This window comes from Barbus barbus, assembly GCF_936440315.1.
Source record: "Barbus barbus genome assembly, chromosome: 34".
Lineage (NCBI taxonomy): Eukaryota > Metazoa > Chordata > Actinopteri > Cypriniformes > Cyprinidae > Barbus > Barbus barbus.
The window spans coordinates 20916308-21204665 of record NC_136762.1 but is presented as its reverse complement, the minus strand read 5'-3'; the positions used below and the strand labels follow the sequence as shown (position 1 = coordinate 21204665).

The window sequence follows — 288358 nt, the reverse complement described above, 5'->3', positions numbered from 1 at the left end:
CTATGGGGGTCAGCGGGGGAGCTGGCTCCAAAGGGGGGGGTATTTTGCCCCCTCTGATGCTTTCCTCCCCATCCCTAAGGCTTCACTTCTCCCGCTCCATCACACCAACACATAGGTAGGGTTTTGAGGTGCGGGTGTGTCGCTGGGATGCGGGGGAGGTGGTACTCCTCTGTCTCCTCGTGGCCACCTGCATCTCAATCACACATTACAGCTTAGACATTCTCATTACTTACTGTCACATGACACATACATATAGGGCCTTGGGGGTGGGCACACTGAATGGCATCCGGAGGGCGGTCTGTTCATTCAGCCTTCCCTCTGGTGCCAGTGCCCACTTCTCAATTTTAAGTTGCACATAGACATTGAGGGCTCTAGGGAGGGGACGAGCTGACACAAGCTTGTGGAGGGTGCCCCTCCCCTGTTTTAAAGCACCCCTGTTTTAAAGCACCTTAGAACAACACACACCAACACTACATTTGAGCGGGTGAGGTGAAGCATGGGGTCTTTTTTTTTTTCTTTTATCTCACACCCCTGTTCTCTGTTCTCTGTCCGGGGCCGGGGGCTGTGAGGATGAGCTGGCCGCCCGGTCGGGGTCTGGGCTGGTGGTCTTCTCTGCTGCTGCGGGGACCGGGGTGGTCTTCCTGTCCCCACGCCAGAGCGAAGGGGGTTCAGCTCCGGGATCGGGCGCTGATTACCCCTCTGGGGGTGGTGGTGCCTGGATCTAGGAGTATAGAGTGCATATAGGGAGTGTGAGTGTGGGTACCATGTCCATTTTTGTGTGTCTACATGTGGGGCGAGGGTGAGAATATTTGTTGCGTGCATGAGGGTGGGAACGTATGCTTGTGTATATGTGTGCTTGTTCGTCTACGTCTATGTGTCAGGTCGGGCCTTAGACTCCACCTCACTCATCATCTCAGTCGACCCCCACCCCACCACCATGCCCTGCCGGTGGAGGATGCCGCCTTGGATCGGTGGGGGGCTCTTGGATCTCCGGGCCCAGGGCTCGGTCTGCCCTGGTGTGGTCGGCTGCCGGCGGAGCCTGCGGGCTTGCCGCCACGGCACCCTGGGGTGTCTATACTGTGGCTGTCGGATGTCCCACCTTCGGGCTCTCCTCTGCCCTTTTCTGGGTGGGGGCCGCAGTTGTCCCTGCGGTGGTTCCCCTGGGGGTCCCGTGCCCTGGGGGGCCTCCGGATGTTTGGGGCCTGGGTCTCTTCCATGCCTGCTTCATGCCTTGCGGGATGGGGCTGTTGTTCCCCACACACACACTATTAAACATTTACATGGAGGAACCTTATGAACACAAGCGCGCTCACACACACAGGTGTACACTCAAGCATTCACATTGGTGTAAAAACGGGTGCTCACAGACACACATTGTTCTGATCTGCTGTTGCTTCAAAACTTATTTTGTAATATTAGTTATGCGTGTTGCTCAATAACATTTAACATTTAGAATTTATTGTGATTCATACAGATGTTGGTTGTTGCTGCAGTTTCTCTGATGTTGTGTCTTCTGTTGTGTCTTCTGTTGTTTTCTCTTTTTGTCAGCAGGTATCGAAGCAAATTGTCTTTTTTTTTTTTTTTCCTCTCTCTCTCTATCCCCCATTCTCCTTTTTTTTTCTCTTTCTCTCCCCCTTCTGTTGACTTTATCCACAACTTTTTTTTTTGTTTGTTTTGTTTTCTAATTCCTTTTTTTTTTTATTATTATTATTATTTTTATTATTATCATTATAATTATTATTATTATTATTTTTTTATTATTATTATTATTATTATTTTTTTTTTTTCTTTCTCTCTCTTGTTTTCTCTGTCCCCTGGTCTTGTCGGTCATAGTATGGTTAAATAAAAGGGTATATAAAATTCAATTAATTAATTAATTAAAAAAATTAAATAAATAAAAAATATATATAAAAAAAAAAATATATATATATATATATAAAAAAAAAAAAGGCTGTGAATGATGATAGCATAGCTACACATACGTACTGTCATGTGTTATCTGTGTTACTGACAGGCCGGGTAAGAAAAAAAAAAAAAAGTAATTAGTAACAAGTAATGCAATACTTTTTTAAAGAGTGTAATTAGTACAGTAATATAATTACATTGTTGAAGAATAAGCTAATTAATTACTTTTTAGAGTAACTTAACACTGCTGATTATAAATATTGCTGGTTCTAAAACATGTATTATCAAAGTCCACTGGTTCATATACAGTAAAATAATTCAATAACAAACTTATTTTAAAAATAACAGCAATTAATGTAACGACTGCAGGATACATTTAATATGGCCAAAGGCTGAATAGTACATTTTATTTTTATTATTATTATTTTAAAGGCAGGCACATAGAGAAATGGCCATGGCGTGTCAGCATGAAATCAACTGTATTTACATGTTCATTCATTAGTGAAAAAAAAAAATTGTGCACAGTCTTTTATTAAAAATGTAATGACGTGCTCCCGCTCTGAAACAAATATCCCTCTATTCATGAATAATGAATCCCTCAATCTCAGAAGAACAATGGTTTGTGAATGTCTGTTGGTTAGAGGTTTATAATTGTGTACAGTTGTGTTCTGGAGGTTGTAGAGGCTCACTGACAATAATGCCAAATGTGGTGATATTTAGTACAATGCTTTCCATGCTAGCTGTAACTGTAAAAAAGGCGAATGAATCACTGCATCCTAATAACATTGCAATTACCATGCTTTAATTCCAGAGTTACAAATAACATACTTCCCATCATTTATATTATTGTGTATAATCAGATTTGTTTTCTGCTACCAAGACTCACTTGTCTGAATCTTTCAGGTGTAAGGACATGAATTTTTACTACATTTACACTTGCTTTATTACATTTTCTAATCATCCTTAACTTTTGCTATAACCAGTAGCCTCTAAGTGAATTATTTGTACAAACAGCAGAACACATGGATTACTGTATCTTGCTCAAAATCCTTAGTTCATCTTTTAAAAGTATTTATGTCAGTCAACATATCAGTGCCATCAAAAGGACCAGTCCTTCTGTCACTGTTCACAAACAATTGATAATGTCATAGTCATAATAGCCATTATGTTGATATAACAATCTCTCAGGATTTCCTAATGTAAACTATGGCCAGAGCTGGGTAGTAACTGATTACATTTAATCTGGATTACATAATCAAATTCCTAAAGATTAAGTACTTTGTATTTAGGTTAAATTAAATTTTAAGCAATGAATTAATGCCTAGATGTTTTGGGGGTTAGACTATTTAACAGAAAACCAGTTTTGATCAACATGACATAAGCAGTTGATAATGTAGGAAACGGCATACAATTGTACATAATCAGTTCCATGAATGTACTAAAGCATTGGCAATTTTATTGGCAGACAGTTATTGAAGTGCAGAGGATGGATTCAATGATGGCGGAGTAGAACAGTTTCAGTAAGTCCTGTGGCAGGTTGAACTTCCTCAGCTGGCGAAGGAAGTACAACCTCTGCTAGGCCTTTTTCACAATGGACTCAATGTGATTGTCCCACTTCAGGTCCTGAGAGATGGTGGTGCCCAGGAATCTGAATGACTCCACTGTAGTCACAGTGCTGTTCATGATGGTGAGTGGGGGGAGAGCAGGGGGGTTTCTCCTGAAGTCCACGATCATCTCCACAGTTTTGAGCGTGTTAAGCTCCAGGTTGTTAAGACTGCACCAGACAGCCAGCTCCTTAACCTCCTGTCTGTAAGCAGACTCGTCACCGTCCTGGATGAGGCCGATCAGTGTGGTGTCGTCTGCAAACTTAAGGAGCTTGACAGAGGGGTCTTTAGATGTGCAGTAGTTGGTGTAGAGGGAGAAGAGCAGTGGGGAGAGAACGCAGCCCTGAGGAGCTCCAGTGCTGATGGTGCGGGTGTTGGATGTGAATTTTCCCAGCCTCACTAGCTGCTGCCTGTCTGTCAGGTTTCTTAGCCCAACTTCCGTTAACTTTAATTCATTGCTAGTTGATTGTAAAGTACTTAATGACACCTGAGCTGCTTCTTCAAATGAATGAGTGTTAACAACAGGCCGTCTGTTGAGAGTCGTACTGGAGTGCCCATTCATTACAGAGAGGGACTGCAAATGCAGGACGGCGGCCCACATCTGTCACGCTTTATACACTAACTGAAGCGTTGCAGCATTACAATAGCCTAGATCAACAGCACAGAGCAAACATATATTGGCTGTCATAAACGCACAATGCCAAAATGCCTATGACACTCAGTCACATTATTCAAAATGCAGCAGCTAGAGTTCTTACTAGAACCAGGAAGTATGACCACATTAGCCCGGTTCTGTCAACACTGCACTGGCTCCCTATTAAACATCGTATACATTTTAAGATCTTGCTAATTACCTATAAAGCCCTGAATGGTTTGGCACCTCAGTATTTGAGTGAGTTCTTATCACACTCCAGTCCTTCACGTCCACTGCGTTCTCAAAACTCTGGCCATTTGATAATACCTAGAATATCAAAATCAACTGCTGGCGGGAGATCGTTTTCCTATTTAGCGCCCAAACTCTGGAACAATCTACCTAACATTGCTCAGGAAGCAGACACACTCTGTCAGTTTAAATCTAGATTAAAGACCCATCTCTTTAACCTGGCTTACACATAATACACTATCGCATTTCTATAATTCAAATCCGTTAAAGGATTGTTAGGCTGCATTAATTAGGTCAACCGGAACCGGGAACACTTCCCAAAACACCCGATGTACTTGTTACATTGTTAGAAGAATGGCATCTACGCTAATATTAGTCTGTTTGTTTCTTATTCCGAGGTCACCGTAGCAACCCAGATCCAGACTTTATCCAGATGAGATAGTCAATGCAGCCACCCGGATCCAGTCCGTATCCAGATCAGATGGTGGATCAGCACCTAGAGATGACCTCTACAGCCAGGACAACTAGATGAGCCCCAGAGACTGATCCCCAGTGAAGACCCTGTCTCCAAGACGGCCATCGGAACAAGACCACAGGAACCAGATGAGTCCTTTGCACAATCTGACTCTGCTTTAGTCTAGATTTAAACTACTGATTTTGTCTGGCCTGAAGAGAATGAAGCTATTTCGACACACTATTTCCCGTCTAAATACTGTAAAGCTGATATAAAGCCACCCAGCTTTATACAAATAATATTGACTTGACCTTGACTTGATTATGAAACTATTATGTATGCAAGTTTATTATCAACAGGGAGATTTGAAAAAAAGATTAAAGTCAGTGTGAGGCAATCAAAAGTGACGCTATTTATTTTCTTGATTGTTACTGATTTTATTGTGAGCGAATCGCTGGTGCATTAGTAATCGTTAATCAGAATAGCATAATTTGATCACCCTGTGATATGATTCATGTGACATTGCTCACATTAGCAAAATTTTGGCAAAATGGTCCATTGTTGTTAATCCCTTGTCTGTTTAACAATAAGTTAATATGTTAGTAAAGCCAACTTATTTCAGGCAGTCTAAAGTTGATATGAAACTAAGTTAACAATTAACTTTTTACGGCCATTTAGCTTTCTTGAATCAAGTCCACAATTTTTTTTTGTGGTCACATAGTGACTGCCATAAAAGTCACCAAGTTTTGTACCATTCCAATGAAGTAGCGATTTTTAAAAATTCAAAAAAAAAAACAAACAAATTCTGATCTAAAATGACCGAACAGCACCAGAGGGTTAAGCTAATACTGTAGGATCAGTTCTGGTTTTATTTGGACATTTCAGTATTGATCATGTGATGTGAAATCACAGAAGTTCTTCTATTGGAGGTTGTGTTTTATTTCTCTCTGAACCTCACTTTGAAATCCAAAATTGTGCAATTTATGTTTTTTTATAAAATGGTATATCGATTATCCAAATTGCATGCCTGAAGAAACAGACAAAGATGCATGTTTGTTTGGACAAGGCGTTGTGTTCTTTACTAAGTCTCCATTGTTTCTAGCATGAGTCAACACTGCATGAACAAACAAAATGTACACAAGTATTGTACAACACTGTGCCATGAAACATTAAAACACACAATATCATATCACGACAGGGCATCAGATTCACATCATGCACGCAAGCACTGCACACTTATATCAACCATGGTGAGGAAATGAATTGAAACTGCCACTCTACAGACTTTGTCAAACCTGTTACGCGGTCTACATCAATGCTCTATGACCCCAGTTAATTAGTTTTAGTTAGCTGAACTTACCGATCCACCTGAACACTATACAGACTGTTAATAGGTCATTCTCAGAAAAACAATGTGGCTTGTGTGATAAATGTGATCATATGACTACTGAACTTAATATTATTTCTTAGACATTAAACATTGATATGAACTTGAATGTTCCCATTCAACACTGTTAGTTTAATAGAATAAAATCAAATGTTTTGCTTTTATTAAAATCAAAATATCATCTATGTAGTTTTCTAAAATGCTTTATGCATTTTCTGAGAATATTTTTTTTACAGAAAGAAAATATTACTAATAATATGAATATTATTAGCATTGCTAGCCAAGCTAAGGCTATTATTATGCATATTGCACCTCAACCCTGAAACATTTTCTTTGAAACAGTGCTGAAATAAAATAATAATTGTGTGCCTTATTACTTTTTTCCATGAATGTAATGTATGATTTATTTCAAGGCACAACAAAACTGAGCAATACTACAGAATACATTGTTATGTATTGAAATTATAAATAAATGACAAAAGTAGTGTTATTAGATTAAAAAAAGTACAACTTTATGGTTAGCCATAGGGCTGGTAAATAATAAATAACTAATAACAATTTAACTAAATAATAACTAAATAACAATTTGGGCCCAAGGTGGGAAAATCTGATTTCTTTAAGGTTCCACATTAAAATTTTCAAAGGTTTCCTGAGAATGACCTTAGAAAAACATATAATGAAACAGTAATCAGAATTCATATAATGAAGCAGTAATCATACCATATGTATTTTAAAGACAGACATCCATGTTTTTGAATGAAACATTAATATCAATAGCTTGGAAAGCTGGTATGAAAGCAGACATGCATTGTGTTAGGATAGTTTAAACTGTATACATCAGCTGAAATACATACTGTATGGTCAAATGTATATTTACACTATACATGCGTCTTTCCTCTAACACCGTATAACAACAGACATGCTAAAGTATCTGGAGATAAAAGCCATCTCTTCCATGTAACATTTTGTTCTAATCAAGCTGATCGTTTGATTTCTATTTTGTTGGCTGGGAAGCCCCGCCCACAGTGCAATCTTATTGGTCCAAACTCCTGTATAACACAGCTATTCATTAAAATCGCGCCTGGTTATGATGCAATCTTAGTCATTTATTTTTTATTATTTACATTAAATTATGACAGTTAAATTAAATGAGCTATTCTTGCATACCTCTATGAAATGTAATTTGTAAATGTAAAATTTAAATGACCTGGTATCCATAGTTATCTTAAACTTTGTTTCTCACTTTTTTATGTTGAATTAATTCTGAATTGTTTTAAACAGTAATTTGCTGAAAAAATGAATTAACAATTAATAACTTCTGTGGAAATTTCTTCATGAGTTAATGCAACTGCCTTCACTGTTTGATGCTTTAACTGCTTCCTTCAAATTATGAAAACAAACCAAACTGTATGGATATTTAATGAGACAAACCATATGATTGCTTGTCCCCTACTAAAAACAGCTGTGACAAAACACATATTTTGTCACACCGTACACCCTTGGCACTGCAGTTTGGGTTTGCATAAAAGTGTGCCGTTTTTAGAAGGACGTTAACCTTTAAAGTGTTAAAGTGATATATATGCTAAGTGTTTTCCACCTTATATATTGGTTGCATGTCGTTTGCAAACATATCCAGTGGCTCTGCTATATATTATTAAGGCTTCTCCTTCCATTAGTCTATTACTGAGCAAGTTGATGGTCAACTTCATCTTCTCATAGTTCATGATATTCTATGCTTGCTGATTATTGGTACACGTGTGGTATGTGCCAGTTCCCCAAATGGACATTGGCTGTTTTTTGTCTTTACATTGTTCATTTGTCAACTTTGCTTCACATCTTTGCTCAACAAATTCTGTGGTTTACTTGCACGGAAGAGTCTGTTTAGTGATGGGCATCAGTTCACATAATTACTAAATATTTCCCCTCCATCGCCAATGAAGAGGAAACAGCTCCTTTGACATCCATGCTTTTATATTTGGTTCTAAGTACCACTAGATACAGTCAGGCAGCCTTTTCAGGCTTCTAAGTCTCATCGTCTTGTTATATCTCATTGCACATCATCATAAATGCATCGTTGCTCATCGAGGCCTCACTGGGGAAGGCTGCAGTAGATCTTAGTCTGGATGCTGGAGCTGTGTTTGCGATTTCCAGGCTCCATGGGGAAGGACAGGGAGTTTTGAGCTGTTTTCTTCACTGAGTCTCTGGGGAAGCAGCAGCGGAAGAATGCCCGGATGTGGTGGAAGACCGCCTTACGGAAGATGATGAAGATCCAGGGGTCCAAGATGGGGTTAAATGCAGAGAAGCGGAAAGCCATTAGGTTCTGCTGATCATTCCCAACCGGGCTAATAGCGTTCACAAAGCCACAGATCTGAGGAGGAGAGAGAAAGCGATTAGAACATTGGGAGATAAACAAGACCATTGCCAAATATCACGTATTGCAACGTAATTGTGTTAAGTATCGGGAAGCAGTTTGTCCCAGATTTTAGTGCCTTACACCCAAACAGCTGCAAACACGTTAGTATTTTTTGCAAGTTGAACAGTTTTGCAATTGTTTAAAATGACAGATCAGAATGGAAAATAAATTATAAAAGTTGGACCTGTGAAATCTGATGTTCGCAAGTTTTTTAAATCAAGCCTCAAGTCTTATTTTTGGGATCCAAAGAAGCATGAATCAAGTCCAAATGAAGCATCAAGTCTGTTCCCAGTCACAGTTCTTTAGTATTAGAATTTGCAAAGTAGACGCCAAATTGATGTCTACAGTATTTGAGACTTCAGTCTGACATTAAAATGATATAATTCTGTTTCAGATGGCATATGTGGTATAATGTGAAAATGGATTGTCCCTTATTGTGGCAAAAGTCTCAGACTACTGTAGTCTACAAGTGTTTTTAATCTAAACACAACACAATAACTATATATTTCATGTATAATAATAACAACCACATGATTTCAAGAAGTAGATGTAGAAAACAAAAACATAAAAAACCGATTACGTTTTTTTCATCTTAATGTACGCAGTCTGGTAAATAACTTGATAAGAATATGGGCCGGTTCTACAAATTCCGATATTGTTCTCTCTGAGACATGGTTAAATAAATCAGTGCCGAATTCCATGGTACTTATTGAGGGATTTCATCATTTTAGATCGGACCGTACAAAAAAAAGGTGGTGGAGTTGCAGTTTGTTAAGTCTAAACTAAACTGCACTTGTATTATTTCCATCAGTAAACCAAAATGCTTTGAACTTCTTGCAATTAGATTACTTTTTCAAAATGGACCTGATATCGTCGTTGTGGGATGTTATCGCCCACCATCGGCATCAAGTCAAGCGATCACTTCATTAATGGACTTTCTTAACGAGTGGACGAAATCAGAATTGATTTTACTTGGGGATTTAAATTGGGACTGGTCATCACATATGTCTGATCCATTCAGGGGTATTTGCGACTCTTTGTTTGGAGCAACTTATAAATGTGCCTACCCGGTTAAATCAGAAAGATCCAGCTAAAGCCACTCTACTTGATATTATTTTAACAAATGCTCCTCATAGATTTAGCAGTTGGAGCATTTTGTAACGATGCCAGTGATGACTGTGCAATAGTATGTTTGAGAGATTGCAGGATTCCAAAGGGTTAATCACGTTTTATTTTGAAACAACAATTTAAATATTTTAATGAACAAGCTTTTTTGCAAGATATTTATAATAGTGATTTGCGCTTTGTTTTACAAATACCTGATGTTGACTTAGCATGGGAGTATTTTATGATAATCCATTTTAGATAATCCATGGTTTAAGTATCTTCACTTTAAAAAAAAAAAAGAGATGTTGCGTGGGCTTTAGCTAAGAAAACAAATAATCAATTGGACTGGGTTAATTACAGAACAATAAGAAATAATTGTACTAAATTGGTAAAACAACTCAAAATGTGATTATTATTTAAACATGTTAAATGAAAATTTGAATGATCCAACAAAGTTTTGGAAGTTAACCAAATTAGTTTCTGGTTCAAAAACTTTTACCAGTCTGCCTGATTATTTGAAATTAAATAAGTGCGTAATTAGAGGAAAATAAAATATTGTGAATGCTTTTAATAGTAATTTTATCTCTGCTGGTTTATCTAAGGATTTAAAAAATTTAAAAGAACAAATTATAAAAACATCTAACATAGGTGCTATGGAAACCACATCATGTTGTTCCACTCAGTCTTTTGCTTTTACTCCAATTTCAGATATACAAGTTTATAAAGCATTATTAAATTTGGATTGTAAAAAAATCATAGAACCTTATTTTTTTAAATTGCTGCAGCAATGATAACAGAGCCCATCTCTTTTATTTTTAATTTAAGTTTAACCTCACATGCTATTCCTCGTGCATGGAAATCGGCTATAGTTCTCCCCTTGTTAAAAGGTGGCGACCCATCTGAATTGGATAATTATCGCCCGATTTCAAGGTTACCGGTGATGGCAAAAGTATTTGAATCCTTTATAAATGAACAAGTAAAACAATTTTTAACTGAAACTGAAATTTGAAATAAATTTCAGTCAGTCTTCAGATCTGGTCACAGTACTATAACAGCAGCCATATTGGTCATAAATTATATTATAAATTGCTTGGCTAGTAAACAGTATTGTGCAGCTTTATTTGTAGATCTTACCAAAGCATTTGACTCTGTAGATCATACAGTTTTGTTCCAAAAACTCAGGTGTGTGGGTTTTAGTGAGATGGCTTTAAGTTGGTTCTATAATTATTTATTAGACAGGACTCAGTGTGTTTCAGGTGAAAATTATAGCTCATCAGAGTTAAAAATTATAAAAGGTGTCCCACAGGGATCCATTTTAGCACCTATTTTATTTTCAATATATATTAATGATTTGGGATGTGGGATAACCCCAGCTAAAATTAATTTCTATGCTGATGACACTGTTATTTATACAGTTGCACGTTCCTTGGACCAAGCTATATATATTTTGCAAGAATCTTTTAGGACATTGCAACTTTCATTGTCAAATTTAAAATTGGTATTAAATTCTAATAAAACTAAATATATGCTTTTTACCAGACATGGCATTAAATCGGATCACTCTATTTTAAGTTTAGAGGGGGAGAGTATAGAAAGAGTTAGTTGTTACAAATATTTGGGTATATGGCTGGATGAAAAGCTGAGTTTTCAGGTACATATTGAAAATCTTTTAAAAAAGATTAGATTATTTGTATCGTTTAAATACATTTTTTCCCTTTGAAACAAGGAAGAGAATTATACAAGGTTGTTTTGTTTCAGTGCTGGATTATGGTGATGGGATTTATATGCATGCAAGTTCTTCTATTTTAAAAAAGTTGGATTACGTATACCATGCTGCATTACGATTTGTGAATTGTGCTTCTCACACTCATCATTGTACCTTGTATGAATTAGTGGGTTGGTCCTCTTTGTTTTAGAGGAGAAAAATACATATGTTGTTTACAGCTAAGGCTTTGTTAGGTAAATTACCCTCTTATATATGTAGTCTTCTATCTTATTATACTTGTCATTAGTACAAGATCGACTGATAGATTGCTTTTACATGTTCCTAGAGTTTACACAGAGTTTGGCAAAACTGCTTTGTCTTTTTATGCTCCATTCTTATGGAATGAGACACAGAGTATTTTAATGTTGGAAAAACTTCCTTCGCTGAATACCTTTAAAAATGTTTTATGGTCTAACTGTAAGGAAACGTGTAAATGTTTTAATTAAGAAGTTAGTTTTTTTTTTGTGTGTATGAGTTTTAATGTATATGTAAAGTGTTTTGTGTGAAACTTTTTGTGCTGCCATTTTGGCCAGGACTCCCTGGAAGAAGAGATTTTATATCTCAATGGGACTATCCTGGTAACATAAAGGAAATAATAATAATAATAATCTTCATTTTTTTGTAGCATGGTTTGTAGTATTTTCTGGAACTGGTCAAAATTACACAATTTTAAGACAAAACTAGTTTTCACTGAAACCACAAGGAATGGCACAACATCCCTGTAGAAACTCTTTCTTTGAATGACTATTATCAGTTCCACATTTCCTGAAATAAATTTTCAGCAGATTTGTTTTGTGATTAAGGCTGTGTTCTGGAAAATCACGTCTGCTGGCATAGCTTTGGACTAAATATCACAATCCAACATTATTGCTGTAGATGAGAGGAAACACAGCAGATGTGGAGCGTCCCATTTCACTGTTCTCAAGAGATCCAATTCCCACCATTTCACCAGCTCTGATTTTAATTGTTGCGTAGGATGGATAAAGATCGTCTATCAAATGCAACAGCAGTCGTCAAAGTTTTGGCACAAAACCTGTTTTGTACATTTCCAGTGCACGAAAATGAGCCATTTCATCAAATCTGACATGTTCTTGAACGGGGAGCAGTTGGGGGATCGGTGCCTTGCTCAAGGGCACCTCAGTCGTGGTATTGAGGGTGGAGAGAGCGCTCAATATCACTCCCCCCACCTACAATCCCTGCCGGCCCGAGACTCGAACCCGCAACCTTTGGATTACGAGTCAGACTCTCTAACCATTAGGCCACGACTTCCCACATGGATGAAATGTAACATCCATGACACTGAAAATGAAAAAGAGAGTCGCTGATAAATCAGATTACCCTAAATTTAATGGATACCCCTCACATACTGTGTATGCACCTTTATTATGGAAATGCCATGAATAGATTTTTCATCATTATAGCTACTGAAAACAGAAAAACATCTGCTGATACCAGTACTGGCAGTTTGATAGTTTTGCCTTTTTGTCTGCCACCTTGTTCTAAAAATTTAAACTGATTAATTGCACAACTGAAATGCATTATTATTTAATAAATTACTAATATTATTAGTAGTATTATTAGTACTATTACTACTATTACTCCATTTTAAACTGATTATATTTACATTTCTTCTAAAACATTTCTCTAAAACTCAATTACTTCACTATGAAGATCAGCTGAAAAAAGTGGCTTAATAGACTAGTGTTGTCAAATTATTCATTTTTGGTGTATAATTTATTCTGAAGATAAATTATATCATTTTTTTCATGCTGCAACTCTGCCAAAATAAGTTTTTGTCGAATGATTATCCCACTGCCTTTAGACTGACAGGACATAATCGTCTGATTGTTTTATCTGACATAATCTGCAAATGTCCAATAGAACAAATTATTACTATTATATGCTAGCAACAATGTTTAGCCAATAAAATAGAATTTTAAACACAAGCGTCAACCATCAATGGCAGGAAAATCATGTTTAGATGCTCTAAATGGTCGTTAGCCTTCTGAACACTTTGTTGCTCGTTTCTTGCCAAGAGATTGATAGCAAATGATATCTTGGCAATTAATTTTATTTCCCATATGTGGCTTTGGTGCTGATAAAGTATCAAGATTAGAGACGCTAAAATATCATCTAATATTTAAGGTCCAGATGCTGCCTTCCTCTTACTGAGACAACATCTTGCTTCAGAGCTTTAATATACAGCCAGATGAGACTGAATCTCCTAAAGTTGGCAGCTTTGTGTGAAAAACTGGATGCATTTTGTTGGGGCAATCTTGGGCTGATTATTATTATTATTATTATTATTATTATATATATATATATTTTTTTTTCCTCCAGGTAACACCTATGACATCTCATACCACACTTAACGTCTCCGGTTACTATCGTAACCTCGGTTCCCTGAGGGCCGGGAACGAGACATGGCGTAAAAGCCGTGGGGACTCCCTTCCTTCCTAACCTACTTGAAATCTTATTGCACAACGCCAGTGAAGTTGCAACTCTCACTGGCCAATGCCAGCCAAGACGGCTAATAGGGGCGGGGCCCCGCCACTATATAATGTGCTGTTTTGGCGGCATGAACTCAGAATCTTCCGACTGAACTAACAGCACAGCAGACTTGAGCAGCGAACACGGCGGCCTACGCCATATCTCATTCCCGTCTCTCAGGGATCTGAGGTTACGATAGTAAACGGAGACGTTCCCTCTCGAGAGCAGTCTCTCGACATGGCGTAAACGCCTTGGGAACTGTATAGAACAAAGCCGTGGAAGCAGCGAAGTAAAAAGGCTCAGCCTCGGCGTAGCTCACATGATCAGTTCTTAAAATACTAAAAATAATCCCCAGCCAATCATATACGCCCCTGCGACATGTCTCGAGAGGATTGGATGTAGGTTCCCGCTTAGGGATCCAATCAGGTTACTCAGAATCCATGTCCGATGGCAAGCCTCTTAATGAGAGAGTGATGTAGCGCCGTCGCCTTACAAAGGCTAAAGCATTATAGTAAAAGCGAAAGCATACATACAAGCATGTAATGTAACTGTAACCAACATGTGAACGGCAAGGCCGGGCACAATGCTTATAACAATATACACACTTAGAGAGCGGCCGCATCCGGGATGCTACAGTCTTAACATGATGATGCCGCTATATAATGCGCTGTTTTGGTGGCATCAACTTAGAATCTTCCTCTTTCACACATCCTACTGAAGACAGCTGTGGAGAAGACGCAAGAAGACGGATTTCCCTCTCGGTGTTCCAGCATGTCCAATGTTTGCAAGCTGTGTTCAGGACCCATCGAGGCCCTGGACACTCATGAGCTCTGCATCCTGTGCCTGCGTCTCGCCCATGTGGAGGCAGCACTCAACGGGTCGGGCTGCCTGCACTGCGAGGAGTTCTCAGTGAGGGTGCTTAGGGCCCGTAGAAGCGTCGCCCTCAGTGATTTCCCTCGGCAACGTCCCACCGACGCCAATGAGCTGCTGGTGGGGCGGTGTGCTTCGCGGAAGAGAGTCTTTGGCCTGCCCTGGCGCTTCTGAGATTATCTCGTTTGGTACGGAGGGGGACGACAACGATCTTGACGAGGCGCTGTCCCTAACGACGTCTGAGAAGGACTGGGCCCACACTCCAGAGGAGCGCTCTGAAGTGGAGGGACACGCCGCGTTCCAGGATGAGCTCGTTATGATTCTCACCAAGGCCGTGAGCAATCTCGGCCTAGAGTGGGAGTCCACTGACGAACCGACTAAGAGCAAGCTGGATTCGTGGTTCCTTCACTCGGGCCGCCGAGCTGCCGCGCCAAGGAAGCGAGCCCCTTTCCTCCCCGACTTGCCCTAATCGGCTCGCACCCACGCTGGCGGGTCGGAGATTTTCGCCAGAGTTGACGGAGAGGAAGCCCGAGGATATACGCGCATTCCGCCCATCGAGGAATCCATCGCCGCGTACCTCTGTGTCTTTTTGCATTTCGCATTGGTTACGGAACGTAATAGAGAACGGAACAAAAAAGCGTGTTACACCTCAGCCAGTCAATCATGTATCTGGGGGTGCAGTTGGACTCGATCTCGAGGAGCGCATACAAGATTTAATGTCCGCTCTGAATGCATTCAGATTGGACCGTCCCGTGGCACTGAAGGAATATCAGAGGCTCTTGGGGCGGATGGCAGCAGCCGTGACGGTTTGTCACCTCGGGCTGCTGTATATTCGCCCCCTCCAGATATGGCTGAAAGCACAGGTGCCGAGGAGGGCGTGGAAAACGGGCCGTGCCCGCGTTGTGGTCACTCGCAGGTGCTTGAACGCGCTGAAACCATTGGTGGAACCCCGATCTGTACCAGCGCGGCGCCCAGACGGGTTTGGTCACGCGGCGGAAAGTGGACGGACGCTTTGACGATGGGCTGGGAGCTCATTGCGACGGCGTACCGGCCTCGGGTTACTGGATGGAGTCGGAGAGAACGTGGCACATAAATCGCCTCGAACTGAGGGCGGTATTCTTAGCTCTTCGGAGTTTCACGCCGGAGTTTCAAGTCCGGGGGCATCACGTGTTGATTCGCACGGACAACATGTCAGTGGTATCGTACATAAACTGCCAGGGTGTTATGCAATAAGATTTCAGGTAGGTTAGGAAGGAAGGGAGTCCCCAAGGCATTTACTCCATGTCTAGAGACCGCTCTCGAGAGGGAACCCTGGGTTAAGACCTTGTTTAACCCTAAGGAAATAAGGTCTTAAAGTTATAAAAAACAACAACAAAAATGTCTATCTATGGATCTATCTATCTATCTTGGAGAGGAGAAAGTTACTTTATAAAATGAATGCAATGCAATGCATTACAATATTGCTTTACTCCATAAAAAGTAACTATTTGTGTTACTGTAGTTACGTTTTATGGAAAGTAATTGTTACTTTTGCATTATTTTTTGTCACCTGGGCTGGGCTTGGTTATTCGTTTTTTTAATAACAAAAAAACAAAAAGTTATATTTTTGGGAATAAGCTTCAGGATGAAAGAAGTGCTTCTGCACCTCACTCAATTCCTCTCAACATGGGGTCAGTCAATAAATGGGAAAACAAATTAACTTGTGTTACTTATTTGAAAAAGCAACTCAGTTATTTTGTTGTAAATTTAAAAGTAATGCGTTACTAGTTACTTGAAAAAAGTAATCTGATTATGTAACTAGCATTACATATGGCGTTTTCGGGCAATAACATGAAAATAATTATTCAGTATCGGTTTAATATAGGTGCATCCCTACTTTCATAATGACTCTGGGTTTATCATTTCAAGTGTAAAAAGCCCTAAATTCTTAACATACATCATATCTGAACCCAGATACATGAGACAAACAGATCTGGGAAGACCTGCATAGTTTCTCTACTGGCAAAAATGGCTACTGTTCTTTGTGTTTGGAAGAAATCTTCATCACGGTCTACGGCTGCAGTGCTGTGATGATGTCATCGTTTATATTCCATCATCTCAGATGCGTTGAGACTCGACACTGACACCTGATACGCTAAAGTACAAAGTGTTCTGGATGCTGAGGGAGCCAAAAATCCTTGATAGATCAGCACATTGCTCTTTGTGCCGTTTCATCCAGTGATTATGGTATAAAACATATTAGTAAGCCATGAGTGATGCTAATGACCCTGTCACTGATGTGTCAAACAATTCACGGTAGGTTTTCACGTCTTCGGGCACATAAATTGCCACCCGGTACCACCAGCTCTGGTTGTCATCACTCGTCAGCATCACTCGTTGTCAAAACACCACAGCAAACACACCCCGCAACATTCCCCTACATGTCCTTAGGACCTCATATGGTCCTCCAGCACTGTGATACTCGCTCCGGTAGGTCGCAAATCACGCCGTGACAGACGTCTCAGGAGAAGACACCAGTTGGACTATGCTACAGAAGTGTCTGTCCTTTTGGATTTACCATCTAAACTTTTCACACGCACAGTGGCATTTTTGTTTGTGAGAATGCAAGTTGCTCTCCAAAGGTAATTTATTTGGAGAAAAGTGTGGCTGGGAGTGTGACCTGTAGTGGTTATTTTGTTTAGAAGGACTTCGCATGAACTGCATTCCAAAACAAACATCAAAACTGACTCAGGTCTGCATCACTTCCATTCAAATCTTTGGGATTAGTTAGATTTTTTGGGAAGTTAGATTAGTTAGATGTTTTGGGAAGAAGTCTCTTAGGCTTACCAAGTCTCCATTTATTTGTTATATATTTACGTAATATTGTGAAATAGTATTTAACCTTCTGGAGCTGTTCACATGGCAGTCAAAACTTTTTTTTAATTTAATAAAATTTAAATTAAATGAATACTATATCTAGGTTTGATAGTGTTTTTTTTTGGGGGGGGGGGGGGGGGGGGGGGGTTGAGGATTTAGGCGCCTAAAACCTACACAAGGCGCGGTTCAGCTGCGCGCGACAACGCTGCCAGTATTAAAGGACAAGAAAAAGGCACCTAAATTAGAAAGACCAAAGAAATCGAGTTTGAAAGGTGATGTCGTCCACTGAGTGATGTGCCGATAACCGTAACCCTGAAAATGAAATGTGGAGGGAGGAAATAAATAAATAAATGAAGAAATGAACGAATGAATAAGTAAATAAATAAATGAACAAACGAACGAATAAATAAATGAAGAAATTAATGAATAAATAATAAATTAATGAATATATACAAACATTAATTAATTAATTTCTGCATGTATTTATGCATTTATTTATGTATTTAATTATTTCATTATGTATTTAACGATTTATGTATTTAATTATTTATTTATGTATTTAACGATTTATTTATATATTTCAACATGTATTGAATTATTTACTTTTGATTAATTTGGCCCTCCATATAAAACCGCATGAAAATCAAAATGAAAAATATAAACAAGTTATGGTCCAAATTTGAGGTTGATATCTTTAAAAATGAGTGTTCAGTAAGATTGTGATTGGGTGCAGTACCAAATATTCTGGTCAACAACTTGTGCTCCAAAGAAACTTTTACATACGGCATTGAACTGAGTAAATTATGACAGGATTTTCATATTTTGGTGAACTATTCATATAAACCCTGAGGACAAAGATCACTTACATGAGAGAATCCAATAATAGGAAATACAGCCCTCTCTCAGACCCATGAGGTTAACAGCTGCAACATTTTACTCCTCCACAGCACTTTGTTACAGTATTTATTTATTTATCCGCTACTTAAGTTTCAGGTATTTGCCATGCAAATTTAGAAAGTACAGAACGTGAACAGAACTGCACAGACTGTAAAGGCGGAATCATTTCCCACAAGCAGTTTATTAAAAAGATCAAATAATTTTAAACACAGGAGTCTGACCTCATCTAAACTGTTCAAAAGACAGAAATGAATCCGTTCGTTTCACTGAAACAACCCAAGAAACAGAAGAACTCCCACACGTGATTATTTCCTGTTTTCATATATTTATGACCTACTTTAAACACCTACATGACTTGTCTTTCACCTATGGACTTATGAACTTGCAGTCCTTTTGAGGTGTCAGCATTTCACAAGTGCAAATGAGCAGTTCTGAAATTGTGAGCATTGCTAGAGCAGACATACTGTATCTTGACAAATTAAATATGAATTTTTGAGTAAGAATGCTTTGCTTATTGGGATTGCCAAAGATAACCCTAAAATACCTCAGGGTTTTTACCCCTCCATATGAAAACACAGAGCTCTCCATCACCACTTCCAGAGTCATCCATCAACCCGCCCAGCTCTGAAGAGTGTTTTTCCACCACGTGCATTAGATATCATCAATTCCCTTCACTCTCTTCTGCAACAAACTACTGGCATCTGTGTACTTTCCCTTGTACTCCCTGAGTCATTAGAAATGTGTCAGTAGCAAACTTGACCGCACAATGAAAAACAGGTATGCCATGCTTTCAGAAACTGTAGAGGGATGGACACCATAAATATATACATCATTATTGCATATACAGTTTGAGAATTTAAATAATGTCATAAATGCTTCTCGTATTTGGGACAGAGGATCACCAGGGGTGCAAAGAGGACAAAACAAAGGGGGGTTTGGGGGGCTGCTGAAAACGTTTTCAACCAAAAAAATTATAATAATAATTATTATTTTTTTAGGGCTGTCAAAGTTATCAGTTCAACTTAAGAAATTAATATAAAAAAACATGCATAAATATATATATAATATTATACTGTATACATGTTTAATGTAATTTATTTATTGACATTTTACTTAAATATTATTGCTTTTCTCCTATTTAGTGAATATATTGAATGCTATACATCTAATATCATTTTCATAGCGAGTAGAAAGAAAGCATGCTGTCAACTTAAGTAAATATTTATCTTTTTATTTATTATTTATTTAACTTTTTTTCACACATGAAAATGTATTAATACAAATATATATATATGTATTTAGATTTAGGAAGGGGGTCCTTTGCATGGCATCATCACATTTGTAAATAAATAAAAAGGCTGCGGCTATTTGCACTGTGTAAATAGCAATTAGATGCTATTTACACTTAAAATAGCAGGATTTTCTGCTATTTATACTACTTATTGCAAATAGTGCCAATTATCTGCACCTCAGTATTGTAGTCCATTATAAAACAGTACGCAATAAGAACATATTGAGTGTAAATTATAATTGTAATTCAAATTATTAAATGGTTGCCACCTTATTTGGACAAAAAAGCCCTCCCTATACCTACCTTAACCCTACCCGATACTTTATTTTTAAACTTTTAGATTATTTCCTTCATTTTTATTTAAAAATAAATGCCTTTCCGACGCAAAAATAGATTTAAAAAGGGAGAAAAAAAGTTTGGCAAAAGGCAGATTCAAACACAGATCGATCGCGTCAAAAAGGCATGCCATGCGCTTTACCATCTACTCCGCTGGAGTTTTTTGACAACCATCTTTTGTAGTGTTCACTAGCCCAATCACACGTTGGTGGGCCGAGTTAGTGCAAATAGCCTCTGCCAACAAGGCTTAGTGTAAATAGATACTCCAAAATATTAATCCCAACCACCAAGGTGTCCAAACCAAGGCCTGCATGTCAAAGTAGGCCCATGATGACCTTTGGTTTGACCCGCCATGCCAAATTTGTCTTAACATTTTTTGTTTTGTTTTTGCATTTGAAATATAGAGAATTCTAATAATAATCTAATCGGATATAATGCAGCATCTACTTTCGGCCCCCAGCCATCAATCAAGTTTGATTTTTGGCCATCTGCCTCGATGTTCAAAGACAGCGCAAAGGTGACTGCACGTGTTTTGCCTCAGTATTACATCTATTGCTGAAAAGCCTTGGTCATAACGATGCAGCAGTAAAAAGAGACAAGTCAATATCACTTAAACCAGAGGCGTTGTGCCCATTCAAAGTAGATTTTTGAGTGGATTTTGAATGCAGCTTCCAAAAGACAAAAAATAGCCGATTAATATTTTCTATATTTAGTACAATCACACCGGCGTGATTAAATCGCTCAGTGCGTCATATCATCAGCTGCTAAATTCAAATCTGCATTCACTGGCTGGCGCTGAGCCAGAGACAGCACTGCGCATTATAACCAATCACACACGATCCTGTTGAGCTTACCAATCAGAGGCGTTCAGATGAGTCATCGCTAAAATGCCGGTGTTTTCTTCACTCGCTCGATGACTGAATACCTCTTTCTGGCGAATTCTCTCGTTAGAAACAACAAAGTGCAAATGTGTGTACGAATATTTAAGTAAGATATTTATTTCATAGTGTGGTGTAAACAGCTTCAATGATTTTAATGGGAGTTTTTGAGAGTGCTTAAACTCTAGACTGTCGGTATAAATGTTCTTTGATAATGTAGCCTATGTTCTTTGCTCTCATTCTGTAAAATGAAAGTGTTATGATTAGTAGCCTAGCTTACAATGTTTTTATTCACATTAACTTTCAATGTTAAATTCACATTAAATATAAAGTCAGTTGTATTAAAATATGTTATGGCCTGACACCCATATCTGTTAATTAAGTAACCAGACAGGTTTTTATGCATAGTTAATAGATTACAATATTAGGCTACTTTGACCATCACCCACTAGATCAACTAACATAATCTATAAAGGTGAAAATCAAGATATTTCATGATATAGTTAATGCGTTTTGGAATGTTTTGCATAAAAAGGAAAAAATAAATAAAACACAAGTTCATGCTGTTGTGGCTGCTGTGTGTCACATGTCAACCACACAAACCCGTGCCCTCTCAAACATGAGTGCATGACGCCCCTGACTTAAACCACAAGTTTCTGTGTAAGTGTTAACTTTCTGGAAGTGCACAAGCCCCATGCTGCACCATTTATGCACACATACCATCTTATAAGTCATCTGACTTTTCACAGGTTCAATATGAGATACAATAACATCTAAACCTGCTGTATGCAGCTCACAGTTCCCTAAATAGCAGCAAGTCGGTAACACATTAAGCTTTTGTGTCCTTGATAAGTAGCTTATGTTTCACTATAAAGGAATTAAATTATTTAAAAGACATTTACTGCAGAGTCAAGTGAGAATTGAGGTAATACTGACACAAATGAAGGTGGATGAATGGCCAAGTGCAAACATCAACAACAGCCATCGGCAAAACAGGAACGTGGTATAGTTTCATATCCTCCCAGGCCTGTTCGACCACTTAAAACTAGAAGAAAGGGACAACCATTCATTTCACAACCCTCCCTGTCTATGACTCCTTGCGTAATTTTGCCGCCTTCTCTTTTGTTCCTTCACTTTTTTGACAGTCCATATGTACCAAGCCTTTCCTGGCATCATTACAAAAGTGAAATACATTTCTATTTCTGTGTCAGGGTGAGTCTGTTTCACTGCAAGCTGAAAAAATCCCATAGATGTGCACTGAATGAGGCAGCCAGGAAGTCATAATTATCATAAAGAAATGTGACTTGAGCTAGTAAGCAGCAACCATATAGAAAAACCCTCGGTAATGCCCCAAAAATGAACAAGCATCCACACAGCAACGTGAGATAAACCAGAAAACACATGGCTGCAAGTTTTGCAAAGCCAAACGTATTTTCTTTAGAAAATGTGAAAAATCTAAAGGTTTTTGTTGTAGGTTTTGCAGTCAGTGACCTGAAAAACCTGCTAAACTGTTAATGGTCAGTTGTTCACAACATTTGTGTTGAAATAACCATTTCAGGGCTGTAAGCTGTGTTGTTTTAATTAAAACTCTCAACAGCTAAAGTGTGTCCTTTTATATCAATATTAATGTTTTCTTACTACATTTCTGAGAGCAGTCATCATATTTGGCAAGACGTGAACTAATAGAAAAACATCTTGAAGTCACTTTGGAAGAAAAAACTCATTTTAAACTGTTAGCGATGACTGATGAACTGGAACGAGCTTCTTTTTTTTACTAATTTGCATAAAACTAGACTATTTAATAGTTCAGAGAATTAAAATGCTGCACTGAGAACCATTAATGCTTTCCATTTAAGTGTAGATGAACCTCTGGTGCATTAGGAGATTGAATTCAAAGGTCAGCTCTGAACTTTTTACACATGAAATTCCAATTAGGCAAAGTGTAATTCGAGAAATGATCTCCAGAAAACAAGAATTAGAGGATGGAAACGTTGAATAAACAAACCAGCACTTCTGGATGATTAGTGTAAGCAGATTGAACTCATTTGCTTTAATGTGATCTGTGAAATATTAGAGAAGGGGGCTGGAAAAGATGAGGAAAACCTCATAACAGATGATCTTCAGAAAACACCACGCTCTGTGATTGACAGTTCACCTTGAGACAATAAACATACCTCAACCATGAACTGGTTTTTGGATCAACATTACGCATGTACCCGAACAGAAATTTCCATGTGGTTTCTTTGTTCTTGAACCTTGAGAGGACTTTAAATGCAGACCTTTTAATGTAACATAACTAAGCAGACTGCTCCAGATCTAGGCCTATATAAAAAAAAATCTGTGGTTTTGACAAGACAACATCTACAAAGATAAGAAGACAGAAACCCATTTCTACCTCCGAGTTAAAACAGAGAATTAGTGACACTGTGAGATAAAAAGTTTCAGTTGTGAAAAAAAAATGTAATTACGAGAAAAAGTTGCTAATTCAAGAAATAAGGTTGTATTGCAAGAAATTTACATTGCAGGTTACATAAAGTAACATTCAGAGATATAAAGTCATAACTTCAAGAAATTAAGGTATGAGTAAAGTTGTACTGAAAAATAGTCAAACTGCACGATTTAAAGGCACACTGTGAGATAAATGACACTTAATGAAATATAAAGTTTCAATTATGAAAAACAAAGTGGCAATTATGAGAAATTAAGATAGAATTATTAATAAAATCACATTGCAAGATATAAAGCCACATCATACAATATGAAAGTCACAAATTAAGACAAAATTGTGAAATATAAAATCGCAATTCAATTTTTTTTTGTTAACTTTTTATTAAATGTTCTTCCTGAAACAGCAGTAACAAACAAAAAACAACTGTGCAAATTCAGAACCCACAATAAAATAATTTTCACATGGATTCCAGAAAAGATGACACAACATCAAACGCTGAATGACACAAACTTATTGTTTCCATAATAGATCCATGCACACGAGAAGTCCAACAAACACCATTGTGTGAGGAGGACTCCAACGGTTGACTAGCAATTTTTTTACTGCTGTGAGAGCAGCTAACAGTAAACATCTTTGTTGGACGGACAAAGTGAAGTCACAAAAGTCATTCATGAAAAAATGGCGCGGAAATATAATATAAATATTGACTAGGTAGTATCTCTATTTAGGTAGTAGGTAGTATCTGTTTTTTTTTTTACTCTAAAGCAGAAACAGGCTTCTGTAGTTTGTGACTTTCTGACATTTATCAAGCGATGCACAAAATATAACAGATTCTTAAATAAAGCATACAGTATGCTATATGACTGCCAATATCACTGTGAAATCAAATGTGGGCAAGAGTAGAAGCTGGCTTTGTGACACCAGCTACCCATAAAGTTCAGGCAGGAAATGACTAAAGCAGTTTAACCCACATTATCCGTTTCAGTAAAGGAAAGAAGTAGTGCACAGAGGTTTAATACACGAGCTCAAGCGTCTGCAGGAGAAACCTGACCCTGTGTGATAACATCAAACAAAACCGCTTATATCAAGCCAAGACGACTCGCCAACTATAAAATGTAACAAACGAGAAAAACAACAAATCATGTCCTGAGCAGAAGCATTGACATACTGGAACATTCAATAGTTTGAATTTCAGACGAGAAAAGGTTCCCAAATTTGATTTCAGACAAATCAACAAAAGACAAAACAACCCAGTTATCTCTAATTGGTCTCCTAGAGTTTCGGAATAGTCAAAGATCTCAATATGAACTCAAACATTTCTTATTTATTTCTTATATATTCGAGAAACGTGTTAAAGTTGATGCTTAAATTAGACGTAACTGAGGAAATGTTTACACAACAAGGATTGTACTAAAAACGTTTTTCCTTTGCATTTTTGAAAAGTTTCGCGTACAGGCGGTTGTCAATGTTTTCAAAATGATCCCCATTCACATGGATCAGCAAAAATGACCAAAAACAATGTATTATACATGTCAGGCCACTAGTTGGTGACTTTGCCTGCTCACATACATATTCCAATAGACTAAACACGTAATGCGTTTGCGCATGATGTCACCACTTTTACAAATTTGCGTTTTAATAGTTTGCACAGATAATGACATCTTTTTCAACAACTTGCATTTTGAAATCATTTTTAAAAGATTGCATTTTCAGACCCCCAAAACACTGTTATCTGTTAAAATGCATAAAAAGTTTTTTAGTTGTTAGTTGAAAATGGTGTTGTGTAAACACCCCCTGAGAACTCAATTAAGTCTCTTGAGCTATGAAAGAGCAATAATGTTGTCCTATGAGTTTATGTCCTATGAGTCTATGTTTTGGTTGACATGGAAGTAGAATTAAATGGCTGTAGCTCAGGTGGCTTTAAAAAAGTTAAATAAATCTCTATTTAAAGAGAATGAGAACAAGGGTTATAAAAATCCATTGACTTTTCATCCAGTTTCCATCTGTTATACAACACCTGAGATAAGACACGAGAACAAAACATTCACACAATATCCAAATATGCATGCTTTCATAGGCATTATGCAAAAGCAGTACGTCAATGAATACTTTTGAGAAGTCAAAAAGTTGAGTTCACTACATACTCTGAAAGCATGGGAATTTGCATGGAGCCACAGCCAACTGAACTTTCTGGAACAATCCACATGGTTTTCTATTGTCTCATCAAAAACATATTTTGAAACCCCCAAAACTGAAAAAAGTCCCAAAGGTTGTAGGTGAAATAGTGTATTTTGGAAAATTCTAAATTCCCAAGAATCTTTTTTCACTCTCAGGAAAACAAAGGCAGGACTATATTATGATATACTTTGACGATGAACTTTTCTATTTGGTGTACAGTAAATACAAGATTTTCAAACTTCCACAGAAAGCATACCACAGGCCCCAAATGTCTAGGGATGCACACTGTGCATTTCAAAACAATTCTGTTGACGCAGTTCAACTGATTTTTTTTATGAGTCAAGTCGTATTATACAGTATACTAACCACATGCCAAAATAAATCAAATTGCATAGTGTATTTTATACCCCCTCAACATCCCAAAAAATAAAAGGTTCTCGTAGGAAAGTAAAATAAAAAAAAAATAGATCTATCAGCTGTTTTCCCTGATAACAATGTGAGATACTTGTAAAATTTGTGTCTAGAGATCTCAATGTCTTGAACTGTGAACAAATTGGTCAAGAAGTCAAACAAAAATAGATTTCAATATAAGCACTTCTCATGAAATTCTCCAAATAATAGACCATCTGAACTATACGATCCACATTCATGTATCCATGCATCTGCATCACATACATAAACCTTTATAGTCAACCTTCAAGGCTTTTGTATTGTTCAGGCAAGCCAAAATTCAAAGTTTGTTTAGATGAACGTTCCTTTTGTATTTATTGTTATCAGTGTTCCTGGAGTATGAATGTCTTGAAAAAGACATCAGATCAAAGCAAGTACGCAGTCTCACTTACAGAATTTATGGCTGTATGTATATGATTTTGTTTTCAGAGAATGAGAGATCAGAGAAACAGTTGCTGTTGACCTGAAACAGGCACACAATTCCATGCGTTCTAGCGTTTTGACATGTCAGAATGCAATTTACAATCCAATGCTTTGCATGCTCAGTGTTGCCACAGGGGATGCTATGGTAGATGCTGCTATTTCTTCAAGAATAGTAGTTCTTAAATTGCTTACTACCTTTCTGGGCCATAAAGTATTTCAGTTGCATTGTTGTCATGCAGGGTCAGAAAGCTCTCGGATTTCATCAGAAATATCTTAATTTGTGTTCTGAAGAAGAACAAAGGTCTTATGGGTTTGGAACAACATGAGGATGAGTAATTAATGATAGAATTTTCATTTTTGGTGAACTATCCCTTTAAGTAGTTTAAAGAATAAAGAAATCTGTACCATCTTGTAGACCAATAGTACTGGTATAAAACAAGTCAAAACTTCAGTCTCATTACTAAAGGGAATTCCCCTAATGCTATCACCTTTGAAAATATCAATTTAGATGTTCAGAAAATCCACAACCTCCATCAGTATGGTTTCTCATGGTTATTTTTGTCTCTGCAAACTACTGAGACTGTCATTCTGAGAAAAAACAAAAACAGCATCCTGATAAAGATCAGGGAGTATTGAGTGTTTGAGCTGTTGGCAGTATTTCAGTCAGAGATAAGTGGGACTGAACATCGTAAACCTTTAAAATATAAGACTTAATTTTAGGTTTTTATATTTTAAATCATAAAAGATTATTCAAGAAAATAAAACTGAAAAATGTTCAAACACCCTAGAGGTTAAAAAAACAGCATAAACATTCAGTTCCCCTCTAGTTTCATACTTTCGTGATCTTATAGGGCATGAGGTCAAGCGTACCACACAAAGAGTACGAAACAAAAACACATTCATTTTAAAAACAAATGAATTAATCCTTCTCACAGAATCCAAGACACATATCTAAGATTTGAGATCACTCCATTAGAATTCATGAAAAACATGTTTGCATAAGACAGCAAGCACACATTATTTGATTTTTGTTGTTGTGGTTTGTATCAGCAGCTGGTGCAGTGCCACAAGAGACCATAAATTTGGACGGTCTGTTGCAGTATACATGACTGCTGGCTATAGACTCTGATTTTTGATTTGATAAATCGTTTGAATTACAATGAGAGTCAGTTCAAGATCTTTGTCCAAGATAAGGCCACAGACCTGCTTTTTCCTGTGTACTACGAAACTCATGCACAGATATGCACTTTGGATGCCCTTAAGGGTTACAAACACAAGTAATAATTTGCTAATCAAATGAATCGTTCCTCTTTGTTGCTATTAATTTAATGCATTACGTTCTTAAATAATCCAAACACTGCAAATAGTATATAATACAAAAAAAAAAAAAGTGGAGTAAGGGTTTTCAAACATATATTTTTTATACATTTTTGAGAAATGTTATAAATAAATATATAGTTTGAAGACTCACGGGTCTCTGGTGTTTTGAAGAAGCTCAACAAATGAAATATGTCTTATGAAAATAAATGTATAGAGACTCCAGTGATCTGGCTTTGGTTGGCTCTGGGTTCGGCAGTAAATGAAAGCACTTTATGAAGCCTTCGAGACTCATCCTTCAAGACTTTAGAGCGTTCCGTCATTGAGCCACAAGACCACAAGCCACAATATTTGAAAATCACAAGCAATCAGAGTACAATAATGTTCAGTTTGTGATTGTTAGCTGGGTAGGACAGGAAACACATCTTTTGACAATATAACTATTAATCATGAGCTTATGCTGATTTTACATGGAGCATTCGTCGTACTGTAAATAGATGCTTCGTCTAATAAATGCTGAAAGAAAAATCAGGAAAATGTCATTTTGTTTTATTTACCTACAGTTAGGAAGTTCCTAAAACGGCCAACGTTCAGGAACATAGCAGGTGAGCTGGATTAATGCTTTTGTTTGAGTTCAAACAAGTCTACATTGAAAAATGGTTTTGTGGCTTTCACTCCCACTTTCCATAATTATGGTTGTCGTGTTTGACTATTCAAACTGTGTGATACTCAGAGATGGCCCACTTTACTAGACCAGCTGGTATAATAAAAATAAAAATATTTATGTATATAATATTATTTAAATAATTAAAAATGTATTAATAATAATAATTCAATAATTATTATAACATAATTATGGTTGCACTATGGTTAGGTAAACATTTTAACTAATATATAATTGCCATACTTCCCCAGTTTAATTTTTGGTATTACATTGTATTAAGTTTCTAATAAATTAGAGATGGTCCACTTTACCTGAAAAGACATTTGTCCGGAGTGCATGATTTCAAAATGTTTAAACCTTACAAATAACACATTCTATGAACTGAATTCATATTAAAATATTACAGGTAACTAAGGTAATTAAGAAAAGATCAGAAAAAACATCTGTGTATCAAAACTACAACTTTAAGTGTCCAACTTCACGTTTACAGTGTATAATCTAAAAACATCTTGTTTTTCCTTTCCTAATTAAGGCTGTAATTATAGTGTACAGCTCATCCCGATATATCCCTCAGACCAAAGGGAGCCAGATGAGCTCATGATAACTAATACTGGTGGTATTTTAATAATTGATTATTAAGAAAGTGGCTGGTTTGAAAGGCCTGAAAAGACAAACAGGAAAACCTAGATCAATTCAGCCATGCAAGAGCATACATTTCACATCAGCTATCTGCGTATTATGGGTTGTGGTGCAATGAAAACCAGTGATTCATAAATCTGTTTTGACTGCATCACTGGCCTGAGCAGAAAGGCACACCGCTTTTCATCAAACTCTCTCCATCAGTTACTTACATAACAAAAAACAGCAATCAAAAGCTTCCTGTGGAACATGGGCACTCTCAAATACATGTGAATTTATGAACAGCTTTCCAAGAGCTTGAGAGAGAGTTATTCTTGGATAAAAAGCAGAGCCAGTGCTTACGAAGTTGAGCTATGAAATCTTGACCTTTTCCCAAAGGAGACTTGGATCAATAATCTTGACAATGGTTTGTGCAATTTATCACCGGGCTTGTACTCAATGGTTCTATCTCGGGCCAGGTTGAATATCTGCGGTCTATGAATAACCATGATAACGCGGGTTTCATATGACCCTACGGTGTGCATAGACATTATTTGATTTTTATTCCTCAGTTATTTTCAGAGGTTAGTGCAGCGAGTCTCAGGTATCATCGTGTTCTTCACTGACTCCAGATCAGCACCTCTAGAGACTCAGTAAAGTACAAGCTTACCTCATTATTGATCTCAATATTGATCAGTGCTTTCATGGTGGCCTTTACTTCCTTCAGCTCAGATAATCAAGAGACGGATTAAAGATGGTAATTACTAATTAGGAAAAGCGGGATTTCCAGAAATTATAATCCATCAGTTTAAATGCTTCGACAAAATACATCCAAGAACAGCAAACAGCCCAAGAATGCAAACCACAGCTAAATCAGATTATAAGAAACAATCTGGGTTCAGTACAAGTTAAGGTCGTCAGCATAATGTCGATTACCACAAAAAAATAATTTGGCTCATCCCTCATTTGCTTTTTCTAAAAAAAGCACAATTTTTGGTTGCGTTTGTTACAAAGAAAGTGAATGCGGCCAATTTTTGGAGGATGTAAAAGCAGAAATGTGCAGCTTCGAATTTTAGAAAAGCACTTACATTAATTTGGTTAAAAACATTTTAAAAGGGTTACAAAGCATTATCTGTGCTGTAAAGCCATTCCCATCATTTTAAACCCTTTAAAGGTAAATAGAATCAATTTTGATGTTTGTTGACCTTTAAAGAAAGCCTAGAAAAAAAATATATAATGGTATAATTACCTCCCGCAACTGCCTGTTTGTGTTCCCAAACATCAAGTATTTGCCTCCAAACGCAATATAACATGACAGTATTTGTCTATGTCCTTCATCTGTTTGCTCTGAGGTGCAAGTCATTTATTGAAAAAAAGTCACAGTGGCCTCCGCAATTGAAGCACCTTTCATTTTCACTTTTCAGTTTTCCAGCAAGTGATGGATTTGTTCTCTTAAACACATGGAATGGAAATAGTGCATTATTCAGAAATGTGCAAAGGTTAAATTTGAAACTTTGGAGGGAAACTAGCGAGTCACTTAATTGTAATTGGGCCATTGTAATTGCGTCACTGTAACAGTGAAAATTAATCAACATTATGCCTCAAATGTTGTCAATTCATCTTAACTGGTATTGAAGCAGGAATATTTATTTAAGGTCAACATGACATTTCAGCTCATGATTCAGCTTACTTTCTTAAAGGGTTAGTTCACCCAAAATTTTAAATTAGCCTGTGTTTTACTCACCCTCAAAGCATCCTAGGTGTATATGACTTTCTTCTTTCAGACGAATCCAGTTGGAGTTATATTAAAAATTGTCCTGGCACTCTTTGCTCTATCATTGCAGTGGGTGGGTGTTTTTGTTCAACAGTCCAAGAGACGTTAAAGTGTGTGCATCCATAATAAAACGTGCCTCACACGGCTCCGGGGGGTGAATAAAGGCCTCCTGTAGCGAATCCAATGCGTTTTTGTTAGAAAATTATCCATATTTCAAATGTAATAAACACTTTTTTCTCACTTCCGCTGACTGTGGTACGCAGAAGTCGTGCAGGCGGATGATGGAGGACGTATGCGTCGTGCACACGCCTCTGAGAAATGCAGGAGCAAATGAAACTAAATTTCCTTACTTTAGCAAAGGAAACCCAGTCTCCTCTTGGCTTATATCAAAATCCTCTGACATTTTCTTTACAAATCCTCGTTTTGTGCTTCTAATTCGTGACCGGTGTTTTGTTTTGATCTCTCTCTGTGTTCGTCACTAATCACGCAACGCCGACGTCCTCCGTCATCCGCCGGAACGAATTCTGCGTACCACAGTCAGCGGAAGTGAGAAAAAAGTGTTTATTACATTTGAAATATGGATAATTTTCTAACAAAAGCGCATGGATTCGCTACAGGAGGCCTTTATCCCCCCCCCCCCCCCCCCCCCCCCCGGAGCTGTGTGGAGAAACAACTAACGTTAATTACCCATGGCCTTATTTGTCCAAGTTCATGACTCTCAAAGAAACGACAAGTAAAGGTTACACTTTTTGTAACAGTCTGAGATATTTGAGTGTTGTGTGTAATAAAACAATACTCTTTGAAATCATAATTGTATTGCATTGTTTTAAACACTAAATATTTTACTTAAAACATTCCTCAGACACTTATTCAGTTATTTATAATATACGTTGTTCAAAAAAATCAAAAGTAGTTTCAATGTAGCTAGCTACTTGATAGTAACTTGTAGTGTAGCTACTTAAAACTTGTAGTGTAGCTAACTACTTCCAAAAGGGTAGCTTGACTGTAGTTTAACTACTTTAACTCACGAGTAGCTTGTAGCTTGTCAAACTACAGTTTCAGAGTAGCTTCCCCAACACTGCATATACAGTGGCATGCGAAAGTTTGGGAACCCCTTGCAGAATCTGTGAAAATGTGGATAATTTTACCAAAATAAGAGAGATCATACAAAATGCATGTTATTTTTTATTTAGTACTGTCCTGAGTAAGATGTTTGTTCTGAACAGTTAAACTGAGCACTGTTCTTCAGAAAAATCCTCCAGGTCCTGCAGAATCTTCAGTTTTCCAGCATCTTTTGAATATTTGTTCCTGAAGGAAACACGATGCATTAAGAGCCGGGGGGTGAAAACTTTTGAACAGGATGAAGATGTTTTTTTTATTTTGTTGAAATATCATATTTTTCCATTTAGTACTGCCCTTCTGACGCGACAGAAGATACTTGCATGTTTCCTGGAAGACAAATGAAGTACAATTTACATTGATCTTCAAATTCAAAAAGTTTTCACCCCCCGGCTCTTAATGCATCGTGTTTCCTTCTGGAGCATCAGTGGATGTTTGAACCTTTTTTGATTGTTGTGTTTGAGTCCCTCAATCATCCTCAGCGTGAAAAGATGGATCTCAAAAGCATACAGTTACTGCTGGAAAGGGTTCAAATATGCAAAAGATGCTGGAAAACTGAAGATTCTGCAGGACCTGGAGGATTTTTCTGAAGAACAGAGCTCAGTTTAACTGTTCAGAACAAACAAGGGACTCATGAACAACCATCACAAAACAAAAAAACAGTCGTAGATCATCCAGGTAACCACACACAGTATTAAGAACCAAGGGTTCCCAAACTTTTGAATGTGTTTATTTTAATAATTTCAGCAATTTTTTTGTCTTGTGGACTATATGTAAACATCTTTTATGGAAAATATCTTACTCAGGACAGTACTAAATAAAAAATAACATGCATTTTGTATGATCCCTCTTATTTTGGTAAAATTATCCACATTTTCACAGATTCTGCAAGGGGTTCCCAAACTTTCGATCCCCACTGTACACCTAGGATGCTTTGAGGGTGAGTAAAACACAGGCTAATTTTCATTTTTGGGTGAACTAACCCTTTAATACAGGTTTCTAATCTTACTGCATGATTGATGGCATTCCAAAAAAAAACAAAATAAACGTTTGATACTTTGTTTTATTTCATTGGCTTTTTTTTGGAAGCACCTTACAATAAGAATATATGAATAATAATGTACTAATACAGTACATTACTATGATATGAACTAATGATGAGTTAAGGCTTGTGCTATTGAAGAATCATAAGAATTCATGTGTGAATAACACCCACCTTGAGTACATGTTTGTTATGGTATTGGGGTAAGTTTTCACACATGAATTCATATGACTCATGATGTAGTTAAGGATAGTTCTTGATTAGTACCTGCCTTAACTAATCTTTAGCTCATATTCAGGTAATATTTAATTTTATTAGTACATGAATAATAATATACTGTTATTGTAAAGTGTTACCGTTTCTTTTAAGATTTCATTAACATGTAAGTGTATTGACAAGCCTATTTGTGTCATACCCAAAAACGGTCAGAACGATATGCTTGCAGGCACACAATCTGAGCAGCTCCATCTGTACACAGTTCAAGACTGAGCACATGGCCTAATATTAAATAAATGAATCAAAATGAGTAATTTTCTCATAAAAGTAAGGGAAATTAAAGTAACTTTGTATAATAAAATGTACAATTACTTCAGCCAGAACCAAAGTTTCAGGCCTCTGCTAGGGTTTTAAAAACTCACTGGATGAAGGTCAAAGAGATCTCAAACAAACTGTTTAACTTTGTGACATTTCTGCACACAATAATGAGTCACACAGTAACGCATTAAGACTGATGAGTGCTATAGTTGTAAACCATAAAAGAGAAAAAATGCATATATGAGCCTAAATCTTATAAACAGGTGGCAGATTACAGTTACAATGAATTAACAGTGCTGAAATATTGCGTGCAAATGAAATTCAAGGTCTACTGTATCTTTACTGAGCAAACACTTAGGCCTGACAGCAGTCACACAATAAATTAAATTCAGATGACAGAATGATCAAAGGCAGCGTGTCACTTCCTGCCCCATGTGCTGCGGTATCACCAGCTTTGGCAAATGCCCAGTGCCACGACTAGAATATTGTTAAAACTGCTCATATTACAGACACACATGGATGTTTCTTCTACTACAGGATCTTCTGCACTTTTAGAAAATAAACTCTCTTAAAACACACTCTTCACACTCTCACTTGTTTAATTTATACACTAATAATATTCAACAGTTTATACAAGAGTTTATATACAGTTTTGGAAATGGAAATGGCAGTGGCGGAAATCATAAAAAGTTCATTTTCATATAAATTACGGCTATAATATATATATATATATATATATATATATATATATATATATATATATATATATATATATATATATATACACACATTTTTTTTTTTTTTGGATGGATGGATGGAAATAATGCCACAAATGAGGAGCGGTTATATTTGTAACACTTTCACTCAGTAAATACTTAAATGTTTTATAATTACAGATTTTATGTTTTATGATAGATATTTTCTAATTAAATTTATAAATAACGTAAATGTTTTATAATTACAGTTATCAACTTTGAAAAATGCAACAATTCATTTATTAATTATTTTTGGAAGATTAGATTGGAAGTTAGGGCCTAGGAGACAAAAAAAAAAAAATAATAATAATAATAATTATTAAAGACAGCTTCATGTAGCAATTAGAAAAAGTTAAAATATTTTAGTTTCAATGAAAATCAACTGAAAATAAGTGTCTGGAGCTGAAAACCTCCCATGTATGTGGTTTTAAATATATAATATAATAATGTATACACTCATGCTGTATACATCCATATACATTGGCCCTTGTCTTCTACCGAATCAGTCAAATACTCCTTTATCTCCTTCTGCATGCAGTCTCTCTGACAGGAAATGTCCAGCTATACCTTGCCCTTGCTCTGAATAGAGATGTGCCTTAAAGTTTAATGTTACAAAGGTTATATATGACATCTGGGTGGGTGCAAATACATGTGATTCTGAGTCTGTGTGTATGGAAAGAAAATCACAATGGTTTGGTTGTGTAAACTATTTGCTTTGGATAAAGTATCTAGTGTTTATTTCCAGGCAACAAACAGAGCATCTCATGAGACAAAGAGAATACCATTAGTGTCATCTTTTAATATACTGCAGAGACTGACTGTATGCTGAAGTGTACAGAACGGCTGGGAGGTCATGATAAAGATTCAAAATACAAGAGAGAGAGCTTAAAATGCACTGTCAATTTAATGCATCAGGGCCAGATTTACTAAGCAGGGCAAATTAGCGTGAGACTGTAATCCCATAGAAGCGCCAATGGGAATGGAAAGTTCTGCGGGTAATTTACTGACAATGCGCAAAAGGAAAAAAAACAGACGCAGCCAATGTATTTCCAAAATGCAATCTACTAAGAGCGGTCCAAATTAGCAACTGCTACAGCCATGTTAAGTGCAAAGTGGGTTAAGACATGCTTTTTTGGCCATTAAATATTGGCACTAATACCAGTAAATTGTCTACCGCAAAACCGTAGTAAATCACATCGAATGATTTATTTAAAATACTCACCTACCATAAATTTTGCATCTAAAAGTAAAACGCTTACAAATGCATATGCAATAAGACCAGCCACAAAAATAACTGTGTCCATGCCTTTTCATCACTATTTTTTAATTGTGTCTGGTAGTGTGTTTTTTTTAAATGCCAAAATGGTTTTGCGATGACACAAGCTGGCCCATAAACTGATTAATTATAAAAAAACCCCACATATAACAGTATTCCCTGACCACCATTTGACAGCCTTAGTTATTACTTTCATTAGAAGGTTTCTAACAAAATCTTTGCAAATCCTAATGCAAATATAATCAAGCATCACTTATTAAAATACAAATAATTAGAGTATTACACTTAAAACGATTTATATCCACAGCTTTCACTGTAGAAACATTTTAAGTGGTTATACTACGTGCAAAAACTAAAATATTCTGAGAACTGAACTTGTCTAGTCAGAAAACCCTGCCAATCTATTTTAAACTGGTTTAGAGGAAAAACACGGTAAGTCTAATCCAGTCTTCCAGGGTTGTCAAGTTTGTAACGTGCATCTAAATTAAAAGCTAACAGCAACAACTGGTAAAATAACACATCAACTGGTTTTTGGGAATACAATCCATGCATAATAGACTTTGTTATGTAATACATGCCCCAGCTCCCCCGCAGCACATACACGCCCAGTGATTGCTACAGGCGACTCAAAGAATACAACCAAACCTCACCTACAGCTCACCTTCAATGGGTTAAAGAAGGTAAATACGTGCAATGTTTCACTGCAGCTGGCTGATTTGAAAAATGCAGACTTCTTGTTTTGTCAATCACGTAAAATAAATGATTAGTGCATGTTAGCATGAGGCAATTTAGAGGCAAAATATTTTCTTTCTTATGGAGATCTTAAACTCTGGGAGCTTAGACTAAACAACTAGTGAATAATTTGCCACCAAATTGCAAAGATAGACAACATAACATTTTAAAGCAGAATTTGTTTTAAAAGCAATTACTGTTCAAGCATGGCTATTTCAATCTGCCACATCCATTTAAAATGATGATAAGGGCTGGGAAAGTGCATTTACGTGGACAGGGATTTACAGCAACAAAGACACCAGACATTATAATTTTAATGAAGTGCTGTTTTCCAGTGCCACAAGTGACATGGACTGTTGGTGATGTGACGAAGCTGACCAAAGTAAAATTTTAAGCAAATGAGTAGCGACATAATTCAATAACTACCAATGAAATTTGCATCTGGTTGACTTAAATGCAGGGACAGCAACACCAACTAAAAGCCACCAGTAAAGTGACTCACTGAAAGGTCACCAAAAATGTTTTTTGAAAACAAAAGCTTAAAAAAATAATATTCAACAAAAGAAAATGATATTTTCCGTGACGTGTGTTAGAATGCTGTAACATCACAATCAGAGTTCGCGAACGGTAATGGTTGATTATAAATATTGGGTATGCGTTGGAATTTGACATACAGGAATTTAACAATAGATGCGTTTACATGGACCCTAATAATCCGATCGTAATAGGACTAGAAGCACAATCGGAATCAAAAAAAGTCCCATGTAAACACGTCAATCGGATTGAATTGGCCAGATCTGATTAAACTTTAGATCGGATTGTAAGGGGTGGTTTATTCCTTTTGTAATCCGAGCGAGAGGACATGTAAACACTTGATCGGATTGAAAACCGAAACTGAAAAGTACTGCGCATGTGCAGTACTGCAGTGACGTAAAAATAGCGTAATGACATATCGCACGAGCTGAATAAAAGTGTCATAAATGAGTGTCCAGTCATTCTAAAACGCTGCTTTCACTCAGCGTATGTGAAGTGGAGCAGGACAATGTCCCACCAGTCCTTGTTTAAGACTCACCCACAGACGACTGGTTTCTAAAGTAAGCAGCACTGCACAATAGTTAATGTGCTGGTCATCGACTAATTAAACTGCTTAAAACATTTACGATCCTTTTGTTTTATATTTGTGGTTTGGAGTTTGTTTCAGAATTGCCAAGTCACATGGTTTTAGCACATGAGGCTTTGGCATGTCAGTTTCGAACCTTGATGGTTTCAAATCATTAGCTAGATGATATTAATCTGGTAAACCGATGAAAGAGTGTTAATGGTTTTTAACCAAAAATTGTGTCAGTTTTTTAATCAATCAAATACTTGCAGTAGGGCTGCACAATTAATCGAATTTCTAATTTTTTTGCGAATTCGAATTTCGCAAAAAATTACAAAAATAAATAAACAATTCAAAATGCCTTGTGTGCTTAAGAGGTGTTTTTCAATCCACAAATCACCCACATTTACCATAGTTTTACTGTACTAACACTAACGGTAACAATGGTATGGTGGCAGAAAAGTAGGATATGCATATTGAGTATTATTATATTATTAATATACTAAATAGCCCTGCATCCCTTCTAGAACCCTTCGTTCTTCTTCACTGGGTCTTCTCCATACACCCACGGCTCGTTTAACCACCATGGGTCATAGAGCCTTCAGCCGTGCTGCTCCTCGCCTTTCAAACTCACTCCCAGCTAACATACGTAATTTAGACTCTCTATCCTAATTTAAAGTTAAACTTAAAACTCACTTATTCAGAATAGCTTATCCTGCTTGATGACTGTCTACACTCATCTAGGTTTTTTTTTTCTCCTCTCCTCCTTCTCTCTATCTCTTTCTTCTAACCTATTGTGGTTATTTTGTAACTGCTGCTTCTCTTTTTTATTGCTATTTATTGTTGTTTTATTGTTCCTGATGTTCGGTGACCTTGAGTGGTTTGAATGGCGCCTTAAATAAAATGTATTATTATTATTATTATTAAATATGTTAAAGGAGTAATGGAATATAATTACATTATTTTGTTAATTATTCTATCAGTTGATGTGGATTTGTAATTGACTGACTGTCTTTAGGCCACTGTTCTTCAATGCAAACACCATAGAAACCATATAGTTAGGCTACTTTTTTACCATGGTAATGAGGTGCTGTACTTTTGGTTATGTATAAAAGATGAGGCTGTTACAGTTTTCACAATGGTACTGTCAAATGTGCATCTGCATCCCAACTCAAAAGCAATAAAAGTTCAGGAAGAGTGTTTTCAGCCTCTTTTTAATAATCCAAACAATCGTTATTAATAATCGCAATTACAATCTCAAGGGAATAATCGACAATTATGATTTTTGTTATAATCGTGCAGCCCTAACTTGCAGTGTGTAACAGAATAAAGCATTTGCAATCAATTTGTAAAAGGCATAATTATACATGTTTGGTTTGAGTTATTGTTGCATTTACACCGTTTTAACCAGCAGGAGTTTTAAGTGATTCGAAACAAGTTCAGTTGATTCAAAGATTAGAAAAGCTCAGTTTCTCCCATTTTTTTTTCACCAACCATGTTGTTCGACATCAAGAAAAAGGAAATTAAACTAGCATTGCCCACACTGCTTAGTGTGGGTTTAAAAGTACATGCCACAACTATTGGACTATGAGCGCTGTAAAGCCTCACAAGACGATCAAAGATTTCCTAAAACGCTGTTGGTTTTTTCACTCAGGAGAAAATGAGAACTCATGCCACTCACATACTCTGGTCTGGACCGTTATATTAAAGGAAAGCACTTGACCAATAAAATTAAGAGAACCAGAACTGTTGTAAAATCAGTCTCTGGAAAACAGAGATTTAGTGATATAAAGTCCCATACTCACAGTCAGCGGCAAAGAGCAAATTACGAAGATGAAGGTCATGCAGGCCAGCAGCAATAAGTGGTCCATTTCTTCCTCTCCCTGTCCAAACCAGGTGCTCAGCCTCCTTTTTCGTCCAGCCGACAACACCGATCCCCGACGCGACAGCTGGCTCCTGTGCATGTGGCATAGGCTGACAATGACCGAACCGTTGCACAAGAACACAACGGCGATGAGCAGCGCCATAAGCACTGAGTAGGACAGCGAGAAGGTCAGCGTTCTCCTCTCCTCTTCCTCACCTTCTCCTTCTGCTTCCATCTTGATGAAGCACCACGTGCCTGGGCAGTACTGCTTGTGCCGTCCGTATCCAAAGAACGGCATCAAGCAGAACATGAAGGTAAAGAGATAGATGAGGAAGAGGACGATCTTGGCGAAGCTGCGCCGCACGTATTTAGAGTAGAAATACGGGTGACTGATGGCGAGGCACCGCTCCACCGCCATTGCACACAGTATGAACATAGAGGCCAAGCCGAAGAACGTCATGGCGAAGGCGAAATGTCCACACAGCCACCAGTCTCCCGTAAGACCCACGAGGGATTTTCTTTGGGCATAGCAAATGAAAACCGGTGGACTGAGTAAACATGTTCCCAGCAGATCTGTCAAAGCCAGGCCTGTCACGAGAATGCAGAAGACTGAAGACTTGGTGCGACGCTCTTTCTGGTGGACTCCCAGGATAGCCAAAGCAATCAGGTTGCCAACCACCCCAGCGATGAACATCACAGAGCTCATCACCGGATTCCCGTTCACATCGATATTGGTAATGTTCTCGCACGATTTGTTTGAAAGCATGTTCAGATGGTCCCGCCCTTGAACCCTGAGCCCAGGCACAGGGATCGGGCAACGGCAACTTTGTCTATCGTGAAAAACTTGCAGCTCCTTTTCTTTGAGGATCTGTAAAAACAGCAAGCATTTCTTAAGAATCAATATATCTGTCACAGACCTCACCCACTGTTGCTTAATGACCACTTGAAGTGCCCAATGAACGCTGTTTTCTTTTTCTGTGTAGACGTACTTCATATTAAAACAGGAAATTGAGGCAGCATATATTGTTCATTGTTTTAAATAGCCTGTATGCTTTAGTTTGCCTAAGCTATTTATTTTGCTATTGCTTGTTAGTGGCAGGTGGCTTTACACAGAGGGGGATCCTCATTGTAGAAAGCATTTGTTTGGACAAAAATTTGGATATTCAAATATTTTATATGACTGAATAAACCTCAGCACATTCTGTTGCAAAAACAAAATATATTTTAATAGTCATCTCAGGTAGAAACAGCTCCTTGAGGTAACCACTGCACAATTTCTCTTTTAGAGTATGTGTTGATTTTTATCTACAGCATATTGTTTTGTATGCGATGTGCAGTGAGGAGCAAATGGGATTTTAAACGATTTCCTTTTTCATTCACACCTGAAGTAAACAAATATTTGGACTGTGCACTATTTCTAGGTCACTAATAAAACATAAGCAAGTTTGGCCATGTGAACTCATTTGTAAAGACTGGTGCATATGATGCTCTTTGGATCCTACTCAAATCAAGCTGAAGAACGTGATCATCAGGTTTTATGCAAGCTTGTGGAGTTAAAGTTTAAATCGTTAAAGAAAAAAAAGGGACAAACTAAATACTTCTGAAAATCGTGTCAATTTTTTCAGTTGAACTTTTCACTCAAACTGCGTTGCTGATAATGCAATTTGTAAGAAATAGGTTTTCGTTGTTTCAAATTAGAAAACAATAATTTTCACGTGTGGTCTCACTTTTAAAGACCAAAGTACAATCAGATGTTTTAGAGACTCAAATGAGTGCGATATTTATGGTTTTAATTTATTACGCGTTTGTTACGTTTTATGTGTCATTTAAAATTCATTTATCACAGTGTATTACGGATGTTCCTTTGCTGAATCAAACTGCAGTTATTTCCCATTCACTAAGGTCTCATGACAATAAACCATCAATATTGAATCACAAGTCAGTACGCACCTGTCCACAGAGTGTCCATCATTGCGCGCGACTATTCCTCCCGACCACAACACTCACTAACCAACATAGATGGACTATTTCAGTCCATCTATGTTGAAGCATAACATTTAAAAGCGAAGTCGATATTGCTAGGTCTTCGGGGTTCTGTTTCTTCAGGAGATTTCTCTCGTTCAAACAGTTCATAAACAGTTGTTAGTTCAGTTATTAGTCTATCAGCGAAAAACAATATTCGATTACAGCTCATTACGCTTAAAGCTAAACAAAACTGTAACAAACGCGCTGACTCCGTTCATCCGTTCGTTGTGAAGGTAGATTAGTAAATCTACTAGTAAGACTTCCCTCTTGTGCTTGATAAAGTAGCCGTGAGAAAAAAAATAGGAGGAGCATCTGACAACTTCGTTCCTCCTCACTTATTAAACTTGTGAATGATCTGCATAACACATAGGCGGTTTACTGACAAACAGACCAACGCATCGCTGGGTTAAGAATAATGTTTATTTAGTAAAACTAAATAAAACAAAAAATATTTAAGATTTACATTAGAATTAACATAATGGTGATGCTTCATCCAGTATAGGCTATTATTAAAAATTAAATGAAATAGTGTACAATTTAGTTGTTATAGCACAAAATTGAAAATGATGATCATTCTATTTTCACACACACACATATATATATATATATATATATATATATATATATATATATATATGCTTTCACAATAATTTTAAGTATACATTTATTAGGTGAAGTGAATGTAAAACGTCTCAGGTTATGTATGTAACCCTGGTTCCCTGAAGGGAACGAGACGCTGCGTCGAAACGCTAGGGGAACGTCTTCAGCGTGACCGCGCTCTGAACCACGTCTGTAATCTGTCCAATGGAAGGGCGAGACGTCACGGGCGGGTGACGTAATCGACCAGGAAGCATAAAAGCACGTGCGGTGGAACCAGCGTTTGCTTCTAGGAATGAAGCAACCGCTCGCAGGGATGCCGGAAGTATGGCCTCGAGACGCAGTGTCTCGTTCCCTTCAGGGAACCAGGGTTACATATGTAACCTGAGACGTTCCCTTCCAGGGGAACGAGATGCCCACGCCTCCAGACTTCCAAGTCCCTGCCCTGTGTGTGTCCCTCAGGAGCACAACGAGGGCGAGAGAAAAAAGGCCATGAGTGGCTAAAGTGGGCGGGCCAACTTCTGAGAAGTGAGTCTTGATCCCTGAGAAGGGGGAGAGCAGAGGACTCGAGGCTATGTAATAGTATCATGATCCACCACATAGCATAAGCTCTCTGGCCGGAGGCCTCAGCCTTTGGAGGAAACATGTAACTAGGGGGTGCCTACCCACTAAGAGGCCACCGAGAAGGGTGTGGTAGGCCGATAAAGCCGCCAAGTAAACCTTCAGGGTGGAGTGGGTTACCCATGCGGAGAAACGGGGCTGCAGGAACTCCAGCACTGTACCAATCGGGGAGTTAACTGGGTCGAGGTGGCGGTCTCTGCACCATGAAGCATACAGTTTCCTCATAGAGGGAGCTCTGGATTGGAGGATGGTCTCAGCAACCTCGGTTGAGAGACCGGAAGCTATGAGCTGTGCCTCCTCAGAGGCCACACCCACAGCTTCCACAGCTCTGGGCGAGGTTGACAATAGTTCCCCCCACCTGTGAGAGGAGATCTCTCCTGGCACGAAACTCGTCGAGGAGAGAAATCAGGTCCGAGCCAGAACGGGGCTACCAGTAGTAGACTGACCTCGTCCCGGCGCACTCTCGCCAGAACTCCCGAGAGCAGAGCAATCGGGGGAAAGGCGTACAGACGAATCCTCGGCCAAGTCTGTACCATAGCATCTAGTCCCAGTGGAGCTGGATGACCCCGGGCCTCAGCCTCTGCCTCGACAGGATGTCTGCTCTCCATGGTGGTCTCTTAGGTCTGGGAGAAAATGTTTGAGTGCTCTAAGCACGGCCAGCATCTCCAGGCAGTTGACGTGCCATGTGAGATGGCGACCACTCTACAGACCGCGGGCAGGGTGACCACTCATGACCGCTCCCCAACCGGTGAGGGATGCATCCGTCGCTAGCATCACGCGGCGACTAGGAGCTCCCAGCACCAGGCCCTGAGACGAGAACCAAGGACGTCTCCACATGTCTAAGGCACGTAGGCATCGCCGCGTGACCTTGAATGAGAAGTGGGTTTCCCCTCGGGGAGAACCCCTTGGTTCTGAGCCACCACTGTAGGGGTCTCATGTAGAGCAGGCCAATAGATATCACATTGTATGCAGCTGCCATCAGACCCAGCAGTTTTTGAAATAGCACTGACGTGAGGATCGACTCAATCCGAGCAGGGGACATGCGTGCCTGCATCGTGGTCGGATCCCACACCACGCCTAGATAAGTGGTTCTCTGTACTGGAGAAAGCACACTTTTCTTGGCGTTCAGTCTCAACCCCAGCTCTTTTAAGTGCGCGAGAACGACACCTCGATGTCGAATCGCCAGCTGCTCCGATTGAGCTAGAGTCAACCAATCGTTGATGTAAAAGTGCGGGGTGAGAGTGCAAGAATCCGATATTGGTATCCGATATTGCCCCCAAAAGCAAACCTCAGGGACTTCCTGTGTGTGGGAAGGATGGAAACGTGGAAGTATGCATCTTTTAGATTTATTGTGACAAACCAGTCCTCGGACTTGATCTGAGACACGACCTGTTTGAGTGTAAGCATCCTGAACTTCAGTCGCATGACTGAGCGGTTCAACTGACGCAGATCTAAAATTGGACGCAACCCTCCATCCTTCTTTGGAACAATGAAGTACCGACTGTAGAACCCGGACTCTCTTTTGTGAGGAGGGACCGATGGCCTCCTTCCTCAAGAGAGTGAACTGAATACGATAGCCTTTCTCTACAGTACGCAGGACCCACTGAGACGCATTTGGCAGTAGTTTCCACGCTGCCAGATGGTCTACTAAGGGAAGCAGTCTCTCGAGACTGGCCTCTGATGTACTCGAAGCTGCTGGCAAGGTGTCCTGAAGCGGAGGACCGGCAGGAGACGGCCGAACCAGGAGCTCTAGAGACCCCCGCAGGGTTGGCGAGCTTCTCAGCTCTGCTACACTTCGGGGCGGAAATAACAGAGAAGCGCTCGCTGGAGCCAGCTGCGCCCTGGAACTCTGGCAGGGTTGGCAGACTGGTCTCCTGATGGCACTGGGGGGAGACTGACACCGTATAATGAGGTGTAACCCACTCGTCCCCAGAGGGACCTGCCCTCATAAGTCCTGGGTCATAGGCAGCAGGACGTTTTAGCCAAAGACTATCCAGCGAGAATTACGGTCCGCAGATCCGCCTTCTGTTAGAAGCCTTTGGCCCGGGACCGCAACTCTGACTCCAATATTATGGGGAGTACGAGAGAGAAGTGATGCTCCCTAAATGAGGAGCTGGAACACGGTTGGGGCTGCTCTGTATATATACACATATATACTTATACATACATATACATATACATGTATATATATATGTTTGTGTGTGTGTGTGTGTGTGTGTGTGTGTGTTTCTGCTTAATGCATAAGAGACATGAAAATGTTTCCCTCAAACCGATCTTCAGAAATAACTGTGGTCAGACTGTGGTCAAAAATAAAATGAACTGTAACTCACATGCTTTCTATAACTGTCTATAGGCAGCATGCAGACTGTATTATCATCCGTTAATGCAAATGAAAACAACTCAAAGTCTGAAATGAGATAATGTTTGGGTGCATCTGTTGTCGCTTAGCTGTTGTGTGTGTGTGTGTGTGTGTGTGTGTGTGTGTATGTACAGAATGCATATATTTGAGTTGCCTAGGACATTAATGGTTGCTGTCAATCAGTATGCATTATGAATATTAGAGAAGTACCCTGGAGCCATGAGAAATAACTACACAGCACTTTTCTAAAGGAAAGAAATATAATTCTTACTTAATGGCTTGCGTTATCAGTCCATCCCAAACACTTACAAATTTCCCGAGAGTATTGGTATCATATTCTCTTGTCCATGTTGATGTCGCCCTCAGATACAAAAGTAGGAAATTACTTCCAACATAAATCTTCTATTTGTGTGTGCTAAAGTGTATCAGAAACAGGACATATACATTTTATATATGTATATTCATTCCCTTGTGAACAGAGTGCTTCAAATCTTAAAAGTATATTTAAAAATTTGGTAACACTTTATTTTAGGGTCTCTTAACTAGTTGCTTATTAGCATGCATATTACTAGAATATTAGCCATTTATTCATACAAATTAAGCACATATTATTGCCTTATTCTACATGACCTTATTCTACATCCCTAATCCTACCCAATACCTAAACTCAACAACTACCTTACTAACTATTAATAAGCAGCACAATAGGAATTTATTGATGGAAAAGTCGTAGTTAATAGTGAATAAGTGTTCCCTATTCTAAAGTGTTACCAAAATTTTTACTTGCAGGTAATGAGATATTTATTAAATAAAAGGCCACTTAAGTGCACTTAAATAGAGTTCACTTTCATAACTATGTTTCTTAACAGACTTATTAAAAAGTGCACTTTGAAATAATGTCAAATTAAATGTTTTACTCTAAAGCCTTTTGCGTTTAAAGAAGTACACTTATTTTAAGTTGGTCACTAACATACTAAAGCACGTGTTAAGTTCTTGATTATAATTTTAATTAGTATGCTATTTGATAGTACATTTAAAGTTAATATTTTAAATGTACTAAACTGCAACTTCATTGTTACAGATATGTAATTACAAATATATTCAAATACACGACAACAAAAATGACATTATATTATATTTTAGTTTACCATAAACGATTGCCAGTACATTTAACCATGCACTTAATGATATTTCAAAGACAGAAGTAATTATGAAATTAAATATGTATCTCAGTCATACTTGAATTCTGTTAAATGTACCAAAATGTGACAAACATAACATTAAAAGTAACAAAGTTTTATTTATGTATTTTTATATGACTTTTCCCTTTGCTTTATAGTTCAAAAACATCTGTTTAAGCACATCTGTTTAGATCATATGTGTCTATCGGCTGAGTCACTTTCAGGTGCTGATTTCACATTGTCTTTTGCTGTAGGCTGTTCAAACCCGACAGACTCGTGGCTGGAATTTCATCTTGTCATACTCTAAACACTGCCATTCGGGTGACTGTTGTTGGCAGACTGCTCTTAGCAAAGCACACACGCATTTTGAGTGGTTATGATTGATTCCTGAGGAATTTGTAGTGAGTATATGTAAATCAAACACATTTTTATTGGAAACATTAAAAGTTTTCAGGTGGAAAACAGGCTGATGATTAATTCAGACAGGCTGCATCATTTTTAAAGTTGCATTACCGGAGCATGCAAGATTCATAAACTAAAACACTGTGGGCATTTTAAATAAACAGAAGAGCAGCAGTCAGCACTTTGTGCCTTGTGACTCTGAAAGCTCTGATAGGATCCTGGGAAACATTAAATATTACAGTAAATATCCCATTGATCCTTAAGTGTAGCCGAAACTCTTGTGCAATCTCACGCTATATCATTATCAATCTCCCCAGGGTGTTTGTTTAAGCAAATGCAGACGGTTAATATGTTATGCTTCATAACATAAGCATAGCAGCTAACAAACAATGGCAGATGGCTCTACTATTCTCAGCGTTTAATACATAGTCAGCATTAAGTTTAGTCAAGTCACCTTTATTTTTAAAGCACTTTATTGTTTCAAAGCAACTTCACAGTATTCAACAGGAAAGTAAGAAAATCAATGAGGCAAATCCAAAATTCTGCAATAAAGCTGCTGTAGCAAGACAATAGTGTCATTATTCAGTTCCGTTCAGTTCAGTGTTGGTTCAGTTTAGTTCAATAACTGTGTTCATTGTCATTCATTACTAAACAAGTTTAACTCAGCTGTGAGCAGCTCTAGACAGCAGTGTCGTTACTCGGCTCGAATCAGCTCATTGTTGATTCAGCTCAGTTCAATAACAGCTGTGACTCTGATCTTGTAACTGTGGTCTTAGTGGTCACATGTAAACATAATGTTTGTGATATAGGCCTATTTTCCATTCAGTGTAGTCAGATTTATTTTAGATCTAGTTTGACTGAGGCTCAGCTGCACAAGCGTCAACATTGTCAATCTCCAGCCAGGGTAAGGAAATGCAAGATGTCAGAAGTTCAATACAAAAATCCAATGTTGTTATGAGTCATTGAATCATTCATTCAACCAAATCATTTAACAACACTGAGGGGGGTTGTTTACATTGACACCATTTTCACCTAATATGAGAAAACTTTTTATGCATATTGACCATTCATTTACATGACAGTGCTTTTTTGGGGCCTGAAAACAAAAACTTTTGACAACTTGTTTCAAAGTGCAAGTGTTTAAAACCAGTATCGTTATCATCTCTGTGAAAACTACAATAGAGCAAGTTTGTGAAAACTTGACATCATGCACATATCTTGGCAACTTGATGTATTCCATGTTTTCAATCTATATTTGAGCAGGAGTAGTATTTCTTTACTTAAGTGACATCGCCATCTACTGGCCTGGCATGCATAATACAGCATTTTTAGTCGTTTTCACAGATCTACATATGTGAATGGAGATCGTATTGATAATGTTGTTGTCTGTATGCAAAACTTTTTAAAAACGCAAAGGAAAAATTATTCTGTTTTTAGTAAATCGCTGTTGTGTGTACTCTGATTCTTTCAAAAACAAAACCGCATTACACAGTTCATTCTACTGTGACTTGGAATTATTTTCACTGGCGAGGCAAAAACAGACAAAATCTGATTTCGGAATATTCTGTGAACAAGCAGGCAGAACGGTGTCATTCATAAGGTGCGGTTGGTTATGATACAACCCGAATTCCAGAAATAGTGGGACGTTTTTTAAATTTGAATAAAATGAAAACTAAAAGACTTTCAAATCACATGAACCAATATTTTATTCACAATAGAACATAGAGAACATAACAAATGTTTAAACTGATAAATGTAAAAATTTTGTGTGCAAAATGAGCTCATTTCAAATTTGATGGTGGCATGTTTACCATAGTATAGCCTCTCCTCTTCTTTTCAAAACAGTTTGAAGACGTCTGGGCATCGAGGTTTCTGGAGTTTCTGGAGTTTTGTTGTTGGAATTTGGTCCCATTCTTGCCTGATATAGGTTTCCAGCTGCTGAAGAGTTTGTGGTCATCTTTGACGTATGTTTCTTTTAATGATGCGCCAAATGTTCTCTATAGGTGAAATATCTGGACTGCAGGCAGGCCAATTCAGCACACGGACTCTTCTACTAAGAAACCATGCTGTTGTAATAGCTGCAGTATGTGGTTTTCCCTGAAATAGACGTCGTCTGGAGGGGAGCATATGTTGCTCTAAAATCTTTATATACCTTTCAGCATTCATAGTGCCTTCCAAAACATGCAAGCTCCCCATACCGTATGCACTTATGCACCCCCATACCATCAGAGATGCTGGCTTTTGAACTGAATGCTGATAACATGCTGGAAGGTCTCCTTCCTCTTTAGCTCGGAGGAGACGGCGTCCGTGATTTCCAACAAGAATGTCAAATTTGGACTCGTCTGACCATAAAACACTTTTTCCACTTTGAAACAGACCATTTTAAATGAGCCTTGGCACACAGGACACAACGGCGCTTCTGGACCATGTTCACATATGGCTTCCTTTTTGCATGACAATTGTTTTACGCACTCTTTCACAGATTGGAGAGTCTCTGCCCATCTTTACTTCTGAGAGACTCTGCCTCTCTCAGACCTCCCTTTTATAGCTAATCATGTTACAGACCTGATGTCAATTAACTTAATTGGTTGCTAGATGTTCTCCCAGCTGAAAATTTTCTAAATTTCTTGCTTTTTCAGACTTTTGTTGCCCCCGTGCCAACTTTTTTGAGACCTCATTTAATGGATACAATTTTGAAATGTCTCTATTTAAACATTTGTTATGTTCTCTAAGTTCTATTGTGAATAAAATTTTGTCTCATGTGATTTGAAAGTCTTTTAGTTTTAAATTTATTCATTTCTGGAATTCGGGTTGTAGATCGATGTCTTGTATATGCACTATACAAATTTAGTTCTGCCTATACCGTCAGTTAATGGAGATCGCCAACAAATGCCTGAAATCAGAGGCAAATCGATGCTGGTTGTCACTCTTTTAAGATGAAATCGAAGAGAAGCTAAAGCGTTGCAGATGCCTGAGAGAGATGCAGTATTAAGCTGGTTTAATATCTAGACCTGTCTGTGACTCCAAATCCTGCAGTGTGTAATATGTTTTGACTGGAAATGACAGTTAGTGTAGACAAAAACAGTAATCCAATGACTTCGAAACTAGTTTGTGGGCGACATTGCACTTTCCATCAGACAGGAATAACATTTCAGGCATTTATTAATTAAATGCATGAGGTTTTTATTATTAAACTGGTGAAATAAAGCTTTATAGCTTCTGAATATTCAGTCTTTTTTGCAATCATAATTTCAGTCACCCCTTCTCTGAAGAGTCTCACCACACACCACTACAAAATTGAAAGGTAAATACTTTTAAGGTGACAGTTCCTTGGATCTTTATACCTGTCTCTCAGTGCACAGTAATCCAGACAGTCTCTTTCTAAATATCTAGTTTAATCTGTTTAAACAGTATGGGAAAGTTTGGAGTAAATGGTGTGTAGGAAATTCCAGTGTCTCTTGTTTTCTGGATTTCATTTTTTCTTGTGTGTGAGGAAAGTAAAAAAAAAAAATCTTAAGATCATGATAAAGGGAGAGAGAGCAGGACTGCAACCGTACCTGGCTTCTTTCCACAACTCTTCCTTGATCCGATCTTCTGCTTATGGACTGACAAACCAGATTCCAGTTTGCCTGGTAACCACCACCAGAACAATACAGCTATAAACAGAATATAGGGAACCTCGCAATTAACCTTAATGCACAAAGACTTGATTTTAGGACTTTCATCTCAGCACTTCTAAAAATCTGGGATTAGGCTGTCAGCTTCTTCAGGAATATGGCTTCACCTGAAAGCCTTTATGGAACTGTTTCTTTGTGGGCAGAATAGTAAGCTCAAAGTAGATTTGGAAAAGCGGATATGAGAGTAAGTCTCCCTCAGTAGGGAAAATTTACGGCACTGTATTAGTAACACACTCAAGGCAAAAATCACCTATAAATGTGTCTCTTAAACTCTTGGTTTTGTTCAGACAGGCTTATTTTGCTTCATAGCCTCATTTAGGTCATGAGGTACAGATTAATGGAAGATTTTTTAGGATGCATATTTATTTACAATAAATATAAAATTTTCTTTGGTGCCGAGTATTAAATTTCGGTCTTATGGGTACCATATGGGTCTTTTCTCTTAAAAAGTGGTTGAGAAATCTATCATCTGAATAAAACACAAATAATGCTTTGTAATTTAAATTCCACATATGATTTATTACTCAGTTTTGTCTGGAATTGGCTTTTTGGAAAATGTGCATTATCTCATTCACTAAAACTGTTAACTCCCTTCAAATCAATTGAAAACAGATTTAGTAAATGAATCAGAGATCAGTCTCATTGTTTGGAAACATGTGGTGTGCCAACAAAAATCATCACTCTCAATGACACAACAATCCAGATTGTTCATTCATGTGTCCAACTTGAAACACAGTTAATGGAAAGAATATAACAGGGATGAAAGTATAAGTCATTATTCTTCCTTCCAAACAGATTGTCATGCTGTTTTGTTCCATCTCACATGAAACTTAAAATATTCAAAGTGAAATTCAAAGTATGTGTTGTTAAACTATTTCAAAACGATGAATCTTATTAAAATGATGCCCATTTTAATTTTAAATTAGCTTGTAGGCCTACCCAAAAACCAAAACCCAAAACCAAATCCGCTTCACACCTCCTAAAATCCAGAAAAACCATTATGTCATTGATTGTATTCAGTTGTATCTGTAGATTTTTGGATTTGATTATCGACTTTATGAAAGGAAAGACATTAAAGGCATGTTTTGAATTAACAAATCAGTTTTTGGGTTTTGCACAGAATTTCTGTAACATATAGCATTTATAAAATAGATGTTTAATTTAACGATTAAATTTCCAGATTTTTCAAACAATTTGTGTAAATACAAAAATGGGCATGACATATGCTATTTAATGCTTTATGTTAACATGATTTTAGGGGTCAACTGTAATGCAGAAGATGCAATTATGAGACTTGTCAAAGTTTCATTTCTCGTATTTTATATGAATATTTTATATAGAAATATGTTTCCAAGCATTTGGCATCTCTCTTAATATCCACTCAAAACTTGCATGTATAATTCAGAGGACAAAAATGATCGACTGGGTCAGAGGAGGATAACGCTTACAGGCCAAATATGTTTCAGCATTTTGGAAACATTGTAAACAAATTCGTATTTTATTTTGGTTAATAAGTCCAAATAAGAATGTGTGTTGGTTTAAGGACATATATTGGGTCAGTAAAATCTGAGAATCTGTGAATGACGAACTGAGCCTCATGCATGTTTGTGGAAACACGGTTTCATTTCAAAGTGATATTGACTTACAGGGTATATCTGGATTGACGTTCGGCCTGGAATGGCAGAGTGAAGGAATAATTCAAAACGGATCTCACTGAGCACTTAACGCACGACATGCACTAGACGTGTAGGAACTTGTGTATGCAGTGACTGTATGCAAAGCTGAGCAACTGCTTTCACATTATGACAGCCTGTTAACAGTTTTTAATACACATTCTATTTATTTTACAGTCACATTCTACAGGATTTGTTCTTGTTTGTATAGAGAATGCAAAGCTTAGGGGAAAAGCTATTTTTTTACAGCCTGAAAATTAACCTTTTCTTTTTCTTTATATTATACATACTGTGCTGTAATATGACTCAGAAAGTTAAGCAAACCAAAAGTAATTTATTTTCATGTACTGAATTTTGTCGTCTGTAATCATCTGCAGATGACATGCTGGAGTTGTTTGTCACATAGGAATTGCTTCCCGCCAAAACATTTGATTTATGAATATCAGATTTGATTAATTTCACATATGGCTGTTAAATTTCACAATTTCACTGTTAACATTAATTTAACATATGGCTTTCCTGTAGCTCAAATAGTAGAGCATGGCGCTAGCAACGCCAAGGTCATGGGTTTGATTCCTAGGGAAAGAAAGAGCTGATAAAATGTAAAAAAAAACAAAAAAACTATAACTTGAATGCAATGTAAGTCGCTTTGGATAAAAGTGTCTGCTAAATGCATAAATGTAAATATGTATAACCTGTCAAGTGTAAAGTTACTGAGAAACCCTAATGAAAGTCTTGCCCTCTACCTTGGATTTATTAGAAATGAAAAAAAAGAAGAACAAAAATGAATGTAGACTGTTCTGTTCCATTCTGAATGCTAATATCGTTCTCATCTGTATTACGACATATAGTGTGCAGAGGTAAGACGGTCCATTTGATCCCTGAAACATTATTGAACCAAGATGGCTATGATTTGCTTTCACAATCAACGGGCAGAAAACGCTTTTCTTTTGTGTCTTGGCTGTCGTCAGATGGGAGGCAACTGGGAATGAGGTGGTCCCACTAAGGTCTTCTCTAGGAAAGCTGATTAATTGGGGACAGGAGAGAGGGGCCCACCCTTAAAAACAGATTTTTAGTGACAGCTCTTTTTCTAGGTAAACAATAAAAACCAGCGTGATAGTTACATAATGATGTGCATTGCCGTGCAGTTTCATACTGGAAGACATATGCATCATTACCAGAATTCACATTACCAGTGGACTTTGCTTTTTGGCTGTTTGCATTTTGCACATGAATTATGTGTGAGATCAGGAAAAAGAGTTATAAAAGGTCTAGGGACAGGTCTGTTCATAGAATAAAGATTTTGATGAAATTTCTTTTTTTTTTTTTATAAATAAAATCTTAATGTAATTAAAGCGGTTTAAATAATTAATGTTTCAAATATGGGCACTTAGAAAATAATCTTTCTTAAAAACACTTTTTTTCACCACATCTATGTGTGTTCAATGGCATTCTGTGAAGGAAGTGACTTTTAACATTATGCCTTGCTACGGATAATTTCATTGCTAGCGTAATGTATCCTAAAAAAATTATATGTGCACATAATTTTTGCATAATGGAACAAAAAAGCTTGATTATGTGTTTATAATATTTTACCTGGAGTTTTTATTTAATGTAATTTAATTTTATTTATATTCAGTGCCCTCCATAAGTATTGGAACAGTAAAGACAAAATTGCTCTGTTGGCTGTGGAGTCAAGACATTTACAAATATGATTAAAAGATGAATATGAGACAAAACTACAGAATGTCACATTTTATTATTAGCCGTTTCAACACATACATGTTTTACCAAATAAAAAGAACAGCGCTTTTAGAGTTCATCCCACTCATTGATGTGAGCAGAAGTATTGGGACAGTTGAACATAAGGCAGATATAAAAGATTAAAAGCTATTATTTAGTTGCAGACAGAGGTGGGTAGAGTAGCCAAAAACTGTACTCAAGTAAAAGTAAAAGTACTTGTAGAAATATTTACTCAAGTAAAAGTAATAGTCTGAATAGTTACTTGAGTAAGAGTAAAAAAGTATCAGATAAAAAAACTACTCTAGTAGTTAGTTACTAGTTACTTTGGATCATATACTGAATATAGTCTATTTTTATTTAGATATATAGATATTTAGATACAATTTACACACACACACACACACACACACATATATATACACACACACACTGCCGTTCAAAGGATGTTTTTTAATGTAATTTATTTCAGTGATGCAAATCTTAATTTTTATTAGCCTTTACGCCAGTCTTCAGTGTCACATAATCCTTCAGAAATCATTCCAATATGTTGATTTATTATCAATGCTGTTCTTTTAACCTTCTATTCATAAAAAAAATCCTTAACAAAATGTCACAGGTTCCAAACAAAACTGCAAATCCCTGTTGAAAAAAACAGCATATGCTGGTTTAGGTATGTTTTGAAGCATGGGATGCTGGTTTGAGCTGGTTTAATGGTCCGACCAGCTTAAGACCAGCACATGACCAGCTAAGGACCAGCATAAACCAGCAAAAGACCAGCATCCCAGCTTCAAAACATGCCTGACTAGCATATGCTGTTTTTTTTTCAACACTGATAATAAATCAATATATTAGAATGACTGCTGAAGGATCATATGACTCTGAAAACTGGAGTAATAGCTGATAAAAATTCAGATTTGCATCACTGAATTAAATTATATTTTAAAGTATGTTAATTGTTATTAATGAATTATTAATTATGTATTATTTATATATGTATATAACCTCTGACACGGAGAAGAGAGAAATCTCCTCACATGACCGCTACAGAACATCTGAACATAACGAAATAAATGCATATGACGGATCCTCTTCCGTCTGTTCTGCAAAATGAACAAATATAGTCTTTATTTCTGCAAGTGTAAATATTGTGAAAATATCAATGTTAATTGTGTCTAAGCAGTTCCTCCTGGAACTAACGCGGGTTTCTGCCTTTACTCTCCTCTCCAGCTGGTGAAATTCATGTTCAATTGGATTTAAATCTGGAGATTGACTTGGGCAGTCTAAGACTTTCCATTTCTTTGCCCTTATAAATTCCTTGACTGAACTGGCAGGGTGTTTTGGGTCATTGTCCTGATGCAATATGAAGCACTTCCCAATTAATCTGGTGGCATTTTCTTGAATATTGGTAGGCAAGATGGTTTTGTACCCTTCCAAATTCATTCTGCTACTGTCATCATACATTAAGTCATCAGTAAAGTTAAGAGGGCCTGTTCCAGAGGCAGCCATGCATGCCCATGCCATGACACCACCTCCACCATGCTTTACAGATGAGGCTGTATGATTGGGATCATTACAGTTCCCTTTTTTTCTCCACATTTGTGCTTTCCCATCACTTAGATAAAGGTTCATCTTTGTCTCATCGGTCCATAAACACAGTTCCAAAACTCTTCTGGCTCATCTTTGTGCTTTTTTGCAAACTCTAATCTAGCCTTTCTATTTTTGGTGCTGGTCAGAGGTTTGCATCTTGTTGTGTAGCATCTGTAATTCTGTGTCAAAGTCTCCTGAGGACAGCTGCTTCTCAGAGCATCACCCCAGCTTTCTGGAAGTTGTTAGTGATTTTACAGACACGTCTTTTATAGTTCATCTTCACAGCTTTTATGATTTGTCTGTCATCAACTACTGTTGTTTTCTCAGCCGATCAGGTGTTGGTTGCTGGTGTCGCTGGTGGTTTCCAAACTCTTGAATTCTCCATGCCCTTTGTTTTTGCTAGAGCTCTAGCTGACTTCCTCTTTTCTTTAAGCATCCAAATTGCTTACTTTTCTCTCAAAGTCAGCTCCCTCGTCTTCATACTGGTTTGTGTGTGTTGTCATCGAATGCAAGATTCAGAATACAGAAGTAATGGATATAACTGATACGACACATTCCCTGCTTTTAATATCTGAAGAATTAATGCAACAAGACACAGCTGATCACTTAGAAAGTCCTGTGAGGCAACTGTTCCAATAATACTTATGTTCACATCAGATAGAGGGATGAAACTCTAAAAGTGCTGAACTTCTTAGCTGGTAAAACATGTGTTGAATCACCCAATAAAATAAAATGTGACATTCTGTAGTTTTGTCTCATATTCATCTTTTAATCATATTTGTAAATGTTTTGACTCCACAGCCAACAGAGCAATTTTGTCTTTACTGTTCCAATACTTTTGGAGGGCACTGTATATATATTTTTAATTAAATTAAAACTTATATTTGGCAACTGATCAAATGTGACCATAAAACTTTGTATTTTTTCAACTCATGAGGGTAAGAAGTTTCCCATTGTAATATAACCCTCTTGTAAACAATTTAAATCTGTTTTAATAAGAATCCACCCCCGGACAAACTGTGAAAGTGTCCATAGTTGAAAAAAAAAAAAAGTATTAGTTTCTCTTTATTAGATTTGCGAAGAAACAAAGTGCACTCCAGTCCCACTTCCAATATTTATTCACTTTAATTTGGCAGCAGCAAGTGCAAATAACAATGGATTCCTTTGACACTAATTGAAAATAGCAGTATTTTAACTACAGTATATACTTTTTACAATAAGTGCAAATAGCGATAGATTCTGTTTACATTATGCAAAAATAGAAGTATTTCCACTGCAATAATAGTTGTTACATGCTGTTTATACTAGTCTACTTAGTGCAAATTATAGCACATATCTGCAATAACGTATTGTGTAAATCATAATTTTTATTAGAAATATTAAATGGATACTGCTTTGAGACAATAAAGCCCTCCCTACACCTAACCTTAACCGATAAATACACATGAGGCATGTTATTTTCCACTTTTTATTGAAAATAATTGCTTTTCGGATCTGATATGTGACGTGAAAAGGGAGAAGAACGGGTATGGCAAAAGGGGGATTTGAACTCGAGTCGATTAGGTTAAGAGAGTACATTTCTTCTACATGCTGTATCTATACCACTGGAACAGCTATTTAATAGGCTTTTGCAATGTTGTCTAACCCTACCACATGTTGATGGGCTGAGTTAGTGTAAATAGCCTCTGCCAACAAGGTGGGCTATTTGTACTTAGTGTAAACAGACACGTTTTAATTTACTTGTAATAAATACTTTCTCTTAGTTACAACTAACCAAAACTAAACATCATTAGTGTATTAATAAGCGAACACAAACCTTGTCTTAAGAGTTGCCAGATTCAAACAGTTTTATGACAATGGCCTCGTGAGGCTGCATTTTTATTGACCTTAGAGACACGGGGCCGAATCGGTCAAGACCTGTGCTGATTACAAACACCCCACCTTCAGGTAGGCTGGGAGCCCAGTCTGGATCCAAAGTGTGAGGTTCAGAACCCAAATTAAACAGGATCAGGAAGTGAATGCAGCCCCATGAGCGCAGGAAAGCTAAAGGAGGTGTGGCTGTAGAATTGAGGCCAGAGGATGACATGCTGGCATTGAAGGAAAGGAAGGTGAATCTGCCAAAGTGTAGAGCCTCTTCACGGGCACGTAACTGACTCAGAGAATGGAAGAGGGCTAGAGGTTGATTCAGCTGATCCAGATCCTGAGAATGGAAATATCATACCACAAAAAAACATGAACATTCAGATTCACACAACCAGATTAAAAAAAAATAAAAAAGGCCTAAACTCTTAAAAATAAAGGCTCCAAAGTGATGCCATAAAGAACTGTTTTTGGTTCCTCAAAGAACCTTTCAGTGAACAGTTCTTAAAAGAACCATTTTCCTCAATGTGAAGAACATGAACTTCTTTTCCACTATAAAGAACGTTTTGTCCAGTAGAAAGTTTCCATGGTTGTTAAAGGTTCTTCATGAAGTGACATACTGCCAAGTATGGTGACCCATACTCGGAATTCGTGCTCTGCATTTAACCCATCCAACGTGCACAAACACAGCAGTGAACACACACACACTGTGAACACACACCCGGAGCAGTGGGCAGCCATTTATGCTGCGGCGCCCGGGGAGCAGTTGGGGGTTCGGTGCCTTGCTCAAGGGCACCTCAGTCGTGGTATTGAGGGTGGAGAGAGCGCTGAACGTTCACTCCCCCCATCTACAATCCCTGCCGGCCCGAGACTCGAACCCGCAACCTTTGGATTACGAGTCCGACTCTCTAACCATTAGGCCACGACTTCCCCTTCACGACTTCATTGAACCAGAGATGCCAATAAAGATCTTGTATTTTAAAGAGCGTTATTTCAAGATGTCACTATAGCAATTGTACATTGAAGATGGTTTTCTCATCTCACCTGAACTGGATTGACCTCATCTCCATATCTGAAGATGGGTGTCCCAGGTAAAGTCATAATCAGGACTAGAATCGCTCTCTGCAACTCCCATGGTACTCCTCCGCCCATCTGTGAATGGTACAAACACATGTGACACTGCATACAAAGCATTCTCAGAAACGTTTCTTAAGAAAATTGATCCCACACTGCTTTAAACACAGCAAGATACACATGGTTTGTGCGGACCACAATGTGTTTTGTTCAATGAATTACTGATTAAGAGCATGAAGTCATCAAAATGTAAAACTGTCATGTAAAAAGCTATATATATACACTGTATCATTAAAATTTCTCTCATGGTTCCTTAAACAATAAATCAAACTACATTCCACATGTTGTTCATTTTCTGCAGTTAACACATACTACTAATGCTATTATTTACCTTGGTCTTATGTACTGTAAATAAAGGTGTTCCAGTTTGATGCGTCACAAAAATGAAACCTTAATCATGGTTTTGGAGCAAGGCCACATGTTGTACTAACAAAAGTCTATGCTTCTATCCAAAAGTTGAGAGCTGTAGTTCCAACCACAAAATTTTGCGATGCCGTTTGCCAATTTTGTTGCAATTATGGTATCGGGAAACACCAAATCATTGAACTATGTTGATAACGACAGAATGTGTGTTCATAGTTGACGAACAATGCTTTTGGACAACAATCTAGGTAGGACCAGCAAACCAGCTTAGGTTTCTGGAATCATTAGAAGTATCACTGTGCAAGATTCAGTACCCTGTAGAATTCAATCTCCCTCAAACACCATACAACGTAACATTCACTGAACATACTAGCTTAGCAGGCTTGCTGACTAGAGGCTATAATGCTTGAATGTTAGCTTAGCAGTCTAATGGCTAGAATAATGGCTTTAATTTGATGATTTCATAAAATCCTTTGGGGATTTTGCTGTCGATAAACCTTTAGATTCAGTTCAGTGAAATGTCCACTCACGGTCCAGCTCGGCCAGTGTCCTTGTGGCATCTGCAGACTGGCCTCCATGGCCTCAGCCACCTCAGCAGGAGACAATGGATCATGTGATGGTGGGATCAGTGACTTTATAACCAGCTCCACCAGTGAACCATTATGAGCAATGCTGGACACATTGAGTTCTGGAAGAGTGTTACCTGTTTGCCTCACCATCAGTATTCTACAACAAGATAACAAGACCTCATTTATGCCGCCAAGACTTAAGCAAGTTTATACAGTAATAATTAATAGACAGTTGTCAAGTTCAGTGCATGGGCTCAAAATTAATATGGAGTTAAACTCAATATATAAAATTATATTTATAATTTATTTTACAACCCGAATTCCGGAAATGTTCTGGAAAAAAAAACTAGAAGTAAAAAAAAAAAAAATCATTGTAAGTTTGTATAAAAAAAAAAAAAAAGTAGCATTTCAAATCCCATGAGCCAATATTTTCTTCACAGTACAACATAGATAAAATAAGAAATGTTTAAACTGAGAAATTTCACGATTTTATGCACAAAATGAGCTCTTTTCAAAATTGTTGCCTGCTACAGGTCTCAAAATAGTTGGGATGGGGGCATGTTTACCATGGTGTAGCATCTCTTTTCAAAACAGTTTGAAGACGTCTGGGCATCGAGGTTATGAGTTGGAATTTGGTCCCATTCTTGCCTGATATAAGTTTCCAGCTGCTGAAGAGTTGGTGGTCATCTTTTTACATTTTTCGTTTTATGATGTGCCAAATGTTCTCTATAAGTGGAAGATCTGGACTGCAGGCAGGCCAATTTAGCACCCCGACTCTTCTACTACAAAGCCATGCTGTTGTAATAGCTGCAGTATGTGGTTTTGCATTGTCCTGCTGAAATACACGTCGTCTGGAGGGGAGCATATGTTGCTCTAAAACCTTTATATACCTTTCAGCATTCATAGTGCCTTCCAAAACATGCAAGGTGCCCATACTCTATGCACTTATACACCCCTATACTGTCAGAGATGCTGGCTTTTGAACTGAACGCTGATAACATGCTGGAAGGTCTCTCTCCTCTTTAGCTCGGAGGAGACGGCGTCCGTGATTTCCAACAAGAATGTCAAATTTGGACTCATCTGACCATAGAACACTTTTCCACTTTGAAACAGTCCATTTTAAATGAGCCTTGGCCCACAGGACACGACGGCGCTTCTGGACCATGTTCACATATGGCTTCCTTTTTGCATGATAGAGCTTTAGGTGTCATCTGCAGATGGCACAGTGGATTGTGTTTACCGTCAGTGGTTTCTGGAAGTATTCCTGGGCCCATTTAGTAATGTCAATGACAGAATCAAGCCGATGAGTGATGCAGTGTCGTCTGAGGGCCTGAAGACCACAGGCATCCAACAAAGGTCTTCGGCCTTGTCCCCTATGCACGGAGATTTCTCCAGTTTCTCTGAATCTGTTGATGATATTATTCAGTGTAGATTATGAGATTTGCAAAGCCTTTGCAATTTGACGTTGAGGAACGTTGTTTTAAAAGTATTCCACAATCTTTTTACGCACTCTTTCACAGATTGGAGAGCATCTGCCCATCTTTACTTCTGAGAGATTCTGCCTCTCTAAGACATCCCTTTTATAGCTAATCATGCTACAAACCTGATGTCAATTAACTTAATTAGTTGCTAGATCTTCTCACAGCTGAATCTTTTCAAAATGTCATGCATTTTCAGCCCTTTGTTGCCCCTGTGCCAACTTTATTGAGACCTGTAGCAGGCATCAAATTTGAAATGAGCTCATTTAGTGGATAAAAGTGTAACAATTCTCCATTTAAACATTTGTTATGTTCTCTATGTTCTATTGTGAATAAAATATTGGCTCATGTGATTTGAAAGTCTTTTAGTTTTCATTTTATTCAAACTTTAAAAACGTCCCAACATTCCTGGAATTCGGGTTGTACTTCCATTTTTCATCAAGACTTGATTTTATCATACAGGGAATGATTTTTTCTTCAATGCCAGGCTGAGTTCAGCTGAAAAACATGATACCTTTCATCATCTTGTGAATTAAACTCTTGCATCAGCACATTCCACTCCATTAGGGTCTGTGAATTATAAATACACATACATTTTTAAGCAGATACTGGGCATGAGCTCACCATATCATGTCTCCAAGTAAAACCCACACACATTTTCCACAAAACAAGACGTCAGTGTGTTTTCAGTTTTACCTTTGCAGAGAAGGCTGCGTCTGTGTCACAGATCCCAAACCCTGATACACCATGCTCTAGCCAATACCTTAATGAATACTGGAGAGGAAAATAATACCACATGAACAATAATAAACAAAAGGTTGGTAGAAATATTGACATAAAACAAAAATCCTGATCGCATGAATCTTTCGTTTATCTAGTGACAAGTTGCCACAATAACATATCTTTATTCATCACATTTAAAAATAGCGTACCACCTACATTAAACCCATACTCTAAACTTAACAAACAGTGTTAAAAAAGGCAAGCGTGAGATAAGAACACTGAAGCAACTATGCTGTTTTTAGCTTGCTTCTACAAGTCTTTGAGCTTGTTTCATAACAGCTCAAATGACTTATATTACTGACTGATTCAATTTAAGAATTTGACTGAAAAGATGATGCACACTTTTAGAAAAAAACGGCTTTATAAAGGTAAAAATGCCCATAAAAGGTAAAAAATCAGTGAACTGCTGTGAACTGATCACCACACAGAATATGCAGAATATCAAAAACTAGGAGTCAGCTTTCCACGGTAGTCCTTAAGATATCAGCACAATAACACACTCAGCAAAATATCATCTAATAATTATCGTAATCGATAAAATCCCAGAAAATACTGAGATATATTTTTGTCAATATCGCACACCCCTAATATATTTTACGTTTTGTTTAGAAATTTTTACAAATAAATAAGTGCCCTTTTTTCCACTTGAGCCCCTGCCCCTCAAAATGTCTGTGCACATCCCTGAGTAAGTGTTTTGAGGTCAAAAGATTCATTGTATTGTGTCATGGTCGGCACCTCTCTTCGACTCATTCCTGCTGTTATGTCAGCTACATGTGGTGGTTTGATTTTGTCCTGTCATCCGCTGCTGCACGTGGAGGGGCAATCAGCTCTTACTCGCGGCGCTGTGCGCTCCATTAGCCCCGCACCTGTTACTCATTTCCCTTTTCCTATTTATTCCAGTCTATGCCTTCTCTCTGTGTCGGTATTTCTTCTTGTGTAGAGATCTCCTCTCTTCTATTTTTGTACTGTGTCCAGGATCCTCAGGTGAGTATTAATTAAGCCACTGGATAGCGTGTCCAGATTTGGAGCGCGAGACTGAACCCCTTTCGGTCTATTTCCTCCCAGCAATCCGTCTAGTTGGTGTGGGCACTGGGAGCTAGTTTTTCTCCCGAACTTTGTGTTTCTGTTTTGGATGTGATCATCCGAAGTTTCATTACTCTGTTTTGCACAGCACTTCCTGTCTTTTATACACACCGTTGTGTGACAGTATTGTGCAAGTAACCTTACAAAGAAGTCTTTATTAATTGATAATCTGACCCAGTAATTGTAATTTGTGTGAAAAGGAATTAAAATCGTTTTACTGCTTCTAGTGTTTACTTTAGCTTGATAAAGTGAATTTTATATACGTTGAAAAAATAATACACACCCTTGCTGACATCTTGCATTATACAGTATATATCCAGTAAATATGAAATATTCCTTACTTGAATGTACTCTGATGGACTGGACCAAACATCAGTGCCATTACCCGACTCCTGCTCAAACAGATCCAGCTCACAAAGATCCAGCATCACTCTCACACCTGAACCATATACAAATCCACTGGATCAGTTAATACTGCTTTATTACAACCAACATAGCCTAACATTGCTTAAAGGGATAGTTCCCAAAAATGAAAATTACCCCATGATTTACTCCCCCCAAGCCATCTTAGAAGAAATGATGGTATGACTTTCTTCTTTCATATGAATATAATTGGAGTTATATTCCAAAATGTTCTGGCTCTTCCAAATTTTAGGTGTTGATATTTTGAAATCCATTAAAGTGCGTCCATCCATCATAAAAAGTGCTGCACATGGCTCCGGGGGGTTAATAAAGGCCTTCTGAAGCAAAGCACTGCATCTGTGTCAGAATAATATCCATATTTAAAACTTTAGAAATCGTGATCTCTAGCTTCCGTTAACCGTCGTATGCATGTTCACGAGAGAGTGGTGTTCCAGCAGATGACGTAGACGTAGGCGAACGCAATGACGGAAGTGCAGAAGAGAGAGCAAAACAAACCACCGAATTAGAAGTACAAAGAAAGAATTTGTAAAGAAAAATGCAGAGTATTTCGATATAAGCCGAAAGGAGACTGGTTTTCCTTTGCTGTAAACAAAACTTGGTTCTCACAAGACTTCATATTCTCACCGGAGCTTACACTACACCTACGTCATCTGCTCCATCGCCACTTCGCTTCAGAAAGCCTTTCTAGACCCCCTGAGCCATGTGGAGTAATTTTTATGATGGATGGATGCACTTTATTGGACTTCAATATCTTAAACCCCATTCACATTATAAAGTGTGGCAGAGAAGAGCCAGGACTTTTTTTTTTTTTAATTCTGACTGTATTCATCTGAATGAATAAAGTAATTTACACCTAGGGTGGCTTAAGTGTGAGTAAATCATGGGGTAATGTTAAAAATATTTAATATTTTTAACATTAACAAGCACAAAGGGATTTAGAGTAGCCCAAAAAGTGTTTGCATAACACAATTGAAAGCCAAGCACACATTTCAAGAAAAAAAACATTTCACAAAAGATATAAAAGGAAAAAGAAAAGGCATGTGCAAACTTTGTGAATGTGAAACCTCCACACTTACACATGAGGAGAACTTGAGGTGAACTGCCTTCATATATCCACTATAAATTACCTTGAGGCCAGTTGCTTCAAATTAATTAGTTAATATTGGCTATAAAAATTTGCACATGCCACTTTGATGTCTTTGTTATTTTAATGCAATGATTTTCAGACATGGCTTAAGCATCCAGTTACTTTGAGATCAGTGTACAGCGAGATTGGAGAAGACTGGTGCAATATGACTAAACAGCACCATCTAGTGAATGGCAAAGTTAGCAAAATCCTGATCCACCTACATGCAGATAAAATATGAAAGAGTGAATGCCAGTAAAACTACTAAAATAAAAACAAGTGCATTTTTTTTAATAATGAATGTATACATACCTGCTTTGCGGCTTTCTGTGATAAGCTGTGTGAATTGTGGAAGCGTGCCCAGACTTTGGTTGATCTCTGTCAGGTTAGGAGGGGACATGTCATGGTGGAACAACCCCTCCAGGATCACTGCCCCGACCCCTAGTGACTTCAGATACGGCAACCGCTCAGACACCCCTGGATGAGAGTCAAACACCTTCACGTTGGGCTTCACAACTGGAATTTCATGTTACCATATGCGTGTCCTACTATTGATATAATTTATATAAATTTGTAAAAAATACATTTTAAATAAAACTTAGTTTTTTAAATATTGATTGGAATATCAGTAGTACTAAATAATTAATTATAATACTCTCTCTCTCTCTCTCTCTCTCTCTATATATATATATATATATATAAATAAATGACCACGGACCACAAAAACAGTCATTAGGGTAAATTTTTTTAATCTTCTGAAAGCTGAATAAATAAGTTTGTTAGGATAGGACAATATTTGTTCGAGATACAACTATTTGAATATCTGAAATATGAGGGTGCAAAAAAATCTAAATATTGAGAAAATAGTCTTTAAAGCTGTCCAAACGAAGTCCTTAGCAATACATAGTGCTAATATAAACTGTAGTTTTAATACATTTACGGTAGGTCATTTACTGAATATCTTCATAGAACATGATCTTTACTTATTATAATCATTGTGTTAAATGTCCTGTGCTGTGCTTTCTGGAAACTGCTCATAAACTCAACAATGCCTTAGACTTTGACACGCAGGAGTCATTTTAGGCTCCAGGATGGATGGATAAAAGGTTTGAACGTTTTGTTTTGACAGCAGTAGATTAAATCATACTACAATAATATTGTTGCTGCTGTAAATGATGGTTTAATGAACTCACTGCTGATACGGCTGACCTCGTCACTGTCTGCATCCATGAAGAGTGCAGGCTGCAGGCAGTAAAACACATCCCTTTGCCACCAGTGCAGTGAAGGAGACTCCATCCGCGGGCTCCGAATGATTATTGCGATCGCAGTACCCAGCATTATCAGCCAACCAATCCAGAAGCAAAGCACCAGGCGAGAACGCAACTTCTTCCATTCTGGTCCTCCCGTGCACTTCTCCAGCTCTTTTCTGCTCAGGGGCTTCCAGACGTGCCGCTGCTGCTGAATGTCTGGGATAAGGAGAGGTACGGTCTCTGAGCTGTCCAGCTTGGTGAATCGACCTCCAGCAGATACACTGCCATAGCCTGGATCTCCTTCAACCTTCAGTGTCATCTGCTCTCACTAGATGTTAGGAACCAAAGAAAACAGGTTTGCATGTGACTTTATATATCTGTGTAAGTATCCCACAATACCACTATCAACACAAACAACCACAGCACTATATTTTGTCTAATTATCAAATTTAAAAGATTTCAGATTTTTGCAGTGATCATAAACCCTGAAACTTTCAATTATAGTGTGTTTCTCCATTAATGATAATTAAAAAGTTCATATATTCAAATAAGATGCATACTGTGAAATCATATTGAATAGATCAGGCTTGGTATGTTTTTCATTCTTTGTTGAATATCTCTATTTGTTCTGAAGATTTCTTTTGTATTTGTGTTTGATTAGTTTGGTTGGAGGATACAGACTTCGAAACAGAAGAAACATGTTTATTTGACAACAGAACTCAAGACACATTTATTTAATATTAATATTAGTAATAGTTATTTATGTAATAATATGACGACATTCAGATAATAATTAATTTATGATTTATTTTATTCATAATTCATAATATAGCCTATATATTCATAATCAAACAAATATAAATCAGAATAACTGGCCCCCATAATTGCTAATCTAGGTTATTAACTAAAACTAAAAACAAAATAATAGCCTTACTTGAAAAAAAAGAAAGAAAATATTTAAAGAAATAAAAAAATTACTTTTTTTAATTCAGCAACGTTTCTCATTTTTGTTTACTTCAAGTCGAAGTACTAAATTAACTACAAGAAATATACAAAAATAAAGCTAATTTTTTTTTTATAAAAACAACAAACAAATTGACTAAAACTCAGATAAGATATATAAAATATATTTTTTAAATATTTAATTCGAAATATTAACCAAAACTAGTGTATAAAAGACACAAAACTAACACTTCTATTAATCTCTATAGACTTGATAGCATTGCATTATTTATTAATTATTTTAATAAAATTTACTTTGACAGAAGCTTCGAGATTAAATGAGTGAAGTCTGCAACAGATCCATGACACATTAGCACAATTATACCAGTACCTCGTGTCACGAACTTTCCATAAAAATGTCAGTGTTATAAATATTTTACATGATATTTAGTATTTTTTGGTCTGTATGCTTACTGTTATGACACTGTAAGATAAAAACTGCAAAGTCCTCCCAACAGTGAACTTTAATATCACAAAGACGAGATATTTGAGCTTCTGTACTTACCTGTAGGGAACAACAGCGCAGTCTCTCTCTGAATGTGACGGTTCTTTTAGTTTCAGCTTTCAGTTTATTGTTGTGACAAACACACCAATGTTGTTGCAATGAAGAACAGGTTCAAGTTCAGTGAGGACCAAATGCTCTTGTACCCCTGAACTTCTTGTTTTTAACTTCTTCGAATATTAAAGTATGACAGGAACACCGAAGATGAGGTTTCAGTAATTAGTATAGAGGTGTCATGGCCCGAGACACTTCAGTCACACATTCTACAGAGGTTCACTGTGGGCCAAGTGTCACCGGGTCAGTTTATTAAACACTGTAAAAAAAAAAAAAACTTTGTTTCAACTTACAATAATTTGTTACCCCCGCTGACTTAAAATGTTTAGTCGACTAAAATATTCCAGTTGTCCCTTAAATTAACATTGAGTAACTTAAAATTTCAAGTTGTCTAAACTAAAAATTATAAGTCAGCGGGGGTAACAAATTATTTTAAGTTGAAACAACTTTTTAAAACTATTTTTTTTTACAGTGAATGACTTTTACCAACGTTCCCTTTTTATTGTGATTTCCATTTACAGGTTGATTCACTGTTCACAACTCATGATGTACTAAACCATGTATTAATAATTACTGCATCAGCAACAAATGAACATTCTATATTATTCATAGATTAAGTAATCAATAAATTGCTATTAGTTAAATGTGTCATAATGTATTAATTCCCTAATGACATATTATATCAACTAATAGTGTAAATCCATGTGTTGATTACCACAAAGGGACGACGCCATGCATTTCATCTTTTCAATTAATCATTAGCTAATGACTGGCAAATATATCATCATGTTATGACTTTACATGTTGAGGCACATGACTAACTAACTAATGCCAAATCCATAACCACAATGACATATTACCTAACAATTAGTTAATAATTCTGTGCCTCAACAGGAAAAGTCATTACATATTGATACCTTTGCAAATCATCATCTTATGATTAATTAAAGCAGACAACTGGAATTTAGAGTGCATAGCTTTGACCACTGTGGTATTTAACATATGAGTTTGCATCATTAGTTAATATAATATGTTATTATGGAACTAATACATTATGATGACACATTTAACTAATGATAATTTATTTATTACTTAATCTGTGAATCATACAGAATGTTCATTAGTTGTTGATGTATTAATTATTAATAAATAGTTTGTTTCTTCATGAGTTATACTGTACATTAACTTGTGATTATCTGTGCATTAGTTAAGCATGAATGAATACATATGTGACCCTGGACCACAAAACCAGTCTTTTTTTGTTGTTGTTAACAACTGTTTATTGAATTTTATTCTGTGGAACAGTAGTACAAAGCAAAAAGCATCTGTACAAATTTAGAACCCACCCCAACCCATCTCACTCCCTGGTAGACTTAAAAAAAAAAAATAATAATAATAATAATATATTAATTAATATTAATATTAACAAAGATTTTTACAAAGATTTTTAGAAAAGAGGACAACATTAAAAGCTGAATGCTATGAATTAACAGTTTTCACGTTAGATCCATGTATACGAGAAGTAGAGAGTTCCATTGAGATAATGTCCAACAAATACACCGTCCAGGTTTGTCTGTCCATTGTGTGAGGAGGATTCCAACGGTTGATTAGCAATTTTTTTGCTGCTGTGAGAGCAGCTAACAGTAAAGATCTTTGTTGGACGGACAAGGTGAAGTCGCAAAGGTCATTCATGACAAAATCGTGTGGAGTCAAACATATCTTATTACCCAACAAATATGATAGTCCAAAAAGGTGAGAGAGAGGGGCACACCCAAAAAAAAATGCAAAAAGGTGCCTAAAACTCCTTGGGAACAGAGATTACACTTAGGAAAAGACGACAGATTCATATAAAAATGTTTCATTCGAGTCAAGTAAACCTTATGCAGCAATTTCCAATTAATAATTTGGTGATTAGGGTTTTTAGAAGACAATTTACCCCATACCTGATAGGAAAGTAAAATATGCACATCCTCATTAAGATCCTTAGCCCTAACAGTAGTAATAGATAAAGGTTTGTATGAATGCTCAAGAAGAAAGAGATAGATGACTGAAGCAGAGGAGGGAGATTCCTCAGAAGGAAGGATTAGTTTGCGCAAAGGTTGAACAGGCAGTTGAGAGTTCCAAGGCACCCCATATGCCTGTAGGGCCGATCTAATGCGCAAATACTTAAAAAAGGAGGTGCCTGGCAGATTATATTGAGTTTTAAGATTCTGGAAGGATTTTAAACCACTATCATCATAGATATCTCCCAGAGTGTTTACTTTACTATGAGTCCATTGCGGACAATGAAATGGAGTTCTGCCTGACAAAAGGTTATTATTGTGGAAAATAGGCGAATGCCTATGCCATTTTGTAGCTAGTTGTAAATGTCTTTCAACATCCCTCCATGTGGAGAGGAGATGGGTTACAGTGGGACCAAACTGAGATTTACACTGCCTAAGCGGAACTCCCGAAAAAACAAGATGCATCAATTTATACGGATAAACAATAGATTCCTCAATTGCTCTCCAAGACACAGAAGTGTCAGGATCAAACCAAACTGCTAAAGGGCGGAGGGGAAAGGCTTGAGCATACAGTCTAAAATTAGGGAAAGAAAGATCTCCATATAATCTACATCCTTGTTGTCAGTCCTCTGTCGTGTGTGTCATGTGTTCCTGCCTCATGTGTCCATATTTGGTTTGTTTCCTGGCCTTGTCTGATGTAATCACTTAATTGTTGTCCAGCCGTGTTCGTCTCATTATCTATGATTTACCTGTGTATTTATAGTCCTGTCTGATCAGTGTAATGTGGTCTGGTCTACTCGTTACTCCCCGGTGTTCCCTATCTGTCGGTCACTACGAGTTATGTCGTGACGACATAGGGGATTTACTTGGAAGCCCCAAACATCTCTGACTTGCGAGAAAACGCCAATGAAAATTGGCTAGTGGATTTTGCATACCTGAGCCACTCCCCGTACATACGGGTATAAAAGGGCAACAGGTGCATCCACTCATCAGATTTTTGCTTCGGAGCCAAGTGGATGAAGACTGTGCTGCTCTCCACAAAGCCTCATCTTTGTTTTGTTCTGTTTGGCTTTACGGTGCAGACAGCGGAGTCCCTTTCACCAGCGATTCCCCTGGGCACTTCAACTGAAAGAGCAAATCTAAAAGAGCAAATCACGGATGATCGCGTCTTTTTCAAGATGCCGTTTCGTCCGTGTCCTCTTGGTTACGGTCGTTTCCTGTCCGCGGATGACGGACACGATCGTTGTCTTCAGTGTCTGGGTCTCCAGCATACTGAAGCTGCATTCGTGGATGACTCTGGAATGACGTGATGTTGTGGGCGTATGAGCATGACATCACTGCGATCTCGCCTTTCCTTTCTGAAAGGATTGGCACCCTCTGCCGCCACCCACCCCAGTCTCTCTGACTCGAGCAGAGGACCGCCAGCTGGCGCTCTGGGAGATCTGAGGGTTACAGTAAGAGCCTCTCCGCCGGGTACGTCCCCACGGACCTCTCTCACTCCACACGCAGCGAATGTCCCGTCCGGCTCCCGCGTGATTTCACTGGTTCGTCCCACGGGACGCCCAGTATTTCATTCGGTGCGCCTCCCGAGGATAGGATGTCGATCGCAGCATCGGGGGACGGGTTTACATCCTCTGAGGATGAAGGTACAGCGGGGCTACTCCCCTCGGGTGTGGTCGCCACTGCTGCACCGGACCCAGAGTTGACGGCCATGCTTGCCTGGGCAGCCGTGAGCATCGGGCTGGAGGTCAACAGACCGCCCAGTCCCGAGCCCTCGCGGCTGGATGATTGGTTTCTCGGAGCGGAGCGCGGCTCACAACCGCGTTCTACTCCAGTGCCTTTCTTCCCGGATGTGCATGAGGAGCTGACGAAATCATGGATGGCCCCTTTCACAGCCAGAAGCCGCTCGTCTGTCTCCTCCGTCCTCACTACCCTAAATGGCGGGGCTGCCAGGGGGTACGCGGGCATTCCCCAGGTGGAGAGAGCGGTCGCGGTGCACTTGTTCCCGCGAAACACCGCCACTTGGAGGAATCGTCCGCGTCTCCCTTCCAAAGCCTGTAAGCTGACGGCTGCTCTTGCGGCCAAGGCTTATAGTGCTGCGGGCCAGGCAGCCTCTGCCCTGCATGCCATGGCTATCCTGCAGGTTCACCAAGCCAAGGCACTCAAACAAATGCACGAGGGTAGTTCCGACCCGGGGTTGATGCAGGAGCTGCGCACGGCGACTGACTTCACTCTATGAGTGACGAAAGTCAGCGGTACCCACAATTTCACAGAAAGAGCAATTTCCTTTTCCTCCGGGTTATCAGGTTCGCGGGTTGACAGTGTGCAACGCGCTGCCTCCTCACTCTCGCCCGCGACCCATCTTGCCAGCGGCCAAGAAAGTGCGGTTCGGGGACGCAGTGCCTCCCCATGCACCTCTAGCCAATCCCCTTTGGGACCCAGGGAGTTCGGCAAGGATGCTTCAGAACGCGCTGCCTTCTATACCATCCAGCCCTACTCCTCTGCGCTGCACCACCGCAGGTACGTCGATTGTGCCGTTGGAGCCCCTTTCATGGCGTCTGGAAGCGTGGCTTGTGCTACCCAGCCCTTCTCGGTGGCTCGCGCGCCCAATTCGACTCTGCTACGCGATTCAGTTCGCCAGGCGACCTCCCAAGTACAGCGGCGTTCTCGAGACCTCAGTGGTAGCTCGGAACGCCCCTGTCTTGCGCGAGGAGATTGCTGTCCTCCTGGCAAAGGATGCAATCGAGCCGGTCCCTCCAGCCGAGATGAGGCACGGGTTTTACAGCCCTTACTTCATCGTACCCAAGAAAGGCGGTGGTCTTCGACCAATCCTGGATTTGCGAGTCTTGAACCGGGGCCTGCACTGGCTCCCGTTCAAGATGTTGACGCACAGGCGCATGATCAGGTGCATCCAGCCCCAGGATTGGTTTGCAGCGATCGACCTGAAGGATGCTTACTTTCATGTTTCGATCCTTTTCGCTACACAGTCAGTTCCTACGGTTTGCGTTCGAGGGTCGGGCATGGCAGTACAAGGTCTTCCCCTTCGGGCTCTCCCTGTCTCCCCATGTCTTCACGAAGGTCGTAGAAGGCGCCCTTGCCCCGCTACGGGAAGTGGGCGTCAGGATCCTCAACTATCTCGACGACTGGCTCATTCTGGCCCAGTCCTGAGAGCAGTTGTGCGATCACAGGGAGCTGGTGTTACGGCACCTCAGCCAGTTGGGGCTTCGGGTCAACTGGGAAAAGAGTAAGCTCTCCCCTGTGCAGAGAATCTCTTTTCTCGGTGTGGAGTTAGACTCGGTGAGTATGACGGCGCGCCTCACGGATGAGCGTGCCCAATCAGTGCTGAACTGCCTGAGTTCCTTCGGAGGCAGGACTGTGGTGCCACTGAAATAGTTTCCTGGGGGATATGGCATCCGCAGCTGCAGTCACGCCGCTCGGATCGCTTCATATGAGACCACTTCAGCACTGGTTACACTCCCGAGTCCCGAGGTGGGCATGGCGCCGCGGTTCACTTCGAGTGTATATCACACGGGAGTGTCGCCGCTCCTTTAGCCCCTGGATGGACCTTGCTTTTCTATGGGCCGGGGTGCCCTTAGAACAAGTGTCCCGGCATGTTGTTGTCACAATAGATGCCTCCAGTACGGGCTGGGGCGCTACATGCAACGGGCAGGCAGCCCTGGGGCTCTGGACGGGGCCTCGACTGCTTTGACACATCAATTGCCTGGAGCTGTTGGCAGTGCATCTGGCCTTGCGGCAGTTTCGGCCACTGCTGCTAGGCAAGCATGTGTTGGTCTGTATGGACAACACTGCGGCTGTGTCATACATCAACCGGCTGGGAGGTGTATGATCACGCCGCATGTCACAGCTCTCCTCCATCTCCTCCTCTGGAGTCACACGTGGCTCAGATCGCTGCGTGCTGTCCACATTCCGGGGAAGCTCAATCGTGCGGCCGATGCGCTCTCACGACAGCTCATTTTCACCAGAGAGTGGCGACTCCATCCCGAGACGATCCGGCTGATCTGGAGTCGATTCGGGGAAGCTCAGGTAGACCTGTTTGCTTCCCGCGAGTCCTCCCACTGCCAGCTATATTTCTCCCTGACCGAGGGGCCCCTCGGCACGGAAGCACTGGCACACAGCTGGCCTCGGGCTTTACGCAAGTATGCATTTCCCCCAGTGAGCCTGCTCGCACATACACTGTACAAGGTCAGGGAGGACAAGGAGCAGGTCCTGTTGGTCGTGCCGTATTGGCCCACCCGGACCTGGTTTCCCGAACTCATTCTCCTCGCAACAGCCCCTCCCTGGCGCATTCCTCTGAGGAAGGAACTCCTTTCTCAGGGGCTCGGCACCATATGGCACCCGGAGTAGTGCTTTCTTTCCTGCAAGAAAGGTTGGAGTGTAGGCTGTCACCCTCCACCTTGAAAGTGTATATGGCTGCTATCGCGGCCCATCACGATGCAGTGGACGGCTGGTCCCTGGGGAGGCATGATCTCATCGTGAGGTTCCTGAGGGGTGCCAGGAGGTTGAACCCCCCTAGGTCACCCCTAATGCCCTCCTGGGACCTCTCTATCGTCCTGGTTGGACCTCAGAGGGGTCCCTTTGAGCCGCTGGACTCAGTTGAGCTGAAATTCCTGTCGGCTAAGACAGCGCTCCTGACCGCGCTCACTTCCATCAAGAGGGTTGGGGACCTCCAAGCATTTTCGGTGAGCGAAGAGTGCCTTGTGTTCGGGCCGGACTACTCTCACGTTGTCTTGAGACCCCGGCCTGGATACGTGCCCAAGGTTCCCACCACGCCCTTCCGCGATCAGGTGGTGAACCTGCAAGCACTGCCTTCGGAGGAGGCAGATCCAGCCTTAGCGTTGCTGTGTCCCGTAAGAGCATTGCGCATATACGTGGACCGCACCCGGAGCTTCAGAAGCTCTGAGCAACTCTTTGTCTGCCACGGAGGTCAGCAGAAAGGGAAGGCTGTCTCCAAGCAGAGGTTGGCCCACTGGATAGTGGATGCGATCGCCTGGGCGTACCTATCCCAAGGCGAGCCGTGCCCCCTTGGGGTGAGGGCTCACTCCACACGGAGTGTTGCCTCCTCCTATGCGTTGGCGCACGGCGCCTCTTTGGCAAACATCTGTAGAACTGCAGGCTGGGCGACACCGAACACCTTCGCGAGATTTTACAGTCTCCGCGTTGAGCCAGTCTCTTCCCATGTGTTGGGTAACAGGTAAGTGGCGGGAAGAGTTGGCCGGTGTCACGCTTGCTGCACCATTCCCCCTCACCCGGGGATACGAGCGCCTTTTTTCCTCCTCCAGTTCAGTTCCCCGGATGGCGAACCCTGGTGGAGTCCTCCAGCACCCCCGGCAGTCAGACTGGACGGAGCAGTCTGACGCCAGGCCCAGTACTGGTGCTAGCTCGCCTGGGTCTCCGGTCAGCCCCTGTACTCGGCTAGGTGTCCGTATGGCCTGATTCCCTTTGGGTAATCCCACACGTGTATTCGTCCATGGTACGGTTTCCCTCACGGTAAACCCGTGTCTTCCCTTTGACAGAGCTCTGTCAGGCCCTGCTGGCAACCCTTCTCCCTACTCCTAGGTAGGATCTGCCCCAGAGTCCAGTCGTATGTAGCACTGCCACAGGCCTGGGCCAGTCCATATCAGTGTCTCCACATGTTAGCTCCCTTCGGGCAGGATGTGGCCTCCGTAGCGCCCTTCTCGGGAAGGCTCGCTTCCCTGTCGTTACTGCCAAGCTGTAACAACAAATAGGAAAGACTTGAAGCGGTCTTTCATACAAGGTCGAAATCCCTTCTGATTTCTTGGGGAAAGGAACAGCGGCTTGGCTATCTCCAGCAGCAATGTACTCAGTGGTCCCTGCGGGCACCAAGGTTAGCAAATTTTCGCTGGGGCGATGGGAAGGTTGCGACCTTCGCATGGCATTTGTCTGTCACGCACCAGCTTGTCAACATCTACATGCACAAGGTCGTGACAGGGTTCAGGTTGTGGCGCTTTCCATATGACCCCTATGTCGTCACGACATAACTCGTAGTGACCGACAGATAGGGAACGTCTCGGTTACGTACGTAACCCTCGTTCCCTGATGGAGGGAATGGAGATGTTATGTCCCCATGCCACAATCTTGAACCATCGCTGGTTGCCGAGGACTCGTTCTTGGCTCCTCAGCGGGTAAAACCGGATGAGTGGATGCACCTGTCGCCCTTTTATACCCGCATGTACGGAGAGTGGCTCAGGTATGCAAAATCCACTAGCCAATTTTCATTGACGTTTTCTCTTAAGTCAGAGATGTTTGGGGCTTCCAAGTAAATCCCCTATGTCGTCACGACATAACTTCTCCGTTCCCTCCATCAGGGAACGAGGGTTACGTGCGTAACCGAGACGTTCCTGTCTGTGTCAGCCCTGCCTTGTCTTGCCCTGCCTTGATGTCTTCATTAAAGACTGTTATTATTTGAGTTACATCCTCATCTGCGCGTTCCTGTTTCCTCCTCGTGTGTGCACCGTGACATTTATAAGGTAGTCAGTTTAATACGAGGGCGTTTTCCATCCCATATATACCATGAAACATACATCTAGTTTATTCCAGTAGCCAACCAGCGGAGCGAGAGGAATCATGGAAGAAAATAAATTAACACGTGGGAGAACATTCATTTTAATCACCGATATATGGGCCTGAAAAGAAGTAGGAAGATGAGACCAATTTTCCAAATCTGAGGATACTTTGGCTAGAATACCATTATAGTTTTTTGAGACTATTTCCTGCAGGGAAGGAAAAACATCTATACCCAAGTATTTAAAGTTTTGAACCAATGGAATAGATATAGAAAGGGACATGGAATCAAATTTAGAATTGAGGGGAAGTAAACATGACTTACTCCAATTAATTTTAAACCCAGAGAGAGATCCAAAATGGTCAAATAAATTCAACACATGAGAAACAGAATGTGACGGCTTCTCCAAAAATAATAAGATATCATCAGCAAACAAAGAAATGTGATGATGAGCATTCTGTATATTTATGGGAGAAATAGTTTCAGATTGTCGGACCACTTGAGCTAAGGATTCCAAGGATAGGGCAAATAACAGAGGAGAAAGCGGGCAACCCTGACGAGTACCTAGATGTATCAAGAATGGATTAGAGTGAACACCACCTGTGAGAACAGTGGCTGCTGGATTGGCATACAGAACTTTTATCATATTTATGAAACTCGATCCCAGCCCCAGATGCTGTAGAACCAACCATAAATGGTTCCATTCTAGCTGGTTAAAACCTTTCATCGTATCTAGAGATAATACTGTGCAAGGGGAGGACAAACTATTATTTGAATTAATAATATGATATAACCTGCGTAAGTTATCCGAAGCTGAGCGAGATTTAATGAATCCTGTTTGGTCATGATGAACTAGCCTATTCATACAAACTTTTCATTGTTGCGTAATCTTAGGGCTAATCTTGGTCTACTCCCTTGAAAATAATAATTCTGCCTGGATCTTTGGATCAGGAATTCTGCCCTGGATCTCAGTAATGAATTGAGTTCGGACCTAACCGCCATGATTTTTCTGAGTGTATTGTCTGAGAAACAACACTGATTATCTCTATCGATTATGTCAGATTCTGGAGCTGTGATTCTAGTTCAACTATCTTTTTGTGTCGGTTTTTCTGAAGGAAAGAGGCATATGAAATTGAGTTATTCCTTATAAATGCTTTAACTGCATTCCAAAGTGTTCGAGGATCATCCACTGAACCTTGGTTAATTTCAACAAACTCAGCAAATTTATTTCTGAATCGACTGCAAAAGTTTTCATCCTGTAACAATTTAGGGTTAAATCGCCATCTAGTGGCACGAGATAGCCGAGGGATCAAAGATAATCTGCACAAATTTCCATCATGATCCGACAGAGATAAGGAACAGATATCGGCATCACGAACAGCTGAAGATAAAGAAGTAGAAATGAAAATATAGTCAATTCGCGAATAGGATTTATGAGTAGCAGAAAAGAAAGTGAAAGACTTAGCAGAAGGATTTAATAAATGCCAATTATCCACTAACGAGGATGAGGTTACACATTGCCGAAGTTTGTCAGAACACAAAGCTTGAGAGTGTGATTCCTTTGCTCCAGATCTATCTAGGATATGCGACATTACAGAATTCATATCTGCACCCAATACAATTTCAAAATCTGAAAACTTCAAGAGATAGGTTGACAAAACAGAGGAAAAAAGTAGGGTCAGGAGTACAAAGGGCATAAATTGTGAGAAATACAATATTCCTTTTCTCCACTATTGTTTTTGTATGTGTTATTCTACCATCTGTATCACAACTTTTCTATAATATATTATAATAACCAAGAACAAACCTTGATCTGACGGAGACAACTCCTGATGTTTACGACTGCATGCCATCAGGTAAAGCACAACCAATGAATAAAACTTAAAACAAAATGAAAAAATCTGCAAAAAGAGGCCAAATGTACAGAGCTCTACTGGAGTGCGACTAGGTTCATGAGCACGTCACGTGACTCCCAACCACAAAACAATAGCCAAAAATTCATTGTATGGGTCAAAATGATCGATTTTTCTTTTATGCCAAAAATCATTTGGACATTAAGTAAAGATCATGTTCCATGAAGATATTTTGTAAACTTCCTACTGTAAATATATCAAAACTTAATTTCTGGTATGTTATATCCATTGCTAAGGACTTAATTTGGACAATTTTATAGGCGATTTTCTCAACATTTTGATTTTTTTGCAAATATTTTCAAATAGTTGTATCTCGGCCAAATATTGTCCGATCCTAACAAACCATACATCAATGGAAAGCTTATTTATTCAGCTTTCAGATCATTTATAAATCTCAATTTCGAAAAATTGACCCTTATGACTGGTTTTGTGGTCCAGGGTCACATATTTGTGCACCTGTATTGTAAAGTATGACTAATGTAAATTGTGTGCAAATTTGTGTGTCCAAACTTTGAGCCTTTGTAGAGAGTCAAATATTCTGAAGAAACATAAGCTTCATGAATTTCTGTTGCTCAGAGGGATAAGAAATACTTCTACATCTAATCTATTCCCAATAGTTCAGTTTAAATGATTGAGTAACTTAACGTATACTAAATAAATGCATATTAACTTATATTGTGCCTTTTCAGAAAAGCATGCATTTCTGTAAAGTGTTGACAGAATACAATATACAATACACACAAAAAAAGTAGGCCTATTTTAGGCCTATTTGGACAATTCATCCACTCATCACTAATTAACAAATACACAACTTCTGAGCTCTTCATGTATGATTACATAACAATTTAACTCGTAAAAATGGCATTTAGTGATTTTATACAAAACAAGGGTTTATCATGTTATTTATAATGAGATAAACTGATTTGTTTACTCTAGTAAAAAAGAGAAAGAGAGAGACAAGTGAATTTATAGTTCAAGTACCCTTTATCAAGTTTTACAGATGTTAGTTTTAATATATTTTGCAAGTTTGGTTATATAAATCTAAGCTCTCTGTATGTAAAGAGAGCTTAACATATATAATCAAATAAAAGAAACATATTTATAACACACTTATACATTGAAACTTAAATATCATTCGTGAAGTCGTGAAGTCAGTCCTGAAACAACCTATAACTGTAATATTACATACAATTATTTATTTAAATAAATTTGAAAAAGTGTTGCTTAAAAAGCTAACAAAGTACAGTTATTTAAAGGTAATTTGTGTGGGATTGCTTATTTTCATCCCATGCAAGTGCATAGACAATCAACTATTAATTTAATTCAATTTTGTGGCACGGTTTTTTTAACGGAATATTGTAAATGAGAAATTTTCATGTGCCCTTGAAATCCTTTATTAAAAACACTTACAATTCTATTTGGTGGCACATCAATTCCACACTTCACCTTTAAGTAAAGTAAAATCTTTCTGTCTTCCATAAAAAGCTTTAAATAGTGTCAGTGTTAAATGCTTTATCTTCATGAAAGCATATGATAAATCCTCCTCTTCCTCCTATTTCTGTTTCTATGTTTGCAATACACAACATTGATTTAAAAAATAAATAGTTTGGCTAAACAATGTGACCTCTGTATTGCAGATGGCACACAAATATCCTCCTCACATTGATTATAACATCTACAGAGATTCAAGGCTGGATTCCATCTCCAACATAATGGCCACTAGGTGGAGTCATCAGAGCCGCCAATATCCTTAAATAATGACAAAATAGTGGAGAATTGTTGTAATTAGTAAAATGAACTGTTGCACTTTATATTTAAAGACACATTAAAATCATATTAAAATCAAATCAAATATTGATTAATTAATAAATATGGATTTTTTTATACATACCGTTGGCTCAAGAGATCTAAAGGCTGCTGCATATTTCTGATATGCACCAATTATGCAATCTTTCCTGCAGACAAACAAGACAGATATTGAGAGAAAATATCTGAATGTTATATCACTTATATACAGTGTCCACTCAGTATCACTTACTTGCTTGAGATTCCTCCACTTGGTGGGAGGCCGGGAATATCTTCAGACGCCAGGAATTTCATCACATAGAGCAGGTCAGGTTCCTCGTCTTTAGATCTGATCACGTTAATGATCTCTGAGTAACGTAAAAGAAACAAAAAACTTTTTATACACACAATCTGACATTTATAGAGACATTTTATCTAATATAGTGTGTTTAAATCGCATCTTATTTTATATCGAATGAATTGGTGAAATTACCTGCCACTTTTTGCTCAATGACGTGCTCTAACGCTGCCTCCTGTTGCACTGCCTCTGGGGTCACCTTGGGGGCGCCGTCGAAGCAGATAATGATGATGCTGATGTTGTCTAAACTTCCCTGCAAGGTAAGAATTTCAAATCCTGCTCACAAAAATCAGCTAAATAAATAAGAGTAGACCGATGTACTTCAATAATACTAGAAAATGCCAATACACACACATATTGAGTTAGTATGTTCATAGACAGCTAATGCCAGTTATAAACCAAAGGAGCTCTTGGCCTGGTCGAGTAGCAGTCTGAATCTCACTTGTAATATCCTCTCGCTCTCTCCTGTAATCATTCTATTTAAAGAACAGTATCTACAGAGAACGGGTCAAGCTGATTCTATTATGTGCTCTGTAATCTTCCTCGCCTCAACATGCTGCAGGGAAATATCATTATATAATATTACATAACCCAAATGCCTTATCATTTTAAGTAACAAGGCATTCCTAAACTTGTTTAATGTTTTAGAAGGTGATGGTGTTACTGGCAATTCAATATCAACTTTGCACCAGACTTGAGTTAATGTCTTGGCTAATGTCTATCAATAAATAAAAGCTCACAATATATTTACGGTTTAGTTTCACAGTGCCTGACTTGTCTTTTTTTTAAATTAGAATTACATCAAATTTATTTTAAAATGTATCCTTACCAGGAATCACGCACTTAGACAAGAAGAAATATTTAAAGCAATTAACCACAAATTGTTTGCTTTTAAGAGACATTTAGGTGTAGTAGTTGTAAAAAAATAGTGGAATATGTGTCTAGACTTTATGCTAGATCTGTAGAAATAAATATTTTGCATAAACTGAAACCAAATAGTTTTGTTTGTTGATATCTAATGTATTTTCTAAGATACTAAGTGGCTCCAAAAAAAAAAAAAAAAAGGAAATTAACTTTCATCAAATAGGGTATTGTTCGGAATAGTACATGGTCAAAAGTTTGCATCCCCCTTTCAGAATCATTGTCAATGTTAATTATTTTACCAGAATAAGAGGGATCATACAAAATGCATGCTATTGTTTATTTAGTACTGACCTGAATCAAATATTTCACATAAAATATGTTTACATATAGTCCACAAGAGCGGATTATAAATATAGTGGAATTTATAAAATGACCCCGTTCAAAAGTTTATTCTTAATACTGTGTTGTTACCTGAATGATCCACAGCTGTGTTTTTTTGTTTAGTGATAGTTGTTCATGAGTCCCTTGTTTGTCCTGAACAGTTAAACTGCCTGCTATTCTTCAGAAAAATATGATATTGTTGTTCAAATAACAACAATGACTATGATTTTGAGATCCATCTTTTCACACTGAAGACAACTGAGGGCCTCATATGCACCTATTACATGTCCTCAACTGTACTGTACCATATAAAATATGTACCATGTACAATATACAGACAGAACACAAAATATCCCACAATGCATTGCACACAGCCAGTGTTGTTTTAGTATTATTTATATTATTAATATTTTAATTAGCTTTTGTTTTTATATTTTCATTTGTAATTTTTACATTATTTTTAATATTCATTTTTGTTGCGATTTTGTCATTTTTATTAGTTTTTTTTTTCTATTTAGTTGATGATTATTCATAATTTTATTTAGCTCATTTAATTAATTTAAATTTAATTCATTTTTATTTCAGTCGGTAATTTTAGTACTCGAGCTTATGTATTTCAGTAAGATTCCATGGAAGCATTTTTTCAATTAATATTTATATTTCATATAATTTCAGCTATATTTCTATTAAAGAAAACTAATTATAATAGTATAATAATTATAATAGATAAAAGCTTTAGTTTTAAGTTTAGATGACTGTATTTGTGAGATAAAACTGAACTTTTTTTTTTTACTTTTTCATCTAATATTTATATTTTATTTCTTTTTTATTTCAATTACCGAAAACAATTTTTATAGTTCTAGTTTTAGTTAATGATAACATCTCTGACTCAGGACATCAGAGAATCTTATTGGAGCTTAATCTTATGGCCAGTGGCCAAACCAAAGGGATCCTCTCACTGCTGTTACCAACCTTATAGAGGCAGAGGTCAATGACCTGTGAGCAGATCTCCCTCATATCATCACAGACCTGCAGCCGGTTGCGCACAAACGCACACAGCTCCTCATTACCGATGGCGTCCCAGACGCCATCACACGCCACCACCAGGAACTCATCTTCTGGGCTTCGCTCCAGCTCGTACACCTCTGGTTCAGGCGACACCAGCTGTTCGGTCTGAGTCCTCCATTCCACCTCCTTAAAGTTGAAGTCACCAAGGGCGCGGGACACGGCCAGCGAGCCGTTGATGCGCTGCAGGGTGACTGAGCCGCCAGCGTTCTGGATGCGCTCTTTCTCGCGTGGATTGATAGGTTTGTGGTCCTCCGTGTAGAAGACCACCTGGCTGTCACGACAAAGGAAGGTCCGTGAATCGCCGCAGTTGATGAAGTAGATGTTTCGTGGAGAGATCATGACAGAGGTTGCTGTCGACCCGCTGTGGTCCCAGGTCTCGTTGCGGGTCAGGGTGTGCATGTGGCGGTCTATGTTAAGGAAACCATCTCTGATGCCGTCTTTGACCTGGTCTACATCCTCATCCACCGTCACACAACCTGATTAGACAATCATATAACAGGGTCAAGCACAGTGACATGAGGCCTGGCCAGTAACCTGCCTTTCAACCTACTTATTTCCATTACTCACGATTAATACATTACATCAGAGGTTTTTTTTACTCAGAAAGGCTCATTTATACAGTGAAAGAGGCAGTATAAACTTATTTATACTGTGAAAAATTGTTCTAAATGTGTGTAAAATCTGAAATCTTCAATAGAACAAAATTATTTAAAAAGTAACCTATTAATTATTATCATTATCACTTTTTTCCATGGACCCCAGTTTGTGATTCAACATATTGGACTGGTCTTGGACAAAGTCTGCATTTTGAGATGATAACCACTGTAATAACACTTTTTTAAAATTTATTTTGAAGCTTAAATTTAAAAGTTTTAATGCTTTACTTTACTTTATTTTAAGGTGTCCACCAGGTGAATACACAAATGCATTCAGAATATCCGTTATTAACAAATACTAGGGTTAGAGTTTGGCTGTACAGTAATTATGCAAAATGTACTGTTAATATGTATAGGTAACACCAAAATATATTCAAGTAATTGTATCATTTAAAGATTTTTACTTGACAACAAGTCAAAAAGACTAATACAACTATTTTGAATAAAAAATATAATCTTCAAACTTCATCCTTTTTCAGTTTCAAGTATGCAAGATACTGACTAACAAAAACATAACCACCGCCTAGACCACCAGCAAATTATTGTAATTAGCAAATATTGTGGTCGTAGTAACATTTTCATTTTTAAATTAAAAAAAAATCTAGTTTACATGTTTAAGTAGCTGAAACATGAAAGCACAACATCACTAACTGTTTACAAATTCCAACATTTTATCTTCAAGACTGGCAATCGGCGTATTATCGGTGAGTACCTGTGTCGAGAATGAAATGCAGCAGGTGTCTGGAGCAGTACTGAGCCACCGTTCTCCCCGCATGTCCATCGTACACGGCAAAATAGCTCCAGCCTGGCAAGGCATCGGTCATCTCTGGCATGCAGGTGTGGGAATCCTCCATCTGGGCTCGCCAGCCCTGCATACTGGCCATGCCGTAGTTAACACCCCATTTAGACCCCCCTTCTTCCGTATCTTTCTCCAAAACGGGCCTTTTTAAGTAGGGTCTTCCCACGTCCTCTTCATTTTCAAAGTACTCATCAGTCCCCGACTCCCGTCGACCACCCTTGAAGAAGAAGGTCACCATCTTCTCGGTTTCCTTCACCAGCTGCCGCAGAAATGAGGGCACCTCCATGGTGCTGGCCCGCCTGGCGGTTCTCATGGCCACCCGAATCCTGCGCTTCAGTCTCTTACTGTTCCTCAAACTCCTCTTTCTGGTCCTCCGAAGCCGATCCAGTGCCTCCCCTTTGAGTTTGAGCCAAAAAAGGAGGAACGGTTGCTGCACAAACAGTGTTAACAGTATTTAGTGTCCTTCGATTTAGTGTCCTTCGAGTCCTAATGTCGTTCGAGCAAGCCTCTGTTGTTCCCAATGAAATCCATTGGACTGTTCTACTGATATGAAGTCTTATGAATACTGGGTGTGTTTATTACATTTGCCAAGCCTTTGCCAAGTTCTGATTGGCTAATCTATTTATGTTCACTCATCCTCAGACAGTGTTCTGTCTTTCCCTCATGTAATCCCTACTTCGTAATGTGTTTGGATTAGTTAGTGTCCACACATGCACTTGATGAACTACACAGTGTTTCATAATAAGCATCCCAACAGGACGCATTACAGGTCATGTACAGTCCTGACAATGAGCCTTGCTGGGATGTGTTTTGCGTTTGGTTTTTAACAGTGTATTCAAATATTTTGTCTTATGCAATATAGTCCAGTTATTGTTTAATACCACTTATCCAAAATAAAGGTTTTTGTGTTATGTTTATATATTAAATATATTTATATATAATATAAATTATATGAATATAAATACACTCACCTAAAGGATTATTAGGAACACCTTTTCAATTTCTCATTAATGCAATTATCTAATCAACCAATCAAATGGCAGTTGCTTCAATGCATTTAGGGGTGTGGTCCTGGTCAAGACAATCTCCTGAACTCCAAACTGAATGTCAGAATGGGAAAGAAAGGTGATTTAAGCAATTTTGAGCGTGGCATGGTTGTTGGTGCCAGACGGGCCGGTCTGAGTATTTCACAATCTGCTCAGTTACTGGGATTTTCACGCACAACCATTTCTAGGGTTTACAAAGAATGGTGTGAAAAGGGAAAAACATCCAGTATGCGGCAGTCCTGTGGGCGAAAATGCCTTGTTGATGCTAGAGGTCAGAGGAGAATGGGCCGACTGATTCAAGCTGATAGAAGAGCAACTTTGACTGAAATAACCACTCGTTACAGGCGAGGTATGCAGCAAAGCATTTGTGAAGCCACAACATGCACAACCTTGAGGCGGATGGGCTACGACAGCAGAAGACCCCACCGGGGTACCACTCATCTCCACTACAAATAGGAAAAAGAGGCTACAATTTGCACGAGCTCACCAAAATTGGACGGTTGAAGACTGGAAAAATGTTGCCTGGTCTGATGAGTCTCGATTTCTGTTGAGACATTCAGATGGTAGAGTCAGAATTTGGCGTAAACAGAATGAGAACATGGATCCATCATGCCTTGTTACCACTGTGCAGGCTGCTGGTGGTGGTGTAATGGTGTGGGGGATGTTTTCTTGGCACACTTTAGGCCCCTTAGTGCCAATTGGGCATCGTTTAAATGCCACGGCCTACCTGAGCATTGTTTCTGACCATGTCCATCCCTTTATGACCACCATGTACCCATCCTCAGATGGCTACTTCCAGCAGGATAATGCACCATGTCACAAAGCTCGAATCATTTCAAATTGGTTTCTTGAACATGACAATGAGTTCACTACTAAAATGGCCCCCACAGTCACCAGATCTCGACCCAATAGAGCATCTTTGGGATGTGGTGGAACGGGAGCTTCGTGCCCTGGATGTGCATCCCACAAATCTCCATCAACTGCAAGATGCTATCCTATCAATATGGGCCAACATTTCTAAAGAATGCTTTCAGCACCTTGTTGAATCAATGCCACGTAGAATTAAGGCAGTTCTGAAGGCAAAAACGGGTCAAACACAGTATTAGTATGGTGTTCCTAATAATCCTTTAGGTGAGTGTATGTTCATACATGTAAATATTTTTCAAAACATATACTCTATGTGTGTGTCTTTATATATACGTAACAAATATACACAGTACACATATATATTATGTATACAAGAACTTGGATAAGATACCCAATACTATTTTGGATGCGATTAATCATGATTAATCGTTGCCCAGCACTACTTTTTAGACATCATTTTAATCTTCTAACTGCCTAATCGCCAATAAGAACCAAATGTTGTCACACAAAGTCAACATTGTGTTTCACTATTATATTATTTTGGAGAGAGTAAAATGGTAGTCTGAAGAGTTAAGGTAACTGTCTTTATAAATAGGAACTGTCCTCCTTAGGAAGGCCCAGTTCTTGGAAGGCTTGCAGATTGCCTGTATTTAAGTAGCGTAGGTGTGTGACGTTTGGATTTGAGCCAGTTATACACAATGGGTGATTAAAGTTAGAGAGGGCATTTCACGACCCTGACATTCAAACCAGTGTATTACATAACAGACACACTTACTTGTTCAGAGATTCATTTTTGTGTGTGTTAGTAGGCTATATGTTACCCTTACACTTTTTATATAATAATAATACAAGTTTACTTGACTGTAAGCGAAAATATCACATTTACATGAATAAAGTACATGTGCTCTCAGAGAGAAAAAGGTACAAAAGCAGTCACTGGGGCAGTACCTTTTCAATAGGTAAACTTTTGTACCTGTATGTACCTTATCTAAAGTGTAAACGTTCAAAAGTGTACCTTTTGAAAAAGTACCACTCCAGTGAAAGCTTTTTTTTAATCATTTTTTTCTGAGAGTGTACAGTATACACGGCTATTGCTGGACTAATGCTTACCGAAGAGATAAAGAACATAATCACATACTCTATTTTTTTGACTCTGGCTAAGCTATGAATTCACATTTACAATGAATTACTCAGCTATTTCTGCTTTCAAATATGCCTTGACTACATTGAAAGGGAGAGATACACCAGAAAAAGAGATACATTGTATGAGAAAGGCAAATTGTTGCACTATACAAGGTAAACTGTCACTGTGGAAACTTCAATTACATTTTCAGGTAAATTTAAACCATAGGAAACACAAAACAATTCATGAAACAACAAAAAAAGTAAAATCAAAGCATTGTTTTGGGCAACAACAAAAAAAATTATCTTCATTTTCATCTTCATAATTGAGTCTTGCCTGATGTATGTCAGTGTGTTTTTGTGTTTTTTATGGTGTTCAAAAATTTGAAGTTTTGGTGCTTGAAACAAACACACAAAGCCACTGCTAAAGAAAACACACAGTTGTCGGACCATGTGACAACTAGCCCTAGTCTCCAAAGCTATAAAAATCAATTATTGCTGTTTTAAAATAAATTATTATTTTAAAATCATTATTAAAAAATGTTAAAAATAATATTGTAATTACATAATACTAAATAACATTGAAATTATTGAAAACAATATATATATATATGTCTTTAGTTTGATTTGTATTGATTTGTCTGTATGTGAACCTGTGTGGGCTGTTGTACTCTTTCTACATCGTGATGTAAAGTACAGTAGCTGATAGACCACGTGAGCATTTCTCATTTGCTAGAGTACCTCACAACCCATGAGGCTTTGGCTCTGCTGAAGGCAGTGGACACAAACAAAAGCCTCATTAGACTTTTAAAGGAAGCCTTATAGACAAACAGACACTATATATATGTTGCTGAATTTATACTCCACACAGAACACTATAATTTACATACATAGCCATAATGTCATATTCATAGCGTTAATTTCTGTAGCTTAAGTAGCTAATTTTGTGCAATTAATTATGCTATTTTTTTTTAAAAACACACTTAAATTATTTTAAATGTTTTATTTGTTTAAAATAGTATAATTAATTATTTTGAATATTATTTATCTAAAATAATTTAATTTATATAAATATTATTTATTATAAATAATCTGTATAATTAATTATTTAAAATATTAATTCTTGAAATAATTCTTTAGTGTTTTATTTGTTGTTAAACCTCTGAATATTTAATCTTAAAAGATGCTTATTATAATGAACGTTTCTTGGGTCCTTTTAAGGGTGCAACATGTTCATCCTTGTTAAATTATGGCCGACATAAAGAGGATGTTGATGTGAGATGGCAGCAGCAGGCAGAGATGAGCTACACACACATGAATGCACTCACACTGACACACACACACACACAGTGGCATTCTGAGTCCACTGGCTGCAGCAGAGAATGAGAGAGCGAGTGAACCTGGGAGGGGCCGTCTGATGAAGAGAGGGGAGGGTGAGAGGAAGAGAAACAGCAGTGCACTAAAGGAGAGAGCGAGGGAAGGGTGCATGAAGAGCACAGAGCGTGAGATAGCTGAAAAGAGAGGGAGCGATCCAGCAGAGGAGTGCCACAGCGCGGAGGACAGAGGGACTCCAGACTGGATGGGCCCAGCGGTGCCTTGATGGAGCATGGGTCAGGTTTTAGGGTTCTCCCACTGCAGTGAGTCTCTCCTTTGTCTCTGTATTTCTCTCTGTATGCCACTGACGTGTTTTTATTCTCTTGCTTTGTGTCTGATGCATCATCTCGGTTGCTTGTTGGCCCCAGTGCTCATTCATCCGTCTGTTTTGCTGGTTTCTGCTGATGTTGCAGTGTGTACTATAGCTCTGTACCTATGAATGCAGCATCTGTATGAGACTTGTGCTGTTTACAATTGTATTTGAGGGAAGGTCAATGTGGAAAAAAAATGAAAATTATTATTCATCTGGCATGATTTGGTGTAACAGTTGCTACAATTGATTTGTTTTTGTATAATTTGTCCTAGATTGTGAGTGTAAACATTGAATACTGCTGGTTACAACAGATTATATTCTAGTTTACACAGAAAAACAATGAATTTTCATTGTTATTAATTGATTCTAGAATCTATTCTTTGCGATGGGGATGTTTGAAGGTGAATTGAATTGGTTCTATCATTTAAATCAGGGGTCTGTGGCTGTGCTGCATTGTTTGAAGTAGTTTGAGAGGAAAATGTATATATATATTTGAAAAACAAAAATATAGTATTATGGTGAACTTCCAAGCCAAGAAGGTAAACTAAACAAATTAAAAATCTAAGTAAATTTACAATGTACTGCATGACACAGTAATGATTATTTTAATGGCATCGCAATACACTCCTAAAAGTAAAAGTTCCATGAAGAACCTTTGACATCCATGGAACGAGTCCATTGAACAAAAGGTTCTTAATCAGAAAAAAAAGTTTTCCCAAGAGATGAAAAAAAAAAAAAAAAAAAAGTTTTAAAAAAACGAAAAAAAAAAAAATCTTTTGAGAACCTAAAATGTCTAAAGGGCCCATGACGAACTTTGATTGAGCCGGCCATGCCATGTGACAGGAGAAAAAAAACAAAAACAAAAAACATTGAAGCTTAGCATATTAAGTAAAGTAAAGTAAAGTCGTGACGTATTGTCAAGTATGGTGACCCATACTCGAAATTGGTGCTCTGCGTTTAACCCATCCAAGTGCACACACACAGCAGTGAGTAGTGAACAAATGCACACACACACACACACACACACACACACACACACCCGGAGCAGTGGGCAGCCATGCTGCAGCGCCCGGGGAGCAATTGGGGGTTCGGTGCCTTGCTCAAGGGCACCTCAGTCGTGGTATTGAGGGTGGAGAGAGCGCTGTACATTCACTCCCCCCACCTACAATCCCTGCCGGCCGGGGACTCGAACCCGCAACCTTTCGATTACGAGTCCGACTCTCTAACCATTAGGCCACGACTTCCCCCAGGGGGAGGGGGAAAGGGACGTTCTCTGCATTTAACCCATCCAGGTACACCTGGAGCAGCGGGCAGCCATCAATGCGGCGGTTGAGGGGTTCGGTGCCTTGCTCAAGGGTCTCACCTCAGTCGTGGTATTGAGGGTGGAGAGAGTGTTGGTTATTCACTCCAACCACCTACAATCCCTGCCGGACCTGAGACTCGAACCCACGACCTTCGGGTTACAAGTCCAACTCTCTATCCATTAGGCCACAACTGCCCCCTAAACTGCATAAAATCTGAATAATTTGATAAATCTGCATTGACATGTAAAACACAAAAAAATGTATTTGATTTAAATCTGAAAAAATTTAATTTGTTCCATTATAAAAAAACAAGAGATTTTAATATAATAAAGTTGTATACAATTAAACATTCTTTTGTCCCGGTCACAAGCAGAGTCGAGAACAACAGGTAAGTGAAACAACAGGATGGTTTATTGACAGGTTGAATGCAGATCGTGTGGAGAAAAAGGCTGGTGAGTATCTTGAAGATTGGAAGAGTTCAATAAGTCTTAGCTGTCAACTGAAGCGAGTATCTTTCACAGGATCGATGGAGAGCGGGAACCAGGGAGGACGGGAATTTTGGCAGGAAAATCTCAGGAAATACGTAAAAGAACTATAAGGTAAGCATGCACAGGTAAGTGCACACTGGGTCTGGTGACGGTTCGGAGTAGTGAACGGTAGACCAGACAATGAGTGTCTGAGTGAAGACTGTATTTGAAGGAGTGCTGATTGATGGCTGCAGGTGCAGGTGATCAATAGTCTGATCTGGTGATTGCTGTGGCTGGTGACCGTGACTGTGAATCCCTGACAGTCCCACAGTCGAGTTCTAAAAGTACGTCTATTACATCTGTTTCATGTTCCATATGAAACCCCCTTTTGTAACCTTTATTTTTAAGATTGTATGCTAGTATGTAAATGTAATATAATAAGGCACTAAACGCATGTTTTATAGACCAGACGTCTACAATTTACAGACGTACATTTTTGTACAATGACAGAGAACTGAAGAGGAAACCTCTGACTTAAAGATCTGAACAAAGCTTTGTTCTTCAGTTTGTTTCACTCATCCCATTGAGCTAAACATGAAATGGAGGCTCAGAGGCTTTTATCACATAATATTCCCATAATATTCAAATAGACATGAGCTGCCTAAGCCTGCTTCACTTTGCAGTTGATTCTCGGCAGGAACTGCTCACTTAAAGGAAAGGTCTATATGACCAACAGGAACTATTTGAAAAAACATTTAGTGTTTAAGGGTAGCTTTCTCAAATACCACATTGGAGAACTTGGGGTAGACAGAAAACAGGAAATTGTTTCTGCTATTAAAACTATGAATACTAAGATGAAATTTACCCTCAGGACATCGAAAATACAGATGAGTTTGAGAACAGATTTGGAGAAACGTAGCATTACACTTGCTCAGCAGTGGATCCTCTGCAGTGAATGGGTGCCGTCAGAATGAGAGCTCAAACAGCTGATAAAAACATCACAATAATCCACAAGTAATCCAGACGACTCCAGTCCCTCAATTAACATCTTGTGAAGTGAAAAGCTGCGTGTTTGTAAAAAACAAATAAACAAAGCCATGATTAAAACCTTTTTAACTTCAAACCGTTGCTTCTAAAATATAAGTCCTCTAAAAAAATAGATTTCTCCAGTAAAAAAAAAGTCGTCTTGTCAAAAACGAGAGAAATATGCACAGATCAAGCGATTTTAATAAACAAAAGAAATATGCCAGTGTATTTTGATATGAGAGGACAATGTGGAATGGAGTTTATCGACAGGAGGAAGTGTTATTATAGATTATGGACTATGGTATTTTGGCCAGAAGCAACAGTTGAAGGTTACAATGCCTTAATGTTGGATTTGTTTGTTACAAACATGCATCTTTTCACTTCACAAGACGTTAATTGATCGATTACATTTATGTGGATAACTTGTGGATTATTGTGATGTTTTTATCAGTTGTTTGGACTGTCATTCTGACGGCACCCATTCACTGCAGAGGATCCATTGGTGAGCATGACGTGTGCTACATTTCTCCAAATTTGTTCTGATGAAGAAACAAAAACTCAATTACTTATTGGATAACCTGAGAGTGAGTAAATTTTCATCATATTTGTATTATTTTTGTGTGAACTATTCATTTTAGTTATTTTATGCTGTATAGACTTAGTTTCATATAAACTTTACAAGCTGAATTTTTATGCATTTCTGTATTGAACAGGTCATGACAGTCACATCGCTGGACAATTTCCACATTTTACTTAAAATTGCTACAGAATTCTTGCTGTGTTCTTTGCTGACCAGTTGATGGAAATATATGCGGAATGATAATAATAATAAACACTAGGACAATAAAATTTCAAGTGATTCCCTTAAATTGATCATAATTTATTGCTCTCTCATTTCAGAGGAATTCGGAACAGTGAGCTCAACACCTGACTCCACGCCTCCCTGCTCAGATGGTAATATTTTCATACACAGTATATTTACAAATATTCAAATACATGAGTCCTTCAGTTATCTTTGCATGTTTTCCTGATATCCACATCTATTATAGCCCCTTAAAGGGATAGTTCACCCAAAATTAAAATTACCCCATGATTTACTCACCCTTAAGGCAACCTAGGTGTAATATGACTATTTTTTCAGATGAATATAATCAGAGTTATTTATGTATATATATATATATATATATATATATATATATATATATATATATAATGCCCTTGCTCTTCCAAGCTTTATAATGGCAGTGAATGGGTGTTGATATTTTGAAGTCCAATAAAGTGCATCCATCCATCATAAAAAAAGTGCTCCACATGGCTCCAGTGGGTTAATAAAGGCCCCCTAAAGCGAATCGATGCACTTGTGCAAGGAAAATAACCATATTTCCAACTTCTCTAGCTTCTGCTAACTGTGGATGACGTAGGCGTAGTGTAAGCTCCAGTGAGAATATGCTAGTCACGTGAGATCCAAGTTTTGTTTACAAGCAAAGGAAAACCAGTCTCTTCTTGGATTATATCAAAATCCTAATGATATTTTTCTTTACAAATTGCACTTTTCATGATGGATGGATGCACTTCTTTGGATTTTAAAATCTCAGCACTGCCATTATAATGCTTGGAAGAGCCAGGACATTTTTTTTATATAACTCCGATTGTATTCATCTGAAAGAAGAAAGTCATGTACACCTAAGATGGCTTGAGGGTGAGTAAATCATGGGGTAATTTTCATTTATGGGTGAACTGTCCCTTTAAATGCCATCATATGCATAGCCCTAATCATACATGATTTTTCCTTAGGTGGAAATGAGGAATCCGACTTCCCAGAACTGCAGACGGCCAGGGAATGGTCTGACGAAGATGAAGGCCTGGAGGATGATGACGCATGTCTCAGCAGCTCTTCTGTGTGGGGCACACCGCGTCAGAACTCCTTTGAGCTCACCTTCTCCTACATTGCCTTCTCTGAGAGCGACGGCTCATCGCGGAGAGACTCGGGGCGGCGCAGGACCGGTGGGAGGGGCGACCGCGGTTCACTGCTCCGCTCGGACACTCTGGAGACCCAGGGACCTTCAGACTTCCCTGCTGTGGAGTGGGACCCTCATGCTTTCTTGACTGTAGAAGGGGAGAGAGACGCGGAAGAGGAGAGCCTGCAGTGGACTCTAGAGCCACAGACTCACAAGGTGGAGGAGTTTCAGGATAAAGACACAGGGACATGGGAAGCAACGGAGGAGATCTCAGGCATCCGAACACACAACTTAACATGCACTCATCAAGATGAGAAAATAACAGGTGCTCATGTATACAAAATGTAAACAAATGTGTGTGTGTTTTAGCATGTGTGCATGATGCATTTTAAAATAGCTAGATTCAAAGCAGACACTGACTTGAATTAAAGGGACCTGATCTGGCCAGAAAATCATAGAGACTTCGGAGGTGGGGTCTTTAGTCTTTGGCCAGTAAGAAACCACCCAGAAAACCCAAATGAAATGCATGGTAATGCACTAAAACACCTGAGCAACCACATAAGAAGTCTCTAGTAAATACTAACAACACCCGGAATGATGGAATCTAAAGCAGGCTTTCTGTTTTGGCAAGTATACATCATTGTTTTTGTTGTTGTTGTTTTTTTAAATATTGATTATTAATCTATTGATTGTACATACAGTGTATATTTACATATATTCATACAGGTGCATCTCAGAAAATTAGAATAGGGTGAAAAAGTTCATTTTTTCTTGTAGCTTATTTCAAAAAGTGAAACTATTTTAGATTCATTACATGTGAAGTAAAACACTTCAAAGTTTTTTGTTTTAATTTTGACGATTAGAGTTTACAGCTAATGAAAGTCAAAAATCAGTATCTCAAAATATTAGAATGTTTCCTAAGATCAATAAAAAAAAAAAGGATTTGCAAAACAGAAAAGTTCAAGTTCTTTAAAGTATGTTCATTTATGCATGCAATACTCGGTCGGGGCTCCTTTAGCACAAATCCCAGCATCAGTGAGGAATGTCATGGAAGCGATCAGTCTGTGGATCTGCTGGAGCACTATTGAGCCTTCAGCTTCTGGATTGTTGGATTGACTGTTTCTCACCTTTCTCTTGAAAATATCCCATAGATTCCATATGGGGTTCAGGTCAGGCATGTTGGCTGGCCAATCAAGCACAGTAATATCATGGTCAGCAAAGCACTTGGAAGTGGTTTTGTCAGTGTGGGCAGGTGCTAAAGTCCTGCTGGAAAAGGAAATCAGCATCTCCATAAAGCTTGTCAGCAGATGGAAGCATAAAGTGCTCCAAAATCTCCTGGGAGACAGATGCATTGACTTTGGACTTGACAGCAGACTTCACGGCACCCCAAATCATCACTGACTTCAGAAACTTCACACTGGACTTCAAGCAGCTTGGATTCTGTGCCTCTCCACTCTTCCTCCAGACTCCAGACCTTGATTTCCAAATGAAAAGCAAAATGTACTTTTATCTGAAAAGAGGACTTTGGACCACTGAGCAACAGTCCAGTTCTTTTTCTCTTTAGCCCAGGTAAGACGCTTCTGACGTTGTCTCTGGTTCAGAAGTGGCTTGGTAGCCCTTTTCCTGAAGACGTCTGAGCTGGTGACTCTTGATGCACTGACTCCAGCTTCAGTCCACTCCTTGTGAAGCTCTCCCAAGTGTTTGAATCAGCTTTATTTGACAGTATTCTCAAGCTTGCGGTCATCTCTGTTGCTTGTGCACCTTTTGCTACCCAATTTCTTCCTTCCAGTCAACTTTGAATTTAATATGCTTTGATACAGCACTCTGTAAACAGCCACACCTTTCAGTAATGACCTTCTGTGTGGAGGGTGTCAATGATCGTCTTCTGGATCATTGCCAAGTCAGCAGTGTTCCCCATTATTGCGGTTTCAAAGAATAAGAGATACCCATAATTTATACTGTATGGATGGTCATTTATTGAAACTCAAATGTAAATATTCTAATATTTTGAGATACAGATTTTTGACTTTCATTAGCTGTAAGCTCTAATCATCAAAATTAAAACAAATAAAACTTTTGAAGTGTTTTACTTTACATGCAATGAATCTAAAATATATGAAAGTTTCACTTTTTGAAATAAGTTACAAGAAAAAATGAACTTAATTCTTCTGAGATGCACCTGTACACACACACACACACACACACACACACACACATATATATATAAAATTTTACATGTATTTTTAAATAAAATAATTCTAAATTAAATTTAAAAGGTTATATAAAATAAAAGTATTTTATTTGTTAATTTTATGTAATTAGTATTTAATTTTATTTAATGTAGAATTATTTGTTTTAAAATAAAAAAAATATTGTTAATTATTTTTAATATTTTTTTTATTAAATTTTTTTATAATTAATCAAATTACATCATTTAAATTATGTGGGGTTTTGTGTGTGTATGCACATGTTGTCAGTCATCTGTCGTGTGTGTCATGTGTTCCCGCCTCATGTTTCCATATTTGGTTTGTTTCCTGTCCTTGTTAAATGTAATCATTAGTTAATTCTTGTCCAGCCGTGTCCGTCGCATTATCTATGATTATTCTGTGTATTTATAGTCCTGTCTGTTCAGTGTAATGTGGTCTGGTCAACTCGTTACTCCCCGGTGTTCCTGTCTGTGTCTGCCTTGCCTTGTCTTGATGCCTTCACTTGGGGACTATTATTTGAGTTTACGTCCTCGTCTGCGTGTTCCTGTGTCCTCCTCGTGTGTGCACCGTGACAGAAGACCAGATCAATAGAGTAAGTGGCACCCCTTCACCTCGTTTTGTTTTGTTCGTTTTTTCTAGTTTTTATTTTGTTCCTGTGTCTGTTTGTCCCGCTGCAAGGAAGTCGACACTCGTGATCCCGCCATAGCCCACTGCAAGTCGGCGGGATCACCGCGAGTCCGCTGGCCGCGAGCCCTCCAGCCCGCCTATCGCGGGAGTTATCTGCCGCCGTCCGCGGGAGTCAAGCCCGCCGGATCTCCACTGTTTCTTTGTTCCGCCCAGGAGTGCCGGTTTTGTTGTGTGGTGTCCACAGGAACAGTTTTAATCATGTCTTGTCCAAGGAGACTCGTCTGGGGCAGGCGGCTCTCCTTGTTGTGGCCGCGGAGGCCTTTTCCAGCCGCCTGCCCCCTTGTCATGGAAGTGGAGGCGGTTGCTGAGGGACCCTGTGAGGGCCCCTGACTCCTTGTCATGCCCAGGAGAAGCCTCAGCTTCCGAGCTAGCCCAGGAGGGCTCCCTGTTCCTGTGGGCTGTCCTGTCCAGTCCTGTTCCTATTTGTCTAGCCCGTATGGGTTGTCCTGTTCCTGTCCTTTCTTGTACTGTTCAGTGTGTCTATACCCCGTAACTGTCCTGATACCCCCTAACTTCCCCAGGGAAATTTTTTTTTTGGGGGGGGGGGGGGTAAAAGGGATCCGACTGTAGGGGCCGGGCCGAGGGGTCCGAGGCCAAGGCCCCGAAGACCATCTGCCATGGCATCCTGAGCTCCCAGCTCCGCCTTGGCCTCCATCTGTCTGTTCCAATCTGGAGGTCCCTGTCTTGTGTTCCTGTCCGTGTCTGTCCTGAGGGGCCTCCAGAGCGCCCACCCCCCCCTCCTTGATGGAACTGTTAAGGCTCGGGACGAGCCTTTCGGGAGGGGGGAATTATGTCAGTCATCTATCATGTGTGCCATGTGTTCCCGCTTCATGTTTCCATATTTGGTTTGTTTCCTGTCCTTGTTAAATGTAATCATTAGTTAATTCTTGTCCAGCCGTGTTCGTCTCATTATTCTGTGTATTTATAGTCCTGTTTGATTTCGTCTGGTCTACTCGTTACTCCCCGGTGCTCCTGTCTGCCTTGACTTGTCCTGCCATGTCTTGATGTCTTCATTGGTGACTATTATTTGCGTTTATGTCTGCGTGTTCCTGTGCACCGTGACGCACATAATATACAAACATAAATTTCACTGTAATTTGTAAATTCCAATTTTAAATGTAAGTAAATCACAAATTGTAAATGTAATTTTTTATTTATTAATAATAAAATGGTATTTTATTTTTAAATAAAAAAATCCAAAATGACAAAAGTATATAAGTATTTAAAATTTATTCAGAATTATTTATTTGTTATAATTAAAATATTATTTATTCATTAAGATATTTTTCGCTTATACCATTGTGAAGAATTTGTTAAAAAGAATAATTAATATAATTACGTTAAATATTGAAAATAATTATAATGAAATTATTCATAAATTATTTACAATAGTATAAGCAAATATATATACTGAATTTTTTTCAATCACCATAGAATCAGTGTCATCCAGATAGTATCATGGTGATTAATTGTGAATTATGTTGGCAGTACCACAGTTTCATGGGTCAGACCCTGCTGTTGCCACGGAAACCACCGCCACCCTGCAGATGGTGGAGTCATCCCATACAATGCCTCCTGCCATTGAACGAAACACTCAGGAAGAACAGCTCTGTAAGCAATGCTACTCCACTCTCAACTTGACAGAGGGGCCAACAGTTCGCATCCAGATAGCAGGTTAGACATCGCTTCCCATCTTTATAGTCAATTATCTACTCCCTGTTTCGCCAAGACTGCTATAGATGCCATATTATTTAAAGCCTGGTCACTTCTGACAGCACTTAATCAGTCAATATGTAAAACAGATCCCTGGGATATGGTTTCTCTTGTTCACGAGAAGCACAGGCTTCCCACATGTGAACACAAATGCTGGTGTTTTATTGGAGAATACAGTTTCCATCGCCATGGTAACGCACTCCGGTGTTTGAACATTTTTAGTATGATTTGTCTTCTTAGTAGTTGTAGGATGAGTCAAATCTATTATGTTATACTAAAATCAAGTGTAGATATAAAATTTACAATGCACATCATTCATTTGTCTAAACCGATCACATGTAGATGTATAGTTCGTACAGTATATTTGTGAGTGAGTGTATTTGTCAGTCTAACTGACAGTCTAGTCTTCTTTAATGGGGCGGGCACAATTGTGCAGATTTATTTTTGGGTTGTTGTGCCGGGGGCTGCTGACAGAGCAGACTCAGCCAAAAACAGCTGGAGGGGGTTTTCAGAGAAGATCAGGGACACAGGCGAGAGAGGAATCGGCCCATGAAGACTCCAAAATGACCGGTAAAGGTGAGGGAGCAGGAAATACACAAACTGTGAGAATATGATTATCTGAGCTGAGAGCACTAAGAGACATGGGTTGGGAGAACTTTTATTTCTGTCTGAACCACACAGCAAAGAGTTGGGAGTGAAATCCTATGCTGTCATTTGAGTTCAGTCTATAGTTTTTACTATTTTGGATTACATAAGCGAGAGATATGTGTGGCATTTCATAATATGAGGCAATGTGTGTCATGTAGACGTTTAACATAATACATATCTAGATGTTATTCTGAGTTTTTATTTACTTCATTGGTTAATTGCAGGCAGCATTTGCTAGTCAAATATTAAATTATAGACCCTACATAACTGTGCTACTTTCATATAGCCCATCTGTTATATCTTCATGTATCTCTAGTCGCTTTCTTCAATTTTATGTATTTGGTAAATAAGTGGTATAATGGGTAACACTTTATAATAACTGCACGCTATGAATCATTAGTTAAGCATTAGTAAATAGTCAATTTATAGTCAATCAATAGGCATTAGTAAGCATTTCATAAATACAGCTATAAAGGCCTTGTTCTTATTTTATAAGCATATCTATTACAAAAGAGATGTAAAGGCTCAGTTATCTTCCTAACAGAAAAAATAAACAAACACAACACAGAGGGATACACAACTCCGAAATATTTATTTCAAGATGCAAAAAAAAGAGTTTTTTGTTTTTGTTTTTTTTCTATGACATTGCTGAGGTTTCTTTTTTTTTAATCAAGTGTACAGTTGTACGGTTTCATTTTTGTACTGTGTATTATTCAACAAATAATTCTGGTTTTGTTGCTAACATTAGTGAAAATGTCAAATTCTGTAACTTTCATTCATTCTGAAAGTAGGCTACACGATTTGTTTCTTTTAGAAACTAGAATGTCATAAGCTTTGTGTTTGTTTATATTGCTTGAGCTGAGCAATACAGCTAAAGCTAACTGCGTCAGCAGGGCCAAGTGGCTTAACAATAGACAGTTTTCTCTAAAGCTAGAGGCTTTTTATACATTACGTTTAGCTTATAAATAGTCCAGCCACCTGGTGCTAAGTCCACCATTCAGAGTCACACAACAGACATGAATGGCATTAGCGTTGAGGTAATTCTGAATGGATTAGCCACAGTATTAGCCTGTAAGCTATTGCTTTGCTTATACGAGTCCCTTTAGACAGGGTACACGATGTTTTCCCAGTGAATAAAACTGGCTTTATAACAGTGAGAAGTGCTTGCGATTGAGAAGTAAAGCTGTTCTCATTACTGAGAGGTTAAGTTATGCACAGAAGCCCTAGGACCATTGATAGGCAAGGGGATACAGGTTGAGGGCTGTCAGCAGGGGCTTTAAGGGACCACTTTAAATTCTTAGTTTCTCTTCCTTCTTACACTGACTAAATATAGCTGAGGTCAGCCCAAAAGACTCCTTGCAGTTTGTCTCCATGTCATCGTAACGTAAACCTACCCACTGACTCATTTACTGTAGCATCAATGTTTCTGTCCTTCCTTAGAAGTTCTGATTTACATGTATCTACACTGACGCTTTCAAAGCATCGCTGTATTAGTATTCCTCACTGTGACATTCTGTTTCAGCGTTTGTTAAAAAATAGAGCTCTAAACAAAGGTTTGGGAGGAGCTAGTAATCTAATCCTATAAACAGCTGATTATCTCATTACCATGCTGCCTTATATCTGTTCATTCATTATTTTTACATTATCGTCAAATTAATTGAATTTTTCTGTGACCTTTATACTTTAAGTTTTAAGATTTTGTTCAAATGTTTGTCTAAAAAGTCTAAAAAAACAAACTGGTTCACAAAGTAAAAATTTCATTCATTTTCCCATTGGGGAATTAATTTTTAACGATAACTTCTAAACCATTAAAGTCTGTATAAGTCATTATCCTGCATTATTTCAACTTCTTTTGTATTTAACAGTGGAGTGCTTGGAAAACTACATTACCCATAATTCTGCAGATAAATCTCTACCAATCAGAGAACTGAATTAAGCAAATCATGCCAAAACAACACTTCAGTGGCTGCCCACTTCCATGAAGCACTGTGAATGATATAATAGAGTCAGTCTCCCTATACTCTCAAACTACTGAAATATTTGTGGATATACAGTACAATTTAAATTATATTTTCTATACACATATTAAACATCTTCAGAATCATATTTGTATATTTATCCATGTTTTATTTTTATTATGTTATTTGCAATGCTTCATTGTATTAGTTCTTTCCATTGTTAAATTGTTTCCATTTCCATTGTTACACACCTTTTTGTCAGATTTCAATATGTTTTTGCTTCAAATCAAAATGTATTTGGTTCATGGCTTAAAACTGTTTAACAAAAAGGGACATTTTAAAAATGAATGGGAAAACTACTTCTGGAACCAATGCCGCTGAAACAGTGGAATTTGTTAAACTAAGACATGTTTCTGGTTTGTATCAACCACTCATTACTCTACATTATCCTTCATCTTAATGGTATAGGTTGATAAGGAAGTTGTTCGAGATGCAGCCCCAGTTAAGCCTAACCTTAAGATCTGATTGGTTGATCTGAATGTTGTTTCAGGTCCAACAAAGTAATTGATCCAAGAACATGTCCTACTTGAGCAAATGACATTAAGCTTCCCATCCATTCAAAAAAAATAAAAAATCTGAAGTATTAAACTTTGACACGTTTGTGATTATAGACGTGAATAATATCTTAAATCAAGTGGCTTGTTGAGGAGAAACATGCCACTGTGAATCTAAGTGACATTGTAGGAGTGCATTGGAGTATATTGAGAACACTGAAGGAGTAAAATGACGTCTGAGACTTTAAATATTTAAGCAACCATAAAGCAACACCCTGGAAACCACCCACAACCCTCCACCAATGAAGATTTGTTTGTCCACCACAGTTCTTAGAAAACATCTGTGGTTTTAAACCCAAGACTTTTTCTTTTTCTCGATCCATGCAGTAATGGACCTGATCTACTGGAAGGATATGGAGCAGACGGGGATGGTGCTCACCGGGCTGGTGGTGGGGCTGCTGTCCCTGTTCCAGCTGAGCATCATCACTGTGGTGTCTACGCTCTCCCTGACCATCATGTGCTTCACCATCTCAGTCAGAATCTACTACAAACTGCTACATGTGCTTCAGCTGGGAGATGGAGTTCACCCTTTCCAGTGAGTCTCTGACCTCTTCTCCAATCTTCTTCGGTTTTTAATTAGCTGATTCCAGATATGTTCTAAACATATCCCCACCTTAGTACAGACCAAAATACTCATTGAGCAGAGCAACATTACGTGGGGGTCGTCTACAAGTGCCCTTTCTATTTTGCCAAGATTTTTAAAGCAAATTTCTGAATCATTTTAAACATATCACACAAAAGACTGTCTATAAGTGGTAGTAATTTTAATGGGCAAATAAGCTAAAACGATAAACATACTAACATAATTATTAAACTATATTTGAACTATTCTTTTAGAGAATGAAGGGTTGACAGTTTTTACATTTGACATTGCAAGCCTTTATGTTTAAACATCAAGAGACCACAAGGTGCTTATTAGAAATAGTTTAATACTAATATTTTGGCTATACAAAATGATGGTAACTGTTAGATTCTTCTCTACTTAATAAAGTATACCGATTTACATTTACTGCAGTGTTCCATTGATTTTTAATAAGCCCCAAGTTGCATGATTTTCATCATGGCCAACATTTTTAATACTTATGAAGCTCTTCAAAAGCCATTAAAAAGCTTGAATTCTTTTTTTTTTTTTTTTTTTTGCATGTCACTTGCACTCAAGATGTAATTTTGTCAGATTTTGCAAAAAGTGTAGAAAATCTATTTTGGGGCGTTATTAGAAGATGGATTAAATAAACTAGTGAGAGTGTGAAAAGTGTTTTTCTTCTTCCTCCTCGTCATCATAGGGCCAAAAAAACAACTGTGCAACTGTTAAAGAAACAATTATGGGTTCTGCTTTGGATAAATGTGTCATCTTGATGCCAAACATTTACATACATTTAAATGTATGTGTGTAACATACATTTAATCCCATACATGCTGCATTTAATCATGTATACATTTATCCATACATTGAATGTCAGTGTGTAAGGCTGTGTCTGTATGTAATGATGTGCTGCAGGTCATATCTAGAGTTGGACATCGGTTTAAGTGGGGAAGAGGCTCAGCACTTCATGCAGAAGGCCATTGTGCTGTCCTGCTCTGCTGTAGACACCCTAAGGAACCTCATCTTTGCGGGCAACATGTTCAACTCACTCAAGGTGAGTCCTGAGAACTGATGATCCTGTCTAAAATTCATCCATCTGAATCTGCGTGCTAGATCAATGAAATATTTTCCACATTGATGAAAAATAATCTCTCTGTTAGAATGTTTAATTTAGTATTTTTATTTCTCTCTCTGTGAAAAATAAATAAATAAATAACATCTCTTATTCTGAACATATCACATTGCTAGCCCTCATTCATTTTTCTAGTTTTCTGCCCTGTAGTGCCTGTCATAAGATATTATTTTCATTTCTTCTTTTTCTGTCCACTTCTATTTATTAAATTCTCATCTTATCTTTTTTTGGTCTCCTTTCATATTCAGTACTTGAATGTGGCATTTGTGGTTTTTTTTGTTCTTCATCCTCCCGAGACCCAACATTTTTTATATGTATACATATGTATAACATTTTGAGAAAACCCTTAGAAACACATTGCAATGAGAAACAGCCTTATAATGTTTCATAGCAAGTTCTCATATTTCATAAGAATATGGTTATTTTTTTTTACTCTATTGATGTGTAGAGTCTCCCCAACAGAAAGAAACCAACTAATTTATTATTGCTTGTTTACATGAAAAAAAGACTAATTATACATCAAATACTAATGATAATTGCAAAAGAATATACCTTATTTACATGACATAATAAATCCAAGGATGTTTGCACAACCACTGACGCAATTTAAAAGGTCCTCTACAAAGGACAAAAAATATTTTCATTATTTCAGGCCTCTCAGCTGTGCACCTAAAATAATGCCATTCACAGCTGTCTCTCTAATTACACTCAAGGCTAACCACATGAAATACTTCTGACAGTGTTTTGGGGTGTATTTTCAGGCATATGAGACTTGACATAGATTATCCCCCACACATTATGGCACAGAATTACAGAATCCATGATAATATTCTGTTTTTATGTTTCTAAATTGCTATTGTGTTTTTATGCAAAATTTTATGACCGCGTTTTAAACTAACAAATTTTCACCAGCAAAAATAAGTGAATAAATAAATACACTAAAGTAAAATAATAACAATAATAACAAGCAAACAATTAAAAAATATATGTGGATGGCATAATTATTGAATTTTAGTGTGAGAAGAACTTGATGAGAAATGTTTGAGTTCATATTTAGATCTCTGAGGTTCGGTTGCAGACTTTGGTAATCTTGCTAATCTGAGCACAGTTTGAGATATTGTTAACATCTCTTCTGATTCTTGCTGAGAAATATATGAGATTACAAGGGTCTTTTGCTCAGGCAGAAAAAAAAAGAGAAGCAGTGAAAACATCCCCATTTAATCTTAACGACCAATCAATTTCAGTTGGGAATCTCTATATGACTGGTTCCTTTCTCACACGTCCTATCCAATTAAACCACTACTTTTTTTTTTTCTCTTTTTAAAGGGTTACTCCACCCCAAAAGGAAAATTTTGTCATTAATCACTTACCCCCATGTCGTTCTAAACCCATAAAAGCTTTGTTTGTCTTCAGAACACAATGTATCCCATTGACTGCCAAACAATTAACACTGTCAAGGCCCAGAAAAGTATGAAAGACATTGTCAGAATAGTCCATCTGCCATCAGTGGTTCAATCTGAATTTTTGTATGCAAAAAAATAAACGACTTTATTCAACAATTCATCTCTTCTGCGTCAGCGTAGCACCATTTTGGAGAATATCCGCTGGATGCAAACTGCGTACGGTGGACGCAAACCGCACAGCTTTCTAAGTTTGTTTACGCCTTTGAACAAAAACAGCGTATCCGTATGGCGCGGCTGACACAGAAGAGCGCACGCAGTTTGTGTCCAGCGGATATTCTCCAAAATGGTGCTACGCTGACGCAGAGGAGACGAATTGTTGAATAAAGTCGTTATTTTAGGTTTTTTTTGCATACAAAACAGTATTCTCGTCGCTTCATAAAGTTCAGATTGAACCACTGATGGCAGATGGTCTATTTTGACGATGCTTGTCATACTTTTGAAAGGTCTTGAAAGTGTTAATTACTTGGCAGTCAATGGGACAGTCACAAGCCTCCCGGTTTTCATCCAAAATATCTTAAATTGTGTTCCAAAGACGAACAATGCTTTTACGGTTTGGAGCAACATGGGGGTAAGTGATTAATGACTTCTTTAATGACAAGTGAATAATGGGGTGGATTAACCCTTTAACATTTAAATAAATACTGGCATTGACCACTTCATCTTCAACTACAACCCAGCAGCACTGGTGATACAGCAATCAACCTCCTCCTCCCTAGCTCCACATGTCTATATCTACTTAATATAGCATTTATATAAAAAAAAAAAAAAGATTTTGTAAGAGTTTTCCAGAAATTATGTCTAGGAGAAACATCTGCGATATTAAAGAGATCTCTTTGTGAATGCATTTGTTTTGTTTTTTTTCACTATGAATAAAATGTTGATAAGTCTAGCTCTCGAGATGCAGTACAGTGATGATTTAGTATACTTGAGGAGCAGTTATTTAAAAGTGACTTAACTTTGTCTTTCAAACACATCTAAATTCAGCCAAGCACTGCAAAGTCTTCAGCTGAAACTCTTAATAGTCCTCAAGTTTCGTGGTGTCACAGAGTCACACTGTGACCTGTGTGGAATGGGACATGGGACACATGTGGTCTTATGTAGTATAAGACGGGAGGATACAAGAGGGTCTTGTCCTGAGTGCAGTTTCCAGTTTCAGACTTGGTGACTAGAAACTCCACACTGAGGATATTTATAAGAGGAAAGGTTTTCTCTGTGGGCCAGACACACTGTTTTAGATAATAATCCCAGAAAATCACATCATGCTGTGGATATTGGGTTTGACAGAATGCTGAAGTGGCTTGATGAATCAGATTTGTGTTTTCTGTACACTGGATTGCATACACAAACATTTAGGAATGAAGTAATGAAATGTTTGTTGTTATTTCTAGTTCTTATTGCTGATGTATCTGGTCACGGTCCTGGGAAACCTCTGCAATGGCCTTACCTTGCTCATCATCGGTATGATGTCCAACAACTTTTCTTTTTGTTTTAGTTATGCTTTGTAACTTGCATTCGGTCGTTAATCTCTAACTTGCAAATCTACACGTATAGAAAGGCCTCAAAGATATTTTCACATTTTTGTTCCAATTACATTACATTTACTTTTTGATATATATTATGATGCTTTATGATCAGTTTATGCCAAACACTTTTTTTTTAACTAGTTCTTCTTGTCATCATGTGTTGTTCAGGTGTGATTGTTGTCTTCTCTGTCCCTCTGTTTTACACAAAGCACCAGGTAATGCAATCTCTCTGAGCTTTAATGACAGTGACATCTCATTATTCTCTGTGTATTTCAGTCAGACGTATTTTATATTCAAATAAGCCTAATTACTGGATTTAATAAGAAACCCTGTTTACAGATGATGTAGTTTACACTATTTACTACCACGATGTAGGGTGCATCAGACATGTGATTAACTAGGGATTCATTTGTATCTGGATCATTTGTAATTCTACCACCTCATACTTTTATTGTGAATCTCTGTTTCTTAAAAAATGTATTGCATAATGCTTATAATAACAATAATGCAGTACCATACAAGTAGTTGTTTTTCACGGATTATCTTCATGTATAATATTTCATCTGCACTTTCTGATATTCAAATCGGCTCAGTGTGATTAGTTACAATGTGTTTTGGCATTGCTGATGCTAAATCTGGTGCAATGTATCATATCTTCTCACAGCATAACTGAAAATGCTTTTTAATTTAATTTAATTTGTAATTTTAGTTTTTGATTGACAAAGGAGAAAGTCTTGCTGATTAAATGTATAATTTTTATTTTTTTTTTGCAATTAATTGTCCAACAATCCATGATTAATTTATAAATGAAGGAATGATGGTTTATGTGGAGTGATATGAAATAATACAAAAAAAAATAGATTTATAAAGACACTATTTATAATTTTTATTAATGTAGGGGATTTACTCAGCAAATAATGAAAAATCAATTAATTAGATTTTTTATCAATAAACAACCCTACACTGAGAAGAAGAAAAAAAGCAAGTAACTCAACAACTTAACCATGAAATTCTGAAGTATAAAGAAACATGCTCAAAAAAATATTAATTTCGAAAATTCATTTTAATACTAAGGTTAACACATCTATTGCTGCTTATGTCACTCTCTTCTTTTCCAGGACAAAGTGGACAGCTGCTTTATAGCAGTGCAAGCCCACACTGACAACATCAAGGACTTGTGAGTATAGCGCCATCTACTGCAAGAATTGATCTTCCTATCATATCAGTGCTTCAAGTCAAGATGACTCATGATGTTTTTGATCATAATAGTTTATCAGACAGTTCTGATAATAAACATGTAATTGTTTTTTTTTGTCTGTTGAACAGCCTTCATCGCCTGACCCAGGGTGGCGGACCACCCCCGGACCCCACTCCAGGTGGTGCTAAACCCAAAGCCCATTGAGACACCGCACCGAGGAGGAGGAGCTACACGCTGTCACTCAAAATGTCTTAATTAGCAGTTTGTGCTCAGAGTCCCGCCTCTGCAGCAGTGGGGGAGGGGCTAATGACACAGGGCCTTTTATAGGAGGAGATACGGATTTAAGGGAGGACCATGCAAAGAACAATCTTGGATGAAAATCAAAGGCTTTGGAATTCTGAGAAGTTAAAGACAGTTCCACATTTCAGTATCAGTATGAGTGTATGAATGAAACACAGACCACTAGGATACTTGAACCACCTGTACAATAACAGCCCCTTGAGAGTTATCTGAATAAACCTGGATGATTTCAATGAAGTAAAAGCACTGAGGGCCTTCTGAATCCAGACTGACTGCAGTATATGCCTGCCAGAAATATAACGCAGGACCAGTTTCCAAATGTTTTTGGAGTTTTTTACTTATGACAGTCTCGAAATATCTCGTTGTGTTGGTCTGTGTGTGTGTGTGTATGCGTGGGCAACTTAAGCCTGTTAAAGTAGGTAAGAGCTATTAAAACCACAATGTTATTTTCTTTTCCAATGTTTTGTTTCCTTGGTGTTATTTCTGTGACTGTTTGATTTCCCACCAAAGCGAATAACTCTTACCACCCTATGCCAAAACTTGACTGCACCACATACTTGACTGCTGACCTTTGTACAAAAACACATCAGAAGAATCACTACATTGCTTATCACTGAGGTCAGGTGAGCTTTTGACCTCATGTAGCAGAATGAATCAGTCAGATGTCTTTTGAATCACAACATCCCTACTAGATGGCATTTCAAATGTAGGGGGCTAATGGTTTCAGTTTACAGTAGTTCAGAAGACATGGCGTGTATGGACCACTTTTATGGTGCTCCAGAGAGAACAGTACAGATGGTTAAGCAGGTGATATGCTTCCATATAAGTCACATTTTAGGGAACCCTTGTGAAAAGTAGTACACTGTAGCATACTTTTAAAAAAAGAGTACTTATTACAAAAATAATATGGTGTAAAGTTCCTTGCCAAATGTACTGACAAAGATTTAGCAATGGTAAACTCAAATATACTTGAATGTGATTTCTATTAAAACTTGTATGTCATTTAAAAAAGGTTTTAATTACACATTTGTAAAATATATTAACCTTACAAGTAATATCAAATAACACTACTGTTAAAATTATAATCAAACTTTTACATGTGCTTTAATATGTTAGTCAGTCCATCGAAATGTGTACTTCTGTAAAGCAAAAATTATTAAAACATAAGATTTAAAATGTACTTTAAAGAAAAACCTTTAATTTGACATTATTACAAACGGCACTTTTTAAAAAGGTTTCCATGGCCATTAAGCAATGGAGGGTCAGCAAGACTATAATTCCCTTTCTCCATCTGCACTCTTCCTAATACCATCAGGAAGCCTTTAAGCCTTGAAAGGTTTAGTCACAGGCCTGAGTGGATGCTGATAGCATTTCCTTTTAATGCATACAGTGCCCTCCAAAAGTATTGGAACAGTAAAGACAAAATTGCTCTTGGCTGTGGAGTCAAGACATTTACAACCCACCAGCAACTAACAACGACCTGATCGGCTGAGAAAACAACAGTGGTTGATGAGAGACAAATCATAAAATCTGTGAAAATGATCCCTAAAAGACGTGTCTGTAAAATCACCAACAACTTCCAGAAAGCTGGAGTGATGCTCTGAGAAGCTGCTGTCCTCAGGAGACTTTGACACAGAATTACAGATGCTACACAGCAAGATGCAAACCTCTGACCAGCACCAAAAATAGAAAGGCAAGATTAGAGTTTGCAAAAAAGCACAAAGATGAACCAGAAAAGTTTTGGAACTGTGTTTATGGACCGATGAGACAAAGGTGAACCTTTATCTAAGTGATGGGAAAGCAAAAATGTGGAGAAAAAAAGGGAACTGCAAATGATCCCAATCATACAGCCTCATCTGTAAAGCATGGTGGAGGTGGTGTCATGGCATGGACATGCATGGCTGTCTCTGGAACAGGCCCTCTCAACTTTACTGATGACTTAATGTATGATGAAAGTAGCAGAATGAATTTGGAAGGGTACAAAACCATCTTGCCTACCAATATTCAAGAAAATGCCACCAGATTCATTGGGAAGTGCTTCATATTGCATCAGGACAATGACCCAAAACACCCTGCCAGTTCAGTCAAGGAGTTTATAAGGGCAAAGAAATGGGAAGTCTTAGATTGCCCAAGTTAATCTCCAGATTTAAATCCGATTGAACATTAATTTCACCAGCTGGAGAGGAGAGTAAAGGCAGAAACTCCCCAAAACAAGCAACAACTGGAATTGGCTGCATTAAAGGCTGGGAAAAGCAATTCAAAGGATGAGACCAAGAGTCTGGTGATGTCTATGGGTCACAGACTCACTGCTGTGATTGTGTGCAAGGGATCTGCAACTAAATAATAGCTTTTAATCTTTTATATCTGCTTATGTTCAACTGTCCCAATACTTATGCTCACATCAATGAGTGGGATGAACTCTAAAAGTGCTGTTCTTATTTGGTAAAACATGTATGTGTTGATACGGCTAATAATAAAATTGACATTCTGTAGTTTTGTGTCTGTGGCGAGGGGGGCGTGGTTCAGCGAAGTCGGCAGCGGGAGAGAGCATTGGGAGACGAGCGGTGAGAAAGTAGGTCAAGTGCAAAATGATGAACACCTGTGTCTGATTGCAGTGATTGGCCTGGAGAGACCGGATAAGAAGCCTCCGACAGCGACAGACGGTAGAGAGAGCCGGACGGGAAGGAGACTCGGAGTGTGACAAGCTGGTTTTAACTGGGCGAACCCAGGAAACTGTGCCACGGAGTGCACGTTCGTGTTGTGTGCAGAACGGCAATCTTTATTTTGGTTTTTGTTTTGAGTTATTGTAAATAAAGCCTTCCGAGTCTCCCAAACGCCAACCTTGTCCTCTTCCTTCCTCAAACCCCGAACTTGAACTGTATCACAGTCTCGTATTCATCTTTTAATCATATTTGCAAATGTCTTGAATCCACAGCTAACAGAGCAATTTTGTTACTGTTCCAATAATTATGGAGGGCGCTCTATGTTGTAGTTTCACTTTTCACCTTTTTTGTTTAGTTTTGCAATATAGAGAATTTTGTTTTGGGACAAAAACTGGAACACACGAGATTTTTTGGGACCGTTTTGTGCATGCTGTTACAGTGACTGAGACTTTCAAACCTTTTTGTAATGTATTTATGTATTTATTTATTTATTTTAAACACCATAGAAATTGCATTGAACTGATACCAACATTGTCTTGTGCCCAGCTTGCTGCAGGAAACCATGCGTTCATAATTACCTATAATGTCCTTATCAGACATTAATAGACAAATATGTGATTTCAGAAAGATACAATTACTTTAGCATTTATTTACACAGACATAATCTTTCTTTCTCATACAATTTAATGACAAAGTCCTTTGAATTAATGTAGCTCGATCTGGTCCCAAACAGCCAGTTTAATTCAAATTCAATACATAGCCTATATTTACAGACACTGTTTCTCTTCATCCCTTAACCTGAACAAGTCAGAATGAGATTATATGGAATATTGTAATCACGTATGGAGTTTGTTCAGATGAGGTCCCAGCTGACTGCTGTACTTTACCCAGAAATGTGCTGAATGTCTTTAAGTGCAACTTTCCTATGACCCCTGCCTTTCATCTGACCATAAAATCATTTTCAGAGTTTATCACCTGATGATATGCTTTAAAGTGATGAGACACATTACAATATATGAAGCTTTAACTGGACAAATAATCAGTTTCCCTGATACATTCTACATTCCAAATGGTGACTCATTAACCATCATCTTATATATACTAACATAAATCTATAGGCTCATACTAAAAGTGAAAAGCACTTAATTATATTGTATGTCGGTTACTTGGCATCACTTTGTTTCATAATATGTATACATATTGTAGATTAATTTCTCAAAATAAATATTAAATAGCTCAATATTGACCACTAGGTGGAAGACAAGCTCAATTTACAGTAATACCTAGTCGCCAAAAGGAGGTGAAAGGGATAATTCAGATGTAACTGCACATTATTCTATTTTGCTACTAAAGTTTAATACAAATTATCATTATAGTGTGCTGTAAATATTGTACAGTTTTCCTAAAGGCATTGTTATATTTTATAAACGCAACGTTTTAGTGATTTTATAGTCAACCTTTTTATGTTTTGTTGGTCACATTTAACAATCATAAACATAAATGTTCTTCATGAGCCCCAAAGAAGCACACGTTCCTCTAAGATTAATGTTTAAAATATTTTTTGATCTATTTATGTTTGCAAACCCCTTAAAGTAGAACAGGTGTTCTCTAAATTCAAGACCTGACAATGTTTAATCTCAAAATAAGTTTTGTGAAAATATAAAGATTCATTAAACAAAAATAAACGTTACCTTCCACCACACTTAAAATGCTACAAAGCTGCCTTTTCGTTATGATTGTTTATACTTGCAATGAATAAGACATAGGCTTAATATGTAGGACATTATATGAAGGATACTTCTTATAAAACAGTGTTAAAATTGCTACTTCAGAAGTACTCTGAAGATATAGAATCAATTGCCTTTTACATATTAACACACACACACACACACACACTCGCCGTTGTTTCTAGTGGGACGAGTGTCATGAATATGCCAAAGCAGCCATGTGAGGAGGGAGGAGCTAGTCAAATGAAGGCTGACTATAAAAGCTGCCTTTCTCACTCCTCACCCAACTGTTGTAGTCTGCAAGTCTGTAGTTTTCTGTGGAGCTGCTGAGTATTTGGAAACTGACGCTTTACGCGCACGGCACCGGATCAAGCGCATTTACGCAGTGCTCATAGTGCAGCGTCGTTTTTAGAGGGCTCTTATTGATGTTTTTTTCCTGGGTCACTCCATTAGGAGTGTGCGATCCACCTGCGGTCCGGTCGAGCAGCGCGTCATGGATTACAGTAACCTGATAGCGCCTCCGGTGCCGCCACACAAACCCAGATCCCCCCGGCCTGCGCACTGCCAGGGGCGCCTGTTGAAGTGCGTGTTTCTCGGGGACGGAGCTGTGGGAAAAACCAGCCTGATTGTCAGCTACACGACCAATGGTTATCCAACAAAATACTTCCCGACAGCATTTGACGATTTCTCAGGTGAGTCTTTTGACTCGTAATTGCGCGTTGTAGCGCATCAGTTGCAAACAAATGCACAAGCTTGTCATAATAACTTCACTATTCCAGCAATTTTGTCAGTGCTATTAGTTCTTTGCCTAAAACTCGAGACTTTTTTCGCTTTTAGCTTATTTTTTAAGTGGATTTATGAAGTCGGTTATGAAGTCAGTTCGCCAAGTTCACACGGGTGTTTTAGCAACTACAGATCACGTGAAGATGATATATATTGTTATATTGTTAAGCGTGCTTGTAAATAAAAACAGTATATGAGTATTTATATAAGTACTGTTTTTATTTACAAGCATGCTTGTCTATCCATATTCTTTAAAACGCAATTAAATAATGTTTGTTTTTTCACGTCATCTCTCCATTTGGTTCACAGCCAAATTAAAAAGTCTAATATATATAAATATTGTCAAATCAGTGAGTGCCTTCAGAACAAAGATCTTGATATATTGATACATTGGAAAAAATGGTAACATAAATTAACTGGTTTTATTTAAGTCAAATATTATGTAACATCACTGAATCAAGCTAAATACATTAATTTATACCAACACTATTATTTAATATCAGGTAGAAATCTTTAAAGTAATAAAAACTTTAAATTGCAGGTTATCACTTTTTGCGGTTTATGCTGAACAATAACCAAAATCGATAAACTGTAATATGTATGATGTTGAACTCATAACCGATATATCATGGAAGCATATTTGACCACCAAGTGCAAAATTTGATTACTGATTTTATTAGTTTTCATAAATAAACATTAGTTTTTTTCTGATTGTGTTGCCAAAAAGTTATGAAAGCAGCTGTGAAACCGGAGAGAGGTTTCTTGAAAGTTGCTTTTTAGTGCCAATTTACTGCACAATCTTTAGTGTGTTTCCTGAAATGAGTCATTTAGGATCATTTTAATAGATCCTAAAGCAGTACTTTTGTAGGACTACAGCATTATTTTCCATCAAAGAAGTGTTTCATAATTTGTGAATGGACCTCAAACAAGAGCCATTCAGTTGTCAGATCCCACAAGCATGTCTTTGTAATTAGAAAGCCTTTGCGCAATAATGCCTAACCTGAAAATCTGGCCCCTAAAATCCGTTGGGTCCACTTGTTTGAATGTCTGAGCAGATATTGTGTGCTGGAGTCCGTGATGATGTCACTCTCACACTCGCTCTCCTGGAACCAGATCAGAAATCCCTGCACTGATTTGAGAGCGGTTACGCAATTCAACAGGTGGCACTTTGAGGGGGAAGAGGGCTAAATTAAAGGCAGATCATATGACGGGGATTTGGAGACCATTCCACAATAGGCGCTTGACAAGCAGAACACTTTGAAGTGGCAAACCATCAGCAGGGCCTCAGTGTTACTGTTTCATGAGGTCACTTTACTGTGGCATGTTGGAAAAAAACATTCTCATAGGTTTTAACAGCATGTACAGTCCTTCAAAACATGCAAAGTGTGAGATGCTAAGCTGTTTATGAGCTGAAGGAACCCAAATATCTGGGCCGTTGATCTGTAACATACATGAAGGTGTATAAAATATAATAATAAATAATAATAATAATAATAATAATAATAATGCATAAGGATTATTATCGAATAAGGATAATGAGAATGATTTTTCTTATCAGCCTTTGTTATATTAAATGTTATTATAAATTAATATTACATTACAGACTGTTATTTAAAAAAAAGTTTATTTTTAATAATGTTTATTGCTTGTTGATTTTATTGCACATCAATATGAAAAATTACACATTGATCCTGAAAATAAAAATAAGAAACGTCTATTGTTGTTGTTGTTAAGTCTTATATTAAGATTTTATTACAAAAACATAATAAAAGATAAGAATAACGCTGCTGTTGTTGTTTATTATTATTGTTATTAGAGACGTGTGTGTGTGTGTTCATATATTTGATATAAAGTTGATTGTATGCATCTATCTTAGCTCTCTAATTTAATATTAAAATAACCTCTTAAATCTTAAAACCTCTTTAAAAAAGCTTAAATTGGTCATTTAAGTCTATAAAGTCCAGTGCAGTTGTGTTTGTTCACAGTGTCAGGTGACTAAATGGAAACAGGTGCGTGTGTTGGTAGTAAAATGACTCATCCTTTCCCTCTTTTGTTTTTTCCTTCAGCGGTCGTACAGGTGGATGGACAACCAGTGAGACTGCAGCTTTGTGACACTGCAGGACAGGTAAGATCTCCACTACACCACCTGCATCCTAGTCTCGCACCTCAGCTATCCGATGCATCATGCACCCCAAAGAAGATCATCAGATAACTAGATCTTTTTGTTTGGGGTTGGCATTTGTCACTCTCTGGATCCAGGATTTGGAAATTGGATGACAAAGTGATTGCACAACAAAATCTTAGCAATTAGAAGAGCTCTGCAGGGACGCCATACTGTGAAGAAATTGTAAAGAGTGAAAAGAACAATCCTCAAGCTATTGGCACTTTAGTCATTGGATCTCCCTTATGAGCCATGCAAGCTTGGACAGGGTACCATGTATTCAGAGGTTTTACCTCCAAGTGATGTTTGTGATGCCAAATTTTTTTCAGCACTGATTATTTTCAATCTGCAGTTGTGTAACTACTTTCACATATCACTGAAAATCATTTGAAAAGGCCCCTGGCTGTACATTCATTCCGCTTTCCACATCGGAATATTATATAGTTTTGTGGAAGGGTTTTGTTTAAGGCTTTGAACCTCAGAAGCTGACACTCCTTTGTCATGCATTACATGAGTTAACAAATAAATGACTCTGCCCTCTTAGTACATAACCTATTAATCCCTTTACATAACCATGCAGAGGCAAGCTCAGGCAAACACGGGAAGATAAGAATTCAGTTTCCCAGTTATAGGACAGCAGGCTTTCATATAGATTTCAAAGAGAAAGAACAAATGCACTTTGCCCAATACTGAGAAACAAAGGCTAGTATGACAAAAGTCTATTACTTTCCGTTTGGATGTACTTCCATTATGTTGTGCAGGTGTCCATGTCAACAAAAGAAACAGTGGTTGTTTGATAATAAAGTCAACCAGGCGATGTCTGTGCGTCAGTAAGTTGACGTCTATGTACTTTTAAGTGCTTTTTTTATTTAAGTGATAATTGGAGGGCTGGGTGATATGACTGTATATACTGTACAAAACTGACATCCACCTGTGTATACCACAGTTCATCTTTCTTAAATATATAAAAACCCAACACCAAACAAAAACATCAATAATTGATTATTATTATATTAATAGTAATACTAGCAATAATAATTCGCCATTTCTAGCTAGTTACTGTAAAACCTGCTTCAGTAAGCTACTGCAGTGGCTGTTTAACAGTTATTTATAGATTACTGTAATTGGTGACGAGCATATTACTGTAAAACTGAAATGATACAGTATCTAGCTTTACTTATTCTATACAGTAAATCAATTTCTGTAATAACCATATACCATTCAGTAACCATTCATTCAAAAAAATGTATATGAAAATATTTGTGGTAAAATCTTTTACATGCATGCATACATTTTATAATTCTTTCTTGCATTAAAATCATAATGGTTACACTAATGGACATAAATTAAAAATAGATTAAAACACAAATTCATGTGCGTTCAGTAAGTTTAATGTGTGATTACTTAATAGTTAAATATGTAAAAGTAAATTTAACAATGTATAAAATAACATTTCAGCAGGTATTTATTTGCAGCATTATATATTCATTAGCTGTATAGATCTACCTAGATTGTTGTTTGTTTTCATGTTACAATTTTTATCTAAATCTGAGCATTTCATAATGAGAAGTAGATGTAGCGTAGCCAAGAAGAGAGGCCCTGCTCTCCAAAAGCTCAGCAGATTTATACTTTTCAATTCATTTGTACAGCATAAATGAGACCGGGTGTGCCAGAGTTGAAAACTTTGGCCGAGTTTAAAAGATTAAAGCGTGCACTGCGTGTTCCACATGCAATGTTCTTTGCAAGCGCCAACCTATAATTTCACTTAATTGCTTCAGGGAATTATAAAACACCCCAAGAGCTAGTTAAAAGATTGAATTATTTAAAATAACAATTTAGAATCCCGCAAATGATTTTTGAGAGAGTCCTTGTGTTACAAAACCTTATAAATATCAGTAATGATATACTTTTCACTTCCTCTCTCTACCTCAGGATGAATTCGATAAGTTGCGTCACTTCTGCTACACGCGGACTGACGTCCTCCTCCTGTGCTTTAGCGTCGTCAGCCCCGCTTCCTTCCAGAACATCGGTGAAAAATGGGTGCCGGAGATCCGACGCCGTTGTCCGCTCACACCTGTGCTGCTGGTGGGCACCCAGTGCGACCTACGGCAAGACGTCAAGGTCCTCATCGAACTGGCACGGCACCGAGAGCGTCCCGTCCTGGAAGAGGACGCCCGCGCCCTGGCGGACAAAATAGGAGCGGTAGCCTACATAGAATGCTCCTCTCTCACACAGAAAAACCTTAAGGAGGTGTTTGACGCCGCCATCTCCGTCGGGCTCCGACACTCCGACCAAAGATCCAAACGAGAGCGGAAGGTCCACAGTACTGCTGATAAAATGAAAATGCTCTCGAAGTCGTGGTGGAAGAAATATATCTGCATACAGTAGCGAAGATCAAACCCATCTTCTGAGGCATGAACAATGTGATAGACTCTTGTTTAGCATCACGCTCCTGGTGGTCAGTTGATAACGAATCAACAAAGGACAGTGTTGCTACTGTAAGGATGATGTGAATGGTTGCAAAAGGTGCAACTAGCTTCCCAATAACCTATGCAGGGCTGTTGCTAAAAGTCACAGGGCCCGGGATGAAGATTTTCTACTCTGGGGCCATTGAGTAGATGTAGAGAACCTTATCTGCTTTGTTTCCATCCATGTATTTTCATGTAAATTTGGGATATTGCATAAACACTAAAGGGAAGTTACATAAAATTTGTACACTAGATGTACATTAAAAAAAAAAACAATCCACTCAATTTAGGTTAATATATCTTCTTATTCAATAAGAAAACATGCATATAAACCACAATGGAAACACATTTGCGAATAAATGCCTGGTTACACAACAAAACTCAAGTGCCTCAACAGATCAAGTGACTGGGTCACCGATTTCATTGCATACCATCGAAATCCTATATGTAGGGGGAAAAAAAAGTTTTTCTTTACAGCAGTTTCCCAGGAATTGATCATTTTGTTCTCTGAAACATATGAAATGGAAGCGGTAGTTTCTTCGCAAATGTTTTATGCAATATTCCAGTCGAATTCGCAAGTTTGAATGCAAACATAGCTAGAGACTCTCCATCACAAAGCCTGGGATGACTTGCCCAGTTGTGCTCCGATAAACAACGCTGACTGTACAGTATGAACACTCGAAATAGCTCAACTGGATAGTGAAGAACACTGTTGACCTCTTCCACAGCCAAAGTTTTATAACCAAATACAACAGTACAGTTTCTTTTTACTTACCCATGTCTTCTACCTGATAAATGCATGTACGAACATGATGCAACCACATGTTAATGATGCTAGCATGCTAACACTGGTGATTAAGCACCCTTTTGTTTGTTTAACCTCCATGTCTGAGGTCACAAAGGCAGTACTGTGGCCGTTTACGCCCACTCTAAGTGGTCCTTCTATCCCATCATGCTGAAGTGTTCAGTCTGTAACTGAACCTACTTGTAACTGTAGACCACCTGATGATCGTTTGGAGTGTAACTGGAAGTCTTCTGTCCTGGTTAACATAGCCTTGAAATGGATGGTGTTCAGTGAACTCTTGTTTACTGTTAGTCACAGAAAGGTGGACCTGTTAACCATAACACATTACCTTTGTATGCCATACAGTGCATTGCACTTGTGATCTCTTGTTAACCCCTATTGCAGTCTTTATATTTGACTTGATCAACACTGACGTGCCATGTTGTAAAGACTCTAGTACAAAGTTCTTTGGCTATGCGTCCTCCTGTTTAACCAGCAGTGATGGAGATGATCAGCCAATGAGATGTTGCTTTTGCTTCTCATTATTCAGAAGCCCAATCAGAGTCATTCAGTCAGAGATCTGCCTCAAATGACAGAGCGCAACAGTAGGGTTCAGTAAGTAAAAATCCCATTCATTTTTCCCCTCCGTCTCAATCAAAATTAGCAGTTTTGTATTTTTTTTTTCTTTTTTTTTTAAGCTGATCAATTTTATATCGTCAAATCAGCAATAAGTTTGTAGTGTGCAGTTCATTCCATATTAATTTTTATTTTATTAGGGCCCAAGCACGACGGTGCAAGGACCCTCTTGGAATGTCTCAGTTTATAATTATATCTTATTTTTCCTTTTTCTTTAAGCTAGAATGTTTGGTTTAATTATTCTTTATTGCACTGTTTGTTTTATTTTTTATTTTTTTAATTAAAATGTAAGTGGGGAAAATGAATTGGGAAGAGCCTAGGCCTTAGAGAGCGGTTGGTCACTGTTGTGCTCTGTACATCTATACATCAGGAAGTGGCCTCTGTTCTTTATGTACTTTATTGCCGCCACAATAACAATATCAGGGTAATCTACTTTTAAATTTGTACATTTTATGATTGAATTTAATTTTCTTACTCTATCAACACTGTTTGTGGTACTGTGTATGAGCGTTTTGGTTGCTGACTGATATCCATTTTTTCCATGGAAAATAAATGTGACATTAACTAAAACCTGAATGGGTTTCTTTCAGTTGTGTCTTGCATTACAGTTAATATTCAATGAAATCACCTACAACAGCACTGTTTATGACTGGGAGTATATTGAAGTACATACTGGGTCAGTTTTGCTTTCAAGCCGACTTTAACATGCAATACCTCAGTGATAGCTTTGTTAGCATAAACTATATCTGGTAAGCACATGTTTGTTGCAAAGAGACCATTGGAAATCATTTGAAATAAACTTTGAGAATGGAATGGATTCACAAAGTGTTGAGAAGTTCTAAAAAGGAACATTTGAACCATTAGCACGTTAGCTATTCCAAGTGGTAATCAAAAACACTGAATGCACTTTCTCGCAAAATGTTATCAGAGTAGTAACTCTCATGCTATCCAACCAAATTACGCACCAAATAACTAAACAACGCAAAGTAAATCGCTAAACCTGCTCCTAGCACATTCTTGACAGGACCGGTCTAAAGCCCGAAGCCTGAATTTCTTCACATTTTTCACAAAGTGACTAGCTAGCTGTTGACAAAAACATAAGTGTTTGTGCTAGAAATGTTCTATTTGGAATGTTCTATGTGGAACATATGTTCTATACAAAAATAAATGTAGGAAATCTGGCAATATTCACTAGCTAGCTAAACAGTAGGCAGGTCTTAAGTGCATTGGTAAGTATTTGGGTAATTTGCACTATTAAGAGAAAATGAAAAATGAATTACTGGATTGTAAAAATCCCAGTTCTAGTGGTTGTAGCTTATGCTGATTCCAATGTTTATTACTATTATTTTACTATTTTGGTTTGATTTATGTTATCCATAACAGGATTATTTGAGCTGGAAGACTTTACTAGTGCAGGTCACTGGGCCACATGAGAATAAGAGTATAATTATGTCTGCAACAGTCTCACTGTAACCCATCATTAAGAGGTTTTGTTTCGTCTCACAGAAAAGCCAACTGCACAGACAAAAGTTTCAGTGAATGCAGTCTGTACCTAACTTAGCATAACTAGCATTTCACTCAAGAATAAACAACAGTTACTCTCAAACCATAATGTGTACTTTTACAACGCAAGATAGCCAGTTTGATATGGTAGTGCTCAGACATTCTTGTGGTTGAAAGAAGATATCACAGTTAGCATGTTCCACACACCCTAAAAGAAAAGAGGATTTTCAATAAATCTGTCTAAGATATCTACATTGAGTGTGGTCAGAAAGAAACAACATATTTCATAATCATCTCTGGCTGAAAAAAAAGGTCATGCTGTGGTTGAAAATTTTAAATAATTTTCGCAAGAGTGTTAAAATGAACAATAGCAGACCCGAACACAGATCATGTGACCTTGGTGTGACCAATGCTTAGTCTTTGGGGTTTGAACCCATTTCACACATCTTATGTAATTTCTGGGAACATTTAGGTAACTGAATGCCTGAACATATCCTGAAATGGACTTTGGTAATGAGTTATGACAAGTTGATATCATGCTGTCATTGGTCACAATGACAATAATACGGTTCCAGAGATGACAGGAGTTTAACTGCAAATTGGCGCAAATCCTTTCTGCCTATTGATGTGATTTGTTCTGGAAGATGTGTGTAATTGTGCACAGCCTGAAGTCTCTTGTAATGTGTGTGACGCAATAAATCGGGCCCCTTTAGCGGGAAAGCTGATAGGATTAAATCCAACAGCAGTGTGGTCTCATTTGAAGCACTGGTACTGACACAAATCTGCTTTTAATGCACGTCTAGAGGCATGAGGGAACATTGCTTAACATAAATTAAATCTCATTACACACATAGTGATGGTTTCTAAATACCACAATGTTGGTTTCTAAAGGCCAATCCATTTCCTGCCATAATTAGTGGTGTTTGCAAAGGCAAGCATCATTATTAGAATCACTCATATTTAGGTTTAGGGGTTTAGAACAAAATTGTTTAATCAAACAGAATTTTTAAAAATACATTTCTGTCATCATTTCCTTGAATTTGATGTCGCTCTAAACCTGTGTAACTTTCATCAGTGGAGGGTAAAATTAGAGAGCTATTTTCATTAAATGAAAGTAAATGGTGACCGAGGCTTTCAACCTTCAAAGGTTCTAAATGGTTTTAAAATAACTTGGCTTCTCTTAAACACAGCATTTTTAGAATGGAGTGTCAACGATCACACAATGGTGAAATATGTCCATCTAGCAACGCAAAAATCATCAGCGGGTGGCCTTTTTTTGTATTCAAAAACACCAGACATGGCATGAAAAACCATCTGGATATGTACTCTTTAATAAGTTCAACTGCACAAGACACCACAGAAGACTCTAGATGTGCATACAATGGTCAAATGCTTCTGTCTATTGCATGTTAGATAGAAAAATAATGGAAATATAGTGCAGTGATATGCAAAAATATTAGACGCAGGGCACTGGAATGTTTTTTTTTTAAGTCCATCTTCTTTTAACTTGAGTGCTGTATTTTTACAATGCAATGTCATGTGTGAGACACTGCAAAAGACACAAGTGCAGCGAAATGTGGAATGCAAAAATGTTTTATGACATCAAATGTCATTCGTTTTTGGGTAGCACTTTATTTTACTTTACGTGTACTTCCCTGGTACATACATGGTAAATATCTTGCACCTACAGGCAAATGAGTGGTAACACAAGGTGTGAGGTGTATGTGCATGGTAACAAATAAGAAGCACGGCTGTACTTAACAGTCGTACATGCATGGTAATTAATTTGTACATACAGACAAGTGTGGGTAAGAACGGTCACTTACAGGTAGTACCCGCACATGGTAACTAATTAGATACTTTACTGTATTTAAAGTATGCACGTGATAAATATGTAGTAGGCCTATTTACGGACAAGTTGGTACAAACAGGCACGTCCTTACAGTATCCGTATATGGTATATAATAAAACACATTACATACTAATGGTATGTACATGGTAAATGAATAGCACCTACGGAAAAATGTGCTATTATGTGGTAACAAACAATACATATACTGTACTATACACGTGGTAAATATGTAGTACTTACAAACAAGTGTGTGTTAATGCTAAATTGCTCTCCACAAGAGTGCTTACAAAGTTTGAAGAACTGGTAATTCCAGTGTAGTGTTTATGTAAAACGGTGCACTTTATTTTACAGTCCGTATACTTATTATGTAAGTACTGGTGTATGTACCTATTAGTTAATGTACAGAATAAGTTATGCGGTACTGAAGTTGGGGGTATAAACATGGACCAAGGTACTTATTGAATAATTGATGGTAGATGGTACATAGTAAGTATACGGAAATAGGACTTTAAAATAAAGTGCACCAATTTACATAAACATTACACAGGAATTACACTACATATTTACCACGTGTATTGTGTCTTGTTTGTTACCACATAATAGCACATTTTTCCGTAGGTGCTACACATTTACCATGTACATACCATTAGTATGTACAGTAATGTTTATAATTAGATAGCATATACGGATACTGTAAGGACGTGCCTGTTTGTACCCACTTGTCCATAAGTACTACATATTTACCATATATATACATTAGTAAATACAGTAAAGTATCTAATTAGTTACCATGTGCGGGTACTACCTGTAAGTGACCGTTCTTACCCACACTTGTCTGTATGTACAAACGAATTACCATGCATGTACGACTGTTAAGTACAGCCGTGCTTCTTATTTGTTACCATGTACATACACCTCAGGTAAGTACCTTGTGTTACCACTCATTTGCCTGTAGGTGCAAGATATTTACCATGTATGTACCAGGGAAGTACACGTACTGTAAAATAAAGTGCTACCAGTTTTTGTAACCAGCTGAAATGTGCAACATTTAAATTCAAATCACACAAATGAAAGAATAGCATCTTAAATAGTTAATAATAAATAAGTACTTACAGCCAGTAAAGGGATAGTTCACCAAAAAAAGAAAATTCTGTCGTCATTAGCACACATTGTCATTCTATTTCATTCCAAACCAGACTTTTTTTCTTTTATAGAACACAAAAGACACAAACACAAACAACTTTGGACCCCATTAATTATCACAATTTGTACAAAAAATTTAAAAATCACATTCGTTCACATTTTTTTCAGAAATCTAGTTATTTAAATCTGTCATCACATTTGATATGGTTTTTGAAATGGAGCCAGACCTGAGCGTTTTTGTAGTGACTTAATGTTGATATGATTGTTTGATAACCCCTGATATATTGCTTCATAGTTTCATTGGCAGGAGCTTTTGACGTCCTACCATATACACAAGGCCATAAAAACCCATCAGTCTTTGGCACGCAGACTCACACATGCAGGCACAATGTGTTTGTGTCTCACATCAGGTTGTGTTTCGCTGTCTTTTGTCAACACGGCTGGAGGGAGTGACGCATTTAACTTGCATATAGCCAAATGGTCAATGCCACTGCGAGGAAACCTCGATGTTTGTCTGCAAATATGAGTATAGTTTGCAGGTAGAAAACTTGTTGCCACAGTGCTTGTGGCAACAAGTGTTGTGGGTCGTTTCCAGAGCATTGCTATGTTGTTACTTCAGTGTTTTAGGCAGTTGCTATACTAGCCCTAGTCCAAAGATATGATATGATATGATGAATTGGTAATAGGTCAAGGTATCATGTTTGGGTATAAAAGGAGCATTTTAGTCTTTGCAAGCAAAGCTGCATCATGGCTCATCACTTTGTGCCAAATTTTACTAGAGAAGTGTCAAACAAATCAAAAATCACATTTCGCTATGCAAAATTGCAAAGAATTTAGGTCTTTCACCAAGTACCATACATAATATAGTGAAAAGATTCAGGGAATCCAGAGAAATCACAGTACATGTAGAGCAAGGCAGGTGTTACAAGTCAGTCAGGTTCTCCCCTCAGCCAGTCACAGCGCACAGCCTCTCCTGAGTACTAATCATCTGCACCTGTTCCTCATCACCCCATCAAGCGGACACAGTTTAAAAGCACACACCTCAGCTTCATCCATTGTCCGATCTCGTTAATGCGAAGTGGACTCAACCTACTGGTATTATCGGCTGATACTAGTAAAGTGACTTACCTGTGTTACTCACCTGAATTCTCTTCCTCCAGTTGTGCATGTCATCTTCAGCTCCATACTCCACGCTGAGGTGTGTGCTTCCCGATCTCCGGTCCTTCTGTTCTCCTGGTCTCTGTCTCCACAAGCTCCTGACAGGCAAAATGATTCCTGTTACTCCCATTATTCACCTCCCTGGACTACTCGGTGTTGAATTACTCACCTCAAGTTCCCCGTCTCTACCATTCTGACCTATCCATTCAATAAACTGTTCATTGTTAATACTTACCCCTGTGTCCAGATCTGTACTCACGTAACAGCAGGAAACCTCAGTTGAATGTGCTTGACTTTTGTCATGCTGCAGTGTTAAATATAGCCACATGGGCTCAGGAGTACTTCCACTGAAAACCACTGTTATTTACCACAGTCTGCTGCTGCATCAAGAAATGCAACTTGAAACTCTGTTACTCTAGGAAAGGGGTCTGCAACCTTCGACATCTAAAGAGCCATTTTGGCCCCTTTCCCACCGAATAAATTTAATGTGGAGCCACAAAAAACTATTTGATCCCTAAAAGGAAGATAATACTGCATATAGCTAAAGTTACAGGGCAGGGGCAATCATTTCAGAAGGGGGACAGAAATGTCAAATGTAATATTTATGTAAAAAAAAACACTGTTCTTATCTCTTACTTAATTGGCTAAGAAATAAAATACACTGCTGGACAATAACCAATAATTTATATTCTATAATATTTTGATATATTTTTTCCTGGTGACAATTTTATGATTATGATTGGTTTATAATACTAAAAACACTTTTTCTATTTGAATCACAGACTAAGGCAGAAAATATATTTTATAGCTTCTGTACTGTAATAAACTCTATGTCATTAATATACTTTATTACCTGGAGAAAACAAACCATATATTGTTGCAATTGTTTACTGTCTTCACATTTCAGGTTTATGCTTGTTATTCAGCTTAGCTACAGTGATAGCGGGATGCCTTTGTCCATATTAGGGATTTCCTGGCATGTCAAAAAAAAATTCTGTTTTGGACTTTCTGCATGAGAGCGCCCTCCGGCTTCGAGTATGAATGAAACATACAGCAAATGAGAGTGTTCAGCGCTCCGTAATGTTCACATCGTTTTGGATTTGGATGTGACTATCTTGTCTCTTTTAATTTGAATCTAGTTTTATTCACACTGGCCCTTAAAAAACCTCTATGTGAACATACTTGCCCGAAAAATGTGCAGGGGAAGAGTTAATTAACTCTTAACTCTGTAGAAAACGTGGCCTCTCGACATTTAATAATAATTTAAGGTGTCGAGAGGACATGTCCTCTGTGTTTTCTACGACCACGCTCTGGGGAGCCACCGCAAAGGGATGAAAGAGCGGCTCTAGAGCCACAGGTTGCCGACCCCTGCTCTAGGAGAAAGCTATACATCAATTCTATGCAGCGATGCTGCTGGGTTCTCTGGGCCAGAGCTCATCTAATATAGTCAAAAAGACAAAGAAATGTGTGCTGTACTCAGATGAGTCCACATTTCAACTTGTTTCCTGGAAAAATGGATTTCGAGTTCTCTGTCCCAAAGACCAAAGGGACCATCCAGACTTTCATTAGCGACAGAAGCAAAAGCAAACGTCTGTCATGGTATGGGGGTGCAGCAGATCAAACGGCACGAGTGACTGACATATGTGCGAAGGCACATACTGGGATTGTACAGAGACATATATTGCCATCAAGATGACGTCTTTCATGGGAAGTCATGGTTATTATATCAAGACAATGCCAGGTCTCATTCTGTATGTGCTACAACAGCCTGGTTTCGTAGACAGAGTGAATATGCTAGACTGGCCAGCAGATCTGTCTCCTATTGAAAATGAATGAACTGTCATGAAAAGGATAATCAGACAACAACAATCACAGACTATTGAGCATCTGAAGTCTTGTATCAAGAGAGACTGGACAAAAAATTTGCTTGCAAAACTTTAATAATTAGTATCCTCAATTCCTGAACAATGAAACATTGTAGTTAAAAGGATGTAATAGGAGAGTCATTCTTTAAACACAAAACCCTCTCTCGTTTAATCGATTTAATTTAGTAGGTGTTTTCCTAGTTTTCCTTGGTAATAATTTTACCAAGAAATTATTTCTATAAAAAACTAGGAATTAAAAAATAAACAAATAAATAAATTAAATAAAAATAGTGAGGAAATAGAATGAGACAACTGCTGATAAACAATAAGAGCACAAAGCTGTCAAATGGATGTGGATAGCATATAGCTCGCATAACTTGCTTTAGGAACAGTTAAATGAGAAATGTTTGAGTTCATCTTGAGAAGTCTAACTTTTGATTGAGACTTTGGTATCTTGGAAAATCTGAGTACAGTTTCTTTCTTCTGAAACTCCAGAGAAGATGCATTTGAAATTTTCTGCCGTATTTTACTCGGTAGAAACATCTAATTTGTGTTTGGCAAATATTAAAGTTCCTAGATATAGATATTACTTTTTTTTTTTATGTTTTTCCCCCCTTTGAGATAACATGCAGCAAAGCCTTATCCTTCTGACTGGCTCAATGGAAACATGCTTTAGTTAATATTCAATGACCTACTGATTTTATTTCTCTTTGAGTCATTCTGTTCTCTCTCTCCCTTCCTCCCTCAGTCAGTTTTGTTAGTTTTCCTCCATTGTTGGCAGTCTCTAGGCTGCTCTTTCATCTCCCACATGATGACTGATAGCACCTCAGCCCCTGCAAAGTTTCCAATGCCCTCGAGACATTCTCCTCTGTTTGTGAATCAGATAGTCAGGCAACAGGACTGCCTTTGTTGCACAAACCAAACCATTGATCATGTGTTGGTATATTCTGAAGCACGCAAGCTAAACATTGACCAGCTGTAAGTCCATTCCTTATCATCGCCCCTTTCACCCGAAGTGTGCTGTCATTCACAAAAGATATAGGCCATGCTAAACTGATGAAAGAGTTACTCGGGATCTTGCGGTTTCTGTGAATCACTGGGGATCTGCCAGGTTTGAATGGGTAAAGCTCTACACTTCATTGAAAAAAATGGCCTGGCGTAATTATAACCATTAAAACTACACATTCTTCCAGAAAGAGATAGTAAGAGGTCCCATGTCAGATGTTTTGGGTACTGTGAGACATATTCCATCATTGCGAGTGGGTGAGGAACTCTGTGTCCTTGGTGCTGAATAACGTCATTTAAACGCAATATTAGCTGTTCTGGAGCAGAACCCAGCAGGATGGTTTATGACATGTTCAGACCGGAGTGGGCTTTTTGTTACGTAAGGCTCTTCATGCTGTTCTCAGTAACTGGGATTTATCTGTTTGTGAGATAACACATGTAGAACTGCTTGACATCACTCTTCACATCGCAACAAGACACAGATAAAACAAACTGTTGGTACTGACAACAAGTACAAACTTGTAACCTAAGGAGGTCCTTAGTGAAGTCCTTATTATTTATGAATAAACTATTCTTAACTCATTTCAAGTACATTAACAGAAAACAGTAAAACAGGGTTACTGTATTCTAGTTACTTTTCCTGGTAACGCACATACGTTACATTATAAATTTATGTAATTTGATTACAGTTAGTAATGTCAATAAAATTACGTTACTTAAATTACAAATACAGTGTTAAAAATATGAAGTAAAAATCATGTTTTGTGTGTCAGTATGCCCAGTATTATTATTTGCATTTTATTTACAACACAGAATAATAAAAATATAAACAGTGAAGGTCAAGGACACATGACTGAACATACTAATCTGAACACTGAGACTTGAACAGTGCTAAACATTCATAGACTCTAATACAGTGTTATCACTCATTCTACTTTTATATCTTGTGGTTATAAAACATTAAACAAATATCCTGGCTTTGTGAGACATTTAGACAATGAGATGACATATTTCATATATGTAGTCAGGAATTACAGTTTGGGAAAAGCCTAACTAGTCAAATGTGTACAAGTTATGTCACAATAACAACAGATACAATAGATTGGGAAAAGTTCAACAAGTGAATGTGTACAGTTTATGTCATAGTAACACATAAGTAAAAGTCATCAGAATGAGATTCTCCGCTGAATTAAGAGGTAAATTCAAGGCTTATTCCTCACAGCGCGTCTTCTTCCAAAAGACCAAATGTAGCAGAGTAGCGAGTCTCAAAACTGGTTTCACGTGGACGATTATCTAATAGCGCACAATGTGCGTGGGCATGATCACATTGTAGATGAGCTCAGACTGGAAAGACTGTACCTCGCGTTGGTTTAATAGGGATTTTTTTATTATTATTTTATTTTATTTGTATTTGTTTTCGACATGCCTTACTTCATTTAAAAAAAGTATGAAAAAGTATATTCTTTAGATATATTTCTCATGTCATTTTCGTTCATTTTAGTGACTCATTTCAGGAAGATATTTGCGGAGACTGAGAATGCAGAAAGCGCACCCTATTTGTTTTTGTCTTACAAATCCAAAAGTGTATACAAATAATACTTATGTAATTTTTCAATTAATATTGAATGAAAGAACTATGAGTTTCATTTTGTTGTCTATTTTTTAGGTTTGATCAATTGAAAAGTAAAGTCAACTTGAAAGTAACTTGAAAGTAAAGTAATTAGTAATCTGATTACTTTTAAATGCAGTAATGTAATCAAATTACAATTTCAAAGAAGTAATTAGTCATTTGTAGTGGATTACTTTTTTTTAATAACTCACCCACAAAAAAAAATGAATCATATTTTCTGACTTAAGGCCTAATGTATCAAGGCTGTTTTTGGGCCAAAATAGGTAACAGCGACAAAAACTACAAAATATTATAGCACCAAACTATGCTATATTTACAATATAGGTTAAGGTACACTATATGTAGGGAAATATTTTGTATCATTGATCACTATAACGTTTTTTCCCTATAACAGAGTTATAGTTTGAGGTCCATATAATTACAAACAATGTAAAAACTGACAAATACTGCAAAAAAAGAGATTTGATTGAGATCAGTCCCTAAGGTATCCAGAGCCTTTAAAATAATGAGACTGAAAGAAAAAATGTATTTAAATGCGTTTCACAAAACTTTTGAGATTCTTAGCATTTAAATATATACATGTATATGAATATGTATACAGTGAAAACATGATATTTAAATTAAAATATAAGCAAAACAGGTATAAATATAACAAATATGTATATAAATATAGTTATAAATATAGTATAATTAATTTTAAAAACCCCATTAAAATGTTATTTTTAATGAATAGGGACAAGAACATTGATATTCTGATGAAAATTGCATTTATAAAAAAAACCAGCTGGTTAATGTACATATCTATGTCTATTCATTAATTTAGTTGTTCCCTCATTAGTTCATTCATTCATTAATTCAGTCGTTCATTTGTTCAATTATTAATTCCGTTATTTTTGTTTGTTCATTAATTCATGTATTCACATACAAATTTTATACAAGATTAGCACAAGCACTTCACCATTTTTATAACTTCATAACATTCAAAATAATTTATTGCACACGAGTATGTCCTGCCCTATTATATTGCGGAGCCTCAGAATGTGTTTGTCTCAGTGATTAGGAAAAAGCACAATCTGCTTGTATAGATCTGATGTTTTCCATTCACAGATTTTGAATTTGAAAATAGCTTCAATATCGCAACTTCCTATTTCTAAATATGATGATCTAATGCATGAGCTACAAATGAAACACAAAGCTTCTTCCTTGTACATCCCTCTTTTGATGGTAATGGGCTTGTCCCTCTGTAGAGGAGTCTAATTGGCCGTAGCCAGCCACTCAGATATGTAGTGAGCTCACACATAGACCTTGTTTGCTCATATAGGTCAAATGCTAAGTGAACTGTGGTGGTGATTGATGAGGAAATCAATGCATGGCTATTAAGTCCAATTGAGCTTCTGTGTGTATACAATGTCTCTGCCATGATGCTGCCCAACATGTTGTTGCGGTAGCATGCATCGCCCCCCTCAAATGAGCCCGCTAATCGTTTCCACTTTCAGCCTTTTATAGCTGCGGAAGCCATTAGTGGTGTCTGCTTGAGGCTCAGCAGTCTCACTAGAAGTCAGTGGCTAGTGACCCAGGTCTATAACCAGTGTCCTAGCCTTCTAAAACTTAAGAGAGAGGGGTGCTAACCTTTAACCTGCCTGCCTCACCTCCCACGACCAGAGCTCCCCCTGCTCCGGGACAGGATGTGCCCTCACCGGTAGAATGGTTGGAGGCCCTTGGACAGAGACACTGTCCAGACAGCATGTCTGCTTTAAACATAAAGACTTCGTTAGGGAAAAGTGACGATTTGGAGAGGGTCTTTATGTTTAGAAAGGTGGTTCAAACCTGCTAGAATAAATAAAAGATGTGTGAGGTCTATTAATAACAAATAAAGTACACTGGAAAAATAAAAATACAAAATAAAATTGGCGGCTGTGGTTGCCAGAATACTGTACAAAATACAGTAAAAATGTACACATTTACAGAAAAACCTGTACATCTTACAGTTTACAAAGTGTAAACAGGAAAAAAAAAAAAAAGAGTAAATCCAACAACTTTTACTTCCAAAAACTATACATTAGATTGATCAACAGTTTTTCACAGTACTGCATAACAATTAACAGGTTTGTGAAATAATTCAATATGAAATAATGCATTGGCAACTAGCTAAAATAAAATAAGTTTAAGATTGTTATATTTTATTTTATCTCAGTTTACATTTATTTTATAACCATAGATTTCAGTTTACATTTATTTTATAATCATTTTAAGTGATGAAGTATTTGTTAAAATTAGTTTTAGTTAACAATTAGAAGCAGAATCAGAATCAGAATGAGCTTTATTGACCAGGTATGTTTGCACATACGAGGAATTTGTTATAGTGACAGAAGCTCCACAGTGCGACAGAAAGACAGCAACAGGACAGGACACAGATAATAAAATAATAATATACAAATATACAAATAGGCAATGTACAAAATAGCAAAAACACAATATATAATATAGACAATGTGTGTACAGGTCTGATATGTGCAAATTTGAAATGAAAAAATAAGTATGTGTGGTGAATAAATAATGTATAATAGAGTTGTGTGTTCCACGTTTAGTGTCAAGTGTTCATGAGATGGATTGACTGAGGGACGAAACTGTTTCTGTGTCTGGTCGTTCTGGTGCTCAGAGCTCTGTAGCGTCGACCAGACTGTAACCGTTCAAAGAGGGAGTGTGTTGGATGTGAGGGCTCCAGAGTGATTTTGACAGCCCTTTTGCTCACTCTGGATAAGTACAGTTCTTGGAGAGTGGGGAGGGTTGTACCAATGATTCACTCAGCAGTCCGGACTACCCTCCATAGTCTTCTGAGGTCAGATTTGGCAGCTGAGCTGAACCAGACAGTTATTGAAGTGCAGAGGATGGATTCGATGATGGCAGAGTAGAACTGTTTCAGCAAGTCCTGTGGCAGATTGAACTTCCTCAGCTGGCGAAGAAAGTACAAACTCTGCTTGGCCTTTTTCACAATAGAGTCAGTGTGAATGTCCCACTTCAGGTCCTGAGAAATTGTGGTGCCCAGGAACCTGAATGACTCCACTGCAGTCACAGTGCTGTTCATGATGGTGAGTGGGGGGAGAGCAGGGGGGTTTCTCCTGAAGTCCACGATCATCTCCACAGTTTTGAGCGTGTTAAGCTCCAGGTTGTTAAGACTGCACCAGACAGCCAGCTCCTTAACCTCCTGTCTGTAAGCAGACTCGTCACCGTCCTGGATGAGGCCGATCAGTGTGGTGTCATCTGCAAACTTAAGGAGCTTGACAGAGGGGTCTTTAGATGTGCAGTCATTGGTGTAGAGGGAGAAGAGCAGTGGGGAGAGAACACAGCCCTGAGGAGCTCCAGTGCTGATGGTGCGGGTGTTGGATGAGAATTTTCCCAGCCTCACTAGCTGCTGCCTGTCTTTCAGGAAGCTGGTGATCCACTGACAGACGGAGGTGGGGATGGAGAGCTGTGTCAGTTTATTCTGAAGGGTGTCTGGGATGATGGTGTTAAAAGCGGAGCTGAAGTCTACGAACAGGATCCTCACATAAGTCCCTGGTCTGTCCAGATGCTGCAGGATGAAGTGCAGTCCCATGTTGACTGCATCATCCACAGACCTGTTTTCTCTGTAGGTAAACTGCAGGGGGTCCAGTGGAGGCCTTCAGATAAGCCAAAACCAGTCTTTCAAATTATTTCATGGCCACAGACGTTAGAGCCACAGGTCTGTAGTCATTAAGTCCAGTAATTTTGGGTTTCTTTGGGACGGGGATGATGGTGGAGCGTTTGAAGCATGAGGGGACTTCGCACAGCTCCAGTGATCTGTTGAAGATCTGTGTGAAGATGGGGGCCAGCTGGTCAGCACAGGTTTTTAGGCAGGCTGGTGACACACCGTCTGGGTCTGGTCACTAGTCACCTTTTGATTTAATTTAATGACTTAAATTAAAAAGAAAAACGTATTTAATAGTGTGGGAAAATATGACTGCTTCACTATTTATTAATATGTGAAAAACGTTTGTCTGCCAAATTAAAACATATCAATATATATTTTTAATAAACAAATAAATAATTATTAAAAACGGAGGTTGGTTTAGAGTATACAGGAAGTTATAATTTAGAAAAAGGGCTATTTTTAATCTAGAGTGTATGATCTGATATTGATGTTCTGAGCATATTTTGGTTATGCATAATTCCTGTACTTCCATTTGTAGCACTTCATAATTTTAATGACTTATCTAAACTGTAAAATATAGTAATAATGTATCAGTATATATGCCTAATTGTTGTGTAACTGCTGTAAGTTTTTTGCACATACAGTATGTTCTGTTTAGTTTCTGGTTAGGGTGGGTAGAGCAGATGAACACAGTTTGTATTATTGTTCTTCTGTCTCTCGTCTCAGTGCACACACTCAGTCTCTCCCCCGCTCATGAACCCTCCCACGTTCAGTTTCGGCCTTTGAATGCTGCTAGTCATTGCCAGTACAGAACATATGAACAAAATCCCTTGTTCTTCTTGTTTGTCCATTATGCAACTGGTCGATGTGAATCCATATAATTCATTTGCTTTTAACTGCTCTCTTCTCTGACTGTTGACAGAGACATTAGTGCAGAGAGAAATAAATCTTTTCCATTCCAAGAGTGGGTGTGTATGTGTTCACATCAAAAAGCTCTTCACTGAATTGTGCTCAGTGCTCTAAATGTCCTCTTTATTTTATTACATCTTCAATTTGCTATTACACATACAGCATTCTTTAAAGGGGTCCTAGTAAATTTTAGTTTTACAGTATAATGCCATGAGAGATTTTTGTATGCATATGTCTTTCATCATGTAATATCATGAAAAAAAAAGTTTTAGTGTTTCATGTTTGAATGTTGAAATCGTCTGGGATTGTATTTTTTTTTTTTTTTTTTTTTTGGTAAGGATCTGCAGAGCAGTAGGTGCTTCACACAGTAACAGCTCAAGGATTGGTGGACCTTCCTTTTTTACTTTTATCATAAGTACCTCTAATGGATCTAATAGTAGAAAAAAAAAATCTTTTTTATGAGATATAGAATCTACTTATTCCAACCAGACATCTATGTCTGAAGTGCAAATGTGGGCACTTAAATGGGATTAAATACAGTAAATATAAGAAATAAAAAATGGGAAACTAAAGGTAGTGTTGCAATCGCTAAATAACAAGCATTGTATTGTATGTAATGTGTCATTAAGACATTAAGCATACCATATACTTTAAGTTTAATATTATTTAACTTTTCTTTTGTTATTATAGTTGTTTTGTCATTTTGAGTTGAGTTTCTCTTTCTCATTATCCAAACTAATGGTTTTAGGCTGGTCTCATTTGGAGGATTACTTTCTTGTCTTCTTTTTGCAGAGAATAACGATCAGGGGGTCATAAGGGTCATGCACAGGGTCAGAGAAGGATAAGCACTATAGAGAGGTGAGGGGGAGGGAGGGAGATGGACAGAGTTTATCCAGTGAAAGAGAAAAGCCAATATACAGTGAAGGAATGTTTACTCTGAGGTGTATTTCTGGGACTGTTTGACTGGTTAATTCTATCATTCTCATTCTCACTTTCAGTCAATTTTGTCATGTTGTCTTTTTTGATTTGTAAATGCTTGTAATGAAAGCATGCAGTGAACACAAGCTGGAGGAAACATAATTGTGACTTTATTCTTTGTAGTGTTTAAATCTTTAAAGTTTAAATCTTGCAATTGCTTCTCATATCTAGGTCCTGATCCATTTTTTATATATAATGTTTTTTTAATTATTATTATTATTGGCCCTTACCTTCATCAGTGAACAACAGTGATGTATAAAGTACCTGAAAGCCGTACAGATATCTTACCAGAAAATGACTTTGGCAGAAGTTGAAGTCACCGTTTCAAATATTGCTTGAGTAAAAGTCTTATGTGATATTTATTGTACTTAAGTACGAAAAGTATTTTTTTCAATCTTAAACATACTTAAGTAGAAGTATGTTACATACACATACAAGTAAATGCAAAATGGAAAAGAAGCAAATAAATATGTATATATTAAAAAAAAATTGAGTAGCAAGATTGTGTTCAGTGTTCACTCTTTCTTCCATTTTGCATTTTTGGGTAAGAATAAGAAGCACTTCATCTGGTACTTAGTGTCTTTCATTCCAACATAAGAAAACATTTATGGAATCTGCATCTGAAATAGCATATAGCTGTATTTACACAGTTTACACATCTCAGAGAGGACATGGATGCATTTAACCTGCAGTTACAGATGCATAAATAGGCCTAATGTTTTGTTTTTGACATAAAACGCTGAATACTGATATCTAAAATAATTTAAAACATGAAAAAAATAGTTGAAATGTGAAATTAAAACCGCCAAGTGACTGTTAATGAGTCATTGAGATTCAACCGATTCATTCAAGAACAAAGCATTTGACTGTGTCAAGGAGTGAATCACTGAATCATTTTTATCAACCGATTTGTTCAAAAAGCTGATTCATTCAATAAGTACACCGTCCATTGCTAAGAGACGCAAAACAGTGCTGTGATCTTTTCTTTGGCAAAAACAAGCAATATTATGTTTAAAATGTAAGTAACTTATTGCTTTACTGAACTTGTATGAAATTATTATTAAATGTGTTATCATGCTGATAACTGCAGAAAATGGCACTCTTTATGTGATATAGATTAAGTTAACTATTAAATTATATAAATATAAAAAGCATACAGAAGCATTTTTGCCATCTACAATTTAGAATGCCTGGAATTTTGAGTTTTAATAGTCTAATAAATCAACGTGCGTGCACTCGAATATAGCCTACTCGATAATGTAAGATTCCACATCATTACAACAACACTTACCACATTATCATAGAAGATATACTGTATATTGCACACCCCAGCCTCGACTTTACCTGCAAAAACAAAATGGTTGTGCGTGCACTTTGCACATGAGGAAAGTTGTTTTTTAGAGTCTAACTTGCAAGCGCCAGACCACTGATTTGTCAATCCTGCTTACCTGCAGTCTGTGTTCTTCCGACTTCTGACTATTTTGTAGAAAGTAATGAATATTCTTTGGGGAAATGTATCAGAATAAAAGTATACATTTTAATTAGGAAATGTAGTGAAGTAAAAGTAAAAGTTGGCTGAAAAATCAAAACTCAAGTAAAGTACAGATACTGCCAAGAATACTTAAGTACTGTAACGACGTATTATTACTTTGTTACAGTACACCACTGGTGAACGTATTACAGCGTTTTCTGGGTTTCGCCAACTTCTATTACCGTTTTATCCGATTCATCAGTATAATAACAGCTCAATGCTCAATAACTCAACTCAATGCTCCGCAATAAACCCAAGACTCTGTCCTGGCCTCCGGAGGACCGAAGAAGATTTGACCAGCTGCAAGAAGCCTTTTGCACCGCTCCAACCCTGATACATACCGATCCTCAGAAGCTGTTCATCATGGAGGTCGACACCTCAACCGTGGGTGTCAGAGCGGTGCTGTCGCAATATAGCGGAGAGCCTCCTAAATTACATCCCTGTGCATATTTATCCCACAAGCTATCCCCGGCGGGGCAAAACTACGACTTCGGGAACCGTGAGCTGTTGGCAATCAAACTGGCTAGTGGAGACACTAGCTAGAGGGAGCTATTCATCCTTTCCAAGTCATTGCTGACCATCAGAACATAGAGTTCCTGCGAGATGCACAACGTCTGAATCCCCAACAGGCCCATTTGGCACTCTTCTTCACTCGCTTCCACTTCACGATCACCTACTGACCAGGGACCCAGAATTCCCATGCGGACGCTCTCTCCCGTCTCCACCAACCCTTGCAAGACAACGCAGCCCAAGAAACCATTCTCCCTCCAGCCCTCTTCATACGTCCTATTGAATGGTCTCTAGATGAGGACATATGACAGGCCACGCTCACAGAACCTGCTGGACTCGCTCCATTCGTCTCCGGGCTCTGGACTTCCAGGCAGCAAGCGAACCCTCTCGCTCCTTCGAAACAAGTACTGGTGGCCAAACATGGCACGAGAAGTCTCCCAATTTGTCAACAGTTGCTCAGTCTGCACCACATCTAAAACACCCCATTATCTTCCTCATGGTAAACTGGTTCCACTACTCCCTACCTCGCTGACCCTGGTCCCACATTGGAGTCGACTATATCACTGACCTGCCAAAGTCCGACTCTTACACTCCCGGTTGTGGTCGACTGGTTCTCCAAAACCTGTAAACTGATCCCACTCCCTGGACTACCTGCCTCCATGCAAACCGCAGAAGTACTATTTAATCACATCTTCTGAAACTTTGGCGTCTCCGATCGTGGGCCACAGTTCATCTCGAGGGTCTGGCAAGCCTTCTTCTGCCTCCTAGGAGTCTCTGTAAGTCTCACATCTGGATACCATCCACAATCCAATGGCCAGACTGAGCGGAGGAATCAAGGCATTGGAACGTACCTGCGCAGTTATAGCCACCAGAATCAGCACGGCTGAAGTCGCTTCCTTCCCTGGGCCAGTACGCACAAAGCTCACTCCGCCAGCACTCCACCAGTCCGACCCCTTCCCGTGCGTACTCGGCTACCAACCCCCCTTATTTCCCTGGAATGGAGAGTCGTTGGAAGTCCCAGCCGTGAACTACTGGTTCAGGGAGAGCGAGAGGGTTTGGGACTCAGAACACATCCATCTTCAGGAGACACAAGACCCACGCTGATGCCCGTCGCCTACCTGCACTGCCTTACCACCCTGGTGACAAGGTATGGCTGTCAACACGGGACATCCGTCTCCGGCTGCCCTGCCGTAAGCTGAGTCCCCGCTTTATCGGTCCATTCACTATCAGGAGGAAGATAAATGATGTCACGTACCAACTGGACCTACCACCCACCTACAGTATCACACCAACCTTTCATATATCCCTTCTGAAGCCATACACTAACCCAATGTTTCCTTCTTCCCCAGGACCTGATGAGCCAGACATGCCTCCTCCTCCTGAGATCACCAACGAAGGCTCCATCTACAGGGATGGCCTTGAATATCTGGTGAACTGGGGGGGCTTTGGCCCAGAGGAACAGTCCTGGGTGCCTCGATACGACATACTTGACACTTCTCTGCTGTCTGACTTCCATCAGCTCCATCCAGATAAGCCAGCACCCAGAGGACGCAGCCATCTTCGTCACCGGCAGCAGGCGTCGGGAGCCGCCTGTGGTGGAGGGTGTACTGTCAGGGAAACATCAGCCTCGTCAGGTCCCAGCACTCATCCTGCACGATCACAGTCACCTGAGTTCTGATTCCCCACGCCTGTCACCAGTGTAAAGCCACCTTCACTCCTCACCAACCTTTGTCTGGTCTTAAAGTCACTACCATAGACTTACCTGACTCACGATCCCGGTCTCTTTCGTCTGCTGCCAACCTCGTACTAGGACACCTGTGAAAAGAAGAAAAGAGCTTGTTAGCTCACCAAGCTAAGTTGACTATATCTCCAAGTTACCTGTTGACTCTCCATTCCTCTGCACCTGATTCCTGTTGTCTAATAAACACCATATATCTTATCTGTTACTCACATTGTGGTCACCTTCTGTTTCGTGGCAATTCTAAAGACAATAGAAGTAATTAACAAATTACATATAAATATGCACTTAAGTCCTAATTAAGTGAGACAAAATGCAATGTAAAGCTTTAAAATTGCAATTAATATAAATATAATAATATCTTTTAAGTGCGAAAAACATTTAGTATGACATATATTTGTAATATGTACTTTAAAAGTATGATAAACTGTGCTTCTTTTTGCAAGGGCATTCACAAAATAAAATTTAAATTTATGTAAACTTCCTTTAAATTGTAAGAAAAAAGCAACTGTTAGCTAACTATAGAAAATGACATTTAATGATGTTTAAAGTCAAACCCTAAACCAAACTTGTGTTATTGTGCTTTCTCCTTAAAATATAAACCCAAGCACAAATTGTATGATTATATGTGCCACTTTGTTCTTGAATTTTCAGATCAAAGACTGAATTTGAAATCACTTCTGATAATGAGAAAAACACTCTTTGCCTTTAATGTTTCTAAAGAGTTCTAGAAGGCGATTTTGAAAACATACTTAAGAGAAACAGACCAAATCCTGACATCATGGACGTGAAAAGAGGAGGAATATTCTCCCTTTATTCAGCTTGATAATTGAGCTCATTAGTGAGGAACTTCCTCATACGAGCACGTCTGGTGACCTTGGCCTCTGAAATGTAGAACAGAGCCCTCTTATGAACAAGAGGCCCCTCAGTCAGGAAACGTGCGCTAGTGTGCATCTCTACGTAAGTGGGCTCACGGATACTCCACGTGACGTCAAACCAAACAATCACTAAGTGTCCACCTCACCTCCCTCCTACAAGTGTAAAATCTCAGGTCATCATCGGGCCTGAGCGATTTGACACACATCCTGCTGTTTTAAGATCTAAAGCATATGAAGTTCAAGTACAGCAGGCATTAAATCAAATGAAAATGGCAGTGACCTGACAGCAGCTGCTGTTAAAAAGACTCAGGGTGGCCTGATTCCTCCTCCTCTGCTGAGATCTCCAGCTGTCTGTTGTTTCTCTTCGTTTTCTTTAGATTACAGGCTTGCCTGATGGACACAAACAGAGCTGGAACTTGTGCCCTTTATTCTATATTTTTCTCTCTCATCTGCCACTTAGTAATGTCTTGTAAAAATAATAATTTAGCATAATTATTATATTATATTACGCTGTAAAACAAAGTTTTATAGAAGTTTTGTTTCGCTGTTATTTTTAATGTTCCTTTATGAAGTTTGCCATGCTGAATACTAAACTCATATAATTTTTTGTGTATCATTGGCAGTGCTCATGAAAACTTAAAAAAAAATAGTTGACAACTTATACAAGCTAATTTGTTATTACTCATGAAATTTGTAATTTCTAATTTGTTATGCATGAAAATGACATGGTGCAATACTGAACTACAACAATAGTTTAACATAAACAGGTACAGAAAGTGAGTCATCCAAAACTTCAGAAAGGTTCATTGGATGATTTTATTAGTCCCACAATGTTCTAGAATATTCCAGAAAGCACTAGAATATTCCAGACACTTCTAGAATGTTCTCAACCTTGCAAAAGCAAAAAATTAAAAGAAATAAATAAAAAACCATGACACAAAAAATAGTACAAAAACGTATCTGTACTAAACCAATGTTTACCTTTTTTTTTTATTATTTACCTGATCTAAATATTTACCAAAATATTGATGCTGCTTGAAAATAAATAGTATAGTAATAATTAGCACCACATAATTACAGAAGAACCATGAAATGAAAAATGATATATATATATATATATAGTGAAATAGTAAGTATTGTGCTCAACAGTACTATATACAGTATACAGTGCCCTCCATAAGTATTGGAACAGTAAAGACAAAATTGCTCTTTTGGCTGTGGAGTCAAGACATTTGCAAATATGATTAAAAGATGAATATGAGACAAAACTACAGAATGTGACATTTTATTATTAGCTGTTTCAACACATACATGTTTTACCAAATAAAAAGAACAGCACTTTTAGAGTTCATCCCACTCATTGATGTTAGCATATTGAGACAGTTGAACATAAGGCAGATATAAAAGATTAAAAGCTATTATTTAGTTGCAGATCCCTTGCACACAATCACAGCAGTGAGTCTGTGACCCATAGACATCACCAGACTCTTGGTCTCATCCTTTGAAATGCTTTTCCCAGCCTTTAATGCAGCAAATTCCAATTGTTGCTTGTTTTGGGGAGTTTCTGCCTTTACTCTCCTCTCCAGCTGGTGAAATTCATGTTCAATCGGATTTAAATCTGGAGATTGACTTGGGCAAGCTAAGACTTTCCATTTCTTTGCCCTTATAAACTCCTTGACTGAACCGGCAGGGTGTTTTGGGTCATTGTCCTGATGCAATATGAAGCACTTCCCAATGAATCTGATGGCATTTTCTTGAATATTGGTAGGCAAGATGGTTTTGTACCCTTCCAAATTCATTTTGTTACTGTCATCATACATTAAGTCATCAGTAAAGTTGAGAGGGCCTGTTCCAGAGACAGCCATGCATGCCCATGCCATGACACCACCTCCACCATGCTTTACAGATGAGGCTGTATGCTTGGGATCATTTGCAGTTCCCTTTTTTTCTCCACATTTTTGCTTTCCCATCACTTAGATAAAGGTTCATCTTTGTCTCGTCGGTCCATAAACACAGTTTCAAAACTCTTCTGGCTCACCTTTGTGCTTTTTTGCAAACTCTAATCTTGCCTTTCTATTTTTGGTGCTGGTCAGAGGTTTGCATCTTGCTGTGTAGCATCTGTAATTCTGTGTCAAAGTCTCCTGAGGACAGTAGATTGTCAGAGCATCACCCCAGCTTTCTGGAAGTTGTTGGTGATTTTAAAGACTTTTAGGATTCATTTTCACAGCTTTTATGATTTGTCTGTCATCAACTACTGTTGTTTTCTCAGCCGATCAGGTCGTTGTTGGTTGCTGGTGTTTTCCAAACTCTTGATTTCTCCATGCCCTTTGTTTTTGCTAGAGCTCTAATTGACTTCCTCTTTTCTTTTAGCAGCCAAATTGCTTGCTTTTCTCTCAAAGTCAGCTCCCTCCTCTTCATCCTGGTTTGTGTGTGTCATCATCGAATGCAAGATTCAGAATACAGAAGTATGGATATAACTGATACGACACATTCCCTGCTTTTAATATCTGAAGAATTAATGCAGCAGGACACAGCTGATCACTTAGAAAGACCTGTGAGGCAACTGCTCCAATACTTCTGCTCACATCAGATAGAGGGGTTAAACTGTAAAAGTGCTTCTTAGCTGGTAAAACATCTATGTGTTGAAACGGCTAATAATAAAATGTGACATTCTGTAGTTTTGTCTCACATTCATCTTTTAATCATATTTGTAAATGTCTTGACTCCACAGCCAACAGAGCAATTTTGTCTTTACTGTTCCAATACTTTTGGAGGGCACATATATAATAAAATTATCATGCAATTTAACAAAAAAAAAAAGCCAGTAACATTAGAGTGCATTTCTACAATTGCAATTTCTTTCTTTTTTTTCTATCTTATTTTTTTATTTTTTTTATTTTTACAACCATAGGGACAAGTCAAATTTATCGCTTGAGGAATCTCCAAAATAAATCTTCAAAATCTAGTTCTACATGAAGATGAAGGTGGTTCGCAAATTGCTCCATAACTTTGTGCATGTCACAGCTTGAGTCGTAACCTCACCAAATCTAAACCCTGTGTTATTTCAATAAAGTTGCTGTTGCATAACAGACCATGAGCCGCTACCTGCACATAATGAAGTTATGATTTATGATACACCCAATATGATGTGCATAAAAACTTATGCAAGGCATTTCACATCTTAATCATTCTTGTGGCTGGTCTGTGATCTGGCAGTGATCTGATTTTGTCTCCCGGGTGTAATTTTGGTAGAGAATTTGCCCAGTGACATACAGTACATATGTCAGAGACAACCTATATTTAAATCTCTTTTCTTTCTTTTGAAATGGCTGTATCTATGAGCTAAAATAGCTTATCTAACAATAGAGGTACTCGTGAGATACCACTGTACATTTTACAGCATATATTTAACAGTCTGTTCTTCTTTCTCTAAAATACCTCTGCTGTCACTATGCATTCATTCAACACTCAGTAATGAGCCGGTCTGATGCCATATAGTTTTTTCTATACAATTAAGCAAAAAACACATTTTACAGTGTTTTAACCATGGTTAAGGACTAACATGAGTGCCTAATCCAATATTAACTCTAATAAAAATCACTGTAATGAACACATCTTTTTGGTGCAAGCAATGCTTGCAAAATAATGCTGTTAAAATTTGCACAAGAATCAACACATTAATTAATTTCCGATTTAATAAATGTAAAAACATGACATGACCTCTTGTCCGACCACTGGCTTCAGATCACAGTCATACATGCTAATGGTTTCAAGGATGTTATTTAGAAAAAAACAATAAAAAGTGATGACGACAGAAAACTCTGTGTCTGTGAATGAAGCCCATTGATGGCAGAGAAGAAGAAGGGCCTATGTTTGACAATGCTAATTTCTATATGGCATTGCATAATCTGCTAAAAAATCTTCCATGTTATTTATACAACTACACAAGCATACTAAAGACTCACATATACTTACTGAGGCCCAAGTATTTGGAAATTTAAGCCAAACTTCTATAAATCTATAAATGTCATTACATTAGATAACAAAATATGAAAACAAGCCTCAAGTAAATGGCTAATGTCAACTGTTTGGTTACCAACATTCGTAAAAAAAAAAAAAAAACATTTTGTGCAGGATACAGGTTTAGACCAACTTGAGGGTGAGTAAACGATGACAAAATTTTCATTTTTGGGTGAACTCTCCCTTTAAGAGGAATCAATTTATACTTTGCATTTTAATACCAACTGGAAGAGACAGACAAAGAAATGGCTCAGAAATTCTTTGTTTTGATATTTGTTTTTTAATCCAATTTCTATTGTTGTTTTGACATTGTTTAATATAGCACAGACAAACAATCAGCTTTGCAACAGTAAGTAAAAAAAAAAAAAAACACTAAATAAACAACAAATTGGTTAAAGGGGTCATCGGATGCCCATTTTCCACAAGTTGATATAATACTTTAGAGTCTTAATGAAAAGTCCGTAATATTGTTTGGTTAAAATTTCTCAATGGTAGTGTAAAAAAACACCTTTTTAAACATTGTCAAAAACAGCTCTTGTCAGAGCAAGCCGTTTTGTAGCATTTTCCTTTAAATGTTAATGAGCTCTGCTGACCCCGCTCCTCTCTTCTGAGCCACTCTCTGAGGGACTGTTTACTTAAGCTGTATTCATCGTGAAACTAATTAGCACATTATTAAGAAAGGCGATTTGCAAAGAGCACTTCAATATAGGTGAAGCTGGATCACGAATGATTCGCGTGAACATAGACGCATTTAGGTAGATCAGGGGGCGCATTCCCTTCGGAAACAGTGCCTTCAGTGGCTCAGATGTCGGGAGTAAATGACGACTGCTATATTCATTATTACCTCCAACAACAGAATGCTTCAATCGCTTAATCTGAGACATCTTGTCTTCCCCTGCTCTGGAGTCAACACAATGGCGGAAAGCTCTCAGCTCACTCAGGGCGGGTCTAAGGTAAGACGGCCTTGTCAATCAACTATCGTGGGAGCGGACTGTACAGAACTAGGTCATTCTGACAGGAATCTCAGAACAGCTTGATTTGAGAAAGGGGATTTTAAAATAGGATTTTTTAAAAACCACCGGGTGGATTTTTATCATTATAGGATGGATGTGTACACACGCTTCCAACACACATTTATGTTCAAACAACTTGTAAAGTGAATTTTGCATCCGATGACCCCTTTAAAACTAATCAGTTAAACTGACGAGTGAATAGCAGAAATATGAGAAACAATATTTAAAACCTAATATACTCCAAAATATGCAAAGTACAAATACTATACATGTACAAACAATTATGTAAAAAGAAATATATCCATACAAAAGTCTTGCCATACAAACAGGTGGAACAGCGGTGAAAGAAGTCTACGTCAATAGAAAACAGCCAATTATCAACCCAAGCAGGGAACCTTAAACACGACTCTAAATCAATATATATGAAAAAAAATCCTGATACCAGAAAGTGTGTATTTGGGAGGGGGGTGAATCTCCTTAATTCAAGTTAATAAACCTTTCTCTAAAGTATGAGCCCAAAGTCTAATGGTGTCCTCTCTGGCGCCATGAATGCGAGCAGTGGATTGTTTTGATATTTTTATGTATGACTTAAATGTCTGAATACTGCAAGTGACTGTACCCACATGTGCAAACAGGTAGAAATGAAAGGACTTGCAGTTGACCCTTAAATAGGCACAAATTGAGCCCAGACAGAAGTATAGACTCCATACACAAATCCAGACACGTGAATAAACAAAAAAAGGCTCTAGAGATAGAAAGTCTTGCCGACAGTCATAAATATCACAAATCACTCACACTGCACCCCGAATTTAGATGCTCAGACATCCACACAAATAACCCTCCCTGCACTCTTTAAATGTCTCTCTGCTATAGGAACACACAACCCTATATGCCTGCCACTGTGTACAAGCATTTTTAGAGCTCATTTAATTCTTATCCACAACATATTAATAACAAAAAACTCTAGCTACAAAACATTCAATGGACAAATCATGTGATGAACAGCATGCACTTATCACATAATAAAAGGCTAGCGCTAAGTTTACAAAACCTTAAAAAAGAATACTAAACAAAAAAACCTTCTCCTTTAAAGATATCATCTAAAAACAAGTGTTCTCTCATCATTTACTTACCCTTACGTCGTTCAAACCTGTAAGAGCATAAATAGAGATGTTAGCTGCTTTTTTCAATGAAAGCATGTTTGCGACCAATTTGTACGTACTGTATTTTATGAGGTGGCTAATTCGGTCAAATTCATACAACCTTACTGCGATTACAGTACGATTTTGTACGTGTTCTGTGAAGGGTAGGCCTATAGGTTTAGGCATGGAACTTTCGTATTTAGGGGCGAATTCATACAAATTGTCCACCTCCTACAATATGTACGAATTGCTGAACTAATAGACAGTACATTTGGTTTTTGAGTTCCACTATGTGGCCGATTCTAACAAAATGTGGTACAGTGTCTCATCTAGATACATGTTTGCCAGATTTCATAATGATCATCCATTCACAATTTAAGCTATTTGATGCTGAAATGTGATTGGCTGCTGGCAGCCATATTTGCTGAATTCACTAATAAGTGTATGTTAGCACTTCTGTTAATGGGTTTTTAGTTGTCATGCTCCCAACAGGCAAAATATGATGCAATATGGCATGTGTCTATAGAAGGTCTATGTGTATTAGATTTATAATTAATTGCCTTAATTTGATCAGTGAAAATTCTTTTGACAACATTTTTTGGTCTCTTGATTAAATCGATTTTGTTTCACTCTAACATTCCTCTCACGTCTCTAACCTGATGTCTTAGTCTTCACAACTTCTCCTCTACTAATAGCTGAGACTCTTCCAGACAGGACAGCACTGTACAGAACGGAGCAGATGTTTCTTTATGACCCCTTGACTCATGGGCCCCATCGGCTGCCAGCTGAGGAGTGACATCATTCAGGGATCTAGGCCCTGTTGATGGAAACCCCCTTTTCCTCTGACACTTTGCAGGGCTTGAGATTTGGGGGAAGGGAAGCTTCATAAATCTTGAGCCACTGAAACAGATAAAGGCAATCTGTCAGGCATTGTGATAAATATCTCTGTCTCAGAATCATTCAACGGCACTTTGAAGCACAAGGAAGGTGGAAGAGGCTAGCGAAAGGGCGGGCTGTTGGATTAGTTTTGACAGTGGGCTCTTCATCAGCTGATAGCCTTGACTTTGTCCCATCAAACTGCTAAACAATCAGTTGGCCTGTTGTGGAAGTGGAAGCCTTGGACTTCCATCATCCTGATTGCAGGAGGCTTTTTCAGTGCAGTGTGGTTTCGATTGTATTGTTTGTTTTCCAGTGATAAGAGGTTGTACATAATCCCAACTGCCGCAGTGAGTTAAGATACAAAGAAGTCTTTATCTCCGTTCACATTTTATTGTGCTGGTTAAAGTTCTTTCATTACAACTACTAAAAGAGGGTGCATTTCCCAAAAGCAATTATGGTTCAATGGAACTTACAACTATAGTTAACTAATGAAGATTTTGGGAAACGCACCCCAGGTTGGGATTTGGGCTCAGTCTACCACTTGCAAATCTCATAAACATAAGGGAGATGAGTGTGTGACCGACAAGTGTGAAGGTGTAGTGGTGGGAAAAGAGGTGTGAGGTGCCACAAAACTGGTGTGAGCATAAACATTGCACTTCAACACTTGTTCTCTTGGTGGGAGACCGAGACGTTCCTTACTTCACAGCAGAGTTGTTACTATTACTAGTGGTGCTTGGTAAGGCAATCATCACTATTCCTATGTCTCCTACTATTTCAAAACTCAAAATGTTAAATTTAAGTATGCAAAGTACAATACTATTAATTTCACAAATTTATAGTTCAATTTGTACTATAAATGTTAATGATACCTCAAATTGAGCGACTTGTTAAGGAGTTTTTAACTAGATAAAATATCCAGTAGACACAGACTGAAAGAATGACATGAGCCATATTTAGGAATAAGAATATCATAGAGACTTGAGGGTGAACACTTTTGAGGCCAATAAGCAACCACCAAAAACCCACAGGACACCTAAGCAACCACATTAGCCAACAAAGTAGATAAATTGATATTATACGAATGATTCTCTAACCTATTACATGGTTGACCAACAACAACTAAGCAAGTTTTTCCTGAATTGAGTTCAGTGTTGTTTTTGGCAGAAAAGTGAAGCTCTCAGATTTCAGAAGGACATCTGCTGCCGCACATACCATTAGAGACCCACTGACCTCCTGTACAGTAAACCCTCCTGAACCCTAAGCCTCTAACCTTCTGAGATTATCTGAAGTTGCCCTTTGCACCAGACTGGAACCAGTTTCACACTTTGTGTTAGTATATGTCCGATCACCTGGAGACATCTTGGAAATGATATGATCTCTGACAACCACAGATTGTTGAGCTTGTAAGACATGAAAGTGGCCTTTTCAAAAGTTGTTCTACTAAAAGCAGAGATTGCATCCACAGGGTAAACAGACCGGAGCAATCATAGGATGTTGTGGATTCCTTTGCCTGTTTAAACATGGCATTAATATGCATTTTTGTCAATCCGATCACAAGTAGACAATGCTAAATACAGGTGTAAATGGGAAATGTTTTGAGCTTGTCCAATTTCAATCATTTTCAGAGGTAGTCAAATAAGTATTGGACCAAATTGCTTTTGCACTGTAAATGCTTATGTGGTAGAACGCTTTCAAACAGCCACCAAAGACCGCCTCCTTTCTACGTAGTGACCTAATTCTTAAAAATTAGTGGACTTGTTGTTGAAACATGCTAGCCAAAATTTTTTTGCCATCTGAAGTTTGGTTTGAAGGTGAAATTTTTTTAAAAAGCACAATGTTCTCTTACCAGCACTGATTCTAACACAACCCCACAGCATTCACCGTAGTTTTGTGGGGACAGTTTTCCGTTGTCCCCTTCCGCATTCTTATTTAAATTGCGCAAGCTTATTTCGCAATATTTGATCTAAAGATCAGAAAAGGCCCATAGACCCTTTCCTCAAAGAAATCAAGAAAGTGCCTGAAAGTGAGCAAAAGATATGGATTCAAACACCAGGTGTAAACAGGAATGTGTCTCCATCATCTGCATGTGATTGATCGACCAAAACACATCTTAATACCAGGTGTAAACAAAGTCAAACAGTAGTTTTATCACAGATGGAAAGGTTACGAGTTCAAATCCCAGGGAATGCATAAGCTGATACAATTGGTCAGAGTCTAAAGTATACTTCAATTTTTATGCGTACGCTAACATATGCGTACAGTGTGCGTGATGTGAATTTCATCATCAGAATAGTATGTGCATACTGTGCGCGCACCACCCAATTTTTGTTATCTTGTATACTTTGTATGCACAGATTGCACATGCACATTGAAGTTTTACGCTAATCAGTTGTTCCACAAGGTGGCAACAGTAGTCCAGGCCGCTGTTTCACAGTAGAAAACGAAACTAAAGAGTGAGAAAACAACAGCAACAAAATAATGGAGACTGCAACAACAGATTACTGCACTGACAAGCACTTGTGTGAGAGAGTTATAAGATAGCAGCACCTTTAGTTTATGAGAGTACAAAGATATTTTAACTGGTCAGAACTTCTGAAGAAATATCACAGACAATGAAGTAAGATGAACCTTTATGTGTCAACCACCTGAGTTCGCGTATGCTATAAAATGGAGTAAACATTGAAAGGCTAGGTGTTTGACTGTATTCATACACTAGCGTAAACGTTCAAAAATGAAGGATACTTTGGGCTTAACCTTGTGGGTCAGTGCTCCGATATTTTGGGCAGCAGCACTTTGTGTGACCCGAGTTCAAGTCCTAACATAAAGGGTTAGTTCACCCAAAAATGAAAATTAGCCCATGTTTTACTCACCCTCAAGGCATCCTACTGTAGGTATATATGACTTTTTAAATATGGATTTTTTTTTTTTTTACAAAAACACATCGCTTCGCTACAGGAGCTCTTTGTTTACCCCCTGGAGCCATGTGAGGCATGTTTTAATATGGATAGATGCACTTTATTTGACTTCTTTTGGACTGTTGAACAAAAACACCCGCCCATGACATTATAAAGCTTGGAAGAGCAAGGACATTTTTTTATATAAATCCTATTGGATTCGTCCGAAAGAAGAAAGTCATATACACCTAGGATGCCTTGAGGGTGAGTAAAATATGGCCTAATTTTCATTTTTGGGTGAACTAACCCTTTAAGTTCCTTTTCTTGACCCTGTTCCCCTCTCTCCTTTCCCAGTGCTTACTGTCTACTCTTGCCCTCCCTGTTGAAAAAAACAGCATATGCTGTTAGGTATGTTTTGAAGCATGGATGCTGGTTTGAGCTGGTTTAAGCTGGTCATAGCATATGCTGTTTTTTTTCAACAGGGCTGTCCTCTCAAAATACAGGCAAAAACCCTGATACACATTATGTAAACTAAATGCAATGTTGTTTTGTATCAAAGAATCTGCATGTTAACTCTGTGTAGCTTATTAAGGAAATGTGCTATAATGTTTCTAAGTAGACAATGGAGGATAATAACTATGGTGAAAAAAATCCCCACAGTTATAAAGTCATAAAATAAAGTCATATCAGGAATGTCATATCTTAAGATGGGCTGTTATGACTTGGGCCACCTAGCAATGACCAATGGTCTTGCAACAACACAGAACTATTTAGCAAATGCAAAGCAATGCCATTGCTAGCTGTGGCTGCACAATGATCAGATGATGACCCAAATCATGTTTCAGTATGTACAACGTTGTAAAACAAATTCAGTAAAATCAAGTGTGGTAAAATCAAGGTCTTTTTATTTTTTTACTTTTATTTAATTGAGGTAGTTAAAAGGCCTACTACCTTGGGTAAGAAATAGATTCTCACACTAGAGTTGCCTGTAGACAGAAACCTTACTCCTCTCATTTCACTCCCATGTCAATAGGCAAACACACGTACAGACACAAAAGCATAGACACAAACTATGGTTTCTATGAATGGTACACATTGAACCTGCTGTCTTTCCCTCTCTCTTTGAAGTGTGTGTTGAACTGAGCAGGTAAGTGGGGCTGGGTAACCTGATCTCCTCTCTTCTCTCCCAGGGGCTTTTTTTACCGCACCCACACACAGCTTCCATTGTTCGACAGTACGGATATTTCCACGTCCCACTGTTTCCTGGGCCCCTCCGCTACCTGCCGGCACATTCCTGAATCCTGCCGTCAGCTTTCCCAGGCATCTCAGCGTCCGAGGAAACCACACACAAGGGACTGCTTCTATTGTTCACGTGCAGACACATATCTAAACATGTTTAGGGAATTTTATCTTAGTAGGCTTCAATGACATGACATTTTCTGAATGGGGCAGCAAATTCATCCAAAGCAACTTACATTGCATTATAAGTATATATTTTAATTTGCATTCTTCCTGGGAATTAAACCTATGATTTTGGATGTTGCTAGCACATTGCTTTACTTTTTGAGCTACAGGATTGCTAATTATTGGACATGTGAAAATGGACATGTACCAGTGTCTAATCTTGCAAAAACTTTGGAGTACCATATAAACCCAATGAGATCATGGGCGTATAGCCAGCGGTAAATTTTTCAGTAAAGTTTCTTGAATGACTAATTTGCTGTGTAAAACTCCTCATATGAGTGTCTGCATTTCTATTTAAGTTTAGACAGTTTGTAAGAATGTTTAGCATCCGTGGTGTGAAAATGACTGCTGGGAGATGCTGGCGGGGTGGCGTTCAGATTCAGTTATTTTAAGCGTTGTTGGACTTGTCTTTTCCAATTAATTTGACACTTTAGAAAGTTTATACAGTTGCAGTTTAAGCTTAACGATATCTTTAGCTTATCTTATTTGCAAAAGATTTGAACTTCTTCCGGTTTATTTTTTATTTATTTTGTTTTCATGGCAATATCTGGCAGCACTGCATCGCCGGCACTTGGACAGGTTATTGCTGACAGGATACCACATTCAGTAAGGCAAATGCAAAAAACATCATGATATTATCTGTCATAAATTTTATCAACGCTTTCAAAAAACAGTAGCATTTAACACTAGTACAGACATCTGTAGATCAAGTAGCTAGGTTACAGAATGAAATGAAATATGCAAACAGACATTCATGCTATTTCATTCAGTATAGTAGTTACATTTTCACAAAGGCATGCTAAAAACATTAATAAGAGCACTAGACAAAGTTATCATCTAACAATGGGTATATAAAATAAAACTATAACAGAAATATGTAATGTAACATTGTTCATCCCTCCAAAACAGAGAAAACATCTTTCACAAACATCTTCATGTCTGTCTCTTTTAAAGTGTTTAGTTGTATTTGTATGGGTTATTGTAGCACAATTCTTAACCCCACCCCAAACCTCACTCATTTTCAAACCCTGGTTACGGGCATGTACATATCATCATACTCCATCTAATACCATAAATGTAACATGGAACAGCCACAGAGTCCTAATGTCTCTGTTAAAGAGTTTAAGAGTGTGTAAATTTACTTTTATAAACAGCAAAACCTACCAGGGGAACCAATTTGTGCACCTGTAACTACATAACGCTAGAAGTTACGGCTCTCAGCTGAAGTGGAACTCTCAGGTAATGGAGATTAACTGGCAGAAAGCATGGGGTGAAATCCGGCAGCTTTATTAGGGCCCTTGTCAACCTGAGAAAAACCCCTGAGAGCATTATATGGCAGGTGATAAAGAGAGATTTAGAGGTGGACAGCTGACATTTACACATTTCAATCTCCCTTCTTCCAGAAAAATGCTACACTTCAAAATACACAGAATAAATGATCAGCCAGTCATGAAAACAAAGTTAATTATTATAATGCATTTTTATTTCATTTTGCAGTTATTCTTTTCAAAGATCTACCGTGTTAGCTATAGTTTCTGCCAAAATACAAATTCTCTTGCCAAAATACTAAGCTGCTACTATTTTAGTCCAATTTTACCAAGTAAATGTCCAAGCCCAAAGTTAACTCAAAAATGCATTGAAAAGTACATTGCCCAAAATTCCCATTAAGGGCCTTAAGGTTTTAAATCTTATTCAGTACACTTTAGGGAAGAAGTTTTTAATTTTTTGAAAATTTCCACAAACAAATCTGGCAAGCATTGTACATTATAAAAATACCCATAAAAACACAATTCGCAATGTAATATTTTTCTGACTTTTTGCTGTCTTTACTTGACCGGAACATAATGCAATGGCTCAATATTATTTCCATTTCCAGTAGCATTTACTTTCCACTGAATGAATTATAGCTGCTGGTTGTTGAAGGCTGGGTTCACCCCACTCTGCACTCTTGACACACTGAACCTGATCTGCCCATAGCCATGTAAACGGGCCCCTCTGTAAGGGAAGTAGGGACAGATGTCAGCATTTAGAGTCTGACTGCTCCTCCAACAGCACTTCATGAAGTCGGCGAGATCAATTACCCAGTGAAAGCAAGCAGACATTATGTCAAACCAAACCCTTGCTCAAATCCACTGCTCCCACAAAACTGTCTACATCCTGAAATAGGTTTATTCAGCCCTGAGCTCTGTGCTGCTGATCAAGTCCCTCCCTAAGGCTGGACGAGGGGTGAAGCTCCCCAGGGGCACCCCTTTAAGCCAGGCAGGGTGGTCCTGTTTAGCCTAACCTCTTTGGGGCTCTAAGGTCAGAGGTTCTGGCAGTGCTGTGTGGGAAACGTGCAGTGACGGTGGTTGTGGGAGGGGAGCCGACCTCTCGACTTCCCCCATGCAACCCTGTAGTGTTGGATTGAATGATTGCTGGAGCTTTTAGCAGGGACGGACTGAGATATGCATTTGTTAGTGCTGTGGTTTTGTGCTGGTCTGGCTGGTGGATCAGCATTGCAATGCTATTCACCAGCAAAAGATAGTGAAACTGGTAAAACAGCATAGCGTTTTTTTTGTTTTGTTTTTTTAGAAGGTGATTGACCAAAAAAGGCCTGTTGGTTGAACTTCCTGTATATAACCTTGAATAAGTAGCTACCTCACATGGGTTACCTCAGTCTAAAAGTGTAGCCACACCAGTTTTCCTGTAACTTGTCATGGGTTTGACTCCCAGGGAATGCACTAATGTACACCTTGAATGCAATGTAAGTTACCTTGGACAAAAGTGTCTACCAAATACATAAACATGAACTACAGGTACTAAAAAAGGATCTGCATTCGAAACATGCACTAATGACCTGTGTTTTGAGCCAGGTCAACCATTATTTTTGACCTTATGCATATCAGTTGTTCTTATTCACAGATGCTTTCATTTAAAAACTTGCAGGTACGGTTCACTTTGGCTTACAGAGTTTTTCACAGCATAGTTCCACTGAAGTAAATCTACTCTTCTGTCTGGTTTGTTTGTTGGATAAAAATGGCAGATTGGGCATTATGATTGCTCAGATCGCCTGTCAATCAAACTCCCTGAGAAGGATCAATTGGAAAGAAAAGCAAAAAACTCTTCTGGAACTGAGAAACTGTTTATTTAATTGGTGCTACCTAACTTTAGATATCATTGACCACTATGCCACAACACTTAGAGATATCAACAAATTTGGGCAGGTCCTCTGATGTTGGTAGGTGAGGTAGATTTTCCGAGGCATCTTTTGTAACATGTACTTAAAGCTGCCAACAGGGCCCGTTTGAGGCCTGAACAATCAAAGGCACATGTGTCTGTGAAGTTCATGCTGGGTGTCCCATTTGTCATTTTGTGATTCAAAGGATACTCATGAGCATCCCTTTGTTGACTCCAGTGGATAACTACCCAGTAGTTTTGTGGCTCTCAACTCTGGCCCTCGAAGTCCACTTTCCTGCAGAGTTTATCTCTAATCCTAGTCAAACACAACTCAAAAAGTTAATCAAGGCCTTCAGGATCTCTAGAAAGTTACAGGCATGTGAGTTTGATCAAGGTTGGAGCTAAACTCTGCAGGAAAGTGGACCTTGAGGGCCAGAGTTGAGAATCCCTGTAGTAGTTTATGTGGCATATCACACAAGTATGGACTCAAGGGTTGAAAGTTGCATTTGGGACAGGCCTAAAGATTACTGGTCATCCATGGCCTAACCAAATAAAAAAGGGACTCTTCTAATGCTGTAATGTCTGTCAGGTCTTTTCTTTAATGTTTCATTGGTGTCAAAGAAGTGCTGGATGAAGGTTTTTCCATATGCTTATAGTATGGAAAAAAATGTCAGAACACAATGTATCTGTGCTTGGAGTGTTGGCAGCCTCTCGTGTTGTTTTGTTTGTGGGTTAGATGAACAGGTGAGTAAGCTCTTTGTTCTTGAGCTGTTCAAAATTTCAACACATGTTGTTGTACTCCTCTTCTGCCCTGGGCAAGACGTTTATGAACTGAAAATGATGGCGCAGCAGATGTTCTAGGCCTCCCTTGATCTCTGTAGTTTGACTTGATCTGTTTACATCAAACATATCCCTCAAATTATTCTTTGACAGGACTTGAGAATGCAGGTTTCATACACAAAAATAATTCCATAGTTTCAAAGAATAAATTATGGACCACTGACAGAGCTTTGTAATTAAAAAAAAATACCACACAAAAAAAACGCTAGCATAAATTACAAAAATAAATCAATTCAAGCTCGCTGAAGACAAGTAAACAGACAGTGATTAAATAAGAATCAGAAACTAATTACAAGCAATATAACAAAAAAAACTACAGTAGAACAAATAAATAAGAAATGCTACGTTGTATAAAGTAATCAAATGTATAAAATCACTGCATATTCTTCACTGTGTAAATTAAATATATATTTCTTATTACTGAAGTTACAAAAGTGATTTAGCCAAGAGCAGTGAGAGATTTTATTTCCTTTGTTGTTTGATTAACATGAATGACGGACAGCAAGCATATGAGACTGCTGTCACTTTAAGAGCTGCCCGGATCCAATATACTGTGTAAACACGTGTTTTCTTTCTCAGCACTTTGCTTTCACTTAAGACCTAAATTACTGTTTACAAAGATACTTGCAAAGACATGCAAAAATTATTCAATTCAATACTCCTGCGCTCTGTGAGCACCGTCTTCATGCACGCGCCTCTCTGACAGCGCTCAGAAACAATCTCTCAGACAGCACGTGCATTTAGCGAAATGAGTTTCACTGCTGATTGCATTTCAACGGCTTAAAATAACTTGTTTTTCAACCCCAAGGGAAAATAAAATGCATTGGGGTCTAACTTTTGACTTTTGCTCTGACAGCAACGTCACATTGGCATGTAAATCTCTACTGGTTGACAAATTTCTACCGGTTAATTGTGTCTACCAGTATATCGCCCACCCCTAGGTGCAAGTAAAGAAATTATTCACATTTCTGCTTTTAAACTCTAGAATGTCTTGCCCCAGAAGCCTCCATTGTAAATACATTACATTAAATGTGTTTTGTTTTATATTTTGAATGATCTTCTGTGGTAATTGACAGAATGACTTAAACTGTGGAGCTGCTAGCGATGTGGGCAGCACTGATGCATAGCCTGTTTACACTTTGGGCGACCTGAGTTCAAGTCCTGGCTAGCGGTGCTTCTCAGATCTTGTCCCCCACTCTCTCCCACTTAACATCCTTTACATTCTCTGTATTGTCCTGTTCCAGTAAAGGCAAAAAAGATGGAACTGCTAAATAATTATATCTCAGATTAAAGCAGTAAACAAAAATAGCAATGTCCTCGCCAGTTTCTTGTATTGCCATAATGTACCAAATGCACTATTGTAGCACTGAGTAAAAATGCTTTTATTATGGAATAATTCAACAAAATTAGCTCGCAAATTGAGCACATATGTTGAAATTAGAGTTAGGGGAGAAGAAAGATTGTCTCATGTAACTCTGAAAGGATTTGCTTCATTTCCAAATCACTTAAGACCAAAGACAAACAGATTATCGCAAAACACACAGAGCAACAACAAAAGAGAGGCAACGCGTGGCACGTGATGACACAGGAACATGCTTTATTGCCTGGTTTTCAAGGAAAATGTATTGCTCCCTGTGAAAACAAACTTCCATGACCTCCCACTTTGATCTCAATGATGGAAAAAAGGAGCGAGTTTGGCATGGAGCGAGTTTTCTAGTGCTGATATTGATTTTGTTGCTCATCAGGTGGAAAATGGAAATGTTTTTCATTTTTGAAGTGACGTGTGGTGACCCATACTCGGAATTTGTGCTCTGCATTTAACCCATCCAAGTGCACACACACAGTAGTGAACACACACCCGGAGCGGTGGGCAGCCAATGCTGCGGTGCCCGGGGAGCAGTTGAAGGGTTGGTGCCTTGCTCAAGGGTCTCTCACCTCAGTCGTGGTATTGAAGGTGGAGATAGCGCTTGTTATTCACTCCCCCCACCGACAATTCCTGCCAGACCCGAGACTCGAACCCGCAACCTTGGGTTACAAGTCCGACACTCTATCCATTAGGCCACGACTGCCCCTTTGTGTGCATGTGATCAATCAAATGTAAAGACAGCCATGAAGGATCGTTCAAATGAAGATGATTGCTGGGCTAGTCTCTCATGCACACCTTCAGGGTGTGGTGTGTTTCTATGAATGGAAGAGGAGATGAATCAGCTCAGGTAGAAAAATCACACAATTTCCTCAGATCGACAGCCTTGCATCTGATAACACCTCACATAAACAAAGCTAGCCAGATAACTGCTTCAGTGCATTGTCAAATTTGCTGTAAACCAGCCTCACCTCATCTAGGAAGTTTATGGCGTCTTTGGTGGTCCATCTTTGCCATGTTCCACACAAAAAACATGAAAAATATCCTAGGTGCTGTACTTTGCAAAATATCAAAGTTACAAATCAGATTTATTACCTTTAAAAGTGCCTCTGGCCTGAAGGATAAGCACCATCTGAGATGTATGCATTTAAACATTCCACTGGTAAGACTAAATCTGCTGTGGTTCAGACATGCTGAGGAGGCAACATATATCACATGATGTCAAAATTAATGGAAAACTCCATTCGAGCGGGGAGGATACACAACACAGAGCATGTTGTACTGAATACAACATGTTCAGTTCAGTTCTTGCATACTTCATGAGTAAACAAACTTGTGGAGGGATGATTTGTCTCTATTAGCCTGATTAAGCACCTTTGCAGCCTTAAAGGGAAATAGTTGTATAATTGATTCTGTGGTTTAACACATCTAGAAATCTCAATTGTGACCACTATCTGATCTTTTGGGGGATTCAACGTGATTAGTTTGTGTGAAAACCTGCATCTTTTATATTTTCATGTTGTTAGCTTTGAACTTTGGTGGTCCTTAATTTTGGCCCCAAATTTGCAAACCCTTTTATCAAAACCATTTGTATTACATTGTATCAGCTCTTGCATTCCTTTGGAATCAAACCAGTGACCTTGGTGTTGTTGCCATGCTCTGCTGTTTGAACTACAGGAACACAGTAGGCATAGCCTACATGGAAATACATTTATTTTCCAGTTTATTGTTTGCAGGACCACAAATGTAAATCCAAAAGCTAAGAAAACGAATATCACATCTGAATTAGCCATACAATTTGAGGTCTTTGCACAAATTATGTAATATCTTAATATGAATAGTAATAGCATTAGCAAGCACTGTGGGATGTTTAATGGAGACGAGTATAAAGCCATCTGTTTACACTCTGGATGGAGGGCTATATGTCAGCAGGGGAGTGATTCATTACACATCTCTCTGCATCATACTGTGCATGTGCCTGCAGGGTCACCATGAGGGTCCATCATGCTCTGCAAGGGGTTATTACACTTATTTTGTCCAGCTATTGTATCTGATGTGAATGTGTTACAGACAATGGAAGATTCTATATCCAAGTGCGTGAAACAGTTGGGGAACAATTGTGGATGTAAGGAATAATCTGAGCTAGCATGTGTGCGCCTTCCAAACTCTGTTAATTAGTTTTCCTGCTCTCCTCCTTCTATTAGCTTGTGCTGAGTCACTGTTCATTGAAGTTGTGTAATTACAGTGCAGCCTAATGGGCGACTGAGGCAGTTTCTTTTATGTAAACTGGCACTAGTAGAGATGTTGCAGTGGGTCGGGTTTGCAGTTTAAAGGGTGTGGACATCCACACCTATCTTAGCCAAGGAGAGTCAGGCGGCAGCTCAGTCCAGCTCGTGTTCCTAATGATAGGCCTTTGCTTTCTATTGTGTCCCCGTCATCACTGAAGCCCTCAGGGAGGGATAACAAATCTAATCCATGGTTTTTAAGGCCTGTGTGGCATTTAGCTTTATTAAATGAAGACTTTAAGGCTAATTTGTCAACTCAATAGCACAGAAACTCTAAAGCAATTCACAGATGGGGGGGGGGGGGGACATTTCAGATTTTTAATAAAGACTACAGCGCTAAGGCGAATTAATCAGCAAATGCTCAGGTATATGCCAATATTTGTTTGGGTACACTTGTGTCCCAATGTGAAATTTTTTTAGGGACACAGCCAGTATTGAGCGTTTTAAAGAGCGAAATGTTAATGTCTCTTACGAAACACACTAACTTTTTTCAAAGTAAATTTTTAATTTACCTGACAAACAGCACTAAACAAACACACATTACTTTGCAATGAAACTCAACTGTTGCAATGCGAACTGATTCCAATGGAGTTTGCATGTGTTAGCATGTTGCTAAGCTAACTAGCCTACGCAGTACTCTGATAGCAATAAAAATGCATAACACACGTGTCCCTTGGGAAAAATAATTAGACTGACATATTTTGCTTTTCAGAAATTTTGAAAAAAAGGACATTGTAATTTTATGCTGCCTCAGGTGTGCATGGGACATTTATCTTTGAGATGGGCATTCATTATTACGTTATGCCAAACAATGAAGTTGGAAACGCATAGTAAAAGTGTACTAACCATGTTTTTTGGCGTATTGATTGTCATTTGTATAACCACAATTTTACTAATATACCATGGTTAAACTGTGGTTAGTGTAGCAAATTTGTAGTTACCATCGTTTAACTATAGTAACTATGGTTATAAATGACTACCGACTTTCTACTCACTGATCTCTATATATAGATTAAATTATGCATATGTATATTATATGATATTATTATCGCTCAATATCTTTTTCACATTAGCACTTCCCTGTCAAACCTGAGTAAATGTGAGTTTCCCACTTTTAAACACTAATTTCATTATTCATGTGCTCGAAATTCATAATGACATTCGTAATGACATTTCCTACTCCATTATAATGCATATTATAATGTTCATCCGCCATCTTGGATTTTAACTGCTTTTATTTTCACAATTCATTTTGGGATTGGCTTCTCAGCAACACGTATGTGATTTGAAATGTCCAAAGGAAATAGGAAGTATTTTGGAACTTTTTTGATGAAGTTTTATAACAATGCTAATGTTTTACAGATAATAAAGAGCAGAGGGGCTCAACAGGGTGGTACATGAAGAACACACACACAAATGCACACAGCCTTATTTATGGAAAATAATAGGCCTAGCACAATGACACATCCACAGTCGCTATTATGTCTAATAACAGCAACACCACTCAGGCATTGCCCAAATGAGAAAAGAGGATAAAAAGGAATATTTGGAAAGTGGGATGGGGAAGAACCACCAGGTAGACAATGTACACGTGTCTTTGAATGGATGAGGGGATGGAGAGAATAAATGCACAATCGTTTGGAAGGAGAAGGGGAACTACAAACACCACTCCGATTAAGAATGGAGCGACTTTACTGCAGGTGTGCTGCACCTGGTATTATGCCATCAGTATTGTGTAGATAGACTCAGGCCTCAGGACCTGTGAGACCTATTTGTGACAGAAACCTTTCTTTCATCAGCCAGAAACTGAAGGGACCTTCAGAAAGAGGTCAATGGTAGATTGTTACTGCATCATAATGCCTGATACAGGTGTGCATGTAGTTGTCTAAAGTGTCATACAATATCGTTTAGAAATAAGGACATCTCAAAGGAAACATTTTTTATTTTAATTCATTATTTAAAATATTTTATTTTAAAATGTATTATAAAAATATGAGAAATGTTACACACTTTTTTTCTGATGTATTTTTAACCTTTTATCAAATGTTTTTTTTTTAAGTGTTAGAAATATATATAAAAATATAGGCGATATTATACAATTATGTTACTGAGCATTTGGTATCTTTTTATTGTTTATTGTTTATTTTTTATTTAATTTTTTTGTAAACACAATACAAATATTCTTCTGGGAGTTTTGAACTTTTTGTCATTTATTTATTTTTTAAATTGTATTTATTTTATTTATTTATTTTTATCTTTTTTAGTGTGAGACTGGTGTTGTGTATTAATTTTTGAAAGTGTGAGACATATACCATATGTTAAAAAAAATCTTTTGTCAATTATTTTATTTGTGTGAGTTGTTTTTAAGTGTGAGATTCTTTAGAAATATGGAAAATATAATACAATTATGTTTTGCTGGGCAATGTATATCTTTTTATTTTCTTGTTTTGTTTTGTTTTATGCTTGGAAATATTGGAGAAATTATACAAATATGTTTTCTTTTGAAAGTTTTGACCCTTTTTATCATTTATTATTTTTATTATATCATGCATTATTTCCTTTCCTTTGTTATTTTCTTTTATTTCATTTCATTTTATTTTTATAAAATACACTTGAGAAACAGTGTTGTGCATGCATGTGTATCCTTACAAGTATAGTAAAACCTAAAATTACCTGCATTGGGGAGACAATGGAAAAGAAATAATAAAATAAAACAATGTAAAATAATATAATATAATAAACAGCATAAATATAATGTTTCAATTAATATCTATATTCTGCAAAAGCATTGCTGCGATGGTTGATTTTCAAGTTAAAGAGATAAAATATCATTACCTCAGTATAAAAACAACAGAAGTCAAAGGAAAGTCCCACCATGATAGAAGTACAAGTGTGTGTGTGTGTGTGTGTGTGTGTGTGTGTGTGTGTGTGTGTGTGTGTGTGTGTGTAACGTCTGTGTGGATTAATGGACGCATCATTCCTCACAGTCACTGACATCATCCTGACTTCACTGAAGGCTATACTGTTTCCATTTGTCCTGATTCATGCCGGGACAAGCTGCAGTGCAGATCTGTGATCTCTGTTTAAACCCAAGCATGAATGACCCAGGTGCATACTAACAAACATCAACTACATTACACCAACCGTCCAGCAAGCATTAGCATCAACAAACAATGGTGGACTAGAGAGGATTTTGAGCTTTTCCTGTATTTTCTGTCAAAAACACCCCCTCCACTTCCCCAGTTAACCTTTAGGGTACGTGCAGCTTGCAGAGCATGTACAGCATGTTGTGCACGTAGCTGTCAGAGCGCTTGAGCAATCTGTTGAGAGATGTCTTACATTAGATTCCACATAACTGTCCATTTGTGCCAGATAATAAACGTTAGAATTGAAAGAAATGCTCTTTAAAGTGAACTCCACTGCACACTCAGACGTCCGTTTGCTGTCAGCGCCCTGTTTTGATGCATACTTTAATTTGGGGAACTTGCAACACAATCTCTTTCTCGCATGAATTCCGAATATTTCCTGATGACATCACTCTAGGATTCCTCAACATGCTGCATCTAGTCCACTTTTTGTGCTTCAGATTGTAGAACTTGACCATTTTGATTGTTGATTTGTGTTGTTTCCAGAGACTATATGACAGTTTCCATAGTTAATATCTTGAAACTATTCTTATGTGTTTTGGAAAATGAATATGCATGGACATAAATCGCTCAGCTACTAAAAATAATGGAATTTTATTTCACAAATCGTAATAGAGTTATAATTAATCCTGTCTAGAATTTTGTGGGATAGTTGTGTGTATTTCACTGATCACGTGAAGAGAGGCGCTTTCAGCTTTCATGTAGAGCCTGGTTTATACTCGCTGCGTCAGCACGAGCGCGAAGGTGCGCGCAGCGGACTGAGCGCAATGGAGAATTTGGTTTTCAAACTAAAGTAAAAGACCAGATTAAATAAGTCATTTGAAAACAGCCTGAGTGATTCAGCTGGATCGCGTCTCCTCTCTCACTCTCTCAAAGCAGCTTCACATCAGCATCTCATCTGCAAACCAGCTGCTGCACGCTGTCGCTGATCCAAGACTTGCGCTCGCATTTCAGGACAGATGTCAAAATTGTCACTTGCTTAATGTTGCATCTTCACAAAAAATTGTAATTTGCATGTCTTTTTAAGCCTTTCTGGCGCACTCCAGAGGCTGTTTCAAGGCTGAGCGCTCACAATCACATCCAAAGCAGCCTAGCGAGTATCATATTGAGTTATTTTTGTTGTTGAGTTTAAGTGGCCAAATACACACAAAATTACGCAAAAATGTCCGTCCTGGCCAGTATCCAGGTTTTTTCTTAAGTAAATGTGAACAGCTGAGAAAGAAAAGGCATGTGTATAGGCCATGGATCCGTGCATTATGTCTTGTAAGAGCAGAGCAGTTCACATGTCGCGTCTTTTGCGTGCTCAGGTTCTTTATTTCAAATGTAGATGTGTCGCAAGCGAGGTCATTATAGAGGATTTTTCATATTATGCACATTATATGTCAGCACAAACGTCGCGTGAGGAGGGGGATCTGACAAAATGAGGTTCCTGATCTGGCTTGTTCGGGCACAAATTCAGCCCTGGCTCTAACCCTAATCAAACACACCTGAGCTGCTAATCAGAGTCTTCAAGATCATTAGAAAATCACAGGTAGGTGAGTTTGATCAGGGTTGGAGCTAAACTCTGCAGCAGATTGGCCCTCCAGAGAAAGATTTGAGGAACCCTGTTTTATGGTGTGCTCACGTTCCTCTGGGTATTGTTGACTTGTGGAGCTGTTGACAGTGCAAGAGAGGACTGGACTGATAATCAGTCTTCATCAGTCATCAGTCTTATGGCCCTTCCTTTAATCACTCTCTTCCTCTTCTTTTGTGTTCTCAAGTGTAGTTTGTTTTCAGAGCTTTAAAATAAATATTCTGTCATCATCCACTCGCCCTCATGTTTCTCCAAATAAAGCGTTCTTATGGGTTGGAATATCACACACATCATTGGCTGTATTTATTTATGGATTTATTTCATAATCACGGTTCATATGTGCCAGATAATAAATGTTAGAATTGAAAGAAATTTACTAGACGTGAATGTTAGAGGGGGAAAAAAAATATTATATATATATATATATATATATATTTCAGTCAGTAGGACTTACTAAAATTAATAAAAGGATACAATAGATTTATCATATTAAGAGACATTTTATAATATTACTAAATATTTCCATCTGAAATAAATTCTGTTCTTTTTAATTCTATAATTATCAAAGAAAAATGTATCATGGTACACAACATTGATAATAATAAGAAAAGTTTCTTGAGCAGCAAATCATATTAGAATGATTTCTGAAGGATGTGACACTGAAGACTGGAGTTATGATGCTGAAAATTCAGCTTTGCATCATAGGAATAAATTACAGTTTAAAATTAACATAGAAAACAGTTATTTTAAATTGTGATAATATTTCCCAATAAACTTTTTTTTTCCAAAAAACATTAAAAAAAAATATTTCCAGCCCCAAACTTTAATAATTGTTACAGAAGAGGTACGGAGACAGACATAGGGTTTAACAGGTTGTTTATTTGAACCAGCAGGGAGGTAGAAGCAGATGACTTGAGGTGAGTACTTGACTTGGGATATTGAAAGGATAAGCTGGAGGGTAATCTTCGGTCTTGCTTTTACAGGAGCAAAGGGCAGAGTGGCGGAGACACACACCACAATCACGGAGCTGAATCAGAGAAGTCACTGGAGTATACACACAACAGGTAAGTACGTCAACAGGTTAGTATCACAGACAGGTAGCAGAACTAGGCTTGGGGTAGCACTAGCAGTCCTCTTCGCATTAACGAGACCTGACGTCGAGTTTTTGGCGGTGTGTGTCTTTATAGGAGGCAGTGATGAGGGACATGATGAAGTGCAGGTGTTCGTGATCAAAACTCAGGTGAGGGTGTGCGCAGTGATTGGTTGGTGGCAGAGCCTGGCTGGTCTGTTACAATAATATTGTTTATTATTATTATAATATTAATTATAATATACAATACCTTAACAAAAAAATTATTACACTGAAAAATAACTAAATATTATAATAATTTAAAAACAAATGCAAATTTTTTAAGGTAAGTGGCTGCAAAAAATTTATGTTAGTTACATTTAAATAAATAATAATAATAATAATAAAAACATTGAGCATTTTAGCATTTTAACAAAGGAATTATTGGCCAATACCTATTATCAATTAAAGTCTGATTCAAAAAAAGAAACTGATTCATATGCATCAACCGGATTGATATAGAGTGAACCATAATTCATGAATTAAAATTTTTCTGCAGCACTGGTTTTGCATATTGGTTTCAAACATGTAGTGTAATTTTTCTTTCTTTCTTTCTTTCTTTCTTTACAAATTGCTTTGTATGTAGAACATATAAATATTGTAATATAATATAATGTTGGTATAACTTAATGTAAGGAATGATTTTAATTGAAATGATTGATCTCCAAAATATTGATATTTTTGTAACTTTTATATTCATTGCTGGTTCATGAATTGTTTTGTAATTTCGTAATTAATCAGATTCATCTGAAAAGCATATAATAGCCTTGCTCTCCTCTTTTTCAGTCTCTACACTTAATTTATGTACACTTCCTCTCTTCACCCTTGGCTCCTTTTCCTTTGTTTACTAAATCAGGAAAATCCATGTGAAATAACTCAGAGTGACTTGGCGGCGTGTTTGCAAAGCACTTGAAAAGCAGTAACAAGCAATAGCCAAAACATCTCCAAGGATGTATCTTTATATCCGCTCTCCCACTCTTGCTTCCCAAGGCAGTGGAGCATGTCCCGCTACAGACAGATAGCAGAGAGGACGAGTGTGTGTGTGTGTGTTTGGGGCTTTTGGGGGTTACACCACTTCCAGCCATTAGCTCAATGCTGCTCACAGAAGGTCAGATAAAGATCAAAAACTGGCAGGGGGTCGAAGTGCTCTTTCCAGTGGACATGTCTCGACGCATTCCCCAGTCCTGACCGATCATCTCAGCTCCTCCAGGGCCCAGTTCACCCTTGTTGGCTTCTCCACACATAAACAATCCACACAACCGTGACGTTTGATCAGCCTGTTTCAGTTTGTTGAAGCTGAGAACCCTGAAGCTTGGCCATGGGCGTTTGGACATCTGGAGCAATGTCATTTTCCATTTTAAACAAATTGGCTTCTTGTCAAAGTGAATCTGTGAGCAGTTAACAGATAACACTCCGTTCTTATCCTAAACAGGCACATAATTCAGTTTTTTTTTTTTTTACTTCCAGTGGCTGCCTGTCAGAGGACACAAAAGAAGGAGGGCCTCCTAAAAATGTATTAAAATATGACCATAAATTTCTACATATATGGCCTAAGTAAAAACTAAACAATCGCAGCAACTGAAACTTTAAAATAAAACTATTTCATTTAACCTAGCTTTTTCTAATACATTTAAATATGCATATTTCTTTGATACTTATTTACTTTCATATTTTATTTGAATTTTTCTTTATACGCTCTGCCCATGGTTACTGTTGCTCAGCTTCATTTTACTGTATCTTGAGAACATGAACTTATAAAATTATATTGAAGTTGTATTTGTTTTCGCTGTTCTCTTTTTAATGTCCTTTCATGTGAAAAAAATACTGCTTATATCATCTCTGGGTACCTTCACTGTAAAAAAACTTACCATAAACTTAAGGAACAAGTACTGTTAAAAGTAAAGTTTTGGAAGTGAAAAAGAACAAGTCATCTTAAAATGATGAGTGATACAGTGAAAACCTGTAAATTGACATTTCCAGAATCCCCAGTGTGGCACTTCACATTTGATGGTTTTTATTGAAAACCTGTTTCTTCTTCTTCTTATCAGTATACTGGCCACTTTATTAGGTACACCTTGCTAGTACCGGGTTGGACCCCCTTTTGCCTTCAGAACTGCCTTAATTCTTCGTGGCATAGATTCAACAAGGTGTTGGAAAACATTCCTCAGAGATTTTGGTCCATATTGACATGATAGCATCATGCAGTTGCTGCAGATTTGTCGGCTGCACATCCATGATGAGAATCTCCCGTTCCACCACATCCCAAAGGTGCTCTATTGGATTGAGATCTGGTGACTGTAGAGGCTATTTGAGTAAAGTGAACTCATTGTCATGTTCAAGAAACCAGTCTGAGATGATTTGAGCTTTATTTTTTAAGTGTTGTTAATTAGTGCAGTTTCCGTTGTATTGAAATAGTCCCTTCAAAAGCTCGCTTGTCTCTAAGTCTCTGAAAACTGACCACAGAAGGGTTAAAAACACACACAATGCCCTAAGCTGCATTAATTTATGCATCTGCCCCCCATGTCTATTTTAACCCTTCTCTTTCTTCTGTACTGAATGAAAAGGAGGATATTGTAGAGAATACTGTGCATTTCAGGTCATTTATTGAGTTGCTAGCCTGAGGATAACTTATCAATGCTGGACTGACAATGCAGGGCCATATAGGGAACCAGTACATGAAAAGCACTCAGGAAAAAAGCAGCGACCACGTTTCTTTTCTATGCTATAGCTTAATATGCAGAGACAGCTATAATTAGGCCATTTACAAGTAGATTGGTAAATCTGTGTAGATTTCAATACAGACGTTTGGGGTGGTTATGTGTTTGGCCATCCAATGGCCAACATGAACAAAGAACTCAATGTTGAACTGACACAGCTGCTAAAGCAAATGTTTGTTTTTTAATCTCACGTTTGCTTTTGTTAATAATACTATCGGTTAGATTTAGGCTTGGGCTTAGTGTAGGTGGTATGTTATTTTTAAATGCAACAGAGCATTATTAGCGCTACTCACTGGACATTTTCCCCCCAATAATTACAATAACTAGTGTAATAAAAGTTTATATTTATCTGTTTCTGAGAACATTTAACTAGCTTTTAGTGCCACTCTCTGTATTTTAAAAACTGAACCTAACTTTTATCTACCTAGGATGCACATTTGGGCTCTGTTTATTGCTGCTTGCAGCTATATTCCTAATTTAGGGTCTGCAGTTTTCACCCTCCAGCACATGCCCTGACATGTCTCTTTATTAACACCAGAACAGGCTGACTGACCTGGTCCTAATCTAGTACCACTAACAGGTTTGTCCAAGGTCATAAACATGGGAGAACTCATAGTCTAAACAATGAAAGTGTTATGGTGTTACAGCCTAGTACGCCTTCAGACCATGAAGCATTGGGGTCTGAAAAAGCACCCTCTTTTTCTGCCTCTTCCATTCAAAGTTTAGACAATTTTAAGAAAACATCCGTGCTTCATACGGCAGGCTCTCCCCCATCCCTTTCATCTCTGGCAGAAAAAGACCTTTCAAAAACATGCTGGGGAATCTGTCACGGGAGAACAAAGGCAGGGAGGAAATCATGTAGATAGTGGCACAGGGATCTGTAATTTATCGCCTGTGAGCCCTGGGCGGTCCGCCGTGACAAGGGCTTTGAAGACGTGTGCACTGGGCCCCTCGAAGTGTGCATGAAGGAATGTGTGGACAGAAGAGAATGGAAGATGACAGTATCTCACACTTCAGAAAGAACGGAATCAGCAAAGCCAAAGACTTGCAGCAAACACTTTTATTAAGGAAACGCTAACATCTTAACAGGCATTCAATACAACAGTGATCCTTAGCTGATCAATGACTTGTCTGCATAAATTAAATCGATATTAAATATACTAATAGAATTAAATAAATTAATAAAATATATTTTAAGCTTTGGTCAAAATCTATTTATAGCTTTAGATGACGTAGAATATGCAGAACACCGAGCAATTTTGATCACGTGGAGTTAGACTGCCACCGTCTGTTCATAATGCTACACTGGGCTATAGGTCTTCTTTTTTATTTTACAAATAACATTTTTTAATATGAGAGACGTTTTTATACATTTCTTGTTTCTAGTAATTGAAATCAATGAGTCGTAAAATACATTAAGTTCTTTACAGAAAAAACTTAAAAGAGGGAGTAATAGACATTATTTTTGATTTATGTAGATTAACTTCCCAAGAATTATCACCTTTAAAGTATTATCAACATAGGTTTTCAAATACGCTAGTAAAAATATGTCTGAAAACGTATTTTTTTGTTTTTTGTATATATCTATATATAAACTATATATATATATATATATCTTTATATTAAAATAATAAATGTATATGTTTTTATATATGATATATGTCATATTTATAATAATATTAAATGTTTAATACAACATCTAAAACATGTCCAGGTCCCACATATATATATATATAACATTCCTTTTATATAAACAATATTTTTCATATAAAAATTAAGCTATTTATGCCTTTTTTCTTTCTTTCTTTTTTTTTTTTTTTGCATTGTGACTCCCCAAAGTTTACACATAAACGATTTTTATTTATTGTAATTTAGTATTTTTAATGTATTATGGTAAATAGATAGATAGAGAAATAGATAAACTGTAGATACGTAAAAACAATATGATACAATACTATTTTTATTTATTTAAATCCGCATAAAAGCAGTTCAAACAGACACAATTATGATGTTGAAATTTAAATAATAATTCTATAAGTTTTCAGTATTTTGATCATTGTAGGTTGCTAACGGGAAATGCCTTTAAATTTCTCATTTATGAAGTACTTTCTCATTTCTTTATTTTGATTGTGTCGTGAACCGTGACAGGTTTCGTGAGATGCGTCATGACGTCAGTGCAGTGTCGCGAGCACGGTGTGCACGCGCAGGTTTGTGTTGTAAAGCAGGAAACGGTGAGAGGTTAGCAGCAGTTAGCCTGTTGGCTACCAGCACTGCGCACAGAAACGAAAGCAGAGCATAGCGTTTATCTGAAGAAGGGGATAAAGAGTATCGTCTGCCCGGTTGACTGGTTTCATCGGTGGGACCGACATGTCAGAGACTTACGGTAATGACAGCTCATTTGTGTTGTTGTTAGCGCGGTTACAGCTAGCGGGAGCGTGCGCGTGCTGGATCAACATCTTCATCAGACAGACGAGTTCTGACTCCAAATCTTTAGTTTTGATGTAAACATCTATTATTAGTACGTGATATGACAATCATATACCTTTAGAGTCATTACTGTAATCCTGGCCTGCTCAGGTTGTGTGTAAATATGTGTTTATTGGGTAATTTCAACACACTCTCAGATGGGCGTCAAATCAGCTTGTACTGGTTTTAATGATATCTGAAATAATATGTGTAATAATGTTTGTGTATGCCAGGCAAGAGCTCCTAAACTGATTTGATAATTGATAATAAATATTCAATAAGCTAATAAATACATCGCTGTAAAACTCATTTCCTGTCTAAGTTACTTAGAACTGCTGCAAGTAATAAAGTCAGAACTGAACTCTATAATTCGCAATTCTGAGAAAATAACTTGCAATGGCTAGAAATAAAGACAGAATTGTGAGATATAAGCTCACATTTATTATTTTTTTTTTTTCTCGTAGTTGCAAGTTTATATCCCGTAATTCTGAGAAAAAGTCAGTATTGAGAGATGTGAACTTGCTTTTGCAAGAAAAATAGTCCGAATTTGGAGAAAAAAAGAGTCAGTTACCTTTTTAATTCATATTCAGTGACGGAAACGCACTGTACAAAAAAAATAAAAATTGAGCCAACTTAAAATTTTAAGGCAACCAGCTTCAGCAGATTTTTGAGTTTTCAAAACTTGCTGTTTTGAGTTTATGCAACAGAACGTTGAGAATCTCCGACAAAATTAAGTTGAGAGAACTGGTTGCCTTCATTTTAATTTGACCCAACTTTTTTTTTTTTTTTTTACACAGTGCAGACATCCATACTTTATCAACTTTATCTGCACCATTAGCAAAAACTGAGCATTTTTTGTGTATCATTGAATCATTCACTTAACCAGTTCTTTAAGTCATGTATATCAAAATTAGATTTTCCATCTATCTCGTAAGCACTTTGCTACAAATGACAACAATTCAAGTCTTTTTTCGCTCCATTTTGTCCGCTCTTGGGCATGACTTCTATCTAGATGTGATTAATAGTTTTTAATAATAATATCCTTGTGTCATTTTATCTGTTTGGACATTAGTCATTTTAACACAATCATAATCCCTTCTTTCTCATTTTAAATGAGATTGGATTTCTTTTGTTCAGTCAGAAGAGCCTTGTTCACGTACAGTTTTGTTGTTTGTTCAGGTTATTCATGAATAAGTTGTTTTGTTGGCAGATCGGATGGGTTTTTGAACAGTGTGGTTGAATGGATGACTCGGTCTGGTGAAAGTTAGCTGAAATCACTCACATCAGCTTTAATAGGAACTTGACGCCTGTGGTTTAAGGATAGTTTCATTGCACTGACTTTGTGCATGTGATTTCCGTCATCAACATCACGCATCTTTGCTCTGCATGAACTGTGTCTAGCTCCGTTTCATTTTTACACACACAGAGAAAATCACTTCTTCAAAAAAGCACCACTTGTCCTTGCTGTGGTGAGCACTGATCAGTTGAAAAGGGAATGTTTACTAGAAGTTCTGTATTTTACTTTAATGTTAGTGTAACACCACCACTACTACTAATTATTGATAAAGTTTTTATGCACATTTTGCAGTATTATGCAATATCCTGCATAACATCAAATTACATTCTTAATACACTTTCCTGCTCTTATTGTACAAGGACATGCCAGTGCGAGTTTTCACTCAAATTTGCAACCAGAAATAGGTCTGTTCAAACTGTAAAATGTGTTTAGTATGTGTGCGAGGGGGTGAAAAAGGGTCCTTAAATGGATAGTTCACCTTGCTGGTCCCCATGGACTTTCATGAAAAAAAAAACACTATGCAAGTCAATAAGGACCAACTGAAGGTGAACTATCCCTTTAAAATGTTACCAAAAAAATGTTTTAATGAAGTTTTGTGAAAGTTAATTTGATCCATTGATGGATGTTCTTCCAAAGAAAACAAATGTTTGTCTTCATAATCAATGGGTCAATGACACAATTCAATTTCACCAAGACAGCACTTTTCATGATACAATCAGTTACCAATGGATAAAATCAAGTTTCCTTTGAATAGTTTCACTCAGAAATGTGTCACATTATACTAAATTAAACGTTTAATGTTGACTCTTCAGTGCCCTAAAGTCTGTTATGAATAGCATTCTGCTCTTACTATTATCAACAGTGTATATCATTTATTCAAAGTATGCAAATGCAGTATGCAAATTCTGAGAAATTTGAATGTTACCAGTATAAAATAGTACAGCATTTGCCAAAATATACAGTATAAAATGGAGCATATTGCAAGCAATATACCTACTTTATCCCAGCTTATTCCACTTGATTTTTCCATATCTGGGCTATAAATCAGAAATATTATATTATATTGTAAGTCGCTTTGGATAAAAGCGTCTGCCAAATGACTAAATGTAAATAATATCAACCCTGACTTTAGCTTCTCTTTCTCTACATGTAAATAGCAGTGCAGTGTATACTGTGCAGTATGCAATAAAAGACACACTAACATTGTGAATGTAGCCATAAAGCATGTGTGGCCCCTTTAAATCACTGGTTGAAGGCTTCAGACATGTTCGTTGTCTGAATATCGACTGATGTATTTGTGCTGTAGATGCTAAAATATTCATGTAGTTAATGTGGATAGTAGTCTCATGTTGCAGAAATCTCCCCCTCACTCTCATCTCTCTTTTCTCTTCTCCAACCCCCCATCAATCCCCTGTGAAACTGAGTCCGTTTCAGTGCACTTGGCCTACAAATCACCTTCCATGCCAATAGAGAAGGAATGACCATCTTGCCCTGGCACTGTAATTTCTCTACTATGGCGTATTGATATCCTTAGCCAATCTCCAGGGGCACACTTAATGACAATCCATCGCTCGTTCAGGACATCATACTAGAATACTGATCGTCTTTTTAACATGATTTCACTCTAGCATTTGTCATCCCACTGTAGCAGATCAAGCCCCAAAGACACTGAAATCATCTCTTATACTTGCTTTTTTTCCCCTAAATACTGCATATTATTTTTTTAGATAATATCTGGCACAGTATGTGTTATGCAACAATAAACATGGCAAAAAGTAAAGCTGTAAATTTGATTAATCGCGAATAATCACTTCTAAATCACATAAACAATGTACTTAAGAAATATATTTGTGTGTACTGTGTGTATACACACATATGTATATATTTAAGAAACATGCATATATTATGTAAACACAAACTTTTTGTTAGGAAGCGAATAATTGCGATAAATCAATTTTACAGCCCTACCAAAAAGTAGTATGCTACTCAATACTTTGCATGTTTAATTCAAAATTAAGGTTGCTATTGCCTGGTCACTCTGAAAATTGGCAGGTTGAGAGCAATGCATTGTGGTAGGGCTGCAGTATTTGGGGGTGGGGTGGGGGTATCTGAACCCAGATAAAAAATTCAGGATTGCTGTGCATTTTTGTAGGGCTTCACATATTGGCCAGAATTTAGTGATATGTCAATATGGCTATTAGAGCTGGGCGGTAATTCGATAACGATAAATATCTCTTTATAATTTTCCTCGATAAATGTTTGATATAATGTTTATGCACCAAAAGCGGAACGAAACAGCGCGATTAATAATATAATTAGATTAATAATAATAATTACATTTATTAATATTGTTATTAGTGTTGTCAAAAGTACCGACCGCTATACCATTCAGTACTGAAATTAAAAAAATGCAGTTTTAAAATTTCAGTACCAAATGGTATCGCGGTCAGTACTTTTGACAACACTAAAAGTATTATTTTGCATTATTAATAAATTTATCTTTATGTCTTCATTTTCAAATGTTCATCCATTAAATATTTATTTTTAAAACTTTTATTTATTACCAAAAAAAACAACAACTCTTCTCTGCTAGTATGGGAACCTGGTTGACACATGTTGCTATCCTGAATGCATGTTAAAGTGGTGGATGACATGTAAGAACACAGTGCCGTGCTTCACTCTTAAACATGCAGTGCATATATTTAATTACATCACACCCATTGCTTTGATAATCTCACTGTAAGCCATATCGCAATTCCAGTTTTATTAGATTAATAGTTTTCCAGTTTGATATATTAATTGTTGCAGTGATGAGGCCGGATATGTTATTTCATTATTTGAGCATAGACTGTTATAGGAAGTGAAATATGAAAGAAATGTATTAATCACATGAACTTTTGACTTACTTTGCCTTTCGAAACGACGATGTATCGTCACAGAGATACGAGCTGGCCCTGTATCGATATTGTGGCACGCGTGCAGCAGTGGACCGCGCTTAATTTGAATACAAGAACACTGTTTAAAATGTTTAACAACAATGTTTAATCTGGCCGCAGAGGAACACTACTGGGTTGCCTGATATAAAGAGACGTAATCCCTGAAAAAGAGCTTCTCGCTTGCGCAATACGGCAATATCTGCTAAGTATGATGCTTATCTTTGTCAACCTGGCAACCATATGAACGCCGTCTCTCTCCACTGTGTATAAACACGCTTGCTTTCTGAAAACACCGGCTGTTTTTTTTAAATGTAGAGAGTGTTAATTTGTGCAATGATAACCTACCAGCAATGATAAGAGGATTTTTTTTTTAATATATTAATATGAGTACATTACAATATAAATTTATTATAACGAGTACATTTTTTATTTATGGGCTTAAAAACAAGATGCAAACAATCAGAATATTTGACCTGGTGGGGAGTGCCCAATGTAAACGTTAAACACATGCCATTACCTATATGGTACTGTGGTAGAGTTATGGAGGCCCTTCATAATGCAGAGGACAACTGCCTGCTCTGCCTATAGTTAGCAATGGCCCTAGAGTATGCAGTATTTAATAAACAGCTGTTTTACTAAATTCTTCTGAGGTGAAATTCAGTGCAGTCCCGTATCGTGATGCGTATTGTATCGTGATTTTGCTGGTGATCCACAGTGCTATGGACTTTTTTACCATTATTTGGAAGTACTTCGGTCTGGCTGTCTTACTAGTGGTGTTGTGCATCTAAACCAGCAGTTACATTGCTAAACATGGGCCTGAAATTCAGTCCTCTTTAATATTTCACATCACTTTTCAACACCCTTTTACTTCCCTTTAAAGTTCATTAAAGGGAACTGATACATCTTGCACATGTCAGATACAGGTAATTTAGTCTTAAACATTCAAAAAACTGATGTTTAAGCTGCTAGTATCTGTACAGACTTGCAGTGGACATTTAGTCACTAACTGCTTTTCCATGAAGACAAGCTCAAGGTCGTGTTGTCAGAGTACACACTCGCACCAGAAATAGCACCCATTAGCTGACTCTCTGAGTCTGGACCACTTCATTTAATATGATTTATTATGCCTAAATGTCATGTTGGTGTGATTGCGGAAGTCATTTATCCATTGAAGGTCCTTGCCTTTTTACCTTCTTTCATTATGACAGAGTATTCATGATAGATCTGTTCCAAAACCTAGTCTATCTAAACTGAATTTTGAGGCATCTTTTATTCAGTGGGAAACTTATGTTCAAAAGTTTAGGGTCGAAAAGTTTAGTTTTTTTTATGTTTTTGAATCAAAATCTTTGAATTAATCATTTATTTGATCAACTACAGTAAAAAAAAAAAAACATATTGTGAAATTATCACAATTTTAAAAAAAATTATATTTTCTATTTTAAAATGTAATTATATTCGTGTTAAGGCAAAATTTGAATTATCATTATTACTCCAGTCTTTAGTGTCACGTTTTTTGTTTTTTTCAGGATTCTTTGATGAATAGAGACTTTAAAGGAAAAGCAGTTATTAGAATGATAAATCTTTACTGTCACTTTTAATTAATGCATCCTTGCTAAATAAAAGTATACTAGTTTCTTTACAAAAAAAGGACCCCAGTATTTTGAATTGCAGTTTATATATAATTTGTGAATGTTGTCAATCCTATAAAAAATTATAATTATTACAATTATACTTTCTTTAATACTGAAAATAATAATAATAATTTAACTTTAAAATCATTTTAAAATGTTTAAGGTGCTATTTTACTTAATGTTTTTATTTTTTTGTGCAGGCAGATTTACTGCCTATATAGACTATTCAAAATAACTGTTGATGTCCGTGACTGTTATGATACTGCCTGTGTAGACAACAGACACCTCAGAAGGTTTGATGTTTGTCCAAAATGCTCTGGCTCACTTTCAGTGAGAATATACATGCTGTTCTGTTATGATCCATATACACTGCCATACATCCTCCTCTTGCTGTAACACTGAGTCCCTCCTCAAACCTGCTCTGTTCCAGCCGCTGTGACTGTGTGCATGTCATACCCACACATGCAAATACTTCTTTCTCTTTCCTCTTCCAGTACAAATAGCTTTTGGGACGCTCTTTTCTCACCCTGCGGCCTGCTGCGTGGGCTGGGTCGAGACCCGCTCCGACCCCCCTGAACTTCTACACCACACATTCACTCACTACTGTGACATCCTGCTATCATGTCATTGTGTCTTCAGCAAGGACTCGCTTTACAATTTTGATGAATATATTATTGACTATGCATTGCACTGATGAATAGCCTATAAAAGCTTATTATGTGATGTTCGATGAGCTAATGATATTAGATGTAGAGTGTTAGTGCAGAGGAGTAGTTGTCAATCAATAGTGGTTGTTTAATGGCCAATGCCAGTATCTAGAGAGCAATGTTGTCGGATATAATCATATAGGCTAATTATATATCATAAATGAGACTGTTTTTTAAAGGCAATGCCAATGGTGGACTATTACATTGACCAAAATAATAATAATAATAATAACAAAAGTTCCAGATTTGAGTGAATTTTTAAAAGCCTTCTGTTTATCATATAACCTTAAGCTGCCCAAATATTGTCAATTAATATTCAATTGAGCAATAATTTGATCAAAGCAGACATTAAAGACATTGTAACAAAATATTTATATTTCAAATAAACACTGTTCTTTTGAACTTTCTATTCAGAATCATGACAAAATGTATCAGTTTTCACAAAAATATTAATCAGTGCAACCGTTTTTAATATTGATGATGATAAATGTTTCTTGAGCTGCAAATCAGCATTAGAATGATATTAGTAATGATGCTGAATTCAGCTTTGCTTCACATGTATAAATTACATTTTAAAATATATACAAATTACTGGTGCTTTAGATTCTAATAATCTTTCACATTTTTATTGTTACTGTTTTTACTGTGTAAATGCAGCTTTGGTGAGCATATGAGAAAAATCTTTCTGCTGGATTCATCTTTGGCAGAATCAGGCCTGCCACATAATAGCATTGATATGAGCAATCTTCAGTTTAATGCATGTTTAGTCAGTTACTTGGCAACTCTTCTTGGAAGAACATTGCATTTCACAATGGATTTAATTGTTCAAAGAATACTCTTCAGTTTAACTGATATAAGAATGGAGATCTGTAGTTCAGATCAGGATGACCCAGCGCTCTGAATGACATCCAAACAGCCTTTAAACATGTTCTCTGTGCAATGTAACAGCGATATTGATTCTGTTTCCTTTTTCTCTCCCTCTTGGTTTCAGATTTCCTGTTTAAGTTCCTGGTGATTGGCAGCGCCGGGACTGGGAAATCATGCCTCCTTCACCAGTTCATAGAGAACAAGTGTAAGCCCATATTAATGTTGCACTCTCACAAAGACTTGAATTAAAACATGACCTTTAATTCTCAGAGCGTTCAGCAGAGAGAAGCAGGGGGGCCTTGAATGTTAATTCTTTGTGAAGCCAGAGTAGCTTTACATTCTTTTGAAACATGAGTAAAGGTATGTTAAGCAATAAATGGAAATCATGTTGTCAGTGATCTTAGAAAATCCAATGCCAATCTCAATTTGCAGAGAAAATGAAAAAAAAAGAGGCTTAATTGCTCTAAATTATGTCTTTGACATTGAATGGATTTTGAATGACCCTGCCATTATGTTGTTTCCAAGACAGAAACGAGCTTTGAATGTTATAATATAAAAATTGAATGTGCATTGACTTAAGGAAGTCTACATGGGTCACATGATAAAACAAATCAAATTTTATGTAATATTTTGAAGTAAAAGTTCTATGAGTGTCAAAACACACTGAGATTTTGAGAACTCCTTTCCTTTTATCATTTATTAGTTTCAGTTGATTTTGGACATTCAGTTGTGCATGCTCATGTTGTTAGACTGGTTCACATTGTAAGCTTAAATACACAAAAAAACACAATGTTCAGTCTCTGAAATGTAGTCAGTTGCACAAAATCTTTTGACCCTCCCTGAAAGCATGAAATCGCAGTGTGAAATGTAACTGTTGTGCAGGGTGAATGCATTTTGGGAATTCATATTTTTAATTTGATTGTAATATACAACTGTTCATGAGCTTTGATTGAGTCACCAGTGCACACAAATATTGTTTTCACTGTTTTTTTTTTTTTTTTTTTTTATAAAGAGTAATTTGAAAGTGATAGTAAATGTGATAGTGTTATTTCTAAACTTACACAAAAGAAAAGAAAAACAAACATTTTTATATCTTTTCTTATTATTTATATCTAATCTTAAGAGTACAGGTTTGTTTTGTGAACCAGTCACAATGTAACAGTCTTTTCAAAGAGGATATTATCGAAGGATGGAGCCAAATAAATTACCCGTTAGTAAAAGCAGTAAAGCGCTCTACCTTATTTCCATGCGACACCAATGCATTTTTCTGAGAGAAGATTGTCATGAAGAAATAAATTATGCAATCTGGCATCCCATTATCTAAAAATGAGGGGGAGTAATTAATGACATAATTTTCATTTTTTGGGTGAACTATCCCTTCAACTAAAATTAAAATGAAAACTACAAATATAAAAGTAAATTCTAATTAATAATTTGAATAAAAAACTGTAATAGTTCTGTTTTAGTATGGTTTCTGTTTTGGTTTTCAAAACTGATGTGAGACCAGTGAGGCGCTAATTCGGCGAGAGATGGTGTCAATAAAAGGTCCGTATCCTTTAAATGTTCATCCGTTGAGCGTACCACAAAAAGCAACCCATCTCTTACAAGTTCAAATAATACAAATGCTCTGCTGGCATCAAACATCAATGAAACGATCTCTTTGTCAGCTCTGCTTCTAACCTGTCATCTTCTGTCACAGTCAAACAGGACTCCAACCACACCATCGGCGTTGAGTTTGGCTCCAGGGTTGTCAACGTTGGCGGCAAAACGGTCAAACTGCAGATCTGGGACACGGCTGGGCAGGAGCGCTTTAGGTACTTGCCTGTGATTGGCTGGTTAGCACATCCTCACTACTCTGTGCTGACTCTGATTGGTTGAGGTTTATTCTCCGCTTGTGTCTTACAGGTCGGTGACCCGCAGTTACTACCGTGGAGCAGCAGGGGCTCTTCTCGTGTATGACATCACAAGGTAAGGCAGCTGTAGGGTCCGACCGCAAAGATAAATTTTGGTGTGAGCACATTGAGCGAGGTTTGATGAGGGTCGTCCTTCAGCACTGAACTCTCGTCGCTGCAGCTGATTCGCGCGAATGAGCCAATCGAACTTAAGAACTTAAAACTTAATTGAACTTCCAAATGTTTCTTAGAGTGGACAAGCCAGTGTTTATTTTTGACTAGAGTACATTGGAGTTTATTTATTTCATTTTTGTTTACTCCGGTATGCTGACTGCACTAAAAATGTGAAGCCAAAGTTAATAAAGAAAAAGTTAAGTCAAGTTATTGTTATTATTGAGTTAAGTGAATCTATTGTTCCTTAGCATTGCTGGTAAGATGACATGAACCCTACCCCCACAGCGGACCGAACCGTGCCAATGGTGTATCGTTACACCGCTACTAAAAAGCTGTCACTCACTTCAATTTATTGCAATCTCACAATGTTCCGTTATAATCAATGAAGCTCTCTTAACTGCAAATAATCTTATTTACATCGTGTCTACGTGTGGCGTTTAGCATTGAGTGACTTCTGACTCATGCTGAATGCTTGGGGTGGCAGCCTTGGATTATCTATTTATATCTGTATTCATATTTTAATATATTAATATTATATCTTATATTAACAATTTGCACACACAAGCATTATCCGATCGGCTCCTCCCGACCGCAGACGCAGGTTTACAAGCCACTTTTTCCTGCATTTTTCAGTCAATTTCTTGCACACATTTTCGCACACGATTAAAATCTCCATGTGTTTTCTCCATTTGACCGATTTGAGCATTCATAAACATCGCAAAACACAGGCATCTTGAGTTTCTGCTACTGATTCCTATGGAGAAAAAATTACTTCCTGCCCTCCAGTTGCATTTCGCGCCACAGCAATGACGTCATGTGCAAACAACCTATTAGGACGTTTCGTAACATTTTATGTTGATTGGAAATTCTTAATTATTGCCCTGAAATGGTGGAAATGGTAATTTTCACTGCGCCAGCTCTTTTCTTAAAGCCACTTCACTAATTTGTGAAGCTCAATAAATCAGAAATATATTCTTTGGTTTTTCTCATTGTGATGGATTGTGTCCAACGTGTATTTAGAAAAAAACAAAAACGTATTTCATAATGAGATTTTTCCCCATTTTCAATTGTTTATTTCAATGATTTTTTTTTATTTATTTTTTTTTAATAAAAGATCAAAAGGATTAATAATGCAGGTTTATTTTCAGAGCCGTCTTTGATCATATTTACCAAGGGTGCCAATAATTCTGACCATGACTGTGTATACTATGTAGCAAATCTCAGCTGCTTGATTGTATTGTTGCAAAATGTGAACTATATTATCGCCCGGCTCTAATCTGCTAAATGCAACGATAAGACGTGAAGATATTAAGATATTGTAAACTTTAACATCGTGATTTTTTGTAAAGCTGCTTTGAATTATGGGGAAAAAAAGCAATATCTAAATGAATTTGTCTTGTGTTCATCTTTTTTCTTTAGTCGGGAGACCTACAATGCTCTTACTAACTGGCTGACAGATGCACGGACACTGGCCAGCCCCAACATCGTCATCATTCTGTGCGGGAATAAGAAGGATCTGGATGCGGACCGTGAGGTCACCTTCCTAGAGGCATCTCGTTTTGCCCAGGAGAACGGTTAGAGCTGCTCTTTTGGCATAACACATTTGTAGCTATAGTGCAAAATGACTCTTCTTTGCCCGTTTCTGCCTAACAGTGTGACACAACACAAGGTTATTTTCGTAAACTAAAACTAAGACGAAAACAATTGATGAAAAAACAATTTCGTAAACTGAAATAAAATAAAAATGTCAAAATATTTGAAAAACGAAACTAAACTAACAACAGTTATTGAAAAACTAACTGAAATAAAATAATAATTAACAAAAGTAAATAATCGTTGTCGTAATCATTACGTTCTCACCCCTTGGCTGAAAAATATATGAGTTGTGTGGCGGTTTAGGGAAATGCCTGTAAATGGCGGATCTCTGACGGAGAGACGCAAAGCGGTTTAAAGCAGAGTCCTGCACGGGTTCTGTTTGGTAAACATGCACCAGAGGTACTTAACAGAACACCGACCCGTTATTCCCACAGCAGCACTCATTTATTTCTGTAGCCTACCAGACCCGAACCGCATTAATCTACAACATCAGGAAGGCAAACTTATTTATTTTCTCATGTAACACAAGCAATCAAACCAACATTAAGTAAGTTGGTGCTTTGAAGAAAAACAGACACGCAACATGATAATTAACAGGGAATGAAAGGTGAGAACGCACCTTTCTGTAAATGATACAAAACTTGCCCTAGCATCTTGTGATCACTGCCAAACTTTAGAACAAATAAATATGCATAGGCTAAATCACATCATACACACGCTTATAATTCTTCATAAATAAAGAAAATAACATATTCAAATGTGAGCCTTTAAATAGGCCTACGATTGCCGTTATTATTGAATTTCATTAGTCCCAGTTATGATGTATGCGCGGATGTTCACGGAAAAGTGTGCAAGACAAGACAGTTACAATATCATGATTATGATTAAATAAGAAAAAAAAGACACGCAACCAAATTAGGCTACCTTTATTTTCATAATAAATATCTCAACACACCATTAGATATGTCCTTAAGCGCAACTTGTGTAGATGTAGTAAACTTCCTTTGGTGTATATTTGTATTCTTTTACCGTCTATCAATCTCAGCATGGGTTAATTTTGTCGCTAAACGTTTGCCTCACTAAGGTTAAATTATGCTAAGTCTTTCTTTGGCCTTCGCTCTGGAGGTGATCTGTTGATTCTGCTAAACTTTCATTAAAACTGAAACTAAAACGGAAACTAAATAAAAATGGGTTCACAAAATAAAAACTAAACTAAAACTAACAAAAATATTAATGAAACTACTAAAAACTAAACTGAATTTCTTAGCAAATTTGAAAACGATATTAAAATAAAACGAATAAAAAAATTCAAAACTATAATAACCTTGACACAACATCAATTTCTTGCTTCTGGCACCTGTTTGTCATATATCTAGAGAGATCTGTTTGAATTCATAATTGGCCAAACAGATGTGTGCCGCTGCAGAAAGTGCACTTCTCTTCCTCTCTCTTGTTGGAACAGCAGGACTTTTATGAGTGGCTCATTTACGAGCTCTTCTGTATTGGTCACAAGGGTGCTATAGACACGGCTAAAGACCATAAGTTTGTTCTTGCGGATGATGCTCTTCACACTAAAGCAACCTCATGTAACTGATACTTCGAAAGCCTGATAGCAGGTGTCCACATGGACCTTTACAACACAAAAGCAATTGCAGGGTGAGCAGATGAGTGATTTTAATGTGTTAGCCTGACTCTGTCCTTCCTCAGAGCTGATGTTTTTGGAGACGAGTGCTTTAACCGGGGAGAACGTCGAGGAAGCCTTTATCAAATGTGCTCGTACCATCCTCAGTAAGATTGAGTCGGGTAAGTGAAAACTGCACTGCCAAGACATTTTGGTATTAGTTTATTATTTCTTGATACATCAGGCTTTTATGGCTCATAAAGTATGATATAGGAGAATATAGAGCTCATATTTGAGGAGGAAAAAGACAACAGATTTTTATTCCGAGGCCCAGATGGTCACGCTTTATTTTAAGGTCCAATTCTCGCTATTAACAAACCATTAACTATTACAATAAATTCCTAATTTGCTCCTTATTAATTGTTAGTAAAGTACAGTAGTTGTTAAGTTTATGTATTGGTAGGATAAGGGATGTAGAATATGATCATACAGAATATGTGTTTTATAAAGTGCTAATAAACAGTCAATATGTTATCAATTGGCATGCTAATAAGCAACTAGTTAATAGTGATAATTGGTCCCTATACTAAAGTTTTACCGTCCAAGCTGAGAAAAAAATTAACAATTTGGTGCAGATGATGATATTTTTATAGCCAAAAAGTAAGATGAAATTCTAATAGCTTGTAAATCAATGAGATCTTTAAAAATGACAACTTGCATAAATGCATATAAATATGTTGAAGTACTTGAATTTGACTTTTTGAAATTTAAGTCCTGCAAAACCCTTGAATACAGCCATATTTATGAAAAGGTACTTGAAATTTTAAAAGGCAGTATATATGAAATTAGTGTTCACATTTGTTTTCGATTAAAAACAATATTTTCACACAAAATTAACAATGCTCCGAGTGTTAGTAATTACCATTTCTCCTGGCTTTTGGCGCACAAGATCTCACGATATTTCACCTTGAGGTGAAAAGCGGTCTCGCGATATCAGTATAAAGTTCAGTTTGTGGTAAAACCTTTGATAGTGCTTGCATTATGTTGTTCAGTCTTTTATTGCATGTGCCGTTCGTTTGGGTTTCATTTGGGAACGTATATAAAGTCTCCATCGCAGCAGCTCAGTCCACAAACTCTTCCTCTGCATATGCTGGAGTTTGGGTTGCTTAACGTTCATCTGGGGAAACGGTGTGTGTTATCTGTGTAGATTTGTAATGTAAATCATTTACAAACCTAGGCCAACACAGGAGAATACATCAACATATTTCTAAGCATGCGATTTGTTGTACATCGTGATTTCAATATAAGTCGCTCTGAGTTTGCTTGTGTTAAATGGATTTAAACGTCATTGAATAACGCTGGAATTTGTTATAATACATAATGTACTAAAGTTGGTTATATTGATATTATATATATAGGCATATTATAGTATGCATTTTAACAGTTTTGTTCTATAAATCCATGTAATTACTTGAATTTGATACTTTATTTGAACCAATTATGATCGTTAGTTTATATATAAATAGTCATATTAAAGCCTGTTTTTCACTTAGGTTTATTTTTATTGCTAAAAATTATTATATTACTCAATTGTCAAAATAATCAGTAGATTTCTTGATCACCAAAATAATTGTTAGTTATGGCCCTAGATTAGTTAAAACATTTGAAAATACAACTGCAATGTTTTGCAATTTAACATTTCTTAAAAATAGTATTAAAATATTCTCTCATTCTAGTGAACCTAGTCTCTGTATTTTGTCTCATCTTGTCAGCTAAGTTTATTAAGCATGATATAGCTCATATTTTTCCAAGTGTATGATATAGCTTTTATACTTCAGGTCAATCATGTATTCATAAAATAAAAGGAAAGTGTACTTTCCCGTAGTATAGTTTTAAATGTTGAAGTGGCCATAGTCATTGCATGCTTTGCTTGAGCTGCACTTTATGTACCATTGTTTTATTAGTTTATGTATTATACTTTGAAAGATAATAACAGTATTGTTTAATAAGTGAGATCTTTGATTTTAGTCCTTGAAAACCAAAACAAATTTCACCACAAAACATCACCACGACCTGAAGGTAAACATTTTACAATTATGCTAAGAGGCCTTATTAAAGGCATTAAAGGGATAGTTCACCCAAAAAATGAAACTTCTGTCATTAATTACTCACCCTCATGTCGTTCCAAACCCGTAAGACCTTCGTTCATCTTCAGAACACAAGTAAAGATATTTTTGAGGAAATCTGAGAGCTTTCTGACCCTCCATAGACAGCAATGCAACTGACATGTTCAAGACCCAGAAAGGAAGTAAGGACATTGTTAAAATAGTCCATGTGACATCAGTGGTTCAACCGTAATTTAAGAAGCTACGAGAATACTTTTTGGTCAGAAAGAAAACAAAAACAACAACTTTATTCAACAATTCTTCTCTTCTGCCACAGAATTTTCATTTTTGGGTGAACAGTCCCCTTTAATGAGACAGCAGAATGTATGTAGTAGATTCAATTCAACAGGTTTTTCAGCAAAGTTTTGATCACGTTGTTGATCATTTAGAAGCAGTAGAAATTTGTTTATCAAATATGATATGGTAGGCTTTATAAGGTTAAGCTTTGTTCTCTTTATGCTCATACAGGTGAGTTGGATCCGGAGCGGATGGGTTCTGGGATCCAGTATGGCGACACGTCCCTGCGGCAGGTCAGACAGCCCCGGGGCTCTGCTGCACAGGCCAAGCAGCAGTGTAACTGTTAGGGGCCTGGACACCCTGACCGCTACCAGACATCAGACGTACACGCACAACCTCCCCCCTCAGGTCAGTTCAGTGTGACTGGGATATATTAGAGTTTATTTATATGACAGATTTAAGCCAGGAACACACTACACGATTGTGAGGCCGATTATGAATGGAATTTATTACTGGCAGCTGATCGTGCCCAGTCGGACTGGGTCTGTTCCAGTTGGGCTCAGTCGCTGTTTGCAGTCGGCAGAAAAATCACATAGTGTGTGGTGTCTAAAGATTTATAGTCTTAGAATTCAAGAACCAGTCGTTTTCACAAAGATTGTTTTAAACATGTTTAATATTTGCGACTGACATCCGCGATTGTATGTGGCTATGCAGTTCACTGTCAAATTTTTTGTAATTTTTTTTATTTTTCTTGATTTCAAGAAAAAAATGTGATTGTTCTTGTTGTGATTTATTTCTTGTCTTTCTTTTATTTCATAAGTTCTTTTATTTCAAAATTAAATGGTTTCTTTTTTTTTTTGTTTTTTTTTTTTTTGTTTTTTGCAGTCGATGAAAGTAGCCTAACCTGAATTGTCAGTGATTTCTCTCATTTTAAAGAATATCAAGAATTATTTTATTTCGATCTGCAATCCAATAAAAGTTTTTTTTCTTAACTCTGAAAAAGTAGCCTCGGGAGAAGTAGCCTACTGTTTTTACTTAGAACCAATTCATTTTTAATCCCTGATTTTAGACATACATTAAATAATTAACATTGTTGCTTGACTAAACATTTAAAAATAGCACGAGATGTTATAATTAAGGGAACTGAAAAGACAAATGCATCTACTCAAGCAATAATTCCAAAAAGAAAGAGGCATCGGACTTATAATGCAAAACATATTCAAGACACATTGCTATGGCTTTTATTTGGAAAACCAACATAGCAGGAAAGCTAATGTTTTCTGTTATATTAAGCACAAACTTAGAAAAGTCCAACAAACCTTAACGTCTCCATAGGGAAAAGCACCGGTGTTTTCCGCAGTGTTGTCTGTGGCGGGGCAGGGCGAGTAGACGCTGCAGTTTTTGTGAGTGCTTTTTTTTTTTGGTTCGGCAGAATTTGTCCAATCGTGACCTGCAGTCGTTAAGTGTGTTGTGTAGCAGACTGACTCAGTCTTTAGGTTTGTGCTCCTCTCTGACTGTCAAAGACTAGAATCTGCTCCGGTTGATGGTAACGGTCTTTAAGTGTGTTGAGGTCAGTCTTAGCATGTTTCTGCTAGTCGTGTAGTGTGTCCCCAGCTTTAGTGGAAGGTTCTGGGATTACCACAAAACAAATAATAATTTCAACATGCCCTGACACGCACACATCTGATGTACAATTATGCGTTTACAGTGGAAACCTATGGGGCTACAATTATTAATGTAATTATTAATAAACACACTATTATGAAAGCATAATTACAAGATTTAAACATTGTGTTGATTAAGTTCATCCACATTCCAGTTAAAAGGAAATATAAAGCAATATATAATACACAAGTCATATTTTGCTACAAAGGCATGCATTTACTTGATCAAAAATACAGTAAAATCTGTAATATTGTGAAATACTATTACAAGTTAAAATGAGTGTTTGCCATTTTAATATATATTAAACGAATTTATTTCTGTGATGCAAAGCTGGATTTTCAGCATTATTACTAAAGTCTTCAGTGTCTTTCTAATATGCTGATTTGACGAGATCATGATTTTATTGACTTTTTTCAAGATTTTTGATGAATGGGAAGTTCAAAAGAACAGCATTTATTTAGGGAAAAATCTTTTGTAATATTATAAATGTCTTTTAGTGTTAGTTTTGATCAATTTAATGTGTCCTTTTTTAAATTTTTCTTAAAAAAAATTGTACTGACCCCAATGTTTTTCATATCATATTTATTTAATTCCGATTGTCTAGGGTACATCACAGATCGAGCTTAAGTTTTATTGAAAAGAATAATACCGTTTTTAAATGTTCTTGAACTCTTTCTTTCAGCTCCGTGTGTCTCTGGGTATGCACACCCCTTACCCCTCTCCCAAATGTGACCCTTCCACACCCAGACACATCTGGATCATTTCTTATGACGAAGTCAATCTGCAAACTTTGACCTCTGACCTCAGAATGCTGTTCACCTGGGACAGATCTTCCTGACTGCTTTGTGCTGGGCTGGGAGACCCCTAGCGAGGGGCACAGGCAGTAGAGGTGAATCAAGACCCGACTGAGAGACTGTGCGTGTTTTTAACTTCTCCTGTGATTCTTACACACACACAGTCCCTTCTTATAAAGTAAACAGCCATCATCTAGACTTCACTAGACTGGGATAAACCATTCAACGACAGCAGTAGATGAAACATTCCTTGATCATTTTATACATTGTGACACATCAGTTCTTTGTTGGTGTTAAACTGAATGTCCCCTTGATTTTGTTTCGACATTCCCAAAAATGACAAGTATATGAGTGGTCTGTGCAGGTCGGTCACTTATTACCACAGACTCCATTTTTACCTGCTAAAATATGACCAGAAAGCCAAATATTGATCTTCTGAGCTCCTAAAACCCCATATACACTCAGATATTTACACTGTTGCATTGGTTGTGTATTTAAAGAGCTTCTAAAAGCACAAAAGAGGGGAAGGGGAAAAAGAAACATCCATTCAGATCTTGTCATTCGGTCGGCACTATCTGGTGCATATCAGATGTTTACCGCCATCTCAGTCTGGCTTGGGTTAGAGGTTATCGTCTAACTTAACCTCACCCGTCTTTCTGCACAAGACCTCCTACCTTCAGATTTATTGAAATTAAGGACAACAAATCTTTTGGCGTCTCAAGGACATCATAAATCATATTTCACCTTGAAATAATGAAATCAGAGATACGTTTCCTAAAGAAAATGAAAGCTTACTTTAGGACAATTAAGATTTTGGAAACTTTGACAATTAAGCAAATTTCCTCCTAAATTTTCACAAAAACAAATTATGCTGATTTTTTTTAATATTTTATTATATTATAGTAATGCAAATCGGATTTTTAATGCTTAATTCTCAGATAAAAAATGTCACAATGCATAAAAAATTATGATAGCAAAATTTCTTTAGATTTTTTTTTGAGACCCTGTAATTGAGTTAGTCACGTAAAAAGTGTACATCACAAGTTACATTGTTAGAATGGAAGAATATTTCTGTGCAGCAACCAGCTCAGACTCTTCAGACTGCAACACGATTAATCTTCCGCTGTAGCTGTGGTGTGTAGTCGTGGATAGTTTGGGTTGATTGGTTCGTTGTTTGCTCTGGTTACCCCGTGACGGAGATGTAGAGGCGATGAGCGGCGCAGTGCCCCGTTCCCTCAGTGACATCATCATTATGCACCACAGACAGACCTGTTTTGATCTGTTTTAAATACTGTCTACGTGATGTGTGGTTTTTCTTTTTTTCCTCTGCAAGTGCACTTTTTTTGACTGTTTATATACTGTACCTACAGAATTGTAAAATTTGTAGTAATTTAATGATATTAAATGAGAGAATATTGTTTGAGGAGTGATCATTCCTTACAACTGAGACTAGTCCGACACCATTTCAGCCGTAAGGAGTTGTCTTTCCACCTCAGCTGTGGACAAGAACATGCTGTTAGTCGTAAATATGGGGTGGGTGATCGCCACACGTCTTCTAGTTCAAGCACAGCCTTAACTGACTAACCACATGATTCTACATCATTCAAGAGGCAGCCTCATGTTTTCATAATCGTCCAAGCTCTTAAAACGCACTTAAACAGTTTTTTTTTGATCCACCGTGATCTTTTAAGAAATGTTTTGAGTGATTTAAACCATTTTTATCCATCAAAATTTTGACTCAAAGTAATATTCCAGGGTAAATGGATGTTAAGCTGCACTCACACTAGACTTTGTGTGTGCAAAATTTGAAAGGATACTGCAATGTTGGTAATATGACGTCACACTCATTTTAAAAACATAATTCAACATATATCTAAAACAAAAACAGAAAAATTACAATCTGTTCCAACTTACTGCATTGCCATCTTCTGGTCAAATGCGGGAACTCATGTGTGACATGAATAACTGTAAAAAAAAATAGTTTCAAAAAGTTGTTTCAATTTAAAATAATTTGTTACCCCGCTGACTTTTCAAGTTGACTAAACTAAAAAAATTTAAGTTACTCAATGTTAATTTAAGGGACAACTGGAATATTTTAGTTGACTAAACTAAAAGTTTTAAGTCATTTTTTACAGTGTGGTCACATGTATTCATGTGAAATGAATTTGTGGAGCACAGTTCACCAAACTTAAAACGAAAGTCGCATGCACTCGTGCTTTGTTTTCCGCATTCACATGCTAAACTTGTGGTCACATGTAATGTAGTTTTGCAAATTTTCGCCGGTGGGATCCAGTCAGTTTAATAGGAATTCACGCAATCAGGCATTTCACGCGAGGGAGAAAGATTTCCCCCACGCAGATTTTGCAGCAGGTTCAGATTGGTTACGCAGACTCGCCACGTTGACAAACCGAAAGCTTAATTTTAAGATTTAAAAGTTGTTACTTTTTGAGCTATGCTTTATACATTGCTCCATTATTGACAATAGACTTTTCACCAAAATTTCGCTAATGTGACTGCACTCAATCAGTGGAAGTCAACGGAATGAAAATTGTAGTGTGACTGCATTCATTTTCTGGAAAGCATTTCAATTCAATTCTTAAGGTACGGTCACATTTATTGTTGCGTTGCAAAATTTCACTGGCAAATTCTGAGAATTTCAACTATTAATCTGTGCGATCGAGAGTTTCACGCAAGTGCGAAAAAGTTCCCCAAGCAGATTTTGCTCCTGTTCAAGTTGGTCATGTGAATTCGCCATGCTGACCAACAGAAAACGGTGAGCTGTGCTTTTATACGTTGCTACACTATACATAAAAAGTTTTTGCCAATTTACGCAAAATTGCGGTAAAATTTTGCAGACCAAAAATGGTCCATTTTCTGAATGTGATCACGCCTACACAGTGGGGTAAGCAGTGTTTTTTCTGCATGATTAATTGACAGCATGTCACTGACGCTGCCCAATATATTTAACCTGGAATATTCCTTATGGTGCCAATATCAGTGGGTTTGGAACTTGTTAAACCCTTAAATTTACACAACGATGCTTAATGGTCCCATTGAAATGTGGTAAGGGCGATCGCAATTATCGCTGCTCAGCTAAATTTAATTTGCAGTTTATTTACTGAAATAAATGTACTTTTCAGCTTTTTTTTTTTTTTTTTCGTTTTTCTCTGTGCGCTCGAAATCCATTCATTTGAATAGGAATCCACTCTATCGGGAATTTCATATGACGGTGATGGATTTCTCAACTGCTTCAAGCTGTGTGGTCTTATAGTGACTCTATATGTGAGCACCATTGACCGTAGACAATGGATATTCTTTGTCCACGAAATTTGGCTAATGTGACCGCACCTTTAGTATAGCACCGCTACTTGAGCCAGAAGAAATTCATTGGCTTATGTAGTTTGGTAGCATTTCATGACCAAATATCAATATGGGGTGCATTTGAAGAGTAGTTCAAAGAACTGCATAAAACCAGTTGTTGCTTAGTAACCAGTGTGATTTGTTCATTCATAAATATTGTATATCTGAATCATCTATGCTGTAAATAAGATTGAATTTGTTTATCGGAGTGTTTGGGGGGAGGGGTGCTTGTTCATTTGAAAGATTAAGGTTATAATAAAGGTTTGCTTGTTTTTTATGTAATGTGAATGTGTTGTCTTTCTGTGGTCTTTGTTTTGTGTGGGAGTGTGTGACAGTGAGCAAGTTGCCCTTTCACTTTTTTTTTCTTTAACAAATGCTGCTTATTCAAGTTAGTATCCAATTATCTCTATTTCTATGGTGACGGATGCATAAAACCTGGCATTAACAAGAAATATAAATACTCCCAACCTGGAATATGTAACTATTTTAAGAGGTGGCAATTTCATAGGATTTTTATGGAAATATGATTTCTGTATGGGGGAAAAAAAGCAAGCGTGAAGGTCCTAAACCTAACTGCATAGGCCTTAAACAGATTATATCAAAACACTTTCATACAAGATTTCATGCAAATTAGCCACCAAAATGTAAAATTACTAATTGCTATATTCCTATATATGCTATATTTGACACAAAATATTTTATTTCATTATTTATTTTGCAGTAAATGTGGTCACATGATTTTGTGTAAATCAAGACCTGTACAGCGTCAAATTAATGTTAAAACATTTCATCTTCAGTTTACACATTGATAAAAATGCCAATGACAAATTAATCTCACAAACCACGTGCAAAGATGAACCAATTAAAATGCATAAAATTATTTTTAATTTACTATTTTATTGCTATATTTATTAAAACATGAATTAAACCGTTTTAAATGTATCCATTTTTTATGTTTAAATTATTAAATTGATAACTTTTTCCTCAATATTCAAAATTAAAGTTCCACTCTTGGTATATGAGGCTGAGGTTATTAGAAAAATTAATTTTCACGACTTATATTTTAAAATTGCTGTAAAATTATATAAAACCCAAATTTATATAGATTTACATTATAAGTTTTCTTTTTTTCTTTTATTTTTTGGGGATTGTGCCTATCCTCTCCACTGGCCATCTCACTTCAAACCATTTTCTATACATGTCCGCGCTGTACACTTCACAGTCTCCTCACCTGCAGGTGTCTGAAGGATGGATTGTATGTCAAGGTTGAAGGTGGCGAATAACAGGCCTATACGTAAAGTTAAACAAAAACAAATCAGTAAACCTTTTCCCAATTTCTTTTTTTACTCCAAAATACACAGATTTGAACACGGGGCGCCTCATGCTTAACGTAAGAAATATCCCTCTACTAATCACTCGTTTGTATGCGCCTTAACTTTGATCACTTATATTTTATTAAATTACTTTCACATACTCATGTATGAATTGAAAATCAGTTTTATAGGTGCGTCTCAAAAAATTTGAATATTGTGAAAACATTAATTTTTTCTTGTAACATATTTTTGAGATACTGATTTTTGACTTTCATGAGCTGTAAGCTCTAATCATCAAAATTAAAACAAAAAAAACTTTGAAGTGTTTTACTTCACATGTAATGAATCTTCTTGAAAATAAGTTACAAGAAAACATGAACTTTTTCACGATATTCTAATTTTTTGAGATGCACCTGTACATTCGCTCCTCGACAAGAGACCAAAATCCATCATTAACTAGTGACCTAGTCAAATATTTGCATAGTCGTCAGTCTCCGGTAGATGGCGGTATAGTACATGTAAAAAACCATAGACTCTCAGAACACATTCACTGATCAGCACTCAACGCAATATCATTGCATGAAATACACACACTTGTAGTTTTAAATTTCTTTATTTCACCTGCATGGAAATATACACTGACAGCAACACACGTGAGAGTAACACCACTTACATCAACTCTGCAATCTCACACGGACAAATAGGCAGATCTAGAATAATCTAAGGCAGAAGGGACAAAAAGAAAGACAATATAAAACATACACAAACAAAAACTCATGAATCGATCTGTAATGGAACGTTTCAAGGCTGAGCAGTTGCCATAGAGCTCTTGGCGCGAGGGAACCGGCGCCACAAAAGGGGAAGTTAAAAGTAGACCATCTTTTGTCATTTTCCCCGAGTTCCACTCAGCCTTGTTCTCTAAAGCGCTCGCTAATCGCTGGCTCGAGTTCTCCATAAAACCAACAGACTTCAATGCAATCACAACGAGCAGAAACAGAGTGTTTAGATGCCTGGAATGACTGGTTAGTTCATAACATTTACATTTAAAATAGATGCATATATAATGTAGGTATATGTACACAATACAAAACAAACTTCAAAGACTCTTAACATTTGATTTGAATATTTCATTAACTAAGCTGGATATATTTGGGAAAGATTTATTTGATAAAATCAAGTTTTATATATAGTAGTGCAGCTCATGGGTTTTGAGTTTACAGCACCGATGCTTCCGTGCCATGGCAGATTTTGGCCGGCGTGACGCTATTCTCTGTGTTAGTGTTAACGAATGGGCTTGGAGACACTGAAGTCTACTGTGCTATAAAATTGCTGAAGTATTCAATTGTGGCTATGCCAAAGAATAATTAGGTCAACCACCAGGGAGGTTTCATAGACTTACACATTTAAACAGAATGGCAACATCCTTCATCGTGGACGTGGAATTTAAAGAAAAGGTGAAATGTTCGTGGATGTATTTCAGCAAGACGACATCCATACGCAACGAATAATATGGCTTGGCTGCAGCATGGGGTGGGCGGAGCCTGTAGCCATGGTGATTGGTTGATTGACAGGCTGGTTACTCCAAAGACTGCAGCATGAGGAGCTGCTTGAGCACCTTCGTCTGGCTGGTCTCTCTGATCTCTCCTGCCAGAAACATCTCGTCCACCACGGTGTACACCTGAAACACGACAGCATCCGGCGTTTCTAACAGTTCACAGTTAGTTTTAGAACAGTTCATTCAAAAGCGTGCCTTATATTTGATATACAAAACCTCTAAATTATCAATATGATCAAAACTTCCTGAAAACTCGGTTTTATACAATCTACTGTCATCTGATTGATAGTTTTTAGCAAGTGTAAACACTTTTAGTACTTTTAGCTCACACGGCTTTTTGCTGTGAAATCATTAACGATATTGAAATATTGTTAATAATAACCTCATACTGGACTGAATCAACTTTAGGTTCACGTGATTATTTTTTTTTTAGAAAAAACATGTTAAAATGTATTGAATATATGATGTCAGACGTTTAAGGCATGTTTATTTGTTCATCTCTCTTATTATTTTGTTTCGCCCCCACAATAAAAACTACAGAGCTTTGATCATAAACATCTTGCTATAACTAAATACCAGTTTTATACTATAACTATTTAAATAGTCTGTTATACTATTATACACATTTAAATTACAAGCGATCAGAATTTCATATTTTTGGACGATATTAATATCAGCAACTGCACAGAATTGAATTTTTCTGCTCAGAATAAAAATTGTGTGCTTTTGTCCATATTTTATTTGAAAACATAAAAGCCTGATGGTATCAAATATGAAATTTGTACATATTTTGTCTAAAGGTTCAATAAATTGTTGGATATTTCTGACTAATATTTCATAAAGCATGTTTTACAGGGTTAACAAAACCCAAATCTCATCAGCGTGGCTTTGGTGTGGGCCGAACTGTTCACGCAGTAGGCGGAATCAAAAAACACATCAGGTAATTAGCGGAGCAGAAATCAAATGCAATTCACTTTTTTCTATAATTACTTATGGTTTTCCTTCAGCGGCAGCCTCTCTCTCTCTCGTGCTGAATGGATGTGGATGTTCTTAATTGTATGACTGTGGTAATTATGCATAAAATACCTGTTGTCATGGAGCTCCATTGCTGCTGAAACAGAGCTAATTATATCTCTCTCCCTAGTTTTTACTGCTTGGGCCCTTTTTCAGCTCTTCTAAGTGTTCCTCTAACTGAAACACTGCATGGATAGATGCAACCAAGCATTTACCTCAACAATAACGCCTCTGATTGGTTAAGGCAAGTCATGTTGAATCACGTCAGTACAATGTTTGTTTTTGGAAGAAATTACTTTTATCAAGAACACATTAAATTGATAAAATGTGCCAATAAAGAAATGTATAATGTTAGAAAAGATTTATATTCTAAGTAAATGTTTCTTGGTGAGGAAAAACAGGATATTAGAATGATTTCTGAAGGATCATATGACACTGAAGACTGGAATAATGATGCTGATACACACACACACACACACACACATATACACACACACACACATGCACACACAATTTTTTCATAGTGTTTAATTCTACACTTACCTTGTAGAAATTGAAGACCAGATCCAATTCGCACACATTGTGGAAATACTCGTTCAAAACCTGTGAAAAACAAAAGAAAAATACAGACCAGTTCCAATCAATTCAACACCTTCTCAGGCTTCACTTAACCACAGCAGTCTATCTTTCACCTCAAAAAGTAGTAGCAAAATCAGTGATGGGTAGCTGTTGACCATTTTAGGTTGGTGACCCAAGCATTTGTTTGTTTTTAATCCAGTGTTATTCAGCATAGAGGGTTGCTTTAGGCTCAAGTGATGTGGGATATGATGGGGGAGTTGTTTACAGTAAGGGTCAGAGGAAGTCCTAGAATCCATGTCACAGTGTTCTTGAACTCCTGGCTGCTGGTTTCCCTCACGGCCACATTCCATTAGTCTCTCAGACGTGGAAAATGACACCAATAGAAGTGCTGTTCCTTCGCTCCTTTATTTACCTGCTGAGAGGTCTCGCTGAAGCGGTCTAATTATCCATGTTACATTACAAGGTATTTAGATTGGAATCGTTCAGGGTAGGATTGAGCATTACACAAATTCATTAAGAACAATATATTCAGATTCATTTTGTTCACAGTATAAAATCACATAATGCCAGTGATTTCAATGCGGTTCTTAATTTAGTCATTTAGTTCCCTAAAGCCTGTGGCAGTGGTTCAGTTTTATGCCTACTTATGTCATATATTTCTGATTTAAATATCAATTGCAAAAACTATCAAGCTTGAAAATCGGATTAATTTAAATGATTCAATGATCTGTGTCATCACTCATCACGTTCCCTGTGTAGCAGTTTAAATGCTTTAAAATCTTTGAGATAATATGCATAGAAATATTGCTGTGTTTATGATGTACTGGAACACATAAAATGATTCTCCCTTATTTCCATTTAATAGAAATAAAAGCGTGGAAAACATGCTTGCTTGCGCTCAATTAACAAACTTTACTGCTTGCGTTAAACATTTTGAATCTGCTTGATAACAGTCCGTTTGGTCAAAATAATGATGATTCTTATTTAAGGTTTGGGGGGTGAATTACCCTTTAAGCCACTTCAGAGCAAATACATAAATATCAAGATATATCGCCCCTATCCCAATCTTACACGTTTCTTGTAATGACTAAAAGTGTGGTTATGCTGATATTTGTGTAATTTGAGGAAGAACAAGCAGGCAATCCCTTTTAAAAACCAATGCAAAGCACATTTATTATGCTGAACATTAAAGACCTTCATTAAAATTAGAGTCTGCATATCTCATTTTGATTTAGCACTTAATAAAAAAAGTACATATAAGAGAGGTTTTTAATTATGGATTCTGTGCAGCGTAATCAATTTAGTACTCAGGAAACTTGCTGATTACACCATTTAGCTACTCAATTGAATGCAGAACACATTAGATAATGATGTTGTTTGGTGGGAGCTGAATATATTACATTATAAACACACATACACAATATCTCACAGAAGTGAGTACACCCCTCACATTTTTGTAAATATGTTATTATATGTTTTCATGTGACAACACTGAAGAAATGACACTTTGTTTCAATGTAATGTAGTGAGTGTACAGCTTGTATAACAGTGTAAATGTGCTGTCCCCCTCAAAATAACTCAACACACAGCCATTAATGTCTAAACCGCTGGCCACAAAAGTGAGTACACCCCTAAGTCAAAATGTCCAAATCAGGCCCAAAGTGTCAATATTTTGTGTGGCCACCATTATTTTCCAGCACTGCCGTAACCCTCTTGGGCATGGAGTTCACCAGAGCTTCACAGGTTGCCACTGGAGTCCTCTTCCACTCCTCCATGATGACATCACGGAGCTGGTGGATGCTAGAGACCTTGCGCTCCTCCACCTTCCGTTTGAGGATGCCCCACAGATGCTCAATAGGGTTTAGGTCTGGAGACATGCTTGGCCAGTCCATCACCTTTACCCTCAGCTTCTTTAGCAAGGCAGTGGTCGTCTTGGAGGTGTGTTTGGGGTCGTTATAATGTTGGAATACTGCCCTGCGGCCCATTCTCTGCTTCAGGTTCTCACAGTGCGTGATGGCATTCATGGTTCCCTCAATGAACTGTAGCTCCTCAGTGCCGGCAGCACTCATGCAGCCCCAGACCATGACACTCCCACCACCATGCTTGACTGTAGGCAAGACACACTTGTCTTTGTACTCCTCACCTGGTTGCTGCCACACACGCTTGACACCATCTGAACCAAATAAGTTTATCTTGGTCTCATCAGACCACAGGACATGGATTACTGGAACCTTAGTCTGCTTGTCTTCAGCAAACAGTTTGCGGGCTTTCTTGTGCATCATCTTTAAAGAGGCTTCCTTCTGGGACGACAGCCATGCAGACCAATTTGATGCAGTGTGCAGCGTATGCTCTGAGCACTGACAGGCTGACCCCCCCACCCCTTCAACCTCTGCAGCAATACTGGCAGCACTTATACGTCTATTTCCCAAACTCAACCTCTGGATATGACGCTGAGCACGTGCACTCAACTTCTTTGGTTGACCATGGCGAGGCCTGTTCTGAGTGGAACCTGTCCTGTTAAACCGCTGTATGGTGTTGGCCACTGTGCTGCAGCTCAGTTTCAGGGTCTTGGCAATCTTCTTATAGCCCACGCCATCTTTATGTAGAGCAACAATTATTTTTTTCAGATCCTCAGACAGTTCTTTGCCATGAGGTGCCATGTTGAACTTCCAGTGACCAGTATGAGAGTGTGAGCACAATAACACCAAATTTAACACACCTGCTCCCCATTCACACCTGAGACCTTATAACACTAACGAGTCACATGACACCAGGGAGTGAAAATGGCTAATTGGGCCCAATTTGGACATTTTCACTTAGGGGTGTACTTACTTTTGTGGCCAGCAGTTTAGAAATTAATGGCTGTGTGTTGAGTTATTTTGAGGGGACAGCACATTTACACTGTTATACAAGCTGTACACTCACTACATTACATTGAAACAAAGTGTCCTTTCTTCAGTGTTGTCACATGAAAAGATATAATAACATATTTACAAAAATGTGTACTCACTTCTGTGAGATACCGTATGAGAGTGTGTGTGTGTTTAAAAAGAGCTACAAGGATGACTTAACCAAAAAAATTTAATTCAATCCAAGATGTAATTGAGGTAGTTTGTTCATCAGAACGGTTTTAGAGAAATGTAGCATTCCATCACTTGCTCATCAGTGGATCCTCTGCAGTGAATAGGTGCCGTCAGAATGAGTTTAAACAGCTGATAAAAACATCACAATAATCCACACGACTCCAGTCCATCAGTTAACATCTTGTGAATCAAGAAAAATCCATTATTGTGATGTTATGGCATAAACAGTGCTTCATCCGTGCATGTTTTATCCTGATTCAGATGAGACAACTTTTTCACTAGAGAAAGCAATATTATGGATTGAAACTCTTTAAGTTAAAAATGTGTTAATGATGGATGCGTTTAATTACAAACACACTTAATACATACACATTAATTGTGTGGATTACTGTGAAATTTTTAATCAGCTGTTTGGACTCATTTTGACGGCACCCATTCGCTGCAGAGGATCCATCGATGAGCAAGTGATGCAATGCTAAATTTATTCAAATATGCAAACTCGTCTATCTTTGACGGCCCATATTCAGCAAATTTTCATTTTTGGGTGAACTATTCGTTAAAAGCTAGCTCTTCATTTACCTCAACAAAGTTGTGAATAGCTTCCAGATAAGCCAGGTTATTGTCTGTCACATCCACACAGATGCAGAAGTACAGGCCAGCGTACCGCCGGTAAATGATCTTGAAGTTTCTGAACTGCAGAAGAAAACAGATGTTAAACATGCAAGACACCTTGACTTGTACCTTAAACAAACTGATTTGTACATTTCCTGGATAAGACCTTTAAAACAACAATTTACACGTGTAATGATGTTTTTATTATAAGGATTATACTCATTTTAAAAATTAAAACAAAATGTTAAAAGTGTTGTACCTCTACAAAGTTGGTGTGTTTGGCATCGCGGACTGTCACCACGGCATGAACCTCCTCAATCAGCTTCTGCTTCTCATCATCATCAAACTGCATGTACCACTTGGCCAGCCTGGTCTTCCCTGCCCGATTCTGGATGAGGATAAAGCGGATCTGGACAAGAACAACAGGAGAAAAGTTTAGACCTAATTCTCAAATCATCCCATATCATTCACACAGGACATGTCACATACTTTTATGTATGAATAATGACAAGGCACTGAAATATTTTAATAGCTCGAGATGCATGAGCTGCCATTATAAATGTATTATTTATATGAACAGACATAATTGATACATAACAGAGAAATTATACAAACCTTGCATCAACTAGCCTTGAGCATTTAGCTTCATTCATTCAGCGATATTTATAATTTTTGACCCGAAATAGAATAATGAAAGACAGATTATTTTTTTCTGGATATTAAAGTCAATACTACATGTCTATATAGTTTGATTTAAGACCTTGGTCGTGTTGCTATAATCGACATATATCACACTAACGTTAGCCTGTTAGCTGAGAAGAACAGACACTCGAACTACTCAAAATAAGTGATTGTAACAAGCAAAAATAGGCATCTGCACTTACCATTGTGCTCGGTATTTATCGTTCACGGTGGTCTGAGTTATTTCAATCAATGTTTAATTGATTTAATTACGAAATACAGCAGCCTCAGACTGTGTTATGTAGACGCCCGCTATCTTCACCGGACAGGATACGAGCAGCAGAGGCCGTTGGTGCTAGGAATGATGGGTAATGTAGTTTTCTAAGCCAGCTGATAACATACAAGTCTATCAGGAGAATGTACCCTTCCGTACTACAATTACAATCTTACACCGGGGTTGAACTGTTAAGGATAGCACATGACTTAAAGGTAAAATTAAACGATTTAGATGTTTGATATGACTTTTGCTTTGGGTTAGTTTCTAAATTAATATATATATGTATCGTAAAAAACTTCATAATTTACGGAAGACCTGCAAAGCGTAAAATTAATATTGATGACAGGTTTTATAAGCATTTCGGGGATTCAACCTTTACAGAAACAGGGATACATAAATAGCTTTAAAAATAAATATATAATTATTGTACCACATTTGACTATTTGAAAGATGTCATATGTCATTTTTTTTAAATATTATTGTGTGTTTGTTTTAATGCTGTAGTCTTTTAATACATGTATTTATAATACATTTATACGTTTATTTATTTTTAAATGACTCAAACAAAATCAATGAATCAATATATTTTCTCTCTCTCTGTCTCTCTCTCTCTCTCTCTCTCTCTCTCTCTCTCTATATATATATATATATATAAAATTAATTAGTACATTTCATTATACTGTACAGTATATTTGTGTATACTGTAGCCTTCTAGTAGTCCTATAATCAGTGTTGGGCACTAACTAGTTACTATATATCATCGTATATAATGGGGTTGATTCCCAGGGAATGGATAACGATTTAAAAACAAACAAAAAACCTTTAACTAGTTTAAATCGGCTAACTTACCAGTTGATGTTATCCCTGTTATGATGCCAATCACAAAAAAAAGCCTCCAACTGGAATGTATTGCAGATGATATGATCCAGAGCACAACTAGAAAATAATAATAATAAAAAGCAGTAATTGAAAATACTGTTTGGGTAACTTAATAAAACTCAATATAACTCAATAAAATGTGTACATAATGCAGCACAAGTTGCTTTGGATTAAAGCATAATGCATGAATGTAAATATAATGTAAAATCAAGTGATTCGAGAAGGTGTAACTATTGTGTTGTGTTTGTGGGAGAGAGAAAGAAATCTACTAGTTTGCAACTTTTGTCTGTGGCTTCAAATTTACTGATACACGTGTGTGGCTATTCTCTACAACTACAAATTCTGCTGTCACGGACACTCAGTTGTTTTGCACCAAATGTACCTTCATAAGCAGCCCCTGCAGTGTGAGTTCAGTCTGAAAACATGCATCATATCCTTTTACACATTTCTTGCCGTATTTCTGGATACATCACATAAAATGGAGAATCAGATCTGTGTTACATCACCACACCTCTGTCCTGTACTTCAGCTTTTTTAAGGGTAGTAAGTTTGTCTACTGCAGAACATTGTCCAGATAACTTGGACAGGGTCTCTGCACATAGTCAGAAGGGGGTTGGGGCTCTGATTGTTAAGAGATTGCACAACTGTGAGAGCGAAGAATGTGGTGGCCCTCGGGATTTAGAAATATTCAGCTGCAGTCTAGAGGTGGGAGCAGAGACCTTCAAAGTTTCTTCACTTCCCCAAAAGTACTATGGAAAGCTGATTTTTTTATTTTTTTACTGTATCATGATAAATACCGATTAACTGCAAATCACTGGATTTAGCTTTTGTTTCTGTAATAATATAGTCTTGTAGGCCTATTTATAGATAAAAAACAGAAAGCATGAGCATTTTTTATTAAACTTTTACCCCAAGTGAGTCTCTCTGATTGAACTCACAATATGATGGTGAGCTAGAACAGAAACAAAGTAACAGTATGTGGAGACAAATCTATATTTTATCACCTTGACAATAGGGTTTAAAGCTGAGGGAAAATTATAACAAGGCTACACAACATTCGAAGAATTCAGAAAAAAACTATCTATATAGGGAGAGTCATGGAAAATTATATTATATTGTATTATGGGGTCAATATATATATATATATATATTTAAAATTTTGCCCAATAAATATTTCTGCCATTAAATAGCATGTATATTATAGACTTTTTATCCAATTTTAAACAGTAAAACAATGTAATGTGTCCAACCATGTGACAACCAACATTATTTTTGTATTATTTATATAGTGCTGCTACTATAGTATAGTGTAGTATTATAGTTTTGTATTATTTCTGTAATACTTATATTTTATTATAGTTGTTTTATTATTAAAATCATTCATTAGCTTTTATTTTTTACATTTTCTGTTTTCATTTTAGTTACATTTTTAGTAACTTTGGTATGTTTTTGTCATTTTATTAGTTTTCATTATTTTTCTTAATGTTTTTAATCTAATATTTATATTTCATTCTGTTTTATTTCAGCTTTATTTAATTTAAAATGTTTAGTTTTAGTAAATTATGCTTACCATGGTGATAACATTATTAAATATTTATTTTAATGAAAAATACTAAATAACTGGTAACGCAATTCAACCTTTCAGTTAGAAACCAAATTAATGAATAAATAAATAAATCCTTCATTAGAAACTTTTGTCCAAAAATATTTTTATCTTTTTGAATTATTTGATTTAATTTTTTATTTTATAATTCAAAATATAAATATAAAATATGTTTGTTACTGACTAGCATCTTATTTGTTTTCATAAGAAAAAACAACAATTATAACACCGGTCCTAATTCCGCCTCATGTTACATGGTGCTGTTATAATAAGTGTGTGAGCGCGCGCGCGCGTGCGTGTGTGTGTCCATGCGCGAGACTACAGAGGAGGGAGGAGAGACCGAGAACGGGAGAAGGGCCGCCATTATTGGGAATCTGAAAAAACACATTAACGCACTCATTCACACGCGCTCCGTCACTGAATTTCGCCTTTATGCTGGGAGAAGTCCTTTTTTCCGCTGGAGACTTGCGCTTTTACGCACAGAGCGCGTGCTGACGGCTGAAATGTGTGATAACATGGACAACTCGAGATGTTTTGGACACAACAAAGGAAATTATAAGTGCTCAAAAACAACGTGGTGAACCCAAGGGAAGACACAACGATACAAAGCTGTTTTTCCCTCTCTCTCTCCTTCAACGCCCCCGATCCTTTCCAACAAGAAACCAGTCTGTTTTTTCCTCGATGCTTTTTGTCTTTTGTGCTGCGTTTGTGAAGAGAAGCACATCAGATTGTTGAAAACTTTCAGAATACAGTCAGTCACTGAAAGAAGAGATTGTATTGCGATCGGACAGATGTTTATGGGACTACTGCTGGACTAGTGTTATTGTTATTCCTCATCTTGATGAATTTCTGAGCCGGTTTCTGCTGCTGCAGATAAAGGAGTGAAAGAGAAGAGAGAGGGAGGCATGCTGTGGTATGCACCAGTCTTTTTCTTTTCCTTCAGCTACATTTCCTAATGTGAAACTGGTTTGTGGCTATGCAAACAGCTATTTATTGAGGGGAAACTAGATGGGTGTTATTCTTTATAACTAAAACTGGTTTCCATGTGATATTTTGTTTCATATTCCTTCACCTAGATCAGGAGTTTGTTACATTGCCTTTAAACGTGTTCTCATATCTGTGCTCAGAAACCCAGTCTTGCAGCTGTCAGGCAGTATGTGGCAAGGTTTCAGAGCAGTATTTATGCTTTACATCTTTGAAACTAATTCCTGGTAAATGGTTTATGACAACCAAAGCCAGTTAAATCATAATCGTTGCTGGGTTTTGTGTAAACTGAGATGAGTCTGGCATCACCCAAATAAAGCACTGACGCTTTGACTCAGATCTGATACAGTGTTTATATGCACAACAATATTCAGAGTTTCATCATATTCTGTTTCTGTAAAAATTAGAACGAATGCCTAACTGGATTACGCCAAAATTCCAGTTAATTAAACGGAATTTTGAGTCACTCAGAATATCCAACAATTTCTTCACATCCACAGAAATGTATTTTTGGGTAATATCACTATTTTTTTTTTTGAAATATTGAATTAATTAGTTGCTGTCTAAAATGACTGTAATAGTAAATGGCCTGTCAAATATTTAATAAAAGAATGCGCTTGATTTGGATTATGAAGATTACATTATAAACGCCTTTTTCAGAACTAAGCGATATCTAAAATATAGACCTAGACCTTAATCAGAAAATGTTGTGCATGTAAAAGTGGTTACTTCTTATTAATCTTGAGCCTTTTTGGAACATTGTTTTTGAGGTATGGCAGTATAGTTCAGTTGTTCTCTGATTTTAACACTGTGCTTTGCTCCTAAATGACATTTTGTGTTACAGAGGGAAAAGAATACAGGAAGGTTTGACTTTATTTGAATAATCCTATAGTTGAGGACGTTCCTAAAACAGCTGGTAGTGACCTACTCCCTGTACGTTCTGGGGAACTGGTTTGAAGCCCGTTCCTGACCTATTGCACGATAGTTCAATATGACCAGAGAAGATAACATATACTGAACTTAAAAAAGCAGTGCAAATCTGTTATGTTCATTTATGTCACATATATCTTCGTGGGCTGAAGTTACATCAAACTGAGTAAGATACCCCAGGTGAAAAACAAGTACACTTCCATAATGTACTTAAAGTGCTCTATTTTCGTGCACTAATTTTGTACTTAATACACTAAAAATTATCCTTTAGTACTCCTTAAGATAAACTTAAGATCATCTAAGTGTACTCAACTGTGCTATTTTGAGACACCATGAATATGAACTAAAATGCACTTTTAGCATACTATCTTTGTATTTAAATAATGTATTTAGCTACCACTTGTAGTACACTTGAACCCATCTTTCATACACTAGTACACTCAAGTGTACTACAAGTGGTATGAAAGATGGGTTCAACCCTAACCCTAACCCTAACCCCTAACCCTAACCCTAAGTACAAAATTAGTGCGCGAAAATAGAGCACTTTAAGTGCATTATGGAAGTGTACTTGTTTTTCACCTGGGACAGCCCACTCAGACCCCTGGGTTTTCAGACCCCAGATATTACAGTGTTTTGCAGTAGGAACTAGCAAATTCCATATTGTAAGGCAATTAATTGGCCAATGTTCAATGCTTGGAGATTATTGGCATGGCTGGTTAATAGATGTAGTTTAAGAAGTAGAAGTAGCTGATTCATTTTTGATATTTCAAAAAATTCTTATTGTGAATTTGAGTTAATATTGCTTGCATTAGGCTTTATATATATATACATCTTTTAATTGGCTAATGCAGATGTCAGAATTACTAAATATCCTGTTAATAAGTATCCTATTAATTGACTTGCATGGCTGATATATTGATATCAGTACACATGATACGCTTGCCAATCCTTTTCAGATTATTCTTTATCTAGCTGTCGTAAATTCCTGCCTATACTTTATCTACACGTTGATTTAAATATTTCAAATTGGTGTTTGTGTGTTTTTAGACTGCTGTTCAACATCAGATGTGCAATAGATTAGACTGTGGTCCTTAGCTGAAACCTTTTAGTGATGTGTTGACTTCCTGTATTCAGGGGCATCAGTTTTAACCCCACTTGACAACGTAATATCAATTGAATCGTACTGTTATTTCTTCAGTGAAGACTTGAAAGATGCACAAGAATATCAGCAAGTCAGACGGTGAGGAATTTGTTGACGATGCTTGATTGAGTAAAAATTAGTCGGTATTCCTCAGATAAAGTCATGTAAAAAAGGGTTGGAATGTCTGTTCAGTCAAACTCTGGGGCCATTTCCCATCGGAGTATTGGCAGAAAAACTCATTTCAGTTATTATTTGGCACTTTTCCAGGACATTTAAAGGGATTGTTCACCCTAAAATTAAAACGCTGTCATCATTTCCTCACTATCATGTCATTCCAAACCTGACTTTCTTTCATCTGTGGAACACAAAAGGTGATATTTCAACACATTCCAAATGCCATTCGTAACTATTTTACGTTTTTACATTTAGTGGCTAAATTGCATTTCATTGCATTTTAATCTGTTTGCGCCCAACTTACATTTACAGGTGGGCCTTCATGATTTTTTCTAAAAATTATACATACAATACAAATTACTTTGTACGAAATCACCATCTCCAAATAGTGCACCGAATACATTTTCTTATGAGTTTTGGTTGGATAGGTTGAAATGAAAGCCAATGGGGTCCAATGTTGTTTGGACCCTTTCATTCTTTAAAATAGCTTTGCCTTTTTGTGTCAGTCATACAGGTTTGGATCGACATAAGTGAGTAAATGATGGCTGAACTAACCCTTTAAGATATTTGTACCAGATAAGGTGCACAGAGTCAGTAAATGAGGCATTGTGTTCATTTACTTGGTTGTCTGTGAGTAAATATCACTCGAGAGTGCTTATCAACAGAAGTGTCAGTTGATTCTCTTTTGGTGGCTTGCTGGAAGTACATTCCTCTAAACGGTGTACTTTGATGGCATGTGCTTGTATTCCTATACATGCTTAATAAAGCTCATACTTGTTACACTGCTTTCCTGTTACAAAGCCAGAACTTTAGAGACTTTAAATTGTTCAAGTGAAGCGTGTGTTCTTTCCTATGATCTTTCATCTCTGAATGCAGACCCCACGACCCCTCGGAGCCCCTTAGCTGAAATGTGAAGAATGCAGGCGGATTCAGCGTTATCAAACTCTTTGGGCTTCAAGCACAACTGCCATGCTTCTCCTCCCCTTGCATGTGGTCTGAGTAAGGAGATCACCCAAAAATGATAATTCTGTAATTTACTCACCCTCATGCCGTTCCAAACCTTTATGGCGACACACTTTCATTGTATGGAAAAGAGCAGCCTGGACATTCTGCTAGATAACTGCTTTTCTGGACGCAAGAATGTTTGGAAAAACATGAGTGTGATAATGATGATTGTCATTTTTGGGCGAGTTTCCCCCATGACTGCTTTGGAATTCAGTGCAGAAACTGAAGTCATTTGTTATTGTGTCTTGTCTCCATAACTTTGAACAGGTAGACAAAAGTCAGAGAGACATGATTGCAATCTGTTGTCGGAGCGGCTTTGCTTTCCCAGAAATTCACAAACATTTTGAGCCGGCCGATGGAAACGCTTGATAAACGTCATGGGCTTATGAGAGTTTAATCTCTCATTCCTCAGCCCTGTTCGCTTTACCTCGAATATATATTTCAGCTGACGTGAGCCAGTCACCATCTATGCAGTCCAGTCCAGGCATCGTATGCGTTATTTTGGAGCCGCAGCAGTAGATTTGGCCATAATAAGCGTGATATTTCGTCATTTGTACTTGACATATGTATTAATGGGGATATTTGCTGGACAAGCACACCCTCTAAATGCTTTCCACCTTTGCTAATATTTGTGTGATTTGCACGAACAGAAGCGTCTGTGATCTATCTAAGCCCTTTTGCTGTGCCTTCAGCGCTAGCCACTGTTCATCTGCCAAATGTCTGGCCCATAAGACCTGTCCACTTGCCAAACATTACAGAAAGGGTGATTGGTAATTTAATCCTTCTCATTTATTTTTCCAGTTCCATTTTCTCTCTGAATTCAGCATGTCACGACTGAATAATTAGTTGAGCTTGCTAAGGCAAGCATCACTATTGCTCATACTCATAGGGTTGGGATTTAAACAAACCCTTAGCCTTAGCAACCACCCTGAAACAATGTTGGGTGTATAGTGTTGCTACAAATAGCAAAGATATGTTTCTCAGTAGTAGCATTGCTAGTTTTGAAATAATGTAGGTTTTTAGTGGCAAACCTATTTTACTAATTAAGTATTTAAAAATTTAGTTTTAATTTTATCAAGCAATATTTACTAAATGAAGTTGTGTGTTGTTTTTTCTGTCAGCTGTTAATAAATGAACTAGTGATGTCTGATTTGAGAACATCTTTTTTTTCAGTCAGTTCTTTTCAGTAAATCAGTTTGTTGATTTCACATTAAGTTTAAATGTAGAAAGTTACCTTTGCCATGTATTTTATTTTATAAGTAGCTACTTTCTTTAAGTTAAACGTTCTTTTAGCTTAGCTTATAGCTAATTTTTCAACCAATCTGAACACCTTGCACTGTAAAAAAAAAAGAAAAAAAAGTTGAGCCAACTTAAAATTTTAAGGCATCCAGCGTCAGCAGATTTTTGAGTTCTCTCAACTTATTGTTGTATAAACTTAAAACAACAAGTTGAGAAAACTCAAAAATCTGATGATAATTTTAAGTTGGGTCAACTTTTTTTATTCCACAGTGTAGTAACCACATAACAAAACCTTGGCAGTAATTATGGACCAAAATAAAATTTAACGAAATGAAAGTTATTACGTCTATAATTTAAACTGAAAATAATATTTTTCGTAATTAAATTTAGATAATTTAATAATTACGCGCAGTATGCTGTCCATAGTTTAGTTTTTCTGGTAATATGCCACCAAATTTTAAAAGAAATTTCAAATTTGTCACATATTTTACAAATTGTAGATATTGCTACTCTACTATTTTTGGTAATTGTGAAGTTGCTGATATATTTAACCGTCATAGCTTATCCATATTGTGAGATTAGGGCTGCAACGATTCCTCGAGTAACTCGAGTAACTCGATTACAAAAAATTATCGAGGCAAATTCCTCTGCCTCGAAGCCTCTTTTAAATAATTTTAAAGCTCACATCACGTTCTTTCGCAATTATTATTTTTTGTATGACACAACGCGCTTACGTCACCCAAAAAGCGGAAGGAGACGCAAGTCGTTAGCGGTGTTTTGATTTGAGAGCGCGGGCAGCAAAATGGAAGATGAGAGCGGTAACAATGAGCAAAGAGAAGACTCAAACAAGAGAAAACGACAGAAAATGTCCAAGGTTTGGGATCATTTCAAATTGAAAAGTAAAGAGAACGCCTTGGTGTGTGTGTATATTGCAAGATCGAGCTAGCATACCACAACAGCACGTCGTCCATGCTACAGCATCTAAACAGAAAGCATCCACTCTACTCAAAGACCGGAGGACCGTCACCCGAGACAAGGTAATAAATTCAATGTAGCGTTAAATCAATGTGATTGCTAGTCGAGAGGAAGGCTGTTAAATAATGTACGTTAATTATGTAAGGGATAAACCACAACGGCCAGTGCAATTTAGTGAAAATATACCGCACGACGTTGTGATGTGTGATGCGGTCACGACGTGCCGTGGAGGTGTGGTATATTTTCATAGAATTGCACTGGCCGTCATGGTTTATCCCTTACATAATAAACGTACATTATTTAACAGCTGTGGTATAAGGCAACTAACCAATGGAAATAATTTACTGTCAAAAAAGTTGTGAATGGCTTTTACGATGAAACATACTATATACTTTCAGGGCTAGATTACAGCATGACCCATACACAAAATAAATATATTTGAAATATGTTTTCACAATATATCTGAAATATATTTTTTGGAATATATGCAAATATTCGAAATTGGCCCAATAAACATATTTTAGTTATATTTCAGAATATATTTCAAAATGATAAATATAAGTGAACAACAATGCAAATATATTTCAGATATATTGTGAAAACATATTTCAAACATATTTCTTTTGTGTATGGGGAAACCTGTTGTGCATTTTAATAAGCTAAATTGCTTTTCCTATTTTTCTCCCTCTCAGCACTTCACAACGGAGTATGGACAGCTTTGTTCGCCCAGCTCAGTCATGCACTGTTCAAATGTTGAAGTTTGAATAAATATTTTTATTTTTTTGAGAAATAAAAGCCAAATGCTTGATCATTTTACAGCCACATCATTTTCGTTATGCATTATTTGTTTTGGTTGTTTAAAAACACAAAAAAAGTTTTTATCCGATTACTCGATTAATCGATCGATTAAGTGCTAGATTAATCGAGTACAAAAAGAATCGATAGCTGCAGCCCTATGTGAGATAGACGATGACAGTCAAAATGCGTCATTAGAGAAGCATAACTCTTTTGGTCAATAATTTCGGCCCCCTTTTTTGACTAAATACTTTGGGTTGCTGATGTTTCACTACATGGCAAACTACCTCAACACTAGCATGCTAGCAGGGAGTTTCCCCAGTCAAGTGCCGGTTTCTAATGTAAAAATGTAGTCATGTCCTTGCGTTAATTATATCCTAAGATTGTTTATCGTAAACAGTATTTGGTTCCGACGTCTGCTCTCTTACAGAGGAATCTGAGCTTTATATAAGCTGCAGAGTCTTTGTGTTTGTATGGAAAACAAGCAGATGGCTGAGTTGTGGCCGCTACAAGCATTGACCAGCTATGGCACTGTGACACAGTCTTAGTTTCCACAGGATTGTTATGTTTCTCAGAGTGACCTAAAAGTCATATTAACGCAGGCAGTCGTTGTTTTGAGGCCATTTGCGGCAAGTAGGGATGCCAATTTTCGATTATTTCCACAATCGATCGCCGTTTAAATTAACGATAAATTAATCGATTAATCGTTAACATTAATACTGCAAAATGCAGTTGTAATATGTCGTAGGAACGAATTAACAAGTTTGTATGAATGAATAGCCTATAGTATGTGTCCTGCTCGCGTGAGTGCGCAGCCCTGTCAAAGCGAAGTGCCCGATATGCAGCAATTATCTAGGGAAATTATAATTGAACATGACTTATTACTACATTTCAATTAGGGCTGTGTATTGGCAAGAATCTTACGATACGCATCACGATACAGGGGTTGCAATACGATATATTGCGATTAGTGATCGACCGATATTGATTTTTTTTTATTACCGATACCAATTATTTGCATGTCTATGTGCCCGATAACCGATATGCAGAACCGATATTTATTTACTGTTATAAAGTAAATAAATGACTGCGTGAAGTAAGTCCATACTTCACTTTGGTTTTTCCTCCTTTCAGTCATCTTAACAAAAAATGTTTTGAGAATTAGCAGTCTTTCATGCAGGGCTCTAGACTCATTCTTCCCACTGATCTCACTTTTGCGCACGAGCACATAATTTGGTTGCAATTTGTTTTTTGTTTTTTGTTTTTGCTACAACATTTGATTAATCAATGCATGCTGATGAACTTTTATCATAGTTTATAGTTATATGGTAACGAAAGTTTTCAACATTCAACTCGTTCTTTTTCATCTGTATTATTTGTGATTTAAATTTTGTGAACAGGAATTCCTTTTTTCGTGCGCTTTTTACTTTCAAATTAGCGATCTTGGTGTCACATTTTACAAGAAAAGATCATTGTCTGTTTTGCTTATATCTATACACCTTTAACTTTTTAAGACTAAAACAAAAGATGGATTCATTGTTATTCTTAATTAACAACAATAAAACAGTACGTTGACAATGACAAACTCTTACATAACATTTATCAACAAAAACGAATAAGACGAGGCATGGCATAGGACACACCACATGCTGTACTATATACCTAGTATATTACAGAATGTTTAGCAAACTCTGAGGAAGCAAATAAATATTAATATATATATTTTTTTAATTAAGGAAAGCCTCCATAGCATAACCTGAGGTAAACAGCAAAGATAACAAGCTTCTCAAAACGAAAACAAAAAGAAAAGTAAAACTAAACTGGCTGTAGCTGACAGGACTTGCATGTTTTTTCTACAAGAATACCACCACGTTCACCTTCTCTGGTTTAAGAAGCGGTCTTTTACTTTAGTTTGAAAACAAATCCATCCGTTGCGCTCCATCCGCGACGCGCACCTTCGCGCTCGTGCTGACGCGGCGAGTATAAACCAGGCTCTACCCACTAAGCGCTCGAGCTGAAAGCACCTCTCTTCACGTGATCAGTGAAATCTGACTCCTGCTATAATGTGCTGCGGCTGGCAGCGCGCGCTGTATGAAGCAGACGCTTTGGAGCAGTGCAGACCTGGCACTCGTACAAATGCGACCACGTCAAATTTTAACTCGCAAACAATTACCATTTTGGTCGCAGTCTAGAGCCCTGTCATGTTCAATTTAATCTTCGTATTACAACAATAAAAAACATTTTATTTATAAAAAGCTTTAGCAGCAACACTAATATTAGCAGTAAGCAAAATGAACATAGAAAGTCTAATGTTTTCAAATGGAGAAAATAAAGGAAAGGAGTCATATCAACTTAATTTTTAACTACAGTTTTAGTAGGTTTATAAGCTGTTTAATAGGATAAAGAGTGAAGAATAATTCACTGTATAATGTTAATTCACGGAATAATATTCGCTGGAATATTGGAATATAACAAGCATTGTATTTTATTGCATTTCTCAACTGGCATGCTCTAAATTATGCTGCTGACAGCGCGGTTTATCTATGCCTTTACACAGAACTATAGGCTACTCAAACTGCGATCGATCGCGGAGATAATAAATAATTAATTTCCATAGAGTTGTATTAATTTAGATGTTTATAAACTAAATAATGGTTATATAGTAAGTGTTAATACAATTTAGGGTGCTTCAAAAAAGTGAATCTTGTTAAAAGTTACATGCGGTGGCCGTGCTGAGCATTTCTTGAGCATCAACCCGCTGAGTGAACTGCAATATGAAAGCGGCTTCACGAGACTAATGATGAGCATATAGACAACAGAGAGAGAATTACATTCAATGCTTTTCTTTCCAACATGCAATCATTCATGGCTGTATTATTTCATTCATGCAAAGTTACGTCTTTATTGGGAGAGGACTTGACGGATTATCTATGTGACTCCGACTTCACGAGACTAATAGACCACAGAGAGAATTAAATTCAGCGCTTTTATTTCCACCATGTGCTAATTCATGGCTGTGTTATTTCAGGCAAAGTTATATCTTTATAGGGACAGGGCTTGACAGAGTATCTTATTTATCATATTTCTTAGAGCCAAGTTGCATTTAAACTATATATCAGGCATTTATGTAATACATCTAATTTGTGCATTAATGCCTGTAATATTAAATAGTTTACTAACTACAGCAAATCAAGTACCTGCACGCCGTTGCTGTCTCATCTCCCCTCAGATGCGCTGCAATTGCGATCCTGCGCGAAATTCTGAAAACGTCCACAAGATGGCGGTGTTTATCGGGGAATCCGATATTACAAAACCGATATTCGATTATGGAAAAATGCTTAAATATCGGGAAAAATATCGGTAAATCGATATATCGGTCGATCTCTAATTGCGATACATTGCAATACTGTAAGCAAGGCGATATATTGGGATATTTCTTATTTTAGGAATAGGATATATATTTTTTAGGAAAGCTGTCATTAAGAGCACACCACTATATGCAAACCTTAGCAATAAATAAATAATTAAAATTAGTTTAACCAGAACACACTGCAGAACACACTGGGATCTGCATTTGCTATAATCAGTCCCTATAACATTCAACATTACTGAACCACTTTGTGTGCAGTACGAATAAAGCGGGAAATATTCAAGTGCTTGCATGATTCTTTAGTTAAATGTATGTATAAAATGCATTTTATAAAAAGATTAAAAATATATATATATATATTTATAGACTCTACGTTAAAGGTTCACAGTTTAAGTTTACAATTGTGACATACAATGTCATAACATTTGATCTGAACAAAAAATGACATCTGCTTAATATCAATGAAAAATAAAGTGCTTGCAGGATTCCTAAAGAAAAGAAAACAATTGTAAAACAATCAAATAAATACAGATGTTAAACATTCTCAGAACTTTTCAACTTGGATTTCACAGGTTTTTCAGTTTGTATTTATATTCTGCGTGGAACCGGCGAGACCGCGACGCGAGCACCGCCCCAACTGCACAAAACGCCCCCCAATTACGAGAGAAAGCTGCAGCTGCACAGCGACTCTACCACCCGCCGCGCAAAGGCTCTTCAACACGGGACGCGGTAAGCGGCAGAACCGAGATTGCGCTCGCGCCGCGGTCCCGGGGCGGACATTACCACAAAAGCCCAAATGGTGCCACACTTCAGCTTTGTACATCGAAACGAGAACTGGAACAACTCTTTCATCCTCCATTACTGGCAGCGAACTATATTAACGCTAACATTAGTGGAGTGCCCTGATGCTAGTATTTCCTGTCACTGTTTAAGTTCAGAGATGAAGACTAGCGGTCAGGATATGAACTCAAAACTAAACAACTGCCATGAATCTTGTATGATTTTTATTATTATTATTTTTTTTTATATTGATATTCCGTTTTGGAGAATCGATACAGTATCGGCAAACAAAATATTGTGATACTCGCGTGTATCGATATTTTCTTACACTCCTAATTTCAATACAAAAGAACTTTGTATTGTATCTGTTTTAATGTACTTTTAAAGTTTGGATCACATTAAAAGCGTAGTTTGTACATTGGTAAATTATTTCCGTGTAAGATCCAGCCCCTTCACCGTCACTCACAGAGTTTGCACATGATTTGCGCTTGAGCCGCACGCACCCCAAAATGAAACCGCTTAATCGACCATCGATAGCCTTTATCGATTACATCACTTATTGACAATTAATCGATCGTCGATTAATCGTTGACATCCCTAGCCACAAGAATGAAACCCTGAACGGTTTTTGAGTATGCCTTTGTTTTTGATGTGAAGGAAAAAGTGAGCATGAGTTGAGAATTGGGTTGTGTTTGATAATGTAAAGAGCTAATTATAACTGGTTTAGCATGCGCTCCCTAGATTACACCACTTCTGCTCTGAATTACTGCCTTGTTTGAGTTTGGATTACAAGGAAAGGAAACTGCCATTTTCTAATGAGTATTCAAATTTCCATGAGGAAATCTGCTCCTAACACCCCCTCCCCCCCTTGTTGTTTTTCTTGACATGAGGCATTTGATCAGAGTGGGCAACAATGAGAGAGTCTCTGTAGGGTAAGAAATGCTGCATTAAACATGGTTGCAAATTACCCAGAAACCACCAGTAGAGTCTAGATGTCCTGGAATTGATAAGAAAATGACTCAATGACTGATGAAAGTTTAATTTGCGCTCAGGAGAAATTAACACATTGTCGTGGGTTTTGAGAGGGGGCGACAACCCTCGCATCTACAGCAGGCAGCTATCTATTGTCAGAGAGTTTCGAATCGCCCGCTATAGCACTTTGCCACAATGGCCTGTCACATTGTTTTAAAGAATGGTGTCCATGGTGATGAAGTTCCTGGATGTTCTTTTGTGACCTTTGCTATCAGCAGTTCTGCTTTAGTTTCCTAGGCTGCTCTCAAATCAAGTCTCCTCTATTTATATAGCGCTTTATACAGATTTTATACAGAAGCATCTATTACAGATGTTTCAAAAAAGCTTTAAAGTGATAAACAAGAAAATTATGATTCAAATTAAGTTCAATTCTTCTCAACTCTCTGAGTAAGGAGGCCTACTTTTAAATAAATACATCCAAAAAAATTTGCTATATTGAGTGTATGTGTATAGTATTGGTTTAAATCTTCCTGGGAAGTTTGTATTTACAATTTGGGAAGTCGTACTAATGACATCAAATGAGTTTGGTCTGTGCAAGATGGCTGTGTACCTTTTCTACTACAAATTCAACTATATTTTTTAATTCTACTCCTACAAATTAAATGTGCATCTTTTTATTTAATTTACGAATGTGCTGTGAATCCAGTTGTATTGTATCATATTTTGCACATGCAACTTAGCTAGTTGTATTGTAAATTTAAAAACAAATAATAATAGTTTCATTTATTTTGACAAATTGCACTGCATTTATGGAATCAGTAACATTTTCAAACCTTCAAACTCTGAAACTCTGGGCTTTAAAGAGTTTTTCATATACAAAAACATAACTACAATAAATATTTCCAACACTACTTGAATGTACTATATGAATGGAATCTGGATGTACTACATTTGTCATGTGACCTACCCTCGTCAGTTAAGTCGCTTCAATGCCATTCACAACTCCTCTACAGTGGGATAGTAAAGTGTCCATTTGATGAGCATTTTAGAAGCTCACCGGATATAGGATGTCATTCAGGAACTTTTTTCCTGCTGTTTTATGAATACTGTGAATTCAGATTACTACTGTTTTGCTATCTAGTAAAGAAGTGAGCAATTTTGGATGCAGCCCAGCATCAATGTACAAAAGCTCTCTTGAAATGGTTTAGTGTTGTATATTAATAAAGCGGCCTCCCAACCCTTTCCCTGGTGACTGTTCCCAGAAACTGCATTGGCTCGTGCGGATCAGCAATGTACATTGTCAATAATCAGTCTCTCTGCGGTCTCCAGCCACTCCTGTGGCCTTGAATGCAGCTCTCGGTGACTCAGCATTTTACCTACAGATGAGAGCATCTGCAAAACGAGAGAGAGACAAGCAGAAACAGAGCAAAGATGGCCCACAGGAAGAACTTTCTGTAACATTCAGGAATTTCACCTCCCACAGACATAGCGGCCTCCTGCCAAACTGAAGCTATTTCTCCTTGCGTGTGGATTTCTGGGCTTTGGGTATGTGAGTGTTTGGTTCACACCAAGGCAGAGAAATACGAGTTGATCATCGCCACGGCCTCCTCCCACTCGCCACAGTCTTTTGCTTTATGACATGTTTTGGTGTCTCCAGTTTTTGCTGTTTTTATATTATAGGGAAGAAAACACTCGGCATGTGACTTCCAAAGAAGACTTTTTTTTGGTCTCCCTTCTTTGTTTGACTTTTCAGCCTCCATTTCCTCTGGAGTTGCCCTTGCAGTTTTTGTCGCTACTTTGCGATTGTTGGGATTCCCCTCTTTCCTTCAGCCGCACTCAGTTTCCTGCAGGATGTCCACCAGAGATGCCCCTGGTAGGGGGTAAGTAAAAAAACAAGTAGAGAAGGGTTGTAGACTGCCGTATGAAAGAGCTTAGCTGGATGTTAGGCCTCTCAGTGGGGGATGAACATTATTACATACCTCCGTTCCTTCGGCTATAATTTGCTAACGGTCAACGCATCATCAAAATTAAAAACGTGTGCTTCGTTTGGCATCCATTTTATGGGTCAACGATGTGCTCTTCTTACAAAAATATAGTAAAAATGCAATTTATTGGCTTAATTACAATCTTCTGTAATGAACATGTGGTTTGTCTCTGTATTATATAATCGCATATGTCAGTGTGGTGCAACTGATATATTGACAAAATAATGTTATTAAAACAATGTAAACCTGATGTGGTTCAAGTAGGCTTCATCTTTTATTATTCATTTGAAAAACCCTTACCTGGAGTCATTTGGTGTGACCAACAATGTCATGGGGTCCAACCAACATGCAGACAAATGCAGAATATAAAAGACTCTGTCAAGGCCAGCAATGCTCTTAAAATATATAATTTCACCTTGTTATATAAAATAAGGCTATATATCTATATATCATGTTGTAAAATTCCATATGGTGTGACTTCTCTAAATCTTAATGACATTTATAAATGAATAATTCATAACATTTATAAAAATACTATTACTACTACTGCAAAAAAATATATGGGGTTAGTTTAATATTCATTTTCATTTTTTTTTGTGTGAAAAAAAAAACTTTTATTCAGCAAGGACACATTACATTCTTGATATGTGACACTGAAGTATTTTATACCAATATAGTTTTTATGCATATTTTAATGTTACAAAAATGATTTAAAATACATGCAGTTATCCTTTACATTAAAGAATCCTGACAAAAACAAAACAATGTATCACAGTTTCCACAAAGATATTAAGAAGCACAACTTTCAGCATTAATAATAATGTTTACAGAAATGGAAATGCTTCTTAGAATAACCAGCATATTAAAATAACTTGTTAGTTTTTTATTAATGGTTACACCACATATTAACTTTTCTTAAATATGGAATTGTAAGTTTTTCAAAACTTTAAAGTTTTTAATATTCTAATAGCTTCTAAGATACTAGAGTTTTTTTTTTTTAATTTTTATCATTGACTCTAGTACGTCACTGATGTGTGCAAGTAGAGCTCCAAAGAGCACAAGCAGGCGCTCGTAAGTGAACCTTCCTGATTATGACTTCATCAGATAAAAAGAAATTACATTACATTTACCGTTTAGAAACACTTTCATTGCTTAAACTGTGACTCGCATTTCCACCTGCCAGGCAGAAACGGAGGGAGAGAGTCGTTGCAGTGTAACGTATAATTAGATATGGCAGGTTTAATCATGAGAAGATGAGCAGTCATGAGAGAAGGGGGTTTGAAAATGCCCAAATGTGTGAAAGAGTGAAGGCATGATGCTATCATGAGTTCCTGCAGTGGTCCTCTAATCACACTTCCCTCTTCCCATCTCTTTACGTCTGTGCTTAAACTCCGGCAGGTGCCCAGGGTGCCGGAAGGCCAGCACCTTGTCAGAAGCTGTTAGATGAGGCTGTCTGCTCGCAGAAACTTCGTTACCATTGCAGTGGCCTTTAACACTGCCCAGTGCTTACTGAGCGAATTCAGTCACCACAAGGGTGGAGTGAAGCAATTGGTCGTCTTGAAATGACCTCGGAGGCAGACAGTGTTTGAATAAAATTAGGGCTGGAAAGAGAGGAGTCAGTCTGAGTAATACACACAACTGTTGCACAGGTCTCCAAGCTGCCTTGAGTTTTGGTCTGATTTACTGTTGTTTGGCAAATTTTTGTGGTCGAAATCCAGTCATTTCAACAGGAATGAAAATGCATGCACGAGGGTGAAAGATTTCCTGACGCAGATTTAGCAAGTAGTGAATTTGCCAGGTTGACCAACCAAAAACTACTTGAACTATATTCAAAGTGACTTCTCTGTGAGCTGTGCTTTGCACATTGCTATTGACAATAGACCATTTTTGCCTGCAAAATTTCCCTTATGTGACTAAATACTTACTAGAATTGTAATATAATTACTGTACATAAACCACATAACAAAATCAACAAGTCAGTGGTGCAACTAGTCTTAAGGTCTTAAGGAGGACCTGTTCATTTTGGTTAGGGATGGGTCACAATAGTCAACTAGACCGCTGAATAGTTGACAAATGTATCCATTTTATTATTATTATTTTTAATTTTAGTTTTGATATTTTAGCGGTGATGCTTTAATTGGCAGCCTAACAACCTGATGTGCTTAGATTGCACCGTAAAGTCTTAAATAAAATGTTTATAAAGCACCGCCACTGGACCGCTTTGGCATTTAAGTGCCACATTTCGAGCAGTTTTTTGAGCAGTGTTATTTTAGTATTATTTATATACTATTATAGTATTTATTTATTTATTTTAAATATGAATGTATTTTTAGGGGTGTCCCCGACTAAGGATTTTCATAGTCGAATCTTAATTTTCGAATCTTGCCGATAGTCGACTGTTAGTCGAATCATATGTTTTGGGGGCAAAATACATTACCAAGAGTCAAGTCAGACACAGTGATAATTACTGATGTTAACACGCACCGGGAAAATGTATAACGGACTCTACAAAGGGGTAAATGTTTTGATTAAAAGATAGTTAACATTAAACATCAGTGAAACCCTAAGAATTCACAAAATTATTTACAATTATAACGTTATGTAGCCTATAAGACAGTTCTGCATTTCTGTTTTGAGCTGCGCACGCTGAAGATGACCAGTAGAATGAAGCATTAATCAATGGGATTTAACTTACTTTTAATTAATTGATCTCATATACGCTTTATTTATACAACATAGCATTAATATTACGACTTATAGGCTATCTGCACAAAATGCTCGAATGCACATGAATGTCTGCGAATGAACTCCTTTTGTGGACGCGTTCTTCACGCAACAACGTGCAGAAACATGGCAACCAAACTCTAAAAATTCACAGCATTTTATAATAATAGTGTTATCATTATAATGTTATGTATATGACAGTCCCAGTCATAGTTATTAATATTCTGCATTGTTGTTTGTCCTGCTCGGCTGCGCCCCGGAACAATGAAGCGCTTTACTACAGCGCAACTCAACCAAATGCATCTTATGAAATAAATAATATACAAGATGTATATAAACCGGCTGAAATGTTTTGAAATCACTTGTACCCCTACCTGATAAAAACAAAATCCAGTGCCAATTTGAGTCTTGTTAAAGATTTAAATCCCTGCCGCCAAAATGCGGTCACAGATTAGCGAAATTTAAATCTTCTATTTAGCTTTTATTTTCATTACAATTTTAGTAATTTTATTACTGACTTAAACTTATTAAAGTTATTTCAGTTTGTTATTAAGGCAACATTTCTAATCAATTCTAATAATTTTTCATCAATATATTTGTAATTTAATTTTAGCTGTATTTCAGTGAATTTAATGGTTTTATTTAACGATAAGTTTTGTAAGTTTGTTCATCTAATATTTATATTTTAATTTATTTCAGCTTCATTTTAATGAACAAATTATTTTTATCACTGGTGTCAAGTTATAGGTATTGAACCCTTTAGTGACTGACACATTTAACAAATAAAGTAAATATCTAATACTTTTATTTCATATGCAAAAAAATAATATATATATATATATATATATATATATATATATATATATATATATATATATATATATATATATATATATATATATATATATAATTTTTATTTCATATGAAATAAAAGTATTAGATATTTACTTTATATTATTTATATATATAAAACTTGCCAGTTAATTTATTACAAAAGTGGCTGTAGCAACACTGCAACAAAGGAGTAGTTCACCCCAAAACCATATTTCTGTCATGATGTACTTCACCTCATGTCAATCCAAATCTAAAATGCTATTTCATTCAGTGTAACTCAAAAGCTGCTTCTATACTACTCATATACAAATATAGAGCATAGATATATCAAAATGTTATTTGCAAGCTGAAGCATAGTAAATAATGATTTTTTTAAAGCAAAACTTGGCATGATGACAGTGTTGGGAAAGAGTTATGCTAACGTATTGGTCATTCTTTTTTGAGGTTTGTCTTGCTGCATAATGACATTCCTCTCCTTACATCATGTGATAAGAGAACCATCTGGGAGCGTTTTTTATCTGGCCAGCTCTTTCCTTATCTGACGACAGTGCTGCGTTGCTTGAAGGTGCTGGGCCTGGTGTTATCGAGCGCCCCTGCAACGGCTTGTCATCTTGGGCACACTTAGCTATCGCCGGCAGGCAGGAGAGGAGCTATGAAACGAGCAGCGTCATGGCTGGGAAGATGGATGAGATTCATATGAGACAGCAAGTCAAGTGATTCTCAGGCTGGCGTAAAAAGGGCTTTCACTTTATTTCAGCACTTCCATATGGCTTCTCACAAGAGGGAATAGATTTGTTTATTTAGTTCTACTTCCAGTTGCTAAACAGTTATCTGTGCAATCTGGCTGGAAATTGAAAGCTCCAGAGCTGTCGTATCACTACACTGCCTTAGTTTTTTTGTGCAGCAATATACTAGCTCTACTCGACACGATATGCTGTTGTCAAGAGAAGTTGTCTAAAGAAGAATGAAAAATGATAGTTTGTGGTTTTGACGAAACAACATGATGAATTTCAGGGGAATGCAGGTACCTTGTCAGGTTAAAGCGCATTAGCGATGGAATGCAGTTGGTCCGGTACGGCCCGGCTCTTATTGTTTTTCTATGCTGCATATATGCTACAAGAGCTAAAATAAGAGGGGCGTGCAGAAGAGGGACGGGTCTCTGCGGCGCCCGCTTTGTCTGTTGACATAACCCATCCAGATTGGACGAGTCACCATGCGAAGGCTCTGAGACGTGTTGTCAACATGCATTTCTTCTCGTTACGTTTGTGACTAGCCTCCGTGTAAGCCAAACAAACAAGGATGTATGAGAGAGCGCAAAAACACACTGTAATCGCACATTTCCTGCGTTGTCCCATGGAGCAGGCTTTGTGCAAATCTACCCAAGCAAATCCAAAACCCCATTCTCTCTCTCTTTCTCTCCATAGGGTCAGGGGTGAGAGGAACCCTGATCTGGCCCTCAGCGAGTGAGAGGTTGATGGGAGAAATGAGTCTGCGTTGGGTTTAGTGCAGTTCAGGAAGAAACCGGCCCTGGTGTTCTGTTTTTGTTTGTTGTTTTATTCGCACATTGCCGCTAAAAGACAGACACAGGATCTGCTGTTGGATCCTGTCTGGGTCCTGGGGGAATTTGGGCCTTTTGTTTGTTAACCATTCCCTATGGTGTGGGCAAAGCTTACAAAAATGTCCCTTTGGTTTTGCTGCAATGCCTTGACCTTTGGAATGCAGCCATCATGCCAGTTCTCTCTGGAAATCACCGCCCTCTGATGTCATGCCTCCGTTCCTCCGGCTGTGCAGCTGTTGTACACCCCACTTTGTCAGTTATTAGTGGTGTTTGCTAAGGCGGGCATCACCACTTCTATCACCCATATGTTTTCATAACGCTAAGTGTTAGACTATTCATTGTGTACCTTGTCCTGCACCGTTTGATCTACAGACATGATGCCTTAAATCATGTAATGAGAGGTTATTATTTTTCTCTGTGGCAAAATGTACGATTTATGTCCATTACTACATCCATATCTGGGCACCGGAATATCATAAAGACTTCTGGCACTTTTGACTATTTATATACTATTATTATTAGACAAAAGCACACATTAAAATTACCATTAATTATAGTAAAATTTTAATTAAGATCAGCAAATAAATCTAGTTCAAAGGGTTACTCCACCCCAAAATGAAAATTTTGTCATTAATCACTTACCCCTATGCCGTTCCAAACCTGTAAAAGCTTTGTTCATCTTCGGAACACGATTTAAGATATTTTGGATGAAAACCGGGAGGCTTGTGACTGTCCCATTGACTGCCAAGTAATTTTTACTGTCAAGGCCCAGAAAAGTATGAAAAGCATCGTCAAAATAGACCATCTGCCATCAGTGGTTCAATCTGAACTTTATGAAGCGACGAGAATACTTTTTGTATGCAAAGAAAATAAAAATAACGACTTTATTCAATTCGTCGTCTCCGCCGTCACTGTAGCGCTATTTTGGAGAATATCCGCTGGACGCAAACTGCGTATGCTCTTCTGTGTCAGCCGCGCCATTCGTATACGCTGTTTTCATTCAAATCAAAGTGTAAACAAACGTAGAAAACAGTGTATCCGTGTGGCGCAGCTGATATAGAACAGCGTACGCAGTTTGCGTCCAGCGGATATTCTCCAAAATAGCTCTATGATGACGCGAAAGTCATTATTTGTACAAAAAGTATTCTCGTCGCGTCAAGACGAATGAAGCTTTTACGGGTTTGGAACGACATGGGTTATTCCCATGACATTGTGATTAATGAAACAATTTTAATTTTGGGGTGGAGTAACCCTTTAATAATTTGAACTAGATTTATAATGTAGAACTCTCTACAAAAAATGATAACAGAATCTGCTGGTTATGACACTGATACCGAGTGAGCCGTTTGAATGATTCAGACAGAATCATTCTGGTTCAGACAGAAACCGTTTTTAAAGTGTATAACCCATTCATTTGATTAATGAAATGAAAATTCACCCTGTCTGTTAATCTAATGGTGAACAATTAATTTTCGCATGTTTTTTTTTTAACCTTGTGATTTTTAATCAAAATGTAATAACTCCAATCTTCCAGTAAAATGACTGATCTTTACTTCTCCAGTCATTTAGTCCGCTTAAGGTCTGTTCACGAGAGAAGTAAAAAAAAAAAGTTTTAATAACTTATTAATCAGAGAGAAGGAAAATCCTCACCACAACTGTAACAGTAATGAAATAGAGGAGCAATATCATTGGAATCATTTTCAGAATGATTTTTTTTATTCTGACCTCAGGCGTCACACGTGCTTCAGTATGTGTAGTAGACGAAACAGAGCATCTGCGCCATCAATTCATACAAAGACATGCAGAACATACAGGATTTATATTTAAATGTGTTTTGCTGCTTAATATTCACAGACCATATCACTATATAAGTGAACTGATCTACTTTCGATTTATTCATTCAAAATTTGGCAAATTTCCGTCACATTCCGTGTTATACAGTAAATTCCATTTTTATGACTGGATTCCGCCATTGCCCTATTTGTAGTTGTAAGGTCTTTAAACTCCACCCCTTTTTTCACATTCCGCCCCTATTTTTTCTTTTTAGATAAATAGTGTTTTTTTTTTTTTTTTCTCTTTTATTTGACAGGGACATTGCAATTAAACATAGTACAAAACAAGTTTAGGAACTGATGCTATGCAAAAAGTTTATAGCTAGAGCTAATTTTCAACTCCAGTCCCTGGTTGGGCCTTTACACTACAACATTTTCTATTTCCTCATAAAAACGTATCTATAGACACACCATATAAATCACTTACATACACAAACTAGCTATTTACAAATGGGTACATTCCTGTTTCGATTTCATCCAAGACTTAACTCGAGAAGTGAACATTTTAAGCTCAGTCATGGCTTTATGTTCAGTGGGTAATGAGTTCCACAACTTTGCACCTTTATATGAAAAAGCAGACTGACCAAATTAAGTCTTACGGTACGGAACTATACAGTTGTTATTGATAGAGCCTCTGGTGACTCTGTTGATGCTTTGTCTCTGCATAAATGAACTGGCTCAGGTGCTATATTATTGAGACATTTGAAAGTTAGTTTGAGAAAACATAAATCGCTAAAGCTTTCAAAGCTTAACAATTTATACTTCTGGAGAATATTGCAATGATGGTAGCGGATTGGCTTTTTGTCCATAATCTTTATAGTTTGATTGTATAATGACCTGATGTTTTTAGTTACTGAGAGCGTGGCCTGTGCCCATGCTGTCATGCAGTATGATATATGAGAGAATATCATAGCATGCATGTAACAGGAGGGCGGCTTGCTTTGGAATGTACTGTCTAATTAGTTTGAAACAGTTTAGGTGGCTTTGTATAGTTTTTGAGATTTTCTTAAGATGTTTGTCAAATTTTAATTGGGGGTCAAGGATCAATCCAAGGTATTTCAAATCTGTTACCAATTTTATAGTTGTGTCTTGCAGAGTAATCTGAAAATTTTGTTCCACAATTTGTCTTTTAGTAGAAAAACACATTGCTACAGTTTTAATCGAATTTAGCACCAACTGATTTTGAATGAGCCATTGACTGACCTCAGCCATACAAGTGGTCAAAACCTCCGCTGACTGTTCCGGTGACTTAGCGGGTGCATAAAAAACAGCATCATCCGCATAAAGTTGGCAATTTACATCTGGACAGATTTGAGGCAAATCATTTATAAAAAGACTAAACATCAAAGGTCCCAGTATAGAGCCCTGTGGTATGCCCCTTTGAATGCGTAAGAATGGTGACTTATCCTGACCAACTTTAACACACTGATGTCTGTCTTGAAGATAAGATGTAAACCAGCTAACTGTCTCAGCAGAAAAGTTAAAGGATGTCATCTTGGATAGTAGTAGGCTATGACTGACCGTTTCGAAAGCCTTTTTTAGATCTAAAAATACCGATCCTACCACCTGACTCCTGTCCATGGACTGTTTTAGATTTTCAATCAAACAGCAGTTTGCAATTTCGGTTGAATAACCCGGTCTAAAACCAAACTGCTGTGGGTGGAGGAGCTGATTGGTTTCCAAGTGGTCAATCAATTGTGCAGCTACTACTTTCTCCAGTACTTTTGATAAAATAGGCAAAATGGATATGGGCCGATAATTGCACATACTGTCCAGACTTCCTGCTTTGAATATAGGTATGATGACGGCCTTTTTCCAATCTGAAGGAAATTTACACATTCTTATTGACAGATTAACTAGATGCGTCAATGGTCTTCTCAAGACACTGCTGTATTTTTTAAGAAAGCAACAATCAATATTAAAAATATAATTTGATTTAGAATTAGATAATTTTGCAATAATTGATGTCACTTTTGTTTCATCAACTGTTTGGATGTAGAAACAATCTGCTGAGGCAGAAGGAGCTGAACAATTTAAGTTTTCAGTTGTTGAAAAATCTTTACACAAGTCTTCTACTGATTGCACAAAATATGAGTTAAATTCGTTTGCCATTACGGCAGCGTCATTCAAATTTTTGCCCGAGTCCCCGAATTCCTTTTGTGTTTAGTTGTTTTATTAGTCAAGTTATTTAAGTATTTCCAGAGAGAATTATTGTTTCCCTTTGCATTTCCTATAAGTTTAGTATAATAAGATACTTTCGCTTTTCGTAATTCATGGACCACTTTATTTCTTAAGCTTTTGTAGGTTAAGATATCAAAATTAAGCTTTGAGCTTAAAGATTTCTTTAGGGCCATATCTCTCATCTTCATTAGCTTTTTCATGTCATTATTTAGCCACGGAAGGGTATTATTATTTTGTTTGTATTTCTTTTGCTTTCTAAATTTTTCTATTAACCCTGAGATTGCTGCTGTCATAGAATTGCAACATTCATCCACATCCTCCATGGCCATAATTTGTTCCCAATTACAGTTCTTTAATTCCCTTTCAAACTGCGTAGTTTTGGATTTAGGGATAACTAATCTTATATTATTATTATTATCAGGTTTACCAAAATATTGCAGTCTCTTTTTAGTGAGTTTTCTAACTGTCAGGGTCATGTTGTGGTCTGAGAGTCCAGTTATCAGATTATAGGTCCTAGTAATACGCTCTGGACTGTTAGTAAAAGCCATGTCAATGAGCGTTTCACTCAGATCAAAATCTTTTGCTGCTTCCGTTTCATGGTTACTTTAATCAATAACACTACTGCTTAACACTATCAGTGAGCAACCAGCTAGCACAGTAGCAACATAGCAATCACATAACACTAGCATTATGACAGCGAGCAGTGTGGGTAAGCGCCGCTCACTTTTTCCTCTGAAAATGTTAAAATCGAGTTTCTTTTATTTGAGAACATTTCTGAGGGCCTGGTTTCTGGTCTTTTTTGTTGTTTTGTTTGAAACGACATGTCCCGATCTGTTTGTCAATGAGTGACTCTCTGCCTCAGGAAGAATTTGACATTGACTGAGGGAGAAAAAAAAGGGAGGTAATCTCATGTATGAAGCGAGACAGAAATCCTGCACGCAGAGAGGATTGAGGAGATGGTTTTGATGGCCATTATGGGTACTTGACTACCTGCAGGGTGGAACAAGGAAACCAAACAATCCAACGAATGTAACCGGGATCAAAAGAGGAAGAGGTGCGAGTGCAAGCGATTACAAACAGCAGATCTTCAGATCACACACTCAACAGTCTGCCGCTTTCTTGGAGGGAAACACGAGAATAATGGTGTTCGGTTTAATCTCGTAGTCTTTTTTTTGCTCTCTCTCTTGAGTTTGATTAGAAGAGGTAGCCTAGAGTCAGCACAGAGAGACGGCCTGTGATTGGCCGTGTTAATGCCGGGCTCTGGCTGAGTCATCTAATCTCTCACAGATCTGGACTGATGGGCTTCGGGAGAATCGGTTTGGTAAATTACTGTTGCAGGGTGGGACAAATCCCCTCTTATCTGATGTTCTCTCTCTCCTTCTGTTTGGTTCTCTCGTGTCGTGCTGCTTTGCGCACGGGTCGACTGTAGGCCCGGTGGAGTGTGCGAGTCTATGATGGTCGATGCGGGCTGTGTCTTCATTTGAATGGAGCGAGGTTGATGAACTGTGCTCAGCGTCCGTCCACTGATCTGACAAATTGGCATAAGCTCTGATGCATGAATGTGCAAATTATTACAGATCCTGTTTGCTTTCTCTTCTCTTCCTTTCTCCCTTCCTCAATCTATTCCTGCTCGTCCATCATCTCAAACCCTTGTTTGCTCGGTCTCCTGGTGTCTTGTGTAGCTGAAGCTCCTGTCTAACTTGTTTACTCAAAAATACATTAAAATGTGTCATTACCTGCAGTTCAGAGCTGGTCTCAAACCACTCCAAACGATTCACTCGGTGAGTGAGCTGTTTGAATGATTCGGATTGAATCACTGACTGAGTCAGAGTGTTTTGCTAACTTGGTTAATTGATTCGTTCTGAATTAAAGAAATTAAAAGTAAAAATGTCAGGGGGATATGACTATCCTATGGAAGCCCTTTTCCGCCACTGAGTAAAAAAATAAAAAGGTAATTGAGACCTTATCTCACAATTCTGACTTTTTTTCTCAGAATTGAGGGATATAAATTGTGACTTTATAAATCGTAATTCTGACTTTATAACTCGCAATTACAAAAGTCGCCAAAGTCAGAATTGTGAGAAGTCAAAATAACCTTTTTTTTTTTTTTTTTTTATTCAGTGGTGGAAACGAGCTTCCATACTATCCTGATAACATACTGAAGAAAATTTTGAAAAAGAAATTAAACTTAATCTTACATAATCTTCTATTATTATTTCTTGTAAGAATAATTAAACATTAATAATTTTTAATATTGGAAAATGTTTCTCTTAAAGTCATAGGAGTCCTTAAGAACATCCTGCTGTCAATCATATAATTTGATTTATATGGTTTATATATATATATATATATGTTTATATATATATATATATAGTTTATATATAGTTTATATCACAGTTTCAAATTATATTACTTATATATATATATATATATATATATATATATATATATATATATATATATATTTTTATTTATTTATATTTATCTTTATATATTTTATATATATATATATATATATATATATATATATATATATATATATATATATATATATATATATATATATATATATAATCGTTAAATTCTTAAAAAAATACTTTTAACTTTAATTTATTCCAATATGTTTTTAAAAATAATGATTAATATGAACTGTAAGAATTTCTGTAAAATGTATGGTAAAAACGGGCAGTTATGGCTGCCAGAAATTTACTGTAAAAAATATGGTGATAATGTTTCAGGTATTACAGGATTGCATGTTTTTGTTTTGCAGTTTATAACTGTATATTTCATTAAGTGATATAATGTTAAATATGTAAACTGCCAGAATCTACTCTTTTACATTAAAATGCACTGATAACTATCATAAGGCAGGTGATACATGATGATAAATGAATAGAAACAGAATAGAAATGAAATAGAAAGTCACATGATGATGAATCATATCTAGACGTGTACAGGGTCATACACACAAAGGCAATACAAGGTAACACATGACACTAAAAAAACGTAGTTTATTCGTGAATTAAATATTAGACAATATAAAACAATCCCTATTGTACAATACTGATAACAAAATTAACAGAAGCAACAGTTATATAAAAAATGTGTTTATTATGCAGAGACTACTTGTAATGGCATTTTACTTTGCGTAATATGGTTAATAATAGTTTTTTATTTCTTGCTAAAAACATTAATTTTGTAAATTATAAGTTATAAAGATAAGTATTGAAAACAAATATATATATATATATTTTTTTGTTTTGTTTTTCAATACTTATATTTTATACTCAATACTTCTTAAATAAGTAAAGATAAGTAATGTGATTTTCAGAAAAAAAAAAAAAATAAATTCTGAAAATCACATTACTTATCTTTACTTATTTAATCATAAAATGCTGTCAAAATTAATGTTTTTAGCAAGAATTATTATTATTTTTTACCGTGTTAGTATGCTGTATTCAAGATGAATAGAAAATGTTAGTGGTTACACCATTATTAAGTGTAAACTCTTCTGAAGTCTTTAAAAACCCTATGAAACATGAACACAACAACATTTTTCAAACTTGGCACGTGTTTTAAAGTACATTTTTTTTTACCTTTTTATCTTGTATGTCACTAACCCGAGGATGTTTCATTTTAGCTCATGGTAGCTCCCTGTCTGATTGAATGGCTTACAGTGATCGGTATAATGGGGAAAAACAGAGAGAATACTAATGTGTAGGAAGTGTTATTCTCATTTGTGTGGATCAACCGGAGAGACCGGTTCACAGGAAGCAGCTACTCCTGGTTTCAGCAGGGCTGGGTGATGTCAACAGGTATCGTCCTACTTGAAACACTATGGTGTTTGCATTTGGGGGGGTCTCTGCGTGCCTCACCTCGCCTTACCCCGCCTCGGAGTGAGGAATCTCTCTTAGAGCTGCAAACAGACTCCAAACCGATGACGGAGCGCTGTCAAAGAACGTGAAGCGGAGGCATAAAACCGCCATGATTATGCGTCTGGGTTATACTATGACAACTGATGCAAGAGACCCCGCGCTTTCCCACCTCCGTCGTCGCAAGGTGCACCTTTTACTGCCTCTCATTTAATTGATGTAATTACAGACCAGCTCTGCCTCGGGGTCTTTTGATTTCACCTGTTGATATGTGAAAATAACACCTTAGTCTAGCATTAGCATTAGAGCTCGATGACGTCTTTGGCATGTTAACTTCATTCAGTACTGACCTGTGATTGGCTGTGTATCTCATATACTCTGCTCTTTGGCTCTATGATTTCTATGATTAGGAAAATGCAGACCGTATTGTGGAATCTAGTCATTAAATTGGAATTTGCACATTTTTCGTCTGTTTAATTCGAACAGTAAACCTTAGTTGAGTAGCACTTTGTTTGCCAAAAAATAAAAGAATGATTGAAATTTAATTTGATTGCATTTTAAAAGATTAATTGTTTTATGTGTTCACTTAATTACCTCCATATCTTTTCAAAATTGTTGTATTAAGTCATAAAACAGAATGCATAATATCTGAAAAATATATTTTATAGAGCACTGCTATAGTTATTATTTTAATAAATTAAGTTAAGTTTTATTAATTCTATTAATTCAACACATTTTTAATTATATTATAATGTAAGTGAACTATTAAAAGGTAATCCAAAATAATTTAAAATGAGAAAAAAATTTGAATTTCAGAAAAAAATAAATGGATTTTAGGAAAAAAAAAACAAACATACATGTATTTTATTTATTACTATTATTAATTTATGTATTTTATAAATTAAATGGCTTAGACATCTTTTTTAATAATTGCGTCTTAAATAATTAAAAACTGAATCTATAAAAAATAAAATGGGAATTTTGGAAGAAAAAAAATCTAATTTTGAAAAAAAAACAAACAAAGATAAATTCACTTTATTTGTTAAATTAGTATGAATTAATAGTTTAGACATCCTTTTTGATCATTACATTTTAATTAAGCCATTAAAATGGTGTATAAATAAATAAAATGTGGATTTTCTGACATTTTTATTTTTAAAACAAAGATATATTTATTTTAAGTATTATGAATTCAATTGCTTATCCTTCTGTATAATTACATTTTAATAAATCATTAAAACAGAATCCATAATAATTAAAATGGGAAAATACTGAATTAAAAAATTAATAGATGTTAGAAAAAACAGACACATTTATTTTGTTAGTTTTATATATTAGAATTGAGAAAAAGAAAACAAAGTAGAGTTTATTTTGTTAAAGTTTATTTGATTAGACATCTTTTTTGATAATTACAAACATCAAAACAGAAGCCAAAAAAAAATAATAATAAACTAAATGGAAAAAAAACAAAAACAACCCCGATTTCATAGGTCCCTATGGTCTCCTAGCCAAGCGGCTTGATTCCTTGTTCTCTTTCTTTCTTAACAGACCATATCATAGCATACAAGAGAACCTCCGGCACACAATACGGCTCACATCTCCGCCTCGGAGGCTCAAGCGTTCAGCCAAGTTACAGCGTCCATTCCAGCTGGTTGTGTTGCAGCCGCTTGCGTATGTCAAGCTAATCTTTGGGCAACAAAGGATGCAGAAAGGAGGATTTTGTGTCATGCGTGTTAAGGAAAGAAAAGATGACGGGAATGAAATCTTTTTAGCGTGTTGACAGATAAGGCTCTTCCGTTCTTGTAGTGATGTTTAAGCCACGGTAAGCTGATTAATTAGTTATAATCTACGGGCCCCAGACTGAGGCGTCGCTAATGAAGTTAAGCTCCCAAATCCCATCCCACTTTCTCTGCGTGGAAGCGGATGATGATGGAGACGATGGGCAGTCTTGAGTACGTCGGTCCGATGGAGGATGGATAGGATGTGCAGAATGAATGGAGGATGTGGGTGAAGTGCAGGAATTAGGAGGTTTTCTGGCTTTGTGTAGGAGGTCTGTGATTTCTCCTTGTTTTAGAATGCGTTAGCGGTTTGCTAGTTTTGGCAGTGTGGGACTGTATGGCAGTGGCAGGGCAGAGGGCCATGTTTTCCCAGACACTTCACCAGGGCTGTGCAGGGCGACGGTTTTGCATGCATATTAAAAATTATTGTGTGAAAAGACAAATTTTAACCCTTGCAGTGCACATTGCTATTTACTGGCATTTGGAAAATCAGCTAATGTCATCTACTGAGAGATTTGGACTTGATGACTTGACTGGGCTTGAATGTGATTGCAATGTCAAGGATTGAGGTAGTGTCCTGTGTTGCATATGGCGTGACTCTTCTGATCTGCAATTTTTACTTGCATGCAAACAATAGATCTACAGAAACTGAGGTAAAGGATGAAGAATCTTAAATTCATCAGCTTTCAGCTTTCATTCTCCAATCTTAACAAAATAAAGATGTACATTTATTTGTGAATAAAATAACGTAAATAACATTTAATAATATTAATAATGCAAGCCTTTATGTGTAATGCATTATCATAGGTTATCAAAAGTGTATAATGCATTATAATTATTCATTTACATTTATGCTTTTAGCAGATGCTTTTATCCAAAGTGACTTACATTGCATTCAAGTTACAGTTTTTACATTTGATCAACTCTTGCTTTCCCTGGGAATCGAACCCATGATCTTGGCGTTGCTAGCGCCACGCTCTATTATTTGAGATTATTTAATTATAAGAATGGGTGTCTTATCTAAATTGCAGATTTGTTTTTTTTCAGGCTAGTAGTTTTTTGTAATATTGACACTGGTGCCAAGAATTATGAAATTTCTATGGTATCAAAACTTTTGATAAAGATTTATAGTGATATGTACGTATATATCGTTACTGTGAAATAAAATTAAATAAATTGACTCGTATTGTGATATTGCCTACCCCTAATAACTGAATTTAAAATGCGTAGTATGTAAATTGACAAGGTGCATTACAAGGCATAATTAATGCTTTAAAAAACTACTTTTATAATGCTTTATATAAAGGCTTTAAGTAAAGTTTTTTGTTTTTTTTAAGTGCTTTACTCAAATTGTTTTCTTTTTGTAGACTATTTTTTTGTCACTGAACTTTAAAGTACTTTATTCTTCTTTAAAAAAATAGGGACTGACAGCTTAGAGAAGTTATAATAATAATTATAATATAATTTTATTGTAAGATTTCATGTTTTTGAAAGTATCTTGTGCACCAAGGCTGCATTTAGTTGATAAAAATAGAGTAAAAACAGTAATATTTTAAAATATTATTACAATTTAAACTTGCTGTTTTTGAATATATTTTAAAATGTTACTTATTTCAGCATCATTACTCCAGTCTTCAGTCACATGATCCTTCAGAAATCATTCTAATATGCTGATTTGCTGCATTTCTTCACATTATTATTATTATCTATGTTGAAAACAGTTGTTGCTTCATATTTTTGTGGAGACAGTCATATTCTTTAATGAATAGAAAGTTCAAAAGAACAGCATTTGTTAAGAATTAAAATCTTTTGTAACATTATAAGTGCTTCACTGTCACTTTTGAATAATTGAATGCGTTCTTGCTTAAAAAAAATTATATGACAAACTTTTAAATGTATTTTTTGTAGTCTAATCATTGTTATTGTCAGAAAGCAGAAAATAGTTTTATGTATTGTTTGGACACATAATCAATCTTCATTGTTGAATAAAGCAAAATCAGTCCATTTCTAGGCATAATTCTAGGCACTCGAGGAAGTTTTTCTCTGCAATAATTGTTCTGTAAGTCCTTCAATAGCTTAATCTTTTACTGAGTAACTATTAATAAACAATTGCTGAATTACTGTTTGTGTCTGTTAACCTTTTGCACCACTTTTAAGTTGCTGATGATAGTGAATAGATGTTTTTCTCTCGACTCCTGCGTGACCCGCAGCCTGTATCTGTTTCACCAGATTCCCTTCTTGGTTTCCTATTGTGCTTCAAATTCCTAGTTTGCCTGTTCGTTCTCTCCTTCTCTTGTCGCTCTCTCTATTTTTCTCTTTCGCTGACACTATTGCTCCAGTTAGCTGCAGTTGACCCATCCCCCCTGAATTTTACCCACATTCCTCAGTTCCTGCAGCCTGGAGCCATCCCAGTGCCCTTGTATGTGCATAACCTAGGCTATGTGCTCGCTCACGGAGCAGTGGGGTGTGTGGATGTGTGTAGATGTTCCACCTCTGAGACCCCAGGCTGATTTTTGTGCTTCTGGAATGCTCACTCTCATGTAATGACATTCAACAGGCCTATCAAATACTCTCCAGACCACTTAGAAAGTGTTATAGTGTGAATCCAGATTCTTCATTGACTAACGCCTTCCCAAACACCCGTATTTAGATGTGCTTGCTGTAAGGCGCGCGTCAGTAATGCTGTTGCTCATACTTGGGGATTTGGATATGACGACCATGCTTTTAATTTCTTTAGAAAATTCTAAAATAATCAAATTCATTTTGACATACTTTGGTTGGATAAAATAAAAATGTCAGGGTAGTACAACTTTACTGATATCATAATAAAGAAAAAGAGCATCATTAAAAAGGTTGTCATAATCCTTTAGTATTACTTCCTTTAAGAAAATTATTTTTACTTTACAAAACTGCGTATTAATAATTGGTCATGTGGTGTAACCAACATGCAACCAAAAAAAAAAATCTGACTGTCAGTAAGCCTATCTTAATGATATTTTAAGAGAAAAGCCTAATGATATTCATGAATAATTCACATATATATATATTTATTTATTTTTATCATGAATATATATTTTACTTTACCAAAATGTATTCAAATTTCATATTGTTCATTTTTGGAACACACAATAAAGATATATTATACATATATTATCATATAATTGTATTGTCCATGGAACCAAAACATTCATGCATGCATTAGGAAATATTTTTATAAACACTTTTATTAAATGTTACATAATTTTTTGACTTGGAAAGAAAAATAAAAAATTAAACACGTAATCTGAATGATTAAGATGTTTACACTCACATGTATCCAAGGTGTGAGGAAAATATTACTTTTTACTTTGTTACATCACATGACTTTTCTTTTATTATTAAATATAGTCATTAATTGTAAACTTTATTTTGAAACTTAAAGGGCTAGATTTTTTTTCCTAATGCATGCATGAATGTTTTGGTTCCATGGACAAAAAAATTATATGATAATATATGTATAATATATCTTTATTTTGTGTTCCAAAAATGAACAATATGAAATTTGAATACATTTTGGTAAAGTAAAATATATATTTTCTTGGTTACACTACTTGACATTTTCTCTATTATTATGTACAGTGTGTGTGTGTGTGTGTGTGTGTGTGTGTGTAAAACAATAGTACAATATACATCAAACTTAAATGTAAATAGTATAACATTTCAAAATTAGCACTTTTTAATATATTTTTAAAAGATGATAATTTTTCTTTAATTATGGACCGTCTTATTTATCACTGGCCCGTATAACATTTCTCTCTAATTGGTCTTGTGTTTTTCGGCATGGTGGCTGATACAACTGACATTTTCATCTTGTCCTAGTTCTCGCTTCGTCATTACACACTGCTTTGCCTTGCTTCGCTTTTCTTAGTGGATAATTATGTGTACCACAATTACGTTATGCCCTGTTTAACCCTGCACGGCTTTGTTTAATTATCTTGCAACTCCTCTGTTATCAACTTCATCTCCCTCAAGTTTCACAGGCTAAATTAGTAGAAGCCACAGACAAAGTAATGGTCTACGCAAGCAGCGATGCCCACAGGTTCTTGTGTTATTGCAACCCTGGGTGGTTCAGTGAGGCAGGCATTGTACTGCCGTTTAATCGATAGGCCTCTGTAGGTTAGATGATGCCTTCATTCAGAACATAAGTGGCCTTGGTTAATTGCAGTCGCCCGTTTTCTTGTTACATCAGAGTCTCGCTTGGGCAAAGTGTTTGCTAAAGGTAAAATGAGCTCTTAATGTTAATGGCTCCTCTCTCTCTCCCGCAACTTCCTTCCTTTTCCCAAAACCTCAAATCACCAGCTTCACTCTTTTTAACCGACTGTTTGCTTTCCGTCGCGCTCTTTCTCACCTGAAGCTTTTGTTTGCAAGCCCGTCTGTCTCCCCAACCTGTTTCCTCTCTTTCCTACGCAAAGTTTCTTTGTGCCTGTCCAACTGCAGGGAGTCTGGAAGTGTGATGGCCGGGTGGAAGTTGTTGATTAGACTCCAGAGTGCTCAGGGCTGTTTTGTTTGGCCGCTGAATGGGCCGCGAGCTTGGGAAGAGTCACGGTTCAAAGAGAGCTTGGAGAAAGTGACCTCTTGTTTCACAGAGTCCGAGGAATGAGCTGAATTTCCAAACGCAGAAACCGTATCAAGAAACCGAGCACTGGCGGTTTAGGAGAAAAAGAAAAAGTGTGACGCAAGTGTGTTTCTAGAAATTTCTAGTGTTTAATCGATAAACTAATGTGGGGAAAAGGTACTACAGCCTGAAATGGTTTATGGTTAATCTCATAAAGTATTCCTTAAACAGTCATAATACATGCCGGAGGAGTCGTGCCGTATGTTCATTTTTTTGAAGCATTGATATTAAACTCTGTTTTTCTATTGCGATTAGAGTCCATTCGTCTCTCAGCGCTGCTCATGACCCTGACCGCCCTGTTTAATCAGAATTACAACATGTTTGCTTGCCGCTCTGACCGCCTGCTCAGGTTAATATGTATTAGCTGGATCTGCCCGCATGTGTGTGTGGCCTTGACCAATATGATCAAATTCTCAGAGCAAACTTTGTGCAACACTGCAGCTCCGATTCTAGTGCACTTTCATCTCACTCAAGCTCAGCTGGACCATAATATAATGGAATATAATGCACATTTTTACAGAATTAGGTGGTGTTCATAAAGAAGAGAATGAATTGAAAAGAACGCCAGGTCTAAAGACACGTTTTTTTAAAAGTTGAACAACTTTAATTTCAGCTCAGTGTTTTTTTTTTTCTTGAGATTTTCAATACTCTACAAAAGATGTGAGGCATATGGTCAAACACATCCATACACATCATGCTTGCATAGAATATCATTGTAATAATAATTTTGGAATCGGAGAAAAAAAAATGGACGTAAGGACGTATTTTAACGTAAGAACAGTTGTGGTCATTTGTAATTTGAATATGCAAGGCTTTCGTTGTCAATCACTTCCAGTTATTCCAGCATGCAAATTTTGAAAAAGAATATTTATGGGACTCGGGTATGTTCTATGCAGTTGTTTTCATAAAGGGAAACAAGATGCATTTCTAGTTTCAACATTATTAGTTCTTCAGACCTTTTCTCTTAAAAAAAAAAAAAAAGTATCGGCTGAATGCAAAGTATTTGACCACTGACAATGCATACAATTTAACGATTTTCATATTGAGATCCCAATATCTCTGGAACTGAACCATACAGGGCCTTAAAAATAAAGATGCCACAAGTTTAAGACCCTAAATCTAAAAGGACATAATATATGTAATACTTCTTGAGTTACAGACAGTGCTTTTTCCCATTTTTCAATGCTGTCTACAATGCTCTTTACAATGCTGTTATGCATGAGATGCCATCTACAGTATGTCATGTTTAGATTGAAAAATGACTACACGAGATGCAGGGTAGTGGAATCAAGGAAAATGCAAGGATGCATAGAGACATGTTTTATATAAAGCTGAATCACTTTTAAGTTGAGTGCCATGCTTTTAGAGCAGCATGTCTTTCTTGAGCAAGACTCCACAGCAGACGGTAGACACGAACGCAAGTCAAATGTGTTTGAGTAAAGCATGTTTAAATAGAAAAACAATGGAAATACCGTGAATTAGAAAGCTGCAAAAAGAAATGCAGGGTAGTGGAGTGATTATTTATTTATTTTTTTTACTTGGGTGCATGCTTTTAGAATGCGTTTCTTGTGCAAGATGCTGACGAAGATGCAAAATGCAAGCGCAAAAAGTCCGTCTAACACGTTTTAAGAAAAAACTGCATATTCGAAATGTAAACCCATATTCTTGGCCTAATGGTTAGAGAGTCGAACTCGTAATCCAAAGGTTGAGGGTTCGAGTCTCGGGCCAGCAGGGATATTGTAGGTGGGGGGAGTGAATGTACAGCGCTTTCTCCACCCTCAATACCACTTGAGCAAGGCACCGAACCCCCAACTGCTCCCCGGGCGCCGCAGCTTAAATGGCTGCCCACTGCTCCGGGTGTATGTTCACGGTGTGTGTGTGTGTGTTCACAACTGTGTGTGTGCACTTTGGATGAGTTAAATGCAGAGTACGAATTCCGAGTATGGGTCACCATACTTGGCAATATGTCACTTCACTTTCACTTTTATGAAAGGCCCCTTTGAACGCCCAATGCTCTGGAAGTACTGCACATTATTTGCTTGTGTGTTAATTTACTATTTTTTTTGGCAGATTTGATTGAGCTTTCTGTTACCATTACCAAGAAGAGTATAACATTCTCAACTTAACCCATTATATCATTTTTAAATCCATAATTTCCGCTCAACATCAGTACCTCTGGACTGTGAACATTAGACAACTAGCATTAAAGTTTAATCAGGACTGTAAGTAGGCCTAAAAGTACACAAAATGACTCCCCTCTGAGCTTCTCTTGGCCTAGAAGCACCGCTAGCTCCTCCACCTCTTCTTCAATCCTCCCTTGACGTATCCCATCATCCCCTGGATTACTGTCTCTCACCCAGACTCACTTAAAGACCACTACAAATCCCGCTAGCTCTGCTAAGCTCTACTTACCGTATCTAGATTGTTTTTGCCCCACAGAACCTTCTCTGAACCGAGCCAAGATCAGCGCAGCCTCTCAGTACCCCTCCTCTATCCTCCCTGGCTCTGAAGCTCATGCACAGAAACTGAACGGTGCTGCCGTTTTCGAGAACACTATGATGAATTGCCGTTTTGTCCCTGCTGCTCTCAATAACTGTTGGCACTAGCAGCAGACTTGGCAGAAATCGTACCCTATTTTGATTTTGGATGACAGTAAATGTCAGGCATAATGCATTAGTATTAGTTCCTTAAGGATCTTTTGAACTCTCTTGATGTGTGCAGTTCATTTTTTTGAAACCAGAAGTGTGGTGGTTTTTGGTTTCAAATGGCTAATAGGTTTTATTTGTTGTTGTGCAAGATCCTGCCCCCCTTGAACAGAGTGATTCCTTTTGACTGAAACAACCATTGTATGTGTGCATTATATAAATAAAGCTAAATAAAGCATTTCCCTTTGTTTGTAGTTTGGCTACTAGCTTAGCATAGCTTTAATTGGTTTAGTAAAGCTCTTTTGATTAGCTAGAACAAGATTTGTTTTTAAATTACATATCAAATATTCTATTCCATTACCAAAACTGATATGGTCAAATATACATTTTCCCTTTCTTTGTGTTCTCAGTACTAGCTTAATATAGCCTACGGAAATTAACAATAGTTTATTAAACAAAAACATGGTTATTGTAGTTAAACCATGATAACCCCAAATTAACAATTATTTTGCTACACTAAACATAGGGTGCGTTTTTTAATCAGCTACCGAGTTCGTGAATCAGTATATTGTGTACACTATTTCAGTCACATCCTATAAAAAAGGTTTGCATTTTCAAATCTTCTATCGCGTGTCATTACATTTATCTAGTTGGCTCGTGCGGTTTTTCACACTTCACAAATGGTATTTCTTGTAAGGGAGCATTGTGAACACAGATACTCCCTATAATTTGTGATGCATTGTGGGATTTTTCAGGGAGCGAACGTTCCAGTGCCCTGGAAGGATTTCGCCATTGAGACGGCCCTTAAAATGACCGACTCCCTGATCAGTGCCCTGAGCAAGGGAGCTAATTGAGACGCACCCATAGTTTAACCATGGTATTTGTAGTAAAACTGTGGTTATACAAATGGTAATCAATCCGCCAAAAAAAGCATGGTTACTACATTTTTACTATAATAAAATCATGGTTAAATTTCATAAGGGAAAGCGGTTTATATTATCAAAGCTAAATGGTCAATTTAAATATTAGCCTTTTTCTCAGTCGATCTATGGTTAGCTAGCTTAGCCTACTTGCTTAGCATAGTGTTAACTGCTGCAGAAAGCTCTATTGATTAGCTAGAAAATGACATCACATTAATTTACCAAAGCTAAATGGTCAGTTGAAATAATTTGTCTTTGTGTTTTTAGCTAGTTCAGTTAACAAGCTAACAGTTTAGTCTATTGATGGTAACCGGTTAAGAAAAGGTCTTTTGGTTATCTAGAGCAAGGTTTTTTTTCCCACTTTAAATTACATTACCAATGCTAAAATCCAACAATTTACTTATATTTTGTCAGCCTTCAGCTTACAAGGCCAAAGCTCTGCCTACTAGCTTAGCATAATGGTAACAGGTTAAAGAAAAGCTCTTTTGATTTGCTAGAGCAAGATATCACATTGTACGATAGGGAGATAAAATCTTGCCATGATGCACAATGGCTACGCACTATAATCTGTTACTTGCTAGTCAGTTGGAGGTGGATTTAATAGGAGGGACTTTTTCCTCTCTAGAGAGCATTTGATTGTGCAAGAATCCGTCTAGTTTCAGGATGAGGCATCAATATGTTTGGTCTGTTTTCCTGAAAGAGAGAGGCTGTAAACTTCAGCATCTAACTGGATGCTTCTTGCTCATTTAGTTAACTTTTAGAAGTATACTTGTATATAAATGGTTTCATAGCTATCAGACAAGGACTGAAAGTCACAGAAATCCAAAGTTCTGGCATGAAACTCTAGATGATGCAGTCCAATAGGTCAAACTCAATCTGACATAATGACATCATTATCACATGGCACAGCTGATTTTTCCCCAGCTCCACCTTAAAGATCTACTATTGGGTGGTCATGTATGCTATATGGGGTTATTTCATGTTACATGTGCAGCAGCAGTATTTCTTCCATGCTCACAGCAGCATGCTGTGGATGTATTGGCAGTAGCAAGTCTCTGTACTTGCTCTGCCACAGCAGTAGCGTAGCAGATCTATTCGGCCAAGACCAAACACATTAACGTTGCCATGTACATTACCATCCCTCCAAGAGTTGTCATGACAGAACTCTAATTTTGATTTCATGTGCACATCTTCGAAAGAACGCTTCTGCTCTTCAAGAAAACCTTCGCCTTGCATTCGCTTTGGTCAGTTAGCCGCAGTACACAGCTTTGATATTTGCGCTGCTTAGCTTTTGTTCACGTCAGTCACAGTCGCCTTGTGCATTCCAGGTCCAAACACACACACACACACTCTCCCGTCCAATCATTGCCTACAGCGACATGTCCTATGCTAGGCCCAAAACGCATCTCTCTCCCCTCATTCTTTCTGTGTCACTCACATATACATAGTTGAAAGAAAGAAGCCCTTATCTTAGTCACCAGAGACACTTAGTTCATGTGCCTGCATGCAAATGAATAAATATTCCATGTCCGCTCACTTCCTCACACACACACACACACTCAGCCGGATAGAAAAGCATTAATGTGTGTGTGAGGAGGGAGATGCTGTCAGGCAGACATGCCATGGCTGATAAATGCTGCAGCTGTGTTGTCACTGCAGTCAGGTTTGAGTTCTTTTGTGCTCGGCGTGTAGTGCCTGCACCTCTCACAATGCAGCCGCCAGACACCCAGAACTCCATGTGGGTGTGTGTTTGTGTTTTCCTTGCTATGTCTTTGTTTGTTTATGCCTGGGCAAGACCGTTTAGATAGAGCAATCATTCCGCCCTCCGCCGCTAACGCCTGTAGCCACATTTGTTCGATCTGATAAAACGTAATGTTCATTTGCCTGTGAAATGATTTCCTTCCTTCACTTCCCTCGCATTTCTTACTTCACACAACATTGAGATGCGAGGGCTCAGTTGTTCATAAAGCATGACCCTTATATTGTTTGCTGTGCTGCTCCGCTACTTGATTTTTGTGCTAATCTTTGGATGGGGTTATGAATCCGTAATTAGTTTGGGTCTTCTCTCATATGCAATATCTTAAGTGTATGTGCACATAAGTACTTGCTGAATGCACTTTATGGAGAAAATGGTGGGTCAAAAATCTCATTTTTTCTGATGCAGTTGTAGCATTTTATGAGTTTCTGACTAGTCTTTAATGAACTGTAGCAAGATGTTGCTACAGTATTAAAGGGCATTAATGTAAAGATGAAGTCTTTTGCTGTGGTCAACAACAAAGCTGCTGATGGATCTATTTGGTGTTATGATCGTTGCCATAGAAACAAATCATTTCTGAGTCCAAGGACAAGATCAGCTCAGAGTAGAATCTCGTTTTTGTCGTCTTATGAATGTTCATTCTGACAAAGGGTAAACTTGAACTGTAGTGTTCTTTCAGAATGATTTTGCTCTCTAAAACTTTCACTTTAATTAAAATAGTAGCTATGTTTCCATCTAAAGATTCGAATTAAACTTATGCGCAAAACTGGAATATTGCATAAAACATATGCGAATAAAGCACCGTTTCCATCCAAAAGAGAACAAAATCGTCACCACTTTATAAACTGTGGCACTAAATATCTCTAAGAATATAGGAGAAGCCACTGAATATAATAATTTTCTTATATGACATAAATTACTTGCACCTCAGAGCGAGCAGACGAGACGCAAAATGTGGTCATTACTTTTGGAGAAGGATGCCTGCTGTTTGGGAGCGCTGTCATTTAAGACAATTATACAGAAATACTTTGACGACAGACTTTGCTCAGGCTTTTCAGAATGACCATAACATATGGATGCTGTGAACAAGATCAGTCCTCTGGGTAGTCAAGTTAACCCGTCCCATCACGCAAAGTCACATGACGTTTTCGATGCACATGGAGGAATTTATTCGGTAAATGTGTTTCCATCGTAGTTTATGCACATATATCGGATAAAAAAATGTATCCTACTCAAATGTGCGCATAAGTTTTTTTTTTTTATGCGCATCTTGGCGTTTCCATCCAGCGGGTTTTTTTTTTATGCTATATTCCAAAACGCAGCTAGAGTTTAATTACAGAAAGTAAAAAAAAAAATGGTGTGTGTTAAAAGAAATTTAATTTTAATTTTTATTTTATAAAACTTATTTTACAAAATTTATAAAATGTATACTTTTGTTCAGCAGGACATACAATTCAGTAAAGTGACACTGTTACAAGATTTGCATTTTAAATAAATGCTGTTGTTTTGAACTTCCACAGAAATATTAAACAGCACAACTCTTCAACACTGATAATAATAAATGTTTCTTGAGCAGCAAATCAGCATATTAGAATGATTTCTGATGGATCATGCGACAATAAAGACCAGAATAATGGCTGAATAAATAAGTAGCATTTTGAAATCTATCAAAATAGGTGTTTTAAATTGTAATTTTTAAACAGTATTGCGTATTTTTTATAAAATTTTAGGGGAATATTCTGCATGTGATTTACTAACAAGACGCAGCCAGATCATTTCCATAATGACCAGCGCAATCTACCAAGAGCAGCGCAAATTACTGCCGCCTTTAAACATGCTTTTTTTGGCCGTTAAATAATGGTGCAAATACCAGTAATTTGACAAGCGCAAACTTTAGTAAATCTCGTCGTGTGATTCATTTTAATACTCCCCTCACATGAATTTTGTGCAAGAAAGGGAAATTCTACAAATGCATATTCAATAAGGTCAGGCGCAAAAATAACTGTCCGCGCCTTTTCAGCACTAATTCTTCACTGCGCGTCTTTAGTAAATCCTTACAGTACTATTTTAACGCCAAAAGACGGATTGCGCTGGCAAGAAATGTTAGTAAATCTGGCCCTTAGGCTTAGGGGTTAAAAAACTATAAGCAACAGTATTGCAACAGTGATGCTTTCCTCAACAGATGTGTTATTACTGGTTAATGGTATAACTGTATTTTTGAAAGTTTTTTCTTGAATATTTTAATGTAGTTCACTCTGTAAATATTGTAATATTTAACCTAAGATTTGAGAAGACCAGCCAGCTGTGTTGTCACCTTAATACTCTAACTGATACAGTGCCCCCCCCAAAAAATCTATATTGGTTGGACTTTTTTACATGTGTAGTTTAAGATTGATGCATGCTAACAACCGACATGATGGCGAAATAGGAGCAGGTATGTACACGCACATATGAGTTTGAGCGGTCGAACAGGATCAGCTGTATGAAACTGGAGAGGCCCCAGAGGTATTCCGTACATCTCTCAGGAATATCGCAACGCTTGTGCTTTAGCTGCAAAAACAGAGACTGAGCCTGCGTCTCTGACCTCACTGAATCCTCTAGTTCAGCTTCACTAAACCACAAACCCTGCAGAACACTGATAATGATAAATGATTGGTGGACGTTTAAGAGGACAATTTCAGCGGGTGCTGTTGTCTGTCTCACACAATTAGCTGAGTAATAGGGTGTGTTCTTGGGGCATGATAGGGTCACCTGAGTCAGCCTAAGCTTGCATCTCTAATGTCAATTTACTGATTCTTAATGAAAAATAACAGGTCTTTTGAATAACGAACATTTCAGATCATATATCTTATGAGATGTTCTTGGTAATGGACCTATGAGTTGTGGGTCATCGCATTGACCACAATCTAGTGTAGTTGTCTCACTCCGTGCTGCCTACTAAAGTGTGTGTCAGTATGTATTTTCAGTTTAATTGGTTAGCTGTCTGAATGACTAGCTGACTAATCAGCTTTAAGAACGCCCCATATAATCAGGCTGTTTTTAGGTTCACCTGATCGTGATCAGACACGATTTTTAGAGGGCGTTCAACCACGGATTCAAAAGTTTTGGGTTGGTAAAGATGTCTTTAGATGTTTTTGAAAGTCTCTTATAATCACCAAGGATGTATTTATTTAAAAATGCCGTAATATTATGAAATATCACAATTTGAAGCAATTGTATTCTATTTTAATATATTTTAAAATGTAACTTCTTTTATGCAAAGCTTTTTTTGCATCGTTACTCCAGTCTTCAGTCACATGATCCTTCAGAAGTCATTCTAACATGCTGGTTTGCAGCTCAAGAAACATTTTGTATTGTTACCAATGTTAAAAAAATAGATGTGCTGCATCATATTTTTGTGGAAACCATGATACTCTTTTTTTTTTTTTTTTTTTTTTCTTTTTTTTTTTTTTTTGCTATAGGAAAGTAAACACAATGGAAAATCCAGTGGTCACCTCTCCTTCCTCCGTACTGTAGCTTTGTCACGAGTCTATGCTAGTCATATTCAAACCAGAGTTTTTTTTTCTTTTTTTTTAATATAAGGTAAAGTGATGTTGAATAGAGCAATTATAGTTTGCCTGACAAGCAAAAAGAAGCTTATTAGAGTATGTGGAGGAGTAGAATTGTTAATCATGATTGGATCCGCTGCTATATTCATAGAGCGTTTGAGTGGATAAATTGGACAAGCTCATAGGGGATATATGGGCATTTAGCTCAAAGAGATGTCTAGATATCAAGTGCGGCCTATTTAGTGGTGCTTTCTAAATGCAGACATCATTCATTTCCTCAAAGCCCTTAATCTTAAGTATTAAACCTTAGTTTAACTCGTCCCACACAGTTTGCTCTGTGGACATGAATTGTCCAGCTTGTTTAGCAGAGGTGTATAGGTGACCAGATGATAAAACAGGCATAAAACCCATAGACTTTTATTGAAGGAGGGAACCGAATCATATCTAGGGTTCAGAATAATAACTTTATTAAAACATGGTAAACAAGCAACTGCATAGCAGCAACCTTTATCTAAAGCTGTCAAAGCAGATTTATATATAATTACATTTTGTTGTTTGTCACAAATAGTTTCAAATAACACACTGAAGTAAATGTGACATTATGTAAAAAGACTGAAAATCTTGTAAAATGTATTCTACATTTTTTTTATAAATGATACAAGTTAATATTGTCATGTTAAGCATACAATTTTTTTTAAAGTGGTTCAGTTTTATTCTTTCGTAGTTGCTTATTGATGCTGAAAACTTGAGCTTAAAGTATTTTCCTGCCTCAAGCCTGTGATTTTTCTGTAATTGAGGCAATACAGGTCTAGCAAACGCTCCAGGCTCATGGATCGAACCTCTGAGAAGAATTTCTGACTCAGCATATACTGAACTGTACATTATTAAGGCCTTTGTAGTTGAAATTCCTTTCTGTGCAAGCCTATGTTTTGTCCATTTCCTTTAACCTTCAGATTATTGTGTCGTTTCTCAAAAGTTTGTCGTTTCTCATTTGTGCTGCTGGATGCAGTAGTGGATAAAAGTGCACTTAGGGCTCAGCTGCTCTCGTTCTCTAGCCATTTCTGCCATAGCGTTTGCACACAAAGTGCAGTCAGAGCAGTTGGTTATCTGGCCTAATTCGTTTATTACTTTCTTTCCGGCCCCCTTATTTTTCCCTTGTCTGAGAGTAGATTTTTATCACAGTCCACTCCATTCCTCTCTTGTGTACTGGGCATTATGAATTAACCCCGCTGAAGGTCGTTTGGTCAGCATGCCTGCCTGAGTCTCAAGAGCTTGTCTCAAGCGTAATCTTGCAGGAAAATCTAGGACCTGTCAATTCGCCCTCCACCTTTTGCCTCTGTTGTCAAAGCTTGTGTTAAATGCTTATGTTGCACTCAAATATATCTCCACAACGAATAAACTGGGCATAATCGGTCAACAGATCTCATGTGGTAATCAATGGATGTAATGCTGGCTGAGGAAGACAGGCCAATGCAGGTTAACAAATAAAACCAGATTGATGGGTAGAGATGAGGATTATATGCAGATGTTGGGCTGTCATAACACAAAACATTCAATAGTTGGTACTAATTCAGATAACATTTTTAATTTTTACAATATCTATTTTAATGCCATAGCCAAAACTTTTATACTATTGAACATAACTTATTGAGTTAATAGTAAAAGTTAACAAATTAATTGAAAACAATGTGTTGTGCTTTTAGTCAGTAATTAAGAACAAAGTAAATGAATACAAGATCAATTAAAAAATAGAAAAAAATCATTTAAATGAATAGTTCACCCAAAAATGTAAATTGTCATTAATTACTCACCCTCACGTTGTTCCAAAACCGTAAAACCTTTGTTCATCTTCGAAACACAAATTAAGATATTTTGAATGAAATTCGAGAGCTTTCTGACCACTAATGTTACATGGACTATTTTAACCATGTCCTTACTACCTTTCTGGGCCTTAAACTTTGTAGTACCATTGTTGTCTATGCAGGGTCAGAAAGCTCTTGGATTTCATAAAAAATATCTTAATTTGTGTTCAGAAGATGAACGAAGGTCTTAGGTTTGGAACGACATGAGGGTGTGTAATTAAGGACAGAATTTTCATTTTCCTTTAAGAAGTTAAATATAAAAATTGTTTCAAAATCATTCAGCAAAGTTAATTCGATTAAAACAATGACTTGTATCCTTCAGTGAGTAATAAATAACAAAGAAACTAATTACAAGCAATAGATTAAAAAAAATTTAATTATAAATATTAAAGTTTACGACGCATACAACAAAGTAAATTACATTTAAACTGACTTAGTGTTTTTCAATTAAAGGTCATTTTTCATATGATTATTCAAAATATAAAGAGCATATATGCATTAAAGTCAACAGTTATCTAGCATTATTGGGTGCTCAAGTAAACATTCAAAAAGTAAAAAAAAAAAAAAAAAATGGTGAGAAAGCAATGCAGTTTTTTCCTTAAAATTACTGTGATTTTTGCAATAGACAAAACCTAATATATTTCACTGCAGCTAGCTTGACCCAGGTGACAAAGTCCAGGTACCAATCTGATTCACTTCTTCTGTTACTTTCGAATGATTGTTATTGTGTGTGTGTGTATGTGTGTGTGTGTATGTGTGTATTACATTTGACTTTTCAACAATAGAGTTCAGTATTTTTGCTAACCGTCAGCAGACATTTTTCTCTCATTTTATCACAAAAAACATTACTAGTTTGCTACGAAAATTTGTAGATTTGCTCGTACTTAAATCTAATATAGCTTCTTATTCCATTTTCACCTACCGCGTAGGAGACCTTTGGTAAGGACCTTTGCTCAGTGCACTACAGCAAAAAGTAGTGAGAATAGTGAGTGTGTCTTTGTGCAGAGAGCGGAAGAGATGTCACAGTGCCACAACTGCATGTTGAATGGCGATTGGTAAAGTTGCAGGAGGTGTGGTCGAACTCGAGCCTGAGAGGGCCTGGGAAAAGTGGCGGCAGTGAGAGGCTGTGCCAGTCATGAGGTTACTAAAACGCACGTTGGGTGGGAGTGGAGATGAAAGCGAAGGTGATCAGGAGCATTCTGAAGCAGAGCGAAACAGGAGGGCCACTAAAACACTCTGATTAACACAATCTAAATGTTTTCATTCACATTTTTCGAACACAGACGTATGCATGAATGCTTGACTTTTCTTGTAGAATTATTCTGGCAGATGCTTCTGCGGTCCCTTCGCAATCTGGCCAGGGGAGCCCGCGCTAACACTTTCAGTCTCCGTAGCCCTTCAAGCTGCTGTTTATTCTTCTGCTTGGCCGCACTGTTGGCAGAGGGTACCACTGCGCTGTGAATGTGTGAGGCCTCCTTGCGTACAGCTAGTTTCCTTCAACTGCTTTCATGCTGTTTGGGACTGGAACAGAACATTGGAGACATGTGGCTGTGTCCCTGCCACCTGTAGTGAATCGGATGGTGATAGTCCACTACCTTCAGAGGATAGATGAGGGATCATGGGGTGCTTTGGTTTCTGCATTTTGACACCTGATGGCCATGCAGACTCTTCAGCGGTTGCCACTCATTTACTGAAAACCTTGACATTCATCCTAGCTCTCCTCAGTGAGAGGAGCTGTGGTGAATGATTCATGAACGAATCATTCTTTTGAGTCGGATCTTTTAAATGGTTCTTGACTCAAAGGTCAGGCCACAACAGGATAGTTGACCAAAAATGGAAAATTGTCATTATTTACCATTATCATTTAAGCTTATGTCGATCAAAACCCATTAGACTTTTATCTTTGAAACACAAATGAGGATATTTATGAAACTGAGAGATTTTTGTTTCTCTATTGAAAGTTCATTACTTCAAAACGTTAATTTTTTTGCATTTCACGCAAACAACCAATCAAATTTATTCTCGTGATTCTAACAACTAACCCTATAACAACTGCATCAAGTGTAGATTTTCAGTGGAAAAGGGTGTGAAGTTTAGTCTATTTAAGTTATGATAATTTTACATCCTTTATGATCCTTAGAAATCATGTCCGTTTCAGTTTTTCCTATTTTTGGGTGAAGTATTCCTTATATCTGCATAGTGTTTCCAGAACCAAACTGAACAACTAGTCGTCAATGCCAAATAATTCCGCTCATATGATTGGCTGCAAATAGTTTAGTAGTTCATTCTGCAGTTCTGTGGTCCTTTATGCAAATTTGTTAAATTTCAGAGAAACTGCCATTAAGATTACTGCCAATGCTGACGAATAGCATTCTCCAGGTGTTGTTGATAACCTTGGTCTAAATAAACCCCTTGCTATTCTGTTTGGTACGTCTAGTGGCACAGAAATCACATGCTGTAGCTTTAAATGTGTTGGTGTAATAGTCGATTGGTTCCTCAGGTATAACCGAGACGGTCTGCACTTTAAGAGCAAGGTTGTTGACTGCTGTTCTGAGGAGTCTTGAGGTTACTGCTGCCCGTGGCTGAATCAGTGCAGGCAGGATGGGGCTAATGGCATTCCCCATCTGAATGCCCATTTAAAATGGACGAGCAAGCACAAAACCCTCCAACCTCTGGCTGCCTCAGGGCTGTTTTCGCAACTGCCAAAGCCAGAGGCGAGTCTGACCGAGCAAGAAAAACATACATATACTCTCACGCTTGTTTGTGCGAACTCTCTTTTTTGGTTTCCTTGGGTATCTGGTTTTGACAAAACAGAAAGTGATGATATATTACAGAAATTTTTAGGCAATTTGCGCTGATCACTTTTCCATGCAATTAGCAAAAATGTGGACCACAGCTTTAAAAATTAAGAAAGAATGCAAAAAAATACCTTTTGAAATCTATTCAACTCAATAGGTTTTTGTGATTAATAGACTGAAATTTAAGTCATTATTCATTGATAATGATGCCAGACTTCTTCAATCATTTAGTCTGCTTAAACTCTACTGATGGATAGAAGCAAGTCCAAGGCATACATTTGTTTTAATATATAAATCATTTCACTCTAAAGCTGGTCCTGTTTTGTAGCAACTTTTTATTTTTGTCATATACAGGTGCATCTCAATAAATTAGAATGTCATGGAAAAGGAATTTATTTCAGTAATTCAGCTCAAATTGTGAAACTCGTGTATTAAATAAATTCAGTGCACACAGACTGAAGTAGTTTAAGTCTTTGGTTCTTTTAATTGTGATGATTTAGGCTCACATTTAACAAAAAAAAAAAAACCAATTCACTATCTCAACAAATTAGAATACTTCATAAGAGCAATAAAAAAAACATTTTTAGTGAATTGTTGGCCTTCTGAAAAGTATGTTAATTTACTTTATATGTACTCAATACTTGGTAGGGGCTCCTTTTGCTTTAATTACTGCCTCAATGCGGCGTGGCATGGAGTTGATCAGTTTGTGGCACTGCTGAGGTGGTATGGAAGCCCAGGTTGCTTTGATAGCGGCCTTCAGGTCATCTGCATTGTTGGGTCTGGTGTCTCTCATCTTCCTCTTGACAATACCCCATATATTCTCTATGGGGTTCAAGTCAGGCGAGTTTGCTGACTAATCAAGCACAGTAACACCATGGTCATTGAACCAGCTTTTGGTACCTTTGGCAGTGTGGGCAGGTGCCAAGTCCTGCTGCAAAATGAAATCAGCATCTCCATAAAGCTTGTTAGCAGAAGGAAGCATGAAGTGCTCTAAAATTTCCTGGTAGATGGTTGCGTTGACTGTGGACTTCAGAAAACACTGGGGACTAACACCAGCAGATGACATGGCAGCCCAAATCATCGCTGACTGTGGAAACTTCACAATGGACTTCAAGCAACATGGATTCTGTGCCTCTCCACTCTTCCTCCAGACTCTGGGAACTCGATTTCCAAATGAAATGCAAAATTTACTTTCATCTGAAAAGAGGACTTTGGATCACTGAGCAAGAGTCCAGTTCTTTTTCTCCTTAGCCCAGGTAAGACTCTTCTGACGTTGTCTCTGGTTCAGAAGTGGCTTGGTAGCCCTTTTCCTGAAGATGTCTGAGCGTGGTGACTCTTGATGCACTGATTCCAGCTTCAGTCCAATGCTTGTGAAGCTCTCCCAAGTGTTTGAATCAGCTTTGCTTGACAGTATTCTCAAGCTTGCAGTCATCCCTGTTGCTTGTACACCTTTTCCTACCCAAATTATTCCTTCCAGTCAACTTTGCATTTAATATGCTTTGATACAGCACTCTGTAAACAGCCACCGCTTTCAGTAATGACCCTCTGTGACTTACCCTCTTTGTGGAGGGCGTCAATGTTCATCTTCTGGATCATTGCCAAGTCAGCAGTGTTCCCCATTATTGTGGTTTAAAAGAACAAGAGATACCCAGAATTTATACTGTATGGATGGTCATTAATTGAAACTCAAATGTAAATATTCTAATATTTTGAGATACTGATTTTTGACTTTCATCAGCTGTAAGCTCTAATCATCAAAATTAAAACAAAAAAAAAACTTTTGTAATATTTTACTTTACATGCATGAATCTAAAATATATGAAAGTTTCACTTTTTGAAATAACTTACAAGAAAAAATGAACTTTTTCACAACATTCTAATTTGAGATGCGCCTGTAGCTTCAGAAGACCTTGAATGTAGCACACAAGTTGTATGGACCACGTTAATGATAGTGTAATTGTGTATTTGTCAATTTTGGAGCTTGAAAGCCTCAATAGCCTTGTAATTGTGTGAAAAGAACAGCCAGTACATTCTTCAATATTTTTCCTTCTGTATTCCATGAAAGTCAATCAGTCATATGGAATGAGAATGAGTACAAAATGCATAGACAATTCATTTGATTCATTTGTCAATTCAAAGCCTGAAAATATTTGATTCTTTTGGTCTTTCGAGTTGTCCTCTCTGAAGAAAACAAGCAGAAAAACATGTCCACAGCCATCTGCCAGTGCTGCAAGAGTTAGTTACTGTGGCAACAAGTAAAAAGTCATTATCTCTAATTGACACCATGGCAGGTTCAGGTGTTTTCATAGTTTGCTTTCACTCTCTAGAGAGTGAGTCAGATGTCTTGTGCTTGCCTAACATTTGGGTTTTTCTCTCAACCTTCTACTCAGACTCTCATCCTCTGCCTTAAGTTGTTTGTTAGTTTTGAATGATTTGTTCTATCCCTCTCTTTCACATTGGGAACTTCCGCCCCTTGTTTTCCACAGTGTAATTAACCAGAAGGGAAAAGTGCACCATCATCTGCTTCAGGTGCTAGCAGCATGTCTGGGCATATATGAGAATTTTACAACTCTGTTAAGTGAATGTGGCCCATTAGTGAACTGCTGCTGCTACCAAGCCCTGGTAACTCCCTGATCATTGTATTCTTCTTCTGTAAAAGTCCTTCTTTATCTTTCTCTCTCACTTTGTCTTGTTAGTTCACGTCTGTTGTATCAGGACTGGAATTTAGGTTTATTACACTGACATTAAAATGCGATTACCATATTGAAGGCTTCTCTCTCTGGTTATCAGCAGAACTGCCAACTGACAGGAGGTACTAAAACTGTGGCATGGAAATGTGGCTCACAGGCAGGGAAAGAACAAGAAAATTACAGTCCTAGTCTTTTCAAACCAGTATGATAATTCATAGCATTGACATTGATTATTCATTCATTCAGATTTTATTTGAGCCGCTCCCATAAGCTGTTGTATGAGACTCACGCTTGTTATTAAATAGTTGTAAATCCCAAACCCTGACTGTGAATGTAGCCATTGAAATGTAGGATTTAACACTTGAAGCCTCTCACAGAGCAATCTTGTCATTTTGTTTTAATTGATGTCATAATCCAGCAGTGCAAGAACATATTTCTTGCCTGCATCAAAGAAGAAAGTGTTTTAATTTTATAGACTCATTTAAAGAGACCTAACTGGTTAATGAGTGTGTGTGTATTAGAGACTTTGACGCTCTCTATCATTGCAAGACCAGATGGTACATTATAAGTGTAGCGTATGTGTTGAAGAACCATCTGTTTGAAAGAGAGTAACCCTTCTGTGCTGGTGTCCCATAGGTTATGGTGTTTACATATAACACATGCTTGCTTAACACATACTATATATCACCACATAAAACGACAGGGATCCCACGATTACGGAAAACCTGAAAATATCAGGAAGTTTCAAGGCCTGGAAAAATCATGGATTAATTATCGTTTAATGTTAGAAATCATGAAACGGCTTAGACTATTACAGAAATAAGATGTTGCAAATTGTTCTTTTCAATTAATCAGTCAAACCAGTTCACAAATTTCTCTGAATGATTTATTAGCGAATCACTCTTAAATGGAATGATTCCTAAAATCCTTACCCAGTATTCATAAACAGCTATGGAGAAGTCATGAAAATTCATTAGTCAAAAAATATGGAAACTCTATTCCAGGCTCCTACAATATGAATTCAGGTTCAACATAGATTTTACCTATTCTCTAGTTACACAATTTTTTTTTTTAAGCACAGCTAGTTTCCCTCAAGCAAAGTGTCTGTCTTTGGTTCATGGTTTGAAATTGACCTAAGGACTCTCAAGGCTTGGCCTACCCTCTTTGTACCTCCAGCCCCCAACACCTGTGCCTTTCTACAATTAACCATCCAATTAGTCTGTAAATCTCTGCTGTTAGTGGGATAGATTGGCAGCTGGGAAGGGAGTGTTGGGCCCTGAAGGAAGGAGACATTGTGTAATTATAATTGCCTCTTTGTTTGGTAGCATTGTGTACATTTGCACCTGACTGTTTATGTGAGGGTGTGTCTTTCACATTTTAGTGTTTTAATGTATATAGCTTGACTATAGTATTATTAGGTTGTGGTTTTAAATTTAGCCCCCCTATAAGGTCTCTTCCTGAACCATTGGTTGACTGTAGTCCAGGTTATCCAATGCTGCTCTTAGAGGGTCACCTTCCTATACACTTAAGCTACAACCTGTTTCAACACACGGCTTCAAGTTTCTAGAAATCCTGAAGACCTTGATTAGCTGGTTCAGGTATGTTTGATAAATTAGGCCTATGTTAAAGATTCTGCAGCTTGATCAACCCTGGCCTGCCAGTAGTGACAAAAGTGACCATTAACTTTGTTTGCTGTTTGCTATACAACATGTTGTGCAAACACAGTTGGAGAAATCAGTTATAACAACTACTACCAAGAGTAGAGTGACTTGGTGACCTTGAGCAGTTGAATTGTTTAAATTGCTTTAAGGGCACTTAAACTCTAGACTAGTTTAAAAGAATGCTGCAAGTGTTGCACTGGATTTAAAATACTTGATTTCAAATTGGTGCATTGGAAGGTCATAAACCCCTATTGTAGCCAGAAGACACTTCATTAATAAATCCACTGGTGCTAGATTTCAAATGCACTCACCTTTCCGCAAGCCTTCCCTCATGCCTTCAAAACAGATCATAACAGAAATTTCCATCTTTATTTGTCAACCACACTGTCAACGTGTGCCTCCTTTTCCAAAAGATTTAGACAAAGGTTTCATGTTCCTGCCAATGCTCTCTAGTGAGGGAAGCCACAGAAATATAGCCAACACAAGAGAACCAGCCCCCAAACGACATTGTCCATTCTAAACACCTGCTACTGCTGTGGTCTTTCCAGAGTTGTTTGGCCTCTTGTCAACTGTCCCAAGGTAGGAGGAGAGTAGGCACATGTTGAGAGGAGTAACTCCAGAAGAGAGCCGAATGAAAGTCATCGTTCTTTGCAGTAGTTTCGATTGTGAAGTTTGGCGTGGGCCGCTGTGTTGGTGTGTGCTAAAAGGAGGGAGCCCCTATCACTGTCAAACCTGCCACCATGCCTGATGGTGTGAGGAATTAATAGTTGTCATCATGCACGGCTCCCTGATGTGAAATATTTTGAGTCTTTATCGTGAGAAAGTAATAGTGTTAGAAATGAGCTACAGCAGCTAACCTCAACTATATCTAGTCGCCCTACGCTTTTTCCTCTAAACAGATAATTTTTTCTGTTTTGTTTTCCTTTTCTCTTCAGCCCTTCCTTTCTGACACACACCCTCTCTTTTCCTTCTCCCTCTTTACTAAACCAGACCTCTGTTCCAAGTTTCAGGCTGTGAAAAGCGCGTGTGTGTGTGTCGAGAGCGAGAGAGGAAGCCGTCCTGCAGATCGGTCATGATCACAATCTGGCTTCAATGAGAAATCCCCTGCTCGCCCTGCCACTACAAGCTTCTAGCACAAGGAAGCAAAACTCTGAAACCGAAAGGTCGTTTTTAAAGTGACTCAGAGGAGGAGGATATTTGCAGTGGTTAAACAAGTCAATAACGGATTTTGACAGCGAAATCGGGCAGTGTTAGGATCTAGGTCAGGTGCTTTATGGTTGCAATGGTTTCTTTTTGTGTGTGTATGTGTGTGTGTGGTTAACTGCATTATATCATGCCTGAAGAGCCAGCCATCCTGGAAATATGAAGATGTAGAGAGTGCCGTGTTAATCCACAGTAATCCAGTGTACTTTGCATGCAAACCGTTTCTGGCCATGGTGAGATTATAATCTCGGAGTAGTGGCCTTGCTGTTTATGACGTATGAGCTTTGAGTCATGGGTTTGTCTGCATTTGTGTTACTACAGTAGTGGTCAACGTGACAAGTACAGATGCAAGGGTGAACTGACACCTTTGTTAATCAACCAAGCTGGGACAGTATAGCCAAAAGGGTTTGCAAATCGGGTGTGTCCACTACTGGACACATCCAAAATGTGTAGTGCTTAGGAGCCCCTAGGTTTGAAATTTTCTGGTTTAGGCCTATACCAGGAGTAGCCAAACCTGCTACTTGGAGGGCTACCTTCCTGCATACTTCATTTCCAACGCTCTTCCAACACGCTTAGCTGTTCCTTTCAAGAAATCCTGAAGAACTCGATTAGCTGGTTCAGAGGTGTTTTGGTTGGGGTTGTAACTAAACTCTCTAGGATGGTATCCCTTCAGCAGGAGCAGTATTGGGCACCCCTGGTTTAAACATTCTTACAATGATCAAATATTAAATTGTCTGTTGGGTACATCAGTGTAAGGAATGCACTGTGTATGTGATTGAGGCTAGTACATTCACTTTTGAGGGGATTTATATATATATATATAAGACTGTTTTCTGACATCTTGGAATTTTATGCCTCTTGGATCACCCATTTTACAGCAGCAGAGCAACACATTTACTTTAGCCTCTCAGTTCTGGATACAGAGAATATGGTCTCTCCCCCTCCCTGGCCATTCTAGCTGAATATTTTATACATCTTCATTCCCCTTTGTTCATCTTCCCATCCCTGTACGTCTCTCTCTCTCTCTCTTGCTCTCTCCACTGCAGCATTAGACTCTCTCCCCATACAGGAAGTGTTGTCCGTGCAAAGGCTCTGTTCCTCAGTGCCCCAGGCAGTGCTCTAATGGAGTCCAGGTCTCGAGAGAGACTGGGAAAGGGATCAGGGGTGGGGGGAAATGGATGAGTAGACTATCTGCTCTTACGACCATATTAGTGCTGATTCGGTTGGAGGAATGGGTTTGCGAGTAGCATCAGTCAAACTAAACTGTGTTTACTCCGCTCCTGCCTTGTCATCATTGCCAGCTCTGTCGTCTATAGTTCTTTAATTGAAAGTGGCATTGACGCGGACAGGCCGGAAATGGAAGGGACTTAGGCACCGGCCCTGTGGGACACCGTATGTATGGCCTCTCATGTATGGCCTCTCATCAAGCCGCATGGACTTCGGCTCAAGTAAAGATAACACACTAGAGGAGTGGAATTCTTTTTTTATATAATGCTGATGGCTGGACAAATATCTCTCCTCGTAATTTTGGTGCTGAAGCACGTCATTAGGAATAATACGTGCACCAGCACATTGTCACATGGTAATACTCTCTCAACAATAACAATGTCTTTAGTACCCAAACAATACACAGCTCTGATTTCCTGATGTTCTGCGACATTTTCAATCTCTGCTGCTTTTGAAGGGAATATAAAAGACTGATTGATCTGCGAGAGTGTAAGTGGATGTTTACAGCTTGTCGGCCTGATTATGTGTGTGACTATCTGTTTAGACAGGTTTTTTCTCAGTAGTTTGACAAGAAACAAATTGTAGTTTTCATTTCTGTTGGTATTAATTATAGTCTTTGAAATTGCTTTTGTCTGCTGCATTTTACTGTCCTAAGACTCATTCAGGGGGTGGGGGCTGTATTGTTGTTCTCTAGTTTGATTGTGTTGGCTATGGAGTTGTTCATTACTGGAGGCAGATGGGACTTAAACAATCAGCCAACAATGGGCATTTTTCAGATCATCTTATATATGTCTTAGAAATGTAAACATGTCAACTTTTTCTTTTTAATTTTAGTCGTCTTCCTAGTCTTGCTTATCTAAAGGTCAGGGGCTTTTCTAGCACTCAAAAAAACAAAAATTCATACTGTACAAATGTCTTTAAAACAGTGTCCTTATCTGATGCAGCTATAACCTTTTAAAAAACAGTCCTTCAAAGCTTAACACTGCATGTCACTCAGACTTTAATGTATGGATTCCTTCCTCTGATCAGCTTGGCTCCTGCAATTTTAACAGTATTCTTAGCTTATGTGCAGGTCAGGCCCAAGGCTGGTAGAATGTGACCTATTTTTAACAGTAGCCTAAAGCTCGGAAGGCTTGTGGAGTATAAACCTTGACAGTCCCTTAAAAGACTAAACTGCCCTTTTAATGAAGCTTTGGAATGCTCTGATCACTTATGATTGAACCCCCTTCACTGAGTTAATTGGAACCCACCACTACAAAAAAGTGTGACATTCACGCCCTTTCGACCACTACGTGCTGTTTTAGGTTTAGCTGGCATCCTTCTCTTAGATGATCTTTCTTACACCCACCAGTCAGACCTCCGGCACCCTCTTTCACCCATCTACTCATTATGTAGGCATGTGGGCCATGTATGAGTGACTCCTCATCTATTAGTGACTGTGCTCTGACACGAAGGGTAGGATGAAGTCCTCAAGCCTGCAGGCTACATGCTAGCCTAGCTTTGGCTTGATGGACTGTATCTTGTCTTATACAAACATGGTCATGGGTGTGATTTGTATCTCACTTCTGATTGGTGGATGTTGGAACATCTGCTTTTGTCATCTGTTGGATGATACCTTAGCAGTGGTCCCCTTTTCTTTTTTTCTTTTTTTTGCAGACGTGCTGTGGGTGTCTGCAAGATTGTAAGTTGTCCTGTTTGATATGTTTGGTTTCAGAAGGCCCCCTCATCTACTATGCACCCTCAGTGCCCACCTTTTTTAAGTCATACAGATCCAGACTTTATAGTGGACAAAGGAGGATTGCAAGGTTTTAGGTTGGCCTTTTAGACAGGACCTTGTCTCACTTGAATATGCAAGTAGCCAGTAGTGTAATGCAATTTACATATGAACATTTTCATATGGTGTATCAGAAAAGTTTCATTTCTATTTTAAATTATAGTTGTCAGATTTATGAATCTGAGCAGTTGTTCAACAAGAAGTGTTTAGAATTGCAGATGGACGTGAACAGTTATTTAGTGCTTGATGTCTGCTTGAAGTGCTTGAATTTTTATTAGTTGATTTTGTATCAACTATACTAGCCATCTGTTTGCATGTTTGTGATATCTATGATTTGTTTGTTGCTGCATTAGTTCATCAGGGGAAAAACACAGGCTGATTTGGCTCTCATCTTTAGCTGTTGTAAATTTCATTTCATTGTATGGCACTGATAGCATGCTGAACATGGAAAAGACAAAGCAATACATGGAATTACACAGCTGGGACAGATCAAGCAGATGTGGCTCTTGCGCTGGGGGCAACGTGTGAGTTTCAGAGAGTTAGGTCATGAAGAGCTAAAGAATAATGAGCAATTCCTTAATTAGACTAATGACTTTCACAATTGGTCATGAACCAGCAAGTATGGTGCCACTTGTCATGCTGGTGACCCAACAAAATAGATGCACTGATTTTTTTTTCTTCTTCTTTTGGGCCCAGAAGGTGGAGTCCACCACCTGGTTGTGTGTGCATGTGTGTGACACGTGGGTCATAGCTGATCTGTAGCCAGGCAGCTGTCATGGCAATTTGTTAATGATTTCTTATTCCTTGAGAGCTCTCAAGTGTTTCTCTGCTAAAATGAATTTTCAAGCCATAAAATCCATTGTCACATTTTTTCTTCCTCATTGTAACATCTTGGAATTTAACATGGAAAGCATTACCATGGGTGGCACTCACAGCAACCTGTTATTGAGTATAATTGCATAATTACCTGCCCTCTGTCAGCATGAATGATATAATTACTCCCTCGTAGCTTACTAACTGATAACCACATCTGTTGGGCTCAAAGATGTCCTCATGGGCTACAAGAGAACAAGCATAGTTCATTTGAAGTCTTGTTGGATGAATGCAATGAAAATATATTTGGGTTACAGTTCATCAATGGTTTTGATAAGTTCTTGAGCAGTGCAGGTGTAATATTTAACATACAAAATGGAGATGATGTTTCAGAGTTATGTTAGGGGGAGCTGGTCAATGGCTAAACAAACAGAACGTTGCCACACTCACAGCATTGCATTGTTCTCCACTTTGTTTTACTATAGTGGGGGAGTAGAATGACAAATTCATTCTTGACATTTCAGGCTTTTGTTCTAGCTAAGCCAGCATACCCCACTTTTGTGGTTGCTATATTGCAAGTGTCCAATGATTGCTGGCTAATCGTACTGTAGCAAAAGCTGTTTTTGAGAGAGTTATACGAGCATGATTCCACTGGTCTTATCAGTGATCCAACATTGACTGGCATGCCAAGGCTCAAACTTTGATACCCTTTTCCGCTCAGATATTAAGTGTCAGAAATTCAAATGAAATGTTAAAACTCTTACATGTTTTGTGATTTCAAGAATGCTGGCTGATACATAGAAGCTATTTCACAGAGCAAATTCGCCACAGCGGAATCATTACATTTGGCTCAGTCTGTGACAGTGACATCTGCAACTGCAATCATGTGTCTCTTGTGATCGCTAGATGTAGTACCTTGAGAGCTGTTGTCAGCACATTTACCTAGTCTTGCCTCCAAGGTGGTGCTGTTGATCAGGCAGACAGAGGTTGGTGGCTTGTCCTTGGCATAGTCAAGTGCCTATATATATAAAAAGACAACAAAAATAAAATATAAATGTATAAATAGTGATTGTAATTTGTTTCCAAAAGAAATAGCAGAATATATATCAAAAGGGTAAGGATACTCTTTACTTTTTTTGCTGTATTCTGTAATTATAACATCTTTTTATGCATTTGGCTGGCTATTGGGATTTCAAGAAAAGAGTAAAAGCTCCTCTGAGCTCTTGTCATATATTGTCTAGAGGGTTCTGTTCCTTTTGTAGATTTCCACAGGCCTTGACTTAATTTTTTTTGTATCCACATGCTTTCACCACTCAATTTATACATAATTTCCTGTTATGAATTCATTTCTGAATTTGATTCACAGTATCACTGTTTAAGTTGTTAATTTTTGTTATAGCAAAATCCTTTTGAAAATTATTTTTGAGACTGGAAAGCAGCCAATGTACAGTGCTTCCTATTAAGGGCCATTTTGGGTTTCCCTGGTTGCCCAATTAAAACTGTATCTCTGAAGCACTTGCAACAGCTTTCATCTGTGTGTATGTTTGTATGTGTTTGGGGATTAGAATGGGATACCTTGTAGGGTGGAATCAATTAAATATTTTTGGCTTTAGTATGATACCAGCCTCTTACCCCTTGGTATTGATACCTTTAGGTTACGCATAAACAACCCTGGGCAACTGATGAAATAAAACAGGCACTGGTGGTGCCAAAATAATCAAATTCCTTGTGACTTTGTAATTGCATAGTCCTTACTGTACTGCAGTAAATTTTAACAGCCAGTATAAAGTCAGTCATCTTGATGTGAAAGCTTATAGCTTTATAGTTGTATTTGGTCAAATTTGAACAACATTTTTTTGTCTTCTAACGAGTCTTAGATATTTAATAAATGAAAACGTGATGGATAAATTATTATAAATTCATATTTGTATCTATTTTGTAGTAACTTTCTAATTGTAATGTATCTTTTATTTCTTGCAGGGTCAGATCCAGTTTGGGCGAACCTGAAAACTGCAGTATTTCTGTGTCAGAGTGCCCCTGAAGAGAGGAGATGGGCTGGAATAAAATCTCCTGCAGCACACCCGCCTAAGTCCACAGGGACTCCTCTCCCCCACCCTCAAACCAATTCCCTTCTTCCCCTTCTAAAGCTCTGCCAAAATTGTGAATGGCCAAAATTTGATCATTAAAGTGATTGGACATACTGGCCCTGCATGGAAAAAAAAACCTAAAGTAACTTTCAGGATCTTTAAAAATAAACAATTTGCCAAGCCTGAAAGCATTTGGATGGAACATCAGCCCAGCAGCTTTCAAACTAGAGCTTCTGGGAATGGCAAAATGAGTGCTGTCATACGATGATGATGGCAAAAAAACAAGATGCCCGGGCACCAACCTACAACCTTGTTGTGGTAGGTTTGTCCGGGACTGAAAAGGAAAAGGGGCAATGTGGGGTAGGCAAGTCCTGCCTTTGTAATCGCTTTGTTCGCCCCAGTGCTGATGATTTTCATTTGGACCACACATCTGTTTTAAGCACAAGTGACTTTGGTGGTAGAGTGGTAAACAATGACCACTTCCTGTTTTGGGGCGAGGCGGTACGAATGTTGGAGGAGGGCGCTGAGAGCCGAATGCATGTGGTGGAACAGACCGAGTTCATTGATGACCAAACGTTTCAGCCACATCGAAGTACTGCCTTGCAGCCCTATATCAAGCGGGCAGCTTCCGCCAAACTGGCCTCTGCTGAGAAGCTTATGTATTTCTGCACAGATCAGCTAGGACTAGAGCAAGACTTTGAGCAGAAGCAAATGCCTGAAGGCAAGCTTTTAGTGGATGGATTCTTACTCTGTGTAGATGTGAGCAGGGGAATGAACCGAAATTTTGATGACCAGATGAAGTTTGTCACCAATCTCTATAACCAGCTAGCTAAGACCAAGAAGCCAGTTGTACTTGTGCTGACCAAGTGTGATGAAGGAGTTGAGCGGTACATCAAAGACTCTCACACCTTTGCCTTGGCCAAGAAGAATTTGCAGGTTGTTGAAACCTCAGCACGCTCTAACGTTAATGTTGACCTTGCCTTTCTTACCTTGGTGCAGTTGATAGATAAGAGTAGAGGGAAGCCCAAGATCATTCCATACTTTGAAGCGCTCAAGCAGCAGAGTCAGCAGATAGCATCCGCTAAGGACCGCTATGAGTGGCTGGTAAGCCGCATTGTGAAGAACCATAATGAAACATGGCCCAACATCAACCGCAGAATGCAGACATCCCCTGAATACAAAGAGTATGTCTTCCTCGAGGGTACTTCCAAGGCCAAAAAACTATTCCAGCAGCATGTGCACAGGCTCAAACAAGAGCATATAGAAAAGCGGCGTAAAATCTATCTCAGCACACTCCCACAGGCTCTCAATTCCTTGGTTCCAGGCCTGGATGAAATTGATCACCTAAGCTGGTCAGGAGTACAGAAAGTTCTCGAGAATAAGCGGGAATTCTCCCACTGGTTTGTAGTGCTGGATGACACACCTTGGGAAACTACACCACACATTGACAAAATGGCGGATGAACGCATTCCCCAGGACCTTTTGGAAACCCCTGCAGCAGAGCAAATCTATGAGGCTCACTTAGAACACCTGCGCAATGAGCGAAAGCGGGCAGAAATAAGATGGGAGTTCAAAGAGAAACTTGCGTCTTCGCCATTTGTTACACCTGGCAAACCCTGGGAGGAAGCTCGTAGCTTCATCATGAATGAAGAGTTCTATCAGTGGCTGGAGGAGCCTGAGTACCTTGATATCTATAACAAATACCAGAAGATTATTATTGACCAAGCCAAAGAGGACTTCCAAGAACTTTTACTGGAGTACTCTGAGTTGTTCTATGAGCTTGAAGTTGATGCTAAGCCTAGTAAAGAAAAAATGGGTGCCATCCAGGAGGTTCTAGGAGAGGAGCAGAGGTTTAAGGCCCTGCAAAAGCTTCAAGCTGAGAGAGATGCCCTTGTGCTCAAGCATATCCATTTTGTCTACCACCCTACTAAGGAAACCTGTCCTACCAGTCCTCATTGTGTGGATGGCAAAATTGAGAAACTCTTAGCCCTTCGTTTTCCCACTCGATACTGCTTTGATGGAAGCACAAAATCACAATTTGGTGAGGGAAAGGTAGACCGCATTAATCTTGTGATCCTTGGCAAAGATGGACTTGCAAGAGAGTTGGCTAATGAGATCAGAGCCCTGTGCACCAATGATGAACGGTACGTGCTAGATGGAAGGACTTATGAACTGGCTCTTCGACCTATAGAGGGAAATGTACGCCTTCCAGTGAACTCCTTCCATACCCCCACTTTTGCCCCACACGGTTGCCTCTGCCTCTACAACTCAAAGGAATCCTTATCCTATATTGTTGATAGTATTGAGAAATTACGAGAGTCAACCATAGGTCGAAGGGATACCAATCTAGTTCAGCTTCCCTTGTCTCTTCTGTTGGTCACCAAAAGAGGCGTTGGTTCAATTTCTGACATTGGAGGTGAAACGGCACAAAGCCTTATCCAACAAGGTCAACAAGTGGCTGGCAAAATTCAGTGCAGTTATTTAGAGCCTGCTTCTCCAGGTGTGGGCTATGGTCGCAATATAAATGAAAAACATTTAAACCAGATACTCAAAGGTCTGTTAGACACACGAAGACCCTCAGTTAGTCTTGGCAGTTGCTCCCCACCTTTGCTACCTGCATTTGCAGGTTTCAGAGACGCTCCGCAGAGCACAGAGGGTGACTTACGAATCGTAATGTGTCTGATGTGTGGAGATACTTATGATGTTGACCAGCTTCTTTCACCATTCTTGCTGCCCCAGCACTGTCGGCCATCTTCCAGTCTGTCCAGTGGAACATCAGTTTTGTTGGATTTATCTATTGGTGGCCAAAGGCAAAGCATTGATCTTGCTGTTCTATCTTACCACTCATCTTTTTCCTTACGTAAAAGCAGATTAGTGCATGGTTACATAGCAGTGTACTCAGCCAAACGGAAGGCTTCCATGGAAACCCTTTGTGCCTTCCTTTGTGAGGTCCAAGATATTATTCCAGTGCAGTTGCTTGCTGTTGCAGAGACTCAGTCAGAACTTGCAGACTCTGAGGCAGTCCGGGAGCAGCTTGGCCAAGGGGAGGAACTGGCCCATGAAATTGATGCCCGTTTCAGCTCCGTAATCTGTGGACCTGGTGGGGTCGTGGGAGGCTTGCATCGGATAGACCACTTCCAGCCATTCTTTAAGGAGGCAGTGGAGAAGAAAACCATTGTAGAGGCAACATACATGTATGACAATGTTGCAGACAATGTCACCAATGAAAATGTTTCTTCACCTCGATGTGGCTCCCCAAGCATCACATTGCTGGACTCAGAGGATGACATCGAGCCCTCCCCACCTTATCCCACCTTAAGGGAAGATGGCACTTTGGCCCATGGTGGAGGTTTCAAGCTCCCAGATATGGAAGGTGATGCCTTCTCACTCATCTCTGACATCACAACTTTTGAAAACAAGCTTAACAACAAAGTCCCACCTCAGGTGCGACCAAAGCCCAATGTCACCTTTGACATTCCCAAATCCTCAAACATCAGTTCATACATGGACCTGAGCCTACATGGACCTAACAGGCGCTCATTACCGTCAGTCACCTGGCCACCAGCAACTGAAGGTGGTTATGATCCATCTGACTATGCTGAGCCCATGGATGCAGTAGCAAAGCCCCGTCCCACAGAGGAGGAAAATATTTATTCTGTACCACATGACAGCACACAGGGCAAGATTATCACTATTCGCAATGCAAACAAGAGCCATTCTAATGGTGCAGGAAATGGATCAGACAGTGAGGCCGATAGCAGTTCATTGGAACGTAGACGGAAACTATCTGCTCTTGGAGTTAAACCTCGGCTGTATCGTGATCGCTCCAAACGTCTTGGAAAGTTCAGCAGCTACCGCACAAGCTTCATTGGTAGTGATGATGAACTTGGAGGTCTCCCCAAGACTAAAGAGGATGAGCTTGCTGCACAGAAAGGGGACAGTTCCTTGATTGAAGAAAGCGAGGACCCGAAGAGGAGGAATATCTTGAGAAGTCTGCGAAGAAATACCAAGGTAAATTTTGTGGTGTTCTTTCATTACATATATTCATTGTACTTCAGAGCACATTTATACAGGCTAACTTTTTTTTAAGATGGCCATCATTTATTTCATTTTTATTGATATATGATTCTGAAGTTTGCCATTAATGTTGTTTTTGTATTAGACTACACTTGTGTATTTGTTTTTAATTCAGCTGTATTCACATTTGTGTATTGTCAGTGTTATCAGATGTTGTCAGTGATTGACAGACTCTTTTACAGAAAATGTGTTCTGTCTAACAAATGTAGAGGAATAGTGGCATGCCCTTGTTTTTTTGTTTTTTTTATCTTGCACTTAGCTTCATCCAGGATCAGGGGAAGTCTTTGACCCATTCTCTAAATGCAAATTACTGTCTTGGAGCAGTCGCCTGATAGGCTGTGTTTTAATTAATTTTCAGAAAGTCGATCCACTGAGAAAAGACCCAGCTGTTTTTTTTTTTGTGTCATGGATGCACAAACTTTAATCCTTCAGTTTATCTGTATGTCTGTGTGCCAAACTTCGGTCAGGGTTGATTTTTGGTTATGCTGTGGTGTATGTCCATCTTTGAAAGTGTTTAAGTCAGACAAAACAGGTTATTATATAAGTCTGACTCTTTTGCAAGGCAGTTGGGTGCTGTTCACTTGTAGTTGTCTGCTTTTTGCTTAATAGTTGTAAAATCTAAATACATTTTTGCTGGGAATACTATTATAGCCATCACTCCCATAATACGCTGTATTCACACGAGCAGAAATTTCAGTCACTGCTGTTCTCATAGAGCATGTGACAGCCTGAGGGCATATGAAAGGATTGAGCCACCAGTCCTTCTCATTGCACAGCAGTGTCTTTATTACTTCAGTGGGGTTAGAATGAGGCCATTGGGTTAAATCACCTTGCTTGCATCAATTGCCTTATGGGACTGATCCATAAAGCAACCCATAAAAAAGCACAGCAGCCCAGTAGTCCCAGGGGTCTGTACTGGTTTAAGCTCTGTTCAACAAAGACTGTCCCCTTCTGATGTTAAAGGAGTTCGAATAAGCCTTTCCTGTTTCTCTGTACTATCCCATCTGCACACCCTCTCTTTCTCAGTATGTTGGACGGCAAGGCCGGAAATGTTCACTCAGCCTTTTAAAATCTCCTCAGCCAACAAGTGGAATGTTTTAAATTCCACTGTCACCTAGTTCCTTTCTAATGCCCCCTTTGACTTTGAACCAGCAACTGGCAAGTGAATGGTTGCATGGTGGAGATACCAGAGGATCAGTTTCATTGTGAAGTTTTCCACCGATTGCAAATACCTTTTGCGTAGATTGTGAGGTTGGTGAGGCATAACATAACCAAACATCGGATTTATTCACACTGTAACACTAGTGTGTCCTGTCATGTATGAAGTTGCAAATGGGTGGAGTAGCAGTTATAAACATGATGTAGCTGGTTTTCTTTGTGCACCTTGGTCTGGGTTGCTGTATGACCTGCATTGCAGGGTGAACGCATTACTTTTGCATAACATTTCCACCCCAGTAATACTCCCTGTGAACTGTAATTGGAGCACAGATTCTTTACTGAGAGCTTGGAGAGGGGAGGGAGGTAATTATGTAAACGTCTATTGAGAGGAGCCAGTGGGGATTTAGGTGAAATCTGAAAATAAGAAAAGGAGTAGAGCATTTGGAAATGTAAGGAGAAGCAAAAAGAGAGAGAGAGAGAAAAAGGGAGGCAAATGTGGCATGGTTCCTGAATGTGTGAAAAGCAGAGCTTTGACCTGCGGATGTACCAGGAAGCCGGCTTGCCTTCTAGCTATAGAGCAGACAGACTCTGGCCAAATAAGCGTCATAGCGTTTTCTCTTGTCTGACAGTACTGCAGACACACTAGCCAATGAGCCGTGATGCCCTGCTGCAGAGCATTATGGGAAGGCAGGAGGTGGGAGGGAGGTCTAAGCAGTGTATCCTCCTGCAGAACTCTAAATGCAAAAGTCAAACCCAATGTAACCTAGTATAAACTGTCAAATTGCTGGAATAATGTGAATGATTTGACTGCCTTTAGGGTGGTCTGATGCACAGTATTTGGAATACGATATGACACTTAAAAATATGAATTTCATTGCATAAGATGCAAAATATAAAACCAAGTGTCTACAAATGATATTAAACCTTGTCTTTGAATTTAATTTATTTTTTAATCAACTGATATGAAGGCGATTTCAGTGGATTTATACATTTAGTTCACTGAAGAATCACTGTATTTAATTGTTCCAGTAACATTTGACATGTTAAGATGTTAAAATACATTTAATTTTAATGTAATTATTGTTTATCAAAACCTGTTGATTTATTTTATATTAAACCTGTTGAGATATTGTACATGCTTAATTGTGGCTCAGACTTAGCTATTGTTATTGTACCAGCAAATAACGTCTTTGTCTCCTGTCTGGCAGAAAACGCGGCCAAAGGCTCGTCAGTCATCGTTGTCCAAACCTATGGAAAGTAACTACTTCGGTGTTCCCTTGGCAAACGTTGTCACGCCAGATCGGCCCATTCCATTCTTCATCGAAAAGTGTATCCGTTACATTGAGACTACAGGTAAGCAGCACATTGCCAAATAGTCGAACGGTTCATGGGCAAGTTCCAAATGGAAGTGATCATCCTTATCCCCTTGGAGTGGAGACTTTGGAGTGAACAGGGACTCATTATTTAGTCGTTTGAAATGCACTTGAAGGGAGTGTAATTTCCTCATTATCTTCAGCTGGGATGTTCCCGTGACAACGCAGCACGGTGTCCATCAGCAGATGTCGCTGTTTTAATGTCATAAATGTTTTTTTTATTTTTTTATTGTTAGCATAACTGTTGCAAATAAACATACATTTTATATTTTAAAAGTTTTTAAAATATGCTATATATAAAAAATAATATAAAATGTATCTTTTTAAAATGTAAAATATATATATATTTTTTATGCCGGTGTCCATCAGTGAATCTGCACTGTCAAGGGAGCATCCTAGCTGAAGAAAATTAGGAAATTATGCTCCCTTCACCAAGTGCATTTCAAACGACTAAATAATGGCTCGCACGTGCCCTTTTCACTCCAAAGTCCCCACTCCAAGGAGATAGGGATGATCACTTCCATTTGGAACTTGCCCGTATACCGTTCGATACACGATACACATACCGTTGCACCTCTGTTTAAAATGCATTTAAAACGCATGCCAACAACTGACACTTGAGGCTGAAGTTCAAATCCTGCTCAGATCTGTGTGGAACTTAAGTTGGTTCTAATTGTATCTGAAGTTCTGAAGTTACAAATCCCTTTAAAACCTGCAAACCCAACCAACCTGGCCAAGTTGGAAGACCAGCAAACTACCTTAGGCTGGTTTAAGATGGTTTTGTCTACAGGGTATATACTGTACCTAACCTATATGATCGTTTTAACATTTTAAATGATCCACAGAGCTCAGCATGCAAATAAGAGCCTCTCATATTCAGCAACTATGATAATGCAATGAATGAATGCAGGTATGTGCACTTGTTAAGTGTGTATCTACGCAGCTGTGATTTGATTTGGCTCGGTAGCATTAGCGCCATTAGCTTTCAGGGATTAAGCTCATCAACTGAGAGCAAGTGCATTTGCTCTGGCTGGGGTTTTCTGTAATGCTGAGTGTTGGAGAACACATCAGTATTCCCTGTGGGATGCATCTGTCCATCTGCAGTTCAGATGAAGTCAACCCTGCTCGACCTACTGTATAATGAGGCCCTGTTAGTCAAATATTGGCATGTTCACGGATGCTGATCTCATAATTACGTTGCTTTGTGTGCTTCTGGATTATCCCTCAAGTGATTAGACTGGATCCTCACTACTGGATTACGATTGCACACAAGTATAAAATGAAATTTGTACAATACCTATATAAAGCATCAGCTACATGCTTTTATGTATTACATACATAGTTGAAGTGTATTCATTTCAAATCCTTAAGAGAGCACTCAACCCCACCCTTTGGATTGAATGTGTGAACCTCTAGGGGGCAGAGCGGAGTCAATGGCTGTGTCATTAATAGTTTTCTTAATTCAGCTCCTGATCTTTGTCCCTTGTTTCCATTTCCTCTTCCCCCCCGCCCTTCGCCCAGCTTTTCTATGTTTCCGTGTGTATGTGTGTAACCCCTTGCGGTAATTTTCTGCCTGATAACTCCTTCATTGAGATCAATATCACATTGCAGAAATGGTGAACAATCTTCCGTGCTCAGCTCTTTTTTTGTGCGCTGTGGGTGGAACTGGATTCTACAACAGCCTACAGCATCATTTGCTGATAGCACCCTCAGCGTGAACACTAGAGGATGCACATTCGCTCGCTCACTCACTCAAAGTGCCTTACCCATCAGTACAACCTTATCAGAATTACACCGATTTGCTATAACAAAGGCTTTTGTAGAAAAATGCCAGTTTGACATGTCAAGTAAGTCCTGCTAACAGATGTGCTTAGTCATAGCGGCTTAGTATTGTACATATGGCAACACTGTGCATCTCAGGGCCTCATAAAAGCTAAATTTACCTCTAGCTGTATAAATTAGGGATTGGTCACTGTGGTCATATGAAAACAGCTAGTCGGTTTATAAGGTCAGCTATTGAGATTTATTTTGTATTGTTTTGTTTTTTCTTATTTTATAGCACTTTTATAGCTGAAAGCAAAATAAAATAAGTAAAATATTAAATAAGCAAGTGGCGAGGTATGTGGATATGTGTTATGTGAATGACATTTGAAGTCAGCTGAGCTTTTTGTGGAGGTCTGCAAGTGCAGATTCCTTGGGAGCTTGGACTTGTCTAATACAACATGCCTAATTATGCAAGGTTTACTTGAGACCGACTAGTTGTTTTCAAAGTACTCTACCATTCAAATGTTTGGGGTCGATGTGCTGAAATGTTTATGCTGATCAAGGCTGCATTTATTTGTGCATAAATATTGTAAAAACAGTAATACTGTAAAAATATTATTGCAATTCAAAATAACGGTTTTCTATTGTAATATATTTTTAAATGTTATTTATTTCTGTGATGCAAAGTTGAATTTTCAGCATCATTACTCCAGTCTTCAGTGTCACATGATCCTTCAGAAATCATTATAATGTGCTGATTTGCTGCTCAAGAATAATTTCTTCTTATAAATCTTTAAAAACAGTTGTGCTTTTTTAATATTTTTGTGGAAACCGCAATAAATATATTTCAAGATTAGGCTATTTGATTAATAGAAAGTTCAAGAGAACTGCATTTGTTTGAAAAATAAACTCTTTTTTTTAACATTGCAAATGTATTTACTACCACTTCCTTTCAATTTAATGTATCCTTGCTAACTAAAAGTATAACTTTCTTAAAAAAAAAAAAAAAAAAATAGTAGTAACCCACAACCTTTGGATGGCAGAGCATGTAGCACATATTCATTAACTTAATTCATTAAATAATTTAATACAAAAACCATCAAAACATTAAGTCATTCTTTATTCATCCACATATCCTTATGTACTACACTCGTATGAAACTTGTGGTATTTTGTGAATGCTTCGGGCCCAATTCTTTGTTGAGTGACCATCACATTAATCAAAATGACTTCTTTTAAAGACCAAAGTTTTGTTGATGGGTGACAAATTCAGTTTATGAGCAAACTAATCAAGTTAAGCTTGTATATTTCTTGAGAAGGGTTCATTTCATTTTCTCCTATTTCTTTGTGTTTGATGGCGCTGAAATGAAAACACAGTCGCCGTCCTGTTATGTAACCTCAGATTTATATACAGTAGCTTCTATAGGGATCCATTTCCGTCCCTTCCGTTATACCCTCTGTACCAAAAATACTTGCGCTCCCCTATTGTTCCTCTCATTTCCCGTTCATTCTTCTAGGTAAACCTGTCTCTCATTTAACTTCTCTTTCCTCTTTGTCTTCTCTCACTCTTTATCTGTCAGTCCTTTTCTCACTGTAGCAATGGGATGTTATGATAAATGAGCGTTGGTTGTTTTAGGGCCATTGGGGTCACCATCTCCACATTATGCTTTTCATAGAATCAGTCCAGTGCTACACAGTATGGGAACAGGAGATACAGTGTATATAGTCTCAGCCCACAGGCCACCAACTGTAACCCATCAATCAGACCCTATTTTTAATATGAATTAGATAATGAAATGGCTCTAGTAGAAACAGCTCTAGTTATTGAGACAGGGAAGGAGGGAACGTGACAGCCGTTGGAGGAGGAGAAATGCTGAATTGGCTGATACTGGCCCCGGAGGATATGCTGAAGATGATGGCAGGAAGCGGCAGGGGTTTGTTTGGACATGTTGCAGGGTTATCTGTGCATTAGGAGGGCTTTAAGCAAAAAGGTCATGGTGAGTTTCAGTTAGAGAAGCCCATGAGGCTCAAAGTGCTCTGTGTTATTTTGAAATGTCTTAACATGACGTTCTCTTGATGCTGCTAATGGACTGGGCGTTCATTTTGAAGGCCAATAGATTGAGAGTGATGGACATGAAATGACATGAGAGAAATGATATAATGAACTGGAAATATGGTGACTTCCTTGTATTGTCCTTGACTGTCATTCAGAGGATGTTCCTCTTTCTCCCTCATGCATTTCTGTGGTTTATGTTCTGTTTGAACGTTTTCTTTAGGAGTCTTTAGTTTGTGATTTAAATTTGGTTTAAGCTATGAATGAGTCTTTTTGTACTTTTTCTTAGTTGGATAGCTCATCTGAATTAAGTTCACTAAAGCTTGCTCATAAAATGGGCATCAAAACTACATAGTAGGCTAGTGTATTCTTGTCTGGTATGCTTTAAAATTGAACAGGCCAAATAAAAAGCCCAATCAGGGCTTGACAATAAGGTTGATCATCTGGCCTGGGAACAGAATGAGAGTTTCTGACCAGTTGATGAAACTGTGACTTGCCCTTAAAAGGTTACTTATACATTGTCACTAAATGTAACATTTGTTGATCTTGAACATGTTTCATTATCTGTGAACTGTTGGTTTTCTGTTATGTTAAGCTTTCTGAGAATTCTGTTGATTTTTTTTTATTTTTATTTAATTTGAGCTATCCTGCAGAAACTTGGATACAATTTCTAATTATCACATAATTAGCAATTATAAGATAATCAGTAATGTTTACATCATATACCAATATTTTTCTATTCTCTCTCAAAAAAAAAAAGTTTATGAATTTATGGTGAGTTTATGATTATCCATCCATCCTTATTTATTCACTTCAGTTAATTTAAGGGAAGGGGGAAAGGGAGGTGGTGTGTGGCCAAGTATGGTGACCCATACTCAGAATTTGTGCTCTGCATTTAACCCATCCAAGTGTACACACAGTAGTGAACACACACCCGGAGCAGTGGGCAGCCAATGCTGCGGCGACCGGGGAGCAGTTGGGGGTTCGGTGCCTTGCTCAAGGGCACCTCAGTCGTGGTATTGAGGGTGGAGAGAGTTGGTTATTCACTCCCCCACCTACAATCCCTGCCGGACCTGAGACTCGAACCCACAACCTTCGGGTTGCAAGTCAAATCCATTAGGCAACGACTGCCTTAATTAGTTATATATAAGTTATTAATTTGCATATCTATATTTAGTAATTCACTTATGTAGTTAGTAATTAACTTATTTAATAGTTTATTTGATTGGCTTTTTTAGTTACTTGTTTGTTTAGTTACGTGCTTATTTGTTTAATTGTATATCGATTCATTTTGAGAATTGTGACACTTTTTTCTAGCATATTTAAACATTACAAATCTGTGTTTTTTTTTAATCATTACTTTTTCATTATTAATATTTTAGCCATTTCTAAATAAATAAATAATTTAACAACAGAAGACCAATAACGGGAGAAAAAATGCGCTGTTGAGGTCTGGCATTAAAATACAATGGCATTTGTGTTGTGGTTTATTTTAAATTGTTAATTTTATCATCACAAAACAACTTTTTTTTTTAATAGGCTGTTCATATTCATATCATATTTGAGCCTATTTTTAATTATGATTGATAGACCCAGGTAGACCTTGTGGATTTCTCAGACATCAAAAGTAGAGTTTTATGATCAGTGCAAATAACGCAAAATGAAACTTGATCTTTCAGAAGTTTTACGGTCCTTTTCTCACCTTTTTTCTTTTCTTTTTTCCCTCATGTTCTTACCTTCCTCTCTACACACGTTTCCCTTCCTGCAGTCCCACAGAAAAGCTTTTATGGATAATTGATCAGGAGAGGTGAGGCAATCAATGCGGTCTGCCTCGGCAACGCGCCGACTCATTTCCGAGAGTGTCTCTCTCTGCCTCTCGCTCTGTCTTCCTCTTTATCGATGTACTTGTTTTCTCTCTGCTTGGGTGAGATGGGCCAAGCCGAGCCATTCTCTGGCTCTTGCCTCCATCTGCATCTGCGGGGCACAAGACGCAAGCTGCTCTCTGCCTGTGGCAGCCCTCATTCTTCATGTACGACTGATAAGTCAAACAGTGAAGATCTGACAGTCAGAGTGTGGCCACACAATTAGCAACCTCAGATATAAATTAAATGTGTAATGCGTTGTACATTCTCTGAGCTGGAGATAACACCATTGATGGCTCTTGACGGTGTAAAAGGGAGTGGAGTGCGAAACTCATTAATGTCAACTCTCTCTCTCTCTCACACACAGGGTTGAGCACAGAGGGGATCTACAGGGTGAGTGGAAATAAGGCCGAGATGGAAAGCATGCAGCGGCAGTTTGACCAAGGTGAGTCACATGACCTGTCTGCCTTTCACTTTCTTTTGCTTTTGATCTCTCTTTTCAGTTTCTGTTTAGTGTGCTTTATTGGCATGGCAGATACATATAAATAGAACAAAATGTAGTACAGCTGAGTAACATGCAGTAGTATCCGATTTAAAAAGAAACAGTGGAGTAGAACAAGTTGAAATAGCAAGGAATGAAATTAGTAAGGGTAAATTTAAACGATTCAGTGTTGGGAATGTTTCAAGTCAGGCAGAAACAAATAATGCATTTAAATGCTAATCGGCCTCAGTAAACAATCACATTTTACCTGTGTTGCATCTTGCAGTGTGAATTGAATGTAATGGGAAGTCCATACACCACAAAATAATCCCATTGTCTTTGTTAGATGCACAGATATACATGCAAACATGCTAATGGAGTCCAGTTTGTGAACAAATGAGCAGATTCTTTTAATGTTGTCTGTTTGAATCGGTTTGAAGCTCTTATGCCGAAGCTACCATGGCAGTTTTGAAACAAGTATGAATTATGTGTGGCATAATGTGATTATCATCATGATATTGAATGAAAAATGAAATACTGACGTTAATACTACACATAATACACAGTATACTATTAAATAATCCAGTGGCAGTAACTGTTGACACTATGGTTGATTCTGGTTGACACTCCAACATAGTAGGTGGCAGTGTTGCACTTTAACACTGTTTGACATCCATCAGAAAATGGAAAAATGAAGACAATGACTAGTGTGTAGCTAGTACTGCTGCACTACATCATGTCAGACGAGACGACAGATGAAAACAAGCTACTCTACCTTCAGCCGAAAAAATTAGTTTGCCAGTGTAGGAGTTATTTTGGAGTTATTTTTTTTGGTTTTGTAAAATAAAGAAAACACGTAGGGTGCGCTTTCTGCATTCTCAGTCTCCGTGAATATCTTCCTGAAATGAGTCACTAGAATGAATGAAAATGACATGAGAAATACAGTATATCTAAAGAAAGCTTGAAGTGTCTATTATTAAACGAAGTAAGTCATGTGGAAAACAAATATTTTCTGATAAAATAAATCCGTATGAAACCAGTCATTTATTTTTTACTTTATTAGTGTTACTGTGACATAAACTTGTACAAATTCACTTGTTGAACTTTTCCCAAACTATAATGCCAGACTAAAATATGTCGAGTGCAACATTTTGAAATATGATAGGCAACCTTTCATTGCATCTAAATGTTGTAGGACTCTCATTTTAGCTCGCATTCTCAGGTGATTTATTAAAGGGAATACTGACATGCAATGCATGATTTTTACTTTTGTTTTTTTTAACACTGCATTTTTAGCTTAAGTAACGTAATTTTAATGACATAACTGTAATCAAATTACATTTAAAATGTAACTCATTACTTTACTGCGTTACTGAGTAACCCATTATACCCAACTCTGGTCAAATCAAACCCTGACTGCTGTCCCCCCGTCTCTCTCACTTTTCTTCCTATACACTTTACACTATAGTAATCTTATAAAGGCAAATAAATAAATGAATCTAAAAGTAAATGCTAGACGCTGAAGTTAGCATTATCAAGATGAAAATGTAATGGTATTGTCCCAGTACAAACATACTCTCACTCAAGTATGTACTTTTGCCATCACCACAGAAAGTAGCAACTTTTAGATTATTTGATTAGAATTCAGAAATCTGAAAAGTAAGGGAGTTTTGTTCTATTATTATTTTGTCATTAAACGATAGCCCCGTTTCCACCGCAGGAACTTTACCCAGGAACTAGGGAGGCTGGTACTCGATGTGTTTCCACCGCTAGAACTAGGATCTAAATAAAGTTCTGGGTGCAAATCAGAAAGTCCCTCCTCGCGAGGTAGTACTGTTTCAAAGGTCTAGAACTTTCGGGGGCGGGACTTGGGCGCTGAACATGCTGATTGGTTGAGTTCACGCAGCATTGTATCAAAGAGTATTGAAGACCTATACTGTTTGATTGTATATCAACCACCATATATTCACTTTTAAAAAAAAAAAATGTATTGTGTCATGTAATTTTAAAAGTATTTCAGGTGAGAATATAGTGGTTTAAAACTCAAATCTGCGGTTTATTTATAAAGACAGCACCGATTTGAAAATGTGCTTCGCCGATTTCGGAGACATGAGATCCAAGCGATCAGCAGGCGCTCAGTGTTCATGTATCCGCCAAGAGTAGCCTCAACTCGGCTAGTCCTTCTGACATCTGCCGCTGGCACTGATGTCTCTGTAGTGGTTAAACATGAGATCATTTGTTTTGGGTAAATCAACAGGTAATCTTTGGTCTTTATTCCATTAATCTATTATGTTAAAATGAAAAGAGGCAATACTGTTTGATTATGTTTTGTTTCATTGTAATGTAGGCTATGTACGTTCCCTGAACTACATTTCCGCGGCTATTAATATGTTTAAATGAACCCGAAAAGAGGCAGTGGTGTTTGATATCATATTTCGTCTTATTGTAAATTCAGTGAGGAAAATTGCAGTAGCCAAGGTAGGCAGACTGACATATCAAGTACGCTGCTGTTTGCAGAATTACCGGATTTGCGTTGTCCCGTCCATGGGAGTTCACACTCCTGAGTCGAATTTGCGAAGTCCAAACTACCGATGACTCAAGTCCGAAAATTGCGTACTTGGTATTGAGAAACGCGCGCAGACCTACGTCACCAGACTATTTGCTTAAACTTCTCTGTACTCTAGACCGCGATGGAAACGCAGACAGCAACTGGTCTGGGGGAAAAAAAGTTCCTGGGACAAATTGTTCCAGGTAATTTTGGTGGAAAAGCAGCAATTGACATTGTTAAACTTAAAAGTTTACTGCAAAAGGCCTGCATACCAATATGCATACTTCCCTACTAGATAGTAGGTGAAAACAGCATGTAGTATGTCCACATTCACAGTATTCATAAAACAGTTGGTGCAAAGTGCCAGATGACCTACTAGTTCTGCTGATATTCCAAAGTGTGCATCTGATGGGACTTTACCATCATGAGGCCATGGGAGAGGAGTTGTGACATAGTAAAATTACGCAACTGACGCTGGTACGTTATGTGACAATGACAACATAGCGAATGTAGTACATCCAGATTTCAATACCACACACATTCATACAATATAGAACAGACTTTTTAACAGTTGCAAAGTATCTTCCTCATCAAATGTAGTACCTAACTAGACAGTATGCAATTTCACCTAATAACTATTGTCCAGCAATATCTTTTGTTGCATTGACCCATGTACAATTTACACTAGACTCTGAAGAAAACATAAAACATTAAAATACCGTGGTGCTGTTTCAAAAGTACGACTTGAAAAGCTTGTAAAGCTAAGAACATTACTGAAGTATAACAAGAGCAGTGACTCCCACCTTCTCTCTCTCTGCTTGTCTGGCCTCCATGAACTTCCATGCTCTCACATTACCCTGCTGTTGTAACAGCATAATCTAAAGACATCTCATGGATATCATAGTACATACAGAACTCTGTTACTCATATTTGCCTTGGGGAAAAGTTTGAGTGGGTCAGTCACAGCAGACCCGGCTGACCTCGCTGCTTTCAAAGAAATGGCTGCTATTCCTCTGTGCATGGATCACATTTCTGTCAATGAGCACATGGTAGAGCAGATAAGCTCAATTAACCGGGACTGATCCACAGCTATTGATCCGGCCCACCGAGGGCCATTATGAAAGCATAATGTCATAGCGCATAGAATATGCTTGTATTATGTGCATAATTGAGGAGAGGCTATTTACGATTGCTTATTTTTAAAAGTGGTAAGACGTGTATATAGTTCAGACTAGTATGTTTATTTGTATTTGTGCGTGTATGTATATATGTGTACGTCAGCCTCGAAACCTTAATGACTTGGAGAGGATCTGTAAAGAGGAGTGGGACAAAATCCCTCCTGAGATGTGTGCAAACCTGGTGGCCAACTACAAGAAACGTCTGACCTCTGTGATTGCCAACAAGGGTTTTGTCACCAAGTACTAAGTCATTTTTTTGAAGGGATCAAATACTTATTTGACTCATTGAAATGCAAATAAATTTATAACTTTTTTTTTAAATGCGTTTTTCTGGATTTTTTTGTTGTTGTTCTGTCTCTCACTGTTCAAATAAACCTACCATTAAAATTATAGACTGATAATTTCTTTGTCGGTGGGCAAATGTACAAAATCAGCAGGGGATCAAATACATTTTTCCCCATTGTATACACTTACCAGCCACTTTATTAGGTACACCATTTCAATTGCTTGGTAACACAAATTGCTAATCAGCCAATCACATGGCAGCAACTCAATGCATTTAGGCATCTAGATGTGATGAAGACGACTTGCTGAAGTTCAAACCGAGCATCAGAATGAGGAAGAAAGGGGATTTAAGTGACTTTGAATGTGGAATGGTTGTTGGTGCCAGATGGGCTGGTCTGAGTATTTCAAAAACTGCTGATCTACTGGGATTTTAACACACAACCATCTCTAGGGTGTACAGAGAATGGTCCGAAAATATCCAGTGAGCGAAAATGCCTTGTTGATGTCAGAGGACAATGGGCAGACTGGTTAGAGATGATAGAAAGGCAACAGTAACTCAAATAACCACTCGTTACAACCAGGGAATGCAAAATACCATCTCTGAACGCACAACACGTCGAACCCTGAAGCAGATTACATTGTTGATGTCAGAGAAGAGTGGGCAGACTGGTTAGAGATAGGGGGAAAGGGAGGTGGTGTGTGGCCAAATATGGTGACCCATACTCGGAATTTCTGCTCTGAGTTTAACCCATCCAAGTGTACACACAGCAGTGAACACACACCCGGAGCAGTGGGCAGCCAATGCTGCGGCGCCCGGGGAGCAGTTGGGGGTTCGGTGCCTTGCTCAAGGGTCTCACCTCAGTCGTGGTATTGAGGGTGGAGAGAGTGTTGGTTATTCACTCCCCCACCTACAATCCCTGCCGGACCTGAGACTCGAACCCACGACCTTCGGGTTACAAGTCCAACTCTCTATCCATTAGGCCACGACTGCCCCTATCACGACTGCACGACTCTCTATCACAGATGATAGAAAGCCAACACTAACTCATAACCACTCGTTACAACGAAGGTATGCAGAATACCATCTCTGAATGCACAACACGTTGAACCCTGAAGCAGATGGACTACAGCAGCAGAAGACCACACCGGGTGCCGCTCCTGTCAGCTAAGAACAGGAAACGAAGGCTACAATTCGCACAGGCTCGCCAAAATGGAACAATAGAAGATTGGAAAAACGTTGCCTGGTCTGATGAGTCTCGATTTCTGCTGCAACATTCAGATGGTAGGGTCAGAATTTGGCGTAAAGTACATGAAAGCATGGATCCATCCTGCCTTGTCTCAACGGTTCAGGCTGGTGGTGGTGGTGTAATGGTGTGGGGGATATTTTCTTGGCACACTTTGGGCCCCTTAGTATCAATTGAGCATCGTTTAAACGCCACAGCCTACCTGAGTATTGTTGCTGACCATGTCCATCCCTTTATGACTACAGTGTACCCATCTTCTGATGGCTACTTCCAGCAGGATAATGCACCATGTCACAAAGCTCAAATCATCTTAGACTGGTTTCTTGAACATGAGAATGAGTTCACTTTACTCAAATGGCCTCCACAGTCACCAGATCTCAATCCAATAGAGCACCTTTGGGATGTGGTGGAACGGGAGAGTCTCATCATGGATGTGCAGCCGACAAATCTGCAGCAACTGCGTGATGCTATCATGTCAATATGGAGCAAAATCTCTGAGGAATGTTTCCAACACCTTGTTGAATCTATGCCGCGAAGAATTAAGGCAGTTCTGAAGGCAAAAGGGGGTCCAACCCGGGTACTAGCAAGGTGTACCTAATAAAGTGGCCAGTGAGTGTATGTATATGAAATTGTTCAGCAAAGAAGCATTAAATTTATCAAAATGAAGGATTACTATTTCAAATAAATTCTGTTCATCAAAGAATCCTGAAAAAAAAAAAATCAGTTTATGAAAAAATATTAAGCAGCACATATGTTTTCTACATTAATAATAATAATAATAATAATAATAAGTGTGACTGCTGAAAATTTAGATTTCATCACAGGAATATATATATATTTTTAAATATATGAAAATAATAAAAATATTTTAAATTGCAATATTATTTCTGTATTTTTGCACTAACGTTTAACTGTATTTTTGATTCAATAAATCCAGCCTTGGTGAGCATAAGAGGCTTCTTTCAAAAAAACATATTTACTGTCGCAAAACATTTCATTGATAGCGTATTTCAAATGTGACTTTTTTTCCCCATCCAGAACAGAATATAATATTCGTAAATAAAAATGCATTTATATACAGGTTACAAATATTATGTAATATAAAAATAATTAATAAAATGTTAATATTTATATAAATATTTAATTATTTTTTAATATAATATTTACGTAAATATTCATGTGTTTTATTAGTTAATAGACATGGACTAAAAGCCCCAAATCTCTAATTTGAATTTCATTAAGCTCTCTAAAGAAACTGTTGTGTGCTGTGGAAGTGTGTTTGTGTGTGTGCATCACCATAGGCTGTCCTTACTTTGTGTTTGCGGCGGAAGAGAAGGTCAGTTAATTACCAGCAGATTGGTTTAGGTAATGAACCGCGATCTCACACACTCCACTGATCTGGTCGGGCCCGGTTCGGATTGGCATGAGCTAATAATAGGTGAAGGCTCGTGTCTGATCGATCAGAACCCCGCACAGCCAGGTTGACAATACAATTACGGTGGAAATTACTACACAGGTATGTGCTCAGCAGCATCCCGGCCAACTCCGGAGAAATGTCAGACGATTCACAATCAGGTGCTACACAGCCGTTATCGATCTCTGATGAAATACAATCAGGACGGCTAGAGTAACTGATCCGGGGTCAACTAGATTTAACATGCTGGTCTGAAAGATTACAATTGTAATATGAATGTTGAGTGCTTGTCTGTGTTTGTAGCTTTAGCTTAATCATATTGGCAGAAGCAGAGATCAAAATTGTTTTGTGGTTTTAATCGGCGCTTGTTTTGTTTGCGGCTCATAACTTCTCACCCTCTCCTATGCACTCATTTCACGCCTGCATGCTAAGCACGCATTCTACAATTAGATATACATTTCGCTGGATCAGCCGAGAGATTAGAGATGCATCCAGACAGCAAGAGTGGACAGGTTTGTTTATAAGGGGCTTGTGCTTTCAGAAGGACCACTTGTGTGAACAAAGAAGCTGCATTTAGAAGAAGCTGGCAGTCAGGGATATTCATATGATCCTGTGTCTCTGATTTAAAAAAACTGATTATTTTTTTTTATTTTTTATTTTTTCCTGATCAAATACCTCCTTGAAAAATGTGTTCATTTGCCTTCCCATTTATCTCAGTGCCAGTTCCTTGGTACAAAATGTATTTCAGGGTCAGAGTGATTTAAAATTATGGTGCAGGTCACAGTGGTTCTTCAGTTGTTGGCACTTTTGGCCCTGTGCAGTTTTTTTTTTTTGAAGGTCTGAGACCAAGGATAAAACTAAATTTAAACAAAATGTGTGTGAAAAGTAACAAAAATACTTTTCACATGCCTTTTATGCATGGTAAAGTTTGTAAAATCGCTATGTGATCATACTGAAATCTGTTGGTTTTAATAAAAATTAACCCGCAGCGCACACAATTGCCTGAAGTTAAGGAAACACCCGTTAGAAGGATAATGTACGCTTAACTAGTCTACACTTCCTTTTTTTTTTAGACTGTACTTTAACAACTTTAAATTGCAAATAGGTTGAGAAGCTGCAGTGACTCATAAACTTCCATTTAACATCTAACCGAATTCTCTCTCTCTTTCTGTACATTATAGACCCTAACATTGACCTGATCGAGAAGGACATGTCTGTGAACACGGTGGCAGGAGCGATGAAGAGCTTCTTCTCAGAGCTGCCCGATCCTCTGGTACCATACAGCATGCAGACGGAGCTGGTAGAGGCCTTCAGTGAGTATCAACACGAGAGTGCGCAGACTCTCACTATCAATAAAAACACTGATACAGGCAAGATTTTCCACGGCCAGATGTTTACTCTCAGAAAGCAGCATGCTTGGTTGTAGTCCTCTGAGGTTAGTGTGCTCTGGAGAGCTCCTCTGCTGTACAATCCTGTGTGTGGAGCTGGGAGAAAAAGAATAACAAGTGATAAGCCAGCGAGTAGAAATGGATTGAGTTTTCCTGTTGCGGTATTATAGACTTCTCTCCCCGTTCTTCAATACACACTCTCTCTCTCAGTGTGAAGTTCAGCATTGTCTGCTCTGGGCATCGCTCCAAGCCAGCAACACACAAGCGATGAGACTTAAGCCTAAGATTGCCGTTAGTCCTTCACTTCAGACTGTTTCTCAATAAACAAGCCCTCTCAAGTCCTGCCATGTTTTAAATAGTTTCACAAACAGCAGACCTGATTCAGCAGAAAACAAAGCGTTACACCCAAACCTGCACTGGTGGAGTAAAGCACAAGAGGGGATTCGATTGGTTAAATGTATGATCCAATCATGTCACTCATTTTGCAGGTGTTAAAATCTTAGTACTGTTCAAATAGCCATAGAAAAAGTTTGAGGCAGTTGCATATTTTTTAGTGAATTTAATCTATCAAATACCAACGTAATCAGATATTAATTTGAGTTTGGTTCTTCTGTGAAACAAAACAGAAAATATTTGGAAAAATGTCAATGTTTTTGTCCATACGATGCAAGTCAAAACTATTTGGTTACCAACATTCTTCAAAATATCTTCTTTCGTGTTCCCCAGAAGAAAGAAAGAGGTTTGGAACGACATGAGGCAGTCGTGGAAACTCCAAACCCTAGATATAAGCAACCACTTAATAATATTTAGTCACAACTACACTTTTAACCAAACACTATTTAATGGAAGAACATTACAGAAGCCCATTGAGAGTAAGAAGGAAGGGATAATGGAGCGAGAGGACAGACGGCAGGTCACCTGACTGCCGTGTCACTCTCCGCAGGTGGTGGGCGGGGCTTCGCTCTGGTCCGTCTGTTACTGGACGCCATGGCAAGAGCCCAACAGACTCGTTCTGTTTTAGTCTCTGAAAACACAGGAAGTACCTGCACTGCTTCAAGACCTTCTGAATAATCCTTTGCTTTGTTGATCTGCCATCTATTAGATGTCTCAATGGGATATTTAAATTAATGCATTTTCTAACTGGCAGTAGTGGTGGTGGTTTATTCATTAGATGATAGTTGTATATTCGGTCTCAAAATAAACAATGTCTGGTAGGTTTTAAATACACCGGCATCCTGATGTTTTGAGATCATTATTACTACTATTAATACTACAGGTCATGGTTTCATTCAAGTGCCTAAGTATTAAGCCCAAAATATACTTAAGTTTTTACATGAACGCTTAGATATGCATACAGCCGAACCTTTAAAAAAAAAAAAAAAAAAAGTATTTGTATGCACTTAATATGCATGTTCCAAAAAATCTCTTTTTGTGCATAGTATGTGGAAAAATTCAAAGCACATGCGCTTACGAATACCCAAGCATACCCATAAAACCCGAAGTATAATTTGGTCCCATAGAATTCTTTTGGTTTTGATGTAAACTTGCTAAGTATACTCCGTTTGACAGTTGCTTGACATTTGCGCTCTATAAAGTTTCATCCTTGTCACATTCTCACATTATAAGCGAAGCCTGTGATTTTACTCAAATTTACTGACTTATCTCCCGGATATGATGTCAAGGCTTTGTGTAACATTATATATCATAAACTGAAGAGTGTTCCTTACTGCACGCTGCTATACATTTCGTCCATCTCCATCTAATCACTCTTTTTGTTTTCGCTCTTCTGATGGTTTTCAGCTTTCTCTTTCTGCAAATTGTATAGTTGCTTGGTGTATAGCGCTATGACCCAGCACCCAAAATACTATCAAAACACTCCAATGCAGCCTCCATGCTTCGCGAAAGATGGATAAAAAGGCGCACAGGAAACAAAAACCTTGAAAAAATGATATATGACCCCCAACAAATCCTGGCCCTATCACAGAGATGCCGATTCGCAGGGGACTAATATTATCACAGAACCTGGGTGTTTGGCGAAATATGGTAGGTCATTTGCGGGGAAATTTTTACTTTACAAATTACAGACCGATTTGATCAACCGCAATTATTACAAATGACTAGAGGTCACCAGGTAATACTATTTCTGTGTGAATAGGGCTCCAGAGTTATAACTGATAACTGCTACTGACTCACCATCAACTTCAAGAACACAATGAACTCTAGAAACAAAGTAAATGCACTACAAATCACCCCAGCTAGCAACCACATAGCAACAACCTGGCATTATAGTGGTTCTGCACATTTTCCTTCGAGTTACTGCAGTAATTCTGCATCTGGGGCCACAATGCATAATGCTGATGTCAGTGTGTGAGTGTGTGTAACGCTGACATTAGTGTGTGTGTGTGACTAGGGAGGAACACATCTGCCGTAGTGGTCACATGTTCTGACACAAGGCTCACAGCGTTAAGGGCTGATGTAAGCCGTTCTGACTCAACACAACCATCAAGCTTGCTGCACCCAGGGCATGCGTGTGTGTGTGTCTGTGTGTGTGTGACTGCACACACTACACAATTATTTCTGTCCATGTACTGTTTGTGTGTGAGACACTGTGCTTCATTGAACAATCCCTCAGTCACCCCAGATGAGACTGATGGGAAGTCTAGTATGCGCGCACGTACACACACACACACCTTTTCACTGTTACTCCTCTCTAGAGTTGTTGTTTGTGCATATTAGAACTCATTATTCCTGAAATACTTCCTCAAGCATCACTTCAAAGCAATCTGAGGTCCCAAAGCCAAACATGGAGAGTGTTTTACTCACATTTCATCTGGAGTAAAGAGTGATTCAGTTTCTGCACACACATTCAATCAAAGTCTCAATTAGTTTTCAGAATTTTTCACAAATCTGGTGCAAAATTATGGAGGAAATTATGGTCTGTTTACTATGTTGTTGTTTTAACTATTTAAAAAAAAAAAATGAATTAAACCGCTTTAAATTGGTCTTTTTGATTTTAATTATATCTAAATTTGTATTTATTTTATTGAACTGTAAACGCATGAATTAAAGAGTTTCTTATCTATTAATCTGTCCATTTAAAATCTGATTTGTTTCCTTTTTTTAATATTTGAAATTGACAACTCATTCTTTAATTTTATTTTAAGTGTCACTTACTCTATACAAAAGAGTGCATATCGCTTTGAAATTAATCATGTTTTAAATGTTGTTTCATGTAATGATTTAGCAGCAGTTAAAAAGTTGGTATAGACACTCCAGTCAGATTAACTTAATGAAGTCTTTGGTTAAAGGTTCTATTAAAATTTACTGGTGTATATATAACAGAATAGGTAACAGTTGCAGATTAAGCTTGAATTACGATGTCACTTGGCATGGACAAGATAGTTTGAAGTATTTATGATTTTGATACATTTTTATTTTCCTTATATTATTTGCAACATTCAACCCTGTTGCCAGGACTTGGGTAACAGGGTTGAAGGTTAAGCTTGAGGAATGCCATCAAGTCTACAATTTGTGTAGAAACCAAAAAAATTTAATTATGTACTTGTATTCCCAGTAAAAAGGGTTATAATTTAATGAAACTTGTGGAAAGGTGTGGATCATTATGGTAACCGGGTTGAACATGTTGTATGTGTGGGACAGCTTAATATTGTGTTTATGGTACATACAATTTTTTATCATTTAAAACATATCTATATATTTTAAATAGCTTGGAGTCTGTGCCTTTGTTGCTTTAAAGAGCTAATAGGACACCATGATATTACAGAAACACACTGGTCTCGAAGGTCCTCAAGCATTGAAGTCATTGTCAAGACTGACTCCTGTGTGGGTGTGTGTCTTTTGTCGCCCTCTATCTATTTGTGTGTTGTGGGACAAGTGAACACCTGTGAAGCATAAAGAAAATAAATGTGTTTGTGTCTCATTCTGTTTCCTCTCTGCCCCCTGCAGAAATCAATGATCGAGAGCAGCGCCTCCACACCATGAAGGACATGCTCCGCTGGTTCCCTCGAGAAAACTATGAGGTCTTCAAATACGTCATCACTCACCTGAACAAGTGAGAATCAGAGCCATCCCTAGGGCAACACACGATCAAACTCGCTCACACCAATGTTTTCCATTCTCACTGTTTCTCTCTTTCTCTCAGGGTGAGTCAAAACAGCCGCCTGAACCTGATGACCAGCGAGAACTTGTCCATCTGTTTCTGGCCGACACTAATGCGGCCCGATTTCACCACCATGGACGCACTGACAGCCACACGCACCTACCAGACAATCATCGAGACCTTTATCCACCAGTGTGCTTTCTTCTTCTACAATCAGCCCTTGGCCGACACACCCAGCGGCTTGCCTGGACATCCCGCCTCACCTACCACCACCTTGTCTTCTGCCTCCTCCGTACAAGGCTCCGCCTACTCCACCTGTTACGCCCCATTGCAACCTGTAGCCCCGCCCTTCAGCCCCGCCCAACAATCCCCACCCCATTCTCCACCCCCAACCCCTCAATCCCCAATCCAGAGCCTGCTGCCTTCTCTCCACCCCCATCACCCCCCTACGGAACAACACACGCTGTGAAGCTGTAGACGAGGAGGAGAACTTTAGGGGCACTGAAAGAGATTAATCGAATGGAAGAAACTTCCGAGGAGATTGCACGGCCGTGCCTGACTCATCACAAGCAGTAGAGGAATGAGGTTGACGTCAACCACACTTCATCGCCCTCTTTCTGCATCATGCTACTCTATAAATCGCTCTGTTCACACATTAACAACTGCACATGAAGTGTGGTAACCCCAAACCCAGATCTCTAATGGGTCCATCTAACGTAGATGTCCCACTCTTGCTGGTCCAGCGTTGTCTATTCGGGTGGCCACTGTATGCGCAACCTCCTAGAAATAAGGTTAAGCGGGCCAACAGGGTGGCCTATATATTCACCAGATTTTTGTTGTAACGTTCGAACACTGTTATAAATTACGAAAAATAAATGTTTTTGCCTCCCCCTTATTTAATCTGTTTCGCCTGTGACAGCCTTTTAAAGAGAGACAGAAATCAAAAGACAACTGGATCTAGTTTTGCTGGCAAGGATGTGTGTGGCAAAGCATTCTGGGATTTGAAGTCTTTTCCTCCCCTTTATCCCCTGTCACATGATCCTCCAGAACATGCTGGAAGACTAATGCTGCTTTTATTGCAGAATGTCCTCACAACCCTCGGTTTCCTGCTCCATGAGGATCTTCGGCTTTGTTCGGTGTCTGTTCATTTGGGAGCTGTTTTCTTATTCTTATTACACGTTTGCAGGAAGTTCCCTCATGTTAGATCTGTTGACTACTTTTTGCGCACATGATTGGTGAACCAGTAAGTGATGAATTCTAAGGGATGGGTTGGGTTGTGGTCCTCCTGCGTTTTAGAGGAGAGGTATGCACTAAATCAAGAGTTACCTCACAGTTCTGGAAGGTAAAGGAAGTTTGCACTAGAGGAGACGCTGTGCTGTACCTATTTGAAAGGCATTGAATCCGTGAGATGTGGAAGCCTAGAGGAGGATGAGAGTGAAGATAGTGGCATAGCTATAATGGCATTCGGAAAAGATAAAGTCTTCAAAACAGCATGAATGTGAGCTTGCAGTTAGTGGCTTTTTGTCAAGACTGACGAAATGTCTCTACTTCAGAGTTGACCTCAGAAGGATGACATTGTTAATAAAATGCCAGACGTAAAAAACAACAAAAAAACGGATTCGGAGAAGAAAACCTGGGTTAATGCGGTAGCTTGTGAGTAGACTTCCATTTGTGAGCTCTTGGAGCGCAACACTACCACCCAGTGGACAAAGCAGGTATTGCATGTTGAAACTCAGCTTGCATTCACGCTGGTTACATTTTTGTTTTTCTAGAAAATGCTGGATGTATTCACAATCACATGGTTTAAATAAAAACGCTGCCATTTAGCTTTCAAGTTTATATCAATATTCCCCAGCACTTATACTTCATAAGTTTTCTTGATCCAGATGAAATAATGTTCTGTGGCTTTTGTTTATTTGAACTCAAGAGTTTGTTGCGAGCTGTGGTTTTCAAGCAGGCAGACGCTGTGAAACTGTGAAACGATCACATTTATGGATAAAAATGAATGTATCCCACAGCGGATTTCACTTCAGTTTTGTGCATATCTCTCCCTGTAATACTTTAAGTGAACCACACCTGCCCTGTCCCTCTTTAACTTCAATCCACATCTACTCTGACTTCTGATTGGCTGTGATCAGCTGCAACTCTAACTGTTTCTGCTTAAACACTACGTCTTTTGCCCTCAGAGAGCAGGAGTAATGGTTTATTTTGGGAAATGGGGAGCTGTGTGGCCTATACGCCCCTGGTACTTTATATGAATGCTGCATTCTCTGTGTATTTTCAATGTATTCGTTCAGAGCCGACTGTCCTTCGCAGCCAAAGACTGCAAAAAAAGTAATAAAAAAGGGCAGGGGAAGATGACTAAAAGCGACAAGAAAAACGTGTATTAAAAATGTGACATTGTTTCAGCAATCCTATTTGGCTGCATTACTTTTTTTTCTTTTTTTTTTTCTTTCTTTTTTCAACAATGGTGACAGAGTGTCTGTTAAGTTAAAGGAGAAAGGAGCAAAACTATATTCAGAATGGTTGTTTATTTGTACGTTAGGGGGGTCTGACACTTTGCCCTGTAGTCAATGGTGATAGAAAAGATGTTCTTTTTATGTTTTATTTTAATAATTAAAAAATGAAACAAAGCATTTTTAACTTTCTTCTTTTTTTTTCTTTTTTTTTGTGAATGGTGTAAAGGCCACAATGATGTAGTGCATGATTCAAGACCAGGTCAGGGAGAGGGGTCTGCCACTCTCAGTATTAAAAAAGGAAGAAAAAAATGAACAAAGAAAAAAATAGAATGGGAAAAAATACAGAAATAAATGAAGTTACATCAACAAAAATACATGTCATTATTTGCCAAGAAGTTGGTAATTAGTCTCAATGGGAATGGTGTATAAACAGTAAGGCCTTCTGTGACCTGTATTATAGTTAATAAAATCAATCTTGTAAAATCAGTCTCTTGTCTTTATTTTATACTTGCAGAATGTTCATAAATTCCATTACATCTGTGCTTTTGCAATTTACTAATTCTACTTTTTCACTTATGTAATCTATTGGTTTTTTTAAGAAATTAATTTTATTCAGCATTGATGCATTAAACTGGTCAAATATGACCGTAATTAATTTGTCATTGTTGGAAAGAAATTCTGTTTAAAATAAATACTGTTCTTTGGAACTTTCTATTCATCACAGAATCCTGTGATGAAAATTAATCATGGTTTCCACATTGAATCAGAAATGTTTCTTGAGCAGCAAATCAGCATATGTGACCCTGGACCACAAAACCAGTCTTAAGTCGCTGGGGTATATTTGTAGCAATAGCCAAAAATACATTGTTTGGGTCAAAATGATCCATTTTTCTTTTAGGCCAAAAATCATTAAGATATTAAGTAAAGATCATGTTCCGTGAAGATATTTGGAAAATTTCTTACTGTAAATATATCAAAACTTAATTTTTGATTAGTAATATGCATTAAGAACTTCATTTGGACAACTTTAAAGGCAATTTTCTCACTATTTAGATTTTTTTGCACCCTCAGATTCCAGATTTTCAAATAGTTGTATCTCGGCCAAATTTTGTCCAATCCTAACAAACTATACATCAACTAAAACGTCTCAGGTTACGTATGTAACCATGGTTCCC

General features: G+C 37.8%; 8 protein-coding genes across 12 annotated transcripts; 4 read left to right on the top strand and 4 right to left on the bottom strand.

Moving 5' to 3' along the window:
* Positions 1-5269: 5269 nt before the first annotated feature.
* Positions 5270-41733, bottom strand: LOC306854406 (prostacyclin receptor-like). The gene is made up of 3 exons (XM_079392370.1): positions 41381-41733; positions 39372-40298; positions 5270-8601 (listed from the first exon to the last, which is right to left on the bottom strand). The coding sequence occupies exons 2-3, from the start codon at positions 40194-40196 to the stop codon at positions 8323-8325; spliced, it is 1104 nt and encodes a 367-aa protein (XP_079248496.1). The 5' UTR covers positions 40197-40298; positions 41381-41733; the 3' UTR covers positions 5270-8322.
* Positions 41734-57117: 15384 nt separating this feature from the next.
* On the bottom strand, positions 57118-65683 carry LOC306854120 (amino acid transporter heavy chain SLC3A2; the record flags this gene model as incomplete). The annotated part of the gene is made up of 8 exons (XM_079391952.1): positions 57118-57495; positions 58200-58307; positions 59183-59378; positions 61214-61269; positions 61396-61473; positions 62907-63004; positions 64427-64591; positions 65308-65683. 8 exons carry the CDS (start codon positions 65681-65683, stop codon positions 57118-57120), a joined length of 1455 nt encoding a protein of 484 aa, XP_079248078.1.
* A 12561-nt stretch (positions 65684-78244) lies between these two features.
* LOC306854404 (protein phosphatase 1A-like) lies at positions 78245-83940 on the bottom strand. The gene is made up of 6 exons (XM_079392368.1): positions 83207-83940; positions 81743-82314; positions 79661-79778; positions 79421-79535; positions 79274-79337; positions 78245-79131 (listed from the first exon to the last, which is right to left on the bottom strand). The coding sequence occupies exons 1-6, from the start codon at positions 83604-83606 to the stop codon at positions 79102-79104; spliced, it is 1299 nt and encodes a 432-aa protein (XP_079248494.1). The 5' UTR covers positions 83607-83940; the 3' UTR covers positions 78245-79101.
* A 3839-nt stretch (positions 83941-87779) lies between these two features.
* On the top strand, positions 87780-107254 carry LOC306854402 (reticulon-2-like). Of its 4 annotated transcripts, XM_079392362.1 has the most exons (10): positions 87782-87965; positions 91713-91766; positions 92607-93095; positions 97153-97338; positions 100925-101132; positions 102096-102234; positions 105164-105233; positions 105467-105513; positions 106417-106475; positions 106625-107254. In XM_079392362.1, exons 1-10 carry the CDS (start codon positions 87935-87937, stop codon positions 106698-106700), a joined length of 1359 nt encoding a protein of 452 aa, XP_079248488.1. In that variant the 5' UTR covers positions 87782-87934; the 3' UTR covers positions 106701-107254. The 4 variants fall into 4 exon arrangements, with proteins under 4 accessions (XP_079248489.1, XP_079248488.1, XP_079248491.1 ...); XM_079392363.1 differs by lacking the exon at positions 105467-105513 and having other exon boundaries at positions 87780-87965; positions 106625-107253; XM_079392365.1 differs by lacking the exons at positions 87782-87965; positions 91713-91766; positions 92607-93095; positions 97153-97338 and adding an exon at positions 97850-97947 and having other exon boundaries at positions 106625-107253.
* A 4217-nt stretch (positions 107255-111471) lies between these two features.
* On the top strand, positions 111472-118591 carry LOC306854411 (rho-related GTP-binding protein RhoU-like). The gene is made up of 3 exons (XM_079392376.1): positions 111472-111878; positions 114036-114094; positions 116063-118591. The coding sequence occupies exons 1-3, from the start codon at positions 111680-111682 to the stop codon at positions 116516-116518; spliced, it is 714 nt and encodes a 237-aa protein (XP_079248502.1). The 5' UTR covers positions 111472-111679; the 3' UTR covers positions 116519-118591.
* Positions 118592-168187: 49596 nt separating this feature from the next.
* On the top strand, positions 168188-187477 carry LOC306854413 (ras-related protein Rab-4B-like). The gene is made up of 8 exons (XM_079392378.1): positions 168188-168392; positions 176038-176118; positions 177613-177727; positions 177819-177881; positions 179399-179553; positions 181283-181378; positions 183830-184006; positions 185946-187477. The coding sequence occupies exons 1-7, from the start codon at positions 168377-168379 to the stop codon at positions 183943-183945; spliced, it is 642 nt and encodes a 213-aa protein (XP_079248504.1). The 5' UTR covers positions 168188-168376; the 3' UTR covers positions 183946-184006; positions 185946-187477.
* Positions 187478-191326: 3849 nt separating this feature from the next.
* ap2s1 (adaptor related protein complex 2 subunit sigma 1) lies at positions 191327-198620 on the bottom strand. Its single transcript, XM_079392381.1, has 5 exons — positions 198458-198620; positions 197833-197982; positions 197541-197654; positions 193843-193902; positions 191327-192408 (listed from the first exon to the last, which is right to left on the bottom strand). The coding sequence occupies exons 1-5, from the start codon at positions 198458-198460 to the stop codon at positions 192307-192309; spliced, it is 429 nt and encodes a 142-aa protein (XP_079248507.1). The 5' UTR covers positions 198461-198620; the 3' UTR covers positions 191327-192306.
* An 86-nt stretch (positions 198621-198706) lies between these two features.
* arhgap35a (Rho GTPase activating protein 35a) lies at positions 198707-287662 on the top strand. Of its 2 annotated transcripts, none has more exons than XM_079392354.1 (7): positions 198707-198743; positions 259674-263791; positions 266224-266368; positions 272434-272511; positions 280398-280529; positions 284571-284676; positions 284767-287662. In XM_079392354.1, exons 2-7 carry the CDS (start codon positions 260045-260047, stop codon positions 285191-285193), a joined length of 4635 nt encoding a protein of 1544 aa, XP_079248480.1. In that variant the 5' UTR covers positions 198707-198743; positions 259674-260044; the 3' UTR covers positions 285194-287662. The 2 variants fall into 2 exon arrangements, with proteins under 2 accessions (XP_079248480.1, XP_079248479.1); XM_079392353.1 differs by lacking the exon at positions 198707-198743 and adding an exon at positions 201316-201926.
* Positions 287663-288358: the final 696 nt, after the last annotated feature.

Excerpts from the sequence above, each read along its gene's own strand:
- LOC306854406 (XM_079392370.1), bottom strand. The coding sequence starts at position 40,196 with ATGCTTTCAAACAAATCGTGCGAGAACATTACCAATATCGATGTGAAC. Across the intron at positions 8,602-39,371 it reads TTTGCTCTTTGCCGCTGACT|ATCTGTGGCTTTGTGAACGC; the intron begins GTGAGTATGGGA and ends TCTCCTCCTCAG.
- LOC306854404 (XM_079392368.1), bottom strand. The coding sequence starts at position 83,606 with ATGAGAACCGCCAGGCGGGCCAGCACCATGGAGGTGCCCTCATTTCTG. Across the intron at positions 79,779-81,742 it reads TTGACCTCTGCCTCTATAAG|GGAAGTTTAGACAACATCAG; the intron begins GTTGGTAACAGC and ends CTTACCTTGCAG. Across the intron at positions 79,338-79,420 it reads AGTGGAGGAATCTCAAGCAA|GAAAGATTGCATAATTGGTG; the intron begins GTAAGTGATACT and ends GTTTGTCTGCAG.
- LOC306854402 (XM_079392362.1), top strand. The coding sequence starts at position 87,935 with ATGGGTCAGGTTTTAGGGTTCTCCCACTGCA. Across the intron at positions 97,339-100,924 it reads AGTTCGCATCCAGATAGCAG|TAATGGACCTGATCTACTGG; the intron begins GTTAGACATCGC and ends CGATCCATGCAG. Across the intron at positions 105,234-105,466 it reads CCTTACCTTGCTCATCATCG|GTGTGATTGTTGTCTTCTCT; the intron begins GTATGATGTCCA and ends TGTGTTGTTCAG.
- LOC306854411 (XM_079392376.1), top strand. The coding sequence starts at position 111,680 with ATGGATTACAGTAACCTGATAGCGCCTCCGGTGCCGCCACACAAACCC. Across the intron at positions 111,879-114,035 it reads AGCATTTGACGATTTCTCAG|CGGTCGTACAGGTGGATGGA; the intron begins GTGAGTCTTTTG and ends TTTTTCCTTCAG. Across the intron at positions 114,095-116,062 it reads TTTGTGACACTGCAGGACAG|GATGAATTCGATAAGTTGCG; the intron begins GTAAGATCTCCA and ends TCTCTACCTCAG.
- LOC306854413 (XM_079392378.1), top strand. Across the intron at positions 177,728-177,818 it reads GCTGGGCAGGAGCGCTTTAG|GTCGGTGACCCGCAGTTACT; the intron begins GTACTTGCCTGT and ends TGTGTCTTACAG. Across the intron at positions 177,882-179,398 it reads CTCGTGTATGACATCACAAG|TCGGGAGACCTACAATGCTC; the intron begins GTAAGGCAGCTG and ends TTTTTTCTTTAG.
- ap2s1 (XM_079392381.1), bottom strand. Across the intron at positions 193,903-197,540 it reads CTATTCACAACTTTGTTGAG|GTTTTGAACGAGTATTTCCA; the intron begins GTAAATGAAGAG and ends TGTTTTTCACAG. Across the intron at positions 192,409-193,842 it reads TGGTCTTCAATTTCTACAAG|GTGTACACCGTGGTGGACGA; the intron begins GTAAGTGTAGAA and ends GTCGTGTTTCAG.
- arhgap35a (XM_079392354.1), top strand. The coding sequence starts at position 260,045 with ATGATGATGGCAAAAAAACAAGATGCCCGGGCACCAACCTACAACCTT. Across the intron at positions 266,369-272,433 it reads CCGTTACATTGAGACTACAG|GGTTGAGCACAGAGGGGATC; the intron begins GTAAGCAGCACA and ends TCTCACACACAG. Across the intron at positions 280,530-284,570 it reads GGAGCTGGTAGAGGCCTTCA|AAATCAATGATCGAGAGCAG; the intron begins GTGAGTATCAAC and ends TGCCCCCTGCAG.